The sequence below is a fragment of the Pipistrellus hanaki genome (genome assembly GCF_964339955.1).
Source record: "Pipistrellus hanaki genome assembly, chromosome: 2".
NCBI classification, from domain to species: Eukaryota; Metazoa; Chordata; class Mammalia; order Chiroptera; family Vespertilionidae; genus Pipistrellus; species Pipistrellus hanaki.
The window spans coordinates 183,961,990-184,226,877 of record NC_140504.1 but is presented as its reverse complement, the minus strand read 5'-3'; the positions used below and the strand labels follow the sequence as shown (position 1 = coordinate 184,226,877).

The 264,888-nt window shown below is 44.1% G+C and overlaps 7 protein-coding genes, 1 long non-coding RNA gene and 3 pseudogenes across 18 annotated transcripts; 8 read left to right on the top strand and 3 right to left on the bottom strand.

Moving 5' to 3' along the window:
• Positions 1-2,798: 2,798 nt before the first annotated feature.
• LOC311616166 (large ribosomal subunit protein eL34-like) lies at positions 2,799-3,169 on the bottom strand (annotated as a pseudogene). Its single transcript has one exon. The product of its transcript is annotated as a large ribosomal subunit protein eL34-like (transcript).
• Positions 3,170-5,815: 2,646 nt separating this feature from the next.
• On the top strand, positions 5,816-33,708 carry STX12 (syntaxin 12). The gene is made up of 9 exons (XM_084873500.1): positions 5,816-6,097; positions 17,939-18,008; positions 19,629-19,728; positions 24,600-24,737; positions 25,728-25,771; positions 26,353-26,458; positions 30,425-30,497; positions 31,426-31,508; positions 33,048-33,708. The coding sequence occupies exons 1-9, from the start codon at positions 5,980-5,982 to the stop codon at positions 33,141-33,143; spliced, it is 828 nt and encodes a 275-aa protein (XP_084729626.1). The 5' UTR covers positions 5,816-5,979; the 3' UTR covers positions 33,144-33,708.
• A 4,891-nt stretch (positions 33,709-38,599) lies between these two features.
• On the top strand, positions 38,600-55,451 carry PPP1R8 (protein phosphatase 1 regulatory subunit 8). Of its 3 annotated transcripts, XM_084872284.1 has the most exons (7): positions 38,600-38,728; positions 40,539-40,599; positions 45,160-45,313; positions 46,698-46,918; positions 48,698-48,842; positions 51,691-51,755; positions 54,021-55,451. In XM_084872284.1, exons 1-7 carry the CDS (start codon positions 38,673-38,675, stop codon positions 54,372-54,374), a joined length of 1,056 nt encoding a protein of 351 aa, XP_084728410.1. In that variant the 5' UTR covers positions 38,600-38,672; the 3' UTR covers positions 54,375-55,451. The 3 variants fall into 3 exon arrangements, with proteins under 3 accessions (XP_084728410.1, XP_084728412.1, XP_084728411.1); XM_084872285.1 differs by lacking the exons at positions 38,600-38,728; positions 40,539-40,599 and adding an exon at positions 45,416-45,543 and having other exon boundaries at positions 45,198-45,313; XM_084872286.1 differs by lacking the exons at positions 38,600-38,728; positions 40,539-40,599; positions 46,698-46,918 and having other exon boundaries at positions 45,179-45,313.
• A 14,990-nt stretch (positions 55,452-70,441) lies between these two features.
• Positions 70,442-87,646, top strand: THEMIS2 (thymocyte selection associated family member 2). Its single transcript, XM_084874948.1, has 6 exons — positions 70,442-70,592; positions 75,220-75,360; positions 77,831-78,232; positions 80,575-81,653; positions 83,641-83,797; positions 84,281-87,646. The coding sequence occupies exons 1-6, from the start codon at positions 70,499-70,501 to the stop codon at positions 84,343-84,345; spliced, it is 1,938 nt and encodes a 645-aa protein (XP_084731074.1). The 5' UTR covers positions 70,442-70,498; the 3' UTR covers positions 84,346-87,646.
• A 316-nt stretch (positions 87,647-87,962) lies between these two features.
• On the top strand, positions 87,963-91,756 carry LOC311618033. The gene is made up of 2 exons (XR_014794210.1): positions 87,963-88,166; positions 90,226-91,756. It is a non-coding gene; the product is annotated as an uncharacterized lncRNA (long non-coding RNA).
• Positions 91,072-109,350, bottom strand: RPA2 (replication protein A2). Its single transcript, XM_084875087.1, has 9 exons — positions 109,145-109,350; positions 108,783-108,889; positions 103,978-104,079; positions 103,771-103,884; positions 99,179-99,253; positions 97,822-97,938; positions 93,805-93,912; positions 93,531-93,625; positions 91,072-91,743 (listed from the first exon to the last, which is right to left on the bottom strand). Exons 1-9 carry the CDS (start codon positions 109,320-109,322, stop codon positions 91,659-91,661), a joined length of 981 nt encoding a protein of 326 aa, XP_084731213.1. The 5' UTR covers positions 109,323-109,350; the 3' UTR covers positions 91,072-91,658.
• A 5,827-nt stretch (positions 109,351-115,177) lies between these two features.
• SMPDL3B (sphingomyelin phosphodiesterase acid like 3B) lies at positions 115,178-128,157 on the top strand. Its single transcript, XM_084871797.1, has 8 exons — positions 115,178-115,387; positions 119,722-119,935; positions 121,012-121,109; positions 123,038-123,181; positions 124,191-124,357; positions 126,319-126,499; positions 126,586-126,719; positions 127,585-128,157. The coding sequence occupies exons 1-8, from the start codon at positions 115,327-115,329 to the stop codon at positions 127,954-127,956; spliced, it is 1,371 nt and encodes a 456-aa protein (XP_084727923.1). The 5' UTR covers positions 115,178-115,326; the 3' UTR covers positions 127,957-128,157.
• A 561-nt stretch (positions 128,158-128,718) lies between these two features.
• Positions 128,719-139,266, top strand: XKR8 (XK related 8). Of its 2 annotated transcripts, none has more exons than XM_084875070.1 (3): positions 128,719-129,126; positions 133,141-133,341; positions 135,590-139,266. In XM_084875070.1, the coding sequence occupies exons 1-3, from the start codon at positions 128,834-128,836 to the stop codon at positions 136,146-136,148; spliced, it is 1,053 nt and encodes a 350-aa protein (XP_084731196.1). In that variant the 5' UTR covers positions 128,719-128,833; the 3' UTR covers positions 136,149-139,266. The 2 variants fall into 2 exon arrangements, with proteins under 2 accessions (XP_084731196.1, XP_084731197.1); XM_084875071.1 differs by having other exon boundaries at positions 128,720-129,126; positions 133,141-133,337.
• Positions 139,267-139,338: 72 nt separating this feature from the next.
• Positions 139,339-235,700, bottom strand: EYA3 (EYA transcriptional coactivator and phosphatase 3). 5 transcript variants are annotated; one of them, XM_084874967.1, is made up of 18 exons: positions 235,541-235,700; positions 201,855-201,955; positions 197,519-197,562; positions 194,026-194,105; positions 189,429-189,495; positions 184,159-184,295; positions 175,355-175,492; positions 169,116-169,201; positions 165,134-165,317; positions 162,459-162,598; positions 159,533-159,616; positions 157,745-157,834; positions 155,440-155,498; positions 151,611-151,771; positions 149,247-149,361; positions 147,944-148,065; positions 146,243-146,343; positions 139,339-143,035 (listed from the first exon to the last, which is right to left on the bottom strand). In XM_084874967.1, exons 2-18 carry the CDS (start codon positions 201,885-201,887, stop codon positions 142,955-142,957), a joined length of 1,722 nt encoding a protein of 573 aa, XP_084731093.1. In that variant the 5' UTR covers positions 201,888-201,955; positions 235,541-235,700; the 3' UTR covers positions 139,339-142,954. The 5 variants fall into 5 exon arrangements, with proteins under 5 accessions (XP_084731093.1, XP_084731094.1, XP_084731095.1 ...); XM_084874968.1 differs by lacking the exon at positions 235,541-235,700 and adding an exon at positions 235,058-235,396; XM_084874969.1 differs by lacking the exon at positions 175,355-175,492.
• Positions 152,046-153,221, top strand: LOC311617472 (chromobox protein homolog 3-like; annotated as a pseudogene). The gene is made up of 2 exons: positions 152,046-152,683; positions 152,716-153,221. The product of its transcript is annotated as a chromobox protein homolog 3-like (transcript).
• Positions 209,459-210,021, top strand: LOC311617471 (large ribosomal subunit protein eL15-like; annotated as a pseudogene). Its single transcript has one exon. The product of its transcript is annotated as a large ribosomal subunit protein eL15-like (transcript).
• Positions 235,701-264,888: the final 29,188 nt, after the last annotated feature.

Sequence of the window (264,888 nt, the reverse complement as noted above, 5' to 3'; positions counted from 1 at the left end):
TTTTGAGATACCATCTTAAGGAGAAGAATGTGTTAGTTTGAAAACTTGTTGTTAGTTTAATAATAGGTACCTTTCAGGTACTATCACATCCTGTTACATTCTATTTTATAGACTCCATGACAACTTATTTTCTCTAAGTTAAGATAGTTTTATTTTGTAGGTGCTATGGTCTGAATGTTTGTGTTCTCCCCAAAATTCATATGTCAAAATCCTAACCCCTAAACATGATAGTATTAGGCGGTGGGACCTGTGGGGGGGGGGGGGGGCTTAGGCTCTGCCTTCATGAGTGGAATTACTGCCTTTATGAAGGAGGCTCCAGAGAGATTCCTTTGAACCTCTATTACGTGAGGCCACAGCCAGAAGAAGCTGGCTGTGAACTAGAAAGAGGGCCCTTATTATAAGGCAACCATGCTAGCAGCTTGATCCTGATCTTTCCAGCCTCCAGAACTGGAAGAAATTTCTGTTGTTTATAAGCTACCCAGTCTGTGATTTTTGTTATAGCAGCCCAAACAGACTAAGACTGTAGGCTATGTTTATGACCACCTTTATTGTGTAAATTATCTTTTTTTAAAATATATTTTATTGATTTTTTACAGAGAGGAAGGAATATGGTTAGTTAGAAACATCGATAAGAGAGAAACATCCATCAGCTGCCTCCTGCACACCTCCCACTGGGGATGTGCCCGCAACCAAGGTGCATGCTCTTGACCAGAATCGAACCTGGGACCCTTCAGTCCGCAGGCTGACGCTCTATCCACTGAGCCAAACTGGTTAGGGCTATTGTGTAAATTATCTTAATTTATACATTTATTCAGCTTTGTACATTTATTTAGCAATAAAAAAGACCAAACCCTGACCAGTGTGGTGCAATTGGTTGGAGTATTGTCTCATGTACCAAAGGGTGGTAGGTTCCATTTCCGCTCAGGGTTCATACCCAGGTTGCCATTTGATCCCCAGTTGGGGCACATGGGCAAGAGGCAACCAATCACTGTTCTCTCCCTCTCTCTTTTTCTTCTTCTTCTACCTTTTTCTTTCTCTAAAATAAATACACACATATACATATCCTGGAGTGAGGATTAAATATATATATCTTATATAATAAAAGGCTACTCTGCAAATTGACCAAACAATGGAATAACTGGTCGCTATGATGCACACCAACCACCAGGGGGCAGATACTCAATGCAGGAGCTGCCCCAGGGTGGTCAGTGCGCTCCCATAGGGAGAGTACTGCTCAACCAGAAGCCAGGCTCACCGCTGGCGAGTGCAGTGGTGGTGGCAGGAGCCTATCCCACCTCTGTGGCAGCGCTAAGCTGTCAGTGGGTCATCCCCTGAGGTTCCTAGACTGTGAGAGGGCACAGGCCAGGCTTAATCCTTAAAAAATGCTATTTTGAACCTTCCTATACTTGGTTTTTGAAACACATATGTGTGCATATCTGTTGACTTTATAGTTAGGAGTAGAATTGTGGAGCCATAGAATATGTTTGATCAGCTCTACAACATACTAGCTATATGACATTGGACAAGTACCTAGAACCTCTATAAAGAATCAGCTTCCTTATCTGTAACCAAGGAGCTAATCTCATCTTGCTGGGTGCCAACCATGAAAACTGTTTTTATCAATTCACAAAAGGACACAATGCTACTTATTCTTTACAATCACAGAGTTCAAGAAAACTTGCAAATTGAAATATCAGGCAGAATGGAACATTCTCGCCTATAGGGTCTGAGTTATTTTAACACAGAGAAGCAACCTCAATTTCCAACCCAGGTGCAAAGCTTCAGATAAGGGGTTTCCAGGTACAACATTCCACATTTATCTTCACCTTGTAGTTTCCAAGGAAACAGATCTCAAGTCCTCTTATCAGCTCAGGCCTGATGAGAATATCTTTACAAATAGCCTGGTGTGCTTTGGGTCCATATCAAAAGAATTCTTTTTTAAAAAAATATATATTTTATTGATTTTTGTACAGAGAGGAAGGGAGAGAGATAGAGAGCCAGAAACGTTGATGAGAGAGAAACATCCACCAGCTGCCTCCTGCACACCCCCTACAGGGGATGTGCCCGCAACCAAAGTACATGCCCTTGACCAGAATCAACCTGGGACCTTTCAGTCTGCAGACTGATGCTCTACCACTGAGCCAAACCAGTTTTGGCAGAATTCTTTTAAATTTTACCTACACTCCATTCCCCTCCCCCAAATCCTTGGATAACAATCTCTTCCTGTGCTTGGGGTGATGCTCCAAGATTCCTCTGTGTGCATTAAGTTAATAAACCTAACTTTGTCAGACCACACGAGGTCTTTATCTCATGGGCTTTATCTTGGGGATTACTGATAAATGTTTGCAAAATGTGTTCACATCGCCTGAGTAAGCATTTAGGAAACTGTGGCTGTTTTTTATTACTCATGTATAAATTTGACATCTAGTATTTGCAAGGTAAGAATGTATTGCTATGAAAGAATACACAAGGCTCTGGCCAGGGAGCTCAGTTGATTAGAGCACCACTCTGGGAAAAAGAGGTTGTAGATGGTTGGGGCACACACAAGAAGCAACTTTCTCTTCCATTCTAAAAATCAAACCAAATAAAAAGTGGCTATCCACAAACACACACACACACACAAACACACACACACACACACACACACACACACACACACTCACACACGGTGGCTATCCATCTGTGTCCTGTGCTATCCTTTCTTTTTTCAAAACTTGATTTTAAAGAGAAAGAAAGGAAGGGAGGGAGAGACAGAAACACTATTTATTGTTCCACTTACTTAGGCATTCATTGGTTGCTTCTTTTTTTTTTTTTATTACTCAAAAAAGCTCCATTTTTAACTTTATTTAGCTTTCTGACTCTGTGCTTGTGCCTTCAACACTTTCACAACGATTTTCTGCTCCTCAATAAGGAAAGCACGCTTGATCCTGTCACGGACACATTTAGCACACATGGATCCACCATAGGCCCTGCTAACGTGTTTTTTTGTTTTAGACAACCTCATTAGAACTCTAGGCCTCACAGCACACACCACATGCAGATTTGGGTGCTTTCCCAACCTTTTTGGTGTAAAGGTAAACAATTCTATAACCAGGGGTTCGGGACAGTCTAGTTTTGTTAGAGGCTGTATTGTAGGACAGCCTCTGAGGTATGTCAAACGCTGGATCATGGTGAATACCTGAAGTCACTGTCCCCGGAAGAGGGCTTTGGTTGCTTCTTGTATGTGCCCTGACAGGGGATCAAACTTACAATGTCGGTGTACAGGGATGATCCTCTAACTAACTGAGCTACTCAGCCTGGGCAATAACCACTTTTTATTTTATTTTATTATTTTATTTTATTTTTTGTTAATCCTCACCTGGGGATATTTTTCCATTGATTTGAGAGAGAGTGGAAAGAAGGGAGAAAGACGAGAGAAACATTGATGTGTCTGTGAGAGAGACAGACACAATGACTGATTGCCTTCCACATGCACAATGAGCACTCCAACCAGGGCCCAGGCCAGGGATTGAGCCTGCAACTGAGGCATGTGCTCTTGACTGGAATCGAACCCGAGACCCTTCAGCCTGCAAGTTGATGTTCTATCCACTCAACCAAACCAGCTAGGGCCCACTTTTGTGTTTAGATGGAGAAACAATAACAACAACCAGTGGCTTCCATGGCTAAGAGAAAAATACCTTTATTATTTCACTTTACAGAGTAAAATGTAAATGAAAACATTCTAAAGATTCTTATAGTTTTAAAAAAGTACAATTTACTATAAGATGACATAAAAGCATGGATTCTAGGAAAAGTTAGGGCTTTAACCAGAGTGAGAGCCCCAAAATGTTATTTGTCTTTTTCTATAGAGAAAGAAATGTTCCAACAAAAATACAGATAACCCTAGCTGGTTTGGCTTAGTGGATAGAGTATCTATTGACCTGTGGATGGAAGGGTTGTGGGTTTGATTCGATCAAGGGCACATGCCCAGGTTGTGAGCTCAAGCTCCAGTAGGGAGCATTCTCATCATTGATGTTTCTCTCACTCTCTCCCTTCCTCTCTGAAATCAATAAAAATATATTTAAAAAAAAAAATAGAGATAGACTAGCTCGCAAAAGCTCTAAGGCTGAATGCATTCACCCATTTGGGGTACCCTCCAGCAAGCAGCTTCCTCTCTTTACCATTCCCCAGAGACTGCAAAGCAGGCTGGGGTGCGGTGGGGTGAACACAGGAAACACTATTCCTGTCATCGGTTTCCCTCCACCCAGTTCCCCTTCACTTCTCCCTATCTGGAGCTACGTAGTCAAAATCCTACCCATGTCTTTCCACTTACCACAAGCTTATAAAACGCCATCTTATTTTTTTTTTAAAGTTTTATTATTTATTAATTATTGTATTATTTTCCATAAAAACAACTGTAAACCTACTTTTGCCCCACCCTGTATAGTGGTAATTCAGAGAAGGGAGGAAGAGAAAGATAGAAACATCAATGATGAGAGAGAATCATTGATCCGCTGCCTCTCGCATGCCCTGCACTGGGGATCGAGCCCACAACCCAGGCCTGAGCCCTTGAAGGGAATCAAACCTAGACCTTTCAGTCCAGAACCGAAGCTCCATCCACTGAGCCAAACCAGCTATGGGAAGAGGTCATGCACTACAAATTACTTAAAGAAATTATTAAAAAATTTTGAGGGTCTACTTCTTCAAGAAATCCTGGCTTGGGATGCACATGAAGAAGCTATTTGGAAGAGATTTAGATGAATAATGAATTTGGGAATATGAGAATGCATTTTAGGGTAGTGAGATGACAATGGAGTTAGTGTTTGGGTTTTGCAGTCAAATTCACCTCTGGTGTTTCTCAATTGTAAAAGGGAAAATAACGACGCTTACTTTGTTCAGTTACTTTACTTCAACATTTAAAAAATGAATTGTACATTATCTGTTCTGTTCTTAAGGTAAAAATATAGTTAGAGCCTTGACCAATTTGGCTCAGTGGATAGAGCGTAGGCCTGCGGTTTCAAGGGTCTCCGGTTCCATTCCCATCCAGGGCATGTGCCTTGGTTGCAGGCACATCCTCAGTGGGGAGTGTGTAGGAGGCAGCTAGTCAATGTTTTTCTCTCATCAATGTTTCTAACTCTCTATCCCTCTCTATAAAAAAATCAATTAAAAAATATATATATACCGTGTTTCCCCCAAAATAAGACATCCTCCGAAAATAAGACCTAGCGCATGGAAAGGTAAGACATCCCCTGAAAATAAGACCTAGCGCAACTTTGGGAGAAAAAATTAATATAAGACACTGTCTTATTTTTGGGGAAACAGGTTATATATATATAGTTAGAACATGGTCCCTTGCTGTGAAAGAGCTTATGAACAACTTAACTGCGGTGATGATTCACGCACAGTTTGTGCTCGATAAATCTTATTATTTTATAGTTTTGATTAGAAGAGAGGTGGAAGGAGAAATGAAAGTGATTTTTAAACCATAAAAGTGCTCCAAATCCTAACAAAGAGGATGAAAGTAGAAGGAGGAATTTCAGGAGTTTGGTTAAAGGACCCGAGTTTCAACATTGTCTAATGCTCCCATATTTGGGCCTGCGTTCTCAGAATAGAACAGAAAAGGATGTTAGAGCTGAGATCATCCGGTACAATTTTCTGCTAATCGAAAATTCTTGCCTTCTGGCTCCGTGCTCTGCCGAGAAACAACACCGCCACCCCCAGCTCCTCCAATCCCGGCTCCAGCGATGTGACGTCATCGCCCCGCCCCGCATTCCGGCCCGACTCGGGCCTGAAAGGGGCTCAGCCCAGCCGCGCATGCGCATTGTGGGGCAGGGCGGGGCGGACGCATGCGCACCGCGTGGGGGCGGGGTAAGTGCGCACGCAGCCTCAGCCCCTTCCCCGCCCTTTCTCTTCCCGGTTTCCCAGTCAGCCTGCGGTCCGGTTCTGCGGCTGCTTCCGGTGGGACCGCCGAGCGGGGCGAGTCGGTCTCAGCTCCTCGCCATGTCCTTCGGTCCCTTAGACATGTATCGGAACCCGGGGCCCTCGGGGCCCCCGCCTCGGGACTTCAGCAGCATCATCCAGACGTGCAGCGGCAATATCCAGCGGATCAGCCAAGCCAGTGAGCAGGGGGCCGAGCCGGGGGGTGGGGGCCGCCCCGGGAACAGGCCTGGGCGAGGCTGCTGGGACGCGGAGCCGGACCGGGGCTGCGGTCAAGGCCATACCTGAAACCGTGTCGGGCTTGCCACTCTGGCGATGGCGAGCTGTCATCCCCCGGTCTTGTCAGGCCCGGACTCCCCAAGGGTCCCAAGCCCCCGCTGGAAGGAAGCTCGAGCCTCTTAAAGAGTTATGCCCTCCTGGTGTTGGGGCCAAAACAGCAGTCCTGACAGCCCCAGGGTGTGTGTGTGTGTGTGTGTGTGTCACCTGGAGATCCATGACTGAGTTGGCACAGTGATCAGCCGAGTATTTCCTGACATCCGCTTCCCTCCACCCCGCCCCACGGGTCCCCACCTCCCTTTCCTCTTTGACCAGTTTGCATCGCTGGTTGTTTACTGATTTGGACTTTTAGGTTTACATTTTGCTCAGCTCCGGCTCCTTGGAAATCAGCAGTTTTCAATGGAGGGAAGTGGAGAGTGCGTGTGTTTGGGTGACTTACAACAGTCCTTCCTCTAATGAATTTGGGAATCAGACACAGTGACTTGTATTTGAGGAGTAAGATGACTTCTGTTCTAACGAAGAGAATTCACCGACAACATTTCAGTTGACATTCTGCCTTTCGTAGCAAAATATTTGCATATATAGTTGTATTTCAAGCCTCTGAGGCATTTGTTTACAAATCTGACCCACCGAGAAGCTCGGGGACTTGGCCACAATCACATAAGTAAGGCACGGTAGAGCCAGTGGTGGATTTCAGAATGTCAATCTTTGTCTTAAAACGCCAGTCCCCACAAGCAGGGTCTGAGGGAGACTATCTGAATGAGTCAAATACTGGCTATTTCTTGTGCCTGGAAATCAGCCCAGAGCTTTATAAACAGGAGGTCAGCAGCAGCAACTTTACTTGCAAAAATGGTGATCATCTTTGCTGCGTTTTTGTGAGCTTGGCTGTACTGTAGTAGGCAGAACTAGCTGATTCTGAATTACAATTATTTTCTGTGTTAAAGAACAGTCTCTCACTTTGCTTTTAAATGTAAATACACAGTGTACAATTTGAGAAGTGGGAAGTTTCTGATGGGAAGGGATTGAGACTGGGTGATTTGAAAATGGAAAGAAGAGTAAGTGGCCTGTTTAATCCAGGCATTAAAAATTTTTTTAATATGACCACTGGCTAGGAAATACAGTACTTTGTGTTGCAATTTCTCTTTGTGAGGGAGCTGTAATACAGGTTAGATCGGAAAATTCTGGTTCAAGGTTGAAAGTTTTTTGTTGGGACGAAATCTTATTTTAATGTCTGTGAAATCATTCTACGTTTGAGTATCAGGCTATGTGTTAAATACTATAGGAACTGGCATGGATTCTTTCAAAAGGGTTTCTATCGAGTACATAACTGGAATATAAAGTTGAAAGGGATCACTATTATAGAAGAGGTATAAACATTATGTAGGTATTCAGGGGAGAGAGATCATTTTTCAGTTGGAAATGGTCTAGGAAGGTATTATGGCATTTGAGCGAGGTCTGGTAAAGTGATGGAAGGATTTGAACTTTTGACAGTAAAGAGGAAGAGCATTTCAGGGAATAATAAAATGAATAAGTGATGGTGGTGGGAAAGCATGAGTTGAATATAGAAAAGTAAAGTGATTTAATTTGGCTAGAGTGATGGACTTCAGAAAGTAGTGGAACATAGGGTTGGAAAGGTAAGTTGGGGTTCAAACATGAAGAGCTTTAAGTGCTGAATTAGGGGGAGTTGGATTTAATTCTTTAGGAATGTGTCAATTGAATTGGAAGAGAGACACTAGGATCAGAGACACCACTTAGGGGCTGTGACAATAAAAAGGAGGGGAAGGACAGGAGAGGTTTCTTTGGTGATAGAATTGAGAAGGTTTAACAGTTGATTGGGAATTGGGCTCAAGGGACATTGGAGTCAACCATTAATAACATTACTAACTAACATTTAGGTATATACTGTGTGCCAGGCAGTATGAAATATTCTTTACATGCATTCTATTACTTAATATTTTGGCAGCCCTGAAATACAGCAGGTCACTGTGAGGCCACGGTATGGGTTATTACAGGTACAGCTAGGATTGACTGCCCCGGACAGAGGGTTGTTGTTAGTATGTGTGGGGTAGAGAAGAAAAATACTTGATTCTGCCTGTTGTGGAATGAAGGGTCTGAGCAGGTATTGCTGAGGCAAATATAGGAAAAATAATATTAGCCTCTAAGACTTAACAATAGAGTCTAAGTTATCTATGAAGAAGTTAAAAACAGCATTTCTGTTCTTTAATATTGCTAATTTATTGACATTATTTTGTTTACTAAAAAATAAAAAGCAGTTGAACTTTTAAAACTGATTATCATGGAACTCTGTAGGTTTTTCTTTCAAAGTTCTTTTCTTTTTTTTAATATATTTTATTGATTTTTTACAGAGAGGAAAGGAGAGAGATAGAGAGTTAGAAACATCGATGAGAGAGAAACATCGATCAGCTGCCTCTTGCACACCCCCTACTGGGGATATGCCCGAAACCAAGGAACATGCCCTTGACCGGAATCGAACCCGGGACCTTTCAGTCTGCAGGCTGACGCTCTATCCACTGAGCAAAGTTATTTTCATATGTGCCCTTTGCTTTTTATTTTATTGCCATCCTCTCAAGTTTTCATGATCTCGGCATCTGTTTTCCAACAGCATTCTCTCAGTGTCTCTGTTCCCATTCTAGCTCATCCTGATAATGCTATCTGTGGTATGTCTAAACCAAAATCCTGTTTCTTATACCACTCACCTTCTCAAGAGCCTAAGTGGCTTTGATTTTTTGCTGCATCAGATCTTAACATTCCTCCTGGCTTTTACCCTCTCTGTCATCTTAACCCAAGTTAGCCATATTGTCTACTTCTCTATACCCTTTGCTGTCGGCAGGCTTTCCTTCTTAACATACCTAAACACTGGCTTTTGCTCATTCTGTTCTTCTTTTTTTAATATCTTTTTCTACCTTACTAGCTATTCAATATACAAATTGGGTAGTTAGTTGTACTTAACTCCTGCCCCTTGTTAACTCAGCCTTCCTTTGCTTTTGACAGTGAAATCAAGAAGCATGAGCTTTAGGATCAGTAGGTCTGTGCCTGAGTCTCTGCTCCTCTGTGTACTGTTAACCTCGAACAGGTCATTTCCCCTTTTGCCTGTTATCCCATTTTAACCATGAATAGTGTTAGTTAAAATGGAATGTTTGCAAGTGCTTAGTATAGTGTCTGGCACTTAGTAGCCATTCAGTAAATGGTAGTATTATTGGTTTAGTTCCCTGCCCGACTATAGTTTATTAGTTAGATGAGCAGGCTCAGAAGTCAGGCCACCTGTATTTGAATCCTAGATGTGCTTCTTATAAGCTATGTAATATATTACTTTACCTCTCTTTTTCTTATTTTTTTCATCTATTAAATGAGTTAATAATAATATCTACTTCATAAGGCTATGAGGATTAAATGTCATGTGTTTAAAACAGTACCTGCAATATAGTGTTTAGGAAATGTTAGCTATCTTTTATTTTTCTTGGAATTTGCGGGCAATTTGTTTTCATAGTTTCACACTTATATTCTGAATTCTTTAGTTAATTAATGCTTTTTGACCTTGTCATTCCAACTAGAGAGATCACTATTAGTTTTATGGGAATAGAGAGACCATATAGTGTACATTTCTCTTCAGTTAGCTACAGTGCCTGGCACAGCAATGGATATATAGTTGGCATTCAATATGTACCTAACTAATTTTATCATTGCCAAGTACATTTTTCTTATTCTTGAGTTTGATAATAATAGCCATCTTTAATTGAGTTCTTATATGCCAGACACTGTTCTAAATTTAGCTTCATATTATCTCATTTCATTCTCACAACAACCACATGTAAGTTCTCTTGTTATTCTCATTTTTAAGGTGAGGAAACTGAGGCACAGAGGAGTGGGATTTTTTGCCAGGATCACGAAGCTAGAAAGTGGTGGAACCAGGAATAACACGTAGGCAGTCGTAATTTAGTCTTTGCTCTTAACCATTACATATTCTGTCACTGGTATGGTAAACGGAAGATTATACCTTTGTTATTTAGTACTCATTTTCAGTTTAGTCTGGAGCTTTACTATTGTAATACAGTGGTTTATTTAAAAATATTTATAGATTTGAGAACGAGAGAGAGAACTATCGCTTTATTGTTCCACTTATTTATGCATTCATTGGTTGCTTCTTTTTAAAAAAATATATTTTATTGATTTCTTACAGAGAGGAAGGGAGAGAGATAGAGAACTAGAAACGTCGATGAGAGAGAATCATTGACCAGCTGCCTCTTGCACACCCCCTACTGGGGATGTGCCCGCAACCAATGTACATGCCCCTGACCGGAATCGAACCTGGGACCCTTCAGTCCACAGACCGACGCTCCCAGGTTTGATGCTCAACCACTGAGCCAAATTGGCTTCGGCATTGGTTGCTTCTGGTATGTGCCCTGACCAGGGATGGAACCTGCAACCTTGGTGTGTCGGGCTGATGCTCTAACCAATTGAGCTACTCAGCCAGGGCCTACAGTTAATTTTTAAAAGTCAGGTCATTTTCACTCAAGTTATATAAAAACAATATAAACCTAATTTTCAGAATAAGACACAAAATGACATCATTTTCATAAGCACCCCATAGGCTAGTATTTTTTCATTTGTTGTAAGTAATGTGTGTTTTTTGTTGAATTTATATTTGTTTGTTTGTTTGTTTGAAGTATAAATTAGAGCATTAGATAGAGTCTGCCAAATGGAGAGGTCCCCCGCTCCCCCGTGATGATGCTTTCAATATGACTAAACTTTGATTTGGATGGAGATGCAGATTCTGCTTAAAGCTGATATCAGCTAAAAGCACATAAAGAGTGTTCAATTTAGAGTAGTTCCAGTGTGGATGTTAGCTGTAATGTCAAATAAATTGATTTGCTCTATAGTCTTTTAAAAGTTTTAGCTAGGACATCCTTTAAAAAAGAAAAAGAAAAAAAGTCAGTGATAGGAGAAATTGAAACCTAGTTTTTAAAAAATATTTTTTTTATTTATTTCAATAAAAGAAAGGGAGAGAGAGATAGAAACATCAGTGATGAGAGAGAATCATTGATCGGTTGCCTCCTGCACCTCCCACACTGGATCTAGAGCCCACAAGTCAGGGATCGAACTGTGACGTCCTGGTTCATAGGTCTATACTCAACCACTGAGCCACACCAGCTGGGTAAAACCTAGTTTTATAAATAACAAAATTGCTTACATGGAACTAGCATAAGAGTTTTCTTATTAACCAGGTTGAGCAGAAAACCCTTTTAGATTCAATTCATTTTGATAAACGTCTTTTCAAAAAGTATTACTTTACTTTTTGACATTTTAAATACACTCAAGTGAAAAGAAGTATATATGTAAACATTCTATTTATTTTTGTGCTTTAAGTTTATTAAAAGACACAGTTTTTAGATGTAAAATAAATGGGTCCTTGAGACACTAATTTTGAATAAATCCCTGATGGTGGTGGTTATGGAGGGCAGTATGCAAAATATTCTGCTTCTTTAGGTTCCAGTAAACTACGGTCCTTATAATTTGAAGTTTGGGTTTTCTGATGCTTGAATTTTGATAAAAACTTTTTTTTTTTAATTTAAATTCTTTATTGTTTAAAGTATTACATAAATCTCCTTTTTCCTCCATTGACCTCTCCCTGGCTGCCCCACCCCCCAGCATAAGTCTGTGTCCATTGGTTATGCTCATCTGCATGCATGCAAGTCCTTTGGTTGATCTCTTACCTCCTCATCCCTCGCCTTCTCTCATAGGTTGGACCGTCTGTTCAATGCTTCTATAACTCTGGTTCTTTTCTTGTTCATCACTTTATATTGTTCATTATATTCCACAAATGAGTAAGATCATGTGATATTTATCTTGATAAAAACTTTTAGAAATATATCTTTTTAATATATATATATGTATGTGCACATAAATATATGTGCACATACATATATATATTTGTATTGATTTCATAGAGGAACAGAGTGGGAGAGAGAGAGAAAAACATCAGTGATGAGAGAGAATCATTGATTGGCTGTCTCTTGCATGCCCCACATGCAGGATCGAGCCCATAACCCAGGCATGTGTCCTGACAGGGAATTGAACCATGACCGCTTGGTTCATAGGTTGATGCTCAACCACTGAGCCATACCAGCCGGGCTAGGAAGATCTCTTAATATTTAGGAATTGAGAAGAAGCTGATGGAGGCTTGGATTAATTCTGGTGCTTAGCTAGCAAATGATCCTATAATGTCTCCCTCTCCCACACTTCCCTGACTCCGCTGCCTTCCCCAAACTCACAAACAAATTCAGGTAAGCTCAACAAAAGGAGTAAAAAACAATGGGGAAAAAATTCCCATTGCTCTCTAGGATAAGTTTTGAGAGATGATTAATAACTTGATGTTTTGACACATCTCTATAGTTTCTAAGGAGAGTGCTCTACTTTATAAGACAGTCAATAAAATGTGATCTGTTTCCTTGAACTTTTGTAAGATCTATCTATGTGTCATCTAGAGGGGTGTGTGTGTGTGTGTGTGTGTGTGTGTGTGTAGTTATGCAAATACAAAAATGAGTAGGATGTGTCCCTGTTCTCCAGCAGCATGTAATCAGTCCAGTCCCATTTGTACACTGATGGAGCTTCTCTAAGCCAAATTCTGGTTTGCAAAATAATTCCTTGGTTACATAGCATCATTCTGGGACTAGAGCTTTTTATTTTATTTTCAATTTCAAAGAGCTTCTTTGTTATTACTGAATGTTAGCATTGAGCAGTAGTGGGAATACTTAGAGATCATTTAATCCTCACAGAGTTGTAAAGATTTAATGAGAAAACAAATCCACCCACATAGATAAAAAGTACAATGGCAAATAGTCAGTCCTCAATATACGGTAGTTCAATCTGAATATCATCCACAGTGGGTGAAGAGAGACCCAGCACATGAAATGACTTGAGTGGTGCCACAAACCTAGTGAATGGTCAGGGCTGGTTTAGAGTTCAGGTCTCACTCTTGCTAGCTCATGTTCATTCATACCTTCTGCCTTAAAGGAAGTGTCATGATATAAAAGGAAGGCTTACTCAGTTAATCAGTAATTACTTATATACCCACTGCGTGCCTGTCACTCTGGTGAGTACACAGGACTATTCTCATAGGTGGGAGGAAGTTGGGAAAGGAGCAAGTTAGAGAGCAAGGACACCAGCCTATCTAGAGTGGAGAGCTATTAAGCTAGGGAGGTACCAGATAGGCGGGGTGGGGCAGAGTGGAACACTGGGCTATGGAGGCCTGCCCTGTGTCTACATTCTATTTCCTTTAAGCGACAGCCTTTTGTTAACATAGCGTGGTACAAAGAATACAGCCAGAGAAATTAGTTTTGGGTTTGAATTCTGGTTATTCTGACACTCTGCTCAAAACCCAGAGGCTTCTGCCAAAACCGGTTTGGCTCAATGGATAGAGCGTCGGCCTGCGGACTGAAAGGTCCCTAGTTCTATTCCGGTCAAGGGCATGTACCTTGGTTGCGGGCACATCCCCAGTGGAGAGTGTGCAAGAGGCAGCTGGTCGGTGTTTCTCTCTCATGGATGTTTCTAACTCTCTCTTCCTCTCTGTAAAAAAATCAATAAAATATGTTAAAAAAAACAAAACAAAAACAAAAACCCAGAGGCTTCTCATTTCATTAAACCCAAAGTCCTTGCACTAGGTTATAAGGCCCTATACAGTCTAGCTCCCCTCTACCTCTTTGGCCAAGTTTGTTCTCTTTCTCTTATCACACTGGCTTTCTCTCTGTTCCTCCATCACACCAAGTACTCTTGCCTTGGGAACTTTGTACTTGATAGTCTTTCTGCTAGAAAGCTTCTCCCCCAGAATCTTACATGGCTGGACCTTTTACTTCCTCAAAGATCTTTGCTCAGTGTCACCCGGTCAGAATCTTCTCTGACCACCCTGTATAAACTGGTCCCCACTCCCCACCCTGTTATTCTAGCCCTGACCTGAATTTACTTTTCTTTATAGTACTTACAACAACCTGGCATACGCTATTATTTATTCTTTCCCTTAAAATGTAAGTTTATTGAGAGCAAATGTTGTGACTGAACTCTGCACTATACCTCCCCCACCGTTCACTTGTTTATACTGTCTGAGTCAACCACAGCAGGGAAACCCTGGTTTTATTCTTTCTACCAAGGGACTGGGACCTGCCCAGTTCAGTCAGAACTATGCAAATAATATCCTCATTTGCATCTATACCACCCATTCATCACTGCATGATTTAGGCCAATCAGAACTGTACAATTTGGAAACCTCATTTACGTGAAACAGGCCAAAATGAGAGGTCCCAGGGTCTGTCCGAAAGTTCCAATCTTTTAATCATTTGGTCACTGGTGACCAGTCCACCAAATCTAAGGTTATTTAGAGGCCCCCTCCCAAGTCACCGCATTAGCATAAACTTGACAAGGGGCTCTTCATTAATAACAAAGGAAATCCTATCACTTAGGAAATCCCAAGGGTTTTAGGAGCTTTGTGCCAAGAACCAGAAACAAAGATCAAATACACTTTTTATTATGCTATATTGAGAATATAGCCCAATAACACATAATAAATGTTCAGTAAATTTGAATGTCTGCTCTCTTTCATAAATTATATATATGGCTAGCCAGCTGATACCTTTAGTGATATCCTGATTCCCATTTGACTTAGATAAGAAAGAAATTCATGTGAAAAATGGTTTATAGCTTATATAATGCTGTGGTTTTATTTATTAGTTTGTCTGTTTATTTATTTATTTGTTTGTTTGTTTATTTAATTGATTGATTCAAAGAGATGAAGAGAGAGAGAGTTAGAAACATCCATGAGAGAGAAACATTGATCAGCTGCTCCTGCCCCTTCTGGGAATCAAGCCAGCAACAGGGCATGTGCCCTGACTGGGAATGGAATGGGCAGTCTCCTGGTGATCACTCAACCAATTGAGCCACACCAGCTGGTCATATAATGCTATCTTAGCAGAATGCAGTGATTATAGTGATTACATCTTCCTATCAATATAATCAAGTGAATCCTATATTTCCATTATAAAGTTATTACATTTGCTAGAAAAACATAGTCTCAAAATAAGATAAAATCATAACTAAAAGTGCTATAAAACTGCCCTAGCTAGTTTTTCTCAGTGGTTAGAGCATCGGCCCATTGACCTAAAGGTCATGGGTTGGATTCCCAGCCTGAGTCAGAGCACATGTGGGAAGCAACCGATGGATGTGTCTCTTTCACATCGATATTTCTCTCTCTCTCCCTCTTCTGCATCCCTTCCACTCTCTCTAAAAATCAATGGAAAAATATCCTCAAGTGAGGATTTTTTTAAAAATATATATATTTTTATTGACTTTGTACAGAGAGGAAGGGAGAGAGATAGAGAGCTAGAGACATCGATGAGAGTCATCGATCAGCTGCCTCTTGCACACCCCCTACTGGGGATATGCCCGCAACCAAGGTACATGCCCTTGACCGGAATCGAACCCAGGACCTCTCAGTCCCCAAGCCGAAGCTCTATCCATTGAGCCAAACTGGTTTCGGCCTCAAGTGAGGATTTTTAAAAAGTGGAAAAAGTGCTATAAACCTAAATGTTCTTGACTTAGAAATTTTGGATTCAAACATCCATGATATAGTGATTGTTTTGGCTAGGGAGAAGTAACTTGTGCATATTGCTAAGGACTGGATTGTTCAGTTGCCACTTAGAAGTAGAGTCACCCAACAATCAATTAGAAGACTTTCTTTAATCATTGTTTCTTATCAGATTTAGAGTCTGTCCTCTAAAGAAAGTCCAGCTTAAGAAAGAGTCTTGTAGAAGAGTTTATTTGAGCCAAACCGATGACAATTGCCAGAAAGCAAAATCTCAATGAATTGAGAAAATGCTCCAGATAATGGCAGTCTTACAGCTCATTATTATTTTTAAGAGTGCCCCTAGAGGCTCTAGATGTTTAATTTTCATGTTTTGGGTAAACCATATTTCTATATATTTAAACGGAATATTTTGGCAGAAGTCACTAGTTAATAACAGGTGCCTCAGGGGCTTACAGTTTATTTTATACATTAGAATCAAAGGAGGAGACTTGGGAGGGGGGTGGTTACGTGAAGTCCATTGTTGGTAGATTAGTGATGTGGTAGAAAGCAAAGCAGGGAAATCTCTGAAATTGGATAAAAAGTAAAACAGAGAGACACATGCTTCTTTTACTTCGGTAGATACAGGATAGTTATATCAATTACAACACAAAGATGGAATCTATGAGCACAGTAAGATAACAAGGAGAGGTGCAGTGGCCTCCTGTTCTGGTGTGATGGCTGTGTCCTGAGGGGTCTGGAAAAGGTCACTTTGACATTCCAAAGGTACGTTATTGTAGATGCAAAAAGACAATACATAGGAGACTTCCCATCAAGATGACAGTGTAGGCTGGGACCGGTTTGGCTCAGTGGATAGAGCGTCGGCTTGGGGACTGAAGGGTCCCGGGTTTGATTCCGGTCAAGGGCATGTACCTTGGTTGCGGGCATATCCCCGGTAGGGGGTGTGCAAGAGGCAGCTGATCGATGACTCTCTCATCGATGTTTCTGACTCTCTATCTCTCTCCCTTCCTCTCTGTATAAAAATCAATAAAATATATTAAAAAAAAAAAAAAAAAAGATGACAGTGTAGGTCAGTGGTCGACAAACTGCGGCTTTTGAGGTGGCTCTTGGGCCCCTTGAGTGTGGCTCTTCCACAAAATACTATTTTGAAGAAGTGGCATTAGAGGAAGTTTAAGTTTAAAAAATTTGGCTCTCAAAAGAAATTTCAGTCGTTGTGCTGTTGATATTTGGCTCTGTTGACTAATGAGTTTGCCGACCACTGTATACCATCACTTAGACTTGATGAAACAGTTCAATGGACTTACTCTGACTTACTCCCTCTGTGTTCCAGTTCCGGAGGCCAGCAGCTTGAAAGGCAGCAGAGACATGAGGGGACGAACTGAATTGTTTGTTATCAGGGTAAAAGCGGGGGTGGGTGGCTTTCTGTCACACAAAAGTGCTGGCAGAGGCCATTGTTCCTTTCCTGAGACCCCCATGCCCCTCCTCCTAGAGATGACACTGAGGTTTCAATCTCTCTTCCCCTCTCCCTTTCCCTCTGAACTCAGTTAAAAAATATATTAAAAAAATGAATAAAAGAAAGGTTATTACATTATTATCCAGTGCCATGGGAAATTTGGAAGTTCTTTGGGGGTGATGAACAAAACCACCACCCTCCACTTAGAGATTTAGTTACTCTATAGACAAAGGTGAACCCCGAAATTAGTTATATATATATATATATATATATATATATATATATATATATATATAAATTATTTTCTCTCATTGATGTTTCAGAGAGGAAGGGAGAGGGAGAAAGGGAGAGAAACATCAATGAGAGAAAATAATTGATCTGCTGCCTCATGCACACCCCTTACTGAGGATCAGTCCGCAGCCCTGCATGTGCCCTGACCAATGTACCCTGATCAGGAATTGAACCGTGACTTCCTGGTTCATAGGTCAATGCTCAACCACCAAGCCATGCTAGCTGGGCAGGAATTTAGTTTTAAAGGGAATGTATATGTATATGCCAAGGTTTTGATCATAGCAATCTCTCTGTTAGTTGCACATATTTGTTCAGGATGTAGAAAGAAACTGGTGATCTTAGATGTAGGGTGCTCATGATGAATCTATTTTTTTTTTTTTTTTTTAACAAGTCTTTCTCCTCCCTCTCTGCAGCTGTTCAGCTAAAGAATTTGATGAGCCAACTAGAAACTAAGCAGGACTCCGCCAAGCTACAGGAAAATCTGTGAGTAGCTGCCTAACAAGGCTGGGTTTTGTGAGGGTCCTTCAAGCACACACTTAAAGTCAATGCTGACGCAGCTTGGGTGTCGGGCCTACGAAGTCAGAATGAGAGGCAGTGGGACATGAGGTAATAGCTGGATCTAAAAGAGGAGCAACAAAATATATTAATGGATTGTGATCTTCCCTGCCTCTTTAAGTCCTTGATCTCTGGCTCTTTCTTCTCCTGGGCAGTTGAGCAGAACAGCTTAGGGAAGTAAAGAAGAGAACCCTCCTTCTCTTAAACTGTACTTTATCTAAATGAGCCATCTGCAGAGCTCATCTCATCTAGTTGGATTTCCCAACTATATACATGATTAGAAAAATGTATTCGGAGTGATCCCAGGGGAGTCTGAGAGAATAGTAGACTGGTAGTAGGCACATATGATTCTTTTAAAAAATATATATTTTTATTGATTTTAGAGAAGAAGGGAGAGGGAGAGAGATAGAAACATCCATGATGAGAGAGAATCATTGATCGGCTGTCCCCTATTGGGGATTGAGCTCACAACTTGAGCATGTGCCCTTGACTGGGATCAAACCAGGGACCCTTCAGTCCGTAGGCTGATGCTCTATTCACTGAGCCAAACCAGCTAGCGCTGATTCTTTTGATCACATCCTTCTTGAGTACGTTTCTGCTTTTTGAAGTTCTATTCTTCATCTTTAAAAGATACTGAGTTATGTTCTGTATTTCATGTTCTAGACTTTGTGAAATGAGAGAATAACTTACTACATTGAGCATTTTCCCAGGAGATGTGAAATGTCTCTGGATATGTTAGTCCTGTGTGGGATGTTCAGGCTCCTGATGGACTCCCTCTTGTTTTTGACTCTCTTATATTTTTATCTTGGAGGTCTCTTTGCAGTGAAAAAACATTAATAATTACTAGTGCGGTTTCTCTGTCCTCCCTTAGAACCTTTGTAGAAATGGCCAGATAAAGGAAATCTTCACTAAGAGGAGCTCTTTTTATATTTCCACTACTTTTCTTTTTTCTTAAAATATTTTTATTGATTTCAGAGAGGAAAGGAGAGGGAGAGAGAGAGAGAAACATCACTGCTGAGAGAGAATCATTGATTGGCTGCCTCATGCACATCCCCTACTGGGGATCTAGCCTGCGACCCAGGCATGTGCCATGACCTCCTAGTTCATAAGTCAACACTCAACCACTGAGCCACACTGGCCCAGCTATTTCCACTACTTTTATTTTTTTATTATTTTTTTTGTGTGAACATATATATTTTTTTCCTTATTTTTTTTTTTTATTTCCACTACTTTTAACTTCCACCTAATATATTATACTAGAGGCCCAGTGCACAGATTCATGCAATGGTGGGGTCTTTCAGCCTGGCCTGCACCCTCTCGCAATCCAGGACCCCGGGGGAATATAATAATATGCAAAGTGGCAGGCGCTGGGCCTGGGTTTGATTCCAGTAGCTCTGGAATTTTGCTGTGAACCCAGGCATGTAGGAACCTATTTCTTCACGTACCCTTTCATTCCCTGCGTTGTGAGACACTCTGAGAATAAGCTGATACTAACTATAGCAGCTCACAAGAAGTGAGGATATTCTGAAACTATCTTTTCTCTCTTAGGCAGCAGTTGCAACACTCTACAAATCAGCTCGCCAAGGAAACCAATGAATTACTGAAGGAATTAGGGTCCTTGCCCCTCCCCTTATCTACTTCAGAACAGGTAGGTATTTTCTGTTTTGTGTTTTAATAAAAAAAGGACTTTGTTTTAATAGAAATACAGTGTGTGAAACAAAGATAACTTGGCCTTTTGTGCTAGATAGACCTTATCAGTAAAATGGGAGTACGTAGCCATTGTGACAAGAAAAAGAATGTGTGCACCAGATCTTGCAAATTGCCTGGCATTCAGTCGGTACTCAATATGTGGTGGCTGCTGTTATGATTAACAAGAACATATTAATATACTAATCCTAATAAAATAGGTTTAACCGAAGAGGAAGCTCAGCATCTTTTTGGGTCTGGGCTAGTAGCTTTACGTTTTCAGGCTTCATCCGAGTTTGTTTTGTATCTAGTATCTGTATATTCCAATCACATGTCTTTTACATTTTTCCTTCGCTCTCACATCCCATCGCAAGTCTTTCATAGGTCTCAGGTTGAGGAAATGCTCAGGAAAAAAAGACTTCTCTTTTCAAGTATTTTATTTGGTGCCATTTAAACCCTTAGAAACACACACTTTCTATAGGGATTCATTGTTTCGTTGCTCTTCCCTGCCTATGTTCACATGTACATGAAGTCAGATGTGCTCCCTCCCTGTGGCTGTCACTCTTATCTGTCATTCATGATCTACCTCAGATTCTCTCTCTTCCAGGGGAAAAAACCTTCACTTACCTAAGCCTGTTGTGAGTCCATTTTGTTTAACTTTTAAAAAAAATTATCTTTACCCATTTTCTTACATTTTAGCCACTTTTAAATTATATATGATTTCAGAGAGGAAGGGAGAAGGAGAGGATAGAAATAGAAACATCAATGATGAGAGAGAATCATTGATCTGCTGCCTACTGTATGCCTTCCACTGTGAATCAAGCCCACAGCCTGGCATGTACCCTTGACTGGAATCAAACCCAGGACCCTTCAGTCCACAGGCCAATGCTCTTTCCACTGAGCCAAACCAGCTAGGGCTGCTTTTAACTTTTATACCATTCAAGGGGGCACTTCTATTACTTTTTAAAAAAAATTTAGATAGAGGTGGGGGAGAGATATATCAATTTGTTGTTCTACTTATTTATACATTCATTGGTTGTTTCTAGTATGTGCCCTGATCAGGGATTGAACCCACTACCTTGGTATATCGGATGATGTTCTAATCAACAGAGCTACCCAGCTGGGGCCTATTAACGAACTTTTTAAAACATGATTTCTTATCTATGATGGCCCTAAAGATAAAGTCTACAACTTCCCTATCCAGGGGTTGTCAGTGAGTTGTGGCTATTGTAACATAAAATAATAGTGTGTTGTTACTATCATTTTGACATAGAGTAGAAATAGAGGGTGTTGTTGTTACATGAAACTTGTTTCATATATATGTATATATATGATACTGGATCAAGATGTCACAGTGTTACTGTGTGTCTCCATCAAAAAAAAGTTTGAAGATCACTAGTTTAATCTATACCTGGCAAGCTGTTTAATGAAGTGTATGTTCAGTCTTTGGAGTTTTGGTGCCCCTTGCACAAAAGAGAAGATGCTTTCTCACCCTGCTACAAAGAAAAGATAGAAGATAATCTTCATGTACTCATTCTTTGATTATCTGTATGTGTGCTGTTTCAGTGGTTACTCATGCTGATATTTCAGTATGGACAAAGTTCCATCCAATATCTCTAAATTGTTTCAAAATTGCCCCTCTTTTCCTCCCAACTGTGCACTTAGAGAATACACTCTTGTAGATAATCTTAGTGATAAAAAAGGAGTCTAAGGGTCTAATGCAAACAAAGCATTGAAAGTACTTAAGAAATAAATAGCAGCCAAACCAAAATATAATTAGGAAGTCAACTCTGCTAACAAACAAACAAGCAAAAGGATCTAATGCATTCCAAATCAGATAGAAGTTATTTTTGGATTATACATGTTTATGTTCCCTTCCATTATTGTGGATCATAAAACACAAAATAGACCTACAAACATACTGTTTCTAGTGAAATATAATTCCTTGATTTCCTTCCTCCTATTGTGCTGAATACTCTTTTCCTTTCAAGTCTTTGTTCACCTAATTAATCTTGGCCACATTACCCATCTTGTGCTACTGTCCTATGCCTCAAGCCATTTACTCTACTTTTCGGTATTTTTTTCAGATTTATGTACTATCATCAGTGATTATTTAGTTGCTAAATCCAATGGCCTTTTGGTTCTTACACTTTTCTTCTCTGATTCATTGATCCTCTTGCCCAGCCTGTCTCCACTGAAACCTTCTTCCTTTCATTCTGTCCCTCAATTCTGGTGAGCCTTTTCGGGCTTATTTTCTTTAATCCCAGGTTGTGTCTCGGCCTCCTTCTCTGAGTCTGTTGCTTCCTAGAATGGGCGTGCTCTGCCATCCACAGATCCTGTCATTTTCTCACTCTGCTTTCCCCCTCAGGAGCCTAAGCTCCCTGTCATCTCTATGAACATGACCCCAGCTCTTTGTCCAGCCCTAACCTCTCGGCCTCTATTGCCAGTTCCTGTTCTGAACTCTCCTCTTCATCTGAAATGTAGTGTGTTGTGTTATGTTGAATTCCTCCCATTCCTCCTAAACACCTTAACTAAGCTGATTTGTGATGCATATTATAGAAAATATAGCCTTTAGGCCTAATATTCCCACTCAACCAACTTTGTCCGGAGGAAAAAAATACTAAGAGGAAAAAAACAACTTTACTCTGGAGCCAAACTTCCTGGATTTAAATTCTACCTCTGCCACTCCCTTGTGTGACCCTAGCAAACCATTAACTAATCTCTGCCTTGGTAAAGGGGGCTGGCTGTAATAGTAAAATAGGGACTGTAATAGTACCTAGCTAAGGAAGGATCTTGTTCGGATTAAATGAATTATTATAGCCGAAACCGGTTTGGCTCAATGGATAGAGCGTCGGCTTGGGGACTGAAAGGTCCCAGGTTCAATTCCGGTCAAGGGCATGTACCTTGGTTGCGGGCATATCCCCAGTAGGGGGTATGCAAGAGGCAGCTGATTGATGATTTTCATCGACGTTCCTAACTCTCTCTCTCTCCCTTCCTCTCTGTACAAAATCAATAAAATATATTAAAAAAAATAAACTAAAATAAATGAATTATTATATAAAGTACTTATATCAGTACATGTACAAAGTAAGCTCTCTATAAATACTAGCTATCATAAATACTAGCTATCACTCTATAAATACTAGCTATCACTTTAGCTTTATTTAGAATATTTAAAAAGTGGGAACAATCTAGCAGGAATGTTTATATAAAAGTACTAGATCACTTTGATGAAATATTATGTAACAAAGACCGTAATTGTGAAGAGTATGAAAACTTAGAAAGTGTGTGTGCTATACTTAAAAGAGTATTTTTAGATAGATTGGGGCATGATGTGTGTCCCCCCCTTATTGTTAAGATGTTTATGAAAAAATAAAAATCCCATAAAAAGGAAAAAAAGTTCCCCATCTAAGTTTGCTTTCAGTATTACCATGACTCTCTTCAGTGTGAAATTTGAGTCATTCTTGACTTTACCCCCTCCCCCCACAGCCACTCACTAAGCCATAATGTTTCTTAAATTTATTTTTTTGTGTTCCCATTACTGACAGAGACGTATCCTCCTAACCTTAAATCTAGATAGACTATTGTAGTAATCTTTTTGACGTTTCTTTTTTTCCGTTCTATCTTGTACAATATCAGAGACTAATTTTTGTAAGTTATCATTTTGTATCCATCATGTTTCCTGCTCAGATATCTTTGTTCTTTAAGAGATTAAGTCCCAAGATTATTTGCTTGGCACTTAAAAAACCTGCTGTGGTCAGCCCCTTGCCTGCCTTTCCAATGTATCTTTTAGCTGTTGTAGCGAAAAAACCTTCGGTTCCAGCCTTCCAGTCCTCCTCACTGTGCCTTTCTCACTCTGTCTCCTGGGGCTTTGCCCCGCCCTTTCTCCCACGCCTTACTCTTCTCCAGTGACCACCCCCTCTGGAGGCCTCTGTGACTCCTTGAGTTCTTACCGATTACACCTGCCTCTCAGCTCCTATAGTACTGATAGGGAATAGCAGTTATGTACGTATAATGATTTGTTACTTGTCTCTGGATAGCCTTTATCTATAAATACACGGTAAGTTGTTTGAGGTCAGGCGTGAGTTTTTACTTTTATGTTCTCAGCACACAGTAAGTGCTTGCATTATGTGTTTTTTGAGACATAGAATCGATGCGCTTAGTTAAGGTAGCCTGTACAAACTAGTTTTCAGGTTCCCAAAGATTTAAAACCTTAGTGACTCTATGGTTTTCAGGGAAGCTGTGAACTCAAGCATAGATGAACAGTTTTAACACTTTAATAAAAACAACCCCATTCTAAGTTCAAAAGCATTTATTTGGCTTTTGATTCTTTATATATATATATATTATTGATAGGAAGGGAGAGGGAGAGGGAGATAGAAACAAAGATGCTAGAGAATCGTTGATTGGCTATTTCCTGCATGCCCCCTATGGGGCATTGAGCCCGCAGCCAGGGCATGTGCCCTTGACCGTAATCAAACTCAGGACCTTTCAGTCCACCGGCCAGTGCTCTATCCACTGAGCCAACCGGCTAGGGCAGCTTACGATTCTTCGGGGATCCAAAATTCTGAAATGCAATTCTTTCTGAGATTTCTTTGCAAGGTAAATGACAGGCAGTTCCCAGGGTTGTCAGAATGAATATTTTCGTTCTGACGTGGCCTATAGTGTTAACTAGGAATTTAGCAATGGGCAAATATATTAACCTAAGGACGATCCTATATCATAGTAATTTTCCCAGTAGGAAATCTTTAGGAACATACTGCTTTTAATGGGTATGAAACCAAATGGTTTGAGATTAGTATGAAATTTTAAGTTTTTGTTTTATTTTCTTAGCGCCAGCAGAGACTTCAAAAGGAACGCCTCATGAATGACTTCTCTGCAGCCTTAAACAATTTCCAGGCTGTGCAGAGAAAGGTGTCTGAAAAGGAAAAGGAGAGTATTGCCAGAGCAAGAGCTGGATCTCGACTTTCTGTAAGTTTATTCCCCAAAGAAGACCTTTGCAAATTTCAGGATGTTCTTTCCTATGTTTTCTTTCCCTTACCACTAGCCTTTGTTTACTATTCCCCAAATGATAGATATAGACATTAGCTGCTGCAAAATGCTAGATTGGTAAAACCTGTGTAAAAAAAAAAGTGTGCATATGGTCAAATACTAGAAAGGAATGTTAACAAAGGTTTTAAAAAGTGACAGGTAGGATTATGTACAATTTTCTTTTTTATTGTTATTATTGGTCTTCTGTTAAAAGCAGAAAAAGAAGAAAGAATGAATCTGTTTCTTGAAATATCTTTTTAAGTTATTTGGACTAGCTTTCTCTTTGAAGAGCATGAACAAATACTAGATTTTATCAACCCAACTTCTCAAAAGTACTTAAGAGTCATGCGAATATTAAGGTCAAAATCTAAGAGGAAGTGAGAACCTGTAGAAGTAAGCAGAGCACTGAACTGCCTTTGCACTGAGTGCATGTACTGAGGACAAACTTGAACTTCAGGGGTTTTTTTGTTAATCCTCACCTGAGGATATTTTTCCATTGACTTTTTAGAGAGAGTGGAAGGGATGGGGAGAGACAGAGAGAGAAACATCCCGCACACACCCTGACCAGGGCCAGAGATCCAGCTTGCAACCCAGGTACATGGCCTTGACTGGAATCGAACCTGAGACCCTTCAGTCTATGGGCCAACACACTAACCATTGAGCAAAACTGGCCAGGGCTCATTATTTTTAAGCCTCTCTCCTGCCCATGTTCTCTCATCTTGTTTAGTATGCTTTCAGTTCTGAGCCCAACAGAATGCAGATTTTTCTTTCTCACCCATTTCCTAGTCAGACAGATTGCCACAGCCCCATGCCATCCTGTGGGAGCCCAGGGCTGTTGCCTCTTTACACGCTAGCTAAAGAAAGCCATCGTTTTGTGTGTCTGTGACATGTTTCTGGGTAACAGCAGCAATAACGCCCTCTGCTTTCTAGGCAGAAGAGAGGCAAAGAGAGGAGCAGCTCGTCTCATTTGACAGGTAAAAGAATTATTCAGATACCCTGCTGGCTAGTTGAGATGGGATTCTATTCTTTATACTTTTTTTTTTTTTAATATAATTTATTGATTTTTCACAGAGAGGGATAGAGAGTTAGAAACATCGATGAGAGAGAATCATCCATCAGCTGCCTCTTGCACACCCCCCACTGGGGATGTGCCCGCAACCAAGGTACATGCCCTTGCCCGGAATCAAACCCGGGACCTTTCAGTCCGCAGGCTGACGCTCTATCCACTGAGCCAAACTGGTCCTGGCTATTCTTTATACTTTTAACTTTAAAAATCAGTGAGGAAAAAAAGAAGGAAAAATGAAGGGAAACCTGAGGTGTCCCATCCCTCATAATTCTGCTTTATCTCCGTCTTGTCCCTGAAAGCTGGGGCTTTGTTTTCTCGGTGTTATAAGCACTTTGCCTCTGGATATGAAAATTGTGGCCCTCAGGGACTTTGTACTGAGGAGTTGGAGCCTGTGATGTCCTCGGAGAGTTCTGCTGGCAGTAGAGATGCTGTAGTGTCTCAGGCTCACCTTGAGAGGAGGAACCAACTAGGGTGCTTGTCTCCCTGCAGCCATGAGGAGTGGAACCAGATGCAAAGCCAGGAGGATGAGGTGGCCATCACCGAGCAGGATCTGGAACTTATTAAGGAGAGGGAAACAGCAATTCGGCAGCTGGAGGTGAGAGCCAGTTCATGTGTTTTGTTTGACTTAATGTATCTGTGCTGTATAATCCACCTGGATTTCCTCTCAGCGATTATGAAAAAACATGAAATGAGTCTTGTGTGGTGTGGATATTAGGTTTCGATGTAATCATGATGAATTTGAACCACTTTTATGATGGCAGTGGCCGTGGTGCCCAAGAATTCCCAAATCCTCCCTCAAGCACCGTATCTTCTATGGTCTCCATGAGAATACGCATGCAGAACAGCAAGGCAAACAGATATTTTATTGTTCGTTGAGATTCACCCCCAAACCTCAGTGCCAATCTACAGGCTAGGTAGAGCTCACAAGGGGCCCCTTTGCTGAGTCTGAACAGCCCAGAATAAAGGTAGGCCAAACGGCTTGCTCCATTTTTGTGCATCCCAAAGTCTAATCTCAAGTTGTGGATATTACTTCAGTAGGTTAGAGAAACTGGATTAGTTTTTGATGTGGGGATTGAGAAAGAGGTATTAAAGCCTTTCTTACCTCTGTTTTCAACTTTAATCTTGCACAGTGACCAGTAAAATTTTCTTAATCTTGTGTAGTTTCCTTCTACATGAAGGTAGGGACTGCCATCCCTGGGGGGCAGTAGGGAAGGGAGGATTGTGGAGAGGAGCAATTTTGAGCTCCTCCCTGACCTTCATCTGTGACAGTAGTTCTGAACCCTGACAGCATATTAGAAACACTTGGACTTAAAAAAAAAAAAAAATCCCCAGCTCTCCTCCCTTACACAACAATTGTTAGTTTGGACTATGTGGAACTCCTATTTTTTGTAAGTTAAAAATGGGCAAATATCCACAAGAGGCCCTGGAGGGTGGGGTTAAGATTTTTTAAAAAATTTATTGACTTTAGAGACAATGATTTGTTGTTCCACTTATTTGTGCATTCATTTGTTGATTCTTGTATATACTCTGGATGGCGTATCGGTACAACGCTCCAACCAGCTGAGCTAACCAGCCAGGGCATCAGAGATATATATTTTTTAATTTCCCAGGTGACAAAATATGCTTTCAGGGTTGAGACACACTGCCTGGGTTCCGCCAGTGTCTGGTCTTAGATAAGCTACTTCATTCTCAAGTTGGATTATTTAATTTCCTTCAAGATATTGTATCTTTCTTTTTCTCACCCACTGCTATTGGTTCTCTAACTTTAGAAATACTGTTATAGCAGGGAGAGAACATACTAAGCTAAGGAAAGCAAAGTAATTTAGTGAATGTAATGGGCCCCTCACATTCAACAGAATTAAGTCCAAATTCCTTACCCAGGCTCGATTTTCATGTCCAGTCATTTCCTATATCTAATGTGCAATCCCTGCTCTAATAGAAAATAGCATACTCTTATGTGTCTCCTGTCCTCTCATACTACACTTCTGGCCACCAAATGTGTAGGTTTCCCCACATCAAGCAATTCTGCCACACCAGCTGGATGTCCTGCAATCTAACTCAATTCTGACACTATCTACCTGGAGATAGCATCAGATCCCACAGGTTGAGTTCAGCCTCACGCTTCAGATACCATTGTCAAGTCCAGGTTGTTATCTGTGCTTCTGACTGACAGGCTCTAAGTTGGAGGTTCCCATCACCCCTCCTTGGTTTTGATTAATTTGCTAGAGTGGCTCACAGAACTCAGGAAAACAAGTTCCTTATTAGATTACTGGTTTATTATAGAAGAATACAACTCAGGACTAGCCAAATGGAAGAGATCATAAGGCAAGCAAGGTATGTGGAAAGGGGGTGGACCTTCCATGCTTTCTCTGGTATGCCCTTCTCCCAGGGACACCATGCGTTCACCAACCCAGAACTCTCAGAACCTTTGTTTAGGATTTCATGAGCTTGACTGATTAAATGATTGGCCTTTGGGGATTGATTCAGCCTCCAGTACTTCTCCTCAGAGTGCAGCTCAATGTTCCAACCTTCAGATTCAACGCATCCTCCATCCTTAGGGATTATCCAGAAGTCAAGTCTTTAACATAAGCTTTGGTGTGGTTGAATAAGACTTGTTATGAATAACAAGACACCTTTATCTTTTCTCACTTAGGAAATTCCAAGGTTTTAGGAGTTCTGTGATGGGGATGGGATAAAGACCAAATATATACTTATTATAAATAACAATATTGCATCTATGCTATAACCAAACTGGGCTGTTGCTCTTTGACTCAGTTACCTTTCCATTTACATAGCTTCTCTTTTGCTTTAAGGCACAACTCAAGTCCTATCTCTCCTGAAGAATCTTTCTCCTCTACACAATGTCCTGTGCTATTTATTAGCCATTTCCCATATAAAAACCCTTCTTTTTTATCTTGTGTGCTGATCCCCTCAGTTCCTACTTAGCTATTAAGTCCTTTTGTATCCACAGCAACTAGTAGTCAGTCCCAACAAAAGCAAACTCTTAGCAAGTAATTGAGGGTGATAGGAAGAACTATTCTTATAAGTTATGATTAGGAAGTCATTGCTTTCAAGGTATCAGTTTTTATTGTAGCATTCTGAGAGGCAATGTATTGCAATAAAAATAGCATGGGCTTTCAGGATGTCATCCTAGCTGTAACACTTTGTTTTCTCTCTGAGGAGCTGTGTGACTAGACAGATTACATAACCTCTCTGAGCCTCATTATCCTCAAAGATGCTTACTTCATAGAGTTACTGAGTGATTAATTTAAACTCTTTAAAAAATTTTTTATTGATTGCTGAGAGAAAGGGAGAGGGAGAGAGAAACATCAATGAGAGAGAAACATTAACATCTATTAGCTGCCTCCTGCATGCCCCCTTCTGGGGGTGGAGCCTGCAACAAAAGCGTGTGCCCTGACTTGGAATCAAACTGTGACCTCTTGGAGTTTGGGTCAATAATCACACAGCCGGGCCTGAATGATTAATTTATTTTATTTATTTATTTTTTTTAATATATTTTATTGATTTTGTACAGAGAGGAAGGGAGAGAGATAGAGAGTTAGAAACATCGATGAGAGAGAGTCATCGATCAGCTGCCTCTTGCACACCCCCTACTGGGGATATGCCCGCAACCAAGGTACATGCCCTTGACCGGAATCGAACCCGGGACCCTTCAGTCCCCAAGCCGACGCTCTATCCATTGAGCCAGACCGGTCCTGGCTGAATGATTAATTTAAATATAAAGGAGGGATAGTAGCATAATGAGAACGTGAACTTTTATATATTTTTTATTTTATTTTATTGATTTTTTACAGAGAGGAAAGAAGAGAGATAGAGAGCTAGAAACGTCGATGAGAGAGAAACATCGACCAGCTGCCTCTTGCACACCCCCCACTGGGGATGTGCCCGCAACCCAGGTAGATGCCCTTGACCGGAATCGAACCTGGGACCTTTCAGTCCGCAGACCGACGCTCTACCACTGAACCAAACGGGTTTCGGCGAGAACATGAACTTTTAGTTCTCAGTTTGGCCACTTGTTGTGAGACCTTGACACAAATCATTAAACCTCTCTGAGCCCCAATTTTCTCTTCTATAGAATGTGGATAAACATGTCTCTTGGGTGTCTTGAGGACCTAGTAAGTAATAATTCATAGTAGCTAACATTATGAAGTGCTTATTGCACAGTTCTAAGAACTTTATATATGATTTATAAGCCTTAAAAACACATGTGTTGCCCTAGCTGGTTTGGCTCAGTGGATTGAGCGTTGGCCTGCAGACTGAAGAGTCCCTGGTTTGATTCCAGTCAAGGGCACCTGCCTGGGTTGTGGGCTCCATCCCCAGGAGTGGGGCGTGCAGGAGGAAGCCAATCAATGATTCTCTCTCATCATCGATGTTTCTCTCTCCCTCTTTCTTCCTCTCTGAAATCAATAAAAAAATATATTTTTTAAAAACACAGGTGTTATGTTAATAGCTTCAGTTATGTTACTAACTTCAGGTAAGTAGAGGAAATGAATCTCTAACATGTTGCTTAATGATAGTTAATTGTTTTGATGTTCCTTAGGCTGACATTTTGGATGTCAATCAGATATTTAAAGATTTGGCTATGATGATCCATGACCAGGGTGATCTGATTGGTATGTATTATTAATACCTTCTGGGGCCCTGCCTATTCTCTCTTAGATAATGTAGAAGTAGCCATCTGGAAATTAATCCTAAATTCCAACAGATATACACAAATGTGAGCAGTGTTTTGTCAGAGCTGGTTCATGGCTATTAACAGGTTAACTGTTCTGTCTCTTTTTTGTACTCCATGGCTGCTATGATTTTAATTTAGAGTAGCTTAGAAATATTTTTCTTGTTATAGGTGTACATAATTTTTTCTCTGCCATTTGTGGGTGAGTTGTATACTTTATAACCTTTTCCTGTAAATATTTCAGTGTTTATTTCCAAAGAATAGGGCTATTCTCTTATGGAGTAACTAAAAAAAAAAAAATACTGATTTTATTTATTTATTTATTTATTTATTTATTTAATATATTTTATTGATTTTTGTACAGAGAGGAAGGGAGATAGAGAGTTAGAAACATCAATGAGAGAGAGAGTCATCGATCAGCTGCCTCCTGCACATCCCCCACTGGAGATATGCCCGCAACCAAGGCACATGCCCCTGACCGGAATCGAACCCGGGGCCCCTCAGTCCCCAAGCCGACGCTCTATCCACTGAGCCAAACCGGTCCCGGCAAAAAATACTGATTTTAGAGAGAGAAAAAGGGAGGAGGAGGAAAGAGAAAGGGAGCGAGACACACATTGACCAGTTGCCTCCCATATGCAACCTGGGCATGTGCCCTGACCAGAATTGAGCCGGTGACCTTTTGGTGCATGGGATGGTGCTCAACCAACTGAGCAACACTGGCCATGGCTGGAGTTAGTAACTTTTGTTTTCATGGCTGGATAGTTAGAATGGTGGTGGTGAAACCAGGATCCCCATAACATCAGAAGTTTGTTCATTTTGCTGTCTTCAACATCTGGATTTGATAAAATTTCCACTGTCCTTTTTTGCAGATAGCATAGAAGCCAATGTGGAAAGCTCAGAGGTGCATGTGGAAAGAGCCACTGATCAGTTACAGCGCGCGGCTTACTATCAGGTAAGGGAGGTACCAGAGAAAGTCACTCTGTGCTACAGCTTTATGGGCCATTAGAATACACCAGTGATTTTCAACCTTTTTATCTCATGGCACACATAAACTAATCTCTAAAATTCTGCGGCCAACCAAAAAATATTAAATAGGTATAATTTAGGTTGTTTGGTGTGTTATTTTTTATTTTTAAAAAATAGGTATAATTTTGATTCATACCAGACCGCTATTGATGTGTTGATTGTTGTAATTATTTAATTTGACAACCTAAGGGAAAAGAGGTCAGGTATTGCATGTTTTAGAAATTCTTTCAGCACACCGGTTGAAAATCGCTGGAATACGTTGCAGCCTTTTTTTAGGCTTTAGTTGGAGATAGTCATAATTGCAGTGCCAGTTCCGTTTTTAGTATTTTCCTTTGCAGAGAGACCGACAAAAAGGCATCAAACCTTGAATAAACTTATATAACAGCTTCTTAGCTACTGAGCTAACCCCATATGCTAACATGATACTTTAATCTGGTTTAAGCTTAATTTTATATCCAAAACAGTTGAAATAAAGGGTTTCAGTTAGGGTAACATTGGTACAAAGAAGAACTTTGCAGATACTTTCTGTTGACTTTGCCACAGAGGATGGACATAAAATCAACTCTGACTTCTGTTTATCTATGAATGAATAGAGGTTTATCATTTCGGGGTTATTTATCTATGAATAAATAGGAGATAATTGTTCTTTCTGGGAAGTGATATTCTCTCACATATTAGTTGAAATTGGTTTTATTATGTGTCTGAGTCTTTATCTGTGTACAAATATTGTGAATGAGGTCCTCATTTCTCAATTGGGTGTTGCATGACTTTTTAGAAACAAATAGCATTTCAGTAATCTTCTGTGTTCCTAGGATAGCTGTATTTTATCTGGGAATGTTCTTAAAGAAATTTGTTTAATAATAATGTTTCCTTTAAAAAACTGAGTGATGACTTTAGTATCTAACAGCAAATGAATAATTAAGAAAATTATCTATGTCGACTCAATGTCATGTGGAAATTGGAGATGTTTATGAAGAGTTTATAATAACAAAAATTTTATGCTAAAATGTTATGTGAGAAAAACATCAAACATATAATATGATCACAATTATATCAGAAAACATTTTGCATAGATAAATGAGGAACTATAATAAAAATGTCAATAGTTTTAGCTGTGGGTGATTATTTTGTTTTCTTTCTGCTTGTCTATATTTTTTACATTGAACATAAAATTTTATAATGGGTATAAAACTAATATATACATGCACAAGTAACTTTATTGCAAATAATGCCTAGCAGTGTTGGTATAAAAAGTTATTTTGCTAAATTGTATTTGGGAAACTAGAGTTAAAACTTGCACTAATGCCTAGCTCTGGTAGCTGTTAAGATTTTGGGCAGGTCTGTGCATATTCATTCATGGATAGAGTTGATTTTGAATTACCAGGAGGCAGATTTATGAAGCACTTTTAGAATAACAAATTTCACTTGTTTCATGAGTGTCTTCTTAACATATCTCTCTTCTCAGAGAAAATCTCGCAAGAAGATCTGTATCCTGGTGCTTGTCCTGACAGTGATTGCTGCTATCTTCGGACTTATTATGTGGCTAGTTTATGGAAAGTGATTGCCTCCAAGCTTTCTCCCACGGAACTGTTTTCAAGGGCAAATGCTTGCAGGAGTCTGCCAGAACAAACCGATCACAGAAGAGCATACATCAGAACGCTTGTCATAATTTAGTTAGAAACTAACTACTAACCAGTCCTTGGAATCAGTGACCTATGGAGACAGCATTTATCAATTTATGTATACATTTTATTGACTTCTCAAATTAGGAACTAATTTATGTAGATTTTGCTTTCTCTTCTATTCTTATTTACCTTTCATCCCATGTATTTACTGAAAATTCCATTCTAGATATTCTTGTTTTAACAGGGACACTACAGTCTTGTAAATTTCTTTTTATGTGTATACAAGATTTACCTTTTTACTAGCAACTGACATAGAATTACTTTTTCGCACCCAGCATATTGGAATCTGTCAGAAACTGTATAATAAGCTGGCAATTTTTATTATTTAACATTTTAATTTGTAAGAAGCCTATTCTCTGCTTTGAAGATTTTGGCAATGTATTTAACTAGAAGGTAAAAGTTGCACACGTGATCCAGATTAAATGAGAAGTATGGATCTGAGCTGGCCAGTTGTGGGTTTAACGTTTACTTTATTATCTGTTAGTGTCATCAACAGTAGTTCATCCATACACACACTAAACCATCATGTTCAGTTTTTGAAGAGATTAATTTAATTGACATTACTATACTCCAAGGAGTTTCTTTCCCACCTGCTTATATAGAAAGGGATTATTAGACCAAGCATGCTTTTGGAAAGCAAATAGGACTTGTTTGGAATGATTTGATCATTTTGTTGTTGTTCAGTTGTGATTCTGCATTCCTGGTGAATGATGATGTTGCTGTCAAAACACTGGCCTGCCCTTATTAGGGTCGCTGGGCATTTGATGGCAGGAAGATTTGAAAGGCTAGACTGAAAGTTGGTTTAAAATTTAGTCCTGTGAACCTAGTGATAAAGCAAAGAAAAGGTTCATTTTTGTAAATAATACTGGTTTGGAATAGTGATGTTAGACTTATTTTAATTTATGAACAAGAAATTAATCTCTCTATGCATAGTTTTAGACGAAAAATGTTTCAATAAAAGATTGTTGTCTTGTAATATAAATATTGTTCACTTCCCTTTTTAACAGGTTTAGAATAGTTAAAAGGAATGTAATTTATTTAGGCTCCCACATAATTTATATTAATTGGACCAACTATTTCAGTTCATCTTTTAGTGAATTAGAGGATTTGACCACGCTGGATATATTTATATTATTTTCTTCCAATCCCTTTAATGTTACTTTATCTTCTTTTACCAAGCTAATGTGAATGGTAGGGAAACAAGAGCCCAAATGCATTCTTGCACTATTCTACCCACTTAATACAAATAAACATTTAAAAAACTTTTGTAGTAAGTTTTTATGAGTTACACATCCTAATGTAGTAGATTTTAGGTAATGTGCCGTTCTTTAGAAAAATTGAGACCTGCAAGAAGAGTGGAAATCAGAGGAGGATTGGTTTGGGGTGGGATTGGTGTTGCTGCAATCCTTTCCTTGGAAAGCAGGATAGAGCTATTGGGATGTCACAGTGTCAGAGCGAATTCCTTGGTTCTATGATCACTGCCCCTTAAGCTCCAAATTACAGCTGGACTTGGATACATCATTTGTAACATTCAAGAAAAAGTCTTGATCTTGAAAAACTGTTTCACTCTGGTAAAATGAAACTGCCATAGTTCTGTTCTGTAATACTATATAATCCAGGGGTGGTGGTAATAGTGGCCATAGTTAGCAAATAGAATTGGAATGGCCTAGGATTCTTGGTCTAGAATTTGCATGGCCTGAAATTTGTAGCACTTACCAAGAGGTTCTGCTAGGGGTGTCGAACTCAATCAGAGAAGGGCCAAAATCTAAAATCCAGCCTAAATTGCGGGCCGAATGGTTTACTGAACAGTCATAAACTGACAATGTCATAAACTGACAGCGGAGTGCAGTGATGACAGCGCGGTGCGGTGCGGGCCACATTGCAAGGCCTGGCGGGCTGGATTTGGCCCGCGGGCCGTGTGTTTGACACATGTGTATGGTCCTAAAAGCCTATTTATTCATAGACGCCTTACTTATGTTTTATTCATCATTAAGGGCACCAGTCCCAGGTTCGATTCCAATCAAAGGCATGTGCCTTGGTTGCGGGCACATCCCCAGTAGGGGGTGCGCAAGAGGCAGCTGATCAATGATTCTCATCAATGTTTCTATCTCTCTTTCCTTCTCTCCTCCTCTCTGTAAAAAGTAAATAAAATACATATATTAAAAAATCAGAATTCTAAAGCAGAATTCTTTTTAAAAAATTGTAAAGGTGGTGATATTAGATGACAGTCTTCATTTTAAAATCTACTTACTTGGCAAAATAAAAGTAGACGTGTCTATAACTTTTTTTCCTGGTTCACCATGACATGATGTTTGAACAACTCATTTAGACTAGTCCCATCACTAGACAACTGAAGAAATTGAGGCTAGGAATGGCAGTCTACTACAAGAATTAAAAGGCTTAAAGAAGTGCTCTCTAATGTAAATGGTCATTTGTAGGGCAATTTTTGAACTCTTGCTTCCAGCAATTTACAATGCTAAACGTTAAATGTTTTACATTTTATATTTAATATCTCATAGCCACAAAATCAACTAAGAGCTATGTTTTCTTGTCCTCTTTGTATGGATTAGGAAAAGGAGGCACAGTAAGTAACCTGTGCATGGTCACACCGTTTAGGAGTGATAGAGCCAGGATTTGATCTCAGACTTCAATATCACATCGTCAGATCCTTTTTTTTTTTAATTAAATATATTTTATTGATTATGTACAGAGAGGAAGGGAGAGAGATAGAGAGTTAGAAACATCGATGAGAGAAAGTCATCGATCAGCTGCCTCTTGCACACCCCCTACTGGGGATATGCCCGCAACCAAGGTACATGCCCTTGACCGGAATCGAACCCAGGACCCTTCAGTCCCCAAGCCGACGCTCTATCCACTGAGCCAAACCGGTTTCGGCTCACATTGTCAGATTCTAGACATTGTCTCCAGGCATCACTGATACAAACTGTCCTACTCGTCACCTCTTTCATGAAGCTTTCTCTTAAAACCTAGAATAGTGGCAGTTTTTACCCAGTTTTTCATGGATGTCTCTTCTTTTATCAGTACCTTGTGAACTTTTTTTTCATTAACCACCCTGATAAATGAAGCCTCCTGATTTACACGCTTTGGGGTTGTTTTTTTTTGGTTTTTTTACTACACGCTTTGTTTTTAAGACAGTTTTCTAACATCAATATGCTAATGTCTTTAGATTCTAGTCTAAGGAAGTCTCAGTGTCTAATAAATTTATCTTTGTTGAGATATTAAAATCCAAAAGCAACTAGTCTATCAGTCTTCCCATTTCAGACGAGATCGGGTGCATTCAGGGTGGTATGGCCATAGACCAGTCTTCCCATTTCAAAAACTTAAGGGTCTAGATTGCTGCCCCCCAATTCACTGATCTATACTGACATCATTGGTGTCCAAACGAAGAACGTTGCTTTGTAAGGCCTAGGTAAGTATAAGGTGCCATTACATCACATGCTAGTGGAAAGCAGGGAATGTGACCAAGGAGAAAAGACTTATAAGGGTAAGAATATAGCTTTAGCTTTCTTGTGTGTATAGTCAGCAATAGAAGGGGTTAAATAATGGGCCACACACAAAAGCTGAGAAATTGAAAGGCATAGTTGACATAGTTGCTATTAGGTCACTCAAAGCTAGAGGTGGTTTCTACAGCACCTCATGCCTGAAAGGGGCATGGAACCTCAAAGGCCTGCACAATGTGTAGATAAAAATGAACAGTGTTGTTTTCTGTTACACTAAAAACACTTTTGAGACTAATTCTTCTTAGAAATTGTATCCTTGTGCTCAAAAGAAGAGTCAGCCAGGCTGGCATGGCCCAGTGGTTGAGCGTCGGCCTATGAACCTGGAGGTCACGGTTCTATGTCTAGTCAGGGTATATCCCAGTTGTGGGCTCAATTCCCAGTGTGGGGCATGCAGGCGGCAGCCAATCAATGATTCTCATCATTGATGTTTCTATTTCTCTCCCTCTCTCTTCTCTGAAATCAACAACAACAAAAAAAGTTTTGTGTTTTTTTTTAAAAGGAGTTAGCCTCTTTTCTTGAAACCAAGTTTATAATTTGTATTTCCCTCATCAGCCTAGTCTTTGGAATCAAGACAGGAAAGGAGGCTATACACAGGTCAGCAGATAAGTCATCTGATCAATTAACATCCTTGTTGGATAAATTTATTGTGCTTTTGAAAGCCAGAGGAAAGTGATTATCTACCTGCCTAAGAGTTGATAATTTCAAAATCCAAATTAATATTATGTTGCAATTAAAACTTGATTCCTGGAGATGTCATTAAGGACAAAATCTTTTGAACAGGCTGATGTTCAATTTAAAATCTAGAGGACCAGTAGCAAGGAAATCAAGAAAAGAAATACTGCACATTATTCAATTAGTTCCTTTAAAAAGAAAAAAAAACAACAGGTCAGATAACCAAAACTTTCTACAAAAGTGAAAAAGTGTTGGGCATCATTTGCATAATAATGGATCCACATCTAATTGTGAGACAGTGGCGGTGACAGAGCATGGCCTTTGGCATCATACAGATTTAGGTTTGAATCCCACTCGCCCCTCTTTCTAGGGTGAAGCTGGGCAACTCAATCTGTTTGAGCGTTCAGGGACCATACCTTCCTCAAGAGTGTTGTGAGGATTCAATGAGATGATCCATTTAATATATATTTGCCCAGAGAAGTAAGCACCCAACAAACACAGCGATCACAACTAGAGGACCTGCTGATGGTCTCTCTCAGCCAGCTGTTGGTCTAGGGCAGGCCTGGAATCCTAATGCTTCCTTTCACGATTTAGTCACCATAACCACAATTCCGAAGGGGCCACAACGATTTGGATGTCTGCGTCTGATTGGATCCTTCTTGGCCCAGCACGTCCGGACTTTTCTTAAGTAGACATGACGACCCCCTAAAGCAGATTCCCAGATAATGTACACAAGTCCACAGGGTTCAGATTCGGATTAGGAAGAGGAAGAGAGAATGCAATTGCAGAAGAGGGTCGTGAGAGAAACAGAATGAATGATTACTGTGACTTCTAAGCTCTGCGCTCTAACTCCTCTCTCCATTGGGGGTGCAAGCCTGTAGCCAGGATGGAGTCACAGGTTTGAGAGTCCGGCAGAGCGTTTGCAGGAGGACGGACGGAAGGCCGATACCCCGCTTACAAGCACCTTTTCTTCAGACACCTCCCAGCCCGGGAAAAGGCTAGTATTCGGAGACGCTGACAAACACCTCAAAACTACATCTGTTTCCACCGCCGCTAGAATCCCCCGTGCGTGCGTGCGTACGTGCGTGCGCGTGCGCGTGCTCGTGTGCGCGCGCGCGCACGGACAGGCTACTGGGACGCCGTTTCTCCCCGCGGAGTCTTCCAGTTTCCCGGCGTGCCTCGGGCCCGCCAAATGGGCGGGGGAGACGCAAGATGGCGGCAGCCACGAATTCCGGCTCCAGCCTCCCACTGTTCGACTGCCCTACTTGGTGAGTGGTGAGGAGACCGGGGCTGGAGTGATGTGGGCCGGCCTGGGCTGGCCGGGCGGCTCGTTTCTCCCAGCGGGCCGGACGGTGTAGACGGGGCTGACGGAGGGAGAACAGTTCGTCGGGCCGGGCAGCGTGTGGAGGAACTGGGAGCCCAGGCCCAGGCACTGAGGCACCCAGAGTTGGGGGCTCTGAGGCGCTCGCTTACGCGGCCCCTCCGGCCGCCAGCCGGGTTGCCTGGGCGTTTCGGGGCCGTGGCCCTGAACTTGCCTCAACTCCTGACTGGATCGGGTGCGCTGTGGAGCGCCGGACTGCCTGCCTCTGCTCTCTGTCCCGAACGCGCACGAGCTGGCTTCCCGGACCCAGCCCGACCTCAGAGCCCCGTCCCCTGTGGTGCCGCACCCCCGGCCCAGCACTCGTCTCCCCCGGACAGGGAGCCCCCGGAGGGCAGGGACGGCGCCGGCCAACCCCTGCATTCTCAGCGACCGGCGCTGGGGTGGTTGCAAGGAACCCCTTTTATCCTTTCTCAAGTTCGTGGGAATATTCTTGGAATGATTTAGCCTTTGAGTAGAGAGCAAGATGAATAATTATAAATTGCCTTGAGTTAGAGCTACTTCAGCAGTAACTCACAGGTACATTACTAATGTTATTCTTCTCTGCCTCCCGCTATGTGGAGGTCCACAAGGGCAAGGAGTCTGATGCATCCTTTATATTACCAGCTCCCAGGCCTTAGCCGGGCACATAGTAGGGGTAACATTGCTTTTCCTGTTTCCCAGACAAAAAAAAAAGGCTTTTTCCAATGCACTGTTTTCAGCAACCTGCCGTAGAGGAGTTGGGACAGGATTGTGAGATGACTGTGTTGCTGCTCTTCAAAGTAGACAGACAAGTACATTATTTTCATGCAAATATGCAGACGGACTCTAGCAAGGTTGTTCTTTTTTTTTTTTTTTTTTTTTCCAAGCTTCGAGGAGCAAACACAGGAAGCAAGTGAATGTGTGCCCGTTTTCTGAGTTCCTTCGCATTTTGTAGCACCCAGTTGCTTCAGTCTACAAATTTTATGTCCCTTTTGCTTCCCTGCTCAGTGATTCCAGATGTTGGGTCAGGATAGTAAACTTATAGTTAGAAGAGACATATCACCTACCATTTCTTCAGTCCTGTATGCACCAACTACTGTGTTAAGTGCTTTGGTATGTATCCCTCTTGAATGCTGTGGTTATAGAAATATAGAGAAAAGTGCCCTAAACAAGCCATTGTAGGTAGAAAGACCTGTTCAAGAGTAAGAAACATCTCTTGTATTTATTGGTACCTGGTTCATAGGCATGATATTGGATTGCCCTAACTCCCTAATTGTGTACCTCTGATTTGGTCTCAGAGTTCAGAGCTCTGTTTATTTTGTGATGAGGCTAATCTTGGATCAGCACAAAACACCAACGATGTACTCAACCTTTATATGTTATTTGCAGTAGTCACAAAGCTTAGATTCAAACTCAAAGAATCAGGCTACTCCAGCTATAGTACTTGCACTCTCTATGCTGCTTTCTTTCCGAGGTAGATGTTCAGTGTTAACATATAGGTTTCTTTGGTGCTGCTCCAAATACAAATCCATTAAAACCTGTTTTAGAGCAGTTGAATCACTGGGGAAGCAAGTGTCAAACTTAGAAAGGAGCTGTAATAACAGCGAAGTAGATGACATTTCTGCTTGAACATGAGCTAATTATAGGCCGGTAGGAGAGCTGCCGTGTTGAATGGGACAATAATTGTAAATGGTGTTATGAACTCATTCTGAAAATGCTTTTTCCTTCTTATTTTTCAGGGCAGGTAAACCCCCACCTGGATTACATCTGGATGTAGTCAAAGGAGACAAACTAATTGAGGTACAGAAATACATGTCTTTCCGTTTTCCCCCATCACATTAAGGAGTTTTGCCAGTGACTCACTTTTCCACCCCTTCTGCTGTGCTTTGTTTTCCGGTGCTACTTTCGTTCATCCTGATTTTTTTCTATTAAAAGTACATGGTGATATAACACATTCAAACCTCTTATCTCTCATAGCACTCAGGTTTGTTTTGTGTGTGTGTGTGTGTGTGTGTGTGGGTGGGTTTTTTTTGTGTGTTTTTTTGTTTGTTTGTTTGTTTTTTTACTTCTCTCACCTTCCAAATGAAGGATTTTAATAGATCATAGGCCTATGGGCTCTAATCAAACTGGAAGCACTTTAATATAGAAAATTCCCTCTCTCTGAGTACATGGAGTTGTGTGGAAGGTGCAAGATATGCAATCTATAATAATAAAAGCGTAATATGCTAATTTGACCAGACAGTCAAACAATGTTCCGGATGAAGCTGCCACAGCGTAGGCCAAGGCAGGGGCGGTTAGGGACGATCAGGCAGGTAGGTGAGTGGTTAGGGGCAATCAGGCAGGTAGGCAGGCAGGCAAGCAGTTAGGAGCCAGCGGTCCCAGATTGTGAGAGGGTGCAGGCCAGGTTGAGGGCCTTCCCCACCACCCCCTCCCATGCAGGAATTTCATGCACTGGGCCTTTAGTAATTGAAGAAGAAAGGGAGTGACATAGATTAAGTTTAGCTTTTAAGTTGCTTTTATGATATTCAGGCCTGAGCCCTTCAAGGAAGAGAACGGAATGGTGATGAAATTCATTCATTTACTCAAAACATTGAGTGCTTACTATGTTCTAGTCATGTGCTCTGCATAGGGACTACAGCAGTGGACAAAACAGGCGTGGTTCTGATCCTCAAAGAAATCTGGTGGGAAAGGCACTACATAAAAAATTATCTGAAATAAGTTCTATAAAGGAAAAGTTTAGTAGAATTCCAGATTTTCTACAAGTCCCTAGAATGAACACCACATAGAACTTGAAGATAACAAATTTTGATTACTAGGTATTAAGTTGTGTGAGATTTTATTTTATTTTTAACTTATGGCACCATTTATTTACCAAGAAATGGAGATTAAATACATTATGACTATGGAGCTGTGAGTCTCCAGGTCTTAGACCAATTTTATGTTTGCTTGCTCATATAGAATTTAAATTCAGGGTCCCACAAGTGCAGTTGTTTTTGTTTGGTGTGAATAGTAAAAACATCATTCCATGGTTGAAAAGCTGTCTGTGAACATCTCCTGAATGATGTTCTGTAAATATATTACTGTCACTTCAGGATGTTGTAGAGATACCCCAGTATTTTTCAAAGTATTAAAGCAGGAGTTGTGATGAATTTTTAAATTAACTCATCTTGCCCATACCCAATCAGTTTAGAGCCCCTTTGTCAGGGGTTCTTCTGACTTTTTATTTTTTACTAGAGACCCAGTGCACAAAATTTGTGCATGAGTTGAGTTCCTACTGGCTGCTGGCCAGGGCCTCCCTTCATTCCGTGCCACCCCCTGGTGGTCAGCACACATCATAGTCAGCCAGTCGGTCGAACTCCTGAGGGGACACTTTGTATATTAGGCTTTTATATGGAGAGATTTTATTTACTTGTTTTTAATTGATTTTATTGGGGTGACATTGATTAATAAAATTATATAGGTTTCAGGTGTACAATTACATAAAACATCATCAGTGTAGAGTTCTATTTTAAAAGTTAAAACACTTCAAGATTATTCAATGAAATAATTTTGCTAAATTGTCTGTAAAACCTATTTTATAGACTGTTTCACAGATATAAAATATTGTCGCCAAATAGCATGAAGCTTTGAAGACATAGAAATCTGTTTTGTTATCAGAATTTAATAAATCTTCAGTTTGCAACAAGAAGAAACAGGAGGCCAGGCCTTAATGATTATATCACATTCCTTTATGTTTTTAAAGTGCTGTTAGTTGTCAGACATTCCTCTGATACTGATTTCTATTAACTGATAATGTTCTCTGTCTTTCATTGCTCTTAGGGGTGCTGAGTTGCCATACAATTGCCAAGTTGCAGTCTTTAGACATCAGTGTGCTGTTTCTGAGAGGAACAGATTTCTGTGCTTCTTGTTAAAGTTTTAGGCAGCACTTGATACTAGCCGAGCTATCTGTGTCCTAGCCTTGTGACAGAGGCTGGTGATGTGCTGTGATAGCTGGGTTTAAGAAGTGCAATATTAAAACAAAAGCCGGGAGTCTTTTTAGCCCAGTGTGTAAAGACGCACTCTGAGTTATAACTCAGTGGCACAACTGGATAATGGTATCAGCCAGAGCTAGTCAAGAAATTGTGGCTTTGAAAGACCAAGACATTATTTTATTTTTTTATTTTTATTTTATTTTTTTAAATATATTTTATTGATATTTTACAGAGAGGAAGGGAGAGAGATAGAGAGCTAGAAACGTCGATGAGAGAGAAACATCGACCAGCTGCCTCTTGCACACCTCCTGCCGGGGATGTGCCCACAACCAAGGTACTTGCCCTTGACCGGAATCGAACCCGGGACCTTTCAGTCCGCAGACCGACGCTCTACCACTGAGCCAAACCGGTTTCGGCCAAGACATTATTTTATTTACTTGGACAGAGAAAGTACATTGTCTAGGAGTTAACAGATTTCCTTAATTCTGAGACATACTATTTTCCCACTACATTTTTATGTTTCTGTAATTGAGACGTCTTTAATAATGAATGTATATATTTAATTTGGAGGGCCTTTCACTCCCCCTCACCCTCTAAACACCTAGATCTCTGGTATGTCTCTGGTACCTTAGAAACATAGAAATTTGGTCAGTGGTATATTAGAACCCAAGATCTGGTGGTCTTATGTAGTACTGTTTCCTTGAGGTTAGCCAATGAGCCCTGTGGTTAGCAAATTTAAGTTTGTGAGGGCATAATCTGGGTGCATATAAATATGAATGAAAAATGCAGTAGATTCCACCTGCACAGATATTACTTAAAGAATAAGATGTTGAAACTTAAAAACTCTCAGTTTTAAAGCAGTGTCTTATATTTAACCCAAATCTTAAAATTTGAGTTTAGGCAGACCTGGGATGATCGTCTTACTGAGCTGTCAGGCTGTTCGGTCTTGCTGCTGCCTAGCAGTATAGTCTGGGTCTGGAACAAGCCTTGTCAGTAGCAGATGGTCACTGTGGACAGCGTTTCCCAGCTGTGACCCACATACCTAGACTAGCTTGAACTAATTTTGAACCTTAAGGCTAATGTTGAAAGAAACTGGGTAAGTGATTGTTTAAAGAAAAATTAAGGATGTGCCCTATAGTTGTTCATTCATTAAAAAGTTCCTTGGCATATAGTGCATTTTCTGATGCAGGTAGAGTGGAAAAAATATATAATATGGTTAAAAGAGCTTAGACTCTGAAGTCAAACAGATTTCTGCCTCTCTGAATTTCTAATTTAGTTTTTAAATATCTTGCTGTGTGAACTTGAATGTGTTAATTTCTTTATGCCTTAGTTTTGTCATTTATAAAAATAGGAATAATAGTATGTGCCTACCACATAGAGTGGTTGTGAGGGTGAAATGACAGCATAAAATACATACCATGGTGTGTGGCACATAAATACCCACCGGCTGTTCCTGTTATCAGTGCATGAGGTATATTTCTGATCTTGTAAGGGGAACACTAAAGCATAAGGGAGAATAGTAACCTTCAGTGAGTTCAGTGACATAGCCAGGAATGAAATATAAACCTCTTGATTCCTAGCCTGGAACCATACTAACTTGACTGTGCTTCTCTGCTCAGCATTGTGCTGTCTTCTCTCAGGGATTTTAGAAGGAGTGTGGTGTGAAATGTGAACTAGAGCTTAATGAAACCTTGAAAGGGTTATTCTTTAAAATGGTCAAATTGTAGACTTTTAAAACTGGTAAAAGTGCTAGAAAAAATTTATCTAGAGTCCTTTGTCTTTGACAGCTCAGTTTACAACCAGGCTGTGTCAGGGTTTACTAACCCATATTAAAAGAAAAATAAGGTCAGTGTTGTAAGTTTCTTATAAAGCTAAATTCAGCTCAGAGTATTTCAAAAGTACGTTGGGGCTATGATAGCATGATTCGAATATAAATAGGTATTTATAACCTCTTTCTTTCCTTATCATTTGATAGTCTTCCTTTGGTTATATGTTTCTGAAAAGCAGTCATTACTTTATAAACATGCTTTGTGTTTTTATTTCTTGCTTGACCTAAAATTACTGTCCGTTGAATCTTAAATTTCCAATGGACAGAAGACAACCCTTTTTGCAGGTCACTTTTACGTAATAGAATTAGTAAGAAAACTTCTTTTCATATCAGCACCAAACATTTTCATATGACCACTACATTTGGGGATGTTGTCATCTATCCCTCAACATATTAGTAAGTTATTCTGAGCTCTTTATCTTAAAGAATAATAGGAAGTAAATTTTTTTCACTGTGGCAAGGAATTTTTCTATTCAAGATCCTCTACTTATTTGATTAGAAGAATTTTTGTTTAACCCTGTTGAGACTATTTAAGTAACATTTAATTTAATGTTTATTTAGAAACTGATTATTGATGAGAAGAAATATTACTTATTTGGGAGAAACCCTGATCTGTGTGACTTTACCATTGACCATCAGTCTTGCTCTCGGGTCCATGCTGCCTTGGTCTACCACAAGCATCTGAAGAGAGTTTTTCTAATAGATCTCAACAGCAGTAAGTAACTCACATCCCATTCTGTCTTACATTTCTTTTGGGCAATGTGAAAGTTCTCTTTAAGTTCTTCAGTTTCAAAATTGTGTTTTATTATTCATCAAGGAAGAAGTTTACATTTGATTTTTAAATCAACTCTTCTCGATTCCTGTGATACCGCCTATTTTCCTGAATAATTGATGACTGGAGAGAGAAGAGGGTTTTGGGGAGGACTGTCCTGGAGGAGGCACTAGGTATATATATAGAGAACAACTTCAACAAAAACACTCAGGAGCTAGGGATTATGGGTATCTAAGTGTTTACAGGACCATGATAAATTGTGGTCCAATTTAGGCAGAAGCTGTGGTTAGCTCCATTAATATAATAGAGTAGTGGTGCAAGACAGTAACAACAATACTTGGTTTGAGCAATATTTAATTTTTTTTAAAAGGTTCTTTATCCCAGTTACATTCTGTTTTGACTAACTAATAATATAAATTTTAATTTCGTGAATATATTCAACTAATAAGATTTTTAACTTTGTGCTCACTTTGGCAGCACATGTATTAAAATTAGAACGATACAGAGATTATCATGGCCCCTGCGCAAGGATGACATGCAAATTCGTGAAGCGTTCCATATTTAAAAAAATAAAAAAAGATATTCAACTTTGCCAAAGATAATCCCAGAAATACAGTTGAGACCTACCTACATGGAGCCTTGAAGTTTTTCACTTCTTCCCTATATAAATACAGTGTAAAATTAAAGGATCCTGCTTCCTGGGCTCCTTCCCCACTTTTCCAACACATACCCAACCCTAGTCTGCAGATATAATGGTTTTGGAAAGCCTTGTCTCACAAGTACTTACTTGCAAATTTATCTCATCTTTTCTGTCCATTTTATAATGTAGAAAAATATTCAGACTCAGCAGTAAGATTTTGGCTTGCCTTGGTATTGATAATGCACCTGTTTCAGCCAACCTCCTTTCCTGTTCTGGGGAAAACCCAAGCATAACTGCCACGAGGGCCTGTATTCCTTAGACTTGGGGCTGGAGAGGTCAGACCACAGCGAGGCCTGGCTCCTGCCTTGGGTGGCATGGTTATTGCTGGGTTGGAGCCATTCCTGCTGGACCCAGAATGGAGCCAAGCCTGTCTGGCAGCAGAGAGCAAGCAGTGGTATTTGTTATCTGGGTTAACAGCAGGTCTGAAGATGAGTAAGAATTCCACTGAAGAGATTCAAGACCTAGTGAAGGAGTTTTCCTTTTCATTGTGACCCATGACAAGGGATGCAAAGTGGACTCAGTGTCATTTTTATTTTAAAAAGCAGAACTGATAATGCTGGGAGGAGCTGCTCTCCTACAACTCAGGTTGGTTTTTTTCTCTTACATTTTTGATTTGGTTATTCCCAGCACACGGCACTTTCTTGGGTCACATTCGGTTGGAACCTCACAAGCCTCAGCAAATTCCCATCGATTCCACAGTCTCATTTGGCGCATCCACAAGGGCATACACTCTACGTGAGAAGCCTCAGACATTGCCATCGGCTGTGAAAGGAGATGAGAAGATGGGTGGAGAGGATGATGAACTCAAGGGCTTACTGGGGCTTCCAGAGGAGGAAACCGAACTTGATGTAATTCCACGTCTCTGTCATTATTTTGTCTTTTGGGACTCTAGTTTTTCCATTATGTAGCTGTCTGTGTAGCTTGAAATGCCAAAGACTTAGCAGGAGGTTTTCTTGAGCCCAGTGATGGGCCTTTGCCACTTTGTCAGTTATGAGGTGGTCAACTGTGACACACTGTGGAGAGTTACATTGTGCGATTTGGTTATGTATGACCAGGGGTAACAAGGAAACTGGTCTCTTGCCAATACACCCTCATGGTTGTCTATGCACCTTCACTGGATGTTAGAAGCCAAGGCTGGGAGTTAAAAGTTTTCTAGAGCTGCACTATCAAATGTGGTAGCTATTAACCACATTTCAAATACTCAGCAGTCGCATGTGGCTAGTGACTTCCATGTTGAATGGCACAAAAAGAGAACATTGTCATGATTCAGAAAGTTCGATTGGACAGCACTGACTTGGGCTGAAGCTTTCATTCATTTACATTGCTTTCTTGATGTTGTCCAAATAGCCCAGGGATCCTCTGAATAGAGCTATACTGGTTTTGTTCTTATGGCTGCCCTGAAGGCTATGAATTTTACAATATTTTATTTAAGTGCTAAAATTTTCCTTTTTTGGAGGCTGGCCCCAATATGTGATGTGGCTGTCAGCCTTTACATGTCAGTCACTGCACTGGTGTGACTGGTCTATTTAGGTAGACCATATGTAAGCATGTCCTTAGCCACCCACGTGCACTTCCTATTCTAGTTACACTAAGGCAGTGTCCCAGCCAGCACCAGGGAAACCTTAAAATGTAGAAGTTATTTTGTTCTAAAAAGGTAGCCTCATAGCCAGAGGCCTTGATGGTGGTCACTCTTACCCATTTCTCCTCCAGACTTCCTTGCTTTCCTTTATTTTAAATTTGTATGTGAGGTCCTCTCTGGGTCTTTATTCTCAAGATATTTTGAATATCTTAAACTGCATTGCAGATTGGAATAAGTCCAGAGGATTGGGAAGAGGCAGGCAGCAGTGCTGAGGCCAAGTTAATCATTGAGATGGATGGATGGTTATGAATAGAAATGGGACCGTACCCAGGAATGGGGAGTGACAAAATATTAATGCCAAGTGTAAAGTGCACTGACAATGTCCTTGTGAGTTCTCAAAGAGAGTTGCTGGGAAGAAAGCTGCCAATCATCCTTTCTCATCACTGTTTTATTACTTTAAAAGAATTATTGGAGTTCCTTCCAGATACATTCTTTTAATTCTCGGCATAAAGACATGATAACCTTTCTTAAAAACAAGCAAATCTCATCTGGCCAGTGTTGCTCAGTAGTTGAGCATCAACCTATGATCCAGGAGGTCACAGATCCATTCCTGGTCAGGGCACATGCCTAGGTTGCAGGCTTGATCCCTAGTGTGGAGCATGCTGGAGGCAGCCAATCAATGATTCTCTCTCATCATGTTCTCTCTCTCTCTCTCCCTTTCCCTTCCTCTTTGAAGTCAATAAAAAAACAACAAAACCTCAACTCAAAGATGTTTGTACAGATGACCTGTTCTCAGCTCAAGGCACTCACCTCCTTTTGCATATCACTGCCCCACTAGTCAAAGGGGGCACATTCTGTCAAAGGTGATTTATAAATATTAGCAATCTGGGGATAGTAATGAGTTCTTTCTGAATACAGAGGAGAATCTTGTCTGCCTGGGGAAGTCAAGGTTAGCCCCTAATGCCTTTCTGCCCTTCATTTAGTAAGATATTCTGCTTCAAATGTTGTGTGTACTGACTTGTCTTTTCCTGTGTGAACCCTGGCCTAGAACCTGACAGAGTTCAACACTGCCCACAACAAGCGGATTTCCACCCTCACCATTGAGGAGGGGAATCTGGATATTCAGAGACCAAAGAGGAAGAGGAAGAATTCACGGGTGACTTTCAGTGAGGATGATGAGATCATCAACCCAGGTGAGGTGTCTTTCCAGTTTCTTCTGATGAAAAGCTGTGGTCACAGAGAGTAGTGTACACAGCCTATAGGTCAGATGTAATGTTTCCAAGGTTTAGGATAATAGGTGCTATGTTAAGGAGAGATAGTTTTTACAGTTCATTGGTGGAGTACTCTCAACAACTCAGGGATTATCCATTTGCTCTGTGGAAGAAATAGCTAACAAGAGGGTCCATTTAATTCAGTATACAGAGCAAGGCTGTAATTCTCTGCTGATCCAGAATGTCTGTGTCATAGTTGAGGTTTAAGTTAAGCATAAGTGTTTTCTGTCTTGACCTCAAAGCAGAGTGTTATTGTCTTTATGGGGTTCTGTGTATGAGTAGTAACTCATACATTGGAGAACCTTTTGCTGCTACTATTACTAACTGCATTGAAGACTTGCCTCTCTAGAAGGAAGTAATTTATAGTTTGTATGAAATGTCAGTAAGATAAGAGCATTGTATTATGGGAAGGCCACTAACTACCAATTTGTTCCACCATTCAATATTTATTTATTGGGCCGAAACCGGTTTGGCTCAGTGGATAGAGCGTCGGCCTGCGGACTGAAAGGTCCTGGGTTCGATTCCTGTCAAGGGCATGTACCTTGGTTGTGGGCACATCCCCAGTAGGGGGTGTGCAAGAGGCAGCTAATCGATGTTTCTCTCTCATCGATGTTTCTAACTCTCTATCCCTCTCCCTTCCTCTCTGTAAAAAAAAAAAAATCAATAAAATATATATTTTTTAAAAACAACATTTATTTATTGGACCTATGTTCAAAATTCATTTATTGGACCTATGTTGTACCTTAAGTACTCTGGTAGATAGATGATGTAGAGCTGTGAGGTACAGTTACACAGTGAAAATGGAATTGGGATTAAAAAGAAAACTTGGCCCAAACCGGTTTGGCTCAGTGGTAGAGCGTCGGTCTGTGGACTGAAAGGTCCCAGGTTCGATTCTGGTCAAGGGCATGTACATTAGTTGCGGGCACATCCCTGGTAGGGGGTGTGCAAGAGGCAGCTGGTCGATGTTTCTCTCTCATCGACGTTTCTAGCTCTCTATCTCTCTCCCTTCCTCTCTGTAAGAAATCAATAAAATATATTAAAAAAAAAAAAAAAAGGATTTCTCTGAAAGAGATTGAGGCATTCATTCTAGTGACAAGTTTACTTTCTGATGGTGTGTGAAGTGGAAAGGATTACTCCTAAAAGTATTGAATGCCCGAGGGAAATGTTTAGTCACGAGCTTTATGACCAATCTAGGAAACTTATTTCTGGGCCTGGAACCTTTTGAGTAAGTTTCCAGAGGTTGGGCCTAAAAATTTGCAGCTTCAAACAAGCTATTATTGTATAGATGAACAGTCAGTAACAGGAATTACTGGACTAAACATTAAGCCTTTATCAGGACTCAGTGTCTGATCTGCTTTGTTTTTCTTCTGGAAAATAATTGCGCCAGAGTTTTATTAAGGTGCTGTATTCAGGCAGAATATAGCATAAAGGTTAAGCGTATGGGCTCTGAAATCAGAGGGCCTGGGTTTGAAATCCACCTCTCCTCTCAGTAATTATATGACCTTGGCCAAGTGACTTAAAAAACTACTGGCCTCAATGCAAACATGTCCCGTACCTGCTCTTATCTCTTTCTTCCTGTAGAGTGAATGAAGCTAGAAATGTGTAAGGCATAATAACCTGTAAGCTGTGAAGAGGGAGCTCTCTTCCACTCTGCCTGGATGAGGGCTTCAGATCCTCTAGTGAAAATCCGTGTGTGAGTGTGTGTGTGTGTGTGTGAGTGTGTGTGTGTAAAATTACTCCTCCTCACGGGGGATATTTTTCCCATTGATTTCTAGAGAGAGTAGAGGGAGGGAGGGAAGGAGAAAGAGAGAGAGAGAGAAACATTGATGTGATTCAGACACATTGATTGATAGCCTCCCGCATGCACCATGACCAGGCCTGGGATGGAACCTGCAACCCAAATCTGTGCCCAGGATGGGGAATCAAACCCATGACCCTTCAGTAGGCAGACCGATACTCTAACTACTGAGCATACTGGCAGTAAAAGTCTTGATTTTATACAGTTCAGGTCAAAAGGCCAAGTAAAGTTGGAAGCCCTGGATCTGAATCCTAATTCTATTTGCTAATGTGTGGGCATTACCAAGATAGGTGGTGTGTGACCTCTTGACATGTCATTATTTTATCACTATCATGGGATCGCTGCTATGTACTCTGCTTTCTCCCTCCAAAGAGGGAAGTGTATGGAATGAGAAAGAACTTGGGGAAGGCAGCACAGCACAGTGGTCCAGTCCTGTTCTGGCTACTTGGACTAAATCCTATCTCCTCCACTCTTCCATAGGGGACTAGGCCCATCACTTTACTCCTCTTAGCCTGAGGTGTCTTCTTGGCTATTAAATGTTTACTGTAGCCCTAGGTGGTTTGATTCAGTGGATAGAGCATTGGCCTGGGGACTGAAGGGTTCCAGGTTCGATTCCAGTCAAGGGCAGATGTCCAGGTTGTGGTCTCAGATCCCCAGCATAGAGTATGTAGGATGCAGCCAATCAATTATTCTCTATCATCATTGATGTTTCTATCTCTCCCCCTCTCCCTTCCTGTCTGAAATAAAAATAAAAATATTAAAAAATGTTTTTAAAAAAAGTTGATTCTAGTTGTGCTCACCTCATAGGCTTGTGAGGATTTAAAACAGTGCCCGCACATAGAAACACTTGACATGTTAGCTGTATTTTATTGTTTTAATACGTGTTATGACTGCTTTGTTTGTAGTGAGCCCTGGTCCATTAACCCTCCCCGTGGAATGCCCCACTAATCCTTCCCTCATGTCTTTCTGCAGAGGACGTGGATCCCTCAGTTGGACGTTTCCGGAACATGGTACAGACTGCAGTGGTCCCAGTGAAGGTAGGAAGCACATTTGAAATGCCATTTCATATAGTCTGGTTTAAAAATCCACTCCTTTATAAATAGGTTAGGTGTACTTAATTTTCTTTTTTTAATATATTTTATTGATTTCTTACAGAGAGGAAGGGAGAGAGACAGAGAGCTAGAAACATCGATGAGAGAGAAACATCGACCAGCTGCCTCTTGCACACCCCCTACCGGGGATGTGCCTGCAACCAAGGTACATGCCCTTGACCGGAATCAAACTCGGGACCCTTCAGTCCGCAGACCGACGCTCTACCACTGAGCCAAACTGGTTTTGGCGGGTGTACTTAATTTTAAAACACATTCTTTGCTCCTCTCCCATTTTTTTACCCTGTGGTCATACTTTTACTCCATCTATGTCTCGAGGATTCTGGAGCCCATAGTAGGGCTGCAGGGGACCAGCCAGCTTGATGCTGTGTGAAAATTATGGTGCAATATAAATTTACCTCCCGCAGGCTGCAGAGAGGCCCACCTTTCCTTAGCCTTTCCCTTTCACTCAGAGTAGCTATTAGGCAGGAAAGAGGCATTGTTGTATTTCTGCATGGCACTGCTGCCTTTTGCTGTGCCTGGGAGTGGCACAGATAGGAAAGCCAGCCCAAACCTGATGAGGTTTATAAAGACCAGGTATGTTGGAGAACTAAGAGATGGAAGTTACAGAGATGTTCTGATTGCTAAACATGTGGAGGAACTACCTGACAGCTAGGAATAAATAGTCCTTTAAGTACTGGGATCCCTGTAAATAGAGGTATTAAAAAAGTAATTGGGCCGAAACCGGTTTGGCTCAGTGGTAGAGCGTCGGTCTGCGGACTGAAAGGTCCCGGGTTCGATTCCGGTCAGGGGCATGTATGTTGGTTGCAGGCACATCCCCGGTAGGGGGTGTGCAAGAGGCAGCTGGTCGATGTTTCTCTCTCATCGACGTTTCTAGCTCTCTCCCTTCCTCTCTGTGAAAAATCAGTAAAAATATTATATTAAATTAAAAAAAAAAAGTAATTGGGCCCTAGCTGGTCTGGCTCAGTGGATAGAGGGTCGGCCTGCAGACTGAAGGGTCCCAGGTTCAATTCCAGTTGAGGGCACATGCCCAGATTGCAGGCTTGATCCCGAGTAGGGGGGATGCAGGAGGCAGCTGGTCAATGATTCTCTCATCATTGATGATTTTCTCTCTCTCTCTTCCTCTCCCTTCCTCTCTAAAATCAATAAAAATATATTTTTTTTAAAAGTAATTGGAAAATGCTGGTCAGAGATGCTATAGAGATTTTGTTTGTTTTCAGTGCACAAAAATCTATTATATTTTTATGTACTTGCAATGAACAGAGTTTTATTTTTTTAAAGTCTTAGAACATATTAGACTAGAGTGTATGTCAAATTCCAGGTTAGTCTTTGTTTAATTCAAAAGGAGTAGAGAAAGTGAGAGGAATCTTTCATGAACTTTCTTTAGTCTCTTGTGAAAAAGTACAGGGTGGAATTTTTCTGTGCAACTCCATAGTGCTCATGTCACATTTCCCCTTGAGCTCTTTTCTCTCTTTTTGGAATGTTCTGTTGTCATTAAAGTACAAAGCCAGAAGATATTTTTACTTTTATATCAGATTTATTATGATATAATTACATACAGTAAAATGCACACATGGTAAGTGTACAGTTTGAGTTTTGACAAATGTATTCCGCTGGGTTATCACCATTATAATCAACATACAGAAGATTTCCATCACCGAGAAAAGTCCTTTATGTCCCTCTGCTGCAGTTCCCTTCCACTCCCAGCCCCAGGCACCAGTAAACTTCTCTCATTCACTACACATTTGTTTTGCTCTGAGATTACTGTTTAGAAAATTGGTGCCCAACATGAAGATAAATACTAACTTCTGATCCCTCACCCCCTCCAAATTTAAATACCTACCACCACCCATTATCACCTATTTTCTAAAAGGGCATTTTAACACCAAAAAAGAGAAAGAGAGATATGACAAGCTAAGGATAGTCACTTAAACTGGATGAGGTTTACTTTATAAAACATACACTATCCTCATTTTTCTCATTGTGGCTTAGGTTGGTAAGTACTTTATGTGGACCCATCACATTAGAGGACCATTATAAAATCTCTTTAGTCACTGAGATTTCAGGACTGGGAAATAAACAAAATAAGGAGGTTCAGGCGCCTTCCCAGAATGTTAGGGCTAGAAGAGAAAAGGCTAATCAGCACCACCCTGTGCCTCACCTCTTGTCTGCTCTGTTCCCTGTAAACCACAGAAGAAGCGGATGGAAGGCCCTGGCTCCCTGGGCCTGGAGGAATTGGGGAGCAGGCGGATGCAGAACTTTGCCTTCAGTGGGGGACTCTACGGGGGCCTGCCACCCACACACAACGAGGCCGGCTCCCAGCCCCATGGCATCCATGGGACAGCACTCATTGGCGGTTTGCCCATGCCCTACCCGAACCTCGCCCCCGATGTGGACTTGACTCCTGTTGTGCCATCAGCAGTGAACATGAATCCTACACCAAACCCTACAGTCTACATCCCTGAAGCGGTAAACGAACCCAAGAAGAAGAAATACGCAAAAGAAGCGTGGCCGGGCAAGAAGCCGACGCCCTCCTTACTGATCTGATATTTTTGTCGTGGAAAGGGGTGGGCGGGCGGGGATTGGGTGGAAGGGTGATGGGGGAGCTGATGAACTTGGGAGAAATTTTTCCATGTGTGCAGTATCGTCTTTCAGAATGTCTCCTGGGGTCCTAAACATCTAATACCAAAACGGGGTGGGGTTGGAATATCCCGTCAAGACTGCTCTTCAGGACACTTCCAGTGTAGGAGAACGTTGTATACATCATTTTAAGTTGGTGCCCTGGAGCCTCCCAGGTCTCCATGACCTCCTTTTTCTTTCTTCCTTCTTTCCAGGGTTATTTTTATTTTAAGTCATGTACCCTGTGGAGAGACTCAAGGCCCAAAGAGTCGGATTTAGAACTGGGGAGGTGACCGTGGCATCACCAGCCTTAGGGTCCAACAGCATAATTTATATTTACTCTCCCTGTGGGTTCCACACAGCAGAGGGCTGCCCTGGACCTGAGGCCGATAAAAAGGGTTAAAATCCTTCAGTGAAGCTAGAGCTCAAAAATGTGTTGCTGGGCCAGTGGTTTTGAGGTCCAGTAGTTTGGCTTTTCTCTTTTGTCCTTTCAGCTGGAATGAGAATATTTTGATTGATCGTGGTCTGTGACCAGTGAACGCCATAGACACAGGTTGATAGTTTTAAACTTATTACTTTGTTTGAAATTTACCTGTTTTTCTTTTCAAACCTGAGTACTCTCTACTCGCTGAAGTTTCTCATTTGATTCCAGAGTACTGTACTCTCCAAGGCTTTCCTTTTCAGGTGTGTTACGAAGGCAATTTTTAAAGCATTTGACCAGTTAGAACAGCTCCAATTAGGAAAAGATTTTACTTTCAATAACTGGTGCCTCTGAGGAGACACTTTAGATGCTGGTTTGGAGGCGCTTCCCCCCCGTGAGAGCTCTTGTTACCCGAAGCTCTAAGATGAGACCGGGCTAATGGACATAGGAGACGAAGGTAGGAAACATCGATAAGAGCTTTGTATAGAGATTTGTACATTTGTGTAATAGGCCTTTTCACGCTTTCTGTGTAGCTTTTTACCTGTAACCTTTATTACATTGTAAATTAAACGTAACTTTTGGCATTCCGGCGCAGCTGTGATTCCGTCACCATCACCGATCCCACTGACGTTCGGAAATGCTGCCGAAGGTGTGCTGCCGGGTTTGGGAGGTGCCCTGTCCCCATTTTATTTCCACAAATGAGAACCCCCCCAATGAAGGCAGAAACTCTGATTGGAGATTCTGGCCCCCAGAGTGGAGCCTCGCGGAGCCACGTGGGTTGAGAGATGCCGGCCAGCCATCAGGAGGCAGAACCAGAGAGGTGACAGGAGACTGGGCTTGGGGCCATGACCTGGAGTGGGCATGGTTTAAACGGGTCATCTGCCCTCTGGCTACAGTGGCAGCTCGGGCACTAAAGTTGAGTAGGTTCAGAAGGGGTTTCAGCCAGAGCTGGAGTGGAATGGATGTGTCTTGCGTACAGGAGCCTCTGTCAGGAAGTGCACTTGGTGGGTGGTGAGAATTATGTAGGTGGCTTTGTGATGCGGATGCACCTTGGGTCCACGGGTCCACAGTGGACTGGCAGCAGCAGCAGCAGCCTGTTAAAATGCCCACGACCGAAGCCGGTTTGGCTCAGTGGTAGAGCGTCGGTCTGCAGACTGGAAGGTCCCAGGTTTGATTCCGGTCAAGGGCATGTACATTGGTTGTGGGCACATCCCCGGTGGGGGGTGTGCAGGAGGCAGCTGGTCCATGTTTCTCTCTCATCGACGTTTCTAGCTCGCTCTCTCTCCCTTCCTCTCGTTAAAAAAATCAATAAAATATATTTTTTTAAAAACAGGCCCACAGAAGCACCAGTGTCCAGGAAGCTGACATCATCAGCCTCTAAAAACGAGTGTCTTCATCTCAGGAGAGCACTTTCCCCTGGTGGTAGCAATGACCGTTAGACACACACACAGTTTACAGCCTGTCATTGAACTCACATAGCCCTAAGAGGAATACCGCTTCTGTCCCCATTCTGTAGATGAGAAAACTGGCTCAGAGGCAAAATAAACTTCCCCAGCATCCCACTGAGTGAAGTCAGGATTGGAACTAGTCTGAATCCAGAGCACAGGTTTCCGTAGCCTGCGGGACGAGATGGGGAAGGGTGTGTGTGGCACGCGGGTGGAGCACTGCTCAGCCGGCTGGGGCCGTATTCATTTGCAGTTAGGAGTTTGTTTTGCAAATGGTAAGTTCCTGGGTGGTACCTTAAAGGATTTAGACTTAGTTTACGTAGTAAAATGAGTCATTGGTGAGAGATCGTGCCCTGTACTATCTGGTTCCAGCATTTGAGTTGCAGAGTGAAACTTGCATTTGTGTCTCAAGGCTCAACAGACGATCCCAGCCTGCAAAGCTGTTCATCTTTCCCTTCAAGGGCCCAGTGTATGTTAGTGGAAGCAGGGGTGCTTGAATTTGGCGGTCATGTGATGTAAGGAGGCTTGTAGGAGTAGAAGCCTGGCTTGCCGGGCACTGTTTTTCTGATTTCCTCCGATCATGTTTTCGTGCCGCTGAGAGAGGAGCACTGCGGGAGGGCTCAGCTTCCTCTCGCTTCCTGCAGCTCTGGACACGGACTGTGAGTGGGTGGCCCCTCCTGTTCACCACGAGGATTGACAAATGATCCGGTGAGCATCTTGCTGTGGAAGGACACAGCCTCGCCTCATCCCAGGACACAGTCCACCCTGGGTGAGACGTGACCACGGGTTTCCCCCAAGCCCTGTGTGCGACGGGCCGTGTGTGAAGGAGGGAGCGGACAGCCCATGTTCTCCTGCCCAGGATGGTACAAGGGGGCGAACCCCCTGGAGGACACATGGACAAACCAGTTTTCCAGGAGGTCCCGGCCAGGATCCGCTGTTTGGTACGCTAACCATTATCTGTAAACCAGAAACGGAGAGGCGGAGGAAATCCTGTCTGCCTGGATCCTGCATGGTGCATGTGCGCACACCGTGGCAGGGGGAACCGGGCTGGACGTGTGGGAGCGGGTGATAGAAGCGCACACGCCTGCGGGGAGGCCTGTGTGAGGGCAGTGCACTGCCCATGCTGTGCCGCTGCCCATGCTGTGCCACTGCTGGCGCTGTCGTGCTGGAGCTTAATGGAGGGGCAGTCAAGGAGGAGGGGGGAGTCGGGCAGATCCCATCCTATAAGCTTTCCTAGGGAATTTGAAAGTACCAGGAAGCCCTGAAGGATTTCCCTTCTCTTTTAAAAAAAAATACTGTTTTATTGGTTTCAGAGAGGAAGGGAGAGGGAGAAATAGGAACATCAATGATGAGAGGGATCGGCTGCCTCCCGCACGCCCCACACTTGCTTGATCAAGCCCACAACCCAGGCAAGTGCCCTGGCAGAATCGAACCCGTGACCTCCTGGTTTATAGATCAATGCTCAACCGCTAAGCCATGCCTGCCAGGCAGATTTCTTTACTAAAAATAAAAAAAGGTATGCTTATGTAAACATATTGGATAATCCAGAGACACATATGTCACACACACACACACACACACACACACACACACACACACACTCATCCCTCGCCCACGGTGGGGGAGACTTCCGGAAGGGGCTATGAGTGGTCAGATTCCGTTATAACATCCCTCCAGCAGCTGGTCTCAGGTGAGACAGGTGTTCTAGCAAATCTAGAGGTAAGTACAGATGTTGAGGGAATATGGAAGAGAACGTTCCAGTAGTTCAGTCTGCAGGAGGTAAGGGTGGTGGAGGGGAGAGGGTCCTGGGAAGCGTCAGAGGCGTGACTTGTGTTTCCAAGTGGAGGAGGGAGGGCATTCCAGCTGGGCGGCCGCAGGACCGAGGGGGGGGGGGATTGACATCTCAGTCAGTGTACGATGGGTGTGGGAAGGTTCTGGAGTGCTCACCTACTGGTTTCGGTGACATCTGTTTGCTGGAGAATAAAATGATTGGCCTTCTGCGGGGGAATTCGATTGGGAAGTTCCACCTCTGAACAGGGACGAGGTGCAGTTCCAGCGTCAGCCAGCAGGAGGGGCCCTGCTCCCATCTATGGAGTCGCTATGGTACCGGTGTGACCCTGGGGTGGCTGTGAGGTGAGAGATGAGCACTGAAGAGAATGTCACTCCCGGACCGGCACCCGCCGGCACGTTATGTGCTCTATCCCCTGCTTCTCCCCACGGCCCTGAGAGGGCGTGGGTGGTACCCCATTTCACAGCCGGGCACCTTGAGGCTCAGGGAGGGTCCCGGGGCCAAGGCCACAGGGCTGGCAAGTAAAGCAGGGATTCCAGCAGGAACAGCACAGGAGCTTCTGACCGGGCTGCTGCCTTCCCTGTGTCTCGGGTCTGTGGAGAGACTGGATTTTGTCTTTCTGATTTCCCCTTCTGTTTCCTGCTCCTTCTGTCTCTATCTCTGGTTAAAAACAAAACAACAAAATCATCTCCTGCCAAAACCGGTTTGGCTCAGTGGATAGAGCATCGGTCTGCAGACTGAAAGGTTCCAGGTTCGATTCTGTGCAGGCGGCAGCTGGTCAATGTCTCTCTCATTGATGTTTCTAGCTCTCTATCCCTCTCCCTTCCTCTCTGTGAAAAATCAATAATATATATATATATATATATATATATATATATATATATATATATATATATATATATATATTTTTTTTTTTTTTTAAATCATCTCCTGACTCCACTTCCCGACCAGCGACCTCCGCTTCCCCTCCTTCTCTGCTGCACCTCCTGTCTCAGTGCCTCTCCTCCTCTCACTCTTCATCCACCCCAGCCACCACTCCATTCAAACTGTGCCCAGCCTCAGGGTGGGGCGTGCAGGAAGCAGCAGTTCAATGATCCTCTCACCATTCACGTTTTTATCTCTCCCTTCCTCTCTGAAATCAATCACAATATTTAAAACAAACACATGCCTGCTAATGACCCCAGCCAATCCTGTTCACTGCTCTGATCAGAATACTCCAGAGGCCCCGCATTTTCTCCAGAGTAAGAGCAGTTTTACTTCCTACCCGCACCCCTACCTCTCTCCCCTCCTTCTCCCCTCTCTCCTCCTGCAGCGCCCCCGCCAGGTCCGGTTGGCCCTCCAACCCTCCAGGCACACCCCACCCTGTGCCTGTGGCCGGGCTTCTCCCGCAGATGTCAGCATGGCTGCTTCCCTCACAGCCTCCAAGTGTGAAAGAGAAGCGCAGGCCCTGGCAGGGTCCGGAGGGAAGAGACACGCCCTGGGTCCCTGGCCTGGCTGCTGTGTTCAGAGGTGCGGTTCCCTGCAGAGGGGAAGGGGGAGGAGAGGTTCCTGGGAGGGGCCGGGTTTGAGGCACTTCATGCTGTGAACAGCGGGGCAGGTGCCAAGTGGACAGCTGTGTGCAGGACACCTGGCGCTCAAGGTTGGGCCTGAGACCGGGCTTGGAAGGTGGTACTGAAGCCTGGCCGAGAGGGGGCATCTGAAGACTTGTACCTGAGAGGCCACAGACCAGAATCTAGCCTTCTCCCCCCGCCCCCCGTCCCCCCCCACCCCACGCCCCTCAGTGGCTCAAATCACTTGCAGGGACAGAGGTCTCCTTTCTCTGTAATTCACCGCCCGGGCTTCTTCAGAGAGCAGAGGGGAGGCTGTGCGGGCACCCAGCCGCCAGCTGCGGCAGGACCCGTTCTGGAAGCAGAGCCTCGGCTGGAGGTGGAGGTGGAGGTGGCAGCCTGGCCCTGGGTCTCGGGCCCATTATTCTGGGAAAGTTCAGAGCTGGGCTGACGGAGCAGTTACCATAGGAAGTCCAGGCACTGTGTTACCATCAGCGGGACACAGCAGGCCTCGGGACAAGCCTGGCACAGACTGGCACACTTCCTCCTTGCCCCAGTGGTCCCAACCAACTCCCCCTCCCTCACTCCCAAAGACTGACCAGAGCTGAGACAGCCCTGCCCCAGATGGGCACCTTGACCCAGACTCCATGGCTCCATTCTGCCTCCTCAATGCCTCTCCATGGGCCCAGGGTCCCAGGCTGGGCTGCCCTGCCTTCTCCTCTAAGCAGAGCCATGGCCTCCTCCACGCCCCTCCGCGCCTGCCCAGTCCTCCTCCACACCCGCAGCAGAGCCTGCTAAAAATGGATTTCCCGCTCCATCCACCAGGGGCTTATCCCTAAGCCTTTGGGTCAGAGGCCGCACTCCCTGGCCTCTCGGGGCCAGCTCTCACTCCCTGCTGGGCCCTCCAGTGTGGAGAGGCTTGAAACTTCTTTCAGTTCCTCCGTGTGCCTTCTCCCTGCTGCCCTCCCCTGTGTCCAGCTCACGCGAGGTTAGCTCACCACTTTCTCTGGGCGGCCCTCCCCGGCGTGCGGGAGGCAGAAGGGGCGTCTGGGTGAGTAACCCTCACCCACTGGGTTTTCCCCACCAGAGCGCCGAGGGCCGACTGCGATGTTGACCACAGCGGGCCAGACCACGGACGGCGTCGAACTGAAATGCATCCTGCGGCTCTTTGACTCGCCTACCATCCCCCCAACTTCCCCACTGCCTTCCCCACTGGGGGGGGGGGGGGGGGCTGTGTCCTCCCCAGCAGGAGGGAAGGAGAAGGCTGGGCCAGAGGCTGTCTCACACCCAGTGACACCGCCACGCTGAAGTAACCTTTCTACAAACGAGATTCCCAAGCCCGTAGGGGAAGTAGGGGACAGAGAGGAAGGCGGAGAGGCCACTGAGAAAAGGAACTTGCCTGGGGCTTCCTGCTGGGGCAGCACAGAGGGTGGTTTGAACCTGGGGCCCTGCCTAATTCTGTCTCTTCCTGGCGGCTGGGCTCGGCCACTGCCTTTCCCAGGAGGCCGCTTTCCCGTCTGCGATGTGAAAAGAACAAGACAACCTGCACTGCCGAAACCCGTTTGGCTCAGTGGATAGAGCGTTGGCCTGCGGACTGAAGGGTCCCAGGTTCGATTCCCGTCAAGGGCACGGTACCTTGGTTGCGGGCACATCCCCAGTGGGGGGTGTGCAAGAGGCAGCTGATAGGTGTTTCTAACTCTCCCTTCCTCTCTGTAAAAAATCAATAAAGTATATAAAAAAATAAATAAAAATAACCTGCCTCTCAGGGTACTACGAGATTAACAAAACAAGCACCGCCAGGTGAGCCAAGTTCCCCCTTCCAGGCCCCAGGCCTTCCATCTCCTCCCCACGTGTGAGAATTCACGTTTGTGCAAAGCTCAAGCCGGGGATGGATGGGCCCGGGTCAGCAGAGGGGACAGAGGACGTCAGGGCAGGTGTGCTGTCCATGGGCTGTGGGCCAGGGCCTTGGGGCCGGAGGAGGGCCCTCTGAGCTTGTCCTTCGAACCCTTTCCATTGCAGCTGGGGAGACCGAGGCTAGGAGGGGTGGTACTGTCGCTGCTGGGAGGCAGGTGTGGCACCGAAGCTCCCTCCTGGACGCTCACATGGAATGGCAGGAGCCACATCCCAGAACCCGCCCATCGTCAGTCAGCAAAGGCCAGGCTCTGAGGAAACAAGTGTCTCAGGGAGCAGCTAGCCCAGTGGTAGGCGAACTCATTGGTCAACAGAGCCAAATAGCAACAGGACAAGGATTGAAATTTCTTTTGAGAGCCAAGAGTTTTAAACTTAAAATTCTCACGCCACTTCTTCAAAATAGACTTGCCCTGGCCATGGGATTTTGTGGAAGAGCCACACTCAAGGGGCCAAAGAGCCGCATGTGGCTCACGGGCCACAGTTTGCCAACCACAGGTCTAGCCTCCTGGGGAAGAGAAGTTAAGAAAGGAAATCACAAATAAACGTAGCGTTATGGTGTGAGGAGGGCCGTGGAGAAGGGGTTCACGGTCCATACTGAAGGGGTGTAATAAGGAACCATCCTCTGTCCGAAGGGGTGCGGATCAGGGAAGTCTTCCTGAGGGTGTGATGTTTAAGTGGATGGAAAAGTTACTCTGAGATTAAAATGTGTGTGTGTGTGCATATGTGTGCATGTGCGCCTGTGTGTGCGTGTGTGAATTGGCCTCTTGACCAGTTCTTGGCACAGAGCTTCTAAAACACTTGTCGCCCGGCCTAGCTGGCTTGGCTCAGAGGTTGAACGTCAACTTATGAACCGGGAGGTCACATTTTGATTCCCAGTCAAGACACATGCCTGGATTTTGAGCTCAGTCCCTCGTGTGGAGCATGTAGGAGGCAGCTGATCAATGACTATCTCTCATCATTGATGTTTCTATCTCTCTCTCCCTCTCCCTTCCTCTCTGAAATCAATAAAAATGTATTTAAACAATAAATCCTATATAATAAAAGCCTAATATGCTAAAGTGTCCAGTCATCTGGTCATCCATTCAACCAATCAATGCATAATATGCTAATGAATGCTAAGGCTGCTGAACTGGCTCACTATGATGTACATTGACCACCAGGAGACACACACTCCAACCAGTAGGTTAGCTTGTTGCTGGGTTCCAGCCAATCGGGACTGAGTGAGATGGGCCAGGCACACCCTGGAGCCTTCCTGCAGTCCCTCCCAGGCTGGCCAACCTCTCATGTCCCTCCCCAGCCCCAATCATGCACCAGTGGGGGGTCCCTCAGCCTGGCCTTCACCCTCTCACAATCCAGGACTCCTCAGGGGAAGTCAGAGGGCCAGTTTCAGTCCAATTCAGTCCAATTCAGGCTAGGCCAAGGGACCCCTCTGGTGCACGAATTCATGCAATGAGCCTCTCTCACCCTCTCCCTCCCTCTCTAAAAATAAATAAATAAATAAATAAATAATAAGACCCTTGTAATTTTCTAAGTGCTAAGAGCACTAGAAGCATCTTTTGTTCTGTTGAGGTGACTCTGGGTGAGCTCCTGGATGGGGACTCATCAAGCCAGGATCAGAAGCTTGGACTCTTCAGCTCCCTCTCCCCCACTTCTCCAGAGAGGGGACAGGGACTGGAATGGAGTTAATAACTGGCCATGCCTATGTGAGGAAGCCTCCATAAACTCCCAATGGTCCAGGCTTCGAAGACCTTCAGGTGGGCACCCACACCCACATACCGGGAGGGTGACACACCCAGCTCCACAGGACAGAAGCTCCTACACTCAGGACCCTCCCCGACCTCACCTAGGGGTCTTTCCCCGGGTGTTCATCTGTATCCTTCATCACATTCCTTCACAAACTGGAAAATGTAAGGAAGTGTATAATTTGAACCCAGCCTGCGTGGCTCAGTGGTTGAGCATAGACCTATGTGTTGGGAGCCAAAAAAGAATTGGCATTAGTGACTCCATCTTAAAAGACACCTCCATCTTAGACACTGAGTTTCTGACCTACCAGAACTCATGCCCCGTGGGAAACTGCACTCCCAGGCATGCACCTGGATGGCCTAAGATACATTGTTTCCACAGCCCATGGCGGCTGTTACTCAAGCTCTGCTTATCGCACATCCTGCGGTTGGGACACAGCTGTACAACAGAAGGTTCTCTGTTGAAGATAAACTCAAACTCTTCTTGACATTCACGGTTTAGTTGCTTAGCTACCCGCTGATGTCCTTGGAGAAACTCCCTCATTCTCCCTGACTATATCTACATCCTTATACCCTGCAATAAACGAGGCCTGATCAGAACCCTGTCTTGCCTCCGTTCCTCCGCGTCTCCTGCCCTCCCTCATTCCCTTCCAGGCGTCTCCTCGCTCCCACGTTGCTGTCCCGCTGGCCGGGGCACCTATGAACCAGGAGGTCATGGCTCAAGTCCCAGCCAGGACACATGCCCAGGTTGCAGACTCCATTCCCAGTGTGGGGCATGCAGAAGGCAGCCAATTGATGATTTTCTCTATTCACTGATGTTTCTATCTCTCTTTCCTCTCTGAAATCAATACAAATATGTGTATGCGTGTGTGCATGTGTGCGTGTGTGTGTGTGTGTGTGTGTGTGTGTGTGTGTGTATATATACACTTGAAAAATAAAATTGCTAATAATGAAATTAGTAAAACTGGTAAAATGCTTAGAAGATGAGGTCTGAAATCTCCTAGAACAGTGTTTCCCAAAGTGTGGTATGTGTACCCCCAGAGATACGGGAAGAGGTTGGTGGGGGTACGCGTTGCACCGGAGTGTGGTGGGGATATGCACTGCACTGTGCTTAGCTGCGCCTAATTCTACGTTCTCATGAGTACGAGGGGTATTCAGCGTTACGAAAATTATAGAAGGGGCCGAAACCGGTTTGGCTCAGTGGTAGAGCGTCTGCCTGCGGACTGAAGGGTCCCGGGTTCGATTCTGGTCAAGGGCCTGTACCTTGGTTGTGGGCACATCCCCGGTAGGGGGTGTGCAAGAGGTGGCTGATTGATGATTCTCTCTCATCAATGTTTCTAACTCTCTATCCCTCTCTCTTCCTATCTGTAAAAAATCAATAAAATATATTTTAAAAAAAAAAAGAAAGAAAGAAAGAAAGAAAGAAAGAAAGAAAGAAAGAAAGAAAGAAAGGAAGAAAGAAAGAAAGAAAGTACACATATGTCAAAAGTTTGGGAAACACCATCCTAGAAAGTAGAACAGACGGAGAAGGGAATGGCGTGTTGGTCCAGAAGACACAGCATACAACTGAAAGGAGTCCCTGAAAGAGAAAGTTTCCAGAACGGAGAAGCGTGCCCCACATTTAAAAGATGTACGTGTGTCCAGAGCGAGAACGGGAGCCCTGCAGAGAGCTGAGCGTGGGACGGACGGCGCCCGGGGCCAGGGAGGAGCTCCCAGTGCCCCACACAGGCGTCTGGAGGGAGAATGACACGGGACCCAACAGCAAACATGCTGCCGCACAGACTTGCTTCCAGATTTGGGGGGGACTTGCTTCCAGATTGTCACTGTTGACAATCTGGACCTCACTGCCAGTCCGATTGATTCGAATAACCACTCCTGTGCATTGGATATTAGAAACAGGCTGAGGCAGCTTTTTGAAAGATTGTGACCACATACACATAACGGAACATTTACCGTCTGACCCCTTTTAAGTGTGCCGTTCGGCCGTGTGCGTCTGGTGCAGTGTTGTGCTCCTTTCATCGCGCCCTCAGACCCAGCCCCCGTGCTCCCTCCTCCGGCTCCTGGCAGCCGTCCTTCCCTGTCGTCTGTGACAGTGACACTGGAGGTGGCTCAGAGGGTGGGGTCACACAGGACTTGTCCTTCAGCTTCTTTCACGGAGCATACTGCCCGCCAGCGTCATCCCGTGGTGGCAGGAGTTCGGCTCTCCTTCCTGTGTGAGGTGGAATTCTGTCTCACGGTGAGAATGTCACATTTTGTTTATCCTCCGCGTGTCGGTGGACACCGGTTCCTCCCTCCTCCTGGGTGTGTAAGCAACGAGGCTACGAGCACGGGTGCACAGATATTTCTTCAGGATGGTGCCTTCAATTCTTTCTTTTAAAAAAAAAATTTACGAATGGCTTTTTTTTTTTTATAATACATTTTATTGATGTTTTTACCGAGAGGAAGGGAGAGGGAGAGCGAGCTAGAAACATTGATGAGAGAGAAACATCGATCAGCTGCCTCCTGCTCACCCCCCACTGGTGATGTGCCTGTAACCAAGGTACATGCCCTTGACTGGAATTGAACCCGGGACCCTTAAGTCCTCAGGTTAATGCTCTATCCACTGAGCCACACCGGTTTTGGCAATTCTTTTGAATATGTATCTAGAAGTGGGGTTGCTGGATCAGATGGTAAACTCTGTTTTTTATATTTTCAGAGAGAGATAAGTTTTCATTAAACCTCTGCTGAAAGGCTGTAGCCACTCCGCCAAACCCGGAAGCTGCACGGAGGATCTGAGTGTTTGGACTCGAAGACCGATGTCACCATCACTCCTCCCAGCACTTCCTCTCCGCCTGGCCAGGCGGCGGCGGCAGCCACGTCTGCAGTCACTTTCTCACAGTTTTGGCTTCCTCTCAGTTAGGTAAAAATTGTCTCTGGGCTCAAACCACTTCCTCAGGCCGCAGGTCAAAGGTTTCACTCTGTGTTCTGGGTCCGATCCCCTCAGCCTGACCCTGGGGACCTGGCCTGCCCCAGGCTGAGCAGCTCCTGACCACACTCCCCGGGCCGCCCCTGCGGATCTCGGATGTCAACAAGGTGTCCTGGGACCCTCCTTCCCGACAGCATCCCTGTGCCTTCCCAGAAACCCTGGGTCCCCGCCCCCGGCTTTCTCTACCCTCTCCTTCCTCTTTCCCTCCCTTCCCCTCCCCTTCTCTCCTCTCTGCTCCTCATCCCTGCCCCACCCCCTCTGCCACAGCTTCTCACCCTCCTCCCAACCCGAAGGCCCTTTATCTGCTCCCTGCTTCACAAGGACAAGGAAGGAAGGAGGCTTGATGCTCCCTCCCCATCACACCAGAGCACCCCCTCCCCTTCACACCAGAGCACCCCCTCCCCATCACACCAGAGCACCCCCTCCCCTTCACACCAGAGCACCCCCCTCCCCATCACACCAGAGCACACCCTCCCCATCACACCAGAACACCCCCTCCCCATAACACCAGAACACACCCCCTCCCCTTTACACCAGAGCACCCCCTCCCCATCACACCAGAGCACACCCTCCCCATCACACCAGAGCACCCCCTCCTCTTCACACCAGAGCACACCAGTCCCTCCCCATCACACCAGAGCACCCCCTCCCCATCACACCAGAGCACACCCTCCCCTTCACACCAGAGCACCCCCCTCCCCTTCACACCAGAGCACACCGTCCCCATCACACCAGAGCACACCCCCTCCCCTTCACACCAGAGCACCCCCTCCCCATCACACCAGAGCACACCCTCCCCATCACACCAGAGCACCCCCCTCCCCATCACACCAGAGCACACCCTCCCCTTCACACCAGAGCACCCCCTCCCATCACACCAGAGCACACCAGTCCCTCCCCATCACACCAGAGCACACCCTCCCCTTCACACCAGAGCACCCCCTCCCATCACACCAGAGCACGCCAGTCCTCCCAGCTTCCCAGCCAGAGTCTGGCCTCCTGGAGGACAGTGTGACTTCCCTCTCCAGGGACCCCTGCGGGGAGGGAGCAGCCCTCCGGACTCCACATGGTCTGGGTCCTCGGAAGGAGCTGCTCCTATGACCTTAGACACGGAAAAGCTAGAAAACAGGAGACAACAGGTCGCCTTCAAGCCCCTGAGAAAGAATCCGCAGTGCAGACAGCATTGGCTTTTCACACGTCTCCCGCCAGGACAGGTCAGTGCTGCGGGGACCATCCAATCTCTCCGGAGGGAGCTGGAGCCCTGGCGTCCCTCCTGAGGCCCAGGAGGACAGCTTCCCGCCCCAAAGGCACAGAGACCCGGACCCTGAGCGGGCTGTCCGCCCGGGGCCGCCCGGGAACCGGGACACTTGGAGCCACAGAGAGACATCAGTGGCTCCAGGCTGCGGCCAGATCCTCCGGAAACATCTCAGACCCAGGCTCTCCGCGGGGTCCCTCCGCGGGGTCCCTCCTCCAGCGCCTCCAGCCAGCTGGGCGGGCAGAGACACCGGGCCGGGCTGCAGGGCGGGGGAGGCCCCGCTCAGCGCTCTGGCCCGGAGCCCGCCTGGGCTCCCAGGTGCGGAAGTGGACAGGGCTTCCCAGTCCCTCCATTTGCATGTTGTGCAACAGCCAGGAAGGTCGGCTCCAACTCAGAACCTCATTTTCCTAAAACAGAAGCACGTGAGCCTCGGGTCTCCGAGAGGCGTCAGAGGCACAGGGAGCCCGGGCATCACACTGAGGCTGGGCCCTGGGCGTGCCCGCGGCCCTTTCACTGTCCTGTTCCCTGACTCGGCTCCCTCCTCCCCTGACAGAGGGCCTGGGCCCCGGGAGGCTAAGACCTGCTGGAGGCCGCACAGCTGCCCAAGAGGTGGAGGAGCCAGGATTGGAGCCAGCTCTTTCCAAGCCTGTCTTTATAGTCTTTGTTTCCCTGTATTTTTTCTTTTAGTTGTTCTCTTTTTAAAAATATATTTTATTGGTTTTTACAGAGAGGAAGTGAAAGGGATAGAGAGTCAGAAACATGGGGATGAGAGAGAAACATCGACCTGCCTCCTGCACACCCCCCACCGGGGATGTGCCCGCAACCAAGGTACATGCCCTTGACCGGAATCGAACCCGGGACCTTTCAGTCCGCAGGCCGACGCTCTATCCACTGAGCCAAACCGGTCTTGGCTCTTTTACTTATTCTTAAAAACATTTTTATTGTGAGGTATTAAGCATATATAAACATTCATAAAACAAACACACAGTTTAATTATTACAGAATGAACATCAAGTAAAAAAATAAAGCATTGCCAGCTCTCCATATAGCCTCTGCTGGCCTCTTCCCAATCCAAAACCCTCCACAGAGGTAACTGCTGTCTTTTTTTTTTTTTTTTTTTTTTGTGTGTGTGTGTGTGTGTGTGTGTGTGTATTTTTAAATATATTTTTTATTGATTTTATACAGAGAGGAAGGGAGAGAGATAGAGAGTTAGAAACATCAATGAGAGAGAGTCATCAATCAGCTGCCTCATGCACACCCCCTACTGGGGATATGCCCGCAACCAAGGTACATGCCCTTGACCGGAATCGAACCCGGGACCCTTCAGTCCCCAAGCCGACGCTCTATCCATTGAGCCAAACCGGTCCCGGCGTAACTGCTGTCTTGATTCTTAGAACAATGACTTCCTTACCTTTTTTTTTAAATAGAGTCATCACCTAACTATGCATTTCTAAACTCTGAACTTTACTTAGCCTGCTTTGAAACATTATCAATATGAAATCATAGAGCAGATATTCTTTTATATCTGGCTCTTTTTGCTCCGTATTTTGTTCGTGACATTTATCTCTGCTGCAGAAAGCTTCAACTCATTGTTGTCGGTATATAATTTTCTTTTTCTTCCTCATCCTTCACTGCAGTTCCAGGCAACACTGCCAGTCTCGTGGCCTGCTGGCACCCGTAGGGCAGGGAGGAAGGATTGCCACCTGCTGCGGCGGCAGGAAAAGCGCAGCAGAGCTGGGTTCACATCCTAGCCTCTGGCTCTGGCCTGGGCTGCTCAGCGGTTAGAATGTTGGCCCATGCACGGGAGGGTCATGGGTTTGATTGCTGGTCTGGGACACGTACCTGGGTTGCAGGTTTGATCCACAGCCCCCATCGGGGGCGTATGCAGGAGGCACCAACCCATGTGTCTCTCTCACACGGATTTCCACCCCTCCTCTCTTTCTCCCTCCCTCTGCTCTCTCTCGAGCTCAATGGAAAAATATCGTTGGGTGAGGATTAACAACAATAACAAATCCTAGCCTCTCCATTTCTCACTGCACGATCTTAGACGAGTCCCTTCACTCTCCTGGCCTCGGTTTCCTCACCTGTAACGGGGAATGACAGTTTGTCTCGCCTGATTGTAGGGAGAATTAAGTGAGCAAATGGCTGTGCCTGGGAGCAGGTGCTCAGAGAATCACATCTGCTGATGTTTCTGGAAACATTTAGAAATGACCCCTGTCCCATCTGCTTAGCAGACCCTCCTCTTGGGCCCTGGCAGGCTCCTCTATTTTATCGTGTCCCCTGGAGGCTCGGTACCCTTTCAGCACCACGTAAATGTGCCCTTTGAGCCCTCGCTGGTGTGGCTCAGTGGACAGAGAGCCCAGGCCCAGGGACTGAAAGGTCCCGGGTTCAATCGTTCAATCCTAGTTAAGGGCACATACCTCGGTTGCAGGCTCATCCCCGGTGTCTCTCTCATTTCTCCCTCTTTCTCTCTCTCTCTCTCTCTCTCTCTCTCTCTCTCTCTCTCTCTCTCTCTCCCTCCGTCCCTCCTTTGCTTTCTCTCAACAACAATTTTTAAAAAATATACACGAGTCCACATTGGTATAAAATCTTTCTTACAAAGGAATTCCGGGTAACTTATTTGGATGCTCTTCCTCACGGCTTGGCTCCCCGATTACGGACTGCACTTAGTGACTTGTTTCCACACAACAGGGCATGGAGAGGGGAAATAGCAGCTTCACATGGAAAAACCTGGAAACTCCATCTTAAACCAGCCATCAAGGTTACTCTCCCAGAGAGAAGTCATGTGGGGGCGCGTCTCCTAGTTTAACCGAGTGGGAGGGGAGCGAGGGGGGGCGCGGCTCTGGGGCGGGGGGCGGGGCTGCGGGAGGAGGGCGGGGCTCCGGGGAAGGGGCGGGGCTCCGGGGAAGGGGCGGGGCTCCGGCCGGAGCGCGGCGCCGGCACTCACTCAGTCGGCGCCCGGCGAGCCTCGCGGACGATGGAGGCCGTGTCGCTGCAGGACTTCGCTCGCGCGCTGGACCCCGCCTCGCTGCCGCGGGTGCTGCGGGTCTGCTCGGGCGTCTACTTCCAGGGTGAGTGCGCCCCCGCCGGGGCCCTCCGGGCCAGGCTGTCCCCGCGGGGCAGGGGCCCGGGAAAGTGCGCGCAGCCCGAGCCCCGACGTGCCGCCCCGGCCGTGCGGTTCGCGCCGCGCTCCGCCGGGGCAGCTGAGACTTCCATCCCGGAGGGCGCCGAGCCCGGCCCGGGGCCCCGCCGCGGCGGGGAGGGGGCTGTCAGGGCCGGTGTGCGGCCGGGCAGGGGCTCCCGGCTTGATTCTTCTCCGGGCCGGTCCGCCCTCCGCTCCCAGCGGCCCCCCTCCCCGGCACCGCCTGCGCGCCCGCCGTCCCCCGTCCCCCGTCCCCGCCGGGCTCCGGAGCGGTGCGCGGCCTGAGCAGCTCGGAGCCCCCGCACACAGCACACAGCCCCCACCGACCCCCCGCACACAGCCCCCCCGACCCCCCGCACACAGCCCCCCCGACCCCCCGCACACAGCACCACCGACCCCCCGCACACAGCCCCCCCGACCCCCCGCACACAGCACCACCGACCCCCCGCACACAGCCCCCCCGACCCCCCGCACACAGCCCCACCGACCCCCCGCACACAGCCCCCCCGACTCCGCGCACACAGCCCCCCCACCCCCCGCACACAGCCCCCCGACCCCCGCACCCAGCCCCCACCGACCACCCGCACACAGCCCCCCGACCCCCGCACACAGCCCTCCCCCGACCCCCCGCACACAGCCCTCCCCCGACCCCCCGCACACAGCACCCTCGACCCCCCGCACACAGCCCCCCGACCCCCCGCACACAGCCCCCCCGACCCCCCGCACACAGCCCCCCGACCCCCCGCACACAGCCCTCCCCCGACCCCCCGCACACAGCACCCCCGACCCCCCGCACACAGCCCCACGACCCCCCGCACACAGCCCCCCCGACCCCCCGCACACAGCCCCCCCGACCCCCCGCACACAGCCCCCCGACCCCCCGCCCACAGCCCCCCGACCCCCCGCACACAGCCCCCCCGACCCCCCGCACACAGCCCCCACCGACCACCCGCACACAGCCCCCCCGACCCCCCGCACACAGCCCCCCGACCCCCGCACACAGCCCCCCCGACCCCCCGCACACAGCCCCCACCGACCCCCCGCACACAGCCCCCCCGACCCCCCGCACACAGCCCCCCCGACCCCCCGCACACAGCCCCCCCGACTCCGCGCACACAGCCCCCCCACCCCCCGCACACAGCCCCCCGACCCCCCGCACACAGCCCCCCCGACTCCGCGCACACAGCCCCCCCACCCCCCGCACACAGCCCCCCCACCCCCCGCACACAGCCCCCCGACCCCCGCACACAGCCCCCCCGACCCCCCGCACACAGCCCCCACCGACCCCCCGCACACAGCCCCCCCGACCCCCCGCACACAGCCCCCACCGACCCCCCGCACACAGCCCCCCGACCCCCGCACACAGCCCCCCGACCCCCCGCACACAGCCCCCCCGACCCCCCGCACCCAGCCCCCACCGACCACCCGCACACAGCCCCCCGACCCCCGCACACAGCCCTCCCCCGACCCCCCGCACACAGCACCCTCGACCCCCCGCACACAGCCCCACGACCCCCCGCACACAGCCCCCCGACCCCCCGCACACAGCCCCACGACCCCCCGCACACAGCCCCCCCGACCCCCCGCACACAGCCCCCCCGACCCCCCGCACACAGCCCCCCCCGACTCCGCGCACACAGCCCCCCCGACCCCCCGCACACAGCCCCCCCGACCCCCCGCACACAGCCCCCCGACCCCCCGCACACAGCCCTCCCCCGACCCCCCGCACACAGCCCCCCCGACTCCGCGCACACAGCCCCCCCGACCCCCCCGCACACAGCCCCCCCGACCCCCCCGCACACAGCCCCCCGACCCCCCGCACACAGCCCCCCCCGACCCCCCGCACACAGCCCTCCCCCGACCCCCCGCACACAGCCCCCCCGACCCCCCGCACACAGCCCCCCGACCCCCCGCACACAGCCCTCCCCCGACCCCCCGCACACAGCCCTCCCCCGACCCCCCCAACCCCCCGCACACAGCCCCCCGACCCCCCGCACACAGCCCCCCGACCCCCCGCACACAGCCCCCCCCCGACTCCCCGCACACAGCCCTCCCCCGACCCCCGCACACAGCCCTCCACCGACCCCCCGCACACAGCCCCCCCGACCCCCCGCACACAGCCCCCCCCCGACTCCCCGCACACAGCCCCCCCCGACCCCCCCGCACACAGCCCCCCCCGACTCCCCGCACACAGCCCTCCCCCGACCCCCGCACACAGCCCCCCGACCCCCCGCACACAGCCCCCCCCCGACTCCCCGCACACAGCCCTCCCCCGACCCCCCGCACACAGCCCCCCCGACTCCCCGCACACAGCCCCCCCGACCCCCCGCACACAGCCCCCCCCGACTCCCCGCACACAGCCCTCCCCCGACCCCCGCACACAGCCCCCCGACCCCCCGCACACAGCCCCCCCCACTCCCCGCACACAGCCCTCCCCCGACCCCCCGCACACAGCCCCCCCCGACTCCCCGCACACAGCCCTCCCCCGACCCCCGCACACAGCCCCCCGACCCCCCGCACACAGCCCCCCCGACCCCCCGCACACAGCCCTCCCCTGACTCCCCGCACTCAGCCCCCCCGACCCCCCCGCACACAGCCCCCCCGACCCCCGCACACAGCCCCCCCGACCCCCCGCACACAGCCCCCCCGACCCCCCGCACACAGCCCTCCCCCGACCCCCGCACACAGCCCCCCCGACCCCCCGCACACAGCCCCCCCGACCCCCCGCACACAGCCCTCCCCCGACCCCCGCACACAGCCCCCCCGACCCCCCCGCACACAGCCCTCCCCCGACCCCCGCACACAGCCCCCCCGACCCCCCGCACACAGCCCCCCCGACCCCCCGCACACAGCCCCCCCGAACCCCCGCACACAGCCCCCCCGAACCCCCGCACACAGCCCCCCGACCCCCCGCACACAGCCCCCCGACCCCCGCACACAGCCCCCCCGAACCCCCGCACACAGCCCTCCCCCGACCCCCCCTCACCAGACCTGAGCCAGAGGCCGGCTGGCGGCGGTGGAGGGGGGTAAGGGGGGCTGTGGCGGACGGACGGACGGACGGAAGGGGAAGGAGGACGCGGAGAGAGGGAACCAGGCGCTGGGTGGGGCAGGGCTCCTTCCTCGGAGCCAGTTAATTCCTGTGCCCTGGCCGCCTGGCCCTCTGTCCCCTCCAGCCTCCCGGACCGTCAGTGCTCGGAGGCCCCGGCCCTGGACCAGGGTGAGCCAGAGGCAGGGCCACCCTGGGGGCAGGTCTGGCCAGGTCCACGTGGGAACCTGACGGATCTGGGTTCAAATCCTGGCTCCACCTCTGGGGGCTGTTAGTTCTGCCCGGACACCCCGCTCTCCTGCTGTCCCAGCACCTGGGCCTCATCCTCCGCCGCGGCCCTGGGAGGGACCGGCGTTGCGGGGAGAAGCTGGTGGCGTGGAGGGCGGGAGGCGGAGGCGGTGCCGATGGGCCGGCGCGGGAAGGGGTTAGGAACTGCCGCTTTGGAGGCAAACACCCTGGACTCCAGTCCCAATGAGGCTCTTGTTACCTGTCACCTCGGGCCACACCTCGGGCCACCCTGCAGCCTCGCCGGCTCAGCGCCATGTTTGGGAAGGAAGCCCCGGTCCTCGGAGGCCGTCTGGGCTTACATGTAAGGACGCACACGCAGCGCTGTGCCCCCGCCCCGAACCGCCCCGAACCGCAGCGGGACTGTGTGCTTGAGCCGGTGTGCACTTCCTGGGGGACGGGGAGAGAGGTGTTTTTGTTTTTTTAATATATTTTATTGATTTTTTTTTTTTAAAGAGAGGAAGGGAGGAGGATAGAGAGCTAGAAATATTCATGAGAGAGAAACATCAACCAGCTGCCTCCTGCACACCCCCCACCGGGGATGTGCCCGCAACCAAGGTACATGCCCCTGACCGGAATCAAACCTGGGACCCTGCAGTCCACAGACCCACGCTCTATCCACTGAGCCAAACCGGTTTTGGCAAGGGAGAGAGGTTTTGACAGCTTCTCCGGGCTGGTGTCAGGCCCGGGGCTGCAGTGGGTGGGGTGGGTGGGACGGTCTGATGGCCTCAGGGCTGGCCCCACTGTGCTTTGCTGGCCCAGAGGCTGGGCCCTCCGTGTGAGAGAGACCTTCCCTGTTCCACACGCTGCTTAATTTAGCCCAGGACCCTGCCCCGGGACCACCCTGCGGCCGCCCTCCATCTCCTCCCGTACTTCCTCGAAAAACAATTCATCCGAAGGCGGCACCCGGTGGGTGCTCGGCTCTGTGTGACCCTGACCGTGAGAACCACCACCTCGGCACCGGTTTTCACCCACGTGACTTAGCACGGAGGAGAGGCCAGGCCAAGCCGGTCCAGGGGCTCCGGGCGAGCAGAGCCGGAGGACGTGCCACAGGAGGTGCCCCCGGCGAAGGGAGAGGCGGCTCTGTGCCGCCCGGGGCAGGGGGAGACCGGGAAGGGCGTTCCAGGCAGCAGGAGTGAGGGGCAGGGCTGATGGGAGCGCAGGGCAGCGGCCGCCCAGCGCGGGGCCCCTGCCGAGCGGGGAAACTGAGGCTCTGCCTCCGCAGGTTCCGTCTACGAGATCTGCGGGAACGAGTGCTGCCTCTCCACGGGGGACCTCATCAAGGTCACCCAGGTCCGCCTCCAGAAGGTCGTCTGCGAGAACCCGAGCACCGGCCAGACCAGAGAGCTGGACCCCAGCTTCAAGGGTACGTGGCACCTGTCTCCCGGTGTCCTGGCCTCGGGGCGCCCCTGCAGCACACATCCCCGCTCCTCCGCTCCTCCGGGCGCGCCTGCAGCACGCACTCCCGCTCCTCCGCTCCTCCGCTCCTCCGGGCGCGCAGGCACTCCGCTCCTCCGCTCCTCCGCTCCTCCGCTCCTCCGGGCGCGCCTGCGGCACGCACTCCCGCTCCTCCTCCTCCTCCTCCTCCTCCTCCTCCTCCTCCTCCTCCTCCGCCGCCGCCGCCGCCGCCGCCGCCGCCGCCGCCGGGCGCCCCTGCAGCACGCATCCCCGCTCCTCCGCTCCTCCGGGCGCGCCTGCAGCATGCACTCCCGCCGCGCACGCCACCCGCCTTCAGGCTCAGGGTGTCCTGGGGTCGGAGCCTGAGCGGGCCTCTCCCTGCCCGTCTCCCGGTCCCGTCTCGTCTCGGCAGGGATTCTTCTGCTCCGGGTCTGTGTCCGCTCCTACATTCACTTCCTCTTAGTGACCCTCCGTGTGGCCGGCTCTGTGCCGGGGGCGGGGGTTCAGGATGAACCAGGGGCGCCCTCGGGGGCAGGGGGAGCTACCAGGATGGCAGTGAGAGGAAGAGCAGCAGAAACAGGCAGTGTGGAGGGGGCTCTGCCTCAGGGTCCCGGCAGGCTTCCCGGAGGCGGCGGCCCCGGCTGGAGGGAGGATTCCCTAGAAGCAGCAGCCGGAGGAGCCCCGTGTGCACACTTGGGGCTCCAGAAACCCCATGTGGCTCAGTTTCGGAAAGTGTGTGGTGTGGTGGACGGTGGGCAGCCTGGCCGGAACCCGCTCTGCAGCCACCAGCCGTGTTGGTCAGCTCCCTGACCTCTGGGCCCCGGCTTCCTCCTGGGTGCGGGGCGCTCAGGCGCGGGCTGAGGGCGCCATGAGCTGCTTGCATGGGCTGCCGGGCGTGAGGCCTGGCCCGGAGGAGCCGCTTCTCAGTCTGAGTCACTGCGATCGCCTAACGGGACAGGGAGGGTGTGTGTGCTCCAGGTGGGAGGGAGGTGGCGGGAGTCAGACCGAGGGGGATGGTGAAGACACTGAGGAGCCAGTGAGGGTTTAAAATGAAAGTTGTATTTGAGGATTCCGCTTTTATTTGGAAATAATTTCAGATTTACACAAGACTTGCTAGTCTACTGTACACCTTATCCAGATTCACTCATTGCTAAACATTTTGTTACATCTGCTTTCTCTCTCTTTTCACACACACACACACGAACATGTCAGTATATATGTATGTTTCTGTATATATTTTCCTTGAACCATTTGAGAGTAAATGGCAGAAATGATGCCACTTACATCTAAATATTACCCCCAATATTTAGTGTGTCCCCTAAAAGGACATAGGCCCACTAAACTAGTTTAATGATCAAATCTAGGAAATCTAATATTGATACAACACTAGTGCCTAACCCAGCACTGTATTCCATTCCCCAGCTGCCCTAATAAAGCCCTCGGTAGCGGTTTTCCCCTTGGTCCCGAAGCCAGGCCCACCTCGCACAGCGCAGGCAGCCGCCCTGTTTCTTAGTCTCCTTCGGGCTGGGCGCGCCCCGCAGCCCTTCCTTGTCCTGACATCCACGTTTGAAGAGCCCAGACCAGTGCCTTTGCAGAAGGGCCCTCCAGCTGGGTCTGTGCGATGTTCCCTGGCTTGGGTGCTTGCTGAGGGTTTGGGCAGGAAAGTCTCAGGACTCATGTCCGGATGAGGGCTTAGTGTAGACCAGTGTTTCCCAAACTTTTGACATACGTGTACCCCTTCTATAATTTTCGTAACGCTGAGTACGCCTCGTGCTCATGAGAACGTGGAATTAGGCGCAGCTAAGCAGCGTGCAGTGCATATCCCCACCCAACTCCGGTGCAACGCGTACCCCCACCAAACTCTTCCCGTACCCCTGGGGGTGCGCGTACCACACTCTGGGAAACACTGGTTTAGGGCAATCAGGTGACAAGATTGGATGGGGTGGGGAGGGTCAGGGAGGTGAGAGCAGCCAGAACTGGCGGACACTTAAGTGGGGGGAGGGGGGTGTCAGAGCTCCTTTGGCCAGTGGCTCCTGGGTCTCCAGTGTGGGAGAGAGGGACATGGTGCTGCCCCAGGATGGGTGGCAGGTGCTGGAAGTGTGGCATTGGAGCAGTGGTGAGGTTTCTGGAGGCAAAGCTGGCAAACTGAGAGGCAGGTGGGGTCGGGAGGTAGGACAATGTGGCAGTTGTCAGTGTGTCTATGGGGAACTGTTCTCTGTCTCTGTCCCCTGTGTGCCTGTGTGTCAGAGGGACTATCTTCATTCGGCCCCTCGCTGCCTCCCCTTTCTCAACCCTACGGCCCGGGTACCCAGATGCCGGCCTGGCCTTGGCACCTGTCCTCGGGGAATCTGGGTTCTCTCTGGCCAGACTGGGACCTGGTGCATAGAGCCCGGGACCCAGCCCAGGCCTGCCCCTGACACCTCTGCTGTGCCCCCCAGGCCTCTTCAGCCCCCTCACCGGGCCCCAGAGCTATGGGACCCTGGAGGAGCTGTACGCTGCCGTCACCCAGCGCTCCAAGCAGCTGCCCATCTGGTTCATGGCGACGCGCAGGATGCACACGGAGGCCCTGGCGGTGCCCGAGGAGCAGCCCCTCATGCTGGAGTCTGTGGAGGCGTACCTCGGGACCTGCTCCGCCCGCTGCGTGCTGGGCACGGACACCCAGGTGGCGGTGCTGCGCCTGCCCCTGTCCACGAAGGGGCCCTTCTGGGAACTGGAGACGGGGGCCCCTCGGACCCTGCTGCAGGCCCTGGCCCTGAGGGACCTCCTGCTCACCTGCCCCGCCCTCCCCTGGCGCTCCTTGGTCCTGAGGCCCCAGTACGAGCTCCTGGCCATCATGCACAGTGAGTGGTGGGACAGGTGTGTGTGTGTGGGGGGCATGTGGAGGAGGGAAAGGGCCCTGGGAGCAGCTCTGGTGGAGGACCCCGGCCCATAGTCTAGGCCAGTGGCCGGCAAACTCATTTGTCCACAGAGCCAAACATCAGTGATACGACGATTGACATTTCTTTTGAGAGCCACGTTTTTAAAACTTAAGCTTCTTCTAACGCCACTTCTTCAAAATAGACTCGCCCAGGCAGTTTGTCTCGGTTGCAAGGTGGGGGGCAGGAGTCCACGCGTGGCTGTGTCTGCCACCATCTGACTCGCTTGAGCGCTGGCCTTGCCATGAGGCGGAGCTCACATAACACAGTGGATGGGCCAGTGTGAAGTGAGTAGCTGTGGACCACTGCCTAGACCCAGGATTTCATTAGAAACTGCAATGGTGATACTTTCCCCCATCATTCCTTCTTCATGGGAAACTGCAGAGAAAAAACCCCCCCATCTACTCTGGTTCCGTGTGCGGGAACTACAGGACACTGTTTGTGTACGCAGAGTCCCGGGACCACTCACCTCCACACAGGCTCAGCCTCCAAATGGCCAGGTTCCACCTTCATCTCACCAACCTGCCACCAGCCTACACTGAGACTAACAATTCCTTTTTTTTTTTTTTTTTTTACTAGTTTTTAAAAGAATGAGTTGGCTCCTCAACATCCTTCAATGGGTGATTCAGTTTTATCTTTTTTATCGCTATGAACTCAGGGACGAAATGTTTTCAGTGTTTCAATCCACTGAAACTGTTAATCTTATGGGACGTTCAGGTTAGCTCAGCTTGGCCAGGGGGAGCCATGGAAGCTGTTTCACACTGGCCCCTAAATCCCTTTGAGAAGCCTTAGTGGTGTTGAGTAGATTTTCTTGCTTCCCGTAAAAGGTATTTCAGGCTTATCTTGAGCGTTTCCTCCTCAGGAACTGAAGTTAGCTCTTTCCCACGGAACCCTGGGCAGTAAGAGACCACATCTGGGGGGCAGGGATTTTAATGGTGGGGTGGGAGGGCTTGGCAGCTCCTGCTGGATAATGAGGCAGCTCAGGTAACCCAGAAAATATTTTGAAGAAAAACCAAGTGTAATGAATCCTCACGGGCCCATCTTCTAGCTTCAGCCCATTATCAGCTCATCTAGCACAAAGCAAAAGTCCCAAAAATGTGAAGGAAGCCATCACCACCCCCTCTGAGCCTCAGTGTTCTCATCTGCAAAATGGGCGGCCTTGCCTGCTCCATCTTCTATGTCACATGTGTCAAACACAAGGCCCGCAGGCCAAATCCAGCCCGCCAGGCCTTGCAATGTGGCCCGCACCGCGCTGTCATCACTGCACTCTGCTGTCAGTTTATGACATTGTCAGTTTATGACTGTTCAGTAAACCATTCGGCCCGCAATTTAGGCTGGATTTTAGATTTTGGCCCCTTCTCTGATTGAGTTCGACACCCCTATTCTATGTGGATAGATCAGACAGCACAGCGGTGGGCCAGTTTGCCTCACAATCACAGTCATTATGAGTTTATGTGCCAGGTACTAATCTAGAGAGGTTATTTAGTCAGTGTTTTTTATTTGGTTTTATCTCTTTATTTAAATCCAGAAAGGACTTGGAAAGGCAGCTTATAAAATTACATTAAAAATTCAATTAAAATTTAAAAAGTGGTTGAACTGATTGGATATTTGGTATTAAGGAATTATCAAAAAATCATTATTTCAATGTGGTAATGGCATTGTGGTTATGCTTTAAAATTTTAAAAATATATTTTGATTTTTAACAAAGAGAAAGGGAGAGAGATAGAGCTAGAAACGTCCATGAGAGAGAAACATCGACCAGCTGCCTCTTGCACACCCCCTACCGGGAGATGTGCCCGCAACCAAGGTACATGCCCCTGACCGGAATCGAACCCGGGACCCTTCAGTCCGCAGACCGACGCTCTACCACTGAGCTAAACCGGCTTCGGCAAGGTTATGCTTTAAAATTTTAAACCATCCCTTCTCTTAGGGGCTGAATCAAGATTGTTCTGATTCAGAAGAACTCAGTGAATAGATAGATGGGAGCAGAAATTAAAGATGAGTTTTGAGCTCAGTGTGGAAGCTGGGTACGTGAGGGGGTCACTATACTAGTCTCCCTTCTTTCACAAATGTTTAATAATTTCTAAAATAACTAAAAAAAAAAAAAAAAAAGAGGTTGGAGACAAGAGTGGCCAAGGAGTCTGGTGCAGCAGCAGAAAGCTGGCTGGAGAGAGAACAGGGAAGAGGTCAGCGGCCCAGACCTCTCTGCGGGGTGAGGGTGCCCCGAGGCGGGCGTGGCCCTCCCTGAGCCGCCTCCCCCCGCCCAGTGCGCAGGACCGCCGTCAGCATCCCTTCCACCCTGGAGGTGGACGTGGAGGACATCACCGCCTCCTCCGGACACATCCACTTCGTCCAGCCGCTGCTGCTGAGCGAGGTCCTGGCCCGCGGCGGCCCCTTCCCCCTGGCCACCGAGGTCCTGGAAGTCCCGGACGGGCCCCCCATCTTCCTCAGCCCGTGGGCGAGCTCCGTGCGGAAAGGCCAGAGGCTCTGCATCCACGGCCTGGCTTCGCCGCCCTGGCGGGTGCTGGCCTCATCCAAGGGCCGAAAGGTGCCCAGATACTTCCTGATCTCGGGGGCCTACAGGGGGAAGCTGCGGCGGCGGCCGAGAGAGTTCTCCACGGCCTACGACATCCTGAGCGCGCTGCAGCCCGGCCGGCCGCTGCGGGTGGTGGCCATGCAGGACTGTGAGGGGGATGAGGCGGAGATCCCCGGCTTCACCTCCCTGGCTATGGGAGACAGGCTGGAGGTGGTGGGGTCCGGTCAGGCCCACGAGGCTCAGGGCAGGGGCATAGACATCTTGGTGTGCCGTCGGCTCAGTGAGCAGGATGAGGAGGAAGAGAGTGAAGAGGAGGCAGAGGACCAAGAACAGATTGTGCTGCCCCTGTACTTCTCGGGCGGCTTCGTGGAGGAGATGAGTGACAGCCGGCGATACAGCCTGGCAGATCTGACCGCCCAGTTCCCACTGCCCTGCGAGGTCAAGGTGGTGGCCAAGGACGCCAGCCACCCTGCTGACCCTCTGACCCCCTTCCCGGGCCTGCGGCTGGAGGAGAAGATCACGGAGCCCTTCTTGGTGGTCAGCCTGGACTCGGAGCCTGGAATGTCCTTTGAGATTCCTCCCCGGTGGCTGGACCTGACTGTTGTGGAGGCCGAGGAGCAGCCAAGCCGGCCAGCTGGGTCTCCCCCCACGGCCACCGTGGAGGAGCTGACAGACGCCTTCTATTATCACCTGCGGAAGTCACCTGCCTTCGAGAGCCAGCCCCCCCCACCCCGGCCCCCCAAGCGCCAGGACCTCAGCGGGCAGAAGAAACAGAGCAGCCAGGAGAGAAGCATCAGTACAGTGCAGAAGGTACCGTACAACCAGCGTGGGCGGGGGTGGGCTCACCTGCCAGGATCACTGCAAGTCCAGCCTTTCTCCTCTGTCTAGCACCACATTTCTCTTACAACTGCATAGAACTTGCAGTTTACAAACTTGCACACTTGGCACGTTACTCTTACTCCATCCTCACAATCCTGACGTTGGTGTGATTACCTTGTTTTATGGTTGAGAAAGTGACTCACAGACTCCGAGATTCATCCCAAGTCAGTTAACAAACAGGAGGCCTGAACCGGAGCATAAGCACACTGACTCCAAGGTCAGTGTGCTTTGCCTCTTCGCTACCCTTGATGTCACTCTAGTTCAAGCTTCGTTTTTCACTTAAACTGTTTCAGCAGCCTCTTCAACCCTTCCCGTTGCTGTCAGGATTGCCTTCCAACTCCTTCCCTGGCCACCAGTGGGTTTTGGCCTTATCACCTGAAACCTCCAGTGGCTCCCCATGGCCAGGGGGCAACACAGGCCCCGTAACATAGCACCAGGGTCCCTTCTAAGCTGGCCTCAGCCTCACTTTCCCAGGCCCACCTTCCCCCACCCATTCCGAAGCCCACACTCCACCAGAGGCTCCTGATGCTGCCTCACTATGCCAGGACCCCGGCCTCAGCATCTTCTTTCTTCAGGCTCATGGGCAAGGCTCAGCTCAGATTTCCTCCTGGGCACTGAGTCCTCCCTCTTGTGTATTCACCCTGCATGTTGGATGTAGCTTGGGAGTCGGGGGGTAGGGAGGGGAGGACAAGACACACACACACACACACAGTTTTGAATTAGATATACCCGAGTCTCTCTATTGAGTTCTGTGGGTGCAGGGACCTCACCCACTCCAAAGTGGGCAGAGAAACGCCAGGGAGTGCTGAACCGAATGAAACGGAATCTCAGTAAGGGGACAGAACCAGTCACTGAGAGACTGTTGTAGTCCCAGTTTACTCACTTTGTGGCCTGGATCCGAGCATCCGTTTCCTCATCGTTGAGCCTGAGATAACATCCCTCACTGTGTTAATTCTACCTGCAGGGTGCTTGCTCTGTGGCAGGCCCTGTGCATTGCTCCACCTGCTCTCATGTTGTACCTCTGAGGTGGCCACTGATACCCTCTGTACTGAGGAGAAAGTAAGGTGCTGGGGGGTAATTAGCCTGAGGTCACCGGCTACTAGCAAGTGGTGAGGGGGGTTTAAAGGGGCCTGACCACCGGGCTTGAACAGCCAACTACCATGCTCTGCTTGTAGTTGCTCTGTGTGGGTAGAAAGTTCAAAAAATGGATGCGGGTCTCAGCCCAGAAAGCGGTCATATCAAGAGGGCCGTTGTTGACCTGTCGCAGCCTTGGTTCCCGATGAAGTGACGCTGGGCCCGGTTCCTGCTTGTGGTCCTTGTCCAGCAGCTTTTCCTCTCAGGGTCTCGGTTTGCTTTTTGCTGGTCAGGGAGCTGGACATGCTCTCCAAGGCACCGTGTGGTGGAAGGAGCACCAGCTTTAGGAGAGACGTGCTCTGGGCCCGAGTGGTGGTCCAGCTATGGTCCCCGTGTGAGGTCTGACATGGCGTGCTCTCCCTCAGCCCATTTCCTCGTGTGTAAATTGGGGACTGAACCAACTACTCAGAGGGTCAGCGGAGGGTTAAATGAACATATAGTATCAGGCACAAGGGGGTTCAATGAAAATCCTCTGGGGCTCCTCAGCCCTGGCACTCCAGTCTGCGGCTTTGTGACTCTCCCCCTTCAGCAATAGGGGACCAGCCTCCTGTGTGGATTCTGTCTCTGGCCTCTAGCGGTATCCTCTCTCTCCCTGGCCCCTTCCCCTCCTGCCCAAGAACATTTCATGTGTTTATAGCAAAGTCCCCGGTCCTGAGAAGCCCTGCCCTGAAAGGCGGTAGAGAAGGGACCAGAGGAAGTGCTGTTTGGAGGAAATTACATTTCATGGATTCTGCTGCTCTGTTTCCTGGGACCCTGCTGACTTCTGCTTTTTTCTCCCACTTAGTCTTCTCCTCAAGCCCCAGCAGAGCAGCGGCCCGCCCTGCAGCCCAAACTCAGGTCGAAAACCCTGCCAGCAGTCACAGAGGGCAGGTCAGATACCTACAGCAAGATTTCTGCCAAGGAGGGCCGGAAGCCCGCTAAGTCCAGCCCTCTGGATCCATGTAAGCCCAGTCAGCCCCTATCACCCTCATCCTTTCTTCTACCTTTCCTACTGGTCCTCTGAGCTGCTGGCCAAACATTCAGCAAGGCCCTGCCAACAGGCAGACCCTGCTGTGGTCCCAGCTGGATGGTCAGTTCTATATGTATGGGGGAGGGGGGCCGCGGGTGGCTGAGGGTCCCCACTGTCCCTCTCCCAGCTAGGTTCCCCAGGGCAGTGACTTTGGGCCCAGTTCCTGCTTGTTGTCTGCACAGAGCCCTGGCAAGGAAAATGAGTTCCTCTCTCAGCACACCCCCTTCACCCCAAGGCACAGAGGGGGAATGTCTGCCGCGTTCAGTCAGAAGAATTTAGTTTCCAGGCTGGCAAGAACCTTGGAGCACTCAGACCCGCCCTGCCCTGCCCGGGAGGGGAAGTGTGCCTCAGAGTGGTAGAGTGGGGGAAGGAACCTGCTCAGGGACAGATCCTCACTGACCCGACTCCTTTGCAGATGATGACGATGATGACGAACACGATTACGAAGAGGTAGTTGAGCACTTTCGGAAAACCCTCTAGAAGCCAGAGAAACCATGCTTCCTGACCGCTGCTTCAGGGAATCCAGCGCCCCAGCCATGCTACAAGCCGTTAGAAGACCTTGGACAGCCTCACAGAAGCCAAACCACGGCCAGGGAGTGGCTTTGCGGGACTGATCGGGAACGGGATGGACAGTCCCAGCGCCCCTCGGATCCAGGTCTCTGCCACTGCGGGCTGGCTGGTTTGGCCTGGCCCCTACACCTCATGTCCTGACTCAGTGCTGGTGTCCAGAGGAGCCAGCTCGTTTCTACTCCATCCTGTGTCCCCTACACCCGTGGTCGGCAAACTGCGGCTCGCGAGCCACATGCGGCTCTTTGGCCCCTTGAGTGTGACTCTTACACAAAATACCATGACCTGGGCGAGTCTATTTTGAAGAACTGGTGCTAGAAGTTTAAAAAATTTGGCTCTCAAAAGAAATTTCAATCGTTGTACTGTTGATATTTGGCTCTGTTGACTAATGAGTTTGCCGACCACTGCCCTACACCAGCCATCTCACTGGTCGGTAAAAAAGGAACCAAAACTACCAACTTCAGCGATGGCAGCACTGTGACTCCTGCCTCTTGGTAAAGGGGGACTCAATCCTGATCACACTGAACAGAGAGCCCTTTATGTCTGCCACCCCCTCAGCTCCCTTCCTGCCCCCCTCTTCCTCCCTCTCCTGCCAAGGCTCTAAGCTCCTGGGATGCCAGGAGTGTCTTCCTCCTCTGCAGCTCCTAGCACCTGACAGCTGTAGGCAATGACCCAAGATTATTTCACTCACGAACCATAAAATAAAAAGGACACCCGAGCTCCTGGGAAAATGACAAGCCATCACTTATTCTGTGTGCCAGATCCTTTACAACCCTATTTAAACCCTCCAGTTTCTGAGGCAGGCAATAGCCTGATTTTCAAGATCAGGAAACAAGCTTGAGTGGTCAGGTGTTTGAGGAGGCAGATTGGTCACGAACCTGGGTTAGGATGCCAGCTCATCTCCTATCAATTATGACTATGAGCAAGTTATTTTAACCTGAGATTTACATTCTTGACATGTTAAATAAAACTAAGTTACCTACCTCACAGGACTGTTTTAAGAATCAAATCAGCCGAAACCGGTTTGGCTCAGTAGCTAGAGTATCGGCCTGCAGACTGAGGGGTCCCAGGTTCGATTCCGGTCAAGGGCATGTACCTTGGTTGCGGATACATCCCCAGTGGGAGGTGTGCAGGAGGCAGCTGATGGATGTTTGTCTCATTGATGTTTCTAACTATCCCTCTCCCTTCCTCTCTGTAAACAATCAGTAAAATATATTTTTTTAAAAACACAAAAAACAAATCAGATAACTTTTGTAAAGCACGGTGCTTGAGACATAATAAACACTTGATAAATATGTTATCATTATTACTGACCAATATCAAAATATTCTTTCCACACGTCCACCCTATCTCCTAGCCACGGAACCCTCTGTTTAACTCACTTCCAAGGTCACTGTACGCCTGTTCATGGGGAAGACCAGAGGCCTCACTTCCTGAAGTGGTGGACTTTGGTTTCCTGGAACCTACCCCCATGGTCAGCAGAGGACAGGAGGCAGACGAGGTGATCTTAGTCTCCAGTTGAGGTAAAGGCCAAATTTCTAACTCCTGCCATTGAGTTTGTCATCCTTGTGCTTGCCGTCATCCCTCTGGGCTGTCTGGACCACTGCACTTCCCAGGCCCTCTGGACTTCCCGCTACTGCGTGGATTTTTCCAGGTGAAGTATCTAACACCTCATCCTCATCTCCCCCACCGGTTCTCATGCCCTCCTCCAGAAAGATAGTCTAAACTGCAGAGGAGGACCCTGAGGAAGAGTATAGGGACAAACAATAAGCAACAAAGTGAGAAAAGTTCCTCCCTGGCACAGAGCCCCTAGGAGCCAAGCCCACATGCAAAACACCAACAGTTTTCACTTCGCATTTAAGCTTGGCAACAGATTGAGCGCGATCACAAAAACAGGAGTGAGCGGGGGTGGGAAGGGGGGAGAATGGGGATGGACAGAGAAGTGGGCTACCAGTTCCTACAAAAGGGGATTTCTGAGTGGCCAAATGAGAAATGAAAAAATTTCACAACGGGGAAAGCTAGGCTTAAGAGGAAAACGTTTGAAAATCACAACCGTCCATGTCTGATCAGAGCAATGAAGGTCAGCAGAGAATGGACCAAAGACAGACACCACCCTCAGGGTGCTTTTGGCTTCTTTACCTCTGGAATAAGCCACTGGGCAGTGGGGAGGGCGTACTAATGGGGACAGGAATTCCCTCTGAGCAGTGGTCTCCAAAGTGAGCACCCATGCCCCGAGTACACAAGATGATACACTGGGATACCTAAGTTATTAGTACACCTTCATATTTTTAATGTCCTTTTTAATTTACATTTGTGAATGTTTAGTAACATACAACTACTAATATAGTAGCAGATGTAAATAATTGCTAAATAAATGGATGTAAACTGGGGATATATGCTTACAAATATTTATCAATGTATTCTGAATTTCAGCTGTATTTTAAAAAACCGTATCAGACACTAATTCTTATTAGCATTTCTTTTACTTTTTTTTTTAATAATCATCGAGGATATTTTTTCCATTGATTTCTAGAGAGTGGAGAGAGGGAAGAGGGGGAAGGGAGAGAGAAAGAGAAACATGGACATGAGACACATCAATTGGTTGCCTCCCGCAAGCACCTCTACCAGGGTAGGGGAACCTGCAACCACTCACGCCCCTGACTGGAAATCAAAACCAAGATCCTTCGGTCTGCAGGCTGATGCTCTAATTACTGAGCAAATTGGATAGGTCCTATTGCCCTTTTAGTTAAACCCAGTAAAATACTATTTCTCAAGGGAGCTAATTTCCTACCTGTACACCTAGAGACTCTATGGAGAGCAAGCTAGACTCATTACTTGGCCATGACTCTGGTGATTGCTAAGAACCTGGTTCATACTGTCTCATCATGTTCTAGCAGAACACTACGCACTTCCCAGGTGTCCTCATACACCTGAAGTGCAAATGCCTCCTGCTGAAGCAGCAGCTTTACGAAGGCTGGGGTTTCATTCTGCTAAGGAATGGGCTGCCTGTGGTGAGCCCCACAGGCCTCCGTAGTGCTCAGAAACCAAACAACTCCTGTGAGGCCGTATAAATCCAAAGATGGTAGAGTTCACTGCCATTCAGCAGCTACTCTGTGCTACTGGGAATGCTGAACCAGCAAGTCCTGTGAAGCCAATCTCCTTATTTTGCTTTGAATTCCTAGTGCCTGATCAATAAACACTTGCTGAACTAAAGAGTAAGTAGTGCGTGTGTGTGTATGTGTGTTTTAATTTTTTAAAATTGATTTCAGAGGGGGAAAAAAAGAGGGAGAGAGAGACAGACATCAACTGGCTGCCTCCTGCACAGCCCCTACTGGGGATCGAGCCTAAAATCTGGGCATGTACCCCCCCCTTTTTTTTTAAATTGGCATGTATTTTTATTCAGATAAGTGACAAATGTGATTTTCCAACATAACATTTTTCATGGATACATTTGTACGGAGAATATTTATTTATTTATTTATTTTTTAATATATTTTATTGATTTTTTAAATTAAATTATTATCTGTGTACATATTTTAACATTGCCCCTCCTCCCATACATACCCTCCCTCCCCAGAGTTTTGTATCCATTGGTTGTACTTATAAGGGCATGTACCCTTGACCGGAATCAAACCCAAGACCTTTCAGTCCGCAGGCTGACGCTCTATCCACTGAGTCGGCTAGGGCTGAGTAATAGTTTCTAATGGCTGAATCCTCATATTAAAAATCTAAAGGCACCAGGCCCGGAGCAGCAGCTGCCAGGCTGGGAGCAGCCAGGTCCGGAGCAGCCGGGTCTGGTGTGGCCAGGCCCGGAGCAGCGGATGCCAGGCTGGGAGCGGCCAAGCCCAGAGCAACAGCTGCCAGGCTGGGAGTGGCCAGGCCCGGAGCAGCCGGGTCTGGTGCGGCCAGGCCCGGAGCAGCGACTGCCAGGCTGGGAGCGGCCAGGCCCGGAGCAGCCGGGTCTGGTGCGGCCAGGCCCGGAGCAGCAGCTGCCAGGCTGGGAGCGGCCAGGCCCGGAGCAGCCGGGTCTGGTGCGGCCAGGCCCGGAGCAGCAGCTGCCAGGCTGGGAGCGGCCAGGCCCGGAGCAGCCGGGTCTGGTGCGGCCAGGCCAGGAGCAGCAGCTGCCAGGCTGGGAGCGGCCAGGCCCGGAGCAGCCGGGTCTGGTGCGGCCAGGCCAGGAGCAGCGGCTGCCAGGCTGGGAGCGGCCAGGCCCAGAGCAACAGCTGCCAGGCTGGGAGCGGCCAGGCCCGGAGCAGCCGGGTCTGGTGCGGCCAGGCCCGGAGCAGCGACTGCCAGGCTGGGAGCGGCCAGGCCCGGAGCAACCGGGTCTGGTGCGGCCAGGCCCGGAGCAGCAGCTGCCAGGCTGGGAGCGGCCAGGCCCGGAGCAGCCGGGTCTGGTGCGGCCAGGCCCGGAGCAGCGACTGCCAGGCTGGGAGCGGCCAGGCCTGGAGCAGCAGCTGCCAGGCTGGGAGCGGCCAGGCCTGGAGCAGCAGCTGCCAGGCTGGGAGCGGCCAGGCCTGGAGCAGCAGCTGCCAGGCTGGGAGCGGCCAGGCCTGGAGCAGCCGGGTCTGGTGCGGCCAGGCCCGGAGCAGTGGCTGCCAGGCTGGGAGTGGCCAGGCTTGGAGAAGCGGCTGCCAGGCTGGGAGCGGCCAGGCCCGGAGCAGCTGGGCCTGGTGCGGCCAGGCCCGGAGCAGCGGCTGCCAGGCTGGGAGCGGCCAGGCCCGGAGCAGCTGGGCCTGGTGCGGCCAGGCCCGGAGCAGCGGCTGCCAGGCTGGGAGCGGCCAGGCCCAGAGCAGCCGGGTCTGGTGCGGCCAGGCCAGGAGCAGCGGCTGCCAGGCTGGGAGCGGCCAGGCTCGGAGCAGCAGCTGCCAGGCTGGGAGCGGCCAGGCCCGGAGCAGCCGGGTATGGTGCGGCCAGGCCAGGAGCAGCGGCTGCCAGGCTGGGAGCGGCCAGGCCCGGAGCAGCAGCTGCCAGGCTGGGAGCGGCCAGGCCCGGAGCAGCCGGGTCTGGTGTGGCCAGGCCAGGAGCAGTGGCTGCCAGGCTGGGAGCAGCCAGGCCCGGAGCAGCGGCTGACAGGCTGGGAGCGGCCAGGCCCGGAGCGGCCGGGACCGGAGCAACCGGGCCCAGAGCAGCCGGGTCGGGTGCGGCCAGGCCTGTAGCAGCAACAGCCAAGTCCAGAGCAACTAGGTCGGGAGCGGCAGTGACCAGACCCGGAGCAGCTGGTTGTGGAACGAACCAGAGCAACAGAGGCCAGGCCCGGAGCAGCCAGGCCCGAAACAGCTCGCTCCTCGCCTGTACCTGCCCACGGCTGCCTCTCAGACATGGCTGGAAACTTTTGCGGGAACTTGAGGGTCTGCTGAATCAAGTGATGAAGGCTTAGATCTGATGTGTTGAGTTAGTATAGCGCTGGGGTGTTGATCTGTGAGTGCCTTGGGTGGGGCCTGGATGAGGCTGGTTGACCTATTTGAAAATGTCTTTTGTGTGAAGTGTATCCTTGGGCATGTGGAGGTATTATTGATATGAGAAAATGCTAAGTAACAGATTTACTATCTGAAAAGGGATTTACTATCGGGGAAAGGGAGGGAGGAAGAGACTGAACATAAACTGTGCACCTATGGATGAGGACAATGGGGGATGGGGAGGGGGCAGAGGGTGGGGTGGGAACCTGGTGGAGGGGGGAGGAAATGAGGAACCTTTGTAATAATATGAACAATAAAGATTGATTTAAAAAAAAAAATAAATAAATAAATAAATAAATAAAACTAAAAAAAAAAAAAAAAAAAAAATCTAAAGGCAAATAGACTTCCACCCAGAACCAGGGCTATACATTGCCCATCTGAGGACACAAGCCTGATAACTAGAAAGAGAAGTCCATGACCCATAAAAGTACCCTATCATGCATTCTCAATTCAAATGTATGATTTTTTAAAACAAATTTTTAGATCACTGTCCTTTATAGGAAACAATCAAGAAACAAATAGACATACTGATGACTGACTTTTAAACATCTGTCTGCTCCCAAGAGAGGAACTACTCTGCATGGATAGAAAATAACAGCCAGAGTGCTGCTCGCTGCTCTGAACCAGGTGGTGGAGCTTTCTCTACACAGCTGCTAGATCTCATTTAGAAACATAGTTAAAACAATTATAGAACTTTTATTTGCATATTACACTTCATTAACTTACTCAAAATTAGCTCTTTCATTCAAGAAGTAGCTTATGGTCTGGAATTGTCAGAAACATCTTTGAACTAGTTTGTTTTCCCACAAGAAAAGAAGCTAATTAAGCTGACCAAAAAATAGGTAAGACCTCTTAGAATTTCATCTTGAGGTGACATGGTAGGTATTTTATCAGTCACATGATCATATACTGCTAGAGTCAAGATTAAGGTCTGCTTTAGAACCCTCATTAATGGCAATGCTAGATGCTTTACAAACTTTACTTCATTCAATCTTCATCGTAAACCTATAAGGAAATAACATTCTTGTCTTTTCATAAACGGAGGCTGATGTACCCTGCTCAAGATCTTAACTAAAAAGCAGGAGAGCGACGATGTCAAATCCAAGTTGAGTATGTTATACTGTCTCAGATAAGGTAGTAATTATACTAACTTAAGAAAAATAATGTCTTCACAAGTTACTACAATAATATAACTATTTTATTAAACACATGGATGTACTTATTTTGTACAAAACACGGTGACATTTCTCTCCTCTGCTACACGAGACTGCCACCCTAGAACTTCGTATTTACCAAAACACTTGGCAGCAGCCATGACAAGTTGAAAAGTGCAATTCTGAAAGTAACACCACATAACCAAAATGGGAACAAAGCCAGGCAGAAGTTAGATTTCTTGGCCAGCTCTCTGCTGACAGACCCTGATCGTACTCAACAGGAAATATTTTAGGAATAGAGATTCCTGAGAATTAATCTGCCCAACTATTGGCAGCATCGCTCTTCCACTTCCATCTATCCAGATGGTATTATAACTACCTAATTTGTAACTGAAGAAATTCCACTTTGGCTCACACCCCTAGGAGTTGCCCATCTCACTTTGAATTTCAAAATAACGGAAGAGCAGTTAAGTTTCAAAATGATGTCGATTGAGACATTTTAGGGATGAAACCTACTTTCTAGAAGTCAACTGTTCAAAACAAATGCACAGCTGGACACACAGACTGAGAATAGGCCCAGCTGGAAAATATGATGCATACCAATTAGATCCAGTTATTCTGCATCTGTGGATTTAAAATGATCATCATCCACAGTGGAATAGATGTGTCCCTCGTTGCTTAGAAAATCCACAGCTTGCCTAAAAAGAAAGGGAGGGAAAAAGGCTCATTTTCCTTCTTTATAAAAAATTCTTATATTAAAACTTTTTTTTTTTCCAGCTGTGACTCCAGACAGGATCCAAAGAGGAGTTTTACCATCCCTTCTCTGGGTTTTATGGAGACTTAGTTTACCCTTCTGTGTTAGCCTCTTAAGGCGCTGAGTCAGCCGTAAAAGGGCACACAGTGAAGGGCAAGAAAGGGAACTGCCTTTGTGACGCTGCCAAACATGCAAACTTCACTACCTCCCCCTTCCCATCTTGGCTAAGAATTCACATCCATTTGCTCACAGAAAGCTCTCGCAGGGAGAGGTGGCAGTAAATTTACAAAACTGAGGTCATCCACGCAGGCAATGGCTACTGGGAGAGGACTGCGTTGGATATCTCTCCCAAATTATATAAAGACTAGCAAATAGAGCCTCATTAAATACCAGTAGAAGCAAATCAAAACAACGATCTAAAGTTGTAGTTCAGCTTGCACATAAAATCTCCTAGCATAAAGTTATTTTTAAAAGTGGTCCTCCCCGCCCCCCGCACCTCCCTTGAACTGCTAGCCTGCCCTCTGAGAAGTAAAGTTGCAGGAAGATCTAAAGGGAAGGTCTTTCCAGAAATGGTTAAGAGACCTTCAAACCTTCACAGCCCTCAGGACCAGAGTCAATAACATATTTAGTAACAGGAACAAATTATAGAAGAGGTACTATGGTGACAGACATTATATACCTCATCATCATAGTTACTCTGAGACTGAAACGATTATCCTCATTTTATATGACAGGAAATGAAATTAAACCTGAGCATTTTTCTATGTAGGCCTAGCATATTGATTTATGGTAACAATAATCCAAGTATCATAATACCCAGTCTGTTTGATTAGTTCACTGGAATCAGGAAACTGCTTGTCTAACCTTGTATCAGGACGAGGCTGTGGGAAGGACTGTCTAATGGCTTCAGGTCCTGATGCGCACATCTCCACAGTGGGATGGTAATGCAAATGGTACTGTACATCTAAAGACAGAAGCTAAGGACCTCACACTCCTCCAGATCTAATCAAGAGGTATAAAGTCAATTTTTGCTCAAAATTATATCCCACATAATGAATGGGATTCAGTATTTCTTGAATGAACAAACAAATGAGTGATGTGATGCGCAACAACATTTTTGCAAGTTCTTTTCTATTTTTCCATGACTGAACAACTTCCTTTCTGTCAATAGTTTTGTGTGTATGCATGTGTCTGTGTGTGTTTTAAAATATATTTTATTGATTTTTTACAGAGAGGAAGAGAGGGATAGAGAGTTAGAAACATTGATGAGAGAGAATCGTCAATCAGCTGCCTCCTGCACACCCCCCACTGGGGATGTGCCCACAATCAAGGTACATGCCCTTGACCGAAATCGAACCTGGGACCTTTCAGTCCACAGGCTGACGCTCTATCCATTGAGCCAAACTGGTTTTGGCTTGTGTGTGTTTTTAAAATATATATTTTTTAATATCAGAAAGGAAGGGAGAGAGAGACATCAATAATGAGAGAATCATTGACTGCCTGCCTCCTGCACACCCCCAACAGGAGATGGAGCTCACACCCAGGCATGTGCCCTGACTGGAATCGAACTATGATCTCCTGGTTCATAGGTTGATGCTCAATCACTGAGCCACACCAGCTAGCTGGGCAACAGATATTTTTTTAAAAACTCACTTCTCATTACCAGGAAACTCTGATGAGGTGAAATGGGCATAATTCTGGAGTCCTAGCTCATAGAAATCAAATACTCACTTGATTGAGGTTAAAGGCATGTGTTGAAGCTGGTTCTTGAGATCGTGAAAGTTCAATCCTTCAGGTCTTGGGCAAGCCTTAATCAAATTCAGCACCTGAACATTCAAATCAGAAAGATTTTAGCAACTACTTTGAATCAGCTCCCCTCTTAAACCTAAATGTCTTTATAAGAAGGAAACAAGTTGGGTACTTAGATAATCTCAGAATCATTAAGGAAGTAACATTTATGACAGTCTGTGCTTTGCATTTCTGGAGCCATTCAAGTAGAGTTTACCTGGTTTTGGGCCACAGTGAGGCCATTTGTCGGTATGAGGCTATTCCCACCAAAGCTCCCTGCTTCACCCATTCCTGGATTGCTGATAGGTGCTCTCCCTGCTGAGGGCTGAATTAAGAGATAAGTTCACAATATTAGAAAATTCAATTTAAACACAGTCTTTGCTATTTTAAAGAGCTTGTTAATTCTTACAAAAAAACAATGTAGGTAGTTTTCCCAATAACAAGTGATTTTTTTAAAATTTAAAAAATATTTTTATTGATTTCAGAGAGGAAGAGGGTGAGATAGAAACATCAATGATGAGAGAGAATCATCCATTGGCTGCCTCCTGCAAGCCCCCTTACTGGGGATCGAGCCCACAACCCAGGCATGTGCCCTTGACTGGAACTGAACTCTGGACACTTCAGTCCAACACTCTGTTCACTGAGGCAAACTGGCTTACGCCCAATAACAAGTATTTATATTGGAAGGGGAAGCTATTATCTAATAAATATTTTTTTAAAATATATATTTTATAGGTTTTTACAAAGAGGAAGGGAGAGGGATAGAGATTAGAAACATCAATGAGAGAAACATTGGTCAGCTGCCTCCTGCACACTTCCTACTGGGGATGTGCCTGCAACCAAGATATATGCCCTTGACCAGAATCGAACCTGGGACCCTTGAGTCCCCAGGCCAACACTCTATCCACTGAGCCAAACTGGTTAGGGCATGATGAATATTTCAAAGGAAGGTAAAGGACATATCAAACCGGCTCCTTCTATTCTTTGTAATATGAGGGGAACAAGAGGAAAACTAGCACTGAGAAGAAAATTACCCAGGTTTGCTATAATGATATCCTTGGTGTTCAAGTAGGCGTGAAGCGTTATATGGAAAGGAGAATAGTTTCCATCAACCCCTCTCTTCTCTTTTACACCAGATTGGGGAAAAAAATTTTTGGAAAAAAAAAAAAAAAAAAAAAAAAAAAATATATATATATATATATATATATATATATATATATATATATATATACACACACACACACACACACACACACACATACATACATACATACATACAGTTTTCATTCCCTTCTTCAATGTTGGGAGCCAAAAAAGAATTGGTATTAGTGACTCCATCTTAAAAGACACCTCCATCTTAGACACTGAGTTTCTGACCTACCAGAACTCATGCCCCGTGGGAAACTGCACTCCCAGGCATGCACCTGGATGGCCTAAGATACATTGTTTCTACAGCCCATGGCGGCTGTTACTCAAGCTCTGCTTATCGAACTTCCTGCGGTTGGGGCAGAGCTGCACAACAGAAGGTTCTCTGTTGGCCGAAACCGGTTTGGCTCAGTGGATAGAGCGTCGGTCCAAAAGGTCCCGGGTTCAATTCCGGTCAAGGGCATGTACCTTGGTTGCGGGCACATCCCCGGTAGGGGGTGTGCAAGAGGCAACTGGTCGATGTTACTCTCTCATGGACGTTTCTAGCTCTCTATTTCTCTCCCTTCCTCTCTAAAAAATGAATAAAATATATTAAAAAAAGAAAAAAAGAAAGTTCTCTGTTGAAGATAAACTATTCTTGATATTTACGGTTTAGTTGCTTAGCTATCCGCTGATGTCCTTGGAGGAAACTCCCTCATTCTCCCTACATCCTTATACCCTGCAATAAACAAGGCTTGATCAGAACCCTGTCTTGTCTCCATTTCTCCGCGTCTCCTGCCCTCCCTCATTCCCTTCCAGGTGTCTCATTGCTCCTATGTTGCTGTCCCGCTGGCCGGGGCACTTCAAAGCAACTCTGAAACTTTTCTCACCAAAGACTTTTCAACCAACATATCCAATAATCTCTTTCAGACCTCATAACACTTGACCTCTCAGAAGGAGAAACTGCTTAGCACAATCCTCTTGCAATGTACCCTTCCCTAAACTACTTCTTCTTTTCTTTAAATCTCCTTTTTTAAGTGTCTCCCTGGGTTTCTTTCTCCCCATCCCCTCACGGGCTTCTTGATTCCCCAGTCTTCTGATTCTCCTCTTACCTCTTAAACTACACCTTATCAATATCATTTATTAGCTCTTCTTCTAACGGTCTCTTAAAAGGCTGATAGTCTCCCCAGGATTTCATTCCAGACCTCCTCCTAGACACAAATCCTTAGTCCCAGTCATCTATTGGACACCTATATCTAAGCTGTCTCACACTCCAAAATAAAATTTATTACTTTTCTCCCCAAACCTGTTTGCCCTGCTATATTCCATCTCAATTAAACTCAAACCTAATCAGCTAGACCTCAGTCATCCATTTGTTCCCCTTCCATAACCTGTCACCGCAGCCTTTTAATACAATCGTCAGTGTCGCTCAAGTCAACCCTCAACACACCTGGTCTCCTGATTGTTATCTCAGCTGCTAGTCTCTCCTACTCCATCAACCCTCCTCATTGCTACCAAGTAACTTCCAGTCATGTTGCTTCTCTGCCTAAAAGCTTCCAGGTGGCTCCCCCTGCCTGTGAAAACAATGTAAAACTTCTACTGGACACTTAAGACCCACCACAGTTAGATGTCAAAATCTGTATTTTTCTTCATCACTCCTTTTCAGCACACTCTACCCTCCAACTGCACTTGGACTTCTTGCCATCCCAAAACATGCCTTTGTCCCAAATATGTCATTTCCTGTCTGGAATGCTCCTCTCCTCATCTGCCTGGTAAACACTTTGTTGACATTCCCAAAGCCAAGTTAAGTCATGGTCTTCCTTCTTGGCTCTCATGGCATACGGCCCAGTCAGTCTTTCTCTCAGCAGCCTTCATTCACTTTCCCCCATCAGTCCCTTCATCTTTGCACAGTGCTTGGGGGACAGTGTGTGCTCAATCAATGTTTAATCTATTGAACTGAGAAGTAAGGATGACCAGTTAATGTTAACCCATAACAGGATATAGGAGCACTGTGGAACCTCACTAAGAAAGATCCCATCCAGTTGGGAGATTTACTCATTCAACAAATGTTCACTAGATGAACATTTGAGGTAAACAAAACAAGAACCAAGAATCAGTTGTGTGCCGAAACCGGTTTGGCTCCGCGGTAGAGCGTTGGTCTGCGGACTGAAAGGTTCCAGGTTCGATTCCGGTCAAGGGCATGTACATTGGTTGCGGGCACATCCCCAGTAGGGGGTGTGCAAGAGGCAGCTGGTCGATGTTTCTCTCTCATCGACGTTTCTAGCTCTCTATCCCTCTCCCTTCTTCTCTGTAAGAAAAATCAATAAAATATATTAAAAAAAAAAAAAAAAAAAAAAAAAAAAATCAGTTGTGTGCCGAAACCGATTTGGCTCAGTGGATAGAGCATCAGCCTGTGGACTGAAGGATCCCGGGTTCGATTCCGGTCAAGGGCATATACCTTGGTTGCAGGCACATCCCCAGTGGGGGGTGTGCAGAAGGCAGCTGATTGATGTTTCTCTCTCATTGATGTTTCTAACTCTCTATCTCTCTCCCTTCCTCTCTGTAAAAAATCAATAAAATATATTAAAAATTAAAAAATAATAGAGCATGTTAAAAAAAAAAAAAAAAAATCAGTTGTAGTCCTTTGTTTTCAAGCTAGATACCTTCACATTGCCTGCTGGTGAAATAGAAGTCTTATGTCTGAAATCAATAAAAAAAATATGTATATATATAAAAAATTTTTTTTACCACTACCGTTACAATTCCTCTAAACTACTACTGTTGCTATTCTTGGTGTCTCCTAATCTATTATCCATACAGCAGCCTCAGTGAGCTTTTAAAAAGATCAATTAGGCCTGGCCAATGTGGTTCAGTGGTTGAGCGTCAACCTATGAACCAGGAAGTCACAGCTGGATTCCCGGTTAGGGCACAAGCCAGGTTGCAGCTCAATTCCCAGTAGGGGGCATGCAGAGTGCAGCTGATCAATGATTTTCTCTCATCATTGATGTTGCTATCTCTCTCACCGTCTATATTCCTCTCTAAAATCAATACAGTATATTAATAACAAAGAAAAAAGAAAAAAGAAGAAGCTATGAATGAAGCTACTCACCTGGCTGTTAGCTTTGGTCAGCATCATGTGTGCATTCACTACTTCCAGAATATGTGCGGTGAACTCATTCATATCCTCCAGAGGCATGATCTTAAAGGCCACCAGGCTTTTTTTGTTCTATTAAAGAGAATAAAAGGTAAGCACATCCAAGTCAATTTCAGGTCAAAACATTATGGCTCTTTTCTTGGTTATATTTTGCTAATATGGAAAAAATGTGTTATATATTTTAAAAATTTTACTCAAGATTAATATAGTCAATAAAATATATCCTATCTAAAAAAAGAGTAACATGCAAATTAACTGTCACTCCAACACACAAGATGGCCGCCCCCATGTGATCAAACATGGTAGCCCCCATGTGTACACAAGATGGCCACCACAAGATGGCCGGCAGGGAAGGGCAGTTATGGGTGATCAGGCCAGCAAGGGAGGGCTGTTGGGAGAGACCAGGCCTGCAGGAGAGGGCAGTTAGGGGTGACCGGGGCCAGCAGAGGAGGGCAGTTGAGGGCGATCAGGCCTGCAGAGGAGGGCAGTTGGGGGCAACCAGGCTGGTAGGAGAGGGCATTTAGGCCAGCAGGGGAGCAGTTAGGTGTTGATCATGCTGGCATGGGAGTGGTTGGGGGTTGATCAGGCTGGCAGGCAAAAGCGGTTAGGGGCAATCAGGCAGGTGAGTGATTGGGAGCCAGCAGTCCTGGATTGTGAGAGGGATGTCTGACTGCCCATTTAGGCGCATTGGGACTGGGCCTAAATGGGCAGTTGGACATCCCTCAAGGAGTCCCAGATTGGAGAGGGTGCATGCTGGGCTGAGGGACACCCCCTCAGTGCATGAATTTCGTGCACTGGGCCTCTAGTATATATATAAAACAACAACTAAACAATCTCAGAGATGTTCAATGACTTCTCAAGGTTACATACCAAGCTGAACCTAAGATCCTGATTCTAAATCCAGTGCCCACCTATCTAGGCCTAATGGATGCCATAGACGTCAATTGCAGGCAAAGATCCTGTTCTTTCTCTACCATTCTGCTAGTTTTATATTAAAGTAAAAATCCATTATTTCCTTTTGAAGAAGAGAATAATAAAATAACTTCAATATAATTCTCATTAAGCACAAAGACTTAGTTAAGTTTTAAGAATTCTAAATGCAGGCATGAATCTAGAAATTGTTGGCATGCAAATCCATTTAAAATTTTATTTTTATTTTTATTTTTAAGGGGTATCAAACCTGCCCCTTACTGATAAAAGAGTGTTGTCCTGATATGCAATCTTAGCATATCAGGACAACACTCTAACCAACTAATCTTCCCAGCCAGGGCCCATGCAAATACATTTTAACAGGCATTTTTTCTGACTTTACCTGAAAAGATCTCAGATGGCCAGCCACTTTCACATATGTTTCTGGAGGAACCACAGTGTTTTCACCACTGGCATCCTAACAGATAAAATACAAACACATTACTAAGGTTTTAGTGATATTGGTAAAAGCTTCTTTAAAATCTCTAAATTATGTACAGAAACAAAAAGTTATAAAGCTACAGGATCCTAATATGTCGCTAACTAATTTAACCTATCTATTAGAATTAACTGTTTTGTAAAAACAGGAATTAGAATAAACATCTCTAAAGGTAATTTCCTGTTCCAAAGTTCTGTTATGTACATCATAAAAAAGCAAACAAGGCTGGTACTCTCATTCAGTGCTCTTAGGTACACAACTTTGTGGTGGATAGTGGACATACTTATTGGCATAGTGTTTCTATAATACTTTTAGGAATTAAGTGAAATAATTAAGAACATGCATAGATTTAACTTTAGGAATATTTATAATAACATAGATTACAATATTGAAAAATTTAAAACAGCTTAAATATCCAACAACAGGCACACATTCATACAATGTAGAATTCTATTAACTGGGAAAACAAGTTAGAAAGGTGATTCCCCAAGAGGGGGAAAATACACACTAAAATGTGAACAATGGTTAACTGGGATAATTGGGGTTTTCTAGAATATGTACACATTATTTATTTATAAGAAAAGAATATAAGCTGATTCATAAGATTTTTATGATTATAAAATACGTGACTATAAAAAACTAGAAAGAAGAAAAAAACACACCTAGAAAATCGCCTGGGCCATGCAGCCCAGTGGTTGAGCATTGATCTATGAACTAGGAAGTCATAGTTCAGTTCAGGTCAGGACACAAGCCCAGGTTGCAGGCTCCATCCCCAGTGTGCAGAGTGCAGAAGGCAGCTGATAAATGATTCTCTCATCATCAATGTATTTATCTCTTTCTCCCTCTCCCTCCATCTCTGAAGTCAATAATATATTTTAAAAAACAACAACAACAAAAAACCCAAATGTAAAAATCAAGCCCTAGCTGGTTTGGCTCAATGGCTAGAGCATTGGCCTATGGACTGAAGTGTTTTGGGTACGAGACCAAGTCTCTTTTATCTACCAGTCAAGAGCACATGCCTAGGTTGTGGGCTCAATCCCCAGTAGGGGGTGTGCAGGAGACAGCTGATCAACGATTCTCTCTCATCATTGATGTTTCTCTCCCTTCCTCTCTGAAATAAATTTTTAAAAAATTTTAAAAAATTAAATTAATTTTGCCTAATTAAAAAATAAAAAACATGTATTTTCTTTCAGTCTATTTTCTCCATACACGTTTTTCTTTGCAAAATACTATGCACACTATCATATAGCATGCTATTTTCCTCTCAACAATTTATGGTAAACACTTTTTTGTGACAATTCATACTTTTCTACATCATTTGGAATATTTTATAAATATACCATGGTTTAATTAAAAATACTCTATTGTTAATATTTTGAGATTGCTTTTTTCATTATTATAAATAATGATATGATTAACATTCTTACAACTGCACATGTATTTCATTATTTCCTTAATGTAAACCTTTAGCAGTGGAGTATGAAGTCAACATTTTTATGAAGGATGATTTTGATCATTAGCTGATTTTTTTTATAGTTTTTTTTTTTAAATATATATTTTATTGATTTTTTACAGAGAGGAAGGGAGAGAGATAGAGAGCTAGAAACATCAATGAGAGAGAAACATCGACCAGCTGCCTCTTGCACACCCCCTACCGAAGATGTGCCCGCAACCAATGTACATGCCCCTGTCCGGAATCGAACCTGGGACCTTTCAGTCCGCAGACCGACGCTCTACCACTGAGCCAAACCGGCTTCGGCCATTAGCTGATTTCTTAAGAAAAATATATTTTTATTGATTTCAGAAAGGAAAGGAAAGGAAAGGAAAGGAAAGGAAAGAAAAGAAAAGGAAGAGAGATAGAAACATCAACGATGAGAAAGAATCATTGATTGGCTGTCTCCTGCATGCCCCACTACTGAGGATTGTGCCTGCAACCCAGGCATATGTCCTTGCCTTGACCAGAATCGAACCTGGGGACCCTTTAGTCTGCAGGCTGACACTCTTATCCACTGCCAAACTGGCTAGGGCAATCCCATCATCAGCTGATTTTTTTTTTTTTTTTTAAACAAATGTCTTTTGCCGGGACTGTTTTGGCTCAATGGATAGAGCGTCGGCTTGGGGACTGAAGGGTCCTGGGTTCGATTCCGGTCAAGGGCATGTACCTTGGTTGCGGGCATATCCCCAGTAGAGGGTGTGCAAGAGGCAGCTGATCAATGACTCTCTCTCATCGATGTTTCTAACTCTATCTCTCTCCCTTCCTCTCTGTACAAAATCAATAAAATATATTTTTTTTAAAAAAAGTCTTTTATTTTTAAATATATTTTATTGATTTTTTACAGAGAGGAAGAGAGAGGGATAGAGTTAGAAACATCGATGAGAGAGAAACATGGATCAGCTGCCTCTTGCACACCCTCTACTGGGGATATGCCCACAACCAAGGTACATGCCCTTGACCGGAATCGAACCTGGGACCTTTCAGTCCGCAGGCCGATACCCTATCCACTGAGCCAAACCGGTTTCGGCATCAGCTGATTTTTAAAAATATAGATATATTTTTTGATTTTTTACAGAGAAGGGAGAGGAATATAGTTAGAAACATCAATGAGAAACATCGATCAGCTGCCTCTTGCACACTCCCTACTGGAAATGTGCCCACAACCAAGGTACATGCCCTTGACTGGAATCGAACCTAGGACCCTTGAATCCCCATGGGGGCTGACGCTCTATCCACTGAGCCAAAAGGTTAGGGATCATCATTTGATTTTTGAGAAAAGTTTTATCAGTTTATACACTGAGTGGCCAGATTATTATGATCTTTGAACGCATAATAATCTGGCCACTCAGTGTATATCCTATATAAAATGCAAATTGTCCCCTAGACCAGGAATTCAACCAGCAGGCAGGCCAGCCAACCCCCTATGTTCCCTCCCCCTGACCAGGCTGGCTGGACCCCACCCATACACGAATTCATGCACCTGTGTTCAGAGATCATAATAATATGGCCTCTTAGTGTATTTATACCATCGGTGTAGGTATACTCACTTCCCCAAACAAGCAGTGACAAATCATTAATTAATTAAGTGCTTACTAAGTACTAGAGACACTATGCTAACTACTGCTCTCATCTGAAGTAGGCAATGCCATTCTTTTTTTTTCTTTGTCAATTTAGTATGTTAAAAATGATATCTTAATGTCTATTAAACTTGATTATTGTTGCAATTTATATTTCATCTGTAATAAAATATGTGTATCTTCTTTGCCCACTTCTCTAAAATGCAATTGGTTCTTTCTTTGTAAGAGCTTTTATCAAATAAAAAATTTGATGTTTATAATATGTGCAAAAATTTCCCCATTTATTTAAATAATATTTACTTAGGGCCCACTATGTAACTGGTATTGGTTTAGGTGCTGGGGATACAATGCCAACATAAAAATCCTTGTTCTCTAATGTCTGTCTTTTGCCCCCCTTTTTAAAAAAATATATCTTATTGATTTTTTGCAAAGAGGAAGGGAGAGGGATAGAGTCAGAAACATCAATGAAACATCAATCAGCCGCCTCTTGCACACCCCCTACCGGGGATGTGCCTGCAACCAAGGTACATGCCCTCGACCGGAATCGAACCAGGGACCCCCCCAGTCCTCAGGCCGATGCTCTATTCACTGAGCCAAACTAGCCAGGGCCTGTCTTTTGCCTTTTTTACTTGTTTATAGTATTTTGAAAAGTTAGAAGGTTTTAAAGTTTTACGATACAAAATATATTAACCTTTTATTTTAAGATTTTGCCTTTGATGTCTTATGCATTACTAGTGTCCCAGTGCACGGATTTGTGCACATTAAAAGGAAGTTAATTAGAATAAATATTTTAATATCACTATTCGCATCCTGCTAACAAAAAGAAAATAAGATTCTACCGAGTCTCCTATCTATCTACTTTAGGACTTCTGTGAGGATCAAATGAGATAAGGCATGGGGAAACACTTCACAAACATCTGGTTATCCACTGTAAAATGTTTGTACCTGGCTATAAAGCAAGTTGGGTTCCCGGCCTGAAGAAACTCCAGGGAGGCTAGTGGCTAGGGAGAGGAAGCTATGTGATATCATTACTCAGCATCCACAGCAACCATTTCTGGGAGGGGCTGGGCTGTGGGCCACATTTTGCACCGGGGGTCTTGGCAGTGTTGGCTGCGATTTGGTGGGGTGTTGCTCTGGGGTGGTGGTGGGTGGGGCCTGTGTCCCACTTGGGGGAAGCCAAGTGTTGGTTTGTCGGTGCCAGCTCCATGGTGCTGTTTATTTTTAAATGGTCAGTGCACATCATGGCAGCTCCTGCATTGAGCGTCTGCCCCCTGTTGGTCAATATACATCATAGCTACTGGTTGGATAGATGGACATTTAGCCTTTTATATAGATTTTTATAATAAGAATCTTCCAAAAGACTAAAGAAATCCAACAACTCCAAAGTCCCAAAGTAACCCCACCCTGATTTAAAAACTGCTTACATCTGTGTCAACCCACTGGCGAACATCCATGGGTGCAGCTGTCATGTCATCTATTTTGTAAACAATGTTGGTTGGAGCCTTCTCTGCATGTCTGATTATCCCCACAATAGTGACCTATATCAGAAGAAAAAAAAGTTTGGTTTTCTTTGAAACAAAAGCAACATTTATATATTTTTAAAAGAAATAATCTTATTTCATTATTCATACCTGTGATATTTCAACACTTCCAATTCTGAACACTTCATCAACCAGAGTGGCAGAAAGCAGCTGAGATATGGTACAGGGTACAATATGCTGGGCTCGGGCTCTCTGAAAGAAAGCATGTACAAAGTCAACTGAAATAACTACTCATTTAATACCTGCTACATGTGCCAAGCACTTTGCATATAACACTAGAGGCCCAGTGAATGAAAAGTTTGTGCACTCTGGGGAGGGTGTGTGTGTGTGTGCGCGCGCGCGCGCGCGTCCCCGTGCGCACGCGCGTCCCCGTGCGCACGCGCGTCCCCGTGCGCACGCGCGTCCCCGTGCGCACGCGCGTCCCCGTGCGCACGCGCGTCCCCGTCAGTTCGCCTGTGCCCTCTCGCAGTGAGTGCCTTGGAGGCGGGAGAGGCTCCTGCCACCAGCCATGAGCCCAGCTTGTGGCTAAGCAGTGCTCCCCTTGTGGGAGTGCACTGATCACCAGGGGGCAGCTCCTGCATTGAGTGTATGCCCCCTGATGATCAGTGCACATCATGGCGACCAGTTGTTCCACCATTTGGCCAATTTGCATATTAGCCTTTTATTATAGAGGAGGATTGGATAAAGCAAGCCTCATTACCTGCGTTTCAGATGGAAACCAAGGTCACATAGCTAACAAATGCCACACTTTAGAATTCAAACCCGGGTTTGCATGACTCCAAAGCTCCTGGAGAATGGCTAAGTTTATATTGCACTAGAGATTCACCGAAATGAGTGAACCAGAGTGGGGACAGCATAGGAATGACCTGCTTTCCGAACAAACTTTTAAGAAGAAACCCCAGCTTTAGGCTGATGGAGCTAGCTGTTCATCACTGGTAAGATGAGATGGTATTTGGAAAGGGTTTGAGAAATGGCCAGTAGAGATAGAACTTTGGACTTGCTCTAAATCTCTCACTCTTTTTTATTTATTTATTTTTTAAAATATATTTTATTGATTTTTCACAGAGAGGAAGAGAGAGGGATAGAGAGTAAGAAACAAATTGGTGATTTCATGAGGGAGCATTTTAGACTGAACCCTAAAACCCCAAAATTTTTGTTGTTGTTAATTCTCACCCAAGGATATTTTTCCATTGATTTTTAGGGAGAGTGGAAGAGAGAGGAAAAGACAGAAAGATCGATGTGAGAAAAACACATTGACTGGTTGCCTTCTGCACGTGCCCTGAGCCAGGGAGGAGCCTGCAATTAAGGTACATGCCCTTGACCAGAATAGAACCCAGGACCCTTTGGTCTGCAGGCTGATGCTCTATCCACTGAGCCAAACCGGCTAGGACTGAAGCATGACCATTTTGATAGTGAAAAAATAGTGGATGAGGAATGAGCATTACAAACTGAGGACAAATATGCACTTCCACAGAATCAGAGGTAATTTACAAAACAAAAAAGCATAGTGGGTTAAAGATTAGACTTCTTCCTGTCAGAAATCAACAGGAGCAACCTGACAACTGTTCTACATGCAAGACCAAACATAGTAGACTTTAGCAGCTGCCAGCTTTACCCCGAAGATCCATGACACTAGCAACATTTCACTGTGCTGAAGCATAGTTTTGAATGGTATTAGCAAGCTGGTGGCAAATAAGCCCAGCCAACCACGAGAACATATACCACAAAAGGCAGCATTTGAGGGAGAAGAGTTTGGTTCTACCACTTAGGAACAGTGTGCTTTTGGTCACATTTCTCAACTCATCTGTACCTCAGTAACCTCACCTATAAAACAAGGAATGACAAAATCATTATGAAAATTAAATATATGGTGAAGAACCTACAATATCACTTGGTACATGTAGACATACTCAATAAATGTGAGCAATTATTGTGTCAGCTATTGTTCCTCACTCTTTATATTTGAAATAGTTTTTAATAAGGATGTGAAGGGATCGACTATATTTTTTAAAGTTTACTTTACGGTATTTTATAGGTGAAGTTATGTGCTATATTAGAATTCACAGATTTAAAATTTGCTGAGGTCCCAGGCTCTCACAACTGAGAGTTTTATTGTATCTGCAGCATAAAAAAATTAAAAATCACTGTAGTAACAGCAGCAAGAACATGGGTTTTGGAGCCAGACTGTACTACAGATGTGTTCAAATCCCAGCTCCAGGCCCAGGACACACCACTCACTATAGCCGAAACCGATCATTGTCTAATAGAAAGATGTGGACAGGAAACCCAGAAGGCTGGTCTACAACCTTAATTGCTGTGAAAGCTAATCACTCACTGTTTAGTTGAAACATTGTTAGCTAAAGCAGCCTCTACCTGTTTGTCTTCTGTAAATTTCTGTTATTGGAATTTCCTGCCTAAAGGCTATGTGTGAATCCCATAGTCTTAATAAAATAAAAAATCACTTGTAGCCTGCTTTTTAATGAGCACCTATTATGTGCCAGAACTGAATGCAGAGTGCCTGATTTGTTCCAAAAAGATTCAGAGAGTGCAACCAGGCACAAGTATGTTCAATTTTGAAAATATAACTTTCTAGCTGACTATGAACCATTATTTTAAGTACTGTATGAAACCACCATTTTTATGGATAAAACATTGGAAACTTCACATGGTTCAATAAAATATAATGGGTTTACAGTCAATAGGAAACATTTAAATCTAATTTACTGTGAAAAAGGCACTGGATTTGAAACACAAAAAGACCCAGGTTTCAGTCTTCAGCTTATAACCATCATCCTTCTCTGAAAAGCTGTTTCAAAACACAGCCCAAGCTAGGAATCCTGAGGTACAAATTCTAACAACTGGAATGAAGAAAAAATAGTTAAACTTAGGGAGAAGAGATGAGAACCAATTATCTAGCTTCTGTTTTCACCTTCAAAGTCTCACAGCACAGTAGAAAACAATTAAATAATTGGAGTCCTCTCTGGTCTTTCCTGGTAAAAAAACAAAAAACTACCACAAAGAGAAGCTGTTTACCAGATTTTGGATTTTCTCAGCACCGTGTGTGTATGTGTGTGTGTGTGTGTTCTGTCTGGTTCCAGTTACTTACTGCGTCAGCTTAGGGAGTCCCTTAAGCTCCCAAACTCTGTTGTACAAGAGAATAAGCAACAAATACCTTATAGAATTATATGAAAAACATAAAGCAACGTCCAAATGCATGAGCATTATCGATGCATTCATTCTTCCCCACCAACACCCACCCCAAAACCAACAGTCTAAGTCAGCGTTTTTCAACCGCTGTTCCGCGGCACACTAGAGATGTTGCCTGGTGTGCCGTAGGTGCAGACAAGAATTTTATAATTTTTCACTATTTTGTTTACTTAATATTTCATAATAAAGTAATTATAAAATACTTTCTTTGTGTTTATTTGATTCCTATTCAAGAGAATTACTTTATATATAGTCAATATAGGCACAGAGTTAAATTTTTTAACATTTTCTAATGGTGGTGTGCCTCGTGATTTTTTTCATGAAACAAGTGTGCCTTTGCCCAAAAAAGGTTGAAAAACACTGGTCTAGGTAAAAGCTTACCAACCTGAACGCAACACACAGAACCTGCCAACTCTGAATCTTACCATCACACCTGAGCGGCACCTCGAGAGGCCACGTTAACCCACGTTAACCCAGTGGTTAAACGCAAACTCTTTTCCCCAAAGAGGACATAACCAGCGTGTGGACAGCTTTTTACCGATCCCCTCCTTACACCTTAGCTTATTCACCCATTCCCCGTGGGATGAGAAGGGTCAGTACCATTATCTGACGGAGAAACGCGCCGCGGACACCCGGTGCGAGCGGCTGCCCCCCCCTCAACTGCCAGTTACAGGGCCGTTGGTCGGGGCGCTGTGCATCATGGCCCCGCGCTCAGGCCTTTCCAATAACACGCGGGGCCACTGACTGCCGGGGCTGTGGGGCAGGCAGTGCATATATATGCTAATATGGTCCCACAACAACCTGGTGAGGCACGGGTTATGAAGAAGGTGAAGAAATCTGTTCGAGCCCTAGCTGGTTTGGCTCAATAAATAGAGCATCAGCTGTGGACTTGGGGGGGGGGGGGGAGATACATGCCCTTGACTAGAATCGAACCCGGGACCTTTCAGTCCACAGGCTGATGCTCTATCCACTGAGCCAAACCGGTTTCGGTCATCATTGATGTTTCTACCTCTCTCTCTTCGTCTCTCTTCCTCTCTAAAATCAATAAAATATCTTAAAAAAAGAAATGTGTTCGATGACACTCTGCAAATAGCGAACAGACCCATGGACTTCAAAGACCTCGCTCTTTCCCCCGTATTTTACCACTTCTCTCTGTTTAACTTAAAAAGGACTCGGAAGACAGAAAGAACGTAAAATAGGCTAATAATACGAGTTCGGTTTTCCCACAAGGCACTGGCCACATCAGTAAATTTCAAAAGAAAGCCAAGGAAACAGTGGGTGCAACGTTTGGGGAGATTCCTTTTCTTTTTTTTTTCAAACGGACAGCACTTAATCAGGAGATTCGGTAAGGTAATAGTTATCAATTCAGTTCATGTTTGCACCCTTCCTTCGCGCAGACATGTTCTCACGGGGATGAACCACGAGCTTCAGGACAGAGCACATAAAAAACTCTTCTCTCAAACCTCAGAGGGAAAGTAGGGGAGGGGAGGGGGAGGGGGAGAGATCAACCAAAGGACTTGTGTGCATGCATACGGGCCTCGCCAGTGGCCATGGACAACGGAGGGGGGGGGGGCATATGTGGGGAGGGGTTTGGGGTGGAATGCGGGGGGATGAGGACAATTATGTGGTACCATAATCAATGAAATTTTAAAAAAAGAAAAGGAAAAAGAAACATTCGTCCAACGTACTGATTTCCTCTCGGCCTGAGAAGGCGTCGGCGATCCAAAGCCCCCGGGGGACTGCGTGTAGCCACCGGCTCCCCCAAAGGTGGAGCTGCCATAGCTCTCAAATCCACCTGGTTTTAAATAACAACCGAGTTAGCATCTGAGCAGCTTCCCCAAGCCTCTGAAAGACCCACAGGCGCCCTCCCCACGTCGCTCCCGCACCCGAACCCTCCCAGCGCGTCCCTACGCTTCCCCACCACCTGCCGCGGCCCCCGATCGCCCAGCTCGGGCTCCCGCCCCTCCCCCTCCGCCACCCCTGCCTCTCCGACCCCCGCGCTCTGGGCGAAATCCTCGCTATTCTCATCCTGCGCCACATGGGTCATTACTATTCCACATCGTGGTCACGATCCCCTCAGGAAAGACGTCCAGAAGGCTCCGGTCCACCGGGTTCGCTGACGCCTCAGAACCTAGTTGCTGTCGCAGCACTACACTTTTCCCGGGCGCCACAAACTCCTTCCCGCGAACGGCGGAGCCAATCACTGTCCAGAACGCTTCTCGCGTCATCCAATCAATGCACGTGAATCCTACGCCATTTCCGGTATTTGCTGGCCTCGCTTCCCAAGTCGCGCGCGCCGTTCCAAGAAGGACCGAAAGCCGCCGCGGCCATCTTTACGAAGGGCACGCACGCTGCGTCGGCGGAAGCGAGAATCTGAGTGAAGGCTGCGGGCGCTCAGAAAAATAACCAATCCAATTATGATTCCGGATCTCAAGCCCCTATGATCCCACCTCCATCCATAAGCGACGCTGGCGTCACTTCCTTTGTTCGGCGTTTTCCTCGGTTCCCGCCCGAATTTTCACCAATCACACGACGCTTCAATCTAAAGAGCTACAGTAGAGCCCTGCGTGTGTGGTTAAACCAATGAGCATGGACCCAGGAACCAAGAGGACACGGTTTGATTCCCTGCTCATGGTTGCAGGTTCATCCCCCAGTAGGGGGCGTGCAGGAGTCAGTTGATCAATGTGTCTCATCATTGATGTTTCTCTCTTCCTCACGCTCTAAAATTCAATAAAATATATATTTTTTAAAATAAAGCGCTAAAGTAGAATTCCCGCTTCAGAGTCTGCACATTGCAGTTCCCCAGGATATGTGCTTACAGGAAACACACAGTCCTGGTTTCACAGCACTTTATCAACTGCATAATCTTGAAAACAAAGAGCCAAATTCCCTTCTTGTATTGCCACCCCTTTTTCTAATTCTACCCAGGGAAGCTATAAAAAACAAAACAAAACAAAAATAAACCCCTACACTTTCCCCCAGGATGGCCTTCAAAACACTCTGAGGATTGCACTCCCGACACCCATCCTCACCCCAGTCTAATCCAGCTCCACATCCTTAGTTGCTTCAACTATTCTAAATATGAGTATGTTCCTCCTGTAGAGAGTGGAACATGTCTATCAGTTTGTGGACAAAAAGAGCCACATGCTCACCTAATAAGCTCAGGGGAGGCCTGGGTGGCAATCTTGCAAATTCAGAGACCTAAAAGGGCCACAAAAGATGGTTTGAAAATTAAATATTTAACTACAAACAGGTTATAGTGGGTAGTCATGTCCTAGGCCGATATTTTCCCTGACAAAGATCAACTTAGATCTCATTTACTGAGCCCATTTGTCTTTTTTCCTCTAAGATAACATATCTATGAGATGTCTGGGTAACTTGTAACTTCCCTTTTTTCTGGAGCCCCTGGGGCACAACCAGATGTGGTGGGTGCCAGGACAGATGCTCAAATTCCTTCATTATCATGTTAATTGTTCCTGTACCACCTAAGTTAAGATGACCAGACGTCTCACTTTTGCCGGGACAGTCCCAATTTTTAATAATTTGTCCCGTGTCCTGCGGCGTTTTTTAAAAAAATTGTTAAAAATCGGGACTGTCGCGCCAAAAGCGGAATGTCTGGTCACCTTAGTTAATGGGCTTCATTTGGGGTTTAATTAGTTATAAATTCAGCTGTGAAGGTTATACATTTAAAAATGAAATGTCTTAGATTAAAATATAACACAATGCAACCATCAGAATATAACTTTTGCACATCTTTTCAAGAGCTTGCTGATCTGACAAATTGAAAAGAGGGCTCAGTTCTCAGTGCTAAAATAACTAGTATTTCTCTATGTGTTAAATGCATTCATCTCTCAAGGTTTACTTTTGTCAAGTTGCAGTCTTCCAGTCACAGTGCTTTTCTTTCTTTCTTTCTTTCTTTTTAAATAAATTTTTATTGTTCATATTATTACAAATGTTCCTTTCCCCCCCCCTTCTCACCCCACCCTCTGTCCTTTCCCCACCCCCCATTGTCCTCATCCATAGGTGCACAATTTATGTTCAGTCTCTTCCCACATCTCCCTCTCCCCTTTTCCCCAAAAATCATCAGTTCACTCCCCTTCCATACCTCTGATTCTATTATATTCAACAGTTAATATTGTTCCTCAGATTTTTTTTTTAGTTTCCTTGGTTTTTAGATTCACTTGTTGATAGTTACGTATTTGTTGTTCATAATTTTTATCTTTATTTACTTTCTCTTCTGAAAGAACCCCCTTCAGCAATTCATATAATTCTGGTTTGGTGGTGATGAACTCCTTTAGCTTTTTTTTATTAGTGAAGCTCTTTATCTGACCTTCGAATCTGAGTGATAGCTTTGCTGGATAGATTATCTTTGGCTGTAGGTTCTTACTATTCATCACCTTGAATATTTCTTGCCATTCCCGTCTGGCATGCATGGTTTCTGTTGAGAAATCAGCTGACAATCGTATAGGTGTTCCTTTATAGGTAACTACCTGCTTAGCTCTTGCTGCTTTTAATATTCTTTCTTTGTCTTTTGCTCTTGGAATCTTAATTATGATTTGTCTTGGTGTGGTCCTCTTTGGATTCCTTTTATTTGGAGTTCTGTGTGCTTCCTGGACTTGTAAGTCCAATTCTTTCACCAGGTGGGGGAAGTTTTCTGTCACTATTTCTTTCAGTATGTTTTCAATATCTTGCTCTCTTTCATCTTCTGGGACCCCCATAATTCTGATGTTGGATCGTTTGAAGTTGTCCCAGAGGTTTCTTACATCATCTTCAATTTTCTGGATTCTCTTGCCTTCTAGCTTCTGCAGAGGAGTGTCTTCTGGCTCTTTATGTTCCAAATCTTTGACTTGATTCTTGCGATCTTCTATTCTGTTTTTAGGACTCTGTAAAATATTTTTTATTTCAGACAATGTATTCTTTATTTCTTGTTGATCCCTTATCATTTCTTGTTGATCCCTTTTCATATCCTCATAGATCTCATTTATTTTATCGGCCTTTTCTAGGAGACTCTTGAAAAACTTTATAAGTGTGGTTTTGAACTCTATATCCAGTCGCTTTTTGTCCTCCATTTCTTTCGTTTGTGATCTGTTTGGTTTAGGCATTTTCTCAGGCAGCTTTCCTGATGGGGCGGGGTTTCAGGGTGGAGCCTACAGCCTTGGCTTCCGTCAGCCCCGCCCTATGCGGGTCCTTCAGTACTTGTTGCAAGCGACTCTGAGAGAAAGGTGCCCTCGATTTTCGCCTGCTGCCAAACTGTCTATGCTCTCCCCCAATGAGTCCGGTATTGGGGTTCAGTTCAGTTGGAAGTGGAGTTGGAGGTGGCGTTCAGAGCAGTCTGGAGCCCCTGTCTCCTTCCCGTCAGGGCAATCCCGCGGCACAGCCGGCCAGCCCTTCTCTGCGCGCTGTGTGCGAACCTCCGGGACCTCCTCTCGCTGTTCCCTGGGGTTCCGCCTTACAGCCCAGCTCCCTATGGGTGAGCCTGGGTCCCCGGGGTCTGGCCTAGAATTGGGGTTCAGAGCAGTTGGAGCTGGGCCCAGCACAGTCGGAGCTTTTCTCTGCTTCCCGCTTGGGAACGCCAGCCAGGCACTCGGCCTCCCTCCTCTCCGGCTCCGTCCTCTCTGCGCGCCGCGTGTCTCCGTACCTTAGGCTTTTACAGCTTCTCCGCGCTTCCTTCTGGTTTTCTCCTTGCTTCTTGTTGTAAGATTTCCAGTCAGTCGACTTTCCTGTAGTTCTGGGTAATGTCCATTTTATATTTTAGTTGTATTTTGTTGAAATTGTTGTGTGCGGCTGCGGCTAGTTGCCTACCTGAGCAGCCATCTTGGATTCTCTCCACAGTGCTTTTCAAGAAGTGTTCCATTTCCCTCTCTAGGCTATTATCAGGACTGAAAAGAGGAGCAATGCCATTTATTTATTTATTTATTTATTATTTTTTTAAAATATTTTTTATTTTATTTATTTTTTACAGAGAGGAAGAGAAAGAGTTAGAAACATCGATCAGCTGCCTCCTGCACACCCCCTACTGGGGATGTGCCTGCAACCAAGGTACATGCCCTAGACCAGAATCAAACCTGGGACCTTTCAGTCCACAGGCCGACGCTCTATCCACTGAGCCAAACGGGTTTTGGTCCCCCCAACAATCTTGAGGGCAGGGACTGCCCTGGGTTCCCCCCTGGAACATGTTTCCCAGCATGAGTGAATGGATTACTCATAGTCTTGATTCATTTGTGAATAAGCGGCTTTATCCCCAACTAACAGTGAAGTTTTTTCAATGGCAAAGACCAGCCATGATATACAGGTTTGTTTGTTCTCCAAGAGCTTGTGAATTTGCCTCTCAGTGACAGGGTTAGGTGAGTTCCGTCAAGAAGCCAGTTGCTGCCGAAACCGGTTTGGCTCAGTGGTAGAGCGTTGGCCAGGCTCGATTCTGGTCAAGGGCATGTACATTGGTTGCCGGCACATCCCCAGTGGGGGCTGTGCAGGAGGCAGCTGGTCAATGTTTCTCTCTCATTGACGTTTCTAGCTCTCTATCTTTTTCCCTTCCTCTCTGTAAAAAAATCAATAAAATATATTTTAAAAATTAAATTAAATTAAAAAAAAAAAAAGAAGCCAGTTGCTGGCTGGACTGACTGCTCTGAGGATCTGGCAGTGTTACGGATGAGACAAGGGGACCTTGGTTCTTGTCTCCTCCAAGGAAAGATTTCAATCAAGAGACAAAGTGTAGAAAAGCAAGCAAGAATTCATTGACTGCAGCAAAAAACACATGTAGGATGTGAAACAAGGAAGAAGGTAGAGCCCATTAGTGTGGCTCAGTGGTTGAGCATTGACCTATAATCAAGAGGTCAAGGTGAGGTGAAACCAAACAACCAGTGGGTCCAAGCTGCCTGTCGCTACAGGGTTGAATCATAGATGAGTTTTTACTCCCAAACTGCCGGCAGCATGGGGGAGCAGCTGGCCATCCACAGAAATCTGCTCTGCAGCCCCCCATAAGCCAGCTGCATATGTAAGGTAGGACAAAGATTCCACGGGGAAGCAGGGATCTCAGGCACGGAGAGGTAGGCTTTGTGGGATTACCCAGGATGTGCTGCCGCTGCCCTTGGCTCCCCTGGTTGCAAGTCTCACAGGGTCCTCAGAGTTTAGGAGATAAGTGCCTGTGGGGGGAGGGGAAAAGGACAGGAGGGGCTTGGGCACATGAACTCCCTGGGACCTGCATTTTGAGGGGTTCTAAGGCGGGGCGTTTAGGTTTGGGGGGAGGATCAATAAAATATTTATCAGCTTTATGCTGATGTACCAAGATGAGATTTATTATCTTAAGTTGTTTATCCTTGGGTGTGGTTAGCAAGTGGCACTATCTGTCTCCCTGAGGGTGATTTAAGCTATTTACCCTCTGGTTGGGGAGAAGTACAAACCATTATCTCTTTTCTTTGTTTGTTTTTGTGTGTTTTTTAAAATTTCTTTATTGATTAAGGTATCATGTATTTGTCCTCAACCCCCCATTCCAATCCCTCCCTCACTCATGCCCACCCCCCATTGTCCTCGACCACCGGTTAGGCTCATATCTGTGCACACAAGTCCTTTGGTTGATCTCTCTGTCTTACCCCCATTCTCCCTCTGAGGTCCAACAGTCTGACCATGGCTCCTTATCTCTGGGTCTGTTCTTGTTCACCAGTCTATGTTGTTCACCATTTCCCCTAGATGAGTGAGATCATGTCCTACTGGAAATATAAGAATCAAAAAAATGAGACAAGCAATAATCCTTATGCTGAAAGGCATATGAATCAGTCTGTAGAGAGTTTCTTTCTGGGCCAGCAGTTCTTTTGAGACCCAATTTCAAGGTCAAACGTTTCCTTATGTGTACATGTCAGCAATGATATTTCAGTTCTGGAAGGTGGGCGAACCATTATCTCTTAAGTGTCCTTGGTTTAGGGAAGAAAGGACTTGATAGGTGGCTGCAAGCTGCTATTTAACCATCTGCCTTAGCTTCCCTTTTCCACTTGTCCTGGGATTTTCCGAGCTTCCTATTAGCCTATAACTGTGGGACGGGTGCTGCTTTCTATACCCAGTTCACACCCTGCTGGACAACGGAGGAAAAGCCAGAGGAGCTTTCGATGACTGGAACCACCAGGTGACAGGACAGGAAGCTCTGCTCCGGCGAGCAGCCACCACTACCATTTAGGAAGCCTGTGGCTGGAACAATAGCGCCTGGAAAACCCCTCGTTCCCTGTGACGCAAGCCCCAAGGATGAGCCTGCTCCAGCTGCTGGTGTTCCTGGCCCACTGGGGAGCCGCCAGGGCTGGACCAGGTAGGCTCTGCAAATGCCTTTGATGTCTTCTGTGACCTCAGTGTTTCCGGGGAAGGGGTCCTGGCCCTGAGGGTCCGCCATGGGCCAGCAGTAGTGTGGGTTTCTGACTTCCTGCAGGAAAAATGTCACAGCTGAGTCCAGGAGTGTTAGAGGATGTTTATTGAAGCTGCAGACAATGGAACAAGGAAGGGCTGGGGAAACCAGCCTAGGCTGGCCTGCTTTGGCTTACTAAGAAGTCCGAGAAAAGGGGCCTTGGGCACAGGTTCAGGAGGTTTGTCTGGGACGAATGGCTGCTGGCCTGGCTGCAAGCCTCTCGGGTCCTTTCCCGGTGAGGAGATACATGCCTGTGGAGGGGGGAGGGGAGAGGCTCGTGTGCTCCTGGGAGGGAAAGCTGGTGCAGGACCTTCGTTTTGGGGGGTTCTACAGGCTGGGCATTGAGGGCGGGTCTTATGCTGATGTACCCGAATGAAGTTTATTCTCTTAACTTTATCTGCACTGAGGTATGGTTGGCAAGTGGCACTGACTGGATTTCTGTTGTGTCTCCCTGAGGAGGGTGATTTAAGCTATTCACCCTCTGGATGGGGAGGGAAGGGCCAATCATTTCTTCTTCAGTGTCTTTGGTTTGGGGAGATAGGAGTTACTAGACGGCTGCAGACTGCTCTGCATGTAGGTTTTCTAGATGGCGGTGTGCTGCTGTCTCACTGTCTTCTGTTTCCCTGTTTCACGTGTCCGGGCTTAAGCCGCTCAGAAAGCTGGAGGTGCAGCTAAAAATAGCTGGGCAGGGAGGCCCTCAGAGAGTTAGGAGGCGGTGGGGGTGCTGTTTGAGCCTGAGCGTTGTAAGTGGAGGTGACCGCTGGCCAGGGGAGGGACACCGGCCTTGCTAAGAGGTAAGGGGGAGACATCAGAGCAGCCTGCTGGTAGAGGAGGAAGGTGGCAGGAGATGGTGAACTCCCTGAACAGATGTTGGTGGAGGGCTGCCATGCCCCAGGAGCTATTCCAGGACCCGGGAAAGAAAGGAAAACAGGCAAAGCCCCCGTCCCCACAAGCATCCCTTCACCTGGAAAGAAACAACCCAAAAGTCAGGTGTCCGTGCACAGTGTTCCCGCAGGTAACAGGGTGATGGGAAGTAACACCGCAGGAGAAAGGGGGTCCTTGCAGGGTGGCCAGAGCAGAGCTGCCTACTAAAGGGGCATCTGAGCAGAGACCTGAGGCTCAAATGAGTGAGAGAAAGAGCCATGTGGACATCGGGAGGAGAACATTCCAGAAAGAGGATGGACAGGGCATAGGCCCCGAGCTGCACATGCAGGTGATGTGCGTGAGGATGAGCAAGGAAGCCAGCGTGGACCAGGGAAGGTGGGAGAGATGAGGTCAGGGAACCAGGGAGTGGGTGGCAGCAGCTCGTGTATAAATTTGCAGACAATTGAAGGAGTCAGAGGGAAGTGGGACACCGTTAGAGGGTTTCAGGCAGAGCTGTGATGTGATCTGACATGTAAACCTTTAAAAGGAGCCTTGGGCCGAACCGGTTTGGCTCAGTGGATAGATGGTTGGTCTGCGGACTGAAAGGTCCCAGGTTCCGGTCAAGGGCATGTGCATTGGTTGCAGGCATGTCCCCGGTGGGGGGTGTGCAGGAGGCAGCTGAACGATGTTTCTAGCTATTTCTCTCCCTTTCTTTTTGTAAAAAAATCAATAAAATATATTTTTAAAAATAATAAATAAAAGGAGCCTTGGGCTGCTCTGCTGAGGAGAGGCTGTAATGACCGGAAGGCAGGGGAACCAACTGGTGTCTGTGTGCCTGGAACTTTCCTAATTTTGCCACTTAAAGTGTGGCGCCTGGGACCCTCCTGCAGTCCTGGGCAAAGGGGAACGGCCGGTCACCTGGGAAAGGAGAGCAGCCAGACCAGGGGAGGCTATTGCCACCATCGAGGGAGAGAGGAGGGCGGCTCAGCCGGGGTGCAGGACCGGAGGTGGTGGGAGATGGTCTGTCTCTGAACCAGACTTGCTGACAGGTGTGACGGACAGTGGGTGTGAGGCGGGACTCCAGGGGCTCCAGCTGGAAGGACAGCTGTCATTCCCTGATGTGAGGGAGGAGGAGATGGCAGTTTGAGGGGACCCGTCCAGTCTGCGATGCCTGTGAGAGGCTAGATTGCCATACAGTTAGAGGGGAGGCAGTGGGAGGGCGGGACCTGCAGTTTTCCTTCGGATTCTCCACTGCCCTTCTCTGGGGTCCTTTGCCTGAAGCCATCGCGAGGATCCAGCAGCCTTTCTGCAGCTGCAGAAATGGAGGCCAATGGGAAGGACTGGCACAGGTTCTGCTCCATTCTGGTCAGTCCTCTGGTCACCCACTTCCTCAGACCCTACTCAGGAGCAGCTGAGAGCCTGGCACACAACCAGCACTGAGGACGATGTCCAAGCAGAGCTGACGTTTGTTTATTGAGCAGTTATGCTGGGCCGTGCTAGGTGCTCAGTGGTCTTTGTTGTTGTTGTTGTTAATCTTCACCTGTGGATATTTTTTAAAATTGATTTTTAGAGAGTGGAAGAGGGGTGGAGAAAGAGAGAGAGAGAGAGAGAGAGAGAGAGAGAGGGAGAGAGAGAGGGAGAGAGAGAGAGGGAGACATGGGAAAGAGGCACATAGACTGGTTGCCTCCTGCATCCCAATTCCAGCCGGGGATCAAGCCTACAACTGAGATACATGCCCTTGACCAGAATCGAACCTGCAACCCTTCTGTCTGTGGGCCCATGCTCTAATCACTGAGCCAAGCCTGCCAGGGCTAATGTTGCTTTTAAAATGAATTCTTGCCCAGGGGAGGGATAAGGATTTGTTTGGTCAGTCATTTACACCTCAGTGTGAACGAGTTTCTGCTTCTTTCCTGAGACCAGATTTAGGTCCAGAAAGGCTGTGAAAGCTAGGACTCACCAGGGAGGGAAAGTCAAGTAGTGGTGACCAGGGACCAGACTTCACCTCCAGCCTGCCCTGAGGCGTGGGGGGTGCTTTGCTCCCCAACAGAAGCCGGATGCCTGGGCCCAGCTTCCTGAGGGTTGGGCAGGTGTTGACTGAGAGACACAGGAAATGGAGGGGAAGTGACAGCAATGGCGAAGGGTGAGGAAATCCCAGCCTCAGCAGCTCTAGCCATTGAGAACACCAGCCAGGGCCAGGTCAGATTTTTGTATTTCCCTGGAGCATGGTAAAATCTGGCTCTACTAGTAATTATGGGCTCTGAGAAACCTGCCCAAGGCCACAACTAGTATGTTTGCTTAACCCTGACTCTCCCCGCCTTCGCTTTAAGCAAACACTTTTCTTAGAACTCCCGAAGGTTTCTTGAAGGTCATGCCTCAGCCCAACCCCTCATGTTGATGCTGGGGATGCTGAGGTGGGAGATGGAGAGGGCCTTGTCAGAGGTCACAGGTCAGGGTCAGATCAACTGGTCCCTGGGCAAATCCTGTGGCCCAGTTTCTCTTTCTTTCTTCCTTTCTTTCTTTCTTTCTTTCTTTCTTTCTTTCTTTCTTTCTTTCTTTCTTTCTTTCTTTCTTTTTTGCTCTCTCTCTCTTTCTCTCCTTCCTTCCTCCCTCCCTTTCTCTTTCCCTCCCTCCCTTTCTCTTTTTCCCTCCCTCTCTCCCTTCCTCTTTCTTTCTCTCTCCCTCCTTCCTTTCCTTTCCTTCCTTCCTTCCTTCCTTCCTTCCTTCCTTCCTTCCTTCCTTCCTTCCTCCCTTCCTCTTTCCTCTTTCTCTTTCCTCCCTCCCTCCCTCCCTCTCTCTCTCTCTCTTTCTTTCTAAAATCCTGTGGCCCAGTCTCCCTCCCTCCCTCTCTCTCTCTCTTTCAAAAAATGTATTTTCATTGATTTCAGAAAGGAAGGGAAGGGAGAGGTAGATAGAAACATCAATGACAAAAAGAGAATCATTGATCGGCTGCCTCCTGCACACCCCACACTGCAGATCAAGCCCGAAACTCTGGCAGGTGCCACTACTGGGAACCGAAGAGTAACCTCCTGGTTCTTAGGTCTATGTTCAACCACTGAGCCACACCGGCAGGGCTTTTTCTTTCTTTTTGTAATATCTATTTTAGAGAGAGAGAGAAACATCGATCAGTTGCCTCCCATACATGCTCCCACCGGGGACCAAACCTGCAACCTGGGTATGTGCCCTGACCAGGAATCAAATCAGCGACCCTATGGTGCATGGGCTGACACTCACCCAACAGCCATGCCTGCCGGGCCCGTGGTCCGTTTTCTCTGGACCCTTTCACCTGCACAGCTCCCTCCTCCAGCTCCTGGTTCCCCACTGCCTCCCCAGCTGCTCAGGAGGGCCTGGCCCTGAGGAGGGTCTCCTCTCCCCTGCAGGGAGGTTCTGGCACATCTCGGACCTGCACCTTGAACCTGACTACAAGGTGTCCACAGACCCGCTCCAGGTGTGCCCATCAGCTGGCTCCCAGCCGGTGCACAGCCCGGGCCCCTGGGGTGACTACCTCTGTGACTCCCCCTGGGCCCTCATCAACTCCTCCGTCCACGCCATGAAGGAGATCGAGCCGGAGCCCGACTTCATCTTCTGGACCGGGTGAGACCCACAGCACGGCTGCGCGCCCCTGGGTGCCTGCCCCTTCTTGCCCTGTCCCCTTAGTCCCCCCGAGTCCCCTTAGTCCCCCTTAATCCCCCTCAGTTCCCTTAATCCCCTTAGTTCCCCTGAGTCCCCCTTAGTCCTCCTCAGTCCCCCTCAGTCCCCTTCAGTCCCCCTCAGTCCCCCTTAGTCCCCTGAGTCCCCCTGAGTCCCCCTTAGTCCCCCTTAGTCCCCCTGAGTCCCCCTTAGTCCCCCTGAGTCCCCCTGAGTCCCTCTTAGTCCCCTTAGTCCCCCTGAGTCCCCCTTTAGTCCCTCTTAGTCCCCCTGAGTCCCCGTTAGTCCCCTGAGTCCCCCTCAGTCCCCTGAGTCCCCCTGAGTCCCCACACCCAGCCCAAAGGGACCCTGGAGGTGGCTGATCCCAAAGTCTGTGCCCTCCCCTTCGAATCTCCCGGCCTCAGCAGCATGCAGCTCTCACGTGGCTGGGGACAAGGTCATGGCATGCCTGGGCATGTAGAAAATTCCCCCGTTTTATATATATATATATATATATATATATTTTACAGAGAGAAAGGGAGAGAGATAGTTAGAAACATCCATCTGCATGCCCACTACCGGAAATGTGCCCTTGACCGGAATGGAACCTGGGACCTTTCAGTCCACAGGCTGATGCTCTATGCACTGAGCCAAACCGGATTCGGCTGAAACTCCCCGGATTTAAGTTGGAGGATGAATAATGCAGCCACTTCCACTGGGGTTTAGGGACTGCAAGCCCTAAAGATCCAAAAGCAGGGACGGGAGAAGGTGGGCGCCATCACTATCCCCATTGTACGCATGAGCTCATGGGGCTCAGAGAGTTTAAACAACCAGCCAAGGACCCACACAGGTCAATGGCAGAGCCCGGGTTTGAACTCTGTCCTATGTGATTCCCAACTTAGCCTGGCCAGACCTCTGTTCCGTGGCCTCTTTTCTCATAGCAGAGCCCCACACTACCCGCCCCCCTGCCTCTCCCCTGCCCGCACCCCTTTCCTCATTCCCCACCCTGAGCTGCACACTAACTGGCTGTTGGTGTTTTGCAGCGATGACACCCCTCACGTGCCCAACGAGAGGCTGGGAGAAGCGAAGGTGCTGGAGATTGTGGAGCGCCTGACCAAGCTCATCAGAGAGGTCTTTCCAGGTGAGAGCCCGCCATTGGTCCTCCGCAGCACTGCCTGGGCCTCACGCGGTGCCAGGGCACAGCAGCCCTCACCCACTGACAGCAACGGCACTTCCCACCGCCCTGCGAGGAACATGGGAGCTGATTGGCCTGCGGATGCACACAGAACGTATCCATGGAAATGATGAATCATTGATCGGCTGCCTCCTGCACTCCCACACTGAGGATCCAGCCCAAAACCCGGGCAAGTGCTCTGACCAGGAATTGAACCGTGACTTCCTGGTTCAGAGGTTGAGCCATGCTGGCTGAGCTAGAAGGTTTTCCAGTTGATAATACACTTGCACATCTGCTGATTTCCTAACATCCAGGATGCCATGGACTGTAAGATGCATCGTTTTATGCAGAGGGGTGCACGCAGATGTACAAGGCAAGCCGACCCAGCCCCTTCCAGGCCCTGCCACGCACTAGCTGGGTAATCTCATCAAGACACATTTCTCCCTGGGAAAATAAATGCTGGTACCGCCCAGAGCATTGCTGTGAGGCTTCAATAAGCCAATCCATCCACTCATTTAGTCAACCAACAAATATTTATTTATTTTAAAAATATATTTTATTGATTTTTTACAGAGAGGAAGGGAGACAGATAGAGAGTTATTGATAGAAACATCGATGAGAGAGAATCATCGATCAGCTGCCTCTTGCACACCTCCTACTGGGGATGTGCCCACAAGCAAGGTACATGCCCTTGACTGGAATCGAACCTGGGACCTTTGAGTCCGCAGGCCGACGCTCTATCCACTGAGCCACACCGGTCAGGGCAACAACAAATATTTATTGAGCATTTACTATGGGAGACACAAGTTTAGAGGTAGGTAGGGGACATGGTGATGGCACAAGACATCAGGTCATGACCTCATGGAGCCTGTAAGGAGCTTCCAGACGTCAGGCACATAGAAGCGGCAAAAAGAGGGAGGGATGCTCTCCCTTCTCTTGTGCCCCTGAGATTCCAGGAATTCGTGTTTTTCTTAAATGGATCCTTAATGGCTGCCAGCATTGGCTTCAGAGAGGTGAGGTTTTTCCAGACAATTAAGATGCTGGCTTCCTGCTTTGTGAACAATTCATGGTGAGCATTTTACCCCTTCCTCCTTTCTGCAGAGCCTCTAACAAACCCCACCCCCCCGCCCCCACTCCACCACTCCTGTCACACACTTCCAGCAAGTGGCTCTTCCCTTTTTGTACCAGCCACACACCTCGTTACTCAACACCTGCCAACCTACCGCAATGCCAGGCCTCTGGGCTGGGACTGGGTGCCTGGCCCCAGGTCTACGCGTCGGTATAAACTAGGTGCTCAGTAAATACTTCTGTTTCACGAGTGAAACTTCTTCTAAGACCTCCGGGAATGAACCAGGCCTTTCCCCCAACAGGAAGATGTCCCAGAATTGACAAGAACAAGGAACACTAAATACTAAGTGTCCTTTTTAGGAAGATACTTATTTTTCTTGATTTCAGAGAGGAAGGGAGAGGGAGAGATAAAAACATCAGTGTTGAGAGAGAATCATCAATTGCCTGCTATCTGCCTCACACTGGGGATCCAGCCTGCAACTGGTCCAGAGTTCAGTACTCAACCACTGAGCCACACTGGCCAGGCTAGCTTTCTCTTTCTCAGTTGATGCCTCATCTCTGACCAGAAAACTTTCTGCTGGGAATGGGGTTAGGGTCAAGGACCAGAGAACTCGCTGCTTCTCCTTCCCAGGTCTCAGGAAAGTTAAGTGAGTTTCTATTCAATGAAGTTTTCAGTTTGTCTCTTGATTTCCCTCATCTGGATAAGCACTGAATATTTTTTTCTCATTGCTCTTCTCCATCAGCTCCGATGGCCAATGGCCAACTGAAAATGATGAACTCCACGTGCTTCCCCATATATATTTTTGTATTTTTCCTTTCCTTCCCAGATACTAAAGTATACTCCGCTATGGGAAATCATGACTTTCACCCCAAACACCAGCTCCCAGCGGGGAGCAACCGTATCTACAATCAGATAGCAGAACTGTGGAGACCCTGGCTCAATAATGAATCCTTTGCTCGCTTCAAAGAAGGTACTAATACCATTTGCTACCATACGCACTCATTGTACTCAGAGGTCTAATCTAATTCATCTTTACCACATCCCCAAGAGATAGGTCTTTTCCTTACACCTTATCTTTTAGAGATAAGGAGACTGAGGTTTGAAGATACCAGATCACTTTGGCCAAGGTCACCCCTTAGGGAGGTGGATCTGATAGCAGAATCCAGGGCTGACTCCAGTGTCCATGCTCTTAACCCACGGCACTAATGAGGAGGAGCAGTGAATATTTATTGAGAGTTTATTGTGTGCCAAGCACTGGGCTCAGTGCATCACTCGACTCCTTGCAAATACACTAGGAAAGAGCAGTGACCTTCCATCCAGTTCAAGCAGGGTTTCTCTTGTCGCTATTGACCTTTGGGGCAGGTCTTTGTAGTGGGATCTGTGCTGTGAACTACTGGATGTTTAGCAGCATCTCTGGCCTCTACCCCCTACATGCCAGTAACACCCCCAGTTGCAAAGCCAAAAAATGTCTCTAGACATTGCCAAACGCTCCCTGGGGGACAAGACCACCTGGCTGAAGACAGCTGACCCAAAGACAGGCTGCCCAAGGTAACCCCAAAGACACTCCACTGCTGCGGGGCTCCCCATTGGCCAGACCAGCCAGAAGCCCGCGGCACAGAAGCCCATTGGCGTAGCTCACATAGATCAGCTCCCAGGACAAAGAGCTGAGTGGAGAAGCGTTGATGACGCATCTGGAGGGGCAAGCACACCTCACTGTTACCACCAGGATACATACAGATGAGGACACTGAGACGGAGACCTTAGGTAACTTTCCCAAGTTGCGCAGGAAATAAGTGATAGAAGCAGGATTTGAACCCAGGTAACCTGGCTCCAGAGCCTTAGGTCTTAACCCATGATGCCCGTCTCATGGGAAAACGGGAAGGGAGTATTGAGGGAGGATGTGGGAGAGTAAAGGGGTGGAGGTGTGTTTAGTCAGTGGCAGAGGACCCCTTCATGTATCCCTGGCCGTGATGTCCTAGGCGCGTTCTATTCTGAGAAGTTGCCGGGGACGGCTGGGCGGATCGTGGTCCTCAACACCAATCTGTACTACACCAACAATGAGCAGACGGCCAGCATGGCCGACCCGGCCCGGCAGTTCCAGTGGCTGGAAGAGGTGCTGAGCAAGGCGTCCAGAGCTGGGGAAATGGTAAGGGCTTCCCCCCCCCCCCCTTCTCCTCCTCCCCCACTCACTCTTGAATCACTTCCTGCCTGAGGCTCCCACCTCTGCACAAATTCACCCTCTCTTTGCAGATACATCACAGGCTGGAGTGGGGAACCTTTTCTGCCAGGGCCATTTGGGTATTATAACATCATTTGTGGGCCGCACAAAATCATCAACTTAAAATTAGCCTGTTATATTTGGTTAAACATTTAATTAACTCACCACCAATGCCTTGGAAGAGCCAGACCAAATGATTTCTCGGGCCTTATATGGCCCGCAGATCTTATATGGCCAGCGGGCCAGACATTCCCCACCCCTGACAGAGGGTCTTTATCAGCCTGGCACCCGGGGGTGGGGGTGGGGGGCTTTGTCCATCCTCAGAACAGCCCATCCCACATTGTGGGCGGGACTTGAAGGGATGCCCCGTCTGTGGGGAAGCAGGGACTGGCTGGAATGCCTGTGAGGAGGACTATCCCAGAGGTCGGGGTCCTCGGGAGGGGGGGGGGGGGGGGGACTTGCCGAAGGCACTTCCTGCCTTGACCTTCCCAAACAAGTCCTATCCCCTCGGGTGTTTTGCTAGAATCTCTATGTTTAATCTTTAAAGACCTGACCTTATAGAAACATGTGCTTTCTCAAGGATACTTACCCTGCTGATTGTATCTAGAGGTTAATTTTCCTTCAAGCTGTTGTTACAACAAAAAGCTAAGGAGGCAGGCAATCGGGGCTATTTTAGTTGCTAAAGCTAAACAGTCCCTTAGCCTTCTCTTTCACAGACATGTGTGTCAGAGTAATCTATTCATCTGTCGCTCAGGGTCTGCTGGTCAGCCCTGGCACCGTCCTTGTGGTGTGTCCAGCTCGTCTGCTGGGCTGGCAGCTCCCCCAGTACTGGTCCTGTGTCTCATTTGCTTGAGTCCCTGCACGGAACAGCCCCAGCTGGTGCTTCTGAGCACTCACTGTGCATTATCTCACTTAACTCTCAAAGCTCCACCAGTTAGGTGCTATTCCTGATGAAAAAACTGAAGCTCATGGGTGCTGATGTGGTAAAATATCAAAGGGCTTGTCTGCATGCAGATGAGCACAACCAATGGACACAGACAGCAGGGGCGTGAGGACATGTGCTGGGAGGTGGGAGCGGCCGGGGAGAGGTCAATGGCGGGGGGAAAGGAGACTTTTCTTCAAACAATAAAAAATTTAAATTAAACAAAACAAACAAACAGGAGGAAGTTTCCTTTGAACTGGGTTTGGAAGTCTGAGTAGGATACAGAAGTGAAAATGCAAAGGGCACTCCAGGTGGGAGGCGTAGCATGGGCAAAGCAGAGGTGGGAAGCATGTGAGAATACTGGGATCTGCCGGGAAGAGGGGAAGCACACGGGGTACACTTGAACCTGTCTGCTTGCCTTTGGGGAGATGGGCAGGTTTTTAAAAAAAAAAAAAAAAAAATATATATATATTTTATTGATTTTTTTACAGAGAAGAAGGGAGAGGGATAGAGAGTTAGAAACATCAATGAAAGAGAAACATTGATCAGTTGCCTCCAGCACATCCCCTGCTAGGGATGTGCCCACAACCAAGGTACATGCCCTTGACCAGAATCGAACCTGGGACCCTTCAGTCTGCAGGCCGATGCTCTATCCACTGAGCCAAACTGATTAGGGCAATGGTCAGCAAACTCATTAGCCAACAGAGCCAAATATCAACAGTACAAAGATTGAAATTTCTTTTGAGAGCCAAATTTTTTAACTTCTTCTAATGTCAGTTCTTCAAAATAGACTCACCCAGGCTGTGGCATTTTGTGGAAGAGCCACACTCAAGGGGCCAAAGAGCCACATGTGGCTTTCGAGCCTCATTTTGCCGACCAGGGAGTTAGGGCAATGGGCAGGTTTGAGAGGGCCAATGCAGGGCTAGGTGGGCATCTCTGAGCCCCTCCTGGCACTCCTTCCTCACAGGTGTACATCATCGGCCACGTGCCCCCGGGGTTCTTTGAGAAGAAAATGAACAAGATGTGGTTCCGGGAGGGATTCAACGAGAAGTACCTCCAGGTGGTCCAGAAGCATCATCGAGTCATCGCAGGGCAGTTCTTCGGGCACAATCACCTGGACAGCTTTCGCATGTTCTATGATGATGCAGGTACTCTGCCTGGAGGGCACCTGCCAGCCTTCCTCCCTCCCTCCTCTCGCCAGCCTCTCTCAGTCCCATTGTCTCTCTCCTAACAGGTGCCCCCATCAGTGTCATGTTCCTTACCCCGGGAGTCACCCCCTGGAAACCCATATTCCCTGGAGTGGTCTATGGGGGCAACAATCCAGGCATCCGACTGTTCGAATACGACCGAGCCACACTGAGCCTGCAGGTCAGGAGCCCTGGGGCTGCTGAGGCTGGAGGGGGGGGGGGGGGAGGAGGAGGGAGGGGCCTAAACACATCACCACACTCCCTAACTCTTTCCCAGCTAATCCGCACTCTAATGACCACTGAGTCTCAGGAAGGTCAAGTTACTCCCCCGCCCTGCTAGAACTCAGGATCAGACCCCTGGTGCTACCTCCAAATCCTGCCACCAAATCAGGCCATTTCTTCTTCCCCAAACTCCCTTCGCCCCGGATCATTGCCACGGGCCTCCTACCTAATTCCTCTGCCTCCAGCACTGCCCTGCGGTAGCTCACCTGCTACACACTACAGAAGAGATTAATCTCTGCTTTAGCAGTGGTTGCCAACCTTTCAGACTTCATGGACCACCAGTGGTCTGAGGACCATTGATTGGCGACCGCTGCTCTAAAGCACTTGTCTCTCTCCTGCTCTATAACCCTCAATGGCTCCCCAGTGTCCCCAACGTGAGATGGTATTCAAGTATGCCCTCGGGCCCACTGCCCACAGGTCTGTCTGTGTTCTCTACCCCGATGACACTGCAGCTAAGGCAAGTTCCCAACTCATCAAGCAGCCCATCACCTCCTGGGAAATGGGGGTGATAAACGCAGTTCCTCCATCAGATTCAGTTAGCAGATCTCTCTCTCTCTCTCTCTCTCTCTCTCTCTCTCTCTCTCTCTCTCTCTCACACACACACACACACACACACACGCACACACACACACACACACACCCTGGTCAGCAGTAAATGCTCATTAGCTAACAGCAGTCATCATGGAGGAGGGGCAGAGGCCAGGTGCAGGGCTGGGGATGGAAGCAGACAGCTGCTCACAGCCGGCCTCCCGCCCCCTCTGCAGGACATGATGACTTACTTCCTGAACCTGAGCCAGGCGAACGCGCAGGGAGCGGCGCGCTGGGAGCTCGAGTACCAGCTGACCGAGGCCTACGCGGTGCCCGACGCGGGCGCCCGCTCCATGCACGCCGCGCTGGGCCGCATCGCCGGCGACCGGGACGCGCTGCAGCGCTACTACGTGTACAACTCTGTGGGCCACGACGCGCGGGCGTGCGACGCGCTGTGCCGCGCCGAGCACGTGTGCGCAATGCGCGCGGTGGCCGCGGACGCGTACGCCGCCTGCCTGCGCGCCCCCGCCGCCGCGCCCGCGCCCCGGCTGGGGCTGCGGCTCCTGCTGGCGGCGCAGCTGAGCCTGGGCGCCTGGCTCGCAGGGTGACCTGTGCCGCCGGCTGGACCGCAGGGTTTGCCTCCTCAGTCTGGGTGTCCTGGGCCGGCGTCCCCACTGGGGGCTGGACTCTCACTGTCCCGGCGTCCGCAGGTGAACGGGGACGCGGCGGCCAGATCAGGAAAGAAGCCCAAAGACCCTGCCACAGCCCTTTTCTTCCAAGTTTTACATGTATTAAAAAAGCTCACGATAGATCTTAGTATGTGCATTACCCTTTCCATATGTAAATAGTGTTTAAAGCAACTCCCTTGCTGTTAGTGAAAGTCCCTGCCCCCACAAGGATAATGGGAGTAAAATGCGCCGCAGGGACGGTGCGCCTAGTAGATCCTGGGTCCTCGGTCTCCCCTGCACGTGGTCCGAACTCTTGAGTTCACCGAGTCCCGCAATCTGGGATCAAACAGGCCTCTCTGTTTTGTTTCGCAACGATGCCCTGTGAGAGGCCGCGGTTCTGGCCTGGGCGCTCCCCTCCGGGCCATTTTCGCCGTCCTGGGCCCGCAGGAGCCTCCAGTACAAACAGGCAGGTGGCAGCCTGAGCGACCAGAGGCGGCGCCCGGCGGCCCGCCCTCTGGCGGCGGGAATCCCGGCGCCGACGGCCACGACTCGAAGGGGGCGGGGCGGGGCCTCTGGGGGCGGGGCCTGCGGGCACAGCTCCTCCCCGGACAGGGCGGGGAAGGGGAGGGGACTCCGGTCCTGGGGGCGGGGCCTGCGGTATCGCTCTGCCCGGACAGGGCGGGGCGGGGAAGTCCCGCCCAGGAGGCCGGGCCTCGGAGCCTCGGAGGGCGGTGACTGCCTCCTTCCGGCTGCCAGGACCTCGCCGGGCAGGGCGAGCCCCAGCCCGGAGGGAAGGAGCCGGAGAGGCCGGCGGGCCATGCCCTGCTCCCTGCGCGCCATTCTCTTCCGGGACCTGGTCCTGGGCGTGCTGGGCGTCTCCGCCTTCCTCGTCCACCTGGGCGCCGACCTGTGGGCGGTGAGCCAGTACGTGCTCAGCGGCCGCTACCTGTGGGCCGCGCTGGTGCTGTCGCTGCTGGGCGTCGCGTCTGTGGCGCTTCAGGTCTTCAGCTGGGTCTGGCTGCGCGCCGACCCCGCCGGCCTGCACGCCGCTCCGCGCTCCGTGCGCTGCCTGGCGCTGCTGCACCTCCTGCAGCTGGGCTTCCTGTACCGGTGAGCGCCCGGCATCGGGGAGGGGGGCCGGGCCCGCGGTACCTCCTGCGGCGGGGCCACCTGTACCGGTGAGCGTCTTGACACGGGAAGCTGGTGGGGAGGTGCCCCGTGGGCACCTTAACCTACAAGTGAGTTTCCAGCTCCTTAAAAAACAGCTCCGGTCCTGGCCGGCTCAGTGGATAGAGCGTCAGCTTGCGGACTGAAGGGTCCCAGGTTCGATTCCGGTCAAGGGCATGTACCTTGGTTGCGGGCACATCCCCGGTAGCGGGTGTGCAGGAGGCAGCTGATCGATGTTTCTAACTCTCTATCCCTTCCTCTCTGTAAAAAATTAATAAAATATATTTAAAAACAACAACAACAGGTTCAATCTCGGTCAAGGGCACATGTCCCAGTTGCTGGCTTGGTCCCCTGTTGGGGGTGTACAGGAGGCAGCCTATCGATGATTCTTTCTCATCACTGATGTTTCTGTCTCTTCTCCTTCCTCTCTGAAATTAATCTCTATGTTAGAGGCCCGATGCATGAAATTCGGGAAAGACAGGCCTTCCTTCCTGGGGTGCCAGCCCTGGCTTCCCTCGAACCTGGACCCGGGCTGCCCTCGCAGCCATGGCTTCGTCCTCGTTCTGCTGTTTGGTCTTATAGGCACATCAGCTCTTTATTAGATAGGAGATATATATATATTAATCTAAAGGTAGGTGTGGCGGGCAGGCCTGCCGGGAGGAGTGAGGGAAAGAGTGGAGAGCTGGCTCCTGAGGCCGAGGCCAGCGGACAGACCAGGGTTCCTTTTCGCTGTGGATGGGCCTTGGGCCGGACACCCGCCTCCTCTGGGACTCAGTTTCTCCTTGTTCCGGTGGGGACGGTCTGCACGCCTGCCTCTGTGTGGTAAGGATGAAAGGAGGCCTGTGAATTGTGTGCAAACGCTAGCCAGCTTCTGAGAGCCTCAGCAGCCCTGACCCCAGTACCTGTTCCCTCGCCCGAGTGCCTGTCGCCTTCTTTCCCAGCTGCATTCTCCCGGACATTCCTCTCCGCCTGCCCCTGCCCCCACCCTGACCAGTTAAGGGGGCAGAGAGGGGGAAACTGCCACCAGGGGCCAGAGTCAGGAGACAAAGTTGGGAAGGGATGTGGTCTGGGTTGGGATAGGTGGGTGGAGTCAACATCTGCTTTTGAATCCTTTTTTGTTGTTGTTAATCCTCACCTGAGGATGTTTTTCCATTGAATTTTAGAGAGAATGGAAGAGAGAGGGAGAGACCGAGAGAAATATCGATGTGAGAGAAACACATTGGTTGGTTGCCTCCTGCAGGGGCTCCGACCAGGGCTCAGGGGAGGAACTTGCAACCAAGTCAGTGCCCTTGACCAGAATGGAACCCGGGACCCTTCGGCTCACAGGTTGATGCTCTGTTTACTGAGCCAAACCGGTGAGGGCTTGAGTCCATTTTTACAGTCTCTCCAGCCCTGACGAAGCTGCACGGAGTGTCCAGGAGTGGGCAGGAGTGGGCGAGAGCGCGGCCTTGAATGTTGCATTTTGCCTGAGGGACTGACGGGCGTGGGAGGTGGAGGGGGGCAGGGAGAGGCACACATTACCGTGTTGGCAGGCCTCAGTGAGCCCTGAACCCATCACTGTATTGTGCATCTTCCCGTCTCCTGTTTCGGCTGCGTGTGAGGCAGACGACGCCCTGAGCTTTGGCTTTGAAAAGGATCCCTGTGTCTGCCTGTGACTGGGCTGAGGCAGGGCCCTCCATGGTGTTGGGGTCCAGAGGCAGGACCCCTGCTGAGGGAGAGCCCGAACGGGCTGCCTGCCTGCTTCCTTCCTGTGTCGTCCGTCCGTCCCGGGGTAACAGTACGTGTCTGATGAATGAATACCGGGGGGGTAACAGGACGTGTCTGATGAATGGATTCCGGGGGGGGGGGGGTAACAGGACGTGTCTGATGAATGGATTCCGGGGGTAACAGGACGTGTCTGATGAATGGATTCCGGGGGGGGGGGGGGGGGTAACAGGACGTGTCTGATGAATGGATTCCGGGGGGTAACAGGACGTGTCTGATGAATGGATTCCGGGGGGTAACAGGACGTGTCTGATGAATGGATTCCGGCGGGGGGGTAACAGGACGTGTCTGATGAATGGATTCCGGGGGGTAACAGGACGTGTCTGATGAATGGATTCCGGGGGGTAACAGGACGTGTCTGATGAATGGATTCCGGGGGGTAACAGTACGTGTCTGATGAATGGATTCCGGGGGGGTAACAGGACGTGTCTGATGAATGGATTCCGGCGGTGGGGTAACAGGACGTGTCTGATGAATGGATTCCGGGGGTAACAGGACGTGTCTGATGAATGGATTCCGGGGGGGGGGGGGGGGGGGTAACAGGACGTGTCTGATGAATGGATTCCGGGGGGTAACAGGACGTGTCTGATGAATGGATTCCGGGGGTAACAGGACGTGTCTGATGAATGGATTCCGGCGGGGGGGTAACAGGACGTGTCTGATGAATGGATTCCGGGGGGTAACAGGACGTGTCTGATGAATGGATTCCGGGGGGTAACAGGACGTGTCTGATGAATGGATTCCGGGGGGTAACAGTACGTGTCTGATGAATGGATTCCGGGGGGGTAACAGGACGTGTCTGATGAATGGATTCCGGCGGTGGGGTAACAGGACGTGTCTGATGAATGGATTCCGGGGGGGTAACAGTACGTGTCTGATGAATGGATTCCGGGGGGTAACAGGACGTGTCTGATGAATGAATACCGGGGGGCGGGGGGGGGGGGTAACAGGACGTGTCTGATGAATGGATTCCGGGGGTAACAGGACGTGTCTGATGAATGGATTCCGGGGGTAACAGGACGTGTCTGATGAATGGATTCCGGGGGGTAACAGGACGTGTCTGATGAATGCATTCGCAGTGAGCGAATGGGCTCAGCCCCCAGGAACCACCCGAGACCCGCTGTGGGGGGTGGAGGCCGTGGTGCACCTTCCACTCCCCCCTCACGCCGGGGGCCAGCCAGGCCTGTCTGCCCGACCTCTGTGCTCTCTCAGCTCCGCCCCGGCCTCCATCCCCACGGCTCCGAGGCTCTCGTCCTTCCTCCCTGGATTGTACCACGGCCTCTTAAACAGAGCCCGCTTCGGCCTTAGCCCCCACCCTCCCTCCTCCCACACCGGGGAGTTCTGTCTGAAGCCCAGTCTGACCCGTCTCACCTGTGCTCAGAGGCTCTCAGTGGCTCCCTTCCCCACAGGATCCTAAGAAATCCTCAGGCTTGCCGAAACCGGTTTGGCTCAGTGGTAGAGCGTGGGTCTGCGGACTGAGGGGTCCCAGGTTCGATTCCGTTCAAGGGCATGTGCGTTGGCTGCGGACACATCCCCGGTAGGGGGTGTGCGGGAGGCGTCTGGTCGATGTTTCTCTCTCATCGATGTTTCTGGCTCTCTGTCTCTCTCCCTTCCTCTCTGTAAAAAATCAATAAAATATATTTTTTAAAAAAAGAAAGAAATCCTTAGGCTTGCTAAACTTGGAGAACTATCGCCTCAGGCAACTTTCTTGTGTGCCTTTGGTATTCAAACAGCCCTGCTGATTAGCTCTTTGGCCCTGTTTCCCCATTGGAAAAATACGGATGTTGTAAGGTCTAAATGGGACGAGGTTTGTGATGAACTTGGGATAGTGCCTGGCCGGCAGGAGCAGCAGTAATTATTGTTGTTGTTTAAATTGTTGGCAGACCACTTCTCTTTTAAAAAAATGTTTCGTATGTTTTCTTGATTTCAGAGAGGAAGGGAGAGGGAGAGATAGAAACATGCACGATGAGAGAGAATCATTGATTGGCTGCCTCCTGCACTCCCCCTACTGGGGATGGAGCCCGCAACCAGGGCATGTGTCCTTGACCGGAGTGGAAGCCAGGACCCTTGAGTCCTGGCCGCCGCTCCGTCTTGCCCACAGCGTGTGGGACTGGAGCCCGCCTGCGTCTGCCTGGTAAGCAGGGGAAGGGGAGCCCCGGACACTAACCCGCCCGGCCGCCCCGCTGTGCCTAGGTGCGTGCAGGGGCTGCAGCAGGCGCTGCTGGTGTGGCAGCAGGAGACGCCCGCCCCGTTCGACTTGGCCTACGCCGACTTCCTGTCCCTGGACGTCAGCATGCTGCGGCTCTTCGAGACCTTCCTGGAGAGGACGCCGCAGCTCACGCTGGTGCTGGCCATCGTGCTGCAGAGCGGCCGGGCCGAGTGCTACCAGTGTGAGTACGGCCGGCGGGCGCCCCCCTGTGTGAGGAGGTTCCCGCGGAGGTGGGGACCGCCCCCCTCTTCCGCAGGGACTGCTCAGAGGATCGGCCCGTCCCCAGGTCCGGGCTCCATTCCAAAGGCACATCCCAGCCCTGGCTGTAGGCGTCTGGACCAAGGACTCCACCCTCCTGAGCGTGTTTCCATCTGTGAAATGGACCTGACACACAATCCTACCTCCGGGGACTGATGAAGGACCGGGGTGATGCATACACCAGGTGTCTGGTGCATATCAGAGCTTAATTGTCGTTTTTACTCTTTGGCAGACAACAGCTAGAGGGGGTGTGTAGGGTGCGACGCACAATAGACACTTGTTGTCCATGAGGTGTGTGTTGGGCGCCTTCCCCCACTTAAGTTGTCATTGAGCATCTTTGTGCCTGTCCCTGCGAGGACCCGCCCCTGCCCTGCTGGGCTGGCGGGAGAGTCTGCAGAGGGAGAGGCCGGTGGCCTTATAAACCAGGAGTCTGTGCGCTGAAGAGCTCTGGGGAGGTTTTCTCCCGTGAAAGGGAGGTAACGAGCCCAAGGACTCCAGCTGTGTCTGATTCCAGGTCCAGGGCCGCCCCTTTTCTGCCTCCTGCCCCGTCTCCCCCCCCCCCCCACTGTAAATGCCACAGCCTCCCCCGGGGCCAGTCTCCCCTCCGCTCTACTCCCTGTGTGGCCTGGCCTCAGGTCCCATAGCTGTACAAGATGGGCTTGGACTTGACCTCCAGGGACGCTTTCAGCTGCTCCTTTGAGCCTGTGTATTAATTGAAAAGACCAGTAATAGCAGCCATCACGATCGAGTGCCTGCTGGTAACGGCACTGTGTAGAGTGCTTTATTGTCAGTGCTCACACCAAGCCCTGTAGGATGGTGCTATGTGTATCTCCATTTTGCACAAGAGGAAAGAGGCACAGAAAGGTGGGCTGATTTGCCCTGGGACACACAGCATACACTGGGCACACGTTTTTCTTTGTCTGTTTGAGGGCAGGGAGTGTCTAGGACCAGGGCCGAACGGATACAGGCTACACTGTCTGTGTATGGGAGGACGGGGAGAAAGGAGAGAGGGAAGAGATGGATTTTCCCACCTTTTTATTTAGCAAACATTTGTGCCAGTACTGGGCTGCCAGTGGATCCCAGGGGAGCAGAATCTGTTTCCTACCCTGAGGAGCTGAGAGATAAGGAAATTGGTAATTAGTTCAATTCGGATCTGGGTGTGTGGCTCCAGGGGGTACTTCCGGGTCAGGAGGAGCAGGCCTGCGCCCTGGCCTTCCTCACCTCGTCAGCAAAGCTTGTCCAGGCCAGAGAAGGCAGGTGCGGGCAGGCTGGAGGAACGGCCCTGCTGAGACCTGGAGCGTGGGAGTTAGCGAGGACCACGGCCACCGATGTGGTTCCAGGCTGGGCGTGGTTCCTGGCCCAGGACGGGTCCCGTGAACACCTGGCGAATGGACGCGGTGGGAAGGAGGCAGGAAGTGTCTGGAGACATTCCAGCGCCGCTGCCCCCCCTCCGGGCCCTGGTGCCTCTCGCCCAGCGTGGACAGCCAGCAGGTGGGAGAGGGCCCCACTGAGTCTCGGGAAATGGAGACCAGGGCCCAGTGTGAGCAGGAGGAGGGGGGTGAGGATGCACCATCCATACGCAGGGCACCTTCCGAGGCCTGTCGCCACCGGATGGGGTTTCCCGCTTCCCTTTCTGAGAGTAAGAAAGGGGGAACCGGGTCTGCTGACTTCCAGATCCGACACAGGCCCGGGCTCTTCCGGGAAAGGAAGGGCTGCAGGGTTCTTTAAGACGCTGGGTTAAAATCGTACACCTGTCGATGAGGACAATGGGGAGGGGGAGGTAAGGGCAGAGGGTGGGGCGGGAACCAGGTGGAAGGGAGCTATGGTGAGGGAAAAAGGAGAAACAATTGTAATAATCTGAGCAATAAAGATTTATTAAAAAAAAAAAAAAAAAGATGCCAAGGCCCAGGGGTGCAGGTGTGGGTGTCTATGCCACACCCCCTCTCAGGTGGCACTGGAGACGGAGAGCTTTGTGGTGAAGGGCAGACCCCGCAGTTGAACCTCAGGACTGTTTGGTGGTGAGAACCATGCTCTCCAGCTGTAGTTTTCCCTTCACCACGCTGGGGGTTCTCATTCCCGCCTCGGGGTGGTTCCGAGGGCCCCAGGGCCCGTGAGTGCTGGGGAGCGCCCGGCCGGCTGCCCCCGGGCTCAGCCGCTTCCTCCTCCTCTCCGCAGGGGTTGGCATCTGCACGGCCTTCCTGGGCATCTCGTGGGCCCTGCTCGACTACCACCGGGCCCTGCGCACCTGCCTCCCCGCCAAGCCCGTCCTGGGCCCGGGCTCCTCCGTGATCTACTTCCTGTGGAACCTGCTGCTGCTGTGGCCCCGCGTGCTGGCCGTGGCCCTCTTCTCGGCGCTCTTCCCCCGCTACGTGGCTCTGCACTTCCTGGGCCTGTGGCTGGTGCTGCTGTTCTGGGTCTGGTTGCAGGGCACCGATTTCATGCCAGACCCCCACTCCGAGTGGCTCTACCGGGCCACGGTGGCCACCATCCTCTACTTCTCCTGGTTCAACGTGGCCGAGGGCCGCACTCGCGGCCGCGCCACCATCCACCTGGCGTTCCTCCTGAGCGACAGCGCGCTCATGGCGGCCACCTGGGTGACGCAGGGCGCCTGGCTGCCCGGCGGGGTCCCGCTGCAGGTGCTGCTGCCCCTGGGCGGCCTCAGCTTCCTTCTGGGGCTGGCGCTGCGGCTTGTCTACTACCGCTGGCTGCACCCCAGCTACCCCTGGGAGCCTGACCGGGTGGACGGGACCCCCGCCCCCCGCTCCCTCCAGCACTACGAGCTGCCCACGAACAGGCGCATGGACCATTTGGCTCGGAATTTCTTCCCCCAAGGCGACGAGGCCGCTGTGCCGTGGCCGGGGGAGGTGAACGGGGTCCTCTGAGGCGGGGCCAGACCCAGCCAGGGGACAGAAGGACACACACAGTCAGTGGTTGGTGTGCAGGAGAAGCTGCTGTGGGCCTTGACTCACTCCACAAGCACTTGATGCCTGATCTTGCCAGCACCGGAGACTAGAGTTGAGTAAGACAGAGGCCTGCTTCCAGGAGAAGAAGACAGGAAGGACCACGCCCTGGAGGGCCAAGAGCCGCAATTCTATCAGAACACCTGGAGAGGGCAGAAGAGATCCCCTTTTCCTTTCCTTCCAACCAGTATATCTGGTGCCCAAAGCACCCCAAGTTTTCACTCAAATAGCTGGTGGAGGTGCTGTCCCGGCCCTTGGCTCTCCTCTCCTGGAAGCCAGGACGCCGAGCCAGCTGGCTTCCACCAACCCAGCCAAGGCCTCATGCAGCTGGCCCGGCCTCTGCCCCGGCGCTCAAGGGCCTGTCTTTCCACCAGGTGCCTTGTGAGCCTGTGGCCTGGCCATGGCTCAGCCCATGGAGTATGTTTTATACGTTAGACAGTGTACTTTCTACCTCAGAACCTACTGTGAGGGGGAGAGAAGGTGCGTGCCTCTGTGTCTCTGCAGGTGAGAGACACGCATGTGTTGTTTCGTTGAACAGTATTATTTTGTTGAACAGGTTATTATTAAAACCTTATAAAATCCTCCAAACTAGTTGTGTCGTTACACTACATCTACAGAATTCAAAGCCGCTTGGAAAGAAGGGGTCAGGGACACAGAGTCCACCGCTCAAAATCGGCGAAGGCCTGGGGACAGAGGAGAAGGGGCTGGCGCAGGCAGGACTTCTCACCTTGTTCTCTGAGTTTCGGGGGCTGGCGAGCCGGTGTGGGGTTGGTCGTTCAGGGGGGCACCAGCACCCAGGTCTGGACTGGCCGGCGCGCTGCTGCTGGGCCGGCAGGAGCCTCAGACACCTTCAGAGCCAGAAGTGAACGCGGAGCCCAGGTGGAGGGCTTTGCTGGAAGCTCAGAGAGGGTGAGTGATGAGGGGGCTTAAGGAATGTGGACGTGGGCAGTGGTGCCAGGCAGGGGGAACCTTTTGCTGCTCTCAGGTCTGTGGGTTGGAGAAACAAGGAATTTTTCGCCAGAGCTCTCATCTGTACTCGAGATGAAGTTGTCAAATGATGGCAATATGTATGCAATTAACTCCTAACAGTGTATACCGATACTACCTAAAAAGCTATCGAACAAGTTTCATTTGTAGATATACTTAAACGTTTACAGGATCACCCTAGCTGGTTTGGCTCAGTGGGTAGAGCGTCGGCCTGTGGACTGAAGGGTCCTAGGTTCGATTCCAGTCAGGACTGACGCAGGAGACAACCAATTGACGGGCTTCTCTCACATTGATGTCTCTGTCTTTCCCTCTTTCTCCCACTCTCCCTAAAAATCAATGGAAAAATACTCTCGGGTAAAGATATAAAAAAAGTTAACAGCATCAAAAGCTTTAAGATGAGTGACATTACACACCATTAGAAATTTCCTTTGAAAATTCCCATCAATCATTTTTTCAAATGTCAAGAAACCCGTTTTTGAAGAATAAAAACCTCCTGAATTGTCTGCCACCAAAAGTTGGTTGAGAAATGTGCAGGTGTTTTTCCTTATCGCAGGGGAAGATGAAGGTGTTCACTCTTTGGGCTTGAAAAGCAATCAATGTTTGTGCTTACAAGCAAGGAGATAGCCACTCACAGGTTTGCTTCATCTACAGTTGTGGTCCAGCATGTGCCCCTTTTTCTTCTGAATCCTTACCCAAGGATATGTTGTTTTGTTTATTTTTAGAGAGAGAGGAAGAGGGATGGAGAAACATTGATGTAAGAGAAAAACATCAATCAGTTGCCTCCTGTACTCGCCCTGACTGGGAATCGAACCCACAACCTTTTGGTGTAGGATGATGCATCAACCGAGCCAACAGGGCCATAAGGTACAACTTCCTGTTGAAAAGTTTTAGTTCTTAGAATACATGGCAACCTCATCTTTTCTGAGGTGATTAATTTGAAAAAACAAAAAACCTTGTAGTCTGACATATATGGTACTTGGAAGCTAGGTCTGAATTCGGATTTCCTTCATTGAAATAAAAGGCAAAAGAATTCTTGATTTCTCCAGACCAACAATGGACAGACCCAAATCTGAAGAAATGGAATGAGAAAAAGTAGCTGATGGGACATGAAATCAGGCCAAATTAAATAAGGTTTGATGCCAGTTTGCCTATTTTATTGCTTTTGTGTTTTAAGCTCAGCATAGCAAGTTCCTAACAATTAAATTTCAATATATTTGACAGAAAATGAAGTCTTTTATACTAGTCCTAAACTTTAAAAAGCAATATATATTATATTCTTGATTTCAGAGAGGGAGGAACGTCAATGATGAGAGAGAATCATTAATTGGATGCCTCCTGCACACCCCCTACTGGGGATGGAGCCCGAAACCTGGGCTTGTGACCTGACTGGGAATCGAACCTTGACCGCCTGCTTCACAGGTAGAAGCTCAACAACTGAGCCACGCCAGCTGGGCTCAGTGTGTTTTATTGACCATTTACTTGTCCTGGTTTAGTGATTAGAGATCCAACTCATGCTCCAAAGGGTTGGTTGCAGGTTTGATCTTGGCCACGGGCCTGTGCCTGGGTTTAAAGTTTAGTCCCTGGCCCTGGTTGGGGCGTTTGCAGGAGGCAACACATCAGTGTGTCTCTCTCATCGGATGTTTTTCTCTCTCTCCCTCTCCCCCTCTCTAAAAACAAATGGAAAAATATCCTCGGGTGAGGAGCAGCTAAAACTAACAAACTTTTGTTAAAAAAACGAACAAACTTTTACTTGCAAGTTATTTTTTCCCCATGTACATTTTTTTTTATACCAAAAGGTTAGTTACTTTTTTCCTACCTTTTTGGTGAAATTAATTACAATGATTACAAGGGTGGTATCTTTTAATGAACTCCAGATTTTTATAATGAACTCCTCGGGTTTTTAGAAAACCGTACGTAGGTGCCTACCAGCTGGGCAACTGTGTGGATCCTATTCAGAAAAGACACAGGAGCAAACTGTATAGAAAATAAAAACTTTATTTTTTTCAAGTTTACAAGATAGTTCCCATGACATATAACATTATGGTCAAAGACTCTACAGCCATGAATGCCCGCAGTCACATAAATATATCCAATCCAATCAATGCCTTTTCCTGCTGAGTGAGGCATCTGTAGTCCAGAGGGTCAGGTTTTGAGAAGTCGCCCGGAATGGGATGGCTCCTGTCAGTGCATTAGGAACGAGCCAGTGAGCCTTGCTTGCTAGAGCTGTCTGACTCAGAGGAGAGAGACAAGGCCTCTGAACTGGGTTTCCTCTGGTGGTTTAAAATACTTTAGAATTTGCCCTGGCCAGCATGGCCCAGTTGGTTGAGCACCCTCCCGTACACCGAGAGGTCCTGGTCAGGGCACAGGCCTGGGCTGTGGGCTCCATCCCCAACAGAGGATGTGCAGAGGCAGCCGATTGATCGATGTTTCTCCTCTCTCTAAAAATCAATAAGAACATACATATTTTAGAATCTCAGAATCCAGATTTGGCTTGTATAGTGTAAATCCGGGGAGTTCCAACTTTTGGATGAAAAGGAAACCAATTTAGTGGTAAGAAACAGAAGCTTGCTTAAAGGGGCCCTGCTTGCCCCTTCCTGCAGGAGAGGAACACCCCAAGCTCACCACCCCTTGGCTCAGACCATCACTCTCCCAGGAAGAGGGAGACCAGCGGTCCCTCCTCCTCCTCCCTGTGCTTCAGCAGCACGAACACCCATTCAAGGGCTGGAAATCTAAAAGCTCCACCCGCTGCAGCTGGCTTGCCAGCCAGGCCCTCCTTGGAGCTTCAGCGCTGAGTTTGTGTAAACTGCGAACAAACCGTGGCACAAGTCTCCGGGACGCTAGCTTTGGCCCTCCCAACTTGCGGAGCAGAAGATAGGGACACCCCAAACCAAATAAAAGCATCTACATCTGGAGCAGGAACCATTCTCCTGGACACCACCGGCTGCCCCAGGGGCACTGGACAGGGTGGTGCTAAGGCACAGTCAGTTTTACATTCGAGAGTCAAGCTGCCTCTGAAACCCAGGACGCACTTGACAACTCCGGATCCCTTCCTAGGAAAGTCCTCACCCCGAGATGTGCAGACCCATCTTCTAGAACCGGTGCCCAGCTGGGGAAGGTGCGTCACGTGGCTGATCTCATGGGGATTCTTTCTAGTGAAGAGGGCTTCCCCCGCGTTGAGAGGACCTCCAGTGTCCTGGGGCCCCACTCATTCTCCTTTCCAGGCCTCTGTACTGGGAGGAGAAACACACGGTGGAAGAGGAGCGCTGTGTTCCCTGGACAAGTCATTTTGGCAAAGGGGAGCCTGGCCCCTTTCTGCCTGCCCCTAAAGGAGGGTGGCAACCACCAGCGAAGAGCACGGACTGCTCTGCTGAGCTCCTCCCTTCTCTTGGTCTTTTACAAAGACCTCCGCCAGGCAGTCGGGGAGGAAGGAAAAGACCACTGCAAAAGGGGCCACGTCATGTTCTAGGAACAAAGAGCTCCTCCCAAAGGGCAGGCAGAGGGAGGGGTTGGTTGGATCTGGATCCATGATGGGGACCACTCCACGGCCTCGCAGGAAACCAAGTTACACGGCCGTAGGTGGAGGGCTGGGGCCTGGAAGAAAGATCCATCCTAGAGCTTTCTGGGTCAGTTACAAAGCAAAGATCCATCCTAGAGCTTTCTAGAATCAGTTACCGAGCAGGGCAGAGCAGTGTCTGGGCAGCCGTGCTGGATTCAGACCAAGGTGAGGTCTGCCTTATCGACTGCATAACCCCACCTCCGCCCCACCAACGGGAACAAGGCCAGAGCAGCAGCTGAGTAACGAGCACTGACGCCAGCTCCTCCAAAGACCTGTTCCCTAACATTGTGAGCCCTGAATTGTTCCTCATTCAGTTCTGAAGGAATGTGTGCGAACAGCCTTTCTCTGCTATGGATGACCTGGTCTCAGGAGGACTCTGGCCTCTCGGTGCTGCAACATCTCTGAAGTGAGTATGCAGATTCTCTGGGGTCAAGCAGGTAGAGCTGGGGTTGGTCAAGGAAACCTACTGAGTTCCAGACGACACCTCTCTGCAGCCTGGGGGAGGCTGAAGGCCCGCAGCTCTAGGGAAGTTTATCCTGCCCGAGCAGATGCCCAGGCGGGTCTTGGAGGGATGGAGCATCCACAAACACAGTTGGGCTAGAAGGCTCGCATCCATCTTCCCAGAGGCCAGGCGGGGAGATGTCCCTGCACTTGGCCCAGGATTAAGTTTCCTGGCATGGAGTACGGTCCCAACAACTTCGTTTAAAACAGGAGTATTTTTGGCTTCTGATTTTCCACTTTAGAATGAAATTTGAGAAGTGGGAAGGGTCTACCATGGGAAAATTGGTTTTGATCACAGCAACCTCTTCAGTTCCAGACAGAGATCTGGGTAAATATACTCAGAATACCCTCCATAGGCTTAAGGGCTTCGAAGAAAGTCAACTACATTGGTAGTTTTGGCCAAATGTAGTTATGAGCCTGTCCTCAGACTTATTTTGACTTATTGGGTCCAAAGCCCAGGGGTTGGCCGGAGCTGCATGGAGGTGGCTGTGAGGAATTCAGGGCAGAAAAGGGACAGGAGCTACACTGGTGACTAAGAAGGCAGGCAGGCTGTAGGGCGAGCATCTGTTGGGGAGGAGTGCCTCTCTGCAGGAGGAAAAGGTGGAATATTCCTGGTTCAAGAACCAAAGAAGTGAAAATTCCCAAGAAGCCTTAGTCCCGTCTCTCCAGTTTAGAGATCAGCCCCCTGGACATAGTCTTTGAATCAGAGTCAAGTGGAGGGCTTAGCATGTACTGTCTAAGAGAAGAAGTTCCTGGGATTGTGCCATGTGGTTAAAGGGGAAGAGGGATTGGCAAGGGGACTAAGGCTTCTAGGTTGGAAATTACCAGAGTCTAACGTTAATCAGTGTCCAGTGCCCCACAGTTCAGCAAACCAGAAAATGGAAGAACAGGAGAGAAACCATCCTAGAAAGCAGACCACTGGAGCAGCTAGAGGTGCTACTGTCACACAGAGAGAGGTATTTCAGATATTTCAGTTACTATTTCCCAAGGAAAGGGTACACATCCCTTTCTTGCTAGGCAAAGAAAGAAGGGAAAACCTGCTTCAGAGACCAGACTCTTACCTATAAAAATTACATATACGTTCACTGGGAATATGTTCTACAGCTAAGGAGTTTATAAAGACTGCAAGAGATTGTTATAACAAAAGTCTGCCACATTTATCCTATCACCACAACTTAACAGCAGTTCTCAACCAGGTCATGGACAAAGAGTGCAACTCTGCCCCCCAAATTTCCTTTTGTTTTTTTCTTCTTCATTTTTGAAACAAAATTAACAAAACAAAAAACACAAGAATTAAAAGCACTGTGGCTGCAGTGAGTCTATTCTCTCAATCCACTGTCCTGCTTCTGCATGAGAATGAACATGGGGCTGCAGCTCACTCTTAGCAAAAACCAGCTCCATCCCTTGTAGCTGTTGGTTCTGATTGTGTTCTCGCCAGCATTCCATGGAAAAAGACAGAGTTCTCAGTTGGTTCCAGTCTCCGGCTCCTTTCAGGAGTGAAAAGCAGCTCATGGGGAAGGCTCTTCATTCCAGTTCTTAGAGGAAATCAAGCTCCAAAGCCTGGTGCAGGGACACTAGGTCTCCATGGTTTGTGATCCTCCAGAAAGGCATGTTGTGCTAGGAGAAAGCAGGGACAGCTGGTTAATCCAGCTTCTTCTGGGAGGCCACATCTACCCAAACCCTTTTATCCAGACCTCTCCCCAAGGCTCTTGTAATCCTCTCTTCTCCTGCCCACCTCACCTCATGGGGCTGCCATTAGGGTCAAATAAGTCATATGTGTAAGGACTTTGTACATTATAGGACAATCTACAAATGTGGGAGGTTTTTATTAGGTTTCAGTGGTAGCTATGTTTTGTGAGATATCTACTTATTCTAGCTGCTATATAGGGTCTTCAGGATCAAATAAAATAGCCACACAAGAAATTAGTATCAATATTACATTTTCTTATAGATAGGCAATTTCCTTTAAGTTACAGAGATACAAGGCCCAAATCTTGTTCATCACTAAGATTCAGAATATACAGATCTTGGAAATAATCCCACTATATAATGTGGTCAGAATTATGTCCAGTATACTGTGTCCTGTTCTGAAAGCCTTATAAAGGGCTTTGACAAATCCAAGTGTTAGAATCTATATTCTATGAAGCTGCAGGAGACTAGTTTTACTGATTGTCTTGTTCAAACTGGTTACAAATGACCCAGAATTTTGAAGTCCTAGAACAGTTCTTTTGACATGTAACTCAGTGTTTTTTCTAGCTTGCACATACTATTTAAGAGGCTTTTAATGTAGAGAAGAGGAAGCTGGGCTAGGCCTGCAGGTCTTTGGTGAGCTATGGACATGGGTCTCTCTTCTGCAGGATGGGGTTTGTAAAAAATAAGGCCTACGGCTGAAACCGGTTTGGCTCAGTGGATAGAGCGTCGGCCTGCAGACTGAAAGGTCCCGGGTTTGATTCTGGTCAAGGGCATGTACCTTGGTTGCGGGCACATCTCCAGTAGGGGGTGTGCAAGAGGCAGATGGTCAATGTTTTCTCTCATTGATATTTCTCTCTCTTTCTCTCTCTCTCTCTCTCTCTCTCTCTCTCTCTCTCTCTCTCTCTCTGTAAAAAAAAAATCAATAAAATATATTAAAAAAAAAAAATAAGGCCTACTTCAAGAGATACCAAGTGAAATTCAAAAGACAATGAGAGGGTAAAACTGATTACTAGTCTCCAAAACACTTGGAGATCCAGTATGAAAATAAGTACAATGCACCTAAATACAGGATGAAAGTTTCTGTAACTAACAGAAATATTTGTCAGTCTGCTTATTCCCTTATAGAAGGAGGTATGATAGTCTGTGCAGTTTATGCTCATCAACTCGCAAAGTATGGTGTGAAAGTTAGCCTGACAAATTACGCTGCAGCTTATGGTACTGGCCTGCAGCTGGCCCACAGGCTTCTCAATAGGTTTGGCATGGACAAGCAGGTGTAGGTGAATGGAGATTAACCCAATGTGAAAAGCACTGATGGTCCACCTAGTGCCTTTACCTGCTATTTGGATGCAGGGCTTGCTGGAACTACTATTGGAAATAAAGTTTTTGGGGTCCTGAAGGGAGTTGTGGGTGGAGGCTTATTTACATCTCACAGTAAAAACGATTCCCTAGCCAAAACCAGTTTGACCCAGTGGATAAAGCATCGGCCTGCGGATTGGAAGGTCCCAGGTTCGATTCTGGTCAAGGACATGTACCTTGGTTGTGGGCACATCCCTAGTGGGGGATGTGAAGGAGGCAGCTGATCAAAGTTTCTCTCTCATCACTGATATTTCTATCTCTCTACCCTTCTTCCTTCCTCTCTGAAATCAATAAAAATATATTTAAAACAAACAAACAAACAAACAAATGCTCATGCTGCTATCTGAGATAATCCAGTCTATGGGAAGAAGCCTAAGAAAACTTAAAAAGAAGAGGTGGAACCATCTCTAAATGTCTCTTGCCCAGAAGAAAGATCAGGTCGCTCAGAAGAAAGCAAGCTTCCTCCGAGCTCAGGAACAGGCTGCTGAGAGCTAATAAATCAAACCACAATTTTCTCCTAAGATTTTTCAGATAGACAATAAACTTACTGGACAGCAGCTAAAATAAAAAGTATCAAAGCTCCAAAGATAACACATGCGAAAAAATAAAGGTCCTTGAATTGCTACATAGAGTGGCAAATGAAAACATAATGTGTTAATACTGCCAACTGATTACGCCCGTTCTCATAGCCCATTAACAGTGCCTGAAGAAAATTAGGATAGCGGTCCTACAATAGTTAACTCACTGCCTCCAAGTTTAAGAAACAGAGTTGCTAGAAGAATGCTGGAGTAGAAGGGAAAGGACTTCTGTAGATCCGTTTAGCAGACAAGGAAACTCAAAGAGGATAAGTAAATTATTCACACCGCTAATAAATCAGATTTGAAAGGGTGGGATTTTAGATTACATAGTCAAGACTCTTTCATCTGTTTCCTGTTTTAAGAAGGGACAACCTGAAGCTGGGCCTGCATAGTGAGGAGGTTAACATCAGAACAGTCTCCAGGCTCAGAAGCAGAAAGAACTTTCTCCAAACAGCTCCCCACTGATTGCAATGGTTTTTGAGAATCTGAAGCCTGGAAAGGTCAGATTATTTGCCTTTTCGTAGCTAAGTCTCATGCTCCTCACAAGGCACTGCCTGAAATTGAACGGTAATACAGCTGCTGTAGACGCTAATCCACCCCAGAGAGCATGCTGGAGCTGGATCACCCTCAGAGGTGAGGGATGGAGACTAGAGCTGTCTCTCTCCCCACCAGAAACTGGAAGCAAGGTGTCTCTGGGAAGGTGATGTAACTGGCAAGGCAGCTTCTACTGAGGGCAATTCTGGGGGAGAAACTGAGCCCACAGCAGCCAAGAGCAGGGGGTGGCTAAGGAAATGAGTGCCTCAGTCCTGCTGGGGGTGGGGGCGGCACTCCACAGCATCCTCTACAGACAATAAAATCTCTGGTCAGTCTTCCCAAAACATTACTTCTGAGCTAACATTTCAGCAAACAACGAGTTAATATTCTATGCTTCCTCATTATCCTGAACTACTGATTTTTTGTGTTGTCATCAATGTGTGTTATTAGACAATTCAAAAGTCTGATGTCCCCTATAAAAACTGAAAAACCAACAACAACAACAGTTTCTGAATGAAGGTCACTATCTCTCCGAGTAGATAAATGATCCAAGGAAGTACACTGAAGTCAGGTCATTCTCCTTAGAATCTTTTTTCCTTTCCAAAGCATACACAAATGAGAGCAATAGGTCCTGAAATTTCCACATTTTCTTTACCATGATTACCTGTTTGGCTGCAATTTCTTCATCTCGTCCATCTCCAATCACTACGTATGTGACTTTCTTTCCAAACCTTGACACAATTCTCTCAAAGCAGCTCTCTTTACCTGATGAGAGAAAGCAATTCCTATTAGGACATTCTGTCCTACTTTTTTTCAACACCAAAGAAAAGGCTGCTGCTAGGTTCACCGGCCTGTGCGTAGACAGAGTCAGGGGCAGTTTGCTTGGTGAGGAGAGCGGGGGCAGCTGGAGATGGCAGCAGGCTCTCTGGATCTACAAAAGGGAGGCTAAGGGGCCCGGGCAGTGTGAGAACTGTGAGCACCATGTCCTTTCCCACATCTCCTGTACTTTACAGTTTACAAAGCAGTTTTCAAGTTATTCCTTACTTAATTCTCAAAATTAAGATAGGTACCATAACCTATTTTAACAGATGAAATGGGACTAGTGACTTTAGAGCCCAGATCCAAACAACTTTATAGCTAGACTTTAGGCTCCTGATTCCAAGTCTAGGCTCTGGACATTGTGAAAGGATATTTTTTGAGGGGAAGCTATTTTAATGTAGGGGGAAAAGTGGGAGCATAAGGCCTTGATTTTTTTGTTAGTAAAGAAATAGACAAACAGCTATTTCCCTCCAATTTTTTATTTTCCAGAAACAGTCCTGGGCATGAATGAGCCTTATGGCTGTCAGTAGCAGAGGAACCCCAGAGTACCAATAAACATGGCAGCAACATCTGTCCTATCCGGATTTCCTATTATATTTCATAACTGCAACCGAGATACTGTATCACTGAACTTTACCCTGGGAAACGGGTGTTTCAATACATTGCAGACTGTTTTTAGATATATGGTAATATATAAAAATTCAAATCCCATTTGAAAACTATACATAAAACATGCACAGATGATACTGCTTTTTATTTGCAGAAATAAGTAAAAAGGAAATTGTTTTCTTTCCTTTTTCTTCGCCATATCTTATATACTTTATTTTCCTGCTTCTGCCACCTTGTTTAGTTAGTGATTTTTCTTTTCTTTATTGCAGTGCTCTCTATGCAAAAAAGAAATCTGAAATGAGGTAAAAGTAGATTTCTAAACTAGATACTATGTTCTTTCAAATATTATAAAGGAAAAGAACAAAGTCCCACAGATCTGGATTTGAATCCTGTTTGTGTAACTTACTATCTGTGAAATCTTGTGCAAGCTACAGAACTGTTAAGCCTGAACTGCCTCATCAGTGATATCAGAAGACTGTTGTGAGGATATATATTCTAGAAGCCCAGTGTTGGAAATTCGTGGATGGAGGGGGGATCCCTCAGTCTGGCCTGCAATCTCTCGAAATCTGGGACTCCTCGGGGGATGTCTGGTTGCCTGAGATTGGGCCTAAACTGACAGCCGGACATCTCTGTCTCAATCCGGGACCACTGGCTCCTAACTGCTCGCCTGCTTGCCTGATCACCCCTAACCACTAGCCTGCCTGCCTGATTACCCCTAACCACTCGCCTGCCTGCCTGATCACCTCTAACCGCTTCTGCCTTAGCCCCCCGCCGCTGCGGCTTCGTCTGAAAGGTCTTTCCGCTATCCAGTCTATTTAGCATATTACGCTTTTATTATTATAGATATGTCTAACAGAGGAACTGGTAAATAATTAGTACATCATAGTAGGAAATGTTACTGTAAGGCAAGTGACAAGAAACTGAATAGAAAACATACCAATTTTGGTAGCACTATAGATGTTTTCAATAGGAAATATTTCTCCAAGCCCATATAGGAGAACCTTGGCCAGAGCTGGAACCAGCTGGGTTGTAGTGATCAGAACATTCACACAATTCTTCCTAGAAGGGAGAAATAAGAAAAGAAAAGGGTGAACCAATCCAGGATCTGACCTTCAAGATCTAACTATTAAAAATTAACCTTAAAGGGCCTGATATGATATTTGTTCAATGTCAATGTTCAGTTATTGTTCTAATTATCTCAGGTTTACTTACTTTCCATATTAAAGGACAGAGATTCTATAGTGGGCACAGAGCAGCAACTTGATTCTTGCCTCATTTCCCTCTGATAATTCGCTCACTGCACTTGTTAGCAATTACCACCAACCCATGTCATTGATACTACTCTCTAGGAAACAAATGACATACTTTCAGTTACAGTGCTATTTCATCCAAATGCAACCAGCTCTTAATGAGATATGATTTGTCTTCTCTGTTCTTTGTATAATAGCAACAAAGCACCAGAATACACATTAATTTCACAGGTCCTTTATAAACTTCACTAATAATCTGTGTCAATTTTAATGTTTGCTCTATTAGGTTATAGACCTGGAATTCCTGATTTGAGGAAGAAATCAGTAAGAGATTTAGGTACAATTATGACTGTATTTATTTCTCATTATAAGCTTTAAACTGAAATATCCTTAATCTGCTTAATGTATCCTTTTCTTTTGAATCCTGCCTTCCTAAGTTTTGGTACATTTCTTTGAAGCTTCCTGTACTTAGGATATTTGAGATATGTCTCCTATATGTATCCCTTGATGTCACCAGCCCATCTCCTGGGCTGGAGATTATGATTTACTGAGTTTTAATTTTGTGAGGAAAAAGTAAGGGAAAGCCCTGGCTGGTGTTGCTTAGTTGATTGAGTATTGTCTCATGCACCAAGAGGTCACCAGTTTGATTCCTGGTCAGGGCACAGGCCTGGGTTGCTGGCTGGATCCCCAGTGAGGGCATTCAGGAGCAGCCAATCAATGTTTCTCTCTCTTTCTCTCAAATCAATAAAAAAACATATTAAAAAAAGAAAGAACAGAAAAAAGGCTTTCATATATATTTTCTTAAAAACCTAAGGTGTGTTATTAGTATAAAAATGGCCCTGCCTCCCACCTAACCTACTACCTACTTCCTTGTTTCATTTAAACTCCCCTCTTCCCACCCCACATCCTATTTTGGGAATTGCTTGTCCTAAACTGGTGTAGGGGAGTGTGTCTCTGACAGGATGAGAAGTGAAAGAACCATTTTCATACCTGGACTTGATGAGAAGTAAGGACTTTAATGCAGTACCTAACCAGGAATCTGTTAAAACTTCAATTTCTGCTCTTAGTCTCTGCAGTGCTTCCTTTCTCTGGGGACTTAGAAGGCCTTTTGGAATAAAAGCAGACACATTTATCGTTTGACAACATATCCTTGCTGATATTGATGAAACAAGTTCTATAATTCAATTGAGAAATAGGGTGTCATTGAAATTTCTACTGAATGAATACAATTCTCTTCTTAGTAAAACCCTAGAGCAGTCTGCTCAAAATGTCTTTTTCACTTTCACTTTCTTCATCAGAATGTTTGCTACCGGGCACAACAAAATCAGCTGAGGAAACATGATTAGATTCTGACACAGCTCTTTCATCATGAATCAGCAGCACAATCTGCAGAGTGGTGGACCATTCCCTTAGTAGCACTGATTCAGACATGGGCTCAAGAACCAAAGGGGAAAAGTAAGTGTTAGAGCTAAAAGAAGGGTCTGCACCATTCCAACCTCTTTCTCAAGAAAGCAGAACCCAGGGAGGAAAGGGCTAAGATTAAACAGAAAGTTAGTGGCGCCCTAGCTGGTTTGGCTTAGTGGATAGAGCATTGTCCTGTGGACTGAAGGGTCCCAGGTTCGATTCTGGTCAAGAGCACATGCCTGGGTTGCGGGCTCAATTCCCAGTAGGGGACATGCAGGAGGCAGCCAATCAATGATTCTCTCTCATCACTGATGTTTCTCTCTCTCTCCCCCTCTGCTTTCCTCTCTGAAATCAATAAAAATATATTTTTAAAAAAGTCGCTTTTGGTCTCAAAAGTCTTTCAACTACCATACACTGCTCTCATGGTGACTGTGCTTTCCTTTTACCCCTTTCAGAATACATCAACCTGAGATTCCAGGTTGAATGACCAACTCTATGAATGTCATTTACTTGTATTGTATTTACTTCTAAAACAACTCCAGCTAGTAAGAGACCAAGACACTGTTTAAGATCAGATAATTAAGCATAACAAAACAGCATTCATCTGATGAGAGCATGTTATCAGACACTTGAGTTATAATATTCAAATAATAAATATGGCCCTGAATTATTTTCTATAGTGAAGAGAAATCCCGTAATCTATTACCAATATTCTACAAAAATAGAAGGCATTTCTATGAGGACTAGAACTGTGTATAATTTGTTTTCAGATTGATGGTTTCACAATGCAAGACTAGAATTAGATGACTCTCAATGTTTCTAATAAAACAAAACCAATACCTCTATGGCATGCATGATATAAACATAATCATACTAGCATGTCTTAAATAGTAATATGATGTTGCACTTTGACAATTCAAAAATTTTACAAAATACAGGTGGATATTCTTATAGAGGGTTATATTACTTTCGGCAGAAAACTAGGTCCAGGCATTCACTAGGCAAAAATAAAAAAACCAGACACTTAAATTTGACTCCTAAAGCCTAGATGGAAGGCTATAACAGAAATGAACTAAATTGATTTTTAAAGTCCTATTTTTACTTCCTGTATCCCAGGAAGTGGTAGCATGGTATTGTAGGAGGGTTCTCTTGACCTGGGGTAATATACCTACAAGCAGTGTAGGAAATCCTTGAAACTACATGCAACATTTATGTGTGTGTAGAAGTTTGAGGGTGATGGCTTACAATTTTTATATTTTCTCATAAGATATATCACTATAAAAAGAACCGCATGAATGTAAAGTGGACCAATAATTTAGGGATGTGGATTCTAGCTGTGGTAGGTAATTAACTTGCTATGGTATCTGCCCTTGTTACTTTCAAGATGGACATCAATTTTCTCAATAGATATCTAATGCCTCTTCTAATCTGGACAATCTATCATTAATTAATTAATCCCAAACAATAGAATTCAGGCCTGGTGGCGCCTGACATGAGATATTTCTAGGTAGAAAAAATTTCCAAAGTCCTTCAAATCACAACACATGGACACTGCCACCCTATACTTCTGGACCTAGTTTTCCATCCACTATAAACCACCCTGTGACTTGTTATATATGACTTGTCCTCATATATTAGTAAAAAAACAATAAGGCAACCTATTAACCACTACTGACAGTAGTTTTGACTCCAGAATAAAATACTTTGTCAAATTTGGAACATATTTCTTATAAAAAGGCACTTGTCTAGAATGAACAAGAGAGTTTTGAAAACGTATGCTAAGAGAAGTCCATCAGAAATGTAGAGCTTCCTACTCAAAGGGTTTTAATCAAACCTCCAGGTTTTAAAATACAGAATTAAAATGTTACAAATTCATAAGCAGTTGTCAGGGAGTTCTAAGGAATCCCTGGAGAAGCAAGCAGCAAATCAGACTGATTGTATGACACTTACCAGCCACGTTGCTTTTATGCTTATCATAGATTTCTCTCACTTTTCGGTAACGAAAAGCCAGTTTTCTCATCCAGTCCACACCTCCCTGTACACCCACAGAGGAACCATGGCTGCCACTGCCTCCTGAGCCACTGAAGCCATCTGTTGAGAAACTATAGTTGCTGCAGAGAGAGAGGATAATGAAAATTAAAATCCACACTGCATGGGTTTTTGGATGAATGCCACCTGGGATTCTCTGTCCCTATTCCTAGCACCCGACACCAAGACCAAGGGCTTTGAGAATCTTTTCCTTAATCTCTATGTGCCAGAGTCTATCTTTCACTATTCCTCTATATCACCCCTATTAGATCTATCAAAAAAAGGATGAAGAATAGGGAAAGAGAAGTAGGAACAATTCAAGCACCAGCATCCTGCAGACGTTGGCTTGAAATGAAGCATCCTTTCATTAATGACAGAATATCTTACAGTAAAATAAATCCAGAATATGAATATTTTATGTATGTATATACAAAATGATTGCAAGTATGTAAAGAAAAAAAGTAAAAAAAAATAATGGGCCCTAACTGGTTTGCTCAGTGGGTAGAGCATCAGCTTGAGGACTAAAGGGTCCCGAGTTCGAGTTTGATCAAGGGCACATGCCCAGGTTGCGAGCTTGATCCCCAGTAGGGGGTGTGAAGGAGGCAGCCGATCAATGATTCTCTCTCATCATTGATGTTTCTTTCTCCCTCCCTCATCCTGCCTCTCTGAAATCAATAAAAATATTAAAAAATAGGGAGCTGAAGGCATGCAGGGCCGGAGATGCTAGAAATATGGAATACAGAGCTGCATGAAGGTGGTGAGTAATAGCTCTTTGAGTCTGCAATAAAAAATGGCCTCCAATAAAACTACATTGCAAAAAATGGGAAATAGAATGGAAAGAGTAAAAAAGTTGAAGAGGTAGAGCCTGAAGAATTTGTAGTGGAAAAAGGATTGGACCGACTGTAGTGAATGGGAGAGTGGAGGATTTCCTGAAGTGGAAAGGATTCACAGATGCTGATAATACTTGGGAACCTGAAGAAAATTTAGATTGTCGAGTTAACTGAAGCATTTCTTAATTCTCAAAAAGCTGGTAAAGAAAAAGATGGTATAAAAAGAAAGATTTTGTCTGACAGTGAATCTAATGATAGCAAATCAAAGAAGAAAAGAGATGCTGCTGATAAACCAAGAGGCTTTGCCAGAGGTCTTGATCCTGAACAAATAATCGGTGCCACCGACAGCAGTGGAGAATTACTGTTTCTCATGAAATGGAAAGATTAAGATGAGGCTGATTTGGTGCTGGCAAAGGAGGTAAATATGAAGTGTCCTCAAATTGTAATTGCTTTCTATGAAGAAAGACTAACTTGGCATTCTTATCCAAAAGGCGAATCCCAATATTTGTTTCCACTGCTTTATATATATATATAAAAGCGTAAGCAACCATTAGCATGATGCACACTGACCACCAGGGGGCAGATGCTCAACACACAGGCATGGAAACATGGAACAGACTGATGAATCTCAGAGGAATTGGAGGAGGAAGAGGGAGACCGGGAAGGATTATTAACCAAAGATCTTATGCATACTAGAGGCCCGGCACACGGATTCGTGCACTGGTGGGGTCCATTGGCCTGGCCTGCGGGGATTGGGCCAAAACCATCAGTCCGACATCCCCTGAGAGGTCCCGGATTGCGAGAGGGCACAGGCCAGGCCCAGGGGCCCCACCGATGCACGAATATGTGCACAACGTCTCTAGTATATTTATACATACATATAAAATCTGGTTCTTGGTTTTTTTGATTTATTAGTGTGAAGAAAGAAAACCATGTTCTAATAAAAATCAAGTTTGATTGTTTTGAAGTAGTGCTGCAGAGTTGTTGGGGGGTGTTGCATCTATAGCACTGGTACTTTGAACAAAAGCTTTCTATAGTTGCTTCCTTTATCAGAAAAGAACATTTGATACCATGGTGCATTTTTTCCTATGCATTTGAGAAGCTTTTCTAAATGTTGGGGGAAATCTCCATAGTTGTTACTCAGTCAGAATTTGTTTAACTCATATATGCCTAAGGATTATTGTGGGTTTTTTGTTTACTGGGGGGAGGGAGGTAGGTGTGTAAATATATAATTTTTTTTTTTTTTTTTTTTTTACCAAAACAAAACAGCATTTTATAATTATAGATAAACTCATGTTTCTGAGCTGCCATCATTTTCAGCAACCTAAGAAAAATTATTTGAAGTTAAATTAAAGTTTTTCCTGAAGCTTTTAATCTTTGAAATTAGATAATTTTGTAATTAACTGGGCAATTTAAATATAATTTAAGTAGTTTAAATTGAATAATTTAAAGCAGCCATATCAGAATCCACAGCTACCACCGTAATTGCAAGTTTATTTGCAAAACCCCTGAAAGGAAAATTTTATCACTACCAATAACCTCCTGACTCAAATGAGAAAAGTAGGCAAACCCTGATGTTTTTTAACTAGGTAAGCAACACTTATTTAAAGGTTTTACCTCATAAAACATTCCTTTTACAAGAAGTTGAAATCCTGTGCTATATTGACTAAAAAATTAGGGTCATGGAATGTGTAAAACTTTATTCATGGATACCTAATCAGATTATTAGAGATGTTAGGACCTGCTGGAATAAATGAGCGAACAAACTTTTTGTAATCTAAACTCTTGATCTGCATGTTTTCTCTTTACTCCAACTCATTCCTTACAACTCAGTCTCAGTATTTGGGGTACTGGTTCAACAAAAGCCAGGGAAAATAATAGCTTTGTAGTAAACAGAATGATACTAACTGTATATTGTTTACTTTAATGTAAATACTGGTAAACAGTGGTTAATAGTCTTATATTCCTTTATGAAAAAATAATTAAAAAATATATAAAATAATGGAAGGTAATAACACAAAATATTAGTAATAGTAAGATAATAGGCCCTAACTGGTTTGGTTCAGCGGACAGAGTGTCGGCCTGCGAACTCAAGGGTGCCAGGTTCGATTCTGGTCAAGGGCATGTACCTTGGTTGCGGGCACATCCCCAGTTAGGGGTGTGCAGGAGGCAGCTGATTGATGTTTCTCTCTCATCCGATGTTTCTAATTCTCTATCCCTCTCTCTTCCTCTCTGTAAAAAATCAATAAAATATATTTTTAAAAATAGTAAGATAATGGGGATGCTCTCTTTCAGTGACCTGTTGGCTAGTTTATTCAGCTCATAGTTCACTTTAAATTATGTCCACAGATTCTTCAATGCTCCTCTCCTCTAATTCTGCTCCTTTGGGTATGTAATGTATTTGAATGTAAACAGACTTCATAGACTAGACTTCTCTCACTATCTCCTGGAGCACTTGCTCTGAAAGAAGCCAGCTGTCACTTGAGAATACTCAAGCTACCCGATGCAGAAGCACTCAGTGAGAAACTGAGGCCGCCTGTTACCAGCCACAGGCAAGAGGCTGAAATCAAGTCTCCCTTCTAATAAAACCTTCAGATGAATTTAGCTCCAGCCAATGTCTTGATATCATTCTAAGAGACCCTAATTCGGAACTACCTAGCTAAGTCACTTACAAGTTTCCATGAGATGGTAAATGTTAATTATTTTAGGGTATTAAGTTTGGGATAATTTGTTATACAATAGATAACTGATATGGGTGTACCTTGGAGATATTATGGGTTTGGTTCCAGACCACCATAATAAAGCAAATATTGCAATAAAGCAAGTGTAGTGGAGGAAAAGAATGATTTTCTTTGTTTTCCTCTAAGCCTAGATTATGTCTTATGCTGTACAGATATTTAAGGCATCATTGTTTTTATCACCTTAAGTCTTGGCCATTGTCATCAGAAGCCACATCTTCCACATGCACCTGGTCACACTCCTGTTAAAAGACAAGACCATACGCTATTTCAGTCCGGCCAGTAGAAGTCTAGTACCGACATGACATATTGTAAAAACACCACGAACAAGGCTGGAATGATGAAGTACCTGATGGCCTCTCTTGGAGGATCACTCTCACCCCCCTTGCTGGCCATCTTCTTTCAAGGCCTCATTCACAGAGCACAGTCTTCATGAAACCTTAACCAACCCAGCCCTCACTTATACTCTTATCTCAATCGTTCATTTTTCCAACAGCTCCTAGGTCTGAGCACAAACTCCCTCACATTGTCAGGTGTGTCCATGGTCTATACTAGGTTGAAAGTTCTATTACACTGTGGGCCTCTTACAACACGACCCCTATCTTCTATCTCCTTTGTACTCCTCTGTCTAGTCCAGTGCCCTTAGGCAGCATGTACCCAATAAGTTCTTGCAGAAGAAACAGAGGTTGGTAGAGTGTAGTATCTCAACTTAAAGTGACTGAAACAGAAATTTATAAATTCAACCCTGGTTCACAGAAGAGTTTGTCTAAGTCAACTCCTCCTCATGTTATCAAAGTGAGGTAAAATGATTTACCCAAGTGAGTGGTGGAAAGAAACTAGAAAGAGCCTTCTAATTCAGACCCAAGGTTCTTTCCACCAAACCCACATTAGTACTGAGATAAAGTGCCACCCACTGCCTAACTCTCACAGGTTTACTCCTCTGACATCACCTAGGGCGGTACTGTAATGTCCATCTGCATCAGAATCCTCTGGGGAAGTTTTTAAAAAATGCGTATTCTTGGGTCCACCCCAGAATGACTTGAATAGAATCTCTGGGAGTGAAGTCCTAGAATCTTCATTTTTAACAAGGTCCCCAGGTGATTCTTATGCCCCCTAAAGTTGAGAACCACTGACCTCAGGGGCAGGAACACATTCAGGTCAAATTCTTCACAGAACTTTCAGTCCTGAGTGAGGACTATGTCTAGAAAATCATTACAAATACAATTTGGCAATAATTACTGGCAGATAATAGGTTTTCAACAAATGTTTGCTGAATAACTCTGATGTCCTAACTTATCAACATGTGAAGTTGAGGAAAGATTAAAGCACCGTGGAGCTCAGACTAAAGTTTTAGAGTTAGAGCCTTATCAATTTAATTTGTTGGAGAATTGTCTGTTAAGTAGAACTGGGTTATATTTTAAAAGGAATAGAATTATTTCATGTTTATAAAATGCTATCTTATTTTACTTTAACAGTTTCGCTATTTTTAAAACTAGGTGTACATTTGGTATATAATTCAAAATTCAAAAGTATATAATCTGCTCCTTCCTACTTCCGTGCCCAGCAATGCATCCTCCTCCCCAGATAAACAACTGTTACTGGTTTCTTGTGTAGAATACCTGCTTCACTGAGGCCCAAAAGTGGGAAGATAACTTTCCTAACTTGGGACTCACACTCCAGTCTTCTGACTCCCAGTTCTGTGTTCTTTCCTCTAAACCATGTTTACCTCAAAGGCTAACTAAAATGTCAAAGCCAAAAAATTCACCAAGAAGCTCTCAGGTTTTCCTTGCACTTAACTATACAGTGACTCAGGATGTCCAGGCTAACCCATGGAAAATCAGCATTCATAAAATAAAATAAGTTACAGCAGTTACTTGTAGATCTGACAAATCTAGAGATTCTTTTAAGAAGGTAAAACTGAAGAATAGTCAAATATACTTAAGACCACAAATAATCGCCTAGGTGGTGTGGCTCAGTGGTTGAATGTCGACCTATGAACCAGTATGCCAGGGTTCAATTCCCGGTCAGGGCACATGGTTGTGGACTCGATCCCCGAGTAGGAAATGAGTGGGAGGTGGTTGATCAATGATTTTCTCTCATCATTGATGTTTCTATCTCTCCCTTCTTCTCTGAAGTCAATAAAAATATATACTAAAAAAAGCACACAAAAAAATCAAAACCACCTTATGTATTATTTAATATATATGAATAAATTGAAATTTTGGTATCAGTGATTTGCCTAATGGGTTGGCAAAACAGAGCTGGATCACTTCCAGAAAAACAATCAAATTTTTGAGCCAATAAAATTGAGGGCCAGAACCAAGATTGTGATGACTTAGCCAAGCCACTATTTCTACAAGACTATATAGATCTAAGTAACCAGCCTCTCCATACCCACCCTAACCACATATCCTCTAACTAAGTAAACACTAAATAGTTACTGAACAAAACGTTTCATTAAAGCACAGAAACAATTTAAAATGCTTACCTCCAAGTCATTGAAAAATAGGTGTGTATCAGCCACTTCAAAAATCATTTCTTCCATAGTTAAACCTGAGCCAATCACTACTGTTGGATCCTGGAATACAATAAGGAAAAATTGCTTGACTTGGTACTCACGGCACTGGTTCTGACTCTTAAAATATTTTTTTTTTTTTAAATATATTTTATTGATTTTGTACAGAAAGGAAAGGAGAGAGATAGAGAGTCAGAAACATCGATGAGAGAGAGACATCGATCAGCTGCCTCTTGCACACCCCCTACTGGGGATATGCCCGCAACCAAGGTACATGCCCTTGACCGGAATCGAACCCGGGACCTTTCAGTCCCCAAGCCGACGCTCTATCCATTGAGCCAAACCGGTCCCGGCTCTTAAAATATTTAAAAATTATTTGGGTCAAGGCCAACACAACACAGACCCACAATAGTACTTCCAACGATTACTGGTGCAATTTCATTCAGTAATAAGAATCTGGAATTGTGAAAAGTTAAAAATTTTAGGACTTTAGTTTCTAGAAGACCAAAACCACTTAAAAACAACAACCCTGCCCTGGCCAGTGTGGCTCAGTTGGTTGGGCGTCGTCCCCTGCACCATAAGGTTGATAGTTTGATTCCTGGTCAGGGCATATGCCCAGTTGGCAAACTCAATGCCCTGTAGGGGACGTTCAAGAGGTAGCCAATCTATGTGTTGCTCTCACATCAATGTTTCTCTCTCCCTCTCCTTTCATCGCTCTCTAAAACTCAATAAAAATATTTTAAAAACACATAACACCTGAATTTTTTGGGGGGGAAAATTCTGTTTCAGGAGAAACTCTATTACTAAAATATTAATTTTGTAACACCCATTATCTTCCCTATATGCACACACAGAGTATAACACCAGAAATCAGCTATCTGACATTCTCAACAACCAGGAAATAAGTAAACAAAGATGGAAGAGTCATAATATTTGCAGGAAAAGCAATGCACTTAGCTTATCCTCATCCTCACCCCCAATGCACTTAGTTTTAAAATGAACAACCAGGTCTTCATTTAAAGGCTGTATGCTCTTATTTTATTTACTTATTTACTTTATAACAGGCTAGTTATTTAGCATAGGAGCTTGCCAGTCTATATACTGAATGTCTGTGGAAATTACTCCTAACAAACATTTGTGACCATAAGGAATATATGGGAATAGTAAGAGAGCAAAGGAGGCATATATTTTTATAAAATGTATTCATAATACAGGAAAATAGGTGCCTGGAGGTAGTTTAGTGTAGAAATATATATGCAATAGCTCAAAAACAGTTCATTCCTGTATTAAAACTGATGTTTAGACTAATGACAAAACAAATTAAATTCTGCTTGGTATATTTAATCTAAGAAGGTATGTAATCTCTTTTAGAAAGATACTTTATATTTTATCTGTAATTTGAACCAGGTAAATAAAATGTCCAGTTTAGGTTGTTAAAAGTGACTTAAGGGATAATAGATTGGTCTTTGGAATATATAATCCTGAGACACCACTCTGTTTTGAGCATCATTCCAATATTTGATCTATACAAAATACCATTCTCAAAGAACTTCCGCTTTCACCATTTACCTCAGGTCTAGTGTCGAGCTTTATTATCATCTCCTCCTGACCATGTAGCCTGCTTGGTAAAAGCCACTAGGTGAAATTTAACATGAAAAGGCTAACAGGGTAAGGTGGAGGTAGCAGGGAAAGTGATTTTGGTTACCTGCTCTTATAGCAGAAAAGGGACGGTTACAACAAAGGAAGAAAGACACAAATTACCTTTCCATACTTCTGGGCATAGGATCCAGTAAGAAGGGAATGAAAGATGATGATGGTTTCATCCAAGTCCCACAGAAATACCCGCTGAGGGAGGAAAATATGAAAAATAATGAGTGAACATCTTTTCGAATCACAATGGGATAAAGTAAAAAATTAATGGAAAGCTGGAAAATTCACAAATACGTGAAAACTAAACACCACAATTTTAAATAACCAAGAATGAAAGAAGAAATCCCAAGTGAAATTAGAAAATACCTTGAGATGAATGAAAATAAAAATTTGTAGTATGCAGCAAAAGCAGTGCTAAGAAAGAGATATACAGCTGTAAATGCATAACTTAAAAAAGATCTCAATTAATAACCTAACTGTACAACTTAAAAATCTAGAAAAAACCAGAAGGAAGGAAATAATAAAAGTCAGAATGGAGATAAATAAAGCATAGAATAGAAAAATAATCAAGGAAAATCAACAAAACTAAAAGTCGGTTCTTTTTTCTTTTTTCTTTAATTTTTTTTATCCCCCCCCCCCCCCCCAAAGTCGGTTCTTTAAAAACATCTGTAAGCCCTAGCTGGTTTGGCTCAGTGGATAGAGCGTCAGCCTACGGACTGAAGGGTCCCAGGTTCAATTCTGGTCAAGGGCACATGCCTGGGTTGCAGGCTTGAACTCTTAAGTGGGGACATGCATGAGGCAGCCAATCAATGATTCCCTCTCATCATTGATGTTTCTCTCTCCCTCCCTCTCTGAAATCAATAAAAATATATTGTAAAAAAAAATCTAGCCCTAACCAGTCCAGCGCAATGGATAGAGAGTCAGCCTGTGGACTGAATGGTCCCAGGTTCAATTCTTGGTTGCGGGCATGCTCCCAGCAGGGAGTGTGCAGCAGGCAGCTAATCAATGCTTCTCTCTCACCGATGTTTCTAACTCTCTATCCCTCTCCCTTCTTCTCTGTAAAAAAAACCCAATAAAATATATATTTTTAAAAATCTATAAAATTGACAACTTTTAGCTAGATTAAGAAAAAGAAAACTCAAATGACTAAAATCAGAAATGAACATTTTTACTAATTTTAGACTTTAGAAATAGAAAGGATTATAAGAGAACACTATAAACAGCTGTACACCAACAAATAATTTAGATGAAATGAACAAATTTCAAAAAAAACAAACACAAAGTACCAAATGACTCAAGAAGAAATAGAAACCTGAATAGACCTTTAACTGGTAAAGTGGTTGGATCAGTAATCAAAAACATCCCAAGGAAGAAAAGCCTAGGATAAGATGGCTAGCCTGGTAAATTTTACCAAACATTTATTTATTTATTTATTTTTAATATATTTTATTGATATTTTACAGAGAGGAAGGGAGAGAAATGGAGAGATAGAAACGTCGATGAGAGAGAAACATCGACCAGCTGCCTCCTGCACACCCCCCACCAGGGATGTGCCCGCAACCAAGGTACATGTCCTTGACCGGAATCGAACCTGGGACCCTTCAGTCCATAGACCGACGCTCTACCACTGAGCCAAACCAGTTTCAGCAATTTTACCAAACATTTAAAGATGTCTTAAGCTATTCCAAAAAGTTGAAGAAGAGGGAACATTTCTTAACTCACTCTATGAAGCCAGCATTACTCTAATACCATCAAGAGAGTAAAAAGACAACCCACAGAATGGGAGAAAATATTTGTATATAATCTATAATAATAAAAGCGTAATATGGCCGAAACAGGTTTGGCTCAGTGGATAGAGCGTCGGCCTGCAGACTAAAAGGTCCCAGGTTCGATTCCGGTCAAGGGCATGTACATTGGTTGCGGGCACATCCCCCGTAGGGGGTGTGCAGAAGGCAGCTGTTCGATGTATCTCTTTCATCAATGTTTCTAGCTCTCTATCCCTCCCTCTTCCTCTCTGTAAAAAAATCAATAAAATATATTAAAAAAAAAAAAAGTGTAATATGGTAATTAGAACAGATGTCCTTCCGGATGTTATTCTGTCCTTCCAGTCAAAGCCAGGGTTTTGAGGGAAACCTGGGTCCCGGGTGCCAACAACCAGGTGAAGGAAGGACTACTCTTTTATTTTTTTATTTATTTTTATTTAAAAAATATGTATTTTATTGATTTTTTTTTTTTTTTTTTTTTTTTTTTTAGGGGATGTGCCTACTGGGGATGTGCCCGCAGCCAAGGTAAATGCCCTTGACTGGAATCGAACCTGGGACCTATCAATCCGCAGGCCGACGCTCTATCCACTGAGCCAAACCAGTTTCGGCTGGACTCATTTTTAAATATAGCTTTTCCCTTTATTAAATAATTATATTATAGAAAAACTGAAAATCAAAACTTCACTCTTATTAGTTTGTATGACTTTCTAGTCTTTTTATAATAATAAAGCCAAATGTATTCCCCTAGTAAATTCTTATAGTGTTTAACCACAGAGTAAATAAGGGTAAATCTCATTAATAAAGTCATCATTAGACAAAGTTTCTGGGAGGTTGCATGCTTCCCAGAAACTCTGTCTAAAGCATTCTAGTCTTCTCATTTCACTTGGAGGTTTTTGAATGGCGAACAGTATGACATTACTCGTGACACCCTCTGCTTTCTGAAGATACTGTGCTGTTCTCCTCTGGAATACAGAGAATAGTTGGTTCTTTCCCTTAAGGAGTTACCCGATTACTTAAATTCACAAAAGCTTTTTTGGTGCTTTTGGTAAAAGCATCTGAAATAATATGGAAAGTTATGGGCATAGACAAATGTGTTTTTACATTTCTCTTATCACTTGGCCAACTCAGTTTCTCCTGCCCAGGAATTAAAGGGAAGACAACACAGAACCATATTATTCCATGAGTTTCAGATATATATACACATATATATAAAATAAACTTAAGAAATGAAGAAAAAAATAAAGTGGGTAACTCAAAGGAGTTTCTTCCCATACTTCCAATTCACTGTCCTGGGAAGAGCTAGCATCAGCCTTCCTCTTGCCCCGGTTCTTTCCAGTCATGTTTTTCCTGGACTGGTCGTCAGCATCTTTACTTGGTGTAGTTTGGGACAAAGATGGGCTTGTAGAAGGGTCTCCTGAGAAGGAAAAACAAGAAGTTTATTACTCGTAGTTACAGAGCGGGAAGAGGGTCAGCAGTTTTTTATTCTTAAGAATCATATTGCAGAGATAAAGCATGAAAAACCAAACTTGAAGTAATTTGGGAATGCAGAACTGGGTACTGAACATCAATAGCTCTTAATCCATAAAGAGAGTTATGACTAGAATTTATACACCTGCATTCCAATGAAAGAACACATCTATAAAGTTGTTTTTCATAAAAAAGAAAAAATAGAATCTGAATCTGATCAAGCTTCTAGATCAGAGATTCTCAACTTGGCACAATTAACATTTTGGGCCAGATTAATTTTTGTCGTGAGTGTGCTGTCTTCTGCATTGTAGGATGTCTGGTTAAGCAGCATCCTTGGCCTCTACACTCTAGCTGCCAGCAGCACCTCACACAGTGTGACAACCAAAAATGTTGTCAAATGTCAAAGGGAGAGGAGGGAGGCACATAGCTCAATATTGCCTCTAGTTGAAAAAGACTGCTTTAGATCCATTTGCTAATGTACAATAACATACACAAGGCAGCAGGACATGTTAAACTACCCTATCCTATATAAAAAAAGAGGCAATATGCAAATTGACTGTCACACCCTTGTACAAGATGACCGGCAGGGTAGGGCAGTTAGGAGCAACCAGGCTGGCAGGGAAGGGCAGTTAGGGGCCACTGGGCCAAAGAGAAGGGAAGTTGGGGGCAATTGGGCCAGCAGGGGAGCAGTCAGGCATCAATCAGGCTGGCAGGGGAGTGGTTAGGGAATGATTAGGCTGGCAGGCAGAAGCTTTTAGAGGCAATCAGGCAGGCAGGCAGGTGAGTGGTTGGGAGTCAGCAGTCCTGGATTACGAGAGGCATGTCTGGCAGTCGGACATCCCCCGAGGGGTCCCAGATTGGAGAGGGTGCAGGCTGGGCTGAGGGACACCCCTTCCACCCCCCGCCCCATGCACAAATTTTGTGCACCGGGGCCTCTAGTAAGGCTATAATCAACACAACTGAGGGAAATGCTATGGGATAAGCAATAGTTTCTTGAACAAATAAAGTACACAGGGGAATAAAAAAAGAGATGAAGGAATTTATAGATTTAAAGAGAGAAAATATGTATCTTCCAATCACAATGTATGGATCTTACTTGGATCCTAATTTAAACAAACTGTAAAAAGAAAAACATATTTATGAGAAAATAATATTTATGAGAAAACCAGAAGAATACCTCTTGGTACTTTATGATATTAAGAAATTATTGTTGAATTATTTTAGATGGGATAATGAAATTGTGGTCATGTTGAGCATTTATCTTTTAGAATAATGTCTAGAATTTGGAGAGGAAATTGGATGAAGTATAGTTGAAAAAAAGTTTTCCTATGAGCTGTTATTGTTGAAGATGGATGTTGGATACATAAGGGTTCACTATACTACTCTGACGTCTTGTCTGTTTGAAATCCTCCATTATTCAAAAGTTAAAATTGTTATGAAGAACAAAGAGATTTAGAGAAACAAAATCAAAACTATCATTACATGTAATAATTTCAAAGTTACATAATTTTGAAGTGACCATCTGTATATCCATTACTTAGAAGACTGGTAAAGGCACACAGAAAACTACTTTAGTTGATATAGAGCACTATTTTTTTTAAAATGCATGAGAGCTAATAACAATAAACAGTCCTTCCTCAGGTGATATATGACAGCAAACTTTGAGTGAAATACAGAGGAAGACAACTATCACTATCATCAAATTTTCATGAAAAATAGTGATGAATAAAAAGTATGGCCCAACCAGTGTGGCTCAACGGTTGAGAGTCAACCTATGAACCAAGAGATTATGGTTAAATTCCTGCTCAGACACATGCCTGCTTTGCGGGCTCAATCCCTGGTAGAGGGTGTGTAGGAGGCAGCCAATCAATGATTCTCTCTCATCACTGATGTTTCTCTTCTTCTCTGAAATAAATAAAAATATTTATGTTTTTTAAAGTGTGTGCATATGTTTATTGAATGTGTCAGGGTTTGTTTGTTTTTAACCTGGACACCATAATCCAGTGAAACATTTCAAAGCTAAATGCACAGACCTAAATTTGTAGATAAAATTTTTCATGTTTCTTTAGATTTTCTTAGAATCTTAAAGGGATCCATGACACAGAAAAAGTTGAGAACTACTGCTCTGAAGTTTAGCAAAAGTCCAAAATATTCAGACTAAACTGGAATCCTCCAACTTTTATAAAATGTGCCATGATTCTGAAGTTCCCTGTGACAATCATGTTAGAGCTATAGAAGGGGGGGTGGGATAAAGTAGGAGTCATAAATGCAGTCTTTTCATTCTTGGTACTTTTCTGTTTACAGCATCAGGTATTACATTCAACCTGCCAATGACTTGTTACAGTCTGGCTTCAATGTTCATATACTCCTGAGAGAGAAAGCTAATAGCATGGTAACAGTAGCTTAGACCAGAACAAAATAATCTTCACCATCGCCTATTGAAGTGCCCTTACGCCGAAGTTTCTAGAGCTGTGGTGCTTACCAGAGGAAAGTCTCTGTGCTGCAGGCGCAGGTACCATGACGCTAGGCTTCTCTGTCTGGTATGTGGTTGCTGCTAATGTGGAACTCTCAGCATCATTGTTAGTTTGGCCTGTGACTCCAAAGCTGGAGCTGGGGTAGCAGGTCTGGTACTGACTCTGACCAAGGATAGTATAGGTGGGATAGTCCTAAAAATCAAGGGTATTAAGGGAGAAAAAAATAAGACTTTTAAATAAAGCAAAACATTAATTTCAACAAAAAAGATTTCATGCCCTTCTTATTCGTAATTATTTTCCTTACACATTAATTTGGCTTCTTATTATATCTTCAATTAAATCAATTCTTAAAGAAATGATTTTCAAAATGCATTCTGTTGGAAACCTATGAGTCAAGAGGAGATACCTCATGGCTGTCTGGAACGGAGAAAGGCTGAGAGAGAAAGGTCCCAGGCACTCTACACTTAATGTCCCTTTTTCTAAATGTAACAGCTCTCTCTCTCTCTTTTCTTCCTATTTTATGTATTAAATTTCTAGATAAATATCTGCATGGAATTCTTGAAGAAAGATCTACTTTTTAATATATTTTATTGATTTTTCACAGAGAGGAAGGGAGAGAGATAGAGAGTTAGAAACATCGATGAGAGAATCTCGACCAGTTGCCTCTTACACACCCCCTACTGGGGATATGCCCGCAACCAAGGTACATGCCCTTGACCGGAATCGAACCCGGGACCTTTCAGTCTGCAGGCCGATGCTCTATCCACTGAGCCAAACCGGATTCGGCAAGACCTACTTTTTTTTTTTTTTTTTTTTTTAAATATATTTTATTGATTTTGTACAGAGAGGAAGGGAAAGAGATAGAGAGTTAGAAACATCGATGAGAGAGAGTCATCGATCAGCTGCCACTTGCACACCCCCTACTGGGGATATGCCCGCAACCAAGGTACATGCCCTTGACCGGAATCGAACCCGGGACCCTTCAGTCCCCAAGCCAATGCTCTATCCATTGAGCCAAACCGGTCTTGGTAAGACCTACTTTTTAAAAAAGTTTATAAACTGCCTGGCTGGTGTGAACCAGCAGGTCACAGTTCGATTCCCCGTCAGGGCACATGCCCAGGTTTCAGGCTCCATCCCTAGTGTAGGGCTATGATTTTCTTTTATCACTGATGTTTCTATCTCTCTCCCTCTCCCTTCTTTTCTGAAATCAATTAAAAAAAAAAGTTTATGAACTACTGCACTAGATGGTAGTGCTTCTAAGGACAGAAGACCTTAAACAAAAATGATCACAAATCCTACATTAAAGTTTCCCAGTTTAAAAACTTTCTTTCTAAAATAATCAATGTTTAAGTCCTAGCTGGTTTGGCTCAGTAGATAGAGCGTTGGCCTGAGAACTGAAGGGTCCCAGGTTCAATTCCTGCCAAGGGCACATACCTGGGTTGCAGGCTCAATCCCCAGGGTGGGGTGTGCAGGAGGCAGCCGATCAATGATTCTCTCTCATCATTGCTGTTTCTATCTCTCTCTCCCTCTCCCTTCCTCTCTGAAATAAATAAATATATATATAAAAAATAAAATAATAAATGTTTCTTTAGAATATTCAAAGGGAACTTTTGGTGGTGTCACGAGCACATACTTGTAAAAACTTATCAAACTGTACAATTTAAATCTGTAAAGTTTATTATATGTCAATTATACCTTAATAAAGCTGTTAAAAATGGGTTATGATGTACAGCTCAAAAACACAGCTTAAAAAATTCCATCTATACTGAAGTTGATGAAAAACAGAAAGACACTAACTGATCAGACTAATTATTTGTAAAGAATATATAAGTATCTACCCTAAGTGAGGGGGAGGGGATGTGCATAGGTGGGAAAATGGATTATTATAGAGAGTAAGTCATACTAGCTGTACTCAAGGGAGTTAAAAATTTAGCAGGAGCTAAGAAAAAAACACATTTGCAACAAATTAGCAATAAATTATATGTCAAATGAGTGAAACACAGAGGAAGACAAGTATCATAGTAGAGTGTTTACTGAGATAAGTAGGCAGAGGGAATAAATACAAGAATAGGCTCTGAAAAGATTACATTAAGAAGCCAGAGATGTTCAGCCTGGTTGAAAGGATCCCTATAGGCTTGAATGACTGGTTAAGGAATATGACTTGGATTGTTTAGACAATGGTGATTATCAAATTCTAACCAACAAAAAAACACACAGATAATGAGCAGGCAGGTTTAGGATAAAAAGTGACAGTTAGAGAAAAGTAATCAGATGTTGTTTAGAAATGGACAAACGTGGCAAAAAATGAGATGAAAAGTTAAATACAGTAATTCAGGATTAAGGGGCTGGAGGACAAAACGTGGAAAAAGAAAGAATTCCAGAAAAAGCTGGATTAGGAATAAGTGAGGAAGAAATATTGTTGACTGGTCTAGGCCTACGTTTATTAAAAAATGGTCTCACTAACAAGAATTGAGAAGTCCTAAAGAAAAGTGGTCTTACTGTTGGAGAACAGGTGACAGGAAAATGGAAGAATGAAAGGTTGTTTTTAGATATGGTAAACTTAAGGACATAGCAGGGCATTAAAAAAAAAAAGCCCACTAATAAGCAGAAAGCCTGTAGATACCATAAGGTTATGACTAGAATCTCTATTTCAGAGGTAGTAAACGTGAACTTGTGAAAGTGGTTAAACATTCCTGGGGATGGAAAACTAAATACAGACTGTCCCTGATACAAAAAAAAGCTAAGAGAGGAAGAGAGAGAGATGTACCCTGAAGAGTGCCAGGTACACCTTATCCCTATAGGAGGAACTCAATAAATATTTGTGGATTAAAAGATGAACAAATGCAGGAACAAACATAAAAAAAAATGAACCAGAATAGCAGTATGTTAAATGCAGCCAAAAAAAAAAAAAAAAAAAAAATCTATGGATATAATGGTTGACAATATTAATTGCTACAGAGAAAAAACAAATAAAAACATAAACAATAAAGGCACTGAAAGACATTATCAGTGATCCAAGATAAAATGTTAACAGAACAATGATACAAATCAGATCACAGCCCTGACCAGTTTTTCTCAGTGGATAGAGCATTGGCCTATGGACCAAAAGGTTTTGGGTTCAATTCCTGGTCAAGTGCATGTACCTTGGTTGCATGCTCCCCAGTCCTGGCAGGCAACCAATGGATGTGTCTCTCTCATGTCGATGTGTATCTCTCTCTCTCTTACTCTCTTTCTTTTTTTTTTTTTTTTTTTTTTTAAATTTAATATATTTTATTGTTTTCTTGAGAGAGGGAAGAGAAAGGGACAGAGAGTTAGAAACATTGATGAGAGAGAATCATCGATCAGCTGCCTCCTGCACACACCCCCACGGGGGATGTGCCTGCAATCAAGGTACGTGCCCTTGACCGGAATCGAACCTGAGACCTTTCCGTCCATAGGCCGATGCTCTGTCCACTGAGCCAAACCGGTTTCGGTTCTTACTCTCTTTCTTACTCACCATTTCCTCCCTCCCTTCCACTCTCTATATAAATAATTGCAAAAATATCCTTGGAATGAGAATTAAAAACAAACGAACAAACCACAAAAAATTCACAAAGGAATTATAGTATTCATTCCACAAATATTTATTTTGTGCCAGGCAATTTTTTTTTTTAAATCTGGAAATATGTAAGTGAACAAAAGAAAGAAATAAATCCCTACCCTAGTAGAGCTTACATTCTAAAAGGGGCAAGGTAGCAGGTAGAGACACACACAATAGATAAAGGGAGCAGATAGAACCATATCATTGAGAGGCTTAGCAGAGAAATGAGAGGACCTGGATGGTGGCCTGAGAAACCATCCAGGATACTGGTTCTCAGGGCTTCCAGAGAAGGGTCTCTCCACAGCATATGCCGGTTGTTTTATAGAATGGCAAATTGACAATGAAAAGAAGAGAGGAGGAGCTAGCTAGATGAACCCTATCAAATAGGATAATCAAAAATAGCACTGTACCTGGTTTGAGATGCTGGAAACTGCTGCTGCTGGAATATTGGCAATTGTGGATGAAGTGGATATCAGGCTGGCATTTGTGCTTGAAGCTATAGGATTGAGAATTTTAAGAGACATTAAAGATATTATGTGGAACAATAAAGATTGATTAAAAAAAAGATATGTGAAAAGCTAGAAGAAATTCAAAATACACTGTATCTTAAATAAACAGGTCTCTAAAGATATAAAGAACATTAGCAAAGGAAGCAAGTACTAGTTTTGTTCTTTAATATCCTATACCCGTGGTCGGCAAACTGCTGCTCACGAGCCACATTCGGTTCTTTGGCCCCTTGAGTGTGGCTCTTCCATAAAATACCATGGCCTGGGTGAGTCTATTTTGAAGTGGCATTAGAAGTTTAAGTTTAAAAAAAATTTGGCTCTCAAAAGAAATTTCAATCATTGTACTGTTGATATTTGGCTCTGTTGACTAATGAGTTTGCCGACCACTGTATACCATAACTTAGAATTGATTAAACAGTTCAAATATTTTTCTGTTTTGACTTGGGTCTTTATTCCTAGAAGGATACATATTCTAGTACAATGCACTGGTTCATACTAATGATACCAATAAAGTCAGAAGCCAAACCAAATGACTGTAGCCCCATCTTTTCTGGCATAGGAAATGACTTACCTGTAACATAGTCTATTGACTATCAGTAGAAATAATAAGAGATCTGGTAAATCCACATGTAAATCCTACACTACTAGTATAGTATTTATTGTCACTTGCCCCAAATTATGCCTTTCCTGATGCAGCATAATTACTCTGAGAGAGTGATGGTCCTCCAAATTCAAAGGTACTTGAAGTTGCTTATTGGGCACTACTCAATGGAATTATTGTGATCAACAAACACAATAATCTGGCATTTAATGATTTTCTGGAAAAATTCAGAAAATATTAAGTAATATCTGGCCAGGTAAAAATGTACCCTATAAATTAATTAAGAGTGCCTATCTTGAGATAAGGAATTTGGGTTAAGTTTTTCATTCCTTTCTATCACAGATTCCATCAGGATTTTAATCAAATCCTCAGTGACTAGTATTTGCCACAGAAACTACTTTTCAGGTGGACAATGTATCTGAGATTGGGGTAATGGTCCTTAGTTCCTCTCACTTACTTTTCATAAGCACTTAAGCCTGGTTCCCATTGCAGTCACAAACACCATAGGGTTCAACATCAGGTAAACCCAACTACCTACCCCATTAGCAACAAAGTCCTCTACAGGGAAAGCTAATAGAAAAACTTCCATTAAGAATAAAAGAAATGCAGAAAAATTTGCAAGTACTGATAAAAATCAAAGGACATTTTTTATCCCTTTCCTTAAGGATACTCTGCTTAGGAGAAAATCTAGAAGAGATTAAGGTAAATTAGATATAAACAATAGCTAATGCTGCAATGCCAGCTTTCATATGAAGAACCTGGACAAAGAAGAATTAAAGTAATTTGCCGAAGCCGGTTTGGCTCAGTGGTAGAGCGTCGGTCTGCGGATTGAAAGGTTCCGGGTTCGATTCCGGTCAAGGGCATGTACATTGGTTGCGGGCACATCCCCGGTAGGGGGTGTGCAAGAGGCAGCTGGCCAATGTTTCTCTCTCGTCGACGTTTCTAGCTCTCTATCTCCGTTCCTCTCTGTTAAAAATCAATAAAATATATTTAAAAAAAAAAGAATTAAAGTAATTTGTCCATAGCCATGGAGCTAGTGGTAGATATTAAGATGATAAAAATGGGATCTCCCAATTCTTTGTGAGTTGCAGATTTACAAACAAAAGCAGCAGTAATAAGATATGCAATAAAAGGTACAAATTCAGAGGATCAAGTAAAACTCAAGTGATAACTCCTATTCATATATATCTAAAGGCTTTTAGCTCTCCAAATGCCAATGGCATAGCCAACTGTTTTGGGATAAGTCTCCACCCCTGCTTTGACAATGGAGCTGTGAACCCATAGAAAGACAAAGCATCTAAGAACCATGCCCCGCCCCCACCTCACCCCATCCCTTAGAGGTCTAATTAGAGAGCTCTACTCAGAAGACTTTGGTTATAGAACTGTGAGAGGCAGCATTGAATTAGTGACATTGCCCCATAGCTGGAGGGTTAATGGCACATCAAAGTTGCTGCAAGATTTCGTTTCTATCCACCCCTTTAATTTTATATATGTTTCTCCACCACCCTTATTCACCCTGGCCTTTTCAAGTTACTCAAAACAAGAGGATCTCTGCCTGGATTGTTCTCCCTGGCCTGCCCCCCTCCTCCTCCCAGCATGATAGCTCCTCCTCAGAGAGACTCTCTCTGACCCCTCTATTGAAACTAACTCCTTTCTTGTTTTCCCAGTCATAGCAACCTATTCTTTATTCCTTTCAGAGCACTTTTCAAAAATCTATTTATTTACTTGCCTGTTTTCCTCGACTATTTTGTAAGCTCCATGAAAACAGAATCTTAAGATATTCATTAATTCAATATCTAGCAAAGTGCCTGGTCTACAGTAAGTGATAGTAAGTAGTTGTGGGATTCATTTATACTTGTATACACGTATACCTTGTAGAATTCATGTATAGTATGTCAAGGTCATCAAAAACAAGGAAAGTCTGAAAAACTACATAGTCAAGAGTAACCTAAGGAGACATGACAATTAAAGAAAATGTGGTATACTGGATGGGATTCTAAAACAGAAAAAGGATATCAGGTAAAAACTAAGGAAATCTGAATAAATATGGGCTTAATTAGTAATAATGCACTAATAATGGTTTATTAATTGTAACAAATATTCCATTCTAATGTAAGATGTAATTATTGGTGGAAACTATGTACAAGGTTGGGGGATAAATATAACTCTTTATACCTTGTGCTCAATTTTTCTATGAATCTAAGACTATTCTAAAAAATAAAATCTATAAAAAAAACAAATCTGGTCAACGAAAGATATTATGTATTACCAACAACATCAAAGCCCTTCATTAAAAGTCAAGATTGAGCTAAAATTAAATTTGAAATTTCTGTAATTAATTTTGCCACTTGAATATTATCATTTAAACCATCTCAACTGAAGAAAATAACCAGATATTGGGCCATATAACAAACAGTGTAGGAAAAAATTAATATTAAAAAAAGCCAGATCTACTTAGTCAAAGGGTTTTCATAAACACCGAGGTATAATAAAGGTTTTGATCAGAGCTGAGGAAGCCAGAGAGGAACTGGGTTTTTGAGATCATTTCACCAACTTCACAAAGGAAGAAGGGCTGCTGTCAAGGATAGAATGCTTTGGGTGGAATGAGGAGATACTGTTGCTGTTTTGACCATTAAAAAAAAAAATTTTGCCCTAACCGGTTTGGCTCAGTGGATAGAGCATCAGCTTGTGGACCAAAGGGTCATGAGTTCAATTTGGTCAAGGGCAGGTACCTTGGTTGCAGGCTCCTCCCCGACCCAGGCCCTGGTCAGGGCTTGCGCAGAAGGCAACCAATTGATGTGTTTCTCACATTGATGTTTCTCTCTATCTTCCCCCTCTCTCTTCCACTCTCCCTAAAAATCAATGGGAAAATATCCTTAGGTGAGGATTAAAAAAATAAAATAAATTTTTTCAATTATAGTTGACATTCAATTTGGTGAACTTCTGCCTTAATTTCTGTGCCAAAGTTCTAATGAATAATACAATGAACCAATAAATTAACCAGAAAAAGGGATGAAAAATAAATTTAGATATTTGCCACTACAGATTCTTAATTATGGGAAGATTTATATTGATACCATGACTTCAATATTAAATATCATACATTTTCAATCATAAATCACTCATGCTCTGTGGTCAGATTGCCCAGCTAACACCCTCACTTTATTATTTACTAACTTTGTGACCTTTGGCAAGCCACTTTGCTTTTTCTGTGTCTTTTGTCCCCCCACATCCCCCATTTAAAAAAATATATATTTTATCGATTTTGTACAGAGAGGAAGGGAGAGAGATAGAGAGTTAGAAACATCTACTAGAGAGAGTCATCGATCAGCTGCCTCTTGCACACCCCCCACCGGGGATATGCCCGCAACCAAAGTACATGCCCTTGACCGGAATCGAATCTGGGACCTTTCAGTCCCCAAGCCGACACTCTATCCATTGAGCCAAACCGGTTTCAGCTTGTTCCCCTTATTTACAATGAAATAAATAATAGTACTTTCCTCAAATATATTGTGAAGATTACATGATTAACACCTATCTATTGTTTAAAACAATGCTAAAAACATAGTAAGCATTTAATAAACACCAGCAATGATCATCATTAGCAAAATGTGAGAAAATCAAATTAATCTATCAAAAGGGGGGGAAATGTACTTACGGATAAGTGAGGATAGTGGTTAATGGAATTTAAAGGATATTTCATGACCCCTAAAAGACCTCCAAAGATGGTTCCTCTTTTTACAAAAAGAGGGATAAGAAGCATAGCTATTAGGTTCCTCAAACTTAAGATACAACTATGGAGAAGTGGTGGTTCTACACCTTGGGAGAGGGTTAGTAATATAAAAAAAAAAAAAGCGCACCCCCTGCTTTTCTTTCACGACTGAGGTGACATTGCCCCATAGCTGGAGGTTAATGGCATATCCTTTTAGAGGGACTTGACCTAGTTGGACCCAAAAGGCCTACCAACCTAGAGAATACTTCATAAAAATCAAAAGGGATTGACGGAAAGACAGACAAACAAAGTCATACTCTTTGAGTTTTTTCCCTCTGGTTTGTTCTCAGTTCAGAAAGAAAGAAGGGGAGCCGAAACTAGTTTGGCTCAGTGGATAGAGCGTCGGCCTGAGGACTGAAAGGTCCCAGGTTCGATTCCGGTCAAGGGCATGTACCTAGGTTGTGGGCACATCCCCAGTAGAAGGTGTGCAGGAGGCAGCTGGTCAATGTTTCTCTCATCAATGTTTCTAGCTCTCTATCCCTCTTCCTTCCTCTCTGTACAGAAAATCAATAAAAATATATATTTAAAAAAAAGAAAGAAGGGGAAGGGGACAAAGAAAGAAAAAAAATCAGTAATAGGAGACTTGGTAAATAATAGAGGGTAAAGGTAGCTCAGAGCAATGTCTTAGAATGTAGTGATGGGTTCTGTTCTCAATGGGCCAAGCAGAAGTAGTTCTCAATCATATAATTGAAAATAGTTACAACTAAAAGTCAAACTATTTTAAAATAATCTACACCAAAACATTTTCCATCATCAAAGTTTGTATTTTAAGAATACCTCAGACCAGTTTTTGCTGTCCTGTTCTTACCCTTGGGCACCAGTTCTGTAAGTAATAAAATTTAACCTTTTGCACTCCGCTGTCCTCTCTCAGGGGACATCGGAATTCTAGCATATCACTCGGATGTCCCCTCTCAGGGGACATTGCAGTTTATTAGTGATTACGGGGAATTGAGTTATTTCAACGCACGTTTCCGCCGCAAAGTAGCGTCGAGTAGCTGGTAGCCAATGTCCAGAATGGTTCGGAGTGCAAAGGGTTAAAAGCTGGGAGAAACCAGGAGAAAGGAGGCAGATGAGAAGCAAGGTACATGGACATTAATTCCCAATCTGAATCATTGATAAATTGGATGCATTTGATTTGGATGGGTTGGAAATTAATTCCATCGTGTCTTTTGAGTTTCTTTGTCCTCATTCCTAATAAATAGTCCTATCATACTTCTAACCTTTTAGAGCAAGAATATGGGAAGGCAGAGATGTTTAATGCTATGCTTTTCATCATGAAATAGAAACAACTTTTTGAGCAAAAAAAGCAAACAAAACAAAAAAAGCAATCCCCAAAGCCCTCTCACTAAGAAGTGATTGTAAATGGTATGATAAACCACAGCAGAAAACGGCACACTTCACACAAAGCACTCTATTTGGACTTTCTATAGAAGTCAGTAAAGTTCTAACCACAGAGTCTTCTGCTTATTTATAGGACAAAAAGCCACTAAGAAAAAAAAAAAAATGCCACTGAGAACAGATGGGTTTTCTGAACACCAACATGCAAAAGGGAAGGCTTCAATTCTACTAAGCAGTTCACATTAAAAGGTTAACTACTTACAAACCATGCTCCTAGGTTCTGGTTTGCTAACACAAAAAGCATGCACAATGGCACATAGCACCCCCTTTTCTTTTAGAAGACAAAGCTCCTATTACCCTGGAGATACAGGTAGATTAAAAACAAAACCCAATAATAATAAAACATACACATACACAACCATGCCTATTTACCTTGAATGGGGTAAGAATAATGTGCTGGGCTTGGCTGGCTTGTGGTTAACCCTGTAGTGCAGGTAAGAACACTGTGTTGACTTGGAGATGGAGTCTGAATTAAACCACTTTCAGGTTTCATACCTGGCCACAATGCACCTGAATCAGATAAATTTGACCAATTACAAACAATACATTGGGACTCGGGAGCATGGTTATGCTTTTTAATATCAGCCAGTAGTTTAAAATCTAAATCTTAAAAGAAAATAAATTTGCTTGTAAAATAAAAAATTATTGATTCTCCCACTTACAATGTACCACAAGCAAATACAATTTCAAAGAACGAGGGAGTGGGGCCATGGAAACAAAAATCTTGTCAAGACCCCAATAATTATATATGTATTTTTTCATTTCAGTGATTGGGGAAAATTGATCAGGGTTAAAAAAAAAAAAAAAAGCTACTGACACCCAACCAGAGTATTTGATATAAAGTGTGTGATGTCCACGTACAGCAATAAATCATTTCTCTGCATTGTCAAAGTGGGAGACATTCCACATAAGTTTAAAATTCACTTACCCATTTAAAAAGCACCAAATTTTTCTAAAATGTATTAAATACTTCTCTGCCTTCTTAAGCTGGTTATTTTGTTACCTTTGTTTCTTCTGATTAAGAAAGACAGATCTGCTTATTTTTATAAATTAAAACATTACAGAAATATGTAACTTAGAAAAAAGCAAAGTCATGTGTAATCCCATCATCCAGATTTCACCACTATTAGGTTTGCAGAAAAGTCACTCAGGTTTCTTCTATGTACTTACTAATCTTTTTTCTTCTTCATAATAAAAATTTAAAAGGTGTTATACATACTGTTCATAATTTGCTTTTATACATACCTCTAAGAGACATCATTCCATGTCAGAACATATAAATCTATCTCATTACTGATAAACATCACAGCTATTCATTTTTATCATAATGCTCCTGAGTGACAATTTTTCTAATATATTTATCTCTTCCTGCCTTCTTGGCAGGGAGGAAATAGTGAGCATACCTTTCAATTTTTATCAGAATTATTTCTACAAAGATAAATATGGTGCTGTGATATATATATTATAGAAACAGATTATTGTGATATGTAAAGACATTTACTTAGTACTAAATAGAACTCAATTATGGTTGTATAATTTTAGATACTTGTATCACTGTTTTTTCTCTGTGATCTTTCACTTCTTGACAATCTCCTATCTCTTGATTGTATCTATCTCTCTTCTCATTTGTAGTAAACTAGGAAACCATAAACAAAGGAGAGCTTCTACAGGAGAGCCCAAGGATGCCCTTTATTGAGTTGTCTTGGTGATAATTTTGGCCTATGCAAAAGTCTATTTATAAAAAACGTATTGTCTGGTTATTCATTATGTTCCGAATAGCTACAGTTGCTGGATCAGTGTAGTTGAAGCTGAGAATTTGGTTCAAAAAGGTTCATCAATCAAATACATTCCAGGTAAGAAGTCAATGCCAATGTCAGCCACAGTTTCAAATTCAACATTAACTAATTTCATTTACTCCTAATCTGATAAAGAATTTATAGAAATATAATGCTTTAATAATAAGAACCTCTGCTTTACCAGGGCACTGAGATATCTTAGTGCAACTCGGACCTGTAAAATTTGTTGAAAAGTAAATATAAGAATAGTACAGGGAGATGTAAAAAATCTTAAAAGGTTGACAGCGGGACATGGTAATTGCGTTGGCCCAAACTCGAAGCATTAAAAAAACAAAAAGCCATGTTATTTTCTTACCTATTAAACACACAAAATGGCTTTTTGAGGAGACTGAAGAATATAAAGATCTCTAGCATGAATTAGGAGAACTGCTCCCGCACCCTCAAGTTCAAGATTATTTTAAAAATCTTGTCCAGCCGAAACCGGTTTGGCTCAGTGGATAGAGCGTCAGCCTGAGGACTAAAAGGTCCCAGGTTCGATTCTGGTCAAGGGCATGTACCTTGGTTGCGGGCACATCCCCAGTAGGGGGTGTGCAAGAGGTAGCTGATTAGTGATTCTCTCTCATCAATGTTTCTGACTCTTTATCCCTCTCTCTTCCTCAATGTGAAAAATCAATAAAATATATTAAAAAAAAAAAACATCTTGTCCAGGTTAGCCACAGCTAAAGTTCAATAAAGAATATTATTTTTAAAACATTTATTATATGAAATTTGGGTATTAGTGCCTTGATTCATAATTTCTAGTAAACAAATTGCTATTTTAATATAATAATAACTTTCAGATTTATTGTGATCAATGTGTTTTTTCCTAAATGGGTTCTGAAGTAAAGGTGTTGGATTTGTGAACATTTTTATAATTACACTGTACTAAAATCCTACCGTATTAGTAAAAATATTAACCGAGAATGTTTTGCTAGCCTCATTATTTTGTATTTTTTAAAGTTTTAAAATGTAAAATGCCCATAAACTGGTTCTTTTTATAAGGTTAAAAATTAGGGCAAAATGTCTAAGATAAGGGAATAGTTTTGAATGTTTTTGACCAGAAACACGAAGTACTTATACATAATTATTTTATGAAGACTAGAGAAATAAAAGACAATATGGATACCGCTGCAAGCATTACTGCAACCCTGTGTTAAAGCATATAAGCATCTTCCTTCAAAAGCACCCTTCCGAGAATTCCAAGTAATAGTAGTATGACTTGACCAGAGAGCATTACTGCCATAGAAAATGAGGAAACAAAACCTGGGTTTCCTGACCACTAGCTCACTGCTGTATGCCTCCCACTACAAAGCCTCTCAGGTGATTGTAAGCACAATAAGCCAGATGTGGGCATCAGCCGGGTCTAACAATGGGAAAGGAAGTCTGTCTCTGAGTGCCATCCTCCTGCTGCCCCACACTGGGGTCTTATCGTAAACTTTACCCAAGTCTCTGAGCACAAATATGTGTCACTAACCAAACTAACCTGAGCAGTTCAGTTTATAGTAACACATATCAAAGTAGTAAATTTTTAGAGATTAGTTTGGTTAGGAATTGAAGTACATGTTAATGCGAGAGAAAAACACAAACACACACACATAGAAGACTATCTTGGTTTGCTGATTTAATAGTTCACTGGGATGAGCTATTACCCTGTTTCCCCGAAAATAAGACAGTGTCTTATATTAATTTTTGTTCCCAAAGATGCGCTAGGTCTTATTTTCAGGGGATGTCTTATTTTTCCATGAAGAAGAATACGGTACACATTTATTGTTAAATGAAAATAAAGGAAATTTATTACCTGTATACAGTACGATAGTACGGTAGTTGTCAACACAAACCAGACAAACTGAATCCTATAGTATCAAGAATTTACTCATTAATTCAATGACAATCATGTCATCATCTTCTGGAACATCATCATAACAATCCAATTCCTGAATTTCCTGGTGAATTTCTTGTGACTCCATTTCTTTCAGAATCAGTGGACCAAATCTCTCATGTTTAGCCTAGGGGGGGGCCTCATTTTCGGGGGAATGCCTTATATTTCACTCAGAAGGAAACCTGTAAGTAGGTCTTATTTTTGGAGGATGTCTTAACACAGGGGTCTTCAAACTACGGCCCGCGGGCCACATGCGGCCCGCAGAGGAGTCTGATCCGGCCCGCCAGGCTTTTTGGGCAGTGAGCACAGCCGAGGTGTTACAGTAGGAATTAGTAGTTCATATAGTCCGGCCCTCCAGCTCTCTGAGGGACCGTGATCTGGCCCCCACTTTAAAAAGTTTGAGGACCCCTGTACAGGGTATAAATGCCAAGTAATTTAACCTCAGTACTTATCCTAATTATAAAATATGTATGTTATATTATAGAAAATTAGGGAAATATAGAGTGTAAGGAAAAATTCATATAGTCTCACCACACACAAAAAATTACCCGTGTTTCCCCGAAAATAAGACATCCTCTGAAAATAAGACCTAGCGCATGGAAAGATAAGACATCACCTGAAAATTAAGATCTCGTGCAACTTTGGAAGAAAAAATTAATATAAGACACTGTCTTATTTTCGGGGAAACAGGGTATTAGGAAGTTCTACTTTTGCATGGTTCTGTGGTAACTGAGATCAAATCTGTATAATGCCTATACTGGTAAGTTCACATTTTTTCTTCCAAATTAGTCTTTATGTACATACTAGAGGCCCGGCGCATGAATTCGTGCATGGGTGGGGTCCCTCTGGGTGGCCTGCAGGGAGCTAGCCAAAACCCGAAGTCCAAAACTGCCTGCAGTTCCTACCTGCTGCTCCCGCCCATCCCGGCCCCACTGTGCCTGCCGTGGGCTCGCGCCCAATCAGTTCTGATCAGGAAAGGCTCGTGCTGCCACAGCAGCACTTGCCAGCCATGAACCCTGTGTCTGGCGCCCTCCCAAGGGGAGTGGCCTGCAGGATTGAGCTGAAATCGGCTCACTGACATCCCCAGAGGGGTCCCAGATTGCAAGAAGGTGCAGACCAGGCTGAGGAACCCCACTGGTCCAGGAGGGCATGTGCATCCCATCTCGCTCAGTCCTGATCTGCTGGACCCCAGCAGCTAATCTACTGATTGGAGAATCTGCCTCCTGGTGGTCAGTGCACGTCATAGCGAGCAGTTGAGCATCCTTAGTAATTTGCATATTGTGCTTTGGTTGGTTGGTTGTTCTTCTATTCGGTCTATTTGCATATTACCCTTTTATTATATAGGGTTTAAAAAATATACTAACTGGGGTCCAGGGCACGAATTCGTGTACCCTGAAAGGAACTGTGGGCCAAGAGGCTGCAATGGGCACAAGGGTGGGTCTAGGCCCATCCTCAGCACCCCTGCCAGGCTCCTCACACCATAGCCTCCTGTCCCGTCTACCAGTAGCCCCGCTCCCACTGCCAGTCCTGCTCCCACATGCTGAACTGTTGGGGCTGCTCCTGATAGCTCCTCAGGAGCAGGGGGAAGTGGAGAAGCCCTCAAGGGCGCTTGGGGCTGGCAGCTGCCACTCGCACCTACTCATGGTGTTGAAAGATTGGAGGCAGGGCTGGGCACCGGCAGTGGTGCGAGCCGTGGCTCTGGCACCTGCAGTGGGTGTAAGAGGGGCCGGCACCGGGAGCAGGTGCAGGTGCCGGGTGGGACTGCGGCATGCAGGAGCAAAGAATTTTCAGTAACCGCCGAAACCGGTTTGGCTCAATGGATAGAGCATTGGCTTGGGGACTGAAAGGTCCCGAGTTCGATTAGGGTCAAGGGCATGTACCTTGGTTGCGGGCATATCCCCAGTAGGGGGTGTGCAAGAGGCAGCTGATCAATGACTCTCTCTCATCGATGTTTCTAACTCTCTATCTCTCTCCCTCTCTGTACAAAATCAATAAAATAAAAAAAAATAAAAAAAGAATTTTCAGTAACCACCAAAGGCTTGCCAATGACAGTGACTGACGCCCGCATGTTCTGCACTTTGTTGCCTGCTGCTGACGCCCCCTGTCAGCACACGTCACAACGACCAGTTATTTGGTTGTTCTGCCATTTGGTCTGTTTACATATTAGCCTGTTATTATATAGGATTTTCAATTTTACATAGCAATTTTTTCAATTAATAATAATTTGTTTTCTCAAGATGCTAAATACTCTTTAAGATTGTGACTTACACCAAGCTGGAGGGGCTCAGTAGATTGAGCATCATCCTGTACACCAAAAGGTTGCTGGTACAATTCCTGATCAGGGCCCATATCTGGGTTGTGGGTTTGATCCCCAGTTGGGGAGCTAGAGAAGGCAACCATACAATCAATGTTTCTCTCTCACATCGATGTTCCCCCCCCGCCTCTCTCTCTCTCCCTTCCTCTCTCTAAGCATGCCCTTCTGTGAGAATTAAAGAAAAAAAAGGATAATGGCTTCACAGTTTTCAATTCTATGGTTACACTGCAATTGAACACAAACCTTTGAATATGTATGTTGTATCCAATCTTTTGCTATGATAACTAATGCTGCAATGAATATTATAGTTAGGAAAGTTTTGTGGATATCTCTAATTCCATGGGATAAATTTCTTGAAGTGAAATTACTGAGGGAAATGGTATGAACATCCTTAACGCTCTTAATATATAAGTCAAATCTTCATCTTACATTAAAGTTCTTTTAAAAGAATTCAGAACAGTGGCAGCTGAGGCAATTTTATATGAGCCCATAAAAAGAAACGATTTCCCCTTTCCTCACACATTCATTGAAAGTTAAACCTCTCATCCTTTCTGCCACCCCACCACATTTCTACATAGTTCAGAAAAGAATATGACTACTATGCCTTTACTTTTAAAAATTACTCATAGACTCCTTAGATTTCCTTTAGTCTTTTCTCCTTTCTTCAAAAAGAGGAAAATTTTAAATTTCAAACTCAACTATGAAACTATCCTTTTTATATAGACCTAAATCATCAATTTTCAACCTTTTTCATCTCATGGTACACATAAACTAATTGCTAAAATTTTGTTTGAAAATCGCTGACCTAAGCTATGAGCACTTCTGGAGTTAAACAGACCTGGGTTCAATTCCAATCCTAGGCATTTACTAATTGTATGACCTCAGGTTAGTCATTCCACTTAATCCTTCTAAGCCTGTTTCCTTATCCGTAAAAAAGGCTAATGCTACTACTTATTTCTTCAGACTATTCAGAGAATTAAATAAGACAAAGTGTAAAGTGTAAAGTACTTATTCTTTTCATACTGCTTAGTATAATAAGCGCTCTCTCTATAGTACATAATATTATTACAATGAAATTTTCTGAAGCCTATTTACACCTGAAATAAAATAACAGATTGGCTAACCTAGCTCTAGTGCTAACAATCAATACTAAAGTGACAGAATTTCTGAAATCTTCACAAGAAGAAAGAAATAAAGTGTTCTATAGTTGAGTGAACACATTAAAAAAAGCCATGCTAAAACATAGGAAAATGTCTTAAAAAGTCACTTTAAAAAATATTCCAAATATCGTTTTGTAATGTCCTTTATAAATTATGAGAATATGCTATATATATATATATATATATATATATCATTCACATTACCCCAATCTACATCTCCAGTAAGTCTCATATATAACTTAAATTCAAATAAAACTAAATTAGAGATTTTATAAAACAAGTTTCCTCACCCCCAAATAGTAAATATTACTTCACAATATAAACACTATTTTCTTCAAGATTTTAACAAGGATTAATCTATTTTACAGAATTTTCTTTTTTCTTTACTACAGGGAAATGCAGCGATCACAAAAGACACCATAATATCTAGGACCTACATGCACACGGCACTATGGTAGGTATTCCATGACTTGAATCCAGAGGTATAATAGAAGTTTTATTTAACAATGAACAACAAGAATGATCAACTGGTGTTCAAAGGTACCATAAAGAACGTAGGGTTTGCTGATAATAAATTTAAATCAAAACAGAGAGTTAAGCCTGGCCGGCGTGGTTCAGTGGTTGAGCATTGACCTACGAACCAATCAGGGCACAGTGGAGGCATATAGGAGCCAGCCAATCAATGATTCTCTCTCATCATTGATGTTTCTCTCATTCCCTCACCCTTCCTGTCTTAAATCAACAAAAATATATATTTTTTAAAATCTGGAAAAAATTTATTTAAAAAAAGTTTTTAAAAATGTGAAAATACTTAATTCATACTTGCTAGCCTATTACTATCCAGCTAATAAAAATTCAGCTTTAATAAACACAAGCATAATCACAGAGATTCCTGCTTTCAAAACGACTGCTCAGTCTTGGCTAGTTAAATATATCACAAATTAAGATTTTAGTATTTGGTATACTGGCTAAAACTGATAGGCATATAGGCATGGACTACAAACTCAGAAATAAGAGCATTTCTGTTCTCTTTTCTTGTGAAGTTACCAACGACGACTATCATGAAACATAACCCCTCATATTTCCCCCCCTAGTAGTTAACAGAAGCCAAGGAATGCCTAAAAATAAGAAGGCGGTCACTATCATAAAGATTAGCCAAATGGGCCAGGAAAAGCAGCAATGTGGAAACCAGAAGCAGGCAACACTAACACATCACAGTCTGTGGCAGTCTGTTGAAAGATTTTTCTAATTCCCAGCTAGTTTCAGTAGAGGCTACAGAGATAGAATTTTATTAACATATTGCATATTTTAAAACAATACAGTATTCTCTCAATTTTTTCATACCAGTTCAAGAAAAACAGGGAATAGGTAACAAACCACACTAATATATCTATCAATTTACATACACAAAAAAAAATCAGTGCAAATATCAAGTGTACAAAGAATCTCAAACTCTCTTGTAGTAAATCATTCTAATTTATAGTTCATGTCCAAGATGCTTAAAACCAAAGAACAAAATTTTCTATGCATATAAGGTTGTACAAAATTGGGGATTTCCTCAATTATAAGGCATGTTCTATCAGGATATTTAGATTGCCTGGTTTTAGCAAACCAGTCACCTCAAAATACATTTATTATGCTTACTTAACCAAGGTACTATGTTTTCTATAAAGTAAAATCAATATTAATTTCTCAAGGATTTTTCACAAATACTTAAAGAATCCAAGTTTTAAAGTCAAGACTTAATTAGAACCTTGGAAATTTGGTAGCTAACTTTGATAAACAAATGAGTATGGAAAATTATGATTTTATATTACTTGTATCAAATATGCTGTTGGAAACTAGCAAACCCAACATCTATTACACCTGTAATTGGGTAGGTGCTCTACAAAGAACCATTCATCTCTCCGTTTCCTGATCAGCTATGCTTGCTTTTGGGGGAATAAAAATCAATATTCTTAGAAACAGCTTATAATAGGATGCCTTACCAAAAGGAGGTAGTCCATATGGTTGGGTTGCCTGAGGGTAGACAGCATACGGTTGAGACTGCTGTAGTGTCTGGTACTGAGTCTGCCCAGGATAAGCAGTTTCCGAAACAGGAACTGAGAGGATATGTGCATAAGGTCTAGAAAAGTTCAAGAAAACAAAAACTTGCATGTGTGATTTACTTTAGTAATGAAAAATAGGAGATATAGCTAATATCACTAAATGCAAAGAACCACTAATGAGGAGACTAACCTTCCACAAAACGCCTATCACTATGCTAAAAAAAATAGAGCTAATATTTTCTTTCCAGGTTCTATTACAACCTACCTAAGAAACAATTTTATGAGAAATTTATAATTTTCAAATATCCTCCCAAGGTTTAATTACTGTTATAAAAATTCATGTTATGCTATATGTATGTCCCATATGAAATATAAGAATGGATTAGCCCTAGCTGATTTGGCTCAGTGGATAGAGCATCGAGCTGCAGACTAAAGGATCCCAAGTTTGAATCTGGCCAAGGGCACATGCCCAGGTTTCAGGCTCAATCCCCTTCAGTGGGGGGCATGCAGGAAGCAGCCAATCAATGATTCCCTCTCATCATTGATGTTTCTATCTCTCTCTCCCTCTCCCTTTCTCTCTAAAAAAAAAAAAAAAAAAAAAAAGGATGGATTAAACTTATGTCCTATGTCTACATGTAGAATAAAACTAAAATAATAGAAAATTGGATAGAACAGGCCTCACAACTGGCTCTCGTTATTTACCCAGCCCTCTGGGCCAAAATAAAGTTCTTTTTAAAACTATTTCAAAAATATTTTTGTTGATTTTAGAGAGGAAGGGAGATGGTAAGAGAGAAACCGTGTTTCCCCAAAAATAAGACATCCTCCGAAAATAAGACCTAGCGCGTAGAAAGATAAGACATCCCCTGAAAATAAGACCTAGCACAACTTTGGGAGAAAAAATTAATATAAGTCACTGTCTTATTTTCGGGGAAACAGGGTAGAAACATCAATGATGAGAATCATAGATTGGCTGCCTCCTGCACTCCCCCTACTGGGGATTGATCCTGTAACATGGGCATGTGATCCTTGACTGGAATTGAACCCAGGACCCTTCAGTTCATAGGCCAACACTCTATACGCTGAGCCAAACTGGCTAGGGCCAAACTAAAGTTCTAAGAGGAAAAGTGGGGCTTTGAAAAGAGGGGGAGGTTGGTAGAGAAAAGGCAAGGGAGTAGGAAAGTGGGCCAATATTGCCAGATCAAGTGTATGAAACAGGAGCCAGATAATAAAATCTGGGAAGTCCCAGATAGGACTTGTAATTTTTCCACTGATATTTAAGCCAGAGTATACTGCTTATAAATGGTGTCAATCACATCAGGTTTAACTAGGGATTTGAATTCAGCAGTGAAACTTCTGGTAATATACACTAGTTAGATGACCTCACATTCCTTTTTCTTTTTTTTCTTTTTTTCTCACTTGTTTTAATCCTCACCCGAGGATATTTTTCCATTGACTTTTAGAGAGAGGGGAAGAGAGAAATATTGATGTGAGAGAAACACATCAACTGGTTGCCTCCGGGATGAGCCCAGACCAGCACCCAGGCCAGGGAGGAGCCTGCAACAGGGGTACCTGCCCTTGACTGGAATTGAACCTGGGACCCTTCGTCCACAGGCCGACACTCTATCCACTGAGCCAAACTGGTTAGGACTGACCTCACATTTCATTCATGCAATAAGATGATCCCACATTTTATGCTGAGTTTTTAGGAAACAGTTATATTATATGGTGAGTTATGCTGCACTTATAAGAACAAGTGTTACATGTACCATGAGTAATAATGACAAAATACTGGAGGGAAGCGTTGTTTCAGAAGGCAAGAAGATTCTTTTCAGGTTTGGAGAAGAAAATGAAGGAAGGCTATAAAGCGGTATATGAACTGAGCATACAGGATGTGCAGGAGCAGGAGAAGCATGTTCTAGGAAAATAGAAAAAGTCTGAAAAAGGTACATAGAAGAAAAGCAAGGGCTTCAGGTTCCAAGAAGCATAGACTATATTAAGGGAGGTATATAAAGGGAAGGGAAGTAGCGAGAGAAAGACAGATAGCCAAGACCTTGAATACCAGGATAAAAGAGTTCAGACAAGTCTGAAACAAGTAGGAGTCACTGAAATTGTTGAGCAGAGCGACAAGATCAGAGTTGCTCCTTAATAAAGATCAGTTTGGCATTGCTCAGTAAATGGATTAGAAGAGAGAAAAATTAAATAGAGGTCCAGTTAAAAAAGTTACACAGGAGCTCTGAATTAAGATAGAAGGCATATGCTAAGCCTGTGTTGCTCAGTGGTTTAACATTAACCCTGATCATCAAGGTCACTGGTTTGATTCCCATGCCTGGGTTTGATTCCCATGCCTGGGTTTCCAGGCTCGATCCCCAGTTATGGGCATGCAAGAGGCAGCCAATTGATGACTCTCATCAATGTTTTTATCTCTCTATCCCTCTACCTTCTTCTCTCTCAAAATCAATAAAAACATTAAAAAAAAAAAAAAAAGATAGTAGGCATAGCTAATAAGGTATCCTGAATATAGCAGGTATACAAATCTTTTTTGAATAAGTAAATGAATTTGGAATATGCAATATATTCTCATCTCAGTGGATTATAAGAGACTGAATATGAAAATTTCTATTCTTCTTAGCCAGATCTGAGACCAAGAAATAATTCAGGTTATAGCTATTAATCAAATTATATGGGGAATTATTTAAACTCTTAATGAGTAATCTCCAGATATACCCTATTTAACACAGTGTCTTTATAGCTCAAAGTATTTTGTTAACTCTATAATAATTTCAGAGAACAGGTTTAGTTATTTCACAAAAGAAAACCACATGAAAATGACTGGCCCAAGTATGCTATTAGTGTTAATACCAAATTAGAATTTGGAAAACTCCTTGAGTTAACTTTTAATTAGTGTATTTTAAAATATATATATTTTATTGATTTTTTACAGAGAGGAAAGGAGAGGGATAGAGAGTTCGAAACATCAATGAGAGAGAAACATCGATCAGCTGCCTCCTGCACACCCATACTGGAGATGTGCCTGCAACCAAGGTACATGCCCTTGACCAGAATCGAACCTGGGACCTTTCAGTCCATAGGCCGACGCTCTATCCACTGAGTCAAACCGGTTTTGGCATTAGTGTATATTTTAACTGATGCAAAATTAAGGTACAAATGGACACAGAGTGGGGGAGGGTAAGAAATGCCAGTTTTCTTTTTACAACAGTCCCCCAGTCATCATTGATCTCGTTTACAAATTTCTATGAATCCTGCATTATGTAAGCACACAAGAATATATATCCTCATTTAATAAGCACACATATTAAATGTATGTATTCATGTATACATAGGCTCACTATCAATGCACAACTGGCAGATAAGCATACACAATGTTCTGCACCTAATTAGTCAGATGATTAATTTGGTGGATTTTAAATGCTGATCTTAACCCCTCGAAGGCTGAAAATGTTGCCTCATAGTGACTTCAATCTACTAAACCTGTCTAATTTCAAGTCCACTTTTACTCTGAGGATAGTCCTAAGAGAAGAAACTGAACATAAATAGGTTGAGAAGTCCCAGTATGGGGCTAGCTTGAGCTATTTTTATTGATCTATCAAGGTAAAGGAAACAGAAAATGATCAGAGGTTAATCAGTAATATGCTTTGATCACTATCGTATTTTTCATTTTCAGTGCCTCTTTATTTAGAGCAGGAGTGGGCAATCTTTTTTATGCCAAGGGTTATTTGGATATTTATAACATCATTCACAGGCCATATAAAAAACAGCACCTTAACAATTAACCTGCTACATTTAGTCAAGCGTTTAATTAACTTGGCAGGGTCAGACCAAATGATTTCGTAGGCCTTATACAGCCTGCAGGCCGGATGTTCCCCACCTCTGACTTAGAGAGAGCTCCTGGGTAACAGTGATCTATTGCAGGCAACCATCTACATTTTTTTAAGAAATATATTTTTAGCCGAAACCGGTTTGGGCAGGGGTCCTCAAACTTTTTAAAGTGGGGGCCAGATCACGGTCCCTCAGAGAGCTGGAGGGCCGGACTATATGAACTACTAATTCCTACTGTAACACCTCGGCTGCGCTCACTGCCCAAAAAACCTGGCGGGCCGGATCAGACTCCTCTGCGGGCTGCATGTGGCCCGCAGGCCGTAGTTTGAAGACCCCTGAGCGTCGGCTTGGGGACTGAAGGGACCCGGGTTCGATTCCGGTCAAGGCATGTACCTTGGTTGCGGGCATATCCCCCAGTAGGGGGTGTGCAAGAGGCAGCTGATCTATGATTCTCTCTCATCAATGTTTCTAACTCTGTATCTCCCTCCTTTCCTCTCTGTACAAAATCAATAAAATATATATTTAAAAAAAGGAAAAAGAAAAAAAAGAAATATATTTTTATTGATTTCAGAGAGAAGGGGAGAGAAAAACATCAACAATGAGAAAGAATCATTGATTGGTTGCCTCCTGCACGCCCCCCACTGGGGAGGAGCCTGCAACCCAGAAATGTGCTCTTGACTAGAATTGAACCTGGACCCTTCATCCCCAGGTGGATGCTCTATCCACTGATATCATAGCCCTGGCTAGTGTGGCTCAGTTGGGTGGAGCATCATCCAATACATCAAAAGGCGGCAGGTTTGATTCCTGGTTAGGGCACATACCTGGGTTGCAGGTTCAATCCTCAGTTGGGGCGCTTATGGGAGGTAACTGATCAATCTTTCTCTACCCCCCTCTAAAATCTATAAAAAGTATAACCTCAGGTAAGGAACAAATGAATATATGAATGAATAAAAAAAAGATATTACATATACTCCATATTTGGAGGGAATAAAAACACTGGAGTAAGGCCCTAGCTAGTTTTGCTCAGTGGATAGAGTGTTAGCCCTCCAACTAAAGGGTCCTGGTTCGATTCCGGTTAGGGCCACATATCTTGGTTGCAGGTTCAATTCCTGGCCCTTGTCAGGGGAAAGTGCAGTAGGCAACCAATCAATGCTTCTCTCTCTGTCTCTCCCTCTCCCTTCCACTCTCTCTCTCTAAAAAAAACAACTCAATGGAAAAATATCCTTGAATTAACAACAATAAAAATTGGAATAAGGATTGAGAATGAGAGAGGTGAAAAAAATATCAACTTACTGAGTTAAATATCAAGTTAAGTTTTGCAATTAATCTAGAGAAAAAGCATATAGATTTTGAAATAATTATATTCAACTTACTTTGCAGAATACATTTGTGAGGTATAATCATTGGATGAGCGAGGGATGTAATCGGTACATGTCATTACTGAAAGAAAACCAGGTAAAAAGTTAGAACACTTCAAAAATGAGATGGGAAAATTGTATCTCACTGTATAGTCTTTCAAATTAAATTACAGTATACAGCTTGGACATCAGATATTTAGAAAGACTAGTAGCAAATACCTCACTCTTCTAATAACAGATTTAGAGACTTTTAGACAGTAAAAGAAGCTAGAATGTGAGGGGTATGGAAAAGAGTTGAAGGTTAATAACAACTGATCTTTACCGTCACCTTTCATGATTTAAAACCACAGATGGAGCACCATAAGTTCTTAGCTGTGCCTACAGGCAAACTGATAAGGCAAGAACCATACCTAGAAAACCACATTATACTTCTTCAGCTTATTCATTATCTGGGTGCTTATTCTCTATTTTGCCATATGACTGACTCGCAGGAAGGCAGATTTAGGGGGAAATACCCAATTTTATTAGAAAACTGTTGCTATCACTGTGTATGGTCTCCAGCAGGGAAGATGTAAATATGCTTCTATATTACTATTTTTTTTTTTAGCTTTGTGGTTTTAAGGTTTTAAGTTTGGCAAAGCAGAGTCAGACCTGAGGAACTCACATGATGCTCTGATAACCTAGCAAGTAAAGACACTTTCACAGCTAGAGTCCTCTTAACCCTCATGCCTTCATTTAGAATAGCTGCTGTGAAGGCTTGGCCCTTGTGATTTCATCTTAGATAAATGCTATAAATATTCAACTCAAGTTGACAGAAAGCAAAATCCCATTCATTAGGCACCGTTCCAGCCCATGTTGTAGACTGAAACACCATAGAGCTTGTACCAGGCTCCTGAACTGTTCAAGAACTTCTTTCAACATCTATAAAGGAGGTTGCTTTACTATAAATAGGGACTAAAAGTAAAGTGACTTAATGTATGTCTAGCTAGGATCCCTGAGTGCCTGACCCATAAAGGGAACTTGGGTCAAGAGCAGATGAGAGGAATATTCATGCCTAACTGTAAAGACAAATCAGCATATGTGAGTTTATCATAGTAGATCTTGTCCATTGCCATTGTTCAAGGGCTTTAACAATAATGACTAGAAATTTGTAGATTATATTCCTTTATAATCATTTTGACAGAAATCTCAATTAGATCTAAAGTTCTTACTATCTATCACAAAGAATGTAAGTTCATTTGAATTCTGCATGATAGTTCCTTATGTGATGGCAAATAATTTCAAAAACATTTCTCTTTCTTTGATTTAAGTTAATTCTAGAAGAGACTGACAAAATATCCTAGGAGATTGAGGCCAATTTTTATTTTTCTAGAGAAAGAATAAGCCTTGATCTTTTCAGTATTTGGGAACTATAAAAGGATTATGAAGAGTCAAGGCATAATCTGCTATTATAGTAGAGGAACAATAATGGAGACGAGGTAAAATCTTTAAGTATATTCTGAAGGTAAAACTAACAGAACATTCTTATGGATTAGTATGTCAGGAATAAAGAAAACAGGAATAATTTCTAGGTTTTCAGCTTGAGCAACTGGAGGGATAATGAAACTACTTCCTAAGATGGGAAAACCTGGGAAAAGAACAGATTTGATGGAGGCTAAGGAAATAAAAAGCTACCACACATTTTAAGTATGGCTTCCCTTTTAGAGCAAAGTGGAGATGTCAAACAGGTAGTTGAAAACACAGATGAAATCAGGGGAGAAGTTAGACTGGAAATATACTAATGCATGAGAGGATGCAGAAAGAGAAAAGACCAGAAACAAATCCCAAGGGCCCACCAACAGTCAGAGTTCAGAGAGCCAAAGGAGGGTCAGCAAAAGAGAAAGGTGGGAGGAAAAGTAGTGAGAAGCAGGATATGAAAAAAGAAATGTCCACTGGAACTAGTACTTGCAGTTACTGAAAAGTACTGATGACCCTGACAAGAGCAATTTCATTGGAAGAGTGGTGATAGAAACTAAATTTGAGAGGGTTGATCAGTGAACGGGAGGTGAGGAACCAAAACAGAGCAATTCTTTTCAAAGGTTCCAATGAGTCAAGGAACAAAGAGGAGGTGGGGGAGATGAAGCCAATGGAGGGTTTGTTTGTATTAAGATGGTAGATATCAGATCACATCTCTTTACTGACAGAAAGGATTAAAAAGAGAAGAAAGACATGATGGTATAGGAGTGGTGTTAGGATAACTACAGTACCAAGGTCCTAGGGGAAGGTGACCAGGGATAGGATATGGAGCATAAATAAAGGCCTTACTTCTGACAGGAACAAGAATAGTATTTCCATTCTGACAAAAATGATGCAAGAATGCCGAAACCGGTTTGGCTCAGTGGATAGAGCGTAGGCCTGCGGACTCAAGGGTCCGGGGTTCGATTCCGGTCAAGGGCATGTACCTTGGTTGCGGGCACATCCCCAGTAGGGGGTGTGCAAGAGGCAGCTGATCGATGATTCTCTCTCATCAATGTTTCTAACTCTCTATCTCTCTCTCTTCCTCTCTGTAAAAAATCAATAAAATATATTTAAAAAAAAAATGATGCAAGAAAACATGAATACAAACACAGGTAGGTTTAAATATTTGGTGATGGTGGGATAATAAATGAGTTTCCTGTCTCACAGCTTCTAATTGAGAAAGAGTCATCAGTTAAAAATGAGAAATAACCATAAAAATGATTATGGGTACTTTGAAGGGAAAAGAAGTAGTGTGAACTATTAAAAGGTAAACCTCATTAGGGAAATGTAGCAAAATTTTCAAACATGCTAGGTGCTTACTTGAGTAGTCAGCTAGGTATATAATATTATTCTATAGTGTTTGGCTATTTGAATGTACTTACAGAGAAGTTAGAAAGTTGGATTAAATTACAACTAGGGTTTAGCAAGGAATATACAAGAGTCAAGTTTATTGAAACTATTTGTAAGGAAGTACTTATAATAAAGAACCATAAAATCTATGCTGAGTAAAAAGGGTCATGAAGACAAGAGGGATATGATGAGTACTGGATAGGTCATTTACATGGCTGTTGAAATCACCAAGAATAATAAGAGTTTAATGGGGAAGAAAACAAAGAAGGTCTAGATTTTAAAGAGCAAAATGACTACAAGTTCAATCTGAGGTAAAAACAAAGGTAAGGGGAGGCATAAATGTAGACTTCAAAGAACTAGAGTTTTTGAAGGAAAAGAGAGAAATGATTTGAAAGAAGCAAAAAGACTTAATTTACATTTTGGCCCTAAAGTATGGTAAGGAACAGGTCTTTTCTTGAGGATGAATTGGACATTCAGAAAACTAGAGGAGAGTCATGGCTGGGAGGCTCAGTTGGTCAGAGCGCTGTTCCAATATGCCAACATTTTGGGTTTGATCCCTGGTCAAGGCACATATAAGAACCAACCAATGAATGCATAAATAAATGGAACAACAAATTTCTCTCTCTCTCAAATCAATAAAGAGGAGACATTTCATTTATTAGAGCAGTTTCCCATCAGAATCACTTAACTGTAACTATCTTCTTGAAAATACAGATTCCCATTCACATCAGATCTACTGAATGATAATCTCTGAAGATTAGGCTGGAATTCTATTTTACATACCGACACTCCAGATGATTCTTGGTACCTAAAAGTTTGAGAACTAAAATAGTATCTTTGAGAGAGTACAATGTAGAATTCAAGACACACTTGTGTGTGTTTTTAAGTCATGCTATTTTTTAATACATGGGAAGTATGTCAAATTAAGCACAATCATCTTGAGAAGAAATATACCCAAAGTGTCTTTTTTTAAAGGTGTCTTACACAAATTTTTTATTTTAAAGTGTGTAGAAAAATAAAGAAAGGGCATAGCCATTTAGTTTCAAGGAGGACTATTTGCCCAATAAAGACAATTTGTGGAAGTGGGTATGTTAGAGGAAGCTTAGGTCCTGCCTCCACAAGAAAAAACTAAGAAACAAAACATTATGCATTTTTGTGTAGTGCATGAATATAATTATTCTACAGGAGAGTGAATGTTGGTAAGTGGAGGGCATATCTTAAACTGAATCTCCCTCAGGGCCCAGTATCAATCTTGGGCTCTCAGGGAATTACTTTTCTTTTCTGGCCTGGATGGAGAGGTAGTATCATTTGGTTGAGAAAGGTAAAAAAAATAGCAAGTCCTTCAGAGTAGCCATCAGAGGTTGACCCACAAACTTTTCTGATTTTTGAGTAAGGCACTCTTCCCTTTAAAACATCCAACATAAAAAAAACAAAAACACACACACAAAAAAACCCTCAAAACATCCAACATCAAAGCAAAAATAAAATCATCAAAGTGTGACTCCTTAGGTGAGTGAATTCCATGTGAGTTTGCTCCTCAGCTAATATGTCAATAAGGCTTATAGGAAAGCACAAGTGTGTGAATATGAAAACACACACACATACACACACATACACACACACACACACACACACACACAGGGAAAGGAAAGTCTTCTGTACATCCAGGACAAACAAGGCAATCAGTGAAGACCAATTATAAAAGAACAGCATCACCTGGTTTATAGGAATGCCACTTAGGTCATGCAGAGAATTTCGTACTTACTTTCCTCTGACATGGTAAGGTTTGAAGCAAGGCTTGAAGTTTCAGGTTTCTGATCACTGACTTCGGGGTTGCTTACTTGACTGGGAGAACCAAAATGAATATATTAGCCCCAGATTGACACGTCCCATTGCTATAAGTTATTAAATCAAACCCATCTCTTCTGAGGCTCTATAAGAAGTAATTCTTCACGATATCCCTATTCTAGGTTTTTAGCAGCTACTTGAAGAGCTATGGCCAGGGTTAGAACCCATAGCATTCTACTGTTCTTTCTCATATCTGTAGACCCCTTCAGTTTTTATATCACTCAGAAATTCCAGCTAAGTCACAAGTAAGTCAGATATTCTCTGAAGACAATGTTATAAAAGAAAAATTCCATAACACCTAAAAATGCTTTAAGGCAATTGTTCTCATAATAATTTGAGACCTTTTTTTCAATTTATATATTATACATGCTTGCTTCCAAGAAGGTATTCTGAACCTTAAAATGGCTCATTACATTGTATTCTTCTTCTCCTCCAATTAAAAAAAAAGACAATTTTTTATTTGCTATTATTCCCAAGTTTGAGCAACAACTTTTTTTTTTCTTATTTAACTTATAAAGAAAATTAAGAGAAATTAAGAAAGGTAAATCATAAAAACTGGAAGGACAAGTCATTATATTAGCCACTTTAGTGTTGGGAAGATTCTCACTGGAATTCTGAAATGGAAATTATACTAACTTTCATCACAATGTCCTTCCTCTTCCTCCTACCAGACTTTCCACTCTCCAATATTCCCTCAACTATCAGTATAGCATAATCCTCAGGAGTACAGATTCTTGAGTCAGACTGCTTGAGTACATATTCCATTTTGCCAACCTGGCTAGCTTTATGACTTTAGGCAAGTCACTGAACTCCTTTTGTGCCCTGGTTCTTCAACTGTCAATGAAGAGTAATAACAGATCCTACCTCACAGAGTTGTTATAGAGATTAATGAGTTAACATATAAAAAGTACTTAGAGCAGAGACTAGAACAAAGTAAATACTATTACTTAATAGTATATTACTACTTCTCCCTAGTCCAGGCATCTTTCCCACATCCATGTTCCTAAAAAGAAATCTGCTTTGTGGCTGGATTGGTTTGACAGCAACTGTAATTTACAGAAATTAACAGAGGAGTATAGATAATGCTAAAAAGAGGAGTAAAAGCAATAAAGAGGAGTAAAAGACCACCATGGATTTTCCTATCTTTTTTTTTTTTTTAAATATATTTTATTGATTTTACACAGAGAGGAATTGAGAGGGACAGAGAGTTAGAAACGTCGATGAGAGAGAAACATCAACCAGCTGCCTCTTGCACACCCCCTACTGGGGATGTGCCCGCAACCAAGGTACATGCCCTTGACCAGAATCGAACCCGGGACCTTTCAGTCCGCAGGCCGACGCTCTATCCACTGAGCCAAACCGGTCCCGGCGATTTTCCTATCTTTAGTAGAGTTAACTACTTTTTATTTCAAGTGCTAGTAAGTATTTACTTTAGAGACATAAACCAGGTATGTGTTATTCTGTATGTGTTGTTGTATACATATACTGTTTATTATAATTATTAGCATTTTCAACTCCCTTAAATTCTGGAGGAAAACTATCACTTTATTTACGTTTCCCACAACTTATTAGTGGCAAGGTAGGCACAACAGTTTTCAGTCTATGTCTGCACAGCTATTCAGATCTGCAGAATTTTACATTTGGATGTGCCACGACAGCCCCAATCTAGTCAGGCTAATATTTGAGGCAAATGACTTTAATCTAACACAGATTACTTGAATATATGGTCTCTATGTATACCAGTACATTCTACCTAAGTTAAATGCTTAGTACAAAAATGTGTATATGGATAATTGATATTACCAAAAAAAAAGTAAAGATATTTTGAAATACTTTTTAAAATGTTTTCTACTCTAAGTTATAAATATTTTAAAAACTGAGAGTAAAGACTATAATCTGCACTTAAAAAAAGAAGAAAAGAAATCTGCTGCTCTTCTACATTCTAGGAAAAATGGAGGACACTGTACCGGAGGACCCATATATCTGGAAAGAAGTACGCTGACAAAGTAGTTTCTACACACACACAAAAAAAATTTGTTTTGTTAATCCTCACCCAGGGATATTTTTCCATTGATTTTTAGAGAGTGGAAGAGAGAAGGAAAGACAGAGAGAAACATATTGATTGGTTGCCTCCTGCATGAGCCCCAGACCAGGGCCTGGGCCAGGGAGGAGCCTGCAACCAAGGTACATGCCCTTGACTGGAATTGAACCTGGGACACTCTGGTCCACAGGCTGAAGCTCTATCCACTGGGCCAAATCAGCTAGGGCCAAAAAAATTTTTAAAAAATAAATGCTATTTTTATTTAAAAATATCTAGCACCAAAATTCTTAAAGCTCTCATATAGTTTCTGAACAAACCTCTTGTATTCAAGCATAATATCAATGAAGTTCCATGCCCTCATACTTGCTATATAATGTTCAGACAATTTTTCCTTAGATGAGAGAAAGGAAAAAAGGAAAGATAATTTTAGAGACTGGGAAATAAAATACATCAGGAAAGATAGTTGGGCCAACAACAGTGTTTAAGTGCCTGATTGAGATGTAATCATGAATGAAAACTGAGACCCGTAAGCATAATTTTATGTTTTTCTCTCATAATGTTCAGGTGATTGGAAATTAATATGGAATCGGTAGAAAGATGAGTTTAACCAGGATTGTGATTTTGCTAGGGAAGTACAACACAGAGGAAAGGGGGAGGAGGTTAAGACTATTCGTAAAGGACTGATTAAAATAAGAGATCTTATAATTTAAGCAACATAAGAAAGATACTGAAGTCCTTTTTGAGATAAGGGCCAACGGTTGATATGATAGTTAATTTCATTGAACATGTATATTAAGACATATGAATTAGTGTGGCAGTAAAATAAATGATCTGGAATGTAACGTATGGTAGCAAAAGAGGAGGATTCTAGAAATTAAGATGTTAGAGGTGATGAAGTCACTGGTTCATATGGTTGGCGGACAAACGACAGGAGATAAAAACTATGGAAAACTAAAGCGTGGGGTGCATAGAAGCTGCCTCTCTTCTCTAAGGGCAGGGAGGCTGAGGATTGAGGCATCCCTTATCCATTGGGTAATTAATGCCAAACAACTTGCCTTTCTTTCGTATTCTGTATACACCTAACTGACCAATGTGTCCCCTCCAGATAGCATATGCTCTGATAGATAACATGAGTTTGGTACATATTGTTGAAAAAAATAATAAATGAATAAAATAAATATATTAGCACTTATGTGTTTTAAAAACAAACTTTTGAAGGGTATTTTCATTTTAAACCAAATAATTTCAAAATGTGAAGACTGACTTTAAAAAAAACAAAAAGAAGGCAGTCAACCTAAGTCATGTCCATCATCAGCATGTGAAAAAAATTGTAAGTAGATCATTAAAAAGAAATTCAACTTTAGTATACCTTAAAGTTTGCTCTCCCGATTCTTGCATCTTGGCTTTTTTAACCTGCAAAAATAAATAAACAAAAGAATAATGTAGTGATCTATTTCTTAAATAATCTGGCTATTCAAATGTCAGACTAACATTAACTAATAAATTTCAGGGTAACTGTCTTGTCTTGCTTAGATTTATTTAATTAACCCTTATATTTTTTAGAGATGAACTTCTTTGTTTTTCACATGGAGATCTTTTTTTTTTCTTTTCTATTTTTAAAATTTATCTTTATTGCTGAAAGTATTACAGATGTCTCCTTTCCACCCACCCACCCTTTTTTTAAATGAAAGTGTTTATCAGATTCAAGGTAAAATGTAAAAAATTTTGTATCAAGATTTTTATTCCAAGATAAAATATTTAGGATGAAATATCTAAACTTGGATACAAACCTGTTGGTTTTAAATTTTAACAGATGCATAATTATATCATTAAACAGTAAATATTAAACTCTTGTTATCATCTATTCAAAATTTCTTTAACAGAAATGTCTTTTTCTTTTTTTTTGTTAAACCTCATGTGAGGATATTTTTTACACTGATTTCTAAAGAGAGTGGAACAAAGGAGGGGAGAGAGAGAGAAAGAAAGAGAAGGAAAGAGAGAAACATTGATGTGAGAGAGACATGGACTGGTTGCCTCCTGCACATGCCCTCCATCAGGGCCAGAATCTAACCTACAATCCAGGTACATGCCCTCGACCAGGAATCGAATCGACCCTGACACACATTGGTGGGCGCAGACAACACAGGCCAACATTCTGACCACTGTACATCATCCATGACTAACAGAAATGTATTTACTGGTATATTTAAATTACCTACATGCCAAAAATAAAGTCAATTTCTTACTAGGTTACTAGTAATTTAAAAAATATTATTCACACCATTTTGATTTTCCCTCCAGATTTTCATCTTTTCTTAATTCCTTCTAAGGTAAAAGCATTTACATTGAAACAGTTTAGTCCAGAAATGAAAAATAATGTTTAACACTGCTCATGATCACTGCTTTCATATTACAAAAGAATCTGGTTTTAGAGCTCTCTGGTTGGAATAACTAGTTATAGTAGAAACATGCTTAGTATGCTTAGCCATACAATTTATGAATACTTAGAAGTATTTCAAGCTAAGAAAAGGCAAAATTCTGCTAAATAATTTTAAACAAATATAAGAGGTGGGAATACAGCTATTTAATATGATAAGATTTAACATTTCAGATACTGTTCACCTTAATTTGGGCAATTATGTCCTCCCGTAAGTCAGGGATAAGAAGGGTGTACTTCCCTGGCACCAGAGGCAGTTAAACTAACTCAAAGAATAGACATATTCCACTGAATTACAAAAGCACGGGTTCAAACAATATAATCCAGAAACTGACAGAATGCAAATAGTACAATTACTTTAGTACTGGTTCCTCAAAAGGTTAAACAGAGTTACCATATGACCCCGCAATTCCGCTCCTGGCTACATAACCAAGAGAAAAGAAAGCATGTCCATACAAAAAAAGTGAAAACAATCCCAAGATCCATGAACAGATGATGGATAAATAAAATAATGATAAATAACCCTGGCTGGTTTGGCTTAGTGGACAGAGCGTGGTCTGCAGATCCGAAGGATCCGGGTTTAATTCCAGTAAAGGACACGTGCCTCGGTGCAGCTCCTCCCTGGCCTGGGCCCTGGTCTAGGCATGTGCAGGAGGCAACCAATCGATGTGTTTCTCTCACATCAATATTTCTCTGTCTTTCACTCTCTCTTAAAATCAATAGAAAAGTATCCTCAGGTGAGGATTAAAAAAATGATAAATAAAACAATGAGTATTGAGTTTGATACGTACATTCTAAAAATTTTTCCTATGTGTATAAATGCCTTTTCAAACTTTAGTTCAGAGACCACTCCTGATATCCATAAAGGAGTAAGTGCTTCTAGTTCACCAGAAATAGTCTTGGATTATACCTCTCATCCCAAACTGAGTCTGGTTAATGCTCCCTTTCACTCTTTTTTAAAAGTAGAAGAAAAATATGAAGACCGGAAGAAGACTGAGTCACGTACATAAATGGTGACTACAGAAAAAACCATTTCTCACTGCAGAGGGTTGACTGGCAATAAGGAAGGTGAAAGAAAATCCTGTGGCTAGGATTTATGTTGCCTGGTTAACAATGACCCGAACAAATCTTAAATTTTAAAACAGAGCAAGTAAGAAGTAGAGAAACGAGAGAGGACAAGATGAGAGATGATAGAATTAAAATATCTCCAATGACAATGCCCATCTGAACCACCTCCTTCATCTAACTCACACACACCAAGTCCATATTTCCCTGCTCTCAATCAAATCAGGGCCGGACGGACACCAGACACCTAGTGACACCCCCAATGCCCCAAACCTCCTGGAACAATCCTAAACCGTTTACCCTGCCTTGCCTTGCCTTGCTCACCTTGTCTGTGGAAGCCCCAATAAAGGCTATGGCCTATTCATCCCCCTAGCTCCTTTCTGCCTCCTGATCAAAATTGGTGGTTCCCTCTCACCCTGCCCCACAACCGCCAGGGATCCTGTGTGACATGCCATGCCTCTAATTCTAAGGGAACTGTACATTAAACTTTTCTTGCAAATGGCACTGACCTCTCAGTGTGGTCACTCTGTCACCCTTATAAATTAAACCCAGGCACAAATCAATAGGAAAACGATGCCCCAAAGCAATCACCATTTCTAGTCAACAAAAAATTAGTTTTTAAAGTGGTTTAATTTCTTACCTTCCTCTGAAGTAACAATCGAGTTTAATACGTTATGTTATAGAAATTGAATAAGAACAGCAAAGAAATAAAGCAGAGTAGAAAAGATGACCTACTAGCAGGTCAGTCTCACAATTCTCATGACCTTAAATAGATAAGGAGTAACTAACAATACCTATTTCAACAACTTATATAAGTCTTTTGAAACTATGACTAGACCTTTTACTAAATTAAAAACTCAATGACATCATTTTCGTTGGTATATTTAATGTCTCTAATTCAGCTATTTGTTTTTATACAAACACAGTATCTCCTAGATACAACGGTGAGGATCACTTTTAACCCTACCATTTCCCTGACTATTAATGTCCCACCAGTGAAAGGAATGACATTCCAAATGTTTCAAAAGGTTTTTTTTAACAATTGCTTATGACATCCTAATTTTATGTTTACTGTGAGAGGGCTAAAAATATAATAGCAAAGTAATCATCAGTATACATGTCTCGACCTAAAGAAAAATATTAAAAACATATTAAAAAACTTTATTAAAATGGAAGCTTGTAATGTAAAGCTTCTGTAATGTAAAGAATACATCTAGTACATGAAAACATATCTTATTACCTGCTTTCAACATTCAAAATTTTCTATGTTTGATTTCATAAAGAAAGGTAAGCATGTACCACTCTATATTCTCTTTTAATATCAAGTACATGAGGCTCTCTCAGGATAGCAAACTGAATAAGTACTTAACTTTAGAAAATGAAACTCAAGACAAAAGGAAAAGATTCTTTAACATAGAAGTATCTTGAGAATGATTATTGCTCTCCTTTTTTAAATGAGGAGGATCAAAAACAGACAAAAAAAACCAAACAAATAGAAGCCAGGGCAAGGCAATAAATTCTTATCACTTGCAGACATTTAAAATCATTTTATTTATATTAAATATTTAAAAGAAATTAAGAATTCAATCTAGTCTCTAGGATCTTTTAAAGAATTAGCTAGTGGTCACATTACACTTTCTTCAACTACTACAACTTCTTAAAAAATTAGGTCAGTTAGGAAAATTTAGGTAAAGGTAAAAGTAAATTTTCCATCAGAAGTGGTGTATACTGTTTGATAAATAGATGTTCTCTTTTATTTTAAAAACTGTAAGAATATCCATTGTTTTTTCTTTTCTTTTCTTTTTCTGGTCTGTCCCACAACTGATTGAGACTCACAGCACATCCTGCTGCCACCTCAACCCACCACGATGGCTAATTGTTCTGCCCTTCCCTGACAGCTAGCTACCCGGGCAACAGATCAGACCAAGCAAAAGGGTTCTACAAAAGGAAATATCCATGACTGTATTTTTTAAATGACACTCCCAAGTACAATACTAACTTTGTAATGCTAAATTTTCTAAGCACACTCATTAGCACTGTTAACAAAATATGCATTTGAGATCACATAATTTTTTTTTTACTTAGTAGTATTAAGAGGTCTTTTCCTTATTTTTATTTTTAATTTGGAAGTTGAATAATATTTAAAATCTCTTAAGATTAGCTTTTCTACAATCAACTTTAAATTGTTAAAGGAAATACTTACTGGTTGCTCTGGTAAGTCTTGTTCTTCTTCCATGAGGACCAATATTTCTTTATTCCACTTATGTGACTGGATCGCAAGCGTCTCTCAGCAGTCTTCACAGTCTGTGTAAAAAGAGGAGGATTCAAAGCTTTATGTACTCTTAAGGCATTATCATTCAGGCCATCAGAGAATAATTTTTTTTTAATATTTTGCTACCCCAAGCTTTCCACGTGAGTTCTAATCTCAAAATCTCAAACTTGCACATGGCTTTTCAAAACTGACATGCTACACCAAGTCAACATAGGTATACGCAATGATTTTTATAAAATCTTGCAAAAGCCAACACGTGAAACTGCTTCTGCTGTATTTAAAACATGGTTACTATAGTGCCTAATGTATTAAACATTTTATAATGTGCTTTTAACTAGGACAGTTTTTTTAGGATTAGAGTTACATATTTTAATGATAAAAACTAGCCTAGCAAATCGGTAAGTTAGGATAACATCTAACCTGGTCTCCTGTGGAACATTTATATAATGTTACCACAGACACACCGAATCACTTTAAATATAACAGATTACAATATAAAGTAAATGCATTCACAACCATCTGTATATATAATTAATATAAAGGAAAACGAAATTCTCTGGATCCACTTTAATAATGCAAATGAGTAAAACTTTGAATTTTAGAATTAAGGAAAAATAATCATGTAAATTTTATTTATCTTTTTAATCCTCACCTGAGGATATGTTTTTATTGATTTTAGAGAGGAAGGGAGAAAGAGAGAAACAGGGATGTGAGAGTAAAACATCAATTGGTTGCCTCCCGTATGCACCCTGACCAGGGATGGAACCTGTAACCTAGAATTGAATCGGCCACTTTTTGGTGTACGAGATGACATTCCAAACAACTGTGACCTGGCCGGTTTTAGTTTGAAACAATGAGCTCCACTAAATATACGTCTAGTTAATCATTTAAGGAAAATCTTTATCTCCTTAGATCCTGCTCTTCTTGTCCTGAATTTTAAACTAACGAAGAAAAATAGAACATCCTCTTTTATTTTAAAAACTGTAAGGATATCCATTGTTCTTTCTTTCTCCCTTTCTTTTTTCCTGGTTTGATTTTCAAACTAACAAACCCCACATTTACTGGTAAAAACAACTTATTATGCCCTTCTGGCAAGAGAGACAGATAGACATTAGAAAACTTAAATACATTATATAAAAGAAAAACTCCATTACAATTTAACAAAAACGAAACTAGCACTGCTCCGAAACAGATGTGATTGCTTATGCTTTTAATTAAGGTCAAACCTCTTTTCACTTCTAGCAACCACTGTAACCAACTTGATATATAAAAAAAGCTAAAACAAGTGTAGAATCTTACTGCAGAAGTAATGAAAATAGATAAATAACATGAAAAGGGAAATGAAAAACTTCAGTTATGCCAATATTCCAGCATTCCACTTCTATTGTTCTATACAAGACACTTCCAGAACCACACTCCGGAATGGGAAAAGGAGAGAAAACACGTGTAAGCTAGACAGATTTAAAAAATGTCTAACTCTGACACAGCTTTACTCCCTACCCTGATCTAGAATGTCAAAAAAGAAAAAAAGTTTAAAGGTCAGAAGCAGAGGATGCTCAATGCACTCACGTGTAGCTCATACACAAAGCCTCAAAAGCTTAGTTCTCGTACTTCCTGACGTAGGTAACTACTGCTGCAGAATTAACGGTGCACAGCAACTAAAGCTCACAGGTGCTATCTTCCCTGCACTTGTTTTGCTCTATCCACAACAGCATTATCAATGTGACGTGAAAATGACTCATAATTATGAAAGATGAAACATTTTTATGTTTCGCCAACTTATATCTTAGTTTTAAATGGAAATGTCTTTATGGGATTTTAATATTGCCTAAATGAACATAATGTACATCTATGAATTGATCCCTTAAGAGCAAAATAGGACCAAATCATTAGGAAAATGTAATGGCTTTAATACCTCATTTGTTGAGTTTTAAAAGAAAGTGATAGTATTCCATGTTTTACTTAGCTGTAATAACTGCAATCTCTAGTTAGTAGATTCTTGACAAGAGAAAGGTAGGGGATATTCATTCTCATAGGGGAAGTATTTTAAAACCCTCCTCTGGGTAAGAAGATAAGGAAAATTGTTTTGTTTTATTTTAAAAAGGATACCAAAAAGCATTTACTTTAATTTTGTTTTTAAACACAAAAACTAGTTTATTTTAAAAATATGAACATTAAAGAACATAGATTTTTACTGATCAAAATGGGTTATGGGTTTTATATGGCAAGAAATATTTATATGACAAGTAGTGGGGAAATAAATTTTCAAGCCACACAAAACTAAATGTTAAAATCTTGAATTTTGCTTTCTAGATATATGCTAACATTACTGTGATTTTATAATGAAATTTAATAATGGATTAGCTTTCTTTTTTTCTTTAGGTAAACTCTATGGTAAATTGTAAGAAAACCTTCTTTAAGGGAACAATTGGAAGATATTCATTTCTACCTCTACAATTTCTTCTATGAAAAGAAGGAACCTTTGTTGTTTCCATCCCTAAAAATTTCCTTTCACATAATTCCATCACAACATGCATCTAAGATATTACTTTCCATCAATACAGTATTCTTCCTTCCTTCCAAAAATTTATAATTTAAAAGACCTTAAACATAAAAACATACTAAATACAAGAATTCAAGTATTTACCACATTCCTAGCATTAACCAATGTGCTAAAATTTTTAATGTTAACATCTCACACCATTTTCTACAGTGGCACATGCTTACAATCAAAAGCCGAGTTTACTAGCAACCAGATGAAAGTGTTATATAACACAGACACAGTGATCCAGTATTTGACAATAACAAAAAGTACGGAATTACAATACAAATCTTAGTATTCTCATTTCCATGTAGTAGTTTTAGAGTTTAATATGATGGCTTGACATAGAAGGGGAAAGTGGATTCTTAATGTAATGTAAATTAATATAATTACAACTTAGCCAAACAGCCGATGAAATTACAAAACACGCTCTGAATTAATTTTTTATTTTGAGCATCTCTATAAGGTATTTGGACAGTAATATCTTTTCATAATTTTCTAGTTTCAATTTCTAGAACTGTTTCTACATACAATTATTTTATCACTTTTTTTTGGAGTGTGTTAGTATCTATATGCCTTCATTGTTAAAAATCTGGGAAAATCTGCAATTGAGAACACAAATAGTATTTCCCTGCCTGCCAATGCTGATATAAAAAAATAAGAACTTTGGTTTGATTCAAAAAGGTCACATAATTTTAAATATTGTGACTTCATGTGCTCATAAATAAAAGCAGGATCATTTTGTAATATGACAGCCATAATTTTTAATCCTGAGAAATTAGAAGGGCAATAATTAATAACAAATATTTTATTTCAAAATTCTAATAAGATTCTAACCACATAATTTCTGCTTTGTACCAAGTTCACCATAAAAATATTAAAGTATTAAGCTAAAATTACCCTTTAGTTGTAAATGGCCACAGGCAAGAACTTGGGTTACTTCAATATGTTATTATAGCTCTTAAACAGAGAAAGGGGAATTTAAAATTAGGTATATAAATATTTTAAAGCACAGTATAAAGGTTGATCCCCCCCCCCAGTGAAAACATAGTATATATCAATTTTAATTGTAACACCAAGAGAAGTGTCTAAATAGAGCAAAACAGTCTGATTATACACCCTAGCAGGAAAACTGGCATGCGGCTAAGTGTGCACAAAGATTTTCAATAGTTAACTGAATAGCTTGGATACAGTTTTAAATAGAACAGGTAGCTCATAAATTTGATCATATCTACACTGTATTTTAGAAGTCTATTTATTACCCCTTCCAGAACCTTATATATATTTTCAGAGTACACCAAAGGCTACAGAATTTTCCCAGGAAAAAATCAATAGTATCACTCCAAAAATTAAATATATCTCAGCAATAATAATTATAAATAATAGCCTTAAGAAGCATTAAAAAAAGTCATTTATAATCACTTGAGATTTTTATTAATATAAAAATTAATAAAATTCTGGATTGCTTCAGAATTTATAAGAAATAATGAGCAGCCCTAACTGGTTTGGCTCAGTGGATAGAAGCTGCGGACTGAAGGGACCCAGGTTCGATTCAGGTCAAGGGCATGTACCTTGGTTGCGGGCACATCCCCAGTAGAGGGTATGCAGGAGGCAGCTGATTGATGTTTCTCTCATCAATGTTTCTAACTCTCTATCCCTCTACCTTCCTCTCTGTAAAAAAAATCAATAAATATATTTTAAAAATCTATCTCAGCAAATTTCAAGTGAACAGTAGCATTAAAAAAGAAATAATTAGCAAATGTTTACCATGATACCTTCAAATAAGTATGTGCATGCCCTTAAAGAATGAAAACAAAAAGCAAAATATCCTCTTCTAATGGCTTTAAAATTATTGCTTCAAGTATTGTTATTCAATAATAACTGATCTATTCTAACGGGGATCTATGAGCATCATCCTTATTCTACGGACAGGGCAACTGGGATTCAGAGATTTAAACAATTTACCTGAGAATAATAGCAATCATGTTTCAGGTTTAAGTAGAAATATATCCAGTAAAGGGAGGATAATGGTGATAGCTGACACTGTGAATGTACTTAATGCCACTGAATAGTATACTTTAAATGGTTAAAATAGTTTTTGTTAAGCATATTTTTTTTAATCAACGCAAAACATGAGACTAGACATACCAAAATAATGATCAAATCTAAAAAGTTCTTATAAGTGGAGAAAAATCTATTTTTAAAAAATGTTGTCAAAAAACTGAGTATCAATGTGGAGAAAAACATATCCACATCATATACTATGATTAATTCTCAATATCTGAAAAACAAGTAGTATTTAAAAAATGGAAAAAATAAAATAGCATACTTATCTCATTTGTAGAAAGAGGATAAATTTTTGTGCAATAGAAGCATAAGCAATTAATCAACAGTACTGACTATGTAAGGTATACTTTCACGCAATGAAAAAACAATAAACCTAAAATTAAAAAAGTAAATAAATGTAAGCAATACCTGCAATAATCACAATAGATAAAGCTTAATGTCTACAATATAAATCCAACCAATTCAATACCTACTGATTATCTATTAAGTGGCAACAATATCTAACATATATATCCATCAAAAGATACAAATAGTTTTTAAGATCAAATCAGCACTTGGGGGAAAAGATTCTCCCTACTAAATAAATTCTAACATTTTTAAGATACGACTTCGTACGTATTCAACTACAAAAAATAAATCTAAACAACAAAACCTAGAGTTATCTGAACTCAGAAGAAATATTGAGGCACAGCTTTAAAATCAGACTGTTCTCCAGTTAAAGAGTATAAAAGAGATGATAAATTGCCCATGATCTAAACATTTTTTCTTGTTCTTTTTCCCCTAAAATAAAATAGAGTAAGAATCTAACTCTATTTTAAAAAGAGAAAGCTTGTTTTCACAGAAATGAAAAATTAGAAACAACCAACACATGGAGAATGGCTTACTTAAGCTGTAATTATACAATTGAACATTCTATATTAAGATGAAAACTATAACCTATTTCAATATAAGCTCATTTAAAATGTAAAACAAAACCTAAGATTTTACAATAATTATAGATTAACGGCTGAAGTATAATTTGCTAAGAATCAAAAGCATAGACAAAGAAATATAATGCTGGATACTTAAGGTGTGTGTAGTAAAATGTTTAGGTATATCACTTTTTAAATGTTTCTATAAAAATGTTCAAGTATGCTTTCACTGCTGATAGCACTCGCAAACATGGTGAACGTTCCTAAAACCCGCCGAACTTTCTGTAAGAAGTGTGGCAAGCATCAACCCCACAAAGTAACAAGTACAAGAGGGGTAAGGATTCTCTGTATGCGCAGGGAAAGCGGCGTTTTGACAGGAAGCAAAGTGGCTATGGTGGGTAGACTAAGCCCATTTTCCAAAAAAAGGCTAAAACTACAAAGAAGATTGTACTTAGGCTTGAATGCGTTGAGCCTAACTGCAGATCTAAGAGAACTGCAGATCTAAGCATCATATTTTGTTTTATTATATGACATTAAATCTTGATATGTTCACTTAAAAAAAAGTTCAAGAATTAAGCAAAAATTAGACACAAATTCTACATTCTGGCTCATCCATTTTCCTCAGGGAAAAACTTCAACTTTGAGGGAAAAGCAATTTAAATAGTAAAGATCCTCCCTTACCCCCAATCTTAAAAGAAGTCCATGATGACACTACATTCAGAAAGACTCATTTGACTTTCTTGCTCTGTCATCTCCTTTATAAGAAGTCAAGTTAGACACTGCACACAAACCCAGGGTTGCTTCATTTTATGGTTCTGAGGAAAAGCTTTCAACTTCTAACTGTTAAAAGAATTTGGTATCAGAAGATATTTCGCATTTGATTTTACTCTTCTGGACAGAAAATAGTTATTCTGTGAATGGAAGAAAATTTGTAACAAATGATGCTACAAGGAATATAGATTATTAAATTCTTAGAGGTAATCCTTACGTTAGGATTGAATAAACTAAACCAAAGATGTGAAGGCATTGCTTGATGATATCTGTAAGAAGCAGAACCAGAAGTGGAATCCAAGATTCTGAACCCCCTTGTCTTACTTCCCTTCATGCAGAATTGAGCATAAAACCTTCCCTTTTAAAATTGCATTCCTGAGAGATGCAAATCAAAACAACAATGCGGTACCATCTCACACCTGTCAGAATGGCCAACATCAACAAATCAACAAATGACAAGTGTTGGGGAGGTTGTGGAGAAAAAGGAACCCTCGTGCACTGCTGGTGGGAATGCAGACTGGTACAACCACTGTGGAGAACAGTGTGGAGTTTCCTCAAAAAACTGAAAATGGAACTCCCATTTGACCCAGTAATCCCACTCCTAGGAATATATCCCAAGAAACTAGAAACACCAATCAGAAAGGATATATGCACCCCTATGTTCATAGCAGCACAATCTACAATAGCTAGAATCTGGAAACAGCCTAGGTGCCCGTCAGCAGATGATTGGATCAAAAAACTATGGTACATCTACACAATGGAATACTATGCTGCCATAAAAAGAAGGAATTCTCATCATTTGCAGCAACCTGGATAGAACTAGAGAACATCATGCTGAGTGAAATAAGCCAGTCAATGAAAGAGAAATACCACATGGCCTCACTCATTTATGGATATTAAAGAACATTATAAACTGACAAACCAAAAGTCAGATATAAAGACAGTAAAACAACAAGCAGACTGTAAAATTACAGAGGGGAGGGTAGGGAGATCTGGGGGAGATAAGAGATCAACCGAAGGACTTATATACATGCATATAAGTACAACCAATGGACACAAAACTCTGGGGAGGGAGGGTATGTATGGGAGGGGAGGGCAATGTTAAAATATGTACACAGATAATTTAATTTAAAATAATAATAATAATAATAAAAATAAAATTGCATTCCTAGGAGGAGCCCAAAGAAGATTGTTGGAGAAAAGCTCTTCCTTTCCGTCTGGCCACTGCCACCAGGTAAACTAAGATGGGCGCTTACAAGTACATCCAGGAGCTCTGGAGGAAGCAGCAGTCCGGTAATGTGCTTCCTTCTCAGGGTGCACAGGTGGTACAGGCCTATCCCCACCCCCGCCCCATCCTCCTACCGACCCAACAAAGCGCGCAGGCTGGACTACAAGGCCAAGTAAGGTTATGTCATATATCAGATTCGTGTGCGCCTGTTCCTAAGGGCGGGACCTATGTATGGCAAGCCTGTCCATTATGGTGTTAACCGGCTAAAGTTTGCTGAAAATCTTCATTCTGTTGCGGAAGAGCGAGTTGGACGCTACTGGGGGGCTCCGAGAGTCCTGAATTCTTACCGGATAGGTGAAGATTCCACATACAAATTCTTTGAGGTTATCCTCATTGATCCATCCCATAAAGCTATCAGAAGAAATCCTGATAAACAATGGATCACCAAACCAGTCCACAGGCACAGGAGATGCGAGGGCTGACATCTGTGGCCGCAAGAGCCCTGGCCTCAGGAAGGGCCACAGGTTCCCCACACTACTGGAGAAGGCCAATCCTCTCCAGCTGCACCCTTACCGCTGATATAATGTTTGTACAAGTCTTACCAATAAACAATTTAGGAGAGTCATGTCTCCTTAAAAGTGTTCTTTAATTTGTTAAAACTAGTCTGCAGATTGTCCCATGAATGCATTGACACATTATAAAAGTTAAAGTGCAATAATGTTTGAAGACTGTAACTCAAGATACACACTTTTGTCTTGGCTTTATGTTAGTGATTTTCAACCTTTTTCATCTAATGGCACACATAAATTACTAAAATTCTGCAGCACACCAAAAAGTACTTTTTGCCAATCTGACCAAAAATAGGTATTTTGATCCATTCTTTTTTAATTTGACAATATAATGGGGCTAGAGGTCAGTGCCCCTGACTAGTCAGGTATTGCAGGTTTTAAAAAATTGTGTCCCATCAGTGGTCCACAGTATACTGATTGAAAATCGCTGTTTTATCTTATTAGGGAGTTTTCTATGTCAGTGTTTAGTATCATAGATGTAAAAGTCTGTGAAAGAGTGCAAAACTAGCCGGGAGATTTGGTGGTGCATGTGATGAAACCTACAGCTTTACTGGGGTAAGGCAATGCTCTCTGCTTGTTTGTTTAATCCCAAGGGGCTGTTTTTTGGAGTCTGAATTTTGCTTGGAAATATGAAAGATAACATAATCCATTCTCAGGGTCCTATGCAGAAAAATAAAAGTAGGGGTTTCATATTTTTAAGATTAACTCAATATAACTGCTGCTTCTGAAAGAATAAAAGTTTAAAAGAATGCCACCATTTTTTTTTAAGAGAATTGAATGATTCTGTTGAAAGAGGGTTCTCTTAAAATTAAATATTCTAGTTTACAAAAAAAAAAAAAATGCATTCCTAATATTACCTTGGGCTATTTATCCCCCCTCCTTCATTAATTCTTCAACTATTCTATTACTTTGACTTTGTGGCATAGTAACTTGTTCTTAAACTTAAATTTTCTTTTTAAATGTGTTATCTAGCACTTGAAGAATTCCTAAAAATCCTAAAATAAGATTTTTATGCTACTTTTTTACTTCCCGTACCGTCTAGCAAAAATAATTTGCTTTCTCTTTATAACCATAAGTCTTTAATTTCTGATGTACAGGCTTTGACCTACTGTTAATGAAACAGGTCATTTTAATCACAAAATATATAAAAATAATTTTTACCATTTCTAGTCAGAGATAAAAACATATTTTAGAAAAACAAAGTATCTCCCAACCTACTAAAACCTCAAAGTTATTAGAGAAATACTTTCCTGTTTCATTACTAATAATTAAGAATTTTTCAAAATGAGTTACTCCTCTGACCTTTACTGTGGTCTCTATATCTGGCAGCTGATTCTGCTAAAATTAATTTTCTCTTATTTCTAAGATTCTGTGGAATATTGATCCTAAATTGCACAATGGCAGAGCCCACCCTCTTCTTTTTAGTATCTGACAGCACATGGCGGGCATTCAATAAATATTCAATCAATCAAACACAATTCCAAGCTCTTGATTCCTCTAAATATTTACTTAAACTAGTTTAGAAAGAATCTTTAATGTAGCCCTAACCCGTTTGGCTCAGTGGAAAGAGCGTCGGCCTGCAGACTCAGGGTCCCAGATTAGATTCCGGTCAAGGGCATGTACCTTGGTTGCGGGCATATCCCTTGTAAGGGGGTGTGCAGGAGACAGCTGGTCAATGTTTCTCTCTCATCTGATGTTTCTAACTCTCTATCCCTCCCCCTTCCTCTCTGTAAAAAAATCAATAAAATATATATTTTAAAAAAAGAATCTTCAATATATTTAGAGACACAAAAAATTAAAATCTTCACTTTTCTCATTTCTCTCAAGGATGCCTTAAATCACAAATTTAATTCTTTTATTTTTAAAATTTAATAAATCTTTATTGTTCAGATTATTACAATTGTTTCTCCCCCCCCCCCCATAGCTCCCCTCCACCTGGTTCCCACCCCACCATCTGCCCTTACCTCCCTCCCATCTCCCCCGCTGTCCTCATCCATAGGTGTATGATTTTTGTCCAGCAAAAATTTAATTCTTTACAAGGTTTTGTTAACTGATTTGAAAAACATCATTTTGAAGTTTGTGTTATCCCCCAAAAAGCAAGAAATGATAAACTTTATTTCAAATTTTAATATTATATTTATAATATTTATAATAAGGGATCACAGCACTGATACTACTTACTTAGAGGTTAGAAGCCTTTATTTTTTCCCCTCAATTAGTATAGGCTAAAGGTTTTTATTTAGTTTTAAAATTTTACAGTTAGTTTACATTCAATATTATGTTGTATTAGTTTTAGATGTGCAGCATAGTGGTTAGACAATCATATACTTTATAAACTGTTCCCTCTGATATTTCCAGTATTCAACTGGCACCATACATAGTTATTACAATATTATTGCCTACATATATTTTTATGCTATATTTTATATTGCCTTAACTATTTTATAACTAGCAATATGATAGGATAAAGTTTTAAATTAAAAAGAAAGGGATTCACATCCTAATTCCCAGAACTGTTGATTGTTACTTGATTTAGAAAAAGTCTTTGCAGGATTAAATTAAGGATTTTGAGATGAGATTATCCTTGATTACCTAGGTGTCGTAAGTGCCACCTCACGTCCTTATAAGAGTAAGGTGGAGGGAAAATCAACTAACACAAACAGAGAGAAGGTGATACAAAATGGAGGCAGAGGTTGGAGGAGATGGCCAGACTGCCAGCAGTCACCAGAAGCTGGAAGAAGCCAGGAATAGATTCTCCCCTTAGAGGCTATAAAAAAAAGTGCAGCTTTGCCAACACTTTGATTTCTGACTTCTGACCTCCACAACTGCGAGAGAATAATAAAATTCTGATGTTTTAAGTCTCCAAATTTGTGGTAATTTATTATGGCAGTCACAGGAAATTAATACAAATAATATAGAAGTTTATTTTGTTTTTGATTCGTTTTGCTATTACCTCTCTGCTTTGGTTTGTTGGTTATCTGGCCACTGAAGAAATACAAAGGCTGAAAACAAAGGTGAGAAATGAAGAAAAAAACACAAGACAAAATATAATTATACATACAGCAGCAAAAATGCTTCCACACATTAATAGGGTAAAAATAAAACACTCACTTTCAAAATAATTGGACAGTTTGCCTAACAGAACTGTCATATAACTACAAAGTTAGCATTCTCATACTTTTGTTCTGAGGCAAACCCTAAATTTATAGAGGAAGAAGTTTCCAGCTAACACAGTACTAATACTGGCAGTCCCAGGTATCTCACTGAGAGTGAGAAGCCTTACTGATGTAATAATGCCTTGAGAACAAACTCAAGTACAGATAGTCCCTGAGGTATGATGGTTTGACTTATTATGCTTTTTCAACTTTATGATGGTGCAAAAGCAGTACACATTCGGTAGAAATGGTACTTTGAATTCTGATCTTCTTTCAGGCTGGTAATGTGTGGTATGAAACTCTCATATGAGACTGGGTAGCAGTAGCTCCCAGTCAGGCACCCAATCAATCACGAGGGTAAAGAACCAATACTCTACAGAACAGTGTGTTGCCGGTGTTTTTGAGATATTGTGTTCTCAACACATCTTAACTATGATGTTACAGGGTAGGTATATTAAATAGATTTTTTACTTATGATATTATTAGAAAATATTTATTATATTTTCAACTTCTGATGCGTTTATTGTGACTGCATTGCAAGTTGAGGAGCATCTGTACTACTATTTGTAAAATAGCACTTAAAATCAGAATACAGCCGAAACCGGTTTGGCTCAATGGATAGAGCGTCGGCTTGGGGACTGAAGGGTCCCGGGTTCGATTCCGGTCAAGAGCATGTACCTTGGTTGCGGGCATATCCCCAGTAGGGGGTGTGCAAGAGGCAGCTGATCAATGACTCTCTCTCATCGATGTTTCTAACTCTGTATCTCTCTCCCTTCCTCTCTGTACAAAATCAATAAAAATATATATTTAAAAAAAAATCAGAATACAACCACTATACTATTTGTGGTTTTGCTTAGGGGGAAAAAAAAAAGACTGCTTAATGGAGTTAAACCTGAAGTTTAAAAGATACACAAGTCCTCTTTTCCAGTTGATCTTAATTAACAATTTTAGGGAAACTATGCCTCAAGACTCATATTTTTCTATTTTGAGTAAAGTATTTATTTTTTATTTCTTTCATGAAGTCATTTTTGATATCTATAGAATATTATGCTTCTCCATTAAAGCATTTACTAAACACTTCATTTAAAAATTTTTCATTTAAAATTACTGTGTTAAGCACTTTATCAAGAACATTATAAACAGATCATAGAATGGACGCAGATCATCAGAAATTTTTGTTATTAGAAAAATGTGACTTTTCTAATTCAACAAACAGCTTTTTTATGGGTATTTCTTTCTTTAGGGCTTTCCTTTTTGTGTGTTTTAAATAGAGCCCTAAGGAAGAAACCAAGATGGTAGCAGAGGTAAACACCTAAACTGCTACCTGGCACAGCGATTTCAAAACTCCAACTAAAAGACAAAACATCTATCACCCAGAACCACGGGAAAGCTGGCTGAGTGGAAGTTCTACAACTAGAAGGAAAGAGAAAAGAACACTGAGACATGCACAAGCGCTAAAAAGCTGAGGTACAGAGGCACACGAATCAGGCTGGTGGTGGGCGACTGGATGTGCTGTTTTTTAACCCGAAGGGAGACAAGCTCCTGATTACTCTGAAATCCAGTTTCTGGGGAGTTGCTGGGGACCCAAACTCCTACGAGGAGAAACTGGACTGTTGGCCATCAGATCAGAAAGTGAGGGTGACTTTCTTGCAGAGGTGCGCAGGGTGCAGGACTCGGAGACTTGGAAACGCGGAAACGCAAAGAAGGCTGACTGGCAGCCATCGTGCTGTTTGTCATGTCCTAGTCTAGTGACGCCCTGAGACTCCGCCCCGCACAATCTACAATCCCACCCAAGCTCCACGCAGTGGCTTTTGCATATAAATGGCCTGCCCTACTGCAGTTTAACCAAACAAACTGCAGCTCCGGTCAGATAGCTCCAAAACCTGCAAACCCCAAGCAAAGAGAAGAAAACCGTTGTTCTCGCCGTAGCTCCTACAGGGTGGCCTCAGACAGTAGCTGACCTGCACCCCATTAGAAATTTAGAAACTAGTGTATTTAGTGGTTTGCATAAGATGACACCAGATTTCAACTATTCTCATAAGGGACACATTCAAGAGGCAGACTCAGTGAGCACCAAAGCCCCACTGAAGCAAGTTCTGCCCATAAGTGTGTCTCCAGCACAGCAATTCTTCCATTATAGACACAGTGGGTCCTCACAGCCAATTGGCCTGGAGGTTAATTCCTCCCAGTGACACCAACAATAATCAAGACTTAACTACAAGGCTGTACATACCGTCCACAAAGGGGTGCACCAAGAGTGTCCACCTCAGGTGACTGGGAGGCTGAGCCACTGGGCCATATAGGACACCTAGCACACAAAGCCACCCTACCAACTCAGGGAAGCAGCGAAAATGAAAGACAAGGAAACAGATCATAAACGAAAGAAATGGAGGGAAACAAACGACTGGAGATAGAGTTCAAAATCACGGTTATAAGGTTTTTCAAGAATTTCCTAAAAAAGGCAGATAAGTTTAACGAGACCCTCGAGGATATGAAAAAGGACCAACTAGAAATTAAACATACACTGACTGAAACAAAAAATATTGTACAGAGACCCAACAGCAGACTAGAGGAATGCAAGAATTAAGTCAAAGATTTGAAATAATGAGAAGAGTAAATCTTAAGAATTTACTCTTTTTCTTGCTAATGACTCTTAATTGAAACAATTTTCCCAGAGGCTTTCTGAATTATTTTCTGGTTGGTCTAAAAAAGGAATCCAATCCACAGAGGCCAGTAGCCTCAAACTTTGGAATCTCCTCTGACTGCAACTTAAAAAGGACTATATGCAAATTAAACTCATTCACCAGAAGAATAAATGACATATAAAGCATTCTGGAATAGATATGAAGTGAAAAATATATTATTGCAATAAAAATATATTCTTGCAAGACTAGTAGTGATATCTTATAATTTGGTTTTGACATGTTAGAGCCACGTTACCAAAGTCTCTTATTGTTTCTAACGAGAATAGTAAAATGGTTGATTCTTGAGTTTCATGTATACATTGTCCCCTGCTGCACAAAAATTTTGCTTCCTCTCTCCCCAATATTAATCTCAGATATTGGCTTATACCTCCACTATAATATTATGTAACAGTGCTAAATGTTGGCCATCATTTTCTTGTTCCTTATATTAATGAGAATACTTCTAGCATACCACTCACTAAGCATGACAATGGTTTTGGTTTGAAATAAAATTTTTTTTAATCATGTGAAATAAGAATTCATCAATTTTAATTATAGAGAGAATGCTTATCAGGAATTGATATTAATTAGGTCAAATGCTTTTTTGGCATCAAAAAAATGATCATGTGATTTTCTCTCACTTATTAATAGAACATGTATATAGATTTTCTAATATTGAACCACATATGCATTTTTTTCAGAGCTGAAACCCTGGGGCTGAAGATTATGCTTATGTACTGTTGAATTGAAGCTATATTAACATTTGTAATTTTTTTTTCTTCATATTTTCCTGTTTCAAGCTGTCTAGAAAGTTTGGAATCAATATTTTATTTACTTTCTTTAAAGAATTTAAAAGAATTGTAAACTTTTATTTTTTATCCATGCTCAACCATTGTGCCACAAGAATTTTTAAAACATGTAATATCTGATTAGTAAAGAGCATTGACCCCTTTTCCCTTAAATTGTAAAATGAGAAAACAAAAACAGCCAATATAATAATAGCCATCCAATGTGAATGAATCAAAATTATACCTATTTTTTGCTCTGGTTTGGTAGCTCAGTTGGTTATCATCTTGATACACCAAGGTTGTGGATTTGATCCCTGGTTAGCGAACATACAAGAATCAACCAATGAATGTATAAATAAGTGGAACAAGTCGATATTTCTCTCTCTCTCTCAAAAAATTAATTTAACAAAATAAATTATTTTTGTCAGATTGGCAAAAAATATAATACATTTTTGGTATGCCAGAAAATTTTAGTAATTACTGCATGAGATGAAAAAGGCTGAAAATCACTGTTCTAGAAGAGCCATAAAGATCTCTTCCTTGGGTATTTGAAATAGCATACCTATGAAAATATCTGGGTCTCAAGGTTTTTGTGGAGCAGTCCTTAAGACAACTTTAATTTATTCAATGTTATCAGTCTATTAAATTTCTTTCTTCTGGGATCAAGTCTGTTAATGTTTTTCTAAAATAGCCACTTCATACTTGAGAAAATAACCATTATTAAAGGGGATAACCAAGTCATTGCAATTACAAATCACATTTTTAGTATGACATGTGGCTGTAGAAATAAACACCAACTAATTAGATCAATCAATGCATGTTTTAAAACTTCACAGCAACTATAAAGAATTATTTACCCACACCTCCCCAAATAAAATTTTAGCAAATAATTTCTCCATCTTATGACTGGGCCTAAGTAATTTTTTAAATGTGTGGCTTAACTTTAATAAAATAGTGTCATGGGAATAAGAGATAGTAATGAATAGAACCTGAAAATCTAAAAAATAAAAATAAAATAGCCACTTCACCCAGATTGTCACATTATTTGTATAGTGTGTGGTTATTTCATTCTCTTCTTTTGAATGCTGAATTCTACCACATAACTTCCCAAACTTTATCCCAATCAGTTTATTCTCAACCACCTTCCTATTGATCAAAATTAGGAATCAGAACATTGGGTTCAAGAGAGCTGACAATACATACCCATTTATATTCCCTCTCCACAGAAATCCACTCTATAAAATTAATAGTAAAGGAACAGAATAGATAAAATACACAATACAAAGAAAATAAAAACAGTGTGTTCAAGGGGCAAAAGACAAAGTGAATAGAGGTTGATATCTAAGCCATTCATTTATTCATTATTTCAAAAAATACTTTATGTACGAGGCATTATTTTAAGCACTGGAGATACAGCCCTGTGCAAAAAGACAAAGTCCCTGCTCTCATTGTGTGAATATTCTAATCAGAGGGAAGAGATAGATGACCATTAACTTATTATTTAGGCAGTGGTAAGAAAAATGAGATAGGGAAATAATCTAATTCTGCAGTCTGGATTCTTTGTCAAATGTGGCCACTGAAGTCTCTGCTATTAGTATTAATGATGAGCTATTGATTAGACAGGTTTCCTAAGAAAATCTTCCAGTCTAGACTGCTGGGCTCTGTATGTATAACAAGGCACATATTTAACACTCAGCCAGTCCATTTATAAATCTGCCTTAGTCTTTACTACCTACTTGCACAGAACCTAAAGATGAACCAGAACTGACAGCTTAGGGCCTTCTCATGCACACAGCCCTGTGCATATGCACAACCTTTTAGATTTCCCAGAAATATATCAGAGCTTCACAAATCCCCTTATAGCTATCTCATTCCTCAGCTTTTCCTTTTAAGCTTTTTGGTTAGACTGGTGTTTGTCCCAACTGTTATTCACTATCACAGGCAGCCACGATGTTCAACAACTGCCTCTAACTGTTTCCAGTGAATACCCTGATGGAAAAAAGGCTATTTGTACAGGATGAGCTCCACTTCAGGTCAAATACAGACAGTCTTGTGAATGTCTTTCAAGGAACCACCAAAAAGGTCAAGTAATGACAATTCTCTGGGAATGGGGCTTTGGAGGAGTTCCAATCTTGTTCTGCCCCTTCCCGTGGCTTCTGGAGGCTGCTAGTTTTCACCATGATTGGGGGCAGTTGGTTTTTTCAAGGCTATTGTGGAGCTGGAGAGAGGGGAATAGAAACAAAGCAAGTTAAAATTATACAAAGTATACTCTTTTTGCTGAAATTCAGCCATTTTTCTTGAATAACTGTTCCCAGATTGCTGCCAGCCTTTGGTTAATTCTCATAGGTCTGGAAAAAGTTGTTCTATTTTTCTGTAAATGTTCTCATTGCTCTTAGAAAGTTTTCAGAGCTTCTTTCTCTGCCATCATTGTTGACATCCTCTGCATTTGATTTGAGAAACTCCCTCAGCTCAATCTTCATACTTATTAATTTGCTATTCAGTCTCTTTTTTATCTTTAACGTTTCAATATTTAACATTTCTTATTTCTTCTGAAATTACTGATAATGCTTATTTTTAAAATTTCCTCCAATTTATACTATTCACTATTGCCTTAGTTTTAGGTGCATCTGTTATCTCTCATAGTATTAATTTTTTTCCAAAGACTAATTAATCTAGGTTATTAGTTCATATTTGTATTTTGGAAGTTTCAATTAAACAGTTTTTCCTCAGAGTGGATGAGAATCTTTGTTCATCCGTTGTTATATGTAGGTTCTAGTTATATATACCCACTTCCAGTGCCTATAGAAGAGGGGTGAATTATGCTGTTAGGCAGTATCTGCAGTTTACTGGCTTTCTGGATATGAATCCCTACCTGTTCTGAACATCATATAAATTATTAGGGATATATCTGGTCTCCCTGCCAGGCTTCTGACTTCAGAGAGTAGCTATCAGAGTATTATCCTATAAAGAAACACTGGAGTTAGAAACTCACTTTGCTTTTTGCTTCCTCTGCTTTTATAATACCAGTCTAAAATTGCTTCAGTCTATTCTTGTTTCTTTCTCTAACGTCAAAATTCACTCATTCATTTATAAAATATTTCTTGAGTGTCTACTATATGCCAGGCACTATTTTAGATACTGGGAACTTAGTAATGAACAAAGTTCTCAGTCTCAAGGAAACTATAATCTAATAGAAAGATAAACAGATACATAAGGTAATAATTTCACAAAGTAACCCATGAAAAATATGGTTAACCATATGAAAAATAAAACGAAGTAAAGAACAAAGAGTAACTACAGAAGGAGTAGGGAGCCTTTCTTCTGCCAAGGGCCAGTTGGATATTTATAACATCATTCGAGAGCCATACAAAATTATCAACTTAGAAATTAGCCTATTATATTTGATCAAACATTTAATTAATTCACCCCCAATGCCGTGGCAGGGCCAAAACAAATGATTTTGTGGGCCACCTTCTATGGCCCGGGCCAGCCTTTCCACACCCCTGGACTACAGGGAAGCTATTTTATTTTATTGGGTTAATCCTCACCAGAGGATATTTTTCCATTGATTTTTAGGGAGAGTGGAGGAGAGAAGAAGACAGAGAGAAACATAAATGTAAGAGAAACACATTAATTGGTTGCCTCCTGCACATGCCCAACCAAAGTACATGCCCTTGACAGGAATCAAACCTGGGACCCTTCAGTCCGCAGGCTGACACTCTATCCACTAAGCCAAATCAGCTAGGGCTATTTTATTTGATTTTTAAATTTTATTTTTATTGATTTCAGAGAGGAAGGGAGAAGGAGAAAGGGATAGAAATAGAAACATCAATTATGATACTCAGTGATTGGCTGCCTCCTACACACCTCCTAGTGAGGATCCAGCCTGCAACCTGGGTATGTGCCCTGACCAGGAATCCAACTGTGACCTCCTGATTCATAGGTGGATGCTCAACCACTGAGCCACAATGGCCAAACCAGGAAAGCTATTTTAGATCAGGTGATTTTTCCCTGATATGGCAACATTTCACCAGAGATCTAAATTATAAAAAAGAAAGAGCTATAAGAAGATATGAAGATCCAGCCAGTGTAGTTCAGTGGTTGAGCCTCGACCTATCAACCAGAAGGTCACGGTTTGATTCTGGTCAGGGCACATGCTTGAATTATGTGCTTGAGCCCCAGGATGGGGTTTGAAGGAGACAGCCGATCAGTGAGTCTCTCTCATCATTGATGTTCCTATCTTTCTCTCCCCCATCCCTTTCTCTCTGAAGTCAATAAAAATAAATTTTTAAAAAAGAGAAGATGTGAAGGGCTTTCAGAAGGAACTAAGTGTGAAGAAACTGAAAGGATAACATCGAGGCATGTCTGAAAATAGTAAAAAGGCCAATGTGAATGAGGGGGTGGAAATGAGCCTCAAAGCAGGTAAAAATACAACAGTTTAGGAAGGCAATGGGTGCTTTAGGCAAGAGAACGACATAATTTGACTTACGTACACTAAATACTATGGGGAGAATAGACTATAAGGAAATATATGCCCTCTCCAGGCAGATGGTTCAATGTTTGGAAAACGTTTTTTGGGCTTTATCCAGGGGACACACACCAGATGATCAAAACTGAGAGCAAGGGTCAGGAAACTTGATGACTAGGCACCCTTCCATTCTCCATTTTTGTTTACTTAAGAGTCTAGTACAGTGGTTGGCAAACTCATTAGTCAACAGAGCCAAATATCAACAGTACAACAATTGACATTTCTTTTGAGAGCCAAATTTTTAAAACTTAAACTTCTTCTAATGCCACTTCTTTAAAATAGACTCACCCAGGCCATGGTATTTTGTGGAAGAGCCACACTCAAGGGGCCAAAGAGCCGCATGTGGCTCTCGAGCCACAGTTTGCCGACCACGGGTCTAGTACATTTCTGAAACTTCTACACCTACTTTCAGCTGTGATTTCTATTCCTAGTTTCTCTCCTGATGCAATCTGTTTATCTTTCAGAAATTCACCAAAATCTCATCAGCTGATGGCAACCATTTTTTATTTGCCACCTTTTAAAAAACATCTAACATATCTACTAACATATTAACTTAGATTCCTGCTAAAATAAACACAAATATCCAGCAGATCTACATTCAGCAGACATCCCTTAAGGCTTTTTTAGCATGACTTTAAGAAAACCTTTTAGCTATCAGAATTCAGACAACAGCACAAATCACATTTCTGTGGCCAAAAAATATTGCAATCAACTATACCTTCCCTGATGGACTTTCTGCAGACAGGAAAAAAACCATCACCATGCTGGACAACTCCTCCATATAAATAAATAGCTTAGCCAACTGACTCTGATAAAAGTTGATGAATTCTTCTAGCTTCTTTATTTGGGAGGCATGACTGATAACATATCATGGAACTGTCAGCTGTAGGAATATTTATAGTAACTTTACACTTAACACATTGTAGACCAGTAGTTTTATTGCTAGCTTTACCCAGTGGCCAGATAAGTTTCTATTGAATGAGTACAAAAAATGTTTTATATAAATGTTAAATGCACACTTTAAAATTAAATACCTGGAGGATCCAAGATGGCTGCACAGGTAAATACCTAACCGCAGCCGCACACAATAATTTCAATGGAATACAACTAAAATATAAAATGGACATTGCCCAGAGCTACAGATAGTCGACTGACTGAAAATTCTACAACAAGAAGGAAAGAGAAAACCAGAAGGAAAATCAGAGGAGCTGAAAAAGCCTAAGGTACGGAGACATGCTGCTCGCACGCACACACGCGCGCGTGCGAAGAGGACGGAGCTGGAGAGGAGGAGAAGGCTGGGTGCCTGCCTGGCGTTCCCTAGCAGGAAAGAAATAAAAGCTCCGGTCTGGGATGAACCCCAGAACCGGCAGCGCTGAGCCCCAGTTCTGGGCCAGACCCTGGGGACCCAGGCTCGGGCAGGGGGAGATGGGGCTGTGAGGCGGAATCCCAGGGGAGCGGCGAAAAGCGGAGCCCCCGGAGTCGCGCACATTGCGCACAGAGGACGGAATGTTGACTCTGATGCTGGATTGCCCTGGCAGGAAGGAAACAAAACCTCCGGCTGTGCTGAGCCCCAGTTCCGACTGCTCTGAACCCCAGTTCTAGGCCAATCCCTGTTCTAGACCAGACCCTGGGGATCCAGGCTCAAACAGAGGGAGACGGGGCTGTGAGGCGGAGTCCCAGGGGAGCGGCGAGGGGCAGAGCCCCCAGAGTCGCGCACACTGCGCGCAGAGGACAGACAGTCTGTTGACTCTGATGCTAGACTCCCCTAGCGGGAAGGAGAAAAAAAGCTCCAGACTGGGAGGAACGCGATGAGGGGCAGGAGCCGCTGCCAGACACCGGCCAGCCGGGCGCCGGCAAGGAGCCGGGCTATGGGCCCCCCCCGGGGGGGGGGGTTTGCTAGGCCCTCGACGGCTGATCTCGGGCCCTGGAGCCGAGGCCGGGGGCTGCTTCCTGGGCGGTGCCGACCCTGGCAACAGGCTGAAGCCGCGCAGGAGGCCGTGGAGAACAAAGGGGTGCCGCAGGCCAGCCTGCTGAGCTTCCAGGACGAGGAGGAAGAAACCGAAGAAGTTTTCAATGTGAAGAAATCAAGTTATAGCAAAAGATAGTAAAACTACTTAAGAAAAAATACAAAGAAGATCTTGAAAAATCGAAGACTAAGACAGAACTCAACTCAGCAGCCAACATTGCAACATAAATGCGTTTAAAAAAAAAAAAAAAGACAGAATGTTGGAACGGCGGCGGCCAGGCCCAGAGTGGCCAGGCACAAGGCAGTGGCAGCCAGGCCCGGAGCAGCAGCAGCCAGGCCCCAGAGCAGCAGCAGCCAGAACCAGAGTAGCAGCAGCTAGGCCAGAGCAGCCAGACCTGGGGCAGTGGCAGCCAGGCCTGGGGCAGAGGCGGCCAAGCCCAGGGTGGCCAAGTCCAGGGTGGCCAGGCCAGGAGCCGCCAGGCCCGGAGCAGCTAGGCCCAGAGCAGCCAGGCGCAGAGCAGCCAGGCGCAGAGCAGCCAGGCGCAGAGCAGCCAGGTCGGGAGCGGCCAGGCCCAGAGCAGCAGCAGCCAGGCCGGGAGCGGCAGTGGCCAGACCCGGAGCAGCTGGTTGTGGAGCGGACAGAGCAACAGAGGCCAAGCCCGGAGCAGCCAGGCCCGGAACAGCTCGCTCCTCGCCTGCCCATGCCCCAGGGCTGCCTCTCAGACATGGCTGGAAACTTTTGCGGGAACTTGAGGGTCTGCTGAATCAAGTGATAAAGGCTTAGATCTGGATGTGTTGAGTTAGCGCTGGGGTTTTGATCTGTGAGTGCCTTGTGTGGGGTCTCGATGAGCTTGGTTGATCTATTTGGAAATGTCTTTTGTGTGAAGTGTATCCTTGGGCACGTGGAGGTATTATTGATTTGAGAAAATGCTAAGTAACTGATTTACTATCTGAAAAACTTAAAGTTCTGAAAGTTCAAGGTCTCTCGCCAAAAAGAGGTTTTAAAGCTAATACCTTAATTTTAATGGAGAAAGGGGAGGACAAGCCCTTCCCACCCAGAACAGGTAATCCAATTCCAACCAGCAGCTATCTTTAAACAATATGTTCATTTACATTTGAATGGCTACACCTTTTGATAGCCTAAGGGCAAGTTTACATGTAAACAAGTTTGCTTCTCAATTCCCAGGGCAGAAAAAACAAGGTTTAAAATTATTAGATTTTAAAATTTATTCTTAGAAGTGTAAAAGTTTATTAATTAAAAAACAACAACAACAACAACAACAACAACAAAAGGAGATTGAAAAACCTGATGAACAATATTAGCTGTTGATTGTAGTAGAGTCGGAGATACAGGAGGGGAGTGGACTGACAGTTCTCGGGGAAAGGGGGAGTGGTGGATGTGGGAAGAGACTTAATATAAACTATGCACTTATGGATGAGGACAATGGGGGGTGGGGAGGGGGTAGAGGGGGGGGTGGAAACCTGTTGGAGGGGGGAAGAAATGAGGAACCTTTGTAATAATATGAACAATAAAGATTGATTTTAAAAATAAATAAATAAATAAAATTAAATACCCATTGCATTTTGGAGTTATTTATTATATGTTCTTACAAGCTAATATCTTTTTAGAGTATGATATTTTGTAAAACACTGCATAATATGATGCAAGAATTCTCATGATCTGTCCACAATGTGTTAACAGAACACTATCAACATTTACTGAGAAAAAATATTTGAAAATACATTTAGGCTGTACCAAATTTTTAATAGGAAAAATATTTTATCCAGAACAGATTCTCTAAAGAATTGTTGTTACAGTTTTTAATATACTTCTTGAAAAATCATCCTTTCAAGTTGTCTATTAAACCAATCTTTAATAAAAAAATTAACACTAACTTTTCCCCACAAGCTTTCTTTAAAATAAGAAGATGTGTTCCACAGGAAAAATTCCAAAACCACAGTAAAATGTATTGAGAAGAAAGGAGTTAACCTGAATTAAATGTGTCAAAGTAAGCTTAATATAATAATCCAGCAGTTCCACTACATTCCTTCCAACCCTCCTTGGATGAACCTCTCTTTAGTTTTTAACTTGTCAGTTACAAAGCATAAGATTTCTCTAATGTGAAGATCCAGACTCCACAGAACTCACAGCCTCCAAAACTTTTCTTCAGTTTCTTTTACTGTGTGAAGTGAACATTTCTATAAAAAACACAGTATTTTCTGTAGGTGCTATTGATACCACTGTAATAAACCCAGCCATGAATGAACTGGATAGGAAGAGCAAAGGGAAAACCATGCCTACTTGTCTGTCAGTCACACCTGGGAACAGGACACTGGCCAGAGTAGGCGTGGCCACTGCAGGGGTGGGAATATTTGTGATACTTAACCTCCTAAACAAAGGAGTTCCCTCCTCTTGCACTCTTTTGCATTGGGCTCCTGGCTCTCTTATAGCACAGGGCACACTCCCATACATTCACCCACACAACGGACTGATGGACTGTGACTAATCTGATGGTACACCAGACCCAGCCCTGGACACTGGCTTTGCTTCTAGCTCTGTTGAGTCCTCAGTTGCACCTCTTTCAGGACCAGTTTAAGGGAAATGTAACTTTGCAAACTGAAGGATATAATTCCACACAAAGCTGTCTAATGCATCTCATACTCCTGTGGGGGCCTCCGGAAATTCTTATTCTACCAATAACCCAGAACCCCTCTCACTAGCAACAGAGAAAGGCCATCCATGCATTTCTCCAATAACACTATTGCCTGACATACGGTATACTTCAATATGAATATTCTAGAAATTCATTGCTTCCAGTAATATAGAAAGATTTGTACTCTATTTCATCCATATATCACATTCTATATATCAAAATTCTATGTATCATTCTATATATCTATATATCAATGAACTCTCCAGAATAATCTGGATAAAATTTACTATATACTATACTAATAGAAATGAGTCTTCTGAAATGTCTTTAGCTGTGAGAAAAAACTATAAAATCTAGGTTTGCCCTAGCCAAATGGCTCAATTGCTTAAAATGTTGCCCCATACACCAAAAAAGCTGTGGGTTCAATTCCCGGTCAGGCCGTGTATAGGAGGCAACAAATCCATGTTTTTCTTACATGGATGTTTCTCTCTCTCTCTCTCTCTTTCTCTCTCTCTCTCTCAAATCAATGAACATATCCTCAAGTGAGGATAAAAAGAAAATAGGTTCAATTCATTAAATCTTTTGTTTTTCCGAAATTATTTATTCCTTCAAAAATCCACCACCCATAATTTCAGTGCTGTCATTTCAACATAGAGAGTGAAGAATAATTAAATAAAATTTAACCCTTATTATTTTACCCTTTTCAACATAATTCCTCTCTGTAAGAGGCAGGTTTGGTAAGCTTAAAGCAAAAACTGTGGAGCTAGACTACTTAAATTCAAATCCCAGCTCTGACACTGATGAGTGGTATGGAAACGTAGACAAATTATATTAACTTTTCTAGGACTCAGGTGCTTCTGCTGTAACATGGGAAAATAGTAATGTCTTTCTCATAAGCCTGTCATAAGGTTTAAATAAGTTACTATCTGTAAGCTTAGAATATCAGACATAACCACTTGCTAAAGAAAAACAAAACATATAAGTATCTTAAACATAAGATAGACCAGTGTTTCCCAAACTTCTCTCATGATGAGAATCACCTGGTGGAGTTGTTAAAACACAGATTCCTGAATCCCAACTAAGAAGTGCTAAACTAGAATTTTTGAGAACATATAGGTAAAATTGCATACCTAACTTAGTGCTCTGTATATAACATCTGTCTTAGAGCACTAGTTAAGTATACAATTTTACCTATATGTTCCCAAAAATTCTAGTTTAGCACTTCTTAGTTGGGATTCAGGGATCTGTGTTTTAACAACTCCACCAGGTGATTCTCATCATGAGAGAAGTTTGGGAAACACTGAGATAGACTCAAGAAAGAAACTTGGTCTTGAGTAAAAGTCAATTCATTAACTGGTTCTTCTTAGGTTTTCAAAGGGCAAAATATTAAAATTATTAAGGGTAAGGTTCAAATAACAAGATATTTCTATGAGATTTCTATAAGAGATTAGAACAAGTTGGGCCTGTATCCCTGATATCCTTTGTCACTGGCTTTGATTCCAAATTCTCTACACAAGAACTTTACCTACAAGTCCTCAAGGAAAGCTGTTTTCAAACTTCTGGGCAATATAACATTGACTGTCAATCATGTCCTGTTACTTAACAAATATGCAACATCACAGTTGTACTTTTTTTTGGAGATCCAACTGTATGAGCTATTAATAGTTATCGTTTATGGAATGTTTTTTATGGATCAGGCACTGTTCTGAGTACCTTACATATATCAACTAATTTATTCCTCTCGATAAGTTTATAAGATAGGTACACTTTAATATTATCAGCATTTCCACAAATGTGAAAACTAAAGCACAGAGAGTAACTTGCCCAAGGTTATACAACCAGTAAGTCACCAACCTAAGCCTAGGAAGCCTAGCTTCAAAGCCTGAGTTCTCAAACTGCGGACAAGACTGATGATTTTAAAAAGCTGACCAAGCCTAAAAATGTATGCCATGCCATGCTACAGTAACCAACAGCTAGAATTCACAAGCAGAGTAATGAGGAGATACTAAGGAGGCAAGTTTTCTTCTCTATCCTTCCAGGTAAATATGAGCTAGTACAAGTAAAATGTAAAATGCTTTATGCCGTGCCTGACAAATAGTAAGTGCTCATTGTGTTAAGGCCCCTTGAGTGTTCTAACGCCACTTCTTCAAAATAGACTCGCCCTGGCTGAAAACCCACTTCTGCTCATGGGCCACAAAGTTTCAATCACACTGTACGTGTGGGCCCACACGTGGTATTTTGTGGAAGAGCCACACTCAAGGGGCCAGAGAGCCACATGCGGCTCGAGCTGCGGTTTGCTGACCACTGTGTTAAGAGATAGTAATGATAAAAATAGTAGAGAATGCCTACTGACCCTGCCTCACTCTAACTGTTGATATCTTTACCATCTTTCCCCCTTGCTCAGTACAGGAAGTGAATCAGGACAATCAATAAATGCAGTCCATTGTAACAAACCCAAATTACTCTTCAATCTGTTACTTCTACCTGATCACATATGCAGAAGCAAACTACTACACTCCCCACTTCTCTTTTCTTGACTTACAAAGACTGGGTTAGGGCCAGAAGAAAGCAGAATAAAGCAGCTTTGTAACCTTTTGACTAGTTGCCAAAAGCATAAGCAAAGTTGGTGAAAAACAACTTAATCAACCATAACTTAGATTGTTAGATGGAATCTAGCAAAGAATTCTAATGAGAGAAGCTCTGTATATTTTTAACCTCATGATTATGTATTATTACAGTTTTAAAAATGATGTGCCTAGCTGAAACCGGTTTGGCTCAGTGGATAGAGCGTCAGCCTGCGGACTGAAAGGTCCCGGGTTCGATTCCTGTCAAGGGCATGTACCTTGGTTGCGGGCACATCCCCAGTAGGGGGTGTACAAGAGGCAGCTTGTCGAGAGAGAATCCAAGATGGCTGCTCGGGTAGACACCTAGCCGCAGCCGCACGCAACAATTTCAATAAAATACAACTAAAATATAAAATGGACATTACCCAGAACTACAGGAAAGTCAACTGACTGGAAATTCTACAACGAGAAGCAAGGAGAAAACCAGAAGGAAGCGCGGAGGAGCTGTAAAAGCCCAAGGTACGGAGACACGCGGCACGCGGAGAGGACGGAGCCGGAGAGGAGGGAGGCTGAGTGCCTGGCTGGCGTTCCCTAGCGGGAAGGAGATAAACACTCCGACTGTGCTGGGCCCCCAACTGCTCTGAACCCCCGTTCTAGGCCAGACCCCGGGGACCCAGGCTCATCCAGAGGGAGCTGGGCTGTAAGGCGGAACCCGGGGAAGCGGCGAAAGGAGGTCCCAGAGGCGCGCACACTGCGTGCAGAGAAGGGACGGCCGGCTGTGCCGTAGGACTGCCCTGGCGGGAAGGAGACAGGGGCTCCAGACTGCTCTGAACGCCACCTCCAAATCCACTTCCAACTGAACTGAACCCCAGTTTCGGGCCCATTGCGGGAGAGCTTACACTGTTTGGTAGCAGGCGAAAATCGAGGGCACCTTTCTCTCAGAGGCGCTTGCAACAAGTACTGAAGGACCCTGAGTCTCAGGAGTCGCATAGGGCGGGGCTGACGGAAGCCGAGGCTGTAGGCTCCACCCTGAAACCCCGCCCCGTCAGGAAAGCTGCCTGCGAAAATGCCTAAACCAAATAGATCACAAACGAAAGAAATGGAGGACAAAAAGCGACTGGATATAGAGTTCAAAACCACACTTATAAGGTTTTTCAAGAGACTCCTAGAAAAGGCTGATAAAATAAATGAGACCTATGAGGATATGAAAAGGGATCAACAAGAAATGCTAAGGGATCAACAAGAAATAAAGAATACATTGTCTGAAATAAAAAATATTCTACAGAGTCCTAAAAACAGAATAGAAGATCGCAAGAATCAAGTCAAAGATTTGGAACATAAAGAGCCAGAAGACACTCCTCTGCAGAAGCTAGAAGGCAAGAGAATCCAGAAAATTGAAGATGATGTAAGAAACCTCTGGGACAACTTCAAACGATCCAACATCAGAATCATGGGGGTCCCAGAAGATGAGAGAGAGCAAGATATCGAAAACATACTGAAAGAAATAGTGACAGAAAACTTCCCCCACCTGGGGAAAGAATTGGACTTACAAGTCCAGGAAACACACAGAACTCCAAATAAGAGGAATCCAAAGAGGACCACACCAAGACAAATCATAATTAAGATTCCAAGAGCAAAGGACAAAGAGAGAATATTAAAAGCAGCAAGAGCTAAGCAGGTGGTTACCTATAAAGGAGCACCTATACGATTGTCAGCTGATTTCTCAACAGAAACCATGCAGGCCAGACGGGAATGGCAAGAAATATTCAAGGTGATGAATAGCAAGAACCTACAGCCAAAAATACTCTACCCAGCAAAGCTATCACTCAGATTCGAAGGTCAGATAAAGAGCTTCACTAATAAAAAAAAGCTAAAGGAGTTCATCACCACCAAACCAGAATTATATGAATTGCTGAAGGGGGTTCTTTCAGAAGAGAAAGTAAATAAAGATAAAAATTATGAACAACAAATACGTAACTATCAACAAGTGAATCTAAAAACCAAGGAAATTAAAAAAAAAATCCGATGAACAATATTAACTGTTGAATATAATAGAATCAGAGGTATGGAAGGGGAGTGAACTGATGATTCTTGGGGAAAAGGGGAGAGGGGAATGTGGGAAGAGACTGAACATAAACTGTGCACCTATGGATGAGGACAATGGGGAGTGGGGAAAGGGCAGAGGGTGGGGTGGGAAGGGGGGGGGGAAAGGAACACTTGTAATAATATGAACAATAAAAATTTATTTAAAAAAAAAAAAAAAAAGAGGCAGCTTGTCGATGATTCCCTCTCATCGATGTTTCTAATTCTCTATCCCTCTCTCTTCCTCTCTGTAAAAACTCAATATATTTTTTTAAAAATGATGTGCCTAGACACAGTAAAGAACACAAATGACAACAATAATAATCAGAGCAACAGTATCTCCTCTCAGTTGTTCTGCACAATTATTTAGCTTAACAGAACCAAGATACATTTCAGAGGAAGAAACTAAGAAACCCAAAAATTTTCCATTCAAAAAAAGGCAATATTGGAAAAAAAATTTGGCAGTCACTAGAATATTGCAAATTGCAGGTACAACACATTAATAGGTTGTATCAACTTAATGTAGACCAAAAATTGGTTTCAAATGAAATACAAGAAAACAAAATAAAGTAGAAAATATTACTATGTATCACCAATAGTAAAGGTAAATATTGTTTAATGAAACTTGTTTCAATTTTTAAAAAATATATTACTTTATTGATTTCAGAGAGGAAGGGAGGAGGGACAGAAACACCAATGATGAGAATCACTGATCAGAAGCCCCCCGCCGCCCCCCTCTGGGGATCAAGCCTGCAACCCAGGCATGTGCCCCTGACCGGAATGGAACCTGGGACCCCCTCAGTCCCCAGGCTGACGCTCTATCCCCTGAGCCAAGCCGGCCAGGGCTAAAGTTGTTTCAATTTTAAATATTAATATGTATATTCATGTGTATAAATACTTGGCAACAACGAAAATGTGTCTTATAGTGGGTTGCAATGAAAAAAGTTTGAAAGCCACTTTACCAGAGGATAAAAAACTGGCCAGTTGAAAAGGAGGAAAATATGTACTTCAAACTACATAGGAAATAACATTTTCTGTTTTAGTGGTTCTCTAAATTACAGCTTTTTTAAAGGCAAGTCTTTGAAAAAGAACAACATAAAAAGGAAACCATTTGGGTAAAAATCAATAGTCTAACAGTTATTTTATCCAATTAAATAATTTCACAGAATGTGAGGTACCAAAACTAAATAAATCTATACTAACAAGAGATACACAGAAATGAGATAAAGGTAACTTTTTCAGTCCACTTAGCTATTAAATGCCACATCAACATGGGAGACGACCAATTCTCTTTGCAAAAGCTCTGGTTCTCACCCTCAAGAACACATATTCATTGTTATCTCATCACTGCAAAGACCTGGTGAACAGAAAAAGTACATTTGGAAAATTCAGTGAAGTAATAACACACTGATTAGTAGGGTATTTTCTATACAACACATATGTACTATTTTTTAAATCAATAATCTCAAAATTTTGAAATAGTCTAAGAAAAAGATCATACACACATTTTGGATTATGTATCTGTAAAAAGAAAATCTCACAAAAATTTAACATAATTGTGCTAAATTAAAATTCCCTCTTATTTTGAAAAAAAAAAAAAAAAAAAAAGGAGGAATAGATGAACCTGACATAAATCTTTTTCAACTAGTATGGAAACTAAATAATAAAGCTCAATTCCATCTAAGAGCTAATCATTCTCATTTATTCCTATAGTAACAGTGCTAATATCAGCAAACTACCAATTTTTCCTAAATTCAGTATTTGTTATATTATTAAAGTTTAGGTGAAAGAAAACTATTGAAACCTTAGAAGATAAACAGATTATCAAATCCACATAGAAAAAGAGTTGCTTTTGAAACAAAAATGAAATGTTTAAATCAAAGCAAAGAACATTCTAAAAACCAATAGGTAAATCATCAAAGCAAAGTTTATACTTTTCAGCACATTTTTCCCACCATAGAAAAAAACAAGACAAACAAAAACTACTATTAAAAACAAAACAAAACAGGTACTTGATGTCTGAATTAATAGAGTTAATAATTAAAATAAGTAGTATCCCTAACCAAGTGTCACTTCTTACCAGAAATAATTATAGTTTTTCTGTTAACCAGATTCCATAATTCTCATTGTTTTCAAAATATTTAGAAAAATAATTTCTCATCACATCTGAGTCCCAGACTCTTGCATTAAGCTGCATCTCTATATAAAACCACCTCCTTCCCTTAGAAGTGAACCAATTTTTTAAAATTTGGAAATAATAAAAGTATAAAAACTATTAAGATGATGAATATATCCTAAATTATTATTTGCATCTTTTTAATTTAAAAAAGAATTAACTTGTGAAAGTTCCCCATCTCTTTTCTAAAGTAAAAACGCACACTAGTTTAAAATATATTATTCTAGAAAGGGCAGTCCTAGAGATATTAATGTACTAAATTTTGCACAAATTTTCAAATTTGGAAATGAGAATGGAGAAAAGTTAGAAATTTGTTTTAGTTTTCTGTCTTTTTATATTTCAAAGTTGTTAAATTCACTTTGGAAACATTAAGATTTCAGAGTTTAAGATTATTTGTAGTATATTATTTTTTGTATATATTTGTTATTAAAAAATAAAAAACAAAAACTAACCGGCAGGCAGAAAACTAATATGCAAAAACATACTTTAAACCCAATCCTCAGGGTTATAAACTAAGACTGCCAAACTAAAGTAGAAATTTCTCTAAGTAAACTGACAGTGACACCTCTCCTAAGCTTTAAAAATACATGCACCTGGTCCTCAAATAATGTCGCTTTGTTCTAACATTGATGAGATGCAGAGGGACTTAACTAATAACAATTAGTCTATGGTAACACTGGTTCCATTATATGTCATTTGGCTTGAAGTCACAGAACCTATCAATGGTGTCAAGTTAGGACTCACTGTGCACACCAAACTGTCTCTAGTAATTCTGTTGTTGTTTGGCAAATTTTTGTGTGAATTGCCTGTTGAGTTTCATTTAGGTCAGAGATGCAGGCTTTTCGGTCACTAGGAAGTATGAAGACGGAGAATACGAACACAACTGCTCCAATGTGACGATAGCTGCTCATTTCATGCAGGGGCTTTTATGCAGAATCTGAATCACAGTGGTTTTACAATAAAAGACTTTCAGCTTCTACTTCTGCACAACAGTTTCTTTATAGCATCCTTATTTGAAGGCTAAATGACTTCAGTTTTAAAATTTTTAAATCTGTCATACATTTATTACCCTAAAACTTTTATTCCTATGACATAAATTTATTGAAATAAACAATTACATATTATGTTGTGCTCTCCAGGCTATAGTTTTGATTGAAGTGCATGCACAGGACTTCTTTATTTGTAAGGGGCTTCCCTCAGCAGTTAGGTAAGTTCTGAAAGCCAACCAGAAGGGTCCTTCTCTGTGGCTTCTGGGACTAATATGGCCAAGCTCCAAAGTCCCTTGCTAAAAATAGATGAAGGGAGCAAGCCCAATTTTGGAATAAGCCAAGATCTATGCTATGTTCACAGATGTATATGGATCATATAGTGAGGGAGGCTTTTCTATAACTTATAAGTCAAAAGAGAAGCAGATGCTAAAAGTTGTATTTATTCTGTTCACTGAAGTACTAAATTTTATAACAATTTATATGATTATAGAAACCGATCGCACAAAAACGTTTGCAATGGTATGCTAGACATATACCATAAAGATTGGGAAAACAAATATAAAAATTATCCAATCCTGTAAAAAAATATACCTCAGATCACAAAATCTGGGAAACAGGACACTAACCATTCTTAAATCCAACCCTTTCATTTTAGAGATGACTAAAAGCCTCCTGAAATGTTAAGAGATTTAAAAGAAACTTGAGTCTCAAAATGAGCAAAGGATAGTCTTAAAACTGAGATGGGGAAAGTAAAGGGGGAAAAAATAAAAGAAGAATATTCTAAGAAACAAAGTACTGCAATGTCTGGCTTAGGAAGAAACAGGAAGAAAGACAGAAAATTGCCGATACAGTGAAAATGAAGAAACAATGTATAACAGGCAAGAATGCAGACACATGCACACGGAGTCCCACTGAAGAAAACTACCATTCTAATGCACTCTTTAGCAGAAAACGTTTTAGTAACAACTTACTAAAACTTTTGGCGATAAATCTGGGGCTACTACTGTCCCAAGAACCACTGTCCTCCGTCACAGCCACTGTCCTGGAAGTAAAGCCCCTGCAGAAAACAGAGCCGATCCGCCCGGAACATGGCATTTTCTCTGCCTCGGAGTGCGCGGCGTCTCCATTCTCGTGGAAGAGAGAACCTCAAAATGACAGGCCGCCCTCACGACCTGTCAATTACCGAGATGAGTGGAGCCCAATCGCGCGCCGTGACGTGTGCCTGCTACCTGTGAGCCCGCAAAGCCCCAGAGCGGGGCTCCACCGGGCACCGGGCACGCCTTTGTTGTCCCCAAACCACGGAAGCTACCGGAGTTCAGTCGAACCCAGCGCCTCCGGGAACACTCCCCCCCCCCCCCCCCAGGCCTGGACAACCTGCCCAGCTGGGGGGTTTACAGCACAGCCCTCTGCGAGCCGCGAAAAGGCGGGAGAGCCCCAGGCAGAGCACAAATGTCACCTACTGGTTCCGGGAGGGGTCAAAGGCGAGGGAAGTTGGAGGACAAGTGCCCAGCGCCCTGCTTCGCGGTGGAGGACGACGACCACCGTGAGGTCGCGCGCGGGCCGCCCTGCCGGGCGAAAGGACAGCGAGGTCTCGGGGCCAGGGGTCCGGGAAGAGAGGTGCTAAAAACGGAGAGTATGGGGGGAGGGAGGGAACGAGAGGCAGTGGCGGAAGGAAGCGCTGCAGCAAAAGGCAAGAAGCCGGTGCCTGGGAAAGGTGGGTGAGGCTGAGGGAAAACAGCGAAGCGAAAGGCGCGGGGAAGGAGAAGCTGAGGTGAAAGCGGCGAGGCCAGCGAGAGGCACGGGGCTGAGGTGAGGGGAGCTCAGCAGGGACAAGGGGCAGGCAGAGAGAGCCCCCGCCCACAGGGGCCAGACCTCTCGGCCCGTCCCCCTCCGGGCAGCACCCGTCCGGCCGCCCTCAGACCCTGTCGGCTGCGCAGACTCACCCAAGGGCTGCAGGGGCCCCGCTGCAGGACATGGGGACCGCTCCGGACCCACAGTAGAACCAAGCGAGTGGAGGAAACCGCGGCGTTAGCGTGACCCGGAAGCGCATCCCTAGAAAACGGAAGTCACCGTCCTGGGTCACCTCACAATCCACACCTCGTTCCGCCAGGAGCCTCTGGGCGCATGTGTCAGGCCTCACGGGGCGGGGCTGAGAAGCATCTAGGCCACGCCCAGACCCCGCCCACCTCAAACTGCCCCGCCCCCAGCCCCAGCCCCGGCGAGCCCCACCCTGGTTACGCCTCTCTCGGTGCCTCTCAGGTACCTGGTGCTGATAGGCTAGTTTTTTGTTTGTTTATTTGTTTGTTTGTTTTTTCTTGCCCCAGGTCTCAGGTGGCGGTGAGGGACTCTTTCCTGAGAACTTGAAGTTTTAAAAAATATATTTTATTTATTTTTAATAGAGAAAAAGGAAAAGGGATAGAGAGTTAAAAGCATCGACCAGCTGCCTCCTGCACACCCCTTACCAGGGATGTGCCAGCAACCAGGATACCTGCCCTTGACGGGAATCGAACCTGAAACCCTTGAGTCTCAGGCTGCCGCTCTAGCCACTGAGCCAAACCGGTAAGGGATGATAGGCTAGTTTTTGCTCAGGCTTCAGTGCTCCGTTGAAAAACACTTAAGCACTCAATTTTTCTAGAAGGACTCTTAAAATGCGTGTAATTTCTGCCTCCCTAAAGCGAACATGAGGAGAAATGCATTTGGTAGGTTTGGGAAAACTGTGGAAGGAATGTGGAAAGTTTTTGAAGACACTTGTGGGGCGGCTAACCCAAGGTGATGTTTTTATCGCCAATATTAGCTTATACTAATATTGCATTGAGCTTACAATTAACTTCTATTTTGTGCACATTATTTTATGTAATTATTTTGTCAGACACAAAAATTTTAAAGTCTTCGTTAACTTTAAATTCCTACCCAAATATGGGTTGAATTCAGGTTTGTGGCAGCCTGAAATGTATTCAAATTGAATACATTTCAGGCTGCCACAAACACAAAGTCCGGAAAATACTACTAATTAACTGCTTGATATGCCTCTCTCTTCTCTTCTCTTCATTTTCTTTTTTAAAATTATTTTTTAATATTTTTATTTTAAACTATATTTTATTGAGTTTTTACAGAGAGGAAGGGAGAGGGATAGAAAGCTAGAAATATCGACGAGAGAGAAACATTGATCAGCTGCCTCTTGCACACCTCCTACTGGAGATGTGCCTGCAACCAAGGTACATGCCCTTGACCGGAATCAAACCCGGGACCTTTCAGTCCGCAAGCTGACACTCTACCCACTAAGCCAAACCGGTTTCGGCTCTTCTCTTCATTTTCTCTTCTCTCTCTTTTTTTTTTTTTTTGTTTTTTTGTTGTTGTTGTAAATTTTTGGCTGTAGTCTTGATTACCTCTTCCTATGATACCAATTTATTGAGTAATATTATTATGTAAGATCTTTGACACATCTCTCTCACCCCACATTCATCATCAAGTTCTCCACAACCTGCCTTTGAAATCTGCCCAGGATCAGACCATTTCCCGCCTCAGTAAATGTGTGACTGTTTGCCTACCTTTTTATACCCTTGCCTTCCCACTATATTTACACAGCAGCAGTAGGCTGCAGTCAAAACCTTAACCAGATCATGTTGCTCCTCCAATGAATTTCTATTTTAAAGTGAAAAGCAAAATTTTTACATTGGCCTAAGGGCGCTCGAGATTTGACCCATACACCCTCATCCCCACTACAACTAACCTCATCTCCTACTCTCTCAATTCTCTCTCTACTCAAGGCATAATGGTCTGTTTGCTGTTCCTCAAACCTGCACCTTTGTGTTTGCTGATCCCTCTGCTAGGAAGGCTCTTCCCCCTGATCATAGCATCACTCACCCTAACTCCTCCTGTATATCTTTGTTCAGCTGTCACCCTCTCAATGAGACTTTCCCTGACACTGTTCTCTTCCCCTCACACTATATTTAAAATGGAAGCACCACCACTATCCTCCCTGAATTTCCTAACCCAGTTCCCCTCTTAACTTTTCTCTTATAACATTTACCCCACCCAACAATTTGCTAGTGAACTTGGCTTCATGCCTCTCTCCCCACACTCACACATACCAGAAGGCAAGTTCCCTGAGGGCACACATGTTTGTTATGTTCATGGAGATACTTCAGCACCGGAACAGAGCCTGACACATTGTAGGCACCCAATAACTATTGGTTGAATGAATGAAAGAATAAATTGCTCACCAACTTGGCTATTGCTGGCCTGAAACCATGCAAGCTGAGCCACCAACTCCACCAGGGGGTGCAAATGACTAACCAATGTTGCATCCCCAGAAGTTGCTCCTAAAGCACAGACATGCTCATTAATTCCAAACAGAGCTACAGAAAGGCACACAAATTCCTCCCCGGAGCAAAGAGTACTGTACCTACTAGCATTAAAAACCCTCCAATGGCCGAAATCGGTTTGGCTCAATGGATAGAGCGTCAGCCTGCGGATTGAAAGGTCCCAGGTTTGATTCCGGTCAAGGGCATGTACCTTGGTTGTGGGCACATCCCCAGTAGGGGGTGTGCAAGAGGCAGCTGATCGATGATTCTCTCTCATCGATGTTTCTAACTATCCCTCTCTCTTCTTCTCTGTAAAAAAATCAATAAAACATATTTAAAAAAATAAAAATAAAAAGTAAAAACCTTCCAATGTCTTCACAGTCCCTTGATAATAAAATCCAAGCTTTGCTTTAAAAAAATATATATATATATTATTGATTTTTTACAGAGGAAGGGAGAGGGATAGAGAGAAACATCATTGAGAGAGAAACATCAATCAGCCGCTTCCTGCACAGCCCCTACTGGGGATGTGCCCACAACCAAGGTACATGCCCTTGACCTGAATTGATCGTGGGACCCTTCAGTCTGCAGGACGATGCTCTATCCACTGAACCAAACTGGTTAGGGCAAAATCCAAGCTTTTTACTATGGTCTCCATAAGGCCCTTATTGGCTTGCCCTTCTTAACTCTGATGTCATGCCCAACCTCCCTTCCTCTCATCTACTGAGCTCTAGCCATTCTGTTTTTTTCTTCTTGTACAAACCAAGCTTTCTTGCCTCAGGACTTAAGCACATACTATTCTCTCTCTCTCACTCTTCCAAATGACTAGTTCTTTCTGCTACTCTCAGTTAAACTTTCCCTCTGAAGGCTTCATACAGCTTCCCATGACCTCCTGTCTCTTGTCTAAAGGAGCTCTTCCCCTTTTCACACCTTATCTTTTCTTCATAGTCCCTACTACCATCTGAATTGTTTTGTTTATCTGTCACTAGAAAATAAGCTCCATAGGGCTTTATTTTTCTTATTCACTGCTAAATTATCAGCCAGTACTATGGTTGGCATATAGTAGGTGGCATATGGTAGGTGCTCAATAAACAAAATAAATAATTACTAATATTACTAATATTTATTGAAGCTTTGCTATATGTCACTGGCTTACATAGTAAATACATAAGAGTTCATCTTTTTAATTTAACCCTTTCAAACATCTTGAGAAGTATTGTATTTTGATTATCTCCATTTTACAGATGAGGATCCTGAGGCAGGAATAAATTAAGCAACTTGCTTGAGGCCACAAAACTAGCAAGAAGCAAACCTAGGACTTGAATCTAGTCTGTATAACTTCAGAGCCCATGATTTTAACTACTGGACCATGCTCCTATCAAATTACAGAAAGAGCAATAGGTAGCTAAGTACGAATTCATATACTTACTAATTTTTTTCTCTGATGTCATGCATGTATGCTTATTGTCAGCAGGAGTGGAAATGTTTATTGGTGTGTGTTTTTCCTACTCTACTCCTGGTGACAGATCTAAGGAAATAAGGTTTTGTTTAAGCTGGGTTATAAGTACTTAGATATTTGTTATATAATATTATTTTCTGTAGATCTGAAATATTTAATTCAAAATTTAACACAAAGAACCTTCTATAAAAATAGTTCGAAATATTATAGCCAAATATTTCTAAACAAAAACCAATATGTAAATCAAAACACAAGTCTACTAAAAGTGTCTAAAAACAAGGCCTCTGAATTTGTTTCCAATTAAAAAACACACACATGGTCAGTGTTTTGTAAGTTATCAACTGTATGATCAGGGTTTTGTAACAGTTATCAATTTAAACTCTCCTAATTAACATATATGAAATACATTGGTCTGGGCTTTATTCTTTTTTTTTTAATATATTTTTTATTGATTTTTTACAGAGAGGAAGAGAGAGAGATAGAAAGTTAGAAACATCAATGAGAGAGAATCATCCATCAGCTGCCTCTTGCACACCCTCTACTGGTGCCAAACCGAGATACATGCCCTTGACCAGAATCGAACCTGGGACCCTTGAGTTCACTCTGTCCGCTGAGCTAAACCGGTTTCGGCTGGACTTTATTCTTATTGATGTTCTCTATTGTATCTAAGACAATCCTATTATAAACATGATAGTTGAACCTTTAAAAGCAATCTATAGTTGGTAGGGTTGTAAAATGGTTCAAACAGCAAGGCAATTCCTCAAACACACACACACACACACACACACACACACACACACACACACAAATAAATAAATAAAAACAACTGCCTGGGCCAGCAAGACTCAGTGGTTGAGTGTGGACCTATGAACCAGGAGGCCATGATTCCATTCCCAATCAGGGCACATGTCCAGGTTGCAGGTTCAATCCCCAGTGGGAGGCATGCTGGAGGCAGCAAATCAATGATTCTCTCTCTCTCATCATAGATGTTTTTGTCTCCCTCTCCTTTCCTCTCTGAAATCAAATTTTAAAAAAAATTAAAAAGACTCATTCTTATACACCCACAACTTCTCATGGCTTCTCCATCTAAGACCTGGCATCCGAGAAGGTCCAGTTCCTAGGCAGAGGGACTTGGACCCAACAGTTAGTGCAATGGGCAGGGTTTGAGAAGGAACCTGCCCTGATAGTTGGCGTAGTCGAGCAGAATTCAGAAGATATGTGGACTCAGAGCAGCAGTGCTCCAGCTGTGCTCTTGCTGTTCCTGACTGATACCCTTCTACCTTTCCCTAGTCACTCCTCCTTTCATTTCTCTGAACCTTCATCATCCTGAAATTGGTAGTGGGGCGACACAGGGCAAAAGAGCTGTCCCTGAGACTCAGCCGCCCCCAGGTGGCCCTGATCAGATGCCAATTTGGTCAGAAGCCAGACTTGCTGTTTAGAAAAATACATCCGTTCTGGGCACCACTACCTAAGGGGAAACTATCAAAGGCTTCAAAAAAATAGCAGTCAAGATGATTAAAGAGTTGGAAAATAGGGCCTGTGCACCTAGGTTGTTTATGTTAAGGAAGTGGAGGCAGAAAGGGCAAGGCTGGGCTGCTGAGAAACAGTTTTGAAAGAGTCAGAGCCAAATAAAATACAAAAAAAGATACTGGTAAATCTGTGCTGCAGGGTAGGAGGGGTGAATGGCAGGGCAGTGGAAGGATCCTGGCAGGCCCATCGAGACCAGGGCCTGAGATCAGTTTGACCTCTTCCAGAAAAAGAAGGCAAAACTATCCACACAAGACTGCTGGGCCCTTCCTGGGCTTTGGAAGGGGACTGTGCAGGTCAGGGCCTGAAGCGTAAGCTCTGTTGATTTCACAACAAATTCGCCTCTAAGAGTGTAATGAGTAGCTGGAAACAGGGTGGAGACTCTGGCCACAGCTCTTGAGGAACTGAGTCCTCTGTCCAGCAGCCTGTGAGGAACTGAATCCTGCCCAATGTCATGTGAGCTAAGAAACAGATAGTTTCCAGTTCAGCTTTAAGATGCCCAAGGCCTCAGCTGAGCCATGCCTGTAGGCCTGATCCACAGAAACTGCAAGAGAATGGGCGTGTGTTATTTTAAGCTACAACATTTTGGACGTATTTGTTATGCAGCAGTAGATGACTAATACACAAGTGGAGTGGTGCAAATAAGCACAGTGTGTGATGGGTGCACCTGGGAAGGTCTGTGATGGTTTCTGAGAGGAGGGCAGGCTTGCATCACATTTCAGAGGGTAGAGAGGCATCAGTTAGGGGAAGAAGCAAGAGACAGCATTTCCAGGTAGAGTGTAGCCATAGATGGTTTGGCTCAGTGGATAGAGCATTGGTCCCAGGTTAGATTCTGGTCAAGGGCATATACCTTGGTTGCAGGCACATCCCCAGTAGGGGCTGTGCAAGAGACAGCTGATTGATGTTTCTCACTCTTTATCCCTCTCCCTTCCTCTCTGTAAAAAATCAAATCAATTATATATATATATTTTTTAAAGCAAAGCTTGAGTTTTATTCCCAAGGGACTGTGAAGACATTGGAGGGTTTTTAATGCTAGTAGGTACAGTACTCTTTGCTCCGGGGAGGAATTTGTGTGCCTTTCTGTAGCTCTGTTTGGAATCAATGAGCATGTCTGTGCTTTAGGAGTAACTTCTGGGGATGCAACATTGGTTAGTCGTTTGCACCCCCTGGTGGAGTTGGTGGCTCAGCTTGCATGGTTTCAGGTCAGCAATAGCCAAGTTGGTGAGCAATTTATTCTTTCATTCATTCAACCAATAGTTATTGGGTGCCTACAATGTGTCAGGCTCTGTTCCGGTGCTGAAGTATCTCCATGAACATAACAAACATGTGTGCCCTCAGGGAACTTGCCTTCTGGTATGTGTGAGTGTGGGGAGAGAGACATGAAGCCAAATTCACTAGCAAAATTGTTGGGTGGGGTAAATGTTATAAGAGAAAAGTTAAGAGGGGAACTGGGTTAGGAAATTCAGGGAGGATGGTGGTGGTGCTTCCATTTTAAATATAGTGTGAGGGGAAGAGAACAGTGTCAGGGAAAGTCTCATTGAGAGGGTGACAGCTGAACAAAGATATACAGGAGGAGATAGGGTGAGTGATGCTATGATCAGGGGGAAGAGCCTTCCTAGCAGAGGGATCAGCAAACACAAAGGTGCAGGTTTGAGGAACAGCAAACAGACCATTATGCCTTGAATAGAGAGAGAATGGAGAGAGTAGAAGATGAGGTGCTTTTTTCTTTTCTTTTTTTCCTTTTATGTTTGTAACAAGACGTCTGGAGATAGGTAGCCTCTGGCCTTGGCTCTCTCTGGCTCAGGATCACCACAATTCTTTTGGCCTTCCACTCATTCTTGTCACCCCACTGTCATAGGATGGCTGCCTCTGCCTGGGGCATTACACCCACATTCAAAGCAAAAAGAACAAGTAAGGGGATGCTCCAGTCATGGATGACTCTTCACCAGGAAAGCAAAAGCTTTCCCAGAAGTACCCCCATGGTGTTACGTGGACACTCCCATCTGAAAGGAAGGCTGGCGACATAAGAAACAGAAATTTCATAATTGGCTCAGAAAATCATGATTTATACCTTGACTACACCTAAACTCAGAGGTCTTTCAACAAAGAAAACGGGAGAAGGAACATTGGATTGGTGACTAGCCGCTGTCCCTTTTAGACAGGACATGGTGCTGCCCACTTTGTCACAGTCCCCTCATTCCTTCTAATCTGATACCCAGATGGCTTTATCCCATCACCTGCTAGCCCTGGAACTCATCTGAGCTTTCAACACATGAATATAAGGCTCAGGATTAGGAAGTGTGAAAAAATTGCTCATTTTCCTCATTATCCATTCTTTCCTTCTTCCTTCTAGTAACAAAGTAACCTTCACCTCGCTCCCCAGCTCAAAATAATATTTCCCAGCCTCCCTTGCAGCAAGCTGGGTGTGACCATGCAAGTACTCAACATTGGAAAGTGAATAGCATTGATATAAGCATCACATCTCCTACATCATTTCTTTAAAAAAAAAAAAAAAAAGTTGTTAGCCATCTGCCTCCTCTTTTTCTCTTTTCCCAGGGGCTAGGAATTAGATGGAGAAGTGGAGAACTTGCTTTGACAATGTCCTAGGAAAACACAGAACAACAACCTTCTTTGGTTCTTTGATCAACAGCCAAGTTCCCTGAAAGGACGGGAGTTAGTTAAGCTCTGGGAATCCCACCCACAGAAACATCTAGTTTCTCTATCCGGCAGATTCACCTGGAGGGTTTGTTAAAACACAGATTGCTCAGAACTGTGTTGAAAGAATTGTGAGGAAATATCGGCGCTTGAGAGCAAGAGTAAAGAACGCCCAAGGCCAAGTTCACTGGCATCAGAATTTCACACGAAATCAGACCTCGGCATAAGGTAAATTCATTAACTTTATGAATTAATAAGTAAGTGTTTTAAGACCCTTAAATATTCAAGGCCTACGGCATGCGGGGGAGTGAGGAGGACCAGAGATACGTAAGATACAGTCTCTAGCATGAAGTCCACAGAGTTTGCTTTTGGGATCTAAGGTATAAATACATAACAAATCATGTAACAGTGCAAAAGTTGAATAAATATTCACAATTAAAAACAAAAAGCACAGCCCTAGCTGGTTTGGCTCAGTGGCTAACACATTGGCCTGTGGACTGAAGTGCCTCAGGTTCGATTCTGGTCAAGGGCACATGCTCAGGTTAAGGGCTCCATCCCCAGTGGGGGGGTTGCATGAGGTAGCCAATCAGTGATTCTCTCTCATCTATGATTTTTTTTCCTCTTTTTCTCTCCCTCTCCCTTCCTCTCTGGAATAAATAAAAATATATTTAAACACTCACACACTCACACACACACACACACACACACACACACACACACCACACCCCAGATTGTTGGGGCCAACCCCAAGGATTTCCGATTCAGCAGATGTAGGGTGGGGCCTTGGAATCTGTATTTCTAACACGTTTCCCCATGCTGATGCGGCCGGCCCAGAGACTACATATGAGAACCACCGATCTGTAGTGAACCCATCAAAGGCCTCAGCTCCAGCTACCTGTTACCCAGCATGTCTCCACCCCCAGTCCTTCCAAAGTCCTGAGAAAGTCCAGCAGACTCTGAGCTGAGTCACTGCTGTGGTCAGAGAGGCAGACTCCTGTGATTGACAGCCCTGCGAGCATCACACAGGGTGGCTGTGGGAGGAAAGTCCCCCCCAAAAAGGAATGCTGGGCACCAAAAGCAGATGTCCTTGAAGTGGTCATTGGCCAAGCTGAATTCACAACTCTCTCCATCTGAAGCAAGATCTGCGGTAGCAACTTCTCTTAAGACAGAAAGTTTCAGAAGAGGAAATTTAAAGTTCAAAGGGGGAGGGGGAGAGGAAGGAGTAGGTAGATACCTATGAACCATTAATCTCTATTTAAACCCTATTCTATTGATATTTTCCTGATCAAGAGAGGAGGCTGGTAATCAATTTCATAGAAGCTTGAGGAGGCAATAGACCGTGCTGGGCAGGCCACTGCCCAGGCCAGCGTGCCATCGTGCATGCTGTGACTCTCCTCAGCCTCAGAAAGACGTACGCTGATAGTTCCTAAAAAGCCAAAATTTGCCGAAACCAGTTTGGCTCAGTGGTAGAGCGTCGATCTGCGGACTAATAGGTCCCAGGTTCAATTCCGGTCAGGGGCATGTACGTTTTTTGGGAGCCAGCAGAGTTGAGGCAAGCAACTCAGTCTTAAGAAAATAGAATTAAGTTCCTTCTAGCAGAAGTTATGCGGTGCCCTGAGGGTTTGGCCAGAAGATAAGATTAACCTAACCTGCCGCTTAGCATCTTCCTGCCGCTTAGCAACTTCCCCTTCCTGATCCTCCCCCCTAGATAGCCCAGCCTTGGAATGTTGCACCTTGGAATGTCACACCTCCCTGGCAGTTAGCCAATCCTGTGTTGCCAGATGCCAAAAACCCCTCTGCATAGGCAACCCTGCCCCCCTTTGTTTCTGCTGTATAAATACAGCCATTTCAAAGAATAAAGTTGAGGCTTGATCAGAACCTTGTCTTGCCTCCATTCTTTTGCGTTCCTTGTTTGTTTCATTCTCTTAGGTGGTTCCTGCGTGCCCCCGTTGTTGCCCCGCGGGCCGGGACATACGTTGGTTGCGGGCACATCCCTGGTACGGGGTGTGCAAGAGGCAGCTGGTTGATGTTTTTCTCTCATCAACATTTCTAGCTCTCTCTCTCCCTTCCTCTCTGTAAAAAAAATCAATAAAATAAAAAAAAAGCCAAAAAAAAATTTTTTTTTTTGCATCCCATTTTATATGCTCACAGCATGTATGTTGGTTGCAGGCACATCCCCGGTAGGGGGTGTGCAAGAGGCAGCTGGTCGATGTTTCTCTCTCATCGACGTTTCTAGCTCTCTATCTCTCTCCCTTCCTCTCTGTAAAAAAAATCAATAAAATTTTTAAAAAGCCACAAAAAAAATTTCTTTTTGCATCCCATTTTATATGCTCACAGTGAATTTTCTCCTTCAGAAAAACTTTGTAAAGAAAAAAACTTTATGTTGTGTTTTTTTTTTTTGTTGTTGTTGTTGTTTTGCTTTTTTTTTTTTTTGTTAGCCTGAGCAACCAAAACTGTAGTTGAGTAAGTCTGGATTGTCATTTATCCAATTTCCTTCAAATGAGGCCCACCTGAGCTTACACACCAGTATGATCCTTTAGCATAGCAACATGGATATGTTAAAAACATCATGTTACTGTCTACCTAGCAATCAATAGAATACACTACATTAACAGGAGAAAGGACCAAGACTACACATGATTATTTCAATAGGTACATAAGAAACATCTGACAAAATCCAGCACCCTTTGATGATAAAAAACACTCAACAAACTAGGAATACAAGGAAACTTCCTCCACCTGAAAAAGGACACCTGCAAGAACTCCAAAGCTAACATCATACTTAGTGAAAAACTAAGTGTTTTCCCTGAAGGTGAGTTGTTACCATCAGTGGTTGCTAGGGGTTGGGGGAGGAGAAATAGGAAGCAACTGTTAATGGGTTCAGATTTTCCTTTTGAGATGATGAAAATGTCCTAAAATTAGGTAGTAACCATGGTTACACAACCTTATGAATGAATATACTAAAACCCACTGAACTGTACACTTTAAAATGGTGAGTTTTATGGTATATGAACTATATATCAAGTAAAATCTATTTATTTATTTATTTATTTATTTATTTATTTATTTTTTAAAGATAGTTGATTTTTAAAAATATATATTTTATTAATTTTTTACAGAGAGGAAGAGAGAGGGATAAAGAGTTAGAAACATCGATGAGAGAGAATCATCGATCAGCTGCCTCTCGCACACCCCCTACTGAGGATGTGCCTGCAAGCAAGGTACATGCCCTTGACCGGAATCAACCCGGGACCTTTCAGTCCGCAGGCTGACGCTCTATCCATTGAGCCAAACCAGTTTTAGCAAGTAAAATTTATTTTTTTAAAAACCATATTTACACAGAGGCAACTTGTGATTCTATGTTGCTAGAAGGACTTTGTAGTTCCTAAATCCATGCACTAACCGCTGGGGGACTGACCACAGGCAGAGGGGCCAAGACAGAGAGGCGCTGTACTACTGTGACAGACATAGATGTCCAGCAGGCACCGCAGAAGAGCACTGAACCCAACCTGAGAGTGTGAATCAGGGAAGGCTTTCTGGAGGAGGAGATATTTGAACTGGGGTTCCCAGGATAGTAATTGTTTGTGAAAGGAGTAGAGAAGCAAGAAAAGCAGTTAGCTATCTGTGTAGGCAGGAAAGGCCACACCAAACAAACAAACAAAAACCCCCAGAGTTCTGCTTTGGGCAGTCCCTGTCTCTCTGAGGTGGGGACTTTCTTGTCCTGTTTCCTCCCAGTTCTGTTCCATACTATTGCGCCATGACAAGCCATCATGTTTCCGACACAGTTATTCACTCGGGGGTTTCCAGAAGCATTCTCAGTGGCTGGGGCAGTGGCCTGCCTTCTGCCATCTACTCTGGGTGGCCATTGGCTAATCACTTCCCCTCTTTGAGATGAAGGTATCTTATCCCTAAAAGGATAGTGGGCAAAGTGACTGATGGTTGTACAGATATGTCTGTGACTGTACTAGACACCGTTGAATAGGGAAATCGTATGGCATGTGAATTATATCCCAACAAAGCGGTTGTTGTTGTTTTTAAGTTATAGCAGGTTAGGTGGTGAGGAAGCTTGGCCTAAAGCACATGTGTCAAACACAAGGCCCGAGGGCCAAATCCAGCCCGCCAGGCCTTGCAATGTGGCCCGCACCGCGCTGTCATCACTGCACTCCTCTGTCAGTTTATGACATTGTCAGTTTATGACTGTTCAGTAAACCATTCGGCCCGCGATTTAGGCTGGATTTTAGATTTTGGCCCCTTCTCTGATTGAGTTCGACACCCCTAGAAAGGGTGTAGAGCTGTTGCACTCAAGTCTTTGCTACTCTGTAGCCAGGTGACCTTGGTACTTTTCCATTTTCACTTTATCTCTCTGAACCGCATTTCCCTCAGTATAGGAGGAAAGAGTAGCCCATTTATCACATCTATTTCATATCTTGGATTCTATTTGGGATCATTCTTGACACAGTGTAAATGCCTACCCAAGCCTACTATTGGACTCCCTGAGAACTGAGGCTTCCCCACACTGAGCCCTGCCCTCAAGGGAGTACACGATTTGGGGGTGTCCTGCCAGCCATGCTCCTCTTCTCTGAAAACGCCTTTCCCACAGGAGTGGGCCTCAACAGTCCCCAGCCATAACTGAATGGACCCGGGTGGACCCCTCACCCAAGCTGCACCCGTCAACTTCCTTTTCCTAGAAATCTGGAATTAGGGAACTGAGCTGCGTTAGCAGGTGGCGCTGGAGCTGGAGGTGACAGCTCAGGCCTGGGCAGCCATTTTGCACCATGTGAATGGGGGTGCCGAGAAGCCAGAGAGGCGCCATGGAACAGACTCACAAAGAATGGCAAGGAACCCCGTAGCCTCAGAGAGAGAAGGAGAGAGGGGTTCTACTTTGAATCCTGGTGCATATGCATTCAGTCATTCACCAAAACTATTGTGTGCCTACTGTGCGCCATGCCCAGGGACACAGCAGTGAACCAGAGGGACAAATTTCTGCCCTTGGGTACGACAGGAAACCACTGAAAGGTTTTGTGCCGGAAAACAACACAATCTTACCACATTTTTAAGAGGTGACTCTGGCTGCTCTGTGACAAATGGGTTGTGAGGGGACAAGGAGAGAACAGGAGCATATCACAACAGTCCAGACAAGAGATGCTGATGGCCAGGATTAGGGTGGTGACCAGGACTAGGGAGTGGGGAGGAGGAGTGGAAATCTGGATCTATTTTGAAGTTTCCAGTTCCTGGTTCTAGTTCCTCATGAAACCTATTTCCTGACTCCAAGTTCATCCAGACTTAACCCTCTCCCCTCCCCCAAAATGCATGTATTGCTTAGGCTAGTGCGTGAGAAGAATCCGTTATTTGCACTGAAGCATCTCTGACTAAGACACCTTAGCTCTTCAGGCTGGTCTAACTCACCACTCTCTAGGACGTGACCCCTTTCCCTTTCCCTGTGTCTGGGAAATGTTTTCTCTCATTACTCTTATGAGTAATGCATATAGGAAGTGTTAAACTCCCGAGGGGAACTTTTCTCTGGAAAACTGCTTCTCAGGGGAGCAAAGAGGGTTGATTTTGTAATGTGTGGAAAAACGCTTATCATGCACCAGATACCACCTCCGGTAATGCCTACAGCTTATTATGTGCCGGACCTGGTCCTAAGATATATTTAAAATAGTTAAAACATTTAATATATGTAAATAAAAAATAGTTTATAAAATGAAATATATATATATTACCTCATTAAAGCCTCAGGGCAGCCCTATGAGGTAGGCTGTCATTGTTTTTATTTTACAGTTCATATCATTGCTCCTGTTTTACAGATGAGAAAACTGAGGCACAGAAAGGTTGAGTCTAAAGTCACAAAATTAGTAAATGGGAGATCTGTGACTCCTCCCAGACATTCAGGCTCCATACTCTTTGCTGGTGTTTCTTAACTAGTGATTTGGGGTGAAACGACCCTTTGTTGTACAGGACTGTCCCTTTCATTCATAGCAGTGAGTTTAATATCCATGACTTTAGTACATACATGGACTCAGTTCATCCTCTCCACAGTCCCATGAGTTAGGCTTTATTACTCTCATTCCCATTTTACACAAGAGAAAACTGAGACCCAGGGAGGTTAAGCAGCTTGCCCCGAATTACTCAGCTCATAGCAGGGGGACTCAGCGTTTGAACCCAAGCACTCTCACTCCAGGTCCTGTCCTTTTTACCGTTCTGCTATCCTACCTCACCAAGAGCTAAGAGAATAGATGAAGGTATGGAATGCCCTGGCCAGACAGCACCTTTAAGTAGAGTCCAGCAAGCCTGTCAGAGTGGGCTCAGGAGCTCAAGGGAGCCAGACCAAGGTGGAAAGGCAAAGATGGGCAAGACCCAGTGACCCTTTCCTTATGTGGAACTGACCAACAGGTAACGGGGCAAGAGGGTGGGATTAGAAAAAGTCTAACCTGTAAAGGACACAGCCCAGGAACTAGGGATAATCAAGACGTGGGAATCAGCCCAGCCAGTGTGGCTCAGAGGTCCCAGTTTGATTCCTGGTCAGGGACATGCTCGGGTTGCAGGCTCGATCCCCAGTAAGGGAGGAGCAAGAGGCAGCAGATCAAGTTTCTCTCTCATCAGTCTTTCTGTCTTTCTATCTCTCTCCCTGCCCCTCTGTAAACTCAATTTAAAAAATAAGAAGTGGGAATCAGGAATCCAAGTACAGCGAAGCCAAAGGAATGTCTGGAACTAGGGTCTGCTGGATGAGTGCCTTGTCAGCTTCTCCCTGCAGCTCTTCCTCCCCTTAAAGTCATAGAGCTGCCTGGGATATCCTGGGCACTCCTTTACCTGTAACGCTTCATGCTCTCGGCTATGTTCCCACGTGGCTAATGGCAGGGCTAATTGGTACCGTTTTGGACAATGACCTTAGTAGCTGATACCAAGAGTCAAGTCTTCTGGATCCATAATCCCATTCCAAATATGACTCAACAAAAGGCCAGGAACACCATGCCTGACCTTACACCTTTAAGCCAACTGCTCATCATAGTCTGTGGAGTTCGAAAACAAATTGTGAAAAGCAGGTGTGGGCCACTGCCCTGGACACCACCTCACTCCAAATTCAACTTTCTCTCCAATTGAAGTTCAGCTCTGGGGCCCTGGCCCTGACCCTTAACTCTGTCTTCCTTTTTCTACCCCGTTTCTGGCCTTTGAACTTGTGGGGGGTTTTGACTTAGACTCTCTGCTCTGGTTCCTCTTACTCCTACACACTTCAGGAGGAATACCCCATCCAAGCTCAAGTCATAGGACTTGTGCTGTGGTCAGCAATCATTTGTCTGCAGTAAGTTCAGTTGTGTAATAGGAGGTTGCAATGGGGCCTTTCCCTGCTTCTATTTATAAAGAATGTCAATATATGGATATCTTATTCCAAAGTGACTATTAGGTCTTCTCCTACCAGAAGTTTACAAAGGAAGAGTGTAGAACCAGTTTTACAACTCTTGGACCTCTGGGCCAGATAAATACGGAGAGAGAAGAGGATTTGAGGCAGAGGTATTTTTTATAAGGGTTTAATCTCCAAAATTTACAGAGAACTCATACAACTTAACAAAAGAAAGATAAACAACCCAATCAAAAAATGGGCAAAGGACCTAAATAGACACTTTTAGAAAGAGAACATTCAGAAAGCCAAGAGACACATGAAAACATGTTCAAAATCACTAATCATCCAAGAGATGCAAATCAAAACAACAATAAGGTACCACTTCAAACCTGTCAGAAGTGCTATCATCTACAAATCAACAAACTGCAAGTGGTGGAGAGGATGCGGAGAAAAACGAACTCTTCTTCACTGTTGGCGGGAATGCAGACTGGTGCAGCCATTGTGGAGAACAGTATGGCATTTCCTCAAAAATTTAAAAATGGAACTGCCAGCCAGGCCTAGAGTGCCCAGGCACAAGGCAGTGGCAACTGGGCCCGGAGCAGCAACAGCCAGGCCCCAGAGCAACAGCAGCCAGAACCAGAGCAACAACAGCCAGCACTGGAACAGCCAGACCTGGGGCAGTGGCAGCCAGGCCTGAGGCGGAGGCAGCCAAGCCCAGGGTGGCCAATCCAGGAACACCCAGACCCGGAGTGGCCGGGCCCAGAGAAGCTGGGCCCAGAGCAGCCGGGTTGGGAGCAGCCAGGCCCAGAACAGCAGTAGCCAAGCCCGGAGCATCCAGGCTGGGAGCGGCCAGACTCGGAGCGGCCGGGCCCAGGGCAGCCGGGCCCAGAGCAGCGGCTGCCAGGCTGGGAGCGGCCAGGCCCGGAGCAGTGGCTGCCAGGCTGGGAGCGGCCAGGCCCGGAGCAGCCGGGTCTGGTGTGGCCAGGCCCGGAGCAGTGGCTGCCAGGCTGGGAGCGGCCAGGCCCGGAACAGCCGGGTCGGGTGCGGCCAGGCCCGGAGCAGTGGCTGCCAGGCTGGGAGCGACCAGGCCCGTAGCGGCCGGGCCCGGAGCAGCTGGACCCAGAGCAGCCGCAGCCAAATCCAGAGCAACTAGGTCGGGAGCGGCAGTGACCAGACCCGGAGCAGCTGGTTGTGGAACGAACCAGAGCAACAGAGGCCAGGCCCGGAGCAGCCAGGCCCGGAACAGCTCGCTCCTCGCCTGCCCCTGCCCCACGGCTGCCTCTCAGACATGGCTGGAAACTTTTGTGGGAACTTGAGGGTCTGCTGAATCAAGTGATGAAGGCTTAAATCTGGATGTGTTGAGTTAGTATAGCGCTGGGGTGTTGATCTGTGAGTGCCTTGGGTGGGGCCTGGATGAGGCTGGTTGACCTATTTGGAAATGTCTTTTGTGTGAAATGTATCATTGGGCATGTGGAGGTATTATTGATATGAGAAAATGCTAAGTAACTGATTTACTATCTGAAAAGGGATTTACTATTGGGGAAAGGGAGGGAGGAAGAGACTGAACATAAACTGTACCTATGGATGAGGACAATGGGGGGTGGGGAGGGGGCGGAGGGTGGGGTGGGAACCTGGTGGAGGGGGGAAGAAATGAGGAACCTTTGTAATAATATGAACAATAAAGATTGATTTAAAAAAAAAATGGAACTGCCATTTTAACTAGTGATATCACTTCTAGGAATATATCCCAAGAAACCAGAAACACCAATCAGAAAGGATATATGCACCCCTATGTTCATAGCAGCACAATTTACAATATCTAAGATTTGGAAACAGCCTAAATGCCCATCAGTAGGTGAGTGGATTAGAAAACTATGGTACATCTACACAATGGAATACTACGCTGCTATAAAAAGGAAGAAATTCTTACCATTTGCAGCAGCATGGATGGAACTAGAGAGCATTATGCTAAGTGAAATAAGCCAGTCAGTGAAAGAAAAATATCACATGATCTCACTCATCCTACCTAATAAAATAGCAATATGCAAATTAACAATCACTCTGCTCCATAAGCCATGCCCACCAGCCAATCAGAGCATGTATGCAAATTAACCTCAACCAAGATGGCAAGGCCCATAGCGGCCAGTGGTTGGATGGGAGACACAAACCCACAGGGGACCGGCACCCAGCAGGCCCCAGATTGGAGACACAAACCGGCAGGGGGTGGGCACCTAGCAGCCCGGGATGGGAGACACAAACCCACAGGGAGGCCAGCACCCTGCAGCCCCAAGCCCTGTCACCCTGGACCTGGGGCTGGGGGGTGTGGGGAGTGCACTGGAGACACAAACCCGCAGGCGTGGCACCCAGCAGCCCGAGGTGGAGGCACCAGGGCTGCTGGGGGAGAGGGAGGAAAAGGGAGGCAGTGGAGACACAAACCTGCAAGAAACCTGTGGAAAGGGAGATAAACTATCATAATTTATCTCCCTTTCCACAGATGAGAAAACTGCCCCTGGATTATTTAGTGATGTGGCCCACACCTTTCTACAAACAAAGGGTATGTTATGACCACTTCCAGGAAGGTCTGGTCAGAATACCATCTCCAGGGAATAACGCTATTGTGGCAATTCATCTGAGAGAGGAAACAAGCTTTTGTTGGGTTTATTCTGAAGGTCAGAGACCATGCCACCCCACATATGCTGTGTTGTTATATTGATGATCTTGAGCTGCAGAGGCTTGAAAAACAGCAAATGCATGCAGAGGCTTTCACTGAAGTCTCCTGATCTGCCTAAAATCGGACCCCCAAAAGGAGCTTAAATGTCATAGGTCCCCTTGACGGGAGAAGTGTCATCAGGCAGAGAAGACTGACTCCTGTCACAGGACAGGAGAGTAGAAGTTGACATCACACCCAAACTGTGTTACAAACTATTTCCCCTGACCCCCATTCATCTTTCCTAAAAATCACTTACTCTCCTCTAAGAGGCCTACAACTCCCGTCCCCTTTCCCTAGGAAGAAGGTATTTAAATCTGCATTCTAAGCCACCTTGGGGAGTTACTCATTTTTCCCTGGGGTCTCACACATGTTAATGAACTTTTGTTTTTCTCTTAGTGATCTGTCTTTCATTACAAGGGCCTCCACTAAGAACTCAGAAAGGTAGAGGAAAACTATTTTTCCTCCTCCATAATTCTATCTCGGGAAATCAAGTCCCAGGCTAAACAGTGAGGTTGGCTCAAGTGCCAAGCAATCTCTGCTGATGGGAGGGAAGCTGATGGGAAGGAAGGGAAAATCAATGATACTGGTATCGAAGTGGAACGGAGGGCACATGCAGGTTTGCTGGTGGGAGTTTAAAGTGGTTCAACATTTTTGGGGGATGATTTGGCAAATTAAGTAGAAATGTTCAAGGTACATCCAAGAGTCTTCTTCTATGAATCACATCTGCTGAGATAAAGCACAAGCACATAAGCCCTGATCAGAACCCAGGATGCTACTGTGGGCTCCTTCCAAGATAGGAAAACCTAGGAACAACCTGCATTTTTAGGACAAGGTGGCATCTATACTAATAAAAGGGTAATATGCTAATTAGACTGAACATCTTCGGGGCAACCTTCCGGATGTCATTCCCGACATCCTTCCTGACAAAGCCATGTTGGCGGGGTCAAGGCAGAGGAGGTTAGAGGCGATCAGGCCGGCAGGGGAGAGCAGTTAGGGGGACCAGGCTGGCAGGCAGGTGAGTGGTTAGGAGCCAGAGGTCCTGAGGAGTCCCAGATTGGAGAGAGTGCAGGCAGAGCTGAGGGGACCCCTTTCCCGTGCACAAATTTTGTGCACCAGGCTTCTAGTTTATGTATAATAAAGAACATTATAACCTGATGAGCAAAAAGATACAGAGGCAGAGAAGCATCGAACAGACTATCAAATTAAAGCAAGAAAGCTGGGGAGGGTTGCGGGGGTAAGAGATCAATGGAAAGACTTGTATTCATGCATATAAGCATAACCAATGGATTATGGGGGGGGGGAGTAGGGTGAGGTCATGTGACAGGGGGTAGGGAAGGCTGGGGGAAGGTTAATGGGGGAGGGGGAGAAGGAGACATATGTACTACTATTTGTAATACTTTAAACAATAAAAAGATAGATTTTTGGAGAGAGCTGCTGTCTGTCAGCGTCCCCATCCCCCAGGATGGGAAAGGAGGGAGGTGGAAAGGTGTACCCTGCATTATTTCAAGCCCGAGGAAGCAGTTCTTCCATGACTGGGTGTCTTTCCACACTATGGCCCAGGGGCTGATTTTTCCCTAAGAAATCCTGAAGATGAGATATGGTTCAGCAACTGTTTTGGCAACACCTACCAAGAACTTTCCATGGGCTAGATCCTCTGTGCTCTTCACATATGAAGTCATCTAATTTTTCCAATAACCCTGGCGCTGCCTGTTGAAGCCTGAGGTACTCACTCACTGACGTATTGTGGGTATTTTCCCACATCAGTATTCTTCTGCCACGTGGATTTAATGGTTGCACAATCTTCCATGCACCTCTCTGAAATCAATAAAAACATATTTTAAATAATAAGGAAGAAAGTTGTCGCGATAAAAATCCATGTTCAGAGGACACAGAAATCTGTCCGAAGTTTCATCAAAAGTTTCTCTCCAGCTGAAACCGGTTTGGCTCAGTGGATAGAGCGTCGGTCTGCCGACTGAAGGGTCTCAGGTTCGATTCCGGTCAAAGGCATGTACGTTGGTTGCGGGCACATCCCCAGTAGGGGGTGTGTAAGAGGCAACTGATCAATGATTCTCTCTCATTAATGTTTCTAACTCTCTATCCCTCTCTCTTCCTCTCTGTAAAAATCAATAAAATATATATATTTTTAAAAGTTTCTCTCCAGCTGTTAAATTGTCATCACATCGGGGCACTTCCACATTCCAGATCTCAGTGTCAAAGCCACGGGAACTGAAGATTTATAGAAAGGGGCATCTCAGAAAGGAGAAGTAGCAGCCGTTGAGGAAGAGCAACATCCTCAATTTTCAAGATATTTACCAAATGCGGTATTTTTTTTTTTGCTTTCTGAGTTCCCTCTTCGAAGAAAGTATACCTCCCCAGTTCTAATAATTTTATTGACATACCCTGTTTACCTTGGCTGCTAAGGAAACAAGAACTGAAAGTAGTTATAATGGTCAGGGCTAGCCAAGATATGACAAAACCAGTACTTACACAATTTGCTTGTGACATGGAAGCGGGCGCAATTCTTTTAAAAGCAGTTTGGCGAAATATTTCAGGAGGCAGTAATTCCTCTCCTGGAGCAATACCCTCATTGAGTTGTATAAAGACGAACAAAATAAAGTAGCAAACACGCGGAAATGGCCTGTGTAGCAGAGGTGTTTTTGAATGCGTCCTCTGTGGCAGATCCCACGTAATAGATCCGACAGTTTATTGTGTTTAATCCTCAAGACAATTCTATGCAGTATATGCTGCTATTTTACCTCTCATAAGCCAAATGGGGAAACTGAGGTTACAGGAAATACCGTAGCTTGTTCATAACTCAATAGAGTTAAAGTTGGGATTTGAACCCAAGCTGTCTGCCTCCAGGGTCGCACACTCCACCACTGTGTGTGACTGGCTGCTCCAGTGCGGTGTTCCCTCCCAGACCCGCCCCTGCCCCCAGCTCTAAGCTGAGATTTTTTTTAAAAAATATATTTTATTGATTTTGTACAGAGAGGAAGGGAGAGAGAGAAAGAGCTAGAAACATCGATGAGAGAGAGTCATCGATCAGCTGCCTCTTGTACACCCCCTACTGGGGATATGCCCGCAACCAAGGCACATGCCCTTGACCGGAATCGAATCCGGGACCTTTCAGTCCGAAGACCGATGCTCTATCCACTGAGCCAAACCAGTTTCAGCGGGCAAGAGATTATTAAATAGCTTAGGAGTAATGATAGAGAGCTACAGTGGTGTTATGGAGGGGGAGCAATGTGTGAGGGACTATAGACAGGTCATCTCATTAAATCTTCCCAACTCCAAGGTAGGGGATTGTTACCGTATTAGGGGTGTCGAACTCAATCAGAGAAGGGGCCAAAATCTAAAATCCAGCCTAAATCGCGGGCCGAATGGTTTACTGAACAGTCATAAACTGACAATGTCATAAACTGACAGAGGAGTGCAGTGATGACAGCGCGGTGTGGGCCACATTGCAAGGCCTGGCGGGCTGGATTTGGCCCGCGGGCCTTGTGTTTGACACATGTGCCGGCCGTAGCTCCTTTGAAAGGTGTGGAAACTGACCAGCTCAGAGTCTCACAAGTAAGTGATAATGGTCTCAGAATTCTAGCCCTGAGTGTCTGCTTCTAAACCTCATGCTCCTTCCCCAGGCTGACTCTTTGACACAGACTCAAAATATAATTGACTCAGGCACGGAGAGTCATGGGCTGGGCAGGGGGGATGTTTGGTGGTGGATAGCTCTAGGGGCACATTCTGCACAGGAAGTAGGAGGTCCAGGTTTGGGATCCAAGGAGGGGTGGGGACTTGGTGTGGCCTTGGCAGATGCTTGACTAGTGCAACTAAGAGGAAGGTGTCGACATAAGAAATGTCCAAACCTATAGAGAATTTTTATGAGTCTATTTGAGCCAAACTGGTGACATATGCCAGGGAGCAAGATCTCGGAGACTCAGGAGAATGGCAGCGCTGTGGCTTATTTTATACAATAGGATCCAAGGGGAAGACCTAAGGAAGGTACATGAAATAAATGCATTGGTGGTAGATTAAGGAGGCAGGAGAAAGCAAAGTTGCGAAACATCTAGGACTCCCTAAAAGGCGATATGGAGAAAAACACACTTTCTTTTTACATTGGTGGGTACAGGATAGTTCATCATTATAATTTACAGCACATAGCGATGGTATAAGATAACAATGAGGGGTCTTGTGCTCGGGTGCCTTAGGTTTTGAGCCTTCGAGGAGTAGAAAAAGCAAATTACTCTGACATTTCAAAAATATGTTATCCTGGATGCACAAGGACAGAGCTCACTTAAGGTAAAGACTGGCCTTTGCCGAAACCGGTTTGGCTCAGTGGTAGAGCGTCAGTCTGCGGACTGAAAGGTCCCAGGTTCGATTCCGGTCAAGAGCATGTACATTGGTTGCGGGCACATACCCTGTGGGGAGTGTGCAGGAGGCAGCTGATTGATGACTCTCTCTCATCGATGTTTCTAACTCTCTATCTCTCTCCCTTCCTCTCTGTGCAAAATCAATAAAATATATATATATATATATATATATATATATATATATATATATTTTTTTTTTTATATATAAAAATTTTTTAAAAAGAAGCTCACGCCACATCGCCAAGCCTCTTGCCCGAGTCCTCTTAAGCCAGCGATACACCTTACTTCCTATGTAGCTCCCAAGGACCAGGGAAAGGATTGTGCAAGCAGAGGACCATTGAGGGAAGTTGGATTTAGCTCTTTGCCACCACCTTCCCCCTGGTCCCCAGTCCCTCCAGTCATGTCCCCAGCAATGAGAGAATCTACAATGCATCCAGATATGAAGTCTTCCTGGGGGAAGGCACTTCGGGATCTATGATTCACTCCTCTGACTGCAGAATGAGGTATCAAAGTGTGTGGTTCTCACAACCTTATCAGAAAAGATCAGACCTGTCTTAGAAAGGGGCCAAACCAAGCTATGGGCAAGACCATCCCCACTGGAAGCACCGTGTTTCACATTTGGTCCCATCCTGGCCAAGGTGAGTGAACATAGTTGGAGTCTAAGGAAGGCAAGGCAGGAAGGATGGGAAGCAGGCAAACATGGAGTACTCAAGTAGGTCAAGAGTTTTGCTTATCCCATTTAGTCCTCGCTACCACGCTAAGGCCTCATGATTCTTAACTTTCCCTACTTCACAGGCGAAGAAAGGTACTAGTTCAGATTCTCTGCATTGGAATAAACAATCCACTGAAGGGAGTGTGGTGGGGAAGGGGTATTCATTTTAAGGAGCAAAAGGTGTGTTCTGGAATCCATAGACATGGATAATAATAACAGGTCGTGTTTACTTAGTACTCAGCATGTGGTAGATATTGTTCTTTGCAATTTTATTTATCATTATGGCAATCTCATGAAGTAAGTATTCATATCATTCCCACTTTACGGATGAGAACTAGGGCACAGGAAGTTACATGATGCAGCCAAGGTCACACAGCTAGTAAGTGTAACCCTGACTACATCCCCAAGGTGGTCTGGAATTAGAGACTATGACCTTACCCATTGCACCAATGGTTGTTTAGCTACTTACCTGGCTGTTTGGCAGGTAGGTAGGCCTAATAATCTGGAATGAGAGCTTTATTCTTCTCTCCTGCTGCAGACCAGGATAATGGCCATAGCCAGCTCCTGAGTTCCTATCACCTCCATTTAAAAGGTCAACCAGACTAAGACTGGAACTCCCAATTCCTGAGGAAGAGGCTCTTATTGGCCCATTCTGGGTCAGATCCATACCCCTCATTCAATCATTTGAGATAGGGCTGGAGGAGAGGAACAAGGTCACATAATATTAGAAGCCTATCGCATTAAACATGGGAAGATTAGAAGGGCAATTACCAGAAAAAGGGGAGGTTGCACTAAGAAGTCACCCCCAAAAGTTCTCACTACAGGAAACTGAGGCCCAGGAAGACTGGATAATTTGCCCAAGGTCACCCCGTAGTAAATGATGAAGCCCAGATTCTAGCCCAGGTTGGTTAGTCTTCAAATCTAAGTCCTTTCCTCTGTAGCATACAATCTCCCCACGAAAGTGAAAAATCTTGGCTGGATGAGTGAAGTAATTTTGGTTAGTTCACAAGGTAATTTTCATTCAACCCCTCTTTGGTAAGCCCCTGTAATGTATCAAGCACCGTTCAAGGCAGTGGGGTTACAGGGTAACAAAAGCGACAAAATTCCCTACTCTTGAGGAGCTGACGTTCTAGTGATACCATTGAATGACGACAGAAGTCCATTCTGGAGAAATGCTCCTTTGGCTGGTGCCCCAGGAGTTAGGGAGCACGGAAAGAACTTGGACTTGGATATCTGTCATAAACATTGGCTCCTTAGAGTAGCATGCACCATTCCCCCAGTGGATTGCCAAGATGGCACCGATTCTTCACTTTTCCCTATGAACAAACCCTTTGCCACGAAATTTTGCAGTGCTTTCTGCTTTGGCCAATAGGACATTAGCAAATGTGATGTAAGCCAAGACTTAAACATCACTTGTACGACAGGGTTTATCCTCACTCTCATGCCTCTGCCATTGCACATAGAAACATGCCAGAACCAGCCTCATGGAGGACGCCCTTGCCTTTCCAGTCAAGGTAAGAATCGATCAGCTAACAGCCAGCCAGCTTCCAGACACATGAGCAAATCCAACCAAGATCGGAGTTGCCTAGCTGACCACCAGATGTATAAGCCTATTGCCGCATTCTTCTAAAGCATGTGATGGCTTGCTGTGCACCATTGTTAAGACAATAGATAAGTGATATTTCCATATCACAGTATTCCCCCCCTCATCTGCGGTTTGACTTTCTAAGGTTCCAGTTACCCAGGGTCAACTATGCTCTAAAACTATTAAATGGAAAGTCCCAGAACTAAACAATTCATAGGTTTGAAGTTGCACACCGTTCTGAGTAGTGTGATGAAGCTTCACTCCATCCCACTCCATCCTGCCCAGGATATGAATCACCCCTTTGTCCAGCATATCTAGCTCTATAAGCTTCCCACCCACGTACTAGCCCTGTCACTTAGTAGCCATCTTGTCACTAGTTATCAAATCAATTGTTATGGCATCACAGTGCTTGTGCTAAAAAAACCCTTATTTTACTTAATAATGCCACATTCATATAACTTGTTACAGTATATTATTATAATTGTTCTATTTTTTAAAATATACTTTATTGGCCCTAACTGGTTTGGCTCAATGGATAGAGCGTCAGCCTGTGGACTGAAGGGTCCCAGGTTCGATTCTGGTCAAGGGCGTGTACCTTGGTTGCAGGCACATCCCCAGTAGGGGCTGTGCAGGAGGCAGCTGATAGATGTTTCTCTCTCATTGATATTTCTCGCTCTCCCTCTCCCTTCCTCTCTGTAAAAAATTTTTAAAAATGTATTTTAAAATGTATATATTTTATTGATTTTTTTACAGAGAGGAAGGGAGAGGGACAGAGAGTTAGAAACATTGATGAGAGAGAAACATCAATCAACTGCCTCCTGCACACCCCCCACTGGGGATGTGCCCGCAACCAGGTACACGCCCTTGAACAGAACTGAACCTGGGACCCTTCAGTCCGCAGGCCAGCGCTCTATCCACTGAGCCAAACTGGTCAGGGCTAATTGTTCTATTTTATTATTAGTTATTTTTAATCTATTAATGTGCCTAATTTTTAAATTAAACTTTAACCTTAGGAAATTTTGTAAAGGAAAAAACAATACATATTTAGAATTTGGTACTTTCTGAAGTTTCAGGCATTCACTGGGCGTCTTGGAATATGTCCCCCAGAGATAAGGAGGGACTACTGTAATTTCATTTGTGGCCTTGATGGAAAAGTAACTCCCAAAGTCCCATCCCATTAAAGAGTCACATCCTTCTTACCCTGGAAGAGAGGGTATAATGAAAGCTAATTTCATCAAAGCAAAACCTTCTCTTGAGAATTTGAACTTTGAGATAATGTGGCCAAGATAGGAGATCTTATTGGAGGTCATTCATTATAGTGGTGGTGACAGCATTCAGGCAAAAATGTGCCCACAACCTGATCCTAAGCCTTCCATCTCTCCTTGGTTGCCTTCCATCTCTCCTTGGTTCTTGTCTGTTTCCAAACTTGCTTCTCTAGCTACCTGTTAATTCTTTGAGCCCCACCCCCATCCTTCCAATAACTTGTCTTTTGCTGAATGAAAATTGGCAGAGGTGGTGTCTGTTGCTCACAATCAGGAACCCTAACTGCTACTGCACCATGTAGACCCAAATTCAAGTTCAGCCTCGTCACTCAGCAGCTCATCGTCCTCCAGGAGCCTGATGGGTAGATAACCTACCAAGAGGTCCTTTGGCCCTGGTGCCACTCAATAAACACAAGGAAACGAGGGCAACCGTGTCGGGTTTTGAATGCCAATTCCCATTCTGCTCTGAAAGGGGCAGGTATCTCCTCTCCCTGCATCTAGGCAGCTGGAGTCTGGCCAGGTGACCCAGGCTTGGTTCAGAGGATGCTCCCACCTGGTCTTTGAATCTTAAGGGACAGTCTTAAAGACAGATGGACAACTGGAGTAGTGAGGACGTGGCAGTGCCAGTGGCATTGGCCTCACCAGATTGTTCCTGGAGTGTGGACTTCATCCAGGAAGTGGGAAAGAGTATAAAGCAAAGACAGACGAAGTCTAGAGCTGAAACTTGAGAAAGCAAATAGTTAAAGTCAGGTAAAGGAGGATGAATCTGCAAAAGATACAGACGAGTAGCCAGAGGGGTAGAAGTCAGAGCAGAGATAATAAACATTTTTGCTTTGGCCATCCAGCATCTGCTCTGTGGTAGGCAGAAGAATGCCTCCCCCTTTCAAAGATGCCATGTTCTACTCCCTGAATATGTCGTCATCTTACATGGTGAAAGGAACTTTGCAGATATGACTAAAACAAGGATCTTAAAATGGGGAGATTACCCTGTATTATCCTGTAGGCCCAATGGAATCACAAGGGTCTTTATAAAAGGCAGGTAGGAAGGCCAGAGTCAGAGACAAAAATGTAATGACAGAATCAGATGTTGAAGGGATGTGGCCATGAACCAAGGAATGTAGGTAGCCTTTATTTATTTATTTATTTATTTATTTATTTATTTATTTTTAAGTAAAATGTTTACACTTTATTTCTGATGTAAAGAAGCCATATTTACATAATACATTCATATTTTTTTTTTTTAATATGTTACGGCTGTCTGTAGAAAATCATTCCAGTAAAACAGCAACATGTGGTCTGGATCCGATCTTCAAAGTATTAGTCAAATTTAAATATTCTTATCAGGCCGAAGCCAGTTTGGCTCAGTGGTAGAGCGTCAGTCTGCGGACTGAAAGGTCCCGGGTTCGATTCCGGGCAAGGGCATGTACCTTGGTTGCGGGCACATTCCCGGTAGGGGGTGTGCAAGAGGCAGCTGGTCGATGTTTCTGGCTCTCTATTCCTCTCTCTTCCTCTCTGTAAAAAATCAATAAAATATATTAAATAAATAAATAAATAAATAAATACTCTTATCAGGAATTCAATTTAATTTCACAGCCTCTGAAGGGAAATGGGAATGAAGGGTGGGGCGATGGAAAGGGGAAATACAGACCTCCCCCACGCTGGCAAGCTTTCCGATTCTCTCGATGTGTTCTGCTGACTTCACTGATGGTGGAGCGGGGCCAGTGCCGGCACCGAGCATTTATTTATTTAAATACATTTTATAGATTTTTTACAGAGAGGAAGGGAGAGGGACAGAGAGTTAGAAACATAGATGAGAGAGATCAGCTGCCTCCTGCACACTCCCCACTGGGGATGTGCCCGCAATCAAGGTACATGCCCTTGACCGGAATCGAACCTGGGACCCTTTAGTCAGCAGGCCGACGCTCTATCCACTGAGCCAAATCGGTTTCGGCGTAGGTAGCCTTCAGAAGCTGGAAAAGGCAAGGGAATGGATTCTCCCTTATAATCTCCTGGAGGAACACAACCCTGCCCACACCTGGATTTTTGCCCCATAAGACCCATTTTAGACTTCTGGCCTCCAGAACTGTGAGAGAATAAAGTGTGTTGTGTGAAACCGCTATGTTTGTGGTAATTGGGGTGGGGGTGGGGGGAGTGAGATCAATAGGAAACTAACACATGCTCCCTCTTCTTTTGACAATAACACCCCAATTCTGCTTTGGGGAAAGCAGCCCCACTCTAAGCCTAATACTCTGATGGAGCCAGCTCTGTCCTGGGCTCCAATGGGGGGGTAAGTGGCCAAGTTTAAGCCAATCTTCCCCTTCCACCTCCCAGCCACACTGATCCACCAGGACTGGGCACATCACCTTAGCCAAACCAAAGGAGGCAAATCTCAGGACTCCTGTGAGAGGTGCTGGGGAAAGCGCTTCCGTTCTCTTTGCTGAATGTGAACGAGGAAGAACGTCACCCTAGAAGTCCCTGGCAGCCATCTCGCAACCTTGGGAAAGAGGCCTGCGAATGAGGGCAACATAGAAGACAGCTGAGAGACGGTGTGTGTGTGTGTGTGTGTGTGTGTGTGTGTGTGTGTGTGTGTGTGTGTTGAGAGAAGCGTGATCACATCCTAACACAAGGCTGTAACTCCTGTGGCACCCACCGCATGGCTGAAGGTTGTTGAAATATTTCTGTTGGGAAGCAAATGCTGCCCAGAAGCTCTGTTTCTGACTCACGTAACGCTGTTTCAGTCCACCTGTTTATGACCAAGACCAAAGAAAAGGAAGAAAAGGAGTTCCTTTTATATGAGTATGAAGTGGTGCCGGAAGGTCACCATTCCTCTGTGCTGTCATTGATAAGCAGAGGGACTCCTCTGGGGGCTTATCTCTAAGAACATGTGGAGAAGCAACCATGGCCAGCGGACATTTAGACTATAAATACGAAGAGTTTGGTAAGGACTGTTTGAGAGTTACAGTTTGGGCAAGGCGGCTCTTTGCTAACCTAAAAGCTCCCCGAAGACCCTTGGGGCATTAGCACCTGCCGTGGTAAGGGCTATTCTGTTTGGCCAGTGGATAGAGCCTCGGCCTGTGGACTGAAGGGTCCCAGGTTTGATTCCGGTCAAGGGTATGTTCCTTGGTTGTGGGCACATCCCCAGTAAGGAGTGTGCAGGAGGCAGCTGATTGATGTTTGTCTCTCATCGATGTTTCTAACTCTCTATCCCTCTCCCTTCCTCTCTGTAAAAAAATCAATAAATATATATATATATATGTGCATATATATATATATTTTTTTTTTTTAAAGAGCCGTACAGGGGCCCCCACTTGGGAAGTTAGCCTGCCTGTTAATACCAGTGTCCCCTCCGTTCCCTAGCCACATGCTCTAGC

Bases quoted from the DNA above. Each gene is read 5' to 3' on its own strand.
- PPP1R8 (XM_084872284.1), top strand. From the start codon at position 38,673: ATGGCGGCAGCCACGAATTCCGGCTCCAGCCTCCCACTGTTCGACTGC. The intron at 45,314-46,697 runs GTAAGTAACTCA...GGTTATTCCCAG, and splicing joins TCTAATAGATCTCAACAGCA to CACACGGCACTTTCTTGGGT. The intron at 46,919-48,697 runs GTAATTCCACGT...ACCCTGGCCTAG, and splicing joins AGGAGGAAACCGAACTTGAT to AACCTGACAGAGTTCAACAC.
- XKR8 (XM_084875071.1), top strand. From the start codon at position 128,834: ATGCCCTGCTCCCTGCGCGCCATTCTCTTCCGGGACCTGGTCCTGGGC. The intron at 129,127-133,140 runs GTGAGCGCCCGG...CGCTGTGCCTAG, and splicing joins CAGCTGGGCTTCCTGTACCG to GTGCGTGCAGGGGCTGCAGC. The intron at 133,338-135,589 runs GTGAGTACGGCC...TCCTCTCCGCAG, and splicing joins CCGGGCCGAGTGCTACCAGT to GGGTTGGCATCTGCACGGCC.
- EYA3 (XM_084874967.1), bottom strand. From the start codon at position 201,887: ATGGAAGAAGAACAAGACTTACCAGAGCAACCA. The intron at 149,362-151,610 runs GTAAGTGTCATA...TTATTCCAAAAG, and splicing joins GCATAAAAGCAACGTGGCTG to GCCTTCTAAGTCCCCAGAGA. The intron at 148,066-149,246 runs GTATGAAAATGG...TCTCCCTTCTAG, and splicing joins TTACTTCTCATCAAGTCCAG to GAAGAATTGTGTGAATGTTC.
- THEMIS2 (XM_084874948.1), top strand. From the start codon at position 70,499: ATGGAGGCCGTGTCGCTGCAGGACTTCGCTCGCGCGCTGGACCCCGCC. The intron at 70,593-75,219 runs GTGAGTGCGCCC...CTGCCTCCGCAG, and splicing joins CTCGGGCGTCTACTTCCAGG to GTTCCGTCTACGAGATCTGC. The intron at 81,654-83,640 runs GTACCGTACAAC...TCTCCCACTTAG, and splicing joins GCATCAGTACAGTGCAGAAG to TCTTCTCCTCAAGCCCCAGC.
- STX12 (XM_084873500.1), top strand. From the start codon at position 5,980: ATGTCCTTCGGTCCCTTAGACATGTATCGGAACCCGGGGCCCTCGGGG. The intron at 6,098-17,938 runs GTGAGCAGGGGG...CCCTCTCTGCAG, and splicing joins CCAGCGGATCAGCCAAGCCA to CTGTTCAGCTAAAGAATTTG. The intron at 24,738-25,727 runs GTAAGTTTATTC...TCTGCTTTCTAG, and splicing joins GAGCTGGATCTCGACTTTCT to GCAGAAGAGAGGCAAAGAGA.
- SMPDL3B (XM_084871797.1), top strand. From the start codon at position 115,327: ATGAGCCTGCTCCAGCTGCTGGTGTTCCTGGCCCACTGGGGAGCCGCC. The intron at 123,182-124,190 runs GTACTAATACCA...GTGATGTCCTAG, and splicing joins CTTTGCTCGCTTCAAAGAAG to GCGCGTTCTATTCTGAGAAG. The intron at 124,358-126,318 runs GTAAGGGCTTCC...CCTTCCTCACAG, and splicing joins CGTCCAGAGCTGGGGAAATG to GTGTACATCATCGGCCACGT.
- RPA2 (XM_084875087.1), bottom strand. From the start codon at position 109,322: ATGACGCGAGAAGCGTTCTGGACAGTGATTGGCTCCGCCGTTCGCGGG. The intron at 104,080-108,782 runs GTACGTTGGACG...GCTTTCTTTCAG, and splicing joins CTCAGGCCGAGAGGAAATCA to AGAGCCCGAGCCCAGCATAT. The intron at 91,744-93,530 runs GTGAGTATTTGA...CTTTCTTTTTAG, and splicing joins ATGCCTTTAACCTCAATCAA to GCAAGCTGTGGATTTTCTAA.